This window comes from Toxotes jaculatrix, chromosome 16 (genome assembly GCF_017976425.1).
Source record: "Toxotes jaculatrix isolate fToxJac2 chromosome 16, fToxJac2.pri, whole genome shotgun sequence".
NCBI lineage: Eukaryota > Metazoa > Chordata > Actinopteri > Toxotidae > Toxotes > Toxotes jaculatrix.
The window spans coordinates 24296814-24582157 of record NC_054409.1 but is presented as its reverse complement, the minus strand read 5'-3'; the positions used below and the strand labels follow the sequence as shown (position 1 = coordinate 24582157).

Genomic DNA, 285344 nt, shown 5'->3' with positions numbered 1-285344 from the left:
CATGTCTCACCAGCAGCACCTACCACACCATCAGGCTCAGTCGTCCCCGCTGTCTCCCAGCCTGTCACTGATGTGGTCTCCATCAACGAGGACATGGAAGGTTCTGTAGACGATGGAAGTGATGGTGCTACGCCGGAGGGCTCAGCAGACGACGCTTTGGCCACCACAGCTGCAGACAGCCAGCTGGGTGTGAGGACTGATGAGGCGGAAATCGGGGGAACCGAGCTTCCCACTTTTATCCCAGGCACACAGTCACAAGAAACCACCACACAGACCCGGACCGAAGACTTTGACGGGTCTGCCTCGGGAGAGGATGAACTCTCGGGGCAAGAACCACCGGAGGCGCCCAGGCTTACCAGCACGCTACCACCAATTTACTCTACCCTTCACTCCCAGCAGCCTCAATCTGCAGCAGGTACCGAAGTCACAGAAGTCCCTGTAGTTTTATCGACTGTTGACACCGTTACAGAAACAGGCTCAGGTGCAGAGCAGCTGTCCGGAGAGGGGGAGGTTTCTGGAGAGCAGGGTGATGTGGTTGACCTTCCTGGAGAGGCTCCTGCTACTGTTTTACCAGCTGTGGCAGGTGTTGGAGAGCAAACCACACTCCCCACACACATGAAGGACTTAACCTCAGAACCTAGTACATCAGAACCTTCCACACTTCCATCCCTCGCTGCCACAGACGATAAGAAAAGTCCTGCTGTTACCACCGAGCCGGCACACGCAGCCTCTGATGACCACACCACACACCCTGCCGAGCTTCACGGAGACGAGGCCGAGCCGTCCACCACAAGTTCCACAACCTCTGATGTCCACACCACACACCCCGCCGAGCCTCACGGAGACGAGAACGAGCCGTCCACCACAAGTTCCACAACCTCTGATGTCCACACCACACACCCCGCCGAGCCTCACGGAGACGAGAACGAGCCGTCCACCACAAGTTCCACAACCTCTGATGTCCACACCACACACCCCGCCGAGCCTCACGGAGACGAGGCCGAGCCGTCCACCACAAGTTCCACAACCTCTGATGTCCACACCACACACCCCGCCGAGCCTCACGGAGACGAGAACGAGCCGTCCACCACAAGTTCCACAACCTCTGATGTCAACACCACACACCCCGCTGAGCCTCACGGAGACGAGGCCGAGCCGTCCACCACAAGTTCCACAACCTCTGATGTCCACACCACACACCCCGCCGAGCCTCACGGAGACGAGAACGAGCCGTCCACCACAACTTCCACTAAGTATGTAAGCCAGCCAATGCTTTCCACAACATCGCCCTTATACACTTTCGACCAAAGTACCCACTCCGTCCCCGAGTGGGCTCTGTTCCCCGACCCGGCTGCCACCCCTCTCCCAGACGACGATTTTGTGGACTATGACAAAGAGATCGTCCCCTCTGTGGTGGAGTCGCGCCCTATTAAACAGGAAGAGACCACGGCCACAGAGCAACCAGAGACCGGCATTGACCCAACTTCTTATCTGGAGGCCAGCACTGTGAATGTCAGAGGTACATTAACTCCACTGTCTGTGATTTGTGTCTGAAATGAGAACTTGTTTGGAAGCAGCACAGAGGTTCCATCTTTGAGGGTGTGTGTGACCCTTTCCTTACATTTTAATTTGTGCTATTGGTTTGGGGAAGGCTAAAGAAAGCAGAGTATCTGTTACTACAGCTTCATCACGTGGGGGAATCCAAAGCTCGACAGGCCTGCTGAGCCACAGCACGTTAGGAAGATTTTAACGGGTTTTCATTTGTCATTTGTGCAGATCTTCTGCCGTGTTCAACCAGTGTGTGTCAGAATGGAGGCTCCTGCTACAAGAAGGGAGCACAAAATATCTGTGTGTGTGCACCTGGATACACTGGGCAGTACTGTGACACAGGTACACACGCAGACAAACACACGTTGAAACCATACTGACCCCATGCTGACAGATGGATGATGTGGAATAACGCAGCCTTGTGTTGTGTGTCTGCAGATGTTGATGAGTGCCAGTCTAACCCGTGTCTGAACGGAGCCACCTGCCTGGACGGAGCCAACTCCTTCAGCTGTCTCTGCCTGCCCAGCTACACAGGAGAGCTCTGTGAACAAGGTCAGCTGCTCCTTTCTTTTTTTCATAAATTCGGTAAACCCGGAGTTTTTTTTTTTAATCAGTGTGATGGTGTAACTGCTGTAACTGCACATTTCTTTGTGGTGATGTTATTGTCGTATCACTGATGTGAATTATGGCCAAAACTGCAAACATAAAACCCAACTTGTCTGGAATCATCATTTAAATAAAGAGATCTAAACACTGTGTACCTGTGTACAGAGGTATAAACCTGAGACACACATGTACACAGGTGGACACAGGATGTAGTCTTTAGTCATGGTAGTCTCTGGCCCTCAGCTGTCCTCTGGCACTAGGCGTTGGCTCCTCAGCAGATTAGTTCCAGCCGCTCGTCCAATATTTCTGTCATTACTCAGCAGCTAATCGAGGTTCAGGCAAACAAGAGGACTCTGGGGATTAATACTTTCCATGAAAATTTACCAGCTTTCAGTGCTGAGAGTTTAATAAGTCTGTCCCATTATTCTTAGTAAGTAAGTCAGAAGTTAATGTGTTTAAATACTGAAAGATGAATAAACTTTGAAAACGGAGCATGTACAACATAATGTAGCCACGTAAATATTGACCAGAGCACAGTGTAGTTCACACATCCACATGCATACATGTAGTGGATCGGGAAGGACCGACACAGCTGTCCTCTCGTAGCTTCCTGCCACTGGAAAGAAGGAGAAAAAGCAGATAATTGCTCTCTTATTTAGCCAGAAAGCTTTTGCAGCTGTGTGGCATTGAATCAGTCCTGCTAAATGCTGCCCCGGACTTTGTCAGGCTCTCCTTTATCTTCTGGATGAAGCAGTGTTTAGGCTGGCCCTCTGTACCCACTGATTCCCTCCATATCTCAGAATAGGGCTTTTCAAACTGCCAGGAGAGTCGTGGGTTACAGCTCTTCGTTTATTAGTGGGTGCGGAGACCTCACCTGACCCTACAGGTGGCTGCGCAGTGAAGGTGGGCTGACCATAGCTAATAACCCAAAGCCCCGACTGCAACTTTCCACTGCAGCTTTATTGGCACGAACTTATTCTGAAGCCACTGATACAAAACATCCATTGTTTACTGAGCAGAGAGCTGATTATATGACTTCAAGTCATTGTATATCAAACTAAATGTGTGTGTTGCACATTAACCGCGTGTGTTGATGTGTGTGTGTGTGTGTGCGTGTGCGTGTGCACGCGCACGTTTCTGACCTGCAGACAACTGGAGAGTTGTGAGGGTTAATGAAGTCCAACTGTGTGTTACTGAGCTCATTCAGTGATGGGGCCATTACTCCCCAGCTGGACCTCAGCTCCCAGACTCTCCCTCTCTCTGAACAACAGAGTCTGAGGAGATGTAAGCAAATCAGAGTTGTTGTTGTGTAGCTGCAATAGGCTCATTCTTACAACGGCTCGGGTCCAAATCAGCCGACTGTGGACAACATCATGTAGACGATCAGGTTAAAAATATTCAGTATAAAGGTCCAGTTGTTCCAAACTGGAGAAGTCTTTGAGGAAAACTGCCTCGACACCCAGTTCCACATTCCACACAAGTTTCAAAAGGCTGCCTCACAGTGACACTCGGAAAAGTTACTGTTTATTTGCTAATCTTACTGAACAGAAGGCTGATGCACCTGTGTGAGGGAGCTCAGGTGGGTGTTGTGCAGGAAGTCAGCAGAGAGTAATGAAAAGTAGAGTGAGCCGTCTTTGGCTGGATGAAGACCAGATGTGCTGCTGCATTCTGGACCGTTTGCAGAGGTTTTACTGAGCCTGAGAACAGTCGTCAGGGTCAGAGATGAACGGTGGCTGTTCGAGGAGCTGAGCTTCATTCTCTGTCCAAATGGACCTGATCGTTCTGATGTTAGAGGGGACATGAGGGGACGTGATCGAGGGACAGACGCTACGTGCTCAGAGAAAGTTAGTTTGTCATCAGAGGACATGAATCAACACATCAGTAAAGTTCAGTATTACCTGTCCTCAGTGAACACAGACTTCCTGTCGGTCCATGTGACTTCAGGTGTACTGATGGTGTGATGTTACCCAGGTGTTTCCAGGTGGTTGCTATGTGGTTGCCATGACTTCCCAGTCAGATCCTAGGGCTTTGGTAGGTGTTGAACAGTTGCTAGGGCAAACAGCTCGTCCTGTTCTACAGACTGTAAACTATAAACTATAAACCACAGACTGTTGTTCTATAAACAGCATCATAGTTTAGTTTACTGTGCAGTAAATAATAAGCTAATAAATAATAAACTATTGATCGCGATCAGTAAATGTTAGTGCAGGTGGACGTTTGTATCTGATATAAAATGGCTGAATGGTTGAATATGGAAGTAATACTGTATATTTTCATTCTATTTGTTGTTCATTCATTCACGAAAAGCAACAGACACTGAGAGTCCTCCAGGTGTTTGTTATTATTAATAACATTCATGGTATTTTTACAGCCTTATTTCAAACTGTCCAGTGACTTTCTGTCTCCGTCTCTGTCCTCCTCGCTGCAGACACTGAGGTGTGTGGATTTGGTTGGCAGAAGTTTCAGTCTCACTGTTACAAGTACTTCACGCACCGTCGGACGTGGGACGCTGCTGAGAGGGAGTGTCGGCTGCACGGCGCCCACCTGGCCAGCATCCTGACGCAGGAGGAGCAGCTGTTTGTCAATCGTAAGTCTGTGATGTGGCATCAACGTGCTGCTGCAGGGCTGCAGCTCCCGACCTGAGGAGTCAACCTGATGTGTTACTTCATTTCAGTTAAAGAAATAAGAAAGACAACAGATTTTGTCTTTAAAATATTAAAGCCTCTTTTTCTGCCTCCCATTGATAAACTGAACTCCACCAAAGCAAGTGTGCCTGTGTTGCTGTGTTTCTAGACCTTCGCTGCTCTGTAGGTCAGTGCACTTTGAGAAAAGAGCTCACTCGGAAAGAGGCCAGTTGTCTGTGGTGTAATCCACCGATGAGTGTTCAGAAGATAAAAGAAGTAATAAAACTTAGTTTAAACAGAGGGGATACTGAGAGTCGACTGTGTTTAAGCAACATGTAGACGGTCTCTCAGATCGCTGGGGAATCTGCTGACTGAGGACAAATGGACGGGTTCCTGGACATTTCCTCTGCTCTCTCATTTGTTCACCCTCCTGATGATTCTCCACTCGCTATGTTCAAACCACAAACCGTAAAACCATCGACATGTTATCTCCTCCATTCTGTCTCTCCTCCTTCTCTGTAAAATCATTTTTATCCTAATAATCCTGATCGTGTACGTCTCTGCGTCCGTTAACCAGCTGCTGTTTCTCTGAGGGTGGAGTCTGCTCTGCATCCACTCGTCTCCCGACTCAAAGTGAGATTCTGCTGTGTTTTCCTCTGTAGGTCTGGGCAGTGATTACCAGTGGATCGGCCTGAACGACAAGATGTTTGAGAGGGACTTCAGATGGACTGATGGCAGGCCGATGGTAAGACAGGCACACAGTTTAGTAGAGCTCTCTGTGGATGCACCATGAGAGTCTAATGAAAACATCTTATCTATAGAATCAGGAGTAAGTCTCATATTTTGCTTGTTGGCCGTTCATTTTTACAATTTACAACAAGAGTTTGCTGCATTTCTCTCATTTTACACCTTAGACAATGAAATAATGCTGAAGAGCAATGCATTAAAATCATTCTGATATCTACATTTTATGGAGCAGCACTAACCAGCAGCCACTGTTAAACTCTGGTGCTTGTTGTGTTTGATATATTTTTAATTAAAGGAGGGAGTTCATATCATTTCATCACATTAGAAACAGAAACTCTCACATTGTGCATCTGCTGGGAACGCTCAGCTGTTCAGGCATGTGAGCTGAATTACGCTGTGAAAGTGGGATGAGGACAGAGAGCCTGAAATCTGATACTGGGGGGGGGCTTTGTTGTAATGTGTTATCATTCAGAATAGAGGCACACCCTTACTGGGTCAGAATTTGTCCAGAGAAGTTTGTACATATGATAGCGTGCATGTTTCGTCCAGTGCTTTTACTCCATGTGTTTCTTTTCTCGTTTTCTTACACTCTTTTTTTTCTACAAACTAAAGGAACTTATTTGTGAGTTTCCTCGTTCGTGTAAACCTCAGAGCCTTCGGTGCGTTTGGGCCTGTGCTGATGGGCGACTCAGTAGCATCACTCTCTGGTCTCTCTGTGAACTGCATCCAGCCATATGTGTTCAATAATCACCACCTCCTCATGGGGATAGGCACTGATTTCATGGCCCTTACGCACTCATATATGTTTGAGCACTGTTGGCAGTCGCAGGGTGAATTTCTCCATATGATGAAGCAGTGACACGGTTTTGATATGGAGTAGGAAACGTCCTTGCAGGGATTAGGTCATAACTTAATGTTTATTGCAGTGTTTATTGGGTGTTTCACAATGAAGTGAAGCAGTGAAAAACTTTGCTCTGACAGCAATATGAGCACTGGAGGCCGAACCAGCCGGACAGCTTCTTCCAGTCAGGAGAGGACTGTGTGGTGATGATTTGGCATGAGGGAGGACAGTGGAACGACGTGCCCTGTAACTATCACCTGACTTTCACCTGTAAAAAGGGAACAGGTACGCACACACAGAAACGCACGTACAGAAACTATACTGGTCATGTGTATGTGGCAGGCCTGCAGGACTAATGAGATTCCCATCAGCCCCGGCTGTGCTTTGTGTTTAGTGCTGATTAGCAAACGTAACGGATGCTGATTGTGCTGTTGTGTGTCCTTGTTTTTCTTTGTCAGATTCTAGGTTTGATTTTGAAATATTTTTGAAATATTTTTTTATATATTCTTCAGCATCACACGTTAAAGTGTTGTGTTTCCTACCATCCAGTGTCCTGTGGGCAGCCCCCTGTGGTGAAGGATGCTCGAGTGTTTGGGGCCATGAAGCCTCGATACGAGATCAACTCCTTGCTCCGCTACCACTGTAAACAGGGTTTCATCCAGAGGTATGCGCCCACTATACGCTGCCGGGCCAGCGGCCAGTGGGACACACCCAAAGTCACCTGCACCAGCCGTGAGTATTAACATCAGGGTAACTAAATCAGCAGTTTGGCTCATGATCACACGGCTGTACAATGTTTTAAATTGTTTTCACTTCTAACTCTCTTTTCCATCTTTTCTCTCAGCCGCAACTTACCACAAGTCATTTACTCTCCGGCGCCGCAACAACCAGAACAATGAGCAGCAAAACAGGCTCTATAACCATCACATTCATCGCAGCACGAGTCATCAGAAACACAACCAAAACCAAGAGCAACAGCAGAGTTACAACATCCTGCAGAATCTCTGGAACCCTTTCCAGAGTCGAGTCCAGCAGCTGCTGAGGGAGAAGAGGGAACTGCAGGTCCAACCACACAACGAGGATCAGATGAGACACTGATTCGGTTTGTGGTTTTTATAAATCAGCTTTGCAGCGCCAGCCAGTCACAGCAAGCTGGCCGTGTCAGTGCAGAGGCATTGATAGACAGACAGAGATATGCACTGAACTGTCTATCAATGGCTCTGAAAGGACAAGGGAGATGTTTCACCAGCACATTGTCCACAGACACTCCAGGATCAGAACCGTGACACTAGTGAGAGTTTAGTTCGTTTGTAAAGTTCACTCAGATTATATCAAATCTCCCCACAACAGCACAGTTCTCCTCTAAACAGGAAGGCTGGTGCCTTAATGGCCTCACTGTGTTAAAGTTAATAGTCTGACAACACGCGTGTGGGTGGTCTGAGTCATCAGATAATGGTTCTGTGTTCACTTTCTCTGGACCTGACAGAGAATCTGAACACAGTCTGAGAACCCACTGTCCTCTGTGAAATCTAACTTTAAAGGTTCCCTGTGGAGCGTTTATTCACTGAGTCTGTTTCCATTGCACTTTCTTGCATTTTGCTTTTATCAACTTACCACTTCCAGCTGCTGGTCAGTCGAACGATGTGAAACCATCGGCAGGAATGTGGACCACATCATCCACAGAGACGAGACGCTAACAAAACACAAAACCACTCTTACAACTGTCGCCCTACAGCACTACCAGAATTCAAAACCTCCACATGGTACCTTTAAGTTTGGGAAGATACGGCACATAGAGAACGAGCAGCGTAGTGTTACTACCAAAACACAATATTCACTGAGATATTCGTGGTTTATTTTTATATGAGCTAGTCCACTGGTTTTGAGAATTTAGATCATGTTATTGATAGACTATAAAGAGCATGAATTCATCACTTTAAATTATTATCACAGAACATTTTCAGTTTGTCCAGTCTCCGTTTGTGCTGCTTTTACCCATTTTTTTTTTACTGCTTGATTTCCCCTGTAGATTTTTGTACAAACTGTTTTAGTACAGAAAAGGTTTTTAGAGGAGAGAGCGGAGATTTAAAGAGCAGCACACAGAGCGGAAGAGTGCACCGTAGGTCATTATGAATGTGTGGTGTGTGTGCTGTGGCTATTAATCATAGGATATATAATATAGATACTGTATGAAGCCATATGAATTTAACTTATTGTATACTTAAAACTATGAATGGACTGTGATATTAAAGGTCATTGGAACTGAAGTGATTCTGTTAATGATGACTTCGTTGCTGTTTACAGATTCTGTCACGTTGTTTCTTGCAGAGAAAATGTCTTATCATTTACAGTGGGGCGTGCTGCCGCCATGGATGTTCGCTGCATTTATTTAGCAGCGTTAGCTAATCGAGCAAGTGATGATGATTTTATTGTGCTGTGATTCAAAATCAACCCAACAAATTCACCAAAATCAACCCAAAATGCTCCTGATTATTTTCTGAACATTTTCCACACTATTAAGTTGGGTTTTGAAAGTGTTCTCAGCTAAATGTAGTATGTTGTTTTGTGCTGCAGCTCTGGAAACTGTGTTTTTCACCCAACAAATAAGGGAATGTGAAAAAGACTCGTAGAGACAACATCTACATCCTCCACAAGATTTTTTTTATGTGATCCTTGTGCATTTTACCTTCTTTTTCCATGTTCTTCATACATTTTTTCTTTTTATATATTGTTTGTCAATGTATATGCATTTTAAAATCTTTTTCTACTCCATATGGTTATTGGGGTTTACTGTGTCCGTGGCACAAGAGCTTATTTTTGTGTAATCAGTGTCTTTCTCCATTCAAGTTACTGTAAAAATGTCCATCATTCGGGTTTCAATGTCATTGTCAGCTTTGTGTGCAATAATATGAACTCTTATAACACAACCTGTCCTGCCTCTGCTGTTTTATTTCCTATCCCAGGACTTTTCTTGAACTGGGCAGTATAGACTGGGAGAGAGGTGGAAGGGACTGATGGAAATGAGTGATGAAACATAAATGCAGCTGCTTCCCACTATGAACTAACATAGCATCATGGTCTGCGGCATGTATAGAAGTACTGGCCAGCCCCAGCTGATTCTCAGTGTATGAATCTGGAAACAGGTAAAGTCTCTCTGAAAGGTGGTTCATTGGTGGGGCACAGATGGAGGAGCTCCAGTCACAGTTCAGCTGTTTGAACCACAGACTGTATAAAAAATGGACCTGGACTGTGTGCGCCTTAGAGTGCGGTACCTCTGACAGCCGCTAGGGGCGGTCTCCAAAGACTCCACTTCAAAAATCGTCAACTTGTCTCATGAAATATCAAGTCAATAATGTTTTTACACAGCTCATAAGCTAAATTTAACCCGCGTTCTGATGGTCCTACTGAAAATAATTTTCTAATTAATTACATATTCAGTCCCAGCGAGCGGTATCTTTGGGGCCGTGGCTGGTTTGACTGTGAGGCCGTTTGGACGAAGCCGTGCAGGTCGCATGCCGGTGAAGTCGCGTCGCGTACAGCGTTTTGATTGATTTGTATTGTATTTACTGTTACTTCTCTTTATTTGTCGGTGGAGTAGGAAGTTCCCATATACTGTTGTATTGTTCGTTAGCTTGTTTTCATCAGTTTTTTTCTGTTCGCTGTAATTACGGCGTGTTCTTCGGTTAGTTGGACAGACCTTCCCTCGGGTATCCCGTTTTTTCGCGGTAAGTAAATGTTTATTTTCTTAACGGTTTTCTATTTTAATGAACTTTATGTAGAATTGAGTAAAGAGTTAAGTGTAATGTGTACAACTTTCCTTTGTGTTCTGACCACTGAAGTGGAGACAGTTAGCATCACAATTCACAGCACAGTTAGCGTGAAATACGGAAGCGCCTTGCTAACCAAGCTAGCGAGCTAGTGCTAGCGTTAGCATTTGCTATGCTAACGGTACCTGGCCCCGCCTGACCGTTAACTTTTAACCGCTGTTAACTGACCGTTAACCGCTGTTAACTGACCGCTAACCGCTGTTAACTGACCGTTAACCGCTGTTAACTCGTGTCAGTGTAACAACGTTTGTTTTGTGTTTCACGCGTGGCCAAGTTTCAGTGTGTTGTTACTGTGTAATGTGCTGCATGGATGTATGTGAAGTTATTAATGCCTGCGGTATCTCTTTAGTTTTCACACGTTCAGTTTTATGCCTCGGACTTCGCCCCTGCTGTGGTTAGAGGCAATGGAAGTAAACAGGATTTAAAAAATATGAAACTGGAATCAGCGTGTCGAATCAGCTCGAGCGTAATCACCGCCTTCACAGGTGACAGTACAATTTGATATCTGAACTGTCCAAGCAGACGTGTGTTACAGGAGCTAAACGTGACTCCTGTATTAGATGTATACTGCTGTTACCACTGTAGAAGTATTAGACAGACAGACTCTGTACTGAAGATTTGACAGAGTTTGGTGCAGTAGTTGATATTTCATGTCCTGGCATGTTTTTCATTTGATGGAGACTCAGTGTAGTACAGCTCATGTATATTAGTTTTATTCCCAACTACAGTTATTGTAATTGAAATGTTTAATGTGCCTTATTAATTTGTGATCACAGTTTTCTGTTATAAGTTTTAAATAAACCTGCTGTAAGTTAATGGCATCGAACACATTTTCTGTTAACTCCAGAACACTCGCCTGTTTTTTCCAAATGTACCCATAGCTTACGCCTGCAATTACATTATATAACGTGTAACCTGTGTTATCCTACTTCAAGCAGCTCCATAGAAGCCAGCGCGACAGTAAAACCCAACACGTCACCTACATGTCGTCACTCGGTTCCTGAAACGGTGCCATGCTTTGGCAACATACTGTACTTCAGTTACAAGATCAACTGAAAGCAGCACCATGAATGGCCTTGGTGTTTCAGTCAGGAAAACATCTGTGTATAGCAGCACCCCTCCCTTTGGAAACACGGTGAGCACATTACGGCACTACCCAGGAACTGCACCTGGCACTCACCATCTGAAAGCCAGTCACAGCTCGGCTGACTTTTATTTGCTTTTGCAACAGCAGTGTGGTTTCTCATAAGATGTCATGATGTATTTTGGATAATAGGTGAACTCAGTGAGCCCTGTGTAAAGAAACAGAGACAGAGTCAAAGTTTATGTACTGTTTTATTGTCCTTTTGCCGTTGTGTCTTTAAGGTTTCCTTGCATACTTATTATTAACAAGGCTCCTAATGAGCAAAGTTAGACAATACACAAAATAAAAGGCAACAGATCTGGTGTTTCTTTATTCATTCATTATTCATTCATTTTGGGAAACTGCTTATTTTCTTTGTTTTTTGCTGAGCATTATATGACACAACTCTCATGTCTGTTCTCTCAATGTGAAGCTTAAGCCAGCAGATGGTAAGCTTAGCTTAGCATAAACTCTCAAAACATGGGGAGGCAGCAAACCTGGCTACATGCAGAGCTGGAAAAAAAAACACCAACCAGCATCTGTAATTCTCACTAATTAACATCTTATGTCTCACTTGTTTTACTCAAACAAAAATCCAGTTAATAGTTAAGCTTTAGCGGCAGCGGTAGGCTCATTCTGTTACCGTTTGACAGAGCTACTCGAGCTGTTTCCCCCTCTTTCTTGTCTTTATGCTGTGCTAAGCTAACCAGCTGCAGAGCGTAGCCTTAGATTTGACAAATGTGAGATTGGTATCAATCTGCGCCTTTAAATTTTACATCTATTACATCTGTTACATCTTGTTTTTTAATCCATATGCAAACTGAAATGTTAAAACAAGTTATTGTTTCATGGGTTGTAACTCAGCTGGGTAAGTCACTGCACCCCTCCCTCAAAACATCCCTTTAACAAACCGACACATAACATTGTAAGTTAAAAGGAACAGCTCTTTTCTGTTTGCAGCAGTGGACTCTTCAGGTCTGTGTTTGTTGTTCTGTACAACCACAGTGTCATTTCCCACGTTGTCTGTGGCTAATTGTTATTTTAATGAGTCTGTCCAGCAGTTCTTCAGTGATAACTGCAGCAGGACGCTGATTGTGCAGTGGCTTGTCAATGGTGGAGCCAAGTAAAACTAACCCTACACCAGACCCAAGTGGATGACCGAAACCAGGGCCTGGGCCAGCTGGGACTGAGTGCAGTGAGCTTATACTTGATCAATGCCCACTGTTAAGTCTCTGATACCCTTACATGGAAGAAGCCCTCAGTGCCTCCATGCAGGAATTATTGGTATTTTGAATGTATTGTATTTCTGTCTCATTCAGCAGGCTGGTGCAGGTTGGCTGCAGGCCTGCTGTGTCTGATCGGTGAGCCCAGAGTCAGGTCGGCCAGTTCAGAGCTGTCTTGCAGAGCTGAGATAGCAATCAGGGAGCCAGTCGCTGCCAGGAAAACCATGCTCACTCAGGGCCTGGCTTAGTCCCATCGGTGACTTCAGCAGTCCGTACATTACTCTGCGATTCGGTCACAAAATGTTCGCTACGTAAAACTCAACACGTTATTCTGTACCTGTTGTCCAGGAGTGGGTTCAGTCATCAACAGTGTCTACTGTCTGACCAGAATCACCTGATTTTGTTGTGCAGTTCTGATTTTGATTTAGTTTTAGTCACCTTTCAGTTTTTAGCTTCAAAGCTTACTTTTTTATTTAGCTTGTCTTGTTTCCTGTGACGGGAAGAAAAAAATTGTTATGGTTTTTGTTGGTGAAATCAACAGAGATCAAATCTTTACCCTGAGCAAAACCAACGTTTAAATCCAAACCTTCCGCAGACTGCACTAACTAGAGTGCGCTAGCTCTCGCAGCCTGCTGTAGCACCGCTAGCAAAGAGGAAGAGAGGAGGAAAGGCAAGATTTAAATCTTGGTTTAGGACATTTTATCATTCAGACAGCCATAGACAAAAAATACCTTTAAAGACACAACCCACCACTGGATAACCAGTAAAACGATTGTTGATTTCCCATCTAAGGTTTGCAATGGCAGCACTATGTGACTGGTTAGTGGAGCTTTGTTCGGAGGGGTGAGGTCAGAAATGGGCCAAGCCTCGGCTCTGATCATTCACTATAAGAAACTACAGTATTTGTATCAAAAATAGCAGTTTATCAAGGCGCTGGATAGATGGTGTGCAGATGTACACTGAGAGCTGCTTTGCTGTGTGCGTGTCGAAGCTAAGTCATGCTCTGAAGTTGAAGCCAAACAGATATACAGCCACAGAGATCTACTTCACTGTAAAACTGAGCTTGTAGAGTAACAATACTCTGCAATGCAGGTCTCTTTTAACTAACGCCAGGCATTTTCTGTTGCTGGACAGGGTGAACTATTGTTTGCTTTGTCTTCTTTTCTAGGCATCTTCTATATGTTCAGTGCAAAATTAATGTCTTTCTGTATCTTGTAGGTATGTGGAGTTTTGTATTTTTACCACTGTTGTTTTAAGTTTTATGTAAACCAAAGAGACTTGGATAGTTTGGCCAGAGAGAAAAAATAAAGTAAATATTTCTACAGTATATCAAAAAATAGTCATTAACAGAAATACATTTCTAGATAATCACATTCTACATATTTAGAAAACATAAACAATGCTAACAGTTGGATGTTCCTTTCATTTTAGTGATGAGACTGATGTTTGGTCCAACACATTTGTATAAAAACCTAAAACACTGGACGATATGATGAAGTACAAAGTACCAGTCGTAGCACCTTGTTCAGAATGGACACATCAGTTTGGTTGTGCTAGGCTTTCATTCCTATCTGACAGGTATCAGAGGATCTAAGCGAGATTTCTTTTCGTCTGTTTTCAGCTGCGTTTCATGGCGTTGTAGTTGTTCCTGTGGTCTTGAACAAAACAAGATAAGTGCCCAAAGTATCTGTCCAACCACGAGACAATTTGCTGTTAAACTGTTCTCAGTTCAGACGCGTCGTTCCGTGTTACATGACATGACTAGTCCATTCCTGAATGACAGTATGGCTGTAGCTGTGATATCCTCCAACCCTCACCGCCCCTAAAACAACCCACCCGCCCCCCTCAAAGGCATTGATTAAATAATATGAACCTTAAATATGTGTAAATTATTCCTCCTAGAGTATCAGGTCCCAGATTACAAAGCAACAACATGACTCTGTCTGACAATAATGTCTTAAGGTTTCCATGAAGTAAAGCATCACAGTTTGAATGTGTTTGTTCATACCTCCAAAATCTGTCTCTTTTTCACTCCACTAGTGGGTTCACTAGTGTATGTGAGTTTGTGTGCATGCTAATGTGTCTATGTGTGTGTTTGCAGGTTGTTTGTATGTGTGTTTGTGTTTCAGTTGTGGCCTTTGAAGCAGTACACTCCGTACAGCTTGTGCTTTTTGTCGGGGAAGCCGGCAAACCTCACAGCAGCTTCCGTGGGACTACAACGTCGGCGGGGACGGGAGATGGGATAACGGACACTGCCATCAGCCAGCCAGCCGGCGTCACAGCGGTCGTAGCCCAGCAGCTTCCAGGCAGCATACATCTGGCCGACCTTGGCGATCTGGGCACCGTCTTTTTGGCAAGCCCTGACTGCCTCATCATAGGTCAGCTTAGAGGGGTGGATCAAGTAGTAGAACCGACCTGGGAAGATAGAAACGCAGGTAAAAACATAAATATAAAATCCAATAATACAAATAATGCACGATCATATGAACATAAAAGACAGAATTCTGATATTGTTTTGTAACTGTTCCAGTAGTGTGGTAAAATAAAAATCTGGCTGGTGATAGAGAAGAGTTCACATCACTGATTTCCTGTCTCTGCATGATGATGTAGAAATCCTCATCTATGCAGACGACACTGTCCTGTACTCTCAGGACAGTGTTGGCTGCTGAGCTGTTAATATATTTGACTAATAAAGATGCACTGCAGACTGCAAACACTCAACTGTCATTTTGAAATTTCAAAAAAAAAATCCTGAAGCTTTGCCTTTCAAAACAAGTGGTAAATTGTAAATTAAAAAAAAAAACTTGTGTTGCATTTCCCATCAAGGCTCACCGCACAGCAAACATACACGTCAAACACAAAGATTCTCATGGCAGATTCGCTGAGTGACTTTTCTTTGTTCAGCTAACAGTGAAAGTGATCTGACCCATCAGCCCCCTGGTTTTTATTGGATTGTCATCTTTAGGAACCTGGGTAAATAAAGGTAAACACACAGGTAGAATTTTGTCTGTCACCTTTGTAATGGGAGGTGAAGCAGAAGACATCGTAGTGGTTCTTGTCCTTGTCCCTCAGGCCATAGTTGCGAACGCCCGGCACTGTGTTTTTGCCCCCACAGGGTTCTCTGGGGGTGATGATGGGATACTGCACTGAGCCGTCATTTAGCCAGCCAGCATTGCACCAGTCCATCCCTCCTCGCCACGCATCATACAGCTGGTCGAAGGACGCCACGATAGCATCCTGGCTACGACATGCCCGCTCAGCATCGTAGAAATTGAGGTTGTAGCGACCCAAACGGGGGAAGTACGGGTAGACAACACCTACATGCAGAGGTGGGAAAAAGAAAAAGAGAGCAGGGAAGGAGACATGATGGATGACCTGCAGTTAGCAGACAAAACTGGGATCCGTCCTCTGGGCTTTGTATTCGATCCTGTTATTTAACCTAATGACTGAAAGGAAAAGAACGTCTCACGCTGTAAGCACAGCTGTTTCAGCCTGGTGCCAGCGTTTCTGGCTGCGGGCAGTAATGGCTGATGTCTCTGGCTGCTCTCAAGCATAATGAAGCTGCTCTGACATTGATGTACACAATGCTTACAGAACACACTCGCTCCTGACATTGCCCCAAGCAGTCGGTGCTCGTGGAGCTAAATTTAGTCTGACTGCAGCCTGTTACAGCACAATGACATTTAATAGATAATAGTTTATGAAATGCCACTTCCTCATTCTGTCCCATTTTAAAGATTTATTCCAACCAAATATCTTACCTTCAAGGTCGAGAGACACCACCGCCGTTCCATCTTCCAGCCCATCAATAACTTCACATTTATATCTCCCATAATCCTCCAGGGTGATCTCCGTGATGACCAGAGAGGCATCCATGGGAGAGGAGCCTTGTAGGTGGACACGTCCATGGAAACTGCCATAACTCCTTTTGTGATAATCCATGGCAACAAAAACATCCAACTAGAGCAAGATGAAGAGCGGTGAGTTCATGATGCCAAGCTGCAATGAAACTATGTTCACACTACCCACATCTGATCATAGAAACAATCCAGAACATAATCTCTGTAGAACGGCAAAACGCCAAAATGTCCAACTTTCGCTTTATGTTTAACGCACTTTAATTCACCTGTAAAGGGTTTTTAAACTGTCTTTAAACTACAGAGTGAGTTTCCTCTGGAGCTTCCCACTACTCAGAAACATAGCTCCTTTAAGTTAACCATATACTGATGTTCAGGAATGCCACACACGCCTAATGAAGAAAACATTTAGCAACACAAATAACAATCCTCAGTTAAGATCAATAGAGGAACCTCTTTCAGGTAGTCTGAGGTCAGCTTGGTCCATTTGATCCTCATCTTACGATTGGGTGCCAGTGATTGGTCCCTTTGGATCTTGCATGGCAGAGTAGCGTTTCCTCCTCGCCTCGACAGCACCTTTGATTGTTCTGCCACCACCGAGAGTCGAGGGCCGTTTTCTGAAACACAGCAACACAATTAGAAACAAAATTACACAACAATAGATAAACAAGCAAAACAACATCAAACATATCAGCTGCCACTGTCTGGATCTACGTTCTCACAAACAGAAACTCGAACAGAACAGAGTTCAAACACCTCCCAGTGTTTTTGCTGCTGTGGTTCCAGAGCATGAACGTTTAAAGGAGCAGTTCAAAAGTTTGGTAAAAACTAATTTACTTTTCTTTCTTTGTGAGATGAGGGGATTGATTCCACTCCACAGAGATGGAGTCAGCACATCATTAGCTTAGCTTAGCACAGCTGAGTGTTTTTAAGGCTAAATGAAAGTATGCCCACTGAAACCGTGCACACCATAGATTTATATTAGCATGTGATTCGTCTGCTGCTGAGACCTCTGGCCTCCGTCACCGATGACGTTTTCCACACACGCTGTCCGACCAGCGCAGCTTGTCCCTTTGCTGCATAAGCATGTGTGTGTTTGTCAGCTCAGCTGAGCGAACAGCTAATGGCACATTGATCCTGCGTTGTGGACCGTGGGACGTTAGAGCTTTCATTTCCTCTGAGCTGCGTCTTCAGCTCCTGAATCATCCGACAGTCTGAACTGCACCCAGCTCGCTCTCATTACTGTCCTACTAATAGTTTGTCTGCTAAGTTTTTCAGTCGCCTGATTATCAGTTGGTTATTACTTTTTACTATTTGTTTGTTCGCTTTTAAGTAGTTAGTTATTCGTTAGATAGCTGTTAGCTGTTAGTCCATTTATTTTTAATCAGTTTTCAGTTACATTTCGTTATTTCTACTTTCCAAAAACTTTGAGTTGAATTTCAGTTTTTTATCAGACAGAATAAATATTGGTTTCAGGAAAAACAATGAAACTCATTTTGATGGTAAATCCAACATTTTCTCTTTTCTTCTCAGCATTAACTGTTAAAATACCAGATCTCAGCTGGACACGTGTACAACATGATTCTCTGTACATTCCTATTTTATTATCCTACATGTTTTGGTTTTGTGCATAAGTCATAACATATGGAAAGTGTTTAAATTTCTGTTTTGTTTGAAATCTTGACGTGTACAAATAAAGTTTTCATCAGTACGTACTGATAGGCTAATGAGACAGATAACTCTATCTCACTGAGCTAATAATCCCCCACATAGCAGCCTTATCTCCGAGCCACAGCAGCACAACACACTGATAAACTGAAGAAACAAATGACACTGCAGAGCGAGTGTCACGAACGAAACACAGACAAGGAGAAGGTCTCTGCTGATCCTGTGTGACACGGTCCGGTTTTATTTCTATTTCTGTCCAAATCATAAGAGACATCATCGAATAGCACTTTACAGCGTTAGGCTGAGGACTGATAATATTATGGAGAGAAACCCACCACCAAAAAGCACCTGGGGACAGTGGAGAGGAAAAACCGGATCCAGAACCGGACCCAGCGACCAGCCACTCACCTGTGACATAGATGGTCCTGGAGTGCTCCAGCTCAGGGTAGAGGGTGTCTAAGTCGTTGTCTGCCACAGTCAGTGAGATCAAAACACAGAGCAGCACAGGAATCATCTTCACTCACCAAACCGGGGGTCTGCTCACTGCAGAGACACACAGAGGGGGGTGGGGGTGTTACAGCACAGTATGTACAGTAACATCATGCTGAGCAGAGAGTCCTGGGTCACACACTGTCCCTGTACGTGCACACAGAGAAAGGAAAAGTTCTCCATACTGAACGTCTCACACAGAAGCGTGTTCTGATGCAGCTCGGCTCAGAACAGTGTGACACACTGTTTCTATCTGCAGTGCTGAGAGCTCTGTGATTTCTATGGGAGTGCGGAACAGCCTGCATCCTCTACGCTGAGCACATCTACAGGCGACGGCACGAACCACAAATCTCACATTCTCATCACAAAGTTGTTGAACAGTCTCGAATAAAGAAAAGAAAAAAAGGACTGAAAATCGTCCTTGATGCACAAACCGGACGTCCTGAGAGAAGCTACACACCACAGAGGACTACACACGAGCACAACACACTCTGAATACAACATGAACACACACACATGACGTGAGTATACACGGTACATACTGTGCAGTAAATATTCTCTGTCATCCAACCGTGTGAGGAAGCAGCATGTCCCGGTGAGACTGACAGTCCACAACTTCAGACGGAGACTGTGCCACAATGCAGCGTCACCCCCACAGCTCACGCTTCATTCACACACACACACTGCAGCCCATCCTCTACACACTCATCCCAAACAGAACGGGGTTCACCATCTTACTTCCACTTCGGGGACGTGTTTTATGGAAGCTCAGGGCTGCCAATAATGAAATGAAGCTGTATAATCAAACTGAATCTGGAAAAGGTCTTTGTGTCAATGTGACCAGTCCCAGAGTGGATCTGAATGGACCTGAGAGTGAAAGGTCTCAGCTCTGATCACTGAAGATGTTTACTGAAAACTCTCTGTCTTTTCTCCTGTTTCAGATCCAGTCACTCCCACATGTCCTGCAGTAACCCCTGACCTCCTCCGCCCACATCATGCTGGTTTTTGACTCAGAGTGCACCTGGAGTCCTTCACCACCACCCATCATAGACCCTCCGATCTCAGGTCCAAAGTCCAAAGCCGCACTCTTTACTTGCTGCACCTCAACCGCTTCCCATGTCAAGATCTCTTCAAGTTAAGTGTCAGCAGGTTTCTAATCAGCCTTTTTACATTAATGGGAGTGTGAATGACAGAGATGTCAGACAGATGAATCCTCATGTTCACAATGATTCAGGTAAAACTGAAGCTAACGCAGAGACACTCAGCAAAGCCTGAGACGTGGTTTCAAATGTTTGACTCTGTAAAATTCAGAAAGTTTGTATTTTCATTATTAACTGGATCTTATCAAGTAAGAAAATACAAACAGAATTAATTTCTAAATTCATGTTGGACATGATTCACACACCAGTCAGTTTCATTTTAAAGTTTTAAAAGCAGCTCTGGACTTCCATAGTGTGTGTGTGTGCATCTGTGTGTGTGTCTGTGTGTGCGTGTGTCTGTGTGTAAAGGGGGAGTCATTTGGATTGATCCCTCCATCCGTCCCCCCTCCCACCCTTATCTTCATTCACTCCATCCCAAATTGCTGATGCGCTGGCCCCCTCTGCCAGGTGGAGCTCCTGCAGTCAGCAGAATAACTCTGCAGCACACACACACACACACACTGTGCCAGTTACACACACACATCGCTTATTACCCCTCCCTGCCTGAAAATAGTCATTATGCACACCAGGATGGGGCGAGGGGGGGTGCAGCCATAAGTAGGTGGAATGTGGGGACAGATGTGATATGTCCTTTTTAAAAAGGAGAAAACTTTGAGTCAGACTGTTCTCTGCAGGACACGAGGGGAGCAGGTGATGTGTGAAATGAGAATAGATGAGAGGAGACGCAGGAAGGTGAAGACACTGAGATACAGCAGGAAAATAGGCTGGAGCAGGGAGGGAGGGAGGTGGAGCAGGCTGAGAGGACTCTGCAGCAGCAGAACGGATGCAGGGAATGAAGCTTCAAGCTCCATCAGCTCTGTTAGCAGCTGTTAACTACAGACACACTCAGCTGTTTATCTACACATGGATAAGACATCATCTGTGGAAAAGGCCTCGCACCTGAATGCCGACAGAATTCCTCAGCCTCCATCTGTGTGGAGGGTAAACAAGCCCACGTCTTTAAAGGCCAGGTGTGTGCGAGTGTGTACGTCACCTGTTTGTCCTCAAACAGTGTGTGGATAGTTCAGGTATGAGGACATATGTCAGACGCTGTATGTCACTAACAGTTAGCATGTTTGTGTTTTTTCTCCACAGCCTGTGTTTAGATCAGAGAATCCTTCATGACCCCAGAGATTAAATCCTACGCACTGGTCCTTTAACACACATTACAACACTGACACAAACATTTACTGCGTTATCTCATATTTATTTAAAAAATGGAAATAAGAAAAAAACGATCAGTCCACAGGATGAGCTCAGGCTCTGCGAAGATGGAGATTCTTTACAGTTGGAACTGGAGTAATCTATTGTCCCACAGAGAACAGAGGGGCCCCTCCCAGTCCCTGCTCGTTAGGAGTCAGATGCCAAGTCATTGGCTCTGTGAACAGGCCAAAGCAAACGCATGCTCTCATACACACATCAATACTGTGGTGAGAAAGATTTATTTTGAAAGGACAGCAGTTTTTGTGTGTGTGCGTGTGTGTGTGAGTTTGGCCTCCGACGCTGTAAACAGAGATGGGAGAGAAGAAAAGCTGTGGCTCTGTTCTTAGAATCATACGACAAACTTGATTCTGACTTTTCCACAATCATTTTATAAGAAATGAAATCAGCCACTAAAATGTGAAGCGGTCGAATCAGAGGTTTGTTTCACCTGCTTCGTAAGATCAAAAGGACAAACTCAGATTCATCATGTCATTTCTGACAGAAAATGACATCACATCAGCCAAGAGGGTCAAACCCCATGAAGCCAAGAGGCAGCACTTGGCTTCATGGAGTTTCTAACTTTCACGCTGCTTACAGCTGTTTAGTCAGTCATACATTCAGGGTCCACACTTATGTTAACGTGTACGAGCTGGAGTCTGGTGTCAGTGTGTGCACAGTGTAAATGCATGAGGCATTTTAAACGCCGGATCTCAGGACTTCAGCAAACTTTAAACACTCAACATTCAGAGTTACGAGGAGAGAACAAACCTCTCGAGTTAAACTATCAGAAAAAGCACAGCTGGCACACACACCTAAAGTTTCCAGCCCTTGTTTGGTTGTGCTCTTTTATTTAGTCTAGAGTTTCTGTTAACGCCAGAAAAGCAATTTTGCACAATAATGTGGTCCATTAGAAGCATGTGTACACGACCTGAGACCTCTGCTCCAAACCATAAACACTTTGAGCGAGTTCAGACATCTGATGGCTCAGTTAGCTTTTGTGAAATAACAGAAACACATTACGTGTAATCACGAGTGTTTGCAGTGTTTCTATCTGAGTCAAAGACCCATTAAAGGTCAAACGTCAGTTTACTTGAAGTGTTTTTAGAGCTGGACTCTGTCTCTTCTCCCTCTTTAAATGCACCACAGTATGTGGCAGACGCCTCTTTTCCCTCCATCAAAGCCTGATTTCTTCACACAGGTCCTGCTGATCTTTTTTCCAGTTTATCTGTTGTTGTTCTGTCGTGTTGAAGTCTGTCACGCTCACATCAGCATGTTGTATTTGTGATGTGACTCATTATCCTGCCGCTGGTTTTTCTCTGAAAGTGTGTCAGCTGTGCATGAAGAGACACACCTGTTCACGAGTGAACACCTTTCTGTGGCTCTGACCACAGCCAGGACACAGCTCAGAGGTGCGATCGACTGTGGTCAGAAATGTCTGTCGCACCTGTGACCACACCCACAGTGATGTCACAGTGTACCGACATGCCCTGGGGTACAGTTTGACATCACTGCGGTGAGAGGTTAAACCACCAGAGGTCAGCAAACGTTCTGCAGGATTTCAGGGGAGTTATTTATTCCTGTTTAAAGAAACTTACTGAGCAGAATCTGCGGTTTGGCAGATTTGTCCAGTTTTTACACTCTTCTCTGCTGATATGGTTTAAAAAACATTCCATTTGTCATGAGTGTTTACACGCTTGTGGTTGGAATGAGTCTTGTCATCGGTCTCTGACAGCTTAGTTTCACCTCAGACCTGCTGCTGACTGTGCACTTTCTCCGTTAGCTCCAGTGCAAAGTGCAAAAGTCACAACCTGTGTCTGGAATACCAAAATCACCACAGCACGCGACCGACCGCGTTCACAGCTGTTCACATAACGCTCAGCGAAACAGTCCCTGACACGTGATCCTCTCTCTGCAGGACACGGCCACTCAGTGCAGCTTCTTGTTGAGTTAAAAGAACAAAGCCGGGATTCGCGTGCAGGCTGGAGAGAGCGTCAGAGATTTCACAAGCATTTCCCAAAGCACCCTGAGGTTATAGCTGGGACATTTCTCTGGTTAATTCTCACATTCTTATTGTGCAAATACAACATCTGCTCGGTTCAGGACCATTTCATCACAAACACAAGCTCTTCTCATTTGAGCTCTCAGGAAAAAAAAGCCATCGGCTTCTTCTCTGCATCACCTTTGGTCTTGAATCTACCTGAGACAGATCGTCATGTGAAACAGGATGTTCTGATTTGTTACTTCTGATAAAATCAAACACTGAGATGACTGCTCACGCTGCACGTCCATCACTGGGTGAAGGGCACATAATGACTTTCAGGTTCACGTTCAGGAACTTGTCCCAGCTCTGATAAACTGGGTGTTAGTTTGCATCTGTGTAAACAACAGTTTGATGCTTTAGAAGCTTCAGACTCATCTGCCCCTCGAGACCCGAGGCTCCTGTAACATGGGAGACATTCCTGCTTTGAGGTTGTTGTTGACAGATGCTTATGATGAAGCTGTGGAGCGGGTGAGCGGCTACCTGACCCCCACAAAACCTTCAGAGGAAGAAATAAATGAGGTGTGAAACACCAAAAGCCTTAAAGTTTGATAGAGACCCGAGGGGGCGATGATGCAGAGGGCAGAAAGATGTGTGTGTGTGTGTGTGTGTGTGTGTGTGTGTGTGTGTGTGTGTGTGTGTGTGTGTGTGTGTGTGTGTGTGTGTGTGGGGTGAGCTCCATAAATGTGGTGATGAGTCCTTTGACTGCTTGAAACTTTATCTGTGACTATAAGAAGCCAGGTGGAGAAAACATCTACAGTCTTTATGACACAGAGGTAAAAACTGTTTTCCTATGACCGTGCACACGCACACACACACACACACACACACACACACTGCTGTTGTGCTATTAAACATGTCCTTTTGGTGCTTCTTGTTTTCAGGAGCGTCTGATCCGCTGCATTAAAGTCCTGGATGGTTCCCACTGCAGCAGTAATGGAAGCTGTGCTCTGCATCTTTACTGAAGGTGGGAAAGTTAACCAGTCAAACCAACCCGTCAGTGCTCATCACCTCAGTCTGTTACAGCATCTCAGAAAACCAATACACAGTATTCAGAAACTCCTCTGACAAAGCTGAACTCTCACCTCTCTGTGGCCTGTCTGTTTTCCAGTGTGAACTGGAGTCACTGTTGCCCTGTTTGGATGATGGGGAGAAGAATCCACTATGGCTGCCGTCCTCACCGTCTGCAGTCGCCCTGTCTCCACCCTCGGGGCAGCAACGGTCCCATTACGGTGTAGTGCATCAAAATGAGGGAATGAAGACGCGACGCTCCAAAACAGGTGAGTTTTCAAACAGTACTGTCTGAAGACCAAAAGCCCAGGAGGGCCCCAGGAGTGTATTTCTAAGATATGAGGGGCCACAGCAGCTCCTGGGGCAGAGCAGGTGCTGAGATCATTTAAACACGTTCTACTGATGTTAAAAAAAAAACCAGAACATGATGTCAACATGTGTGTTATGTTTCTGTCTCAGTGATGTCAGAGAGGGGAGGTCTTTGTTAAGAAAAGCAATGACTAACAGACATGGAGGGACAGTGGACCCCCACCCCTCATACATGACCACAGGACTCACAGACTGAATGAGACACAGGCATTTTGCATCTATTTTCACTAGTTTTCTGTCTCTTTAAAGTCGTTTCACTGACTTTCCCACAAGAAGTGTTGGTACTCTGGTCCAGGGGCTCCCTGAGTCTTGGGGCCCCTGGCCTGTCCCTGGTTGGCCCAGTCAGTAATCCATCCATTCTACAAGGTGAATGAAACCTGTAACCGTACCACAGAGGCACAAAATGATCACAGACGACAGCTGCTGTTTTCTGTCTCTTTGTGACTTTTACAGGTCTGTGCCCCGGGTCCTGTTGTTTTTTGATCCGTCAGCACTTAGTTTATAGATGGATGTGAATTCTGTGTTTGACATCACGTAATTACAGATAAACACAACGATCCAGATCAGCCTGGTTCCATGTACACAGTGGTGGATTCTTTAATCTGCTCTTATCTTGGTGATTTCTGTCTGATATGGCTGTTAAGAGCTCTGGAGAACATTTCAGGTCACCCAGCTGACACTGGGACTCCTGACAAACTGATAAGGTTCACCCCCAGAGTCTCAGCAGAGATTCAGATAATCGACACCTGTGTTCCTGTAAAACAGGACACAAAGGTCTCATTAAAAACCAGCAGTTAAAAACAGCAAAAGCAAAGGAAACGTTCGGCGTCATTTTTTAAATAAAACCTTTTAAAAAAACATGGAAACTTCCTCCTTCCAACCAAACACAGGACTCACTTTCTGGGGCTATGCCCCCGTCACAAAGCTTTTCCATGGAGAGCTGCTCTCAGGCTGATGGGAAATGATGCAGTGAAGATGCTATATTCAGCATCACTGCACCGGACCAGGAACACCCCGCTGTAACAGGTTTCAGCAGCTGTGAGACAACCTGCCGGGGAAAAGCAGACGGACCTCGCCGAGCGCCTCGACTCCGACATTTGTTAAGAGCTTATTTGTATGTGGGTGTGGTACAAAGTAGGGTATCAACTGGACACACAGCCCGGGCCATTCACAAACGGCTCAGTGAGTTTCCTCATTGAACAGGACACATATTTTCCTCTGTGGTTGAAGTGGTAGGTTCAAACCAGTCCACTGCTGACCAGCACATGAATGTTTTTACGTCTCCGTCACACCACCTTGGCTGCTACAAAGAGTCCTCAGTACGGAGCACAGTAGGCCTGTGATGGCGGGTTTGGTCCAATCAGGACGCTCCATATGAATTTCCAACAAACACATCACATGTAGTTTTTAACAGCAAACTTCCAGCATCGCCACGAGAAGACGAAAGCCGTCACGGAACGTCTCCTGCTAATGCCTGTTTGTGTTTGAAAGCCTCGTTTATCTGAAACCTCTGAGCCACAGCTGTGATCCACGCTGTTAGACTGGGTCACATGTTCCTGCACATGTGAAAGAAGGTGGCTGAAACACCAGAGGGTCACCAGAATCAGTGGGATTCATCCTCTGGGAACCATGAATGTCTGTGTGGCAGATTCATCTCGTCTGAGCAGCTGATTTATTCTGCCCTGATGATAAAAAGCTTTGAATTCCTCAGCCATGCCACTGAAGCACTCAGGCACCAGATATCTTTTCCAGGATATATGACACTTCAGGACCTGGCAGTCTCAACCCTTCACCCTCCTCCCATCCCTCACCTCTCTGCCCACCCCACCCTTCCCACTGCGAGGAGGAAATTTACGATGCTTTCTTTCACTGAGTCGTTCTCCTGTCTCTTTTAACTGCCTGCCTCAACCCTGAGAAGAGCCACACAGTCAAAAGTTAATCTGGCTCTTCATCCCAGCATAGCTCTGTGTTTTAAAGGAGACGGCTGTGTATGCAGGGCTGTATCCTCTGTTTACCTCCCCTCACAAGGTGTCAGAGGTGAAAGCCAAAGGTTAAAGTTCAGTACTGGTCACAGCTGAATGTTACGTATGATATGAAACAGGTTAATATCTCAGGCTTTAGGGTCACATCTCATTTCCTCTCCTTCATGTTTTTTTGCTTTATAAACAGTGTAAAATTTCATTTCAGTGAAACAGTGGTAATCAGCCTAATGTGAGTTCACTCACTTCACCTTCACTAACCAATATTTTTACCAATAAAGGAAGTCAGAGTATAATATTCTAAAAGGAGCAGTTCAAGACTTTGGAAATACACGTGTCTGTTGTGTTTCCAAAAGTTAAACAAGAAGATCAACAACCGTCTTATATAAGAGATGGAGCCAAGAGGCAATTAGCTTAGCTTAGCATAAAGACTGGAAACCGATGGAAACAGCTAGCCTGGCTCTGTCCAAAGTACAATAAGGCTACAGCTACAACTACAGAGCTAAGATGTGCTTAGCATGCTAACAGCTCACAATGACAATGCTAACATACTGATATTTAGTCTAATGTTTATCATCTCAGTTTAGCAGGTTAGCATGATTACATTTAGCTAATTAGCACAAAACACAAACTACAGCAGATACAGGCTGAAATATCAACAGCTGTTGGATGGATTGCCAGAACGTGTTGTACAGGTATGCAGGTGTCATATCCAAAGACTCATACTATGGTTTTTATCAAACTTTACTCAAACACAAGGAAATAATTTGTTGAGGACTATTTTCAGCAGCGGATTAATCTACATTGCTGACAGCAGGACAGTGTGTGTGTGGAGCCAAAATCAACCACAGTGCGTGTTGATGGTGATGACGGAACATGTGACTCAGACTAACAGGTGCATGGTGAATATGGCTAACTTATACCACTCTCTACACTAACATTTCACAACTGACACAATTCCACTTTGATGGACTGTTGATTTCACCTCGCGTCTTATTTATACTTATTAATAGCTGTGATGTAAAAATCAGTCTGATAGAGCGAGAGAGTCGGGAGACTGTGTGACACATGACGTCATGTTCAGAAACCTGACAGCAGCGTTTTGTGTTTGGCTCGTCTGAGTTTCATTTGTTTAACCGGAGAAAATAGTCTGCAAACACTTCACCTTGAATAAATGTTTTTCCGTCATTTATATTTCAGCTAAACAGGGGAAAGTTCAGAAAACGTGTCCTCAGGAAGGTGTTTGTTACACAAATAGTGGTAAACACACACACACACACACACACACAGAGTCTATTTAGAGAACATTGCTTTTAAAGCTCCAGCCAGTAGATGGCAAACACATCACTCAACACGACAGAAACTTCTATTCATGAGGCAAATACAGAGACTTCTTCTAAATTAATATCTAAACACATGTAGTCCTGCACACAACACACACACACACGCTGATGTGACCACACAGCCACAAATTCATTTAACCTGTTGTTTCCTGATCACCACTAATTTACACAAATTGAAGTTGACTTTGCTTGTGTGTGTGTGTCACTGCAGAAAATCAACCCCCCTTTTCATTTTGGGGAGGTGGACATGGGCCACTGCAGGCCACAGTCTGTGTGTTTGTGTGTGTGTGTGTGTGTGTACTGGGTGGGTGGGTGCAGGGGTAATGGGTGGGGGTCAGGGTGGAGCCGCCAAGTCTAAGCCAGCACACAGAGAGGGGTTGTTGGGCTGAGAGTCGCTCGCAGCCCTCGTGTTTTCAGCTTTAAATCACTTGGGCTCCGCTGCTCAACATGGTCGACCACAACTATGACAACTCTCACAAATATGATCGTCTGCACTGACAGACGACGAGTGGATGAGTGAGTCTGAGGAAAGAAGACGAAACCTCAGTTTATAGAAGACTGTGAAGGCGATTTCACTCAACAGGCCAATAAGTCGATCAATCGAATCAAAAAATGTCAAACGATTCCAGAGATTCACAGAGTCCAAATCTGAATGGTTTTAATCTGAGACCTTAAGGAAGCAGAACATCCAGCCAGGGACAGACTTTACCATCAGGTAACAGCCTGGGCCCCAGACTAACAAACTACAGACACATTGCACCATATTGTTTAGTTATAAAATAGGATTTACACATATATGAATGTATTACGTTTAAAATGATGTTCCTCTCCTAACTTTTCTTTCTTGCACTGCAGATCGATGGAGACAGTGAGTAGAACTACGATGGAAAAATCCTCCACTGAAATCAGAGTTTCACCAAATTTCATGAAAAGTTTCCAAAGCTGATGTTTATTCATCTTAAATTGTACGTTGTTTACATCCATGTTTCCGATGTGGCCATCTTACTGCGCTCGTACATTTCACAAAAACCTTTATCTAAACTGCTGTCAGCAGCTAGTACTGACAACAAAATACAAACAGCTACGACTAACAACTGTTTTCGTTTCCATTTGATCTACAGATTATTTTCTCCATGAACTGATCGATCGTTTGGTTCATTAAAAGTCTTGTTCTGTCCAACACCCAAAGAAATTCTGTTTGCTGTGATGTAAAACAAGTAATAACAATAAATGCTCTTATTTCAGAAGCTGGATCCAACAACCTGACAGGAGCCATCAATCCGTTATCAGAAGAGCTGCTGTTTTTGTGAGTGGCCACTTCCAGAGCTCTGTACAGTACAAACATGATTCTGCTTCAACATCTAAACAGCACTTTCATGTCTGATTCATGTTTTATTGACTGATCACATTTTGTATGTAAAACCACTGACGACAGCTGTCAGAGAACTGTAGTGAAACGTTCAGTATGACAGCGCTGAGGCACAGGTACAGGTGAGGTACGGGTACAGGTACCAACAGCTTCCATTCAAACAGAAGAAAATAAGGCTGAGGGGAGGCCCCTGTGTCTGGGCCCCCAAATCACTAAGCCTGCTCCTGCCTACAGTCTAACATGGGGCAGGAACTGTTCAGTGTTTGGATGTTTGGCTCGTTGTGGATCAGGATCAAATCCACCAAAAACAAATATGGCAGGTCAACGTTTTTCCAACAATCTGCAGAAAAATGCCAAACTTTCCAGCAGGACAAAGACAGGAAACATACACCAAAGCTACACCAGGCCAGCCTGGATCCTGGACTTTCCCTGGGATCGAAAGTAGACTGGTTACATCCCATAATATTCCATCACATCTTTAGGCTGAACTTAAAAAAAAAAGAGAATTCATTTCCAGCAGGTGACGAAGACAAATGAGACAAACTGCTCTGCTCACACAAAGCACAGAAAATCTAACAGGACTTTTTCTTTAGTGATAAAATGTGTGAAAAAAAACAAGTTGAATTAGTTTTAGTTCTATTTGTTTTTAAAGTGTGTGTGTAAACGTTTTATTTCTAATTACACTTCTGCTTAAACTGTTCTAATTATTAAGATTCAGATGGTGGAAGTGGTTATAATAAAGGTAATAATATATGATATAATAAAAATGTTTGCTGTTACTAATTATTTTCATGTGTTATTTTAGTTTTTGAAATATATTTGAATCACTTAACTACTGTTTAACTCGTCTTCTCTTTTCTGTTTTGCAGAGCAGCTTCAGCTCGAGGTTTATTATCTTGTCTCGTGTCCCAGGTTTGAGTCCGAGCACTTCTCTGTCTTACATGACACACAACATTCAGCGCTCAGTACCTATGTCCATCACCGAGCAGCAGTATGTCCAGTAAGAGCCGGGAATAGTCTGCAGTCCCTTACCTTGCTCAGGTCGCTGTGTCGCGGTCACAGTTTGAACTCTTCGGCGGTCCAGACGCGAACTGAAGCGCAGAACGATCGCGCTCGTCAAGGTAAGACGAAACAGGCGGTGTGGACGTTTCCCGCTGCTCTGGCACATCCAACCAGCGGCTCCTCTCAGAGTAAGAGTGACCAGGCGCGCTCCTCCCTGTGTCTCTGTTTTTACAGGCGTGAGGAGTCTGCGCTCTGCCCCGCGCCAAGACGCACGCAGGTGAAATCTACCCCGGTGAGGTCAGCAGGTTTACCTCCGCGCGCAAAGAGGAGACTCGGGTGATCCTTCACCCAACAGTAAGATCAGGTCTGTGTCTCAGGTTTGGCAGTTTGCCTCACATCACTGCGGAGGAAAGCCACCGATGTGCGCTCTCTGGGTTGTTGTTGTGTGACACATCTTTGCAGATGTTTCACACCCATTTCAGGCACAGTCTCAAACAGAGGAGCTGCCCAGCCCCTCTTGCTCAATATATAATGACAAACTTGATTTAAAGAGTCGTCCCCACTCGCTCCCCCTGTCTCTGCTTCCTCAGGCTCTCAGCTCAACAAAACATCATGTGAATAAAGTGATTGGACAGTGAGTCTGTTCCAGTTAAAGGCTTATGTTCATTAAAGGTTCTGTCAGCAGCTAGTCCAGATTTTATGATTAATTATGTCAGACATGTGAAAAGAAAAATAACTATTGTTTCCAACACACTTGGAACTTGACAGTTTCTCTGGCCTGTTTCAACAGGCAGGTTTACTCGTCCTAATCTGGTTAACTTAAACCTGAAACTGTCCCAGATCTGATGGGAGCAGGGCCACGGCCAAGATTTTACAAATGCTGAGGTCATGAAGTCCAGTTTCCCCCAAACGAGCCTTTTTATTGTTTGGATTTTTCATATTTTAGTGATTCAGTGAAATATTACAGTTACAGTCAGTGTTATTGTGTTAATAAGGGGAAAGCATAAAACAACGTCAGAGCACACCACCCCTCAACAAATACATTACAGGAAAACAAACATCTCTCTTACAAACAAAGATCAGTAAACCCCTGCAGTTATCTGATGGTGTCCCCTTCCTCCTGTCTGTCCTCCACCAGTCTCACTTGAATCTTCATGAGGTTTTAAATCAAATCTCACTTCATTCTGAGAACAAACCCGAAGCATCAGTGAAGCAGTAAATATCGAAACGTGCCAGAGGATCTTAAGGTGGTTCTGAGTCTGAGTTCTGGGTCAGATTCTGGGGCTTGTTGACTTTTTCTTTGATTAGATCATTGGTAATATTTCAGAAGAAGACGAAAACAAGACGACGTAAGAAAAAGAGCATCAGTCAAACCCTGAACTGTAAAAAAAATCAAAACCCAAGAAGAAAACATGAAGGAAATCTGATATTTCTGTTTGTTCCGTGCACACATCTGTGTGCGTCAGTGTTTATTCATCAGTTTGTGAGTTTGATTTATCAAGATATCAAACTGAAAATGTGCATAAAAACCAACAGACTGAAAAACAGCAGCTGCCGACCCTGTTCACAGCATCCAGCTCAGAATCAGCACCAAACTACAACAGCTGACCTCACCTGTCACTGTGTGTCACCTCTCACACACTGGAAACCCTGGGCTCTGAGAAACTGTGAGCCGAATGGGACGTGGCCCAGAGGAAGCTCTTCCTATGTTCACGTCTAATGAGGAACAGTTCCCGGGCGATGGGTTGGTCCCGCACAGACAAACCACACGCTGTGGAGAATGTTTCACAACAGTGAAACATTCTCCACTCATTTTCATATTCCCCCTCCATCCATCCGTCCATCCGTCCCTCTCTCATCTGATTTATAACATCACATTCTCACTACACCTTCCTTTTTTCTCTTCACTGTCTCTTAAAGCAGCTCATCTGTTGTTTGAGAGCCAGAACAGTTCTGTGCTAACCCTCACAGCAAACACTCAGCTAACAGCCTCTCAGGGTCACCGAGGTTTCACTCAAACAGTCCCTGATAACAGAGTCATCTCCAGCTCTCCAGCTCCGTCAGATGCTCAGTCAGATGCACATTTCTGTGAAGCGTCCCCCTCTCAGAGCAGGACTCAGGTCTCTGGGCTGTAAAACCATCACTCCCGCTCACGCTGCTAAAACTGCTCCATTAACTGCACCATTGTTGCGGTCAGTGAGCTTTCCCAGCAGAAGGTTAAAGTAATAAAGAGTTGAAAAGGTCAGCAGTCAGGCCGTCAGCGGTAACGACTGAGGACGAGCTCCGTCACAGAGAGTAAATCTTGTTGTGAACTTAATGAGTTTTTGTCAGAATTAACTGTCGTCATGTGACGGAGGCAGAGCAGCTGAGACCAGCAGGAAAACAGGCCTGTGTATACTCACAGTCTGTACTCATCACATCACCTGAATTCTTTAATACCACATGGCCAAAAGTATAAGAACAGCCGAACATTACGACTCTATAAGCTAGTCGAGCTGAGTCCAAAGCCATGGGCATTGATGTGCAGCTCTGACAGCCTCCACTCAGAACAGTAAGGCCCTGTGGCCTTTGGTGGATCAGCTGGTTCTTCCAGTGGTGGAAGCCAGTTCGGCTCAGGTTTGTCCCAGTGGTGTTACAGCAGGCTGAATCAGGGCTCTGTGGAGACCAGTCAAGCTCTTCAAGCCCAAACTGGGAAAACCTTTGTGACACTGTCACATTGAAACAGGAAATGAGCGTACAGCTGAATCAACTGGGCCAGAGTGTCCACATACTTTTGGCCACATCGTGTTTTGCATCATCTCTTACAGGTAGTAAAATCTGCCAGAGTTACCACAGAGTGCTGCAACTCTGGGTGTGTACGCCCACGTGTGCAGGGAGTGTGGACAGGGGGTCTTTGTGCTCACTCAGGGTGGGGTTCAGGGGAATTTGGCTTAATGACATGAACACACACACACGCCAAACACGGAGACTTTTACACGCTGCAGCCCCGCCCCAGGACCCGGTACTGTTGTAAGAACCATTCACATGGTGTAAGACGACAGCAGCGATGAGACATTTAGGGTTTTTTTTTACTGTTTGCATTTTGTATTTGATCCTTTTTGTTTTATATGTTAATAAATCCTGAGTAAAATAACTCAGGTGTCTGTGAAGCTGAGAGGAGCAGCAGACTCAGCTGATGATTCTCTGTAGCATGGTCCCACTGTTTTCACTGTCATTTCAAACTTTATTGATCTGAAACTCTCCATCATGTGTCAGGTAATATTACAAGTACCCTGCTGAATCAGTCGAGTTCTCTTTTAAGCCCTGATCGAAGAACAGGACCCAGATCTGAGGGGAGTCCAGCTCCTGGAAAGACTGAATCAAACTCTGTCAGGGTAAAAACAGAAGCTGCTTTCTGAGGTCAGGTCTGCACCGTACTCCACCCTGCCCCCCCCTCCCAGCTCCATCGGCCCACCCCAAAGAGGACCGGACACACACACACACACACCACTCCTACTCTGAGCAGCATGCTCACATGTGGCTTCCTCAGAAAGCCGTGTCTGTGCAGCCTGATGACTCTGGATCAGGTAAAAACAGGCTCCGGTCATTAAGCCCCCTCCTCGTGTTCACCTCGGCAACAAGACCTGAGTTCAAGACCACTGTGGAGAGGAGGAGGCGGTGTGACAGACGGAGAGCGAGCTGGGTTCAAACACAGGACAGCAGCAGTGAGTCTCAGCTGCTGATTTCACTGACCTCACATCTTCTTACAATCCAACAGCTCGAGTTCAAGCAGCCGAACAAAATGCTGGTCAGGGTTGGAACTGTCCGTCCACCACTTTGATCCTGACTGAAATATCCCAACAGCTACTGGATCCAACTACTTTGCTGATCCTCTGACTTTTGCTTTAGTGCCACCATGAGGTGGACATTTTGTTTTTTTGTGGAACATTTCAACAACTATAGGCCGATGACCATGAAACGTGGGTCAGATGTGACCTCTGTGTCTCCTCAGCCCGACCTGTGGTCTGCATCAGCCACTGCTGTGTTCAGGTCAAAGACTCATCGTCTAACTGCATCATCATTGAGCTGCAGAGCATCAGTCAGTGAACACATCACTGTTCAGTACGTTCAGCCCAGTTTACTTACAAAACCTTACCTTTCCTCCAGGTTAAGTCTGAAGCTTCTAACTGTTTCAGTCAGATCAGGAGATTTATGCAAGCAACAAATCTCACAGACAAATATCTCAGAAGCTGCACAGACAAACGAACCTTCAGAGACCGTCTGAAGTGAGAGAGAAAATATGGGGTTTTTTTGGGTAAATTGTGTGAAGGAGTCTTGAAGTGTGACAAACGTTCGCTGGCCATTTTATCTCATCGTGCGTCTTTACAGAAACAACATATTTTTACAGTCACACCCACATTTTTTCAGTAACATGTTTTATTGCACTTGAGGGAACTCGTCTCTTACAGCTGCCTGTGGCTCAGTGTTGATCTGTGTTTTTAATAGAAGTGGAAGAGTTAAGTTTGTCTCTGCTGTCATTTTACCAGAAGTGGAAAGTAACTAAGTACAATTACTCAAGTACAATTTGATTCCACCCCCGGGGTATCAGGTCAGCCCCATGAGAAAATAATTAAATCCACTGATCTCACAACTTCTCTAAACACACAGAGGAAGTGTGGAGGGGGGAAACGAGGATGGCAGAGCGACGTTTTCCCTGGGATGAGATATAAGTTTGCTCCCAGCCTCTATCTCAGCACACACATGTGAGACGGGAGACACACTGTGAGATAAGCAGAGACCCAGCGGCACCTAGTTTTACCCAGGACCGTCCCTGCTGCTGAGGACTCCCTGTGGGAAAGACATGATAGTGGTGAAGAGGATGTTATGGGTCAACAGAGGAGAAAGCCTTTGAAGAAAGTGGATGTATGTGGATAAGGTGGATTAACAGCCAGGAAAATGTTTCTCAGGGACGTCTGTCTCCCAAACATTTATTCAGAACCGAGTCAAAATTCATAAAAGTGATCTGAGGTAACATCTCTGATGGTGATTTCAAAGAGGGAAAAACTCTCTGACTGTACATGGAAATGTATGATGGTTAGAAATTCCTGGAAAGTGGCAGATCACACAATTCACTGTCACAGAAAAAAAGACGAACTGTGAATTTTATTGCTTAAAAGACATGAATTCATCTACTTCTTGTTTCAACTCTGTGTATTTTGCTAAAAAAGGCTGACACCACTGGAAAAGTAAAAACAGAAGCTTTGTGGACATGGTTTTGTGGATACAGTCCCCTGAAGAGGCTCGACAGCATCAGTCGTTTCAGTAAGTGCCCCCAAAACATCTGTTTACAAGTGACCAAGGAAACAGAGTGTTGTTGTCCGCAGAGCGAGGAGCTTGTGGTGGATGGATCATGGACACAGGAGACTGTTGTTTGTTCAGTAAGTTTATTGTGATCCTAACCAAACCTTCTGTGAGTCATTGTACAGAGTACGGACAAACAACAGCTGTTTAATTTGGAGGTTTTGAAAGACTAAAGGATCTGAGCTCTTCTTCTACCACAGGTTATTTCATACATTTCTTCCTTGGGTTTTTTTGAGTTCATATATTTACCCCCACCCCCCAAGTAGCACAAGAGGCCTCAGTGTGTGGTTCCACAGGAGACTGCTGGTGGTGAACTCAGTGCAGGTAGGAATGTGTGTCTCTGTTCAGCTCTGTCAATCTGAGCTTAGTTATTTCTCCTCTTTTACTCTCAGGTGTTGCTCCTGTGCTCTGTGTTGGCAGATCAGACCACTCACAGCCTTGAATCACCCACTCCTCATAAAGGTGGGACTACAGAGGGATACCATGGTATTGCAGTCCGACCGGGCACCGCCCCGCCTGGGTGAGGAGCCGGGTCAGGAGGTCGACTCGCCCTCACAGCAGCTGTGAGGCTCCACAGCAGCCAGCAGATGTCAGTGATGCCTCAGTCTGGATTTAGGGGAAAGGTTATGAGGCTGTCGGAGGTGTGGTGCAGCAGATGCAGTTTTAATGTGTGTGGATGTTTAAATTATACAAGTGACGCTACCCAGACAAAAGCCAGGCCATGAAGTCCAAGGAGCTCTCCTTAGACCGCTGTGATAAAACTGGCAAGGCAGGAGTTTCTTCAAAGTACTGGATTAAAGGTCTGAATACTTTTGTAAACGAGAGATTCTTCGTAAATTCACCGTCATCATGGGTTATTGATTTTAGATTAAGGGGCAAATGTGGCAGTTTTATCCATTTTAATTAAATCTACAACATAACGTACTGATTACTCTGAGTGTCTGTGTCAACTGTAGTTGATTACAAATAAAGCTCTGGGGGGAAAAAAACGTGTATCTACGTCAGCCAATCAGAGAACACGTTACTGTCGCTTGGTAATCAGCGACCAATAGGAGGCTTCTGTGTGCGCGCGGACAAACGGATTTGTTGTGGAAACAGTCGTCTCTGTGTTTAGAGACAACAACGTTTGAGTTTAAGCGGTGAAGGACCTTCAAACCCAGCGGAGATGAGTCTGTCTCTGAGGTAAACCAGTCCGTGTCCTCTGCTCTTCGTGTCTCCACAGATTTCATCTTAATGCGCCAGCAGCGTGAAGGCTAGCTCTGTCGCGTTAGCTAGCGTTAGCATGTTTGGCTGTGTGAAACACCCGCTAACTCGTTAACTAAGTTACAGCTTGTAGTTAGCTGCTGCTTCGTACTGAGCCGCAGCCGATAGGTTTAACTCTGTGGTTCGCACTGAGTGAAGGGTAAACGGGTGTTACAGCGGATTCTGCGACCGGAGCAGGATGTTCTGCTTCTGTAAAATGTCGCTACAGACGATCTGAACCGACCTTCGGGGTTTTTCAGACTTCACCGGACGCGTATCTTAAAGAAGCCGGTAGTTATGAAAGAAGTGTTGACCGAAGAGCGACAGGTGGAGTTAGTGCTGTAAAAATGTTGGCAGTGGTGATGAAGCTGAACTTCCTGACTGGCTCACAGAGTTTGTTGTAACACTGACATCTGTGTTTCCAGAGCTGAGCTCACAGCTGACAAAACCAAGCGTAAGAAGAGGAGAGAGCTCACCGAGGATCAGAAACATGAGATCAAAGAAGCGTTCGAGCTGTTTGACACCGACAAAGATAAAGAGATCGATTACCACGAACTGAAGGTGAGCAAACCCAGACAAACACCAAGGACAGCGGCCAGCAGCTGGCTCAGGTCTGAACTGGAATCTGTACTACACCCTGTTCACACGGTGTGTGTGCATTCAGCTTGTACCAGACTTTTAAACCATGGGTTAATGCAGAGGGGATTAGCTGATCGATTCTGATCATTAAGAGTGGCCGTTTGAATGTGTATCACCATGGAAACCTTCCTGCAGGTGGCGATGCGAGCGCTCGGCTTTGAGGTGAAGAAAGCGGATGTTCAGAAGATTCTTAAAGACTATGGCCGAGAGGGAAATGGCAAAATAACATTTGAGGATTTCAACGAAGTAGGTGAGTTCACCTGCTCATGATGCACAGTATGAATAAATCTTCACTCTGACTAAGGTGCTTCAGTTCATCCTGTTCATGTCTTCCCGCAGTGACTGATCGCATCCTGGAGCGAGACCCGAAGGAGGAGATCATGAAGGCCTTCAAGTTGTTTGATGATGACGAATCGGGGAAGATCAGTCTGAGGAACCTGCGACGAGTAGCTCGAGAACTCGGGGAGAACATCAGCGACGAGGAGCTGCGCAGCATGATCGATGAGTTCGACACTGATGGAGATGGTGAAAGTAAGTGGTCAGCGCTGTGTTCTTACCTCAGGTGTGAGTGAGGCTCTCTGCCCAGCTGTAGGCTGGAATCATATTAGCAGTCGAGTCTTTCCATCGAACATCAGCCAAAATGATAAAGACTGAATTCTTTATCAAATGAGAAGATGTTAAAAGTATATTTATTATATGATACACATATAATATACATATACATATAATAGATTATTATTTTGTTATTCTTTTATGTTCAAAATGAGCATCAAGCTTTTTTCTGACTGAACGTCTTCTCTCTGTCTTCCAGTAAACCAGGAGGAGTTTCTCACCATCATGACTGGAGACTCCTGATGAGGACACTTCACCTCTGAAGCAGTCTAACGGAAGCTGAGGACATTTGCTTTGGATCGGTCATCCATACTGAGAGGAACTGAGTGACTGAACATCTGTGTGTGCATGAAGGTGAGCAAGCGTCAACACAGACACACAGGCTCCCCCTCGAGGGTCTGAAGTGGACTGACGTTGGACCTGTGGTTGACTGGTTGATGGCATGAAAGGACTGAGCGTCTGACAAGTTCAGCATCGACCACATCGCTCGAGCCGGTGAAGGTATGAACTGTTGTTAATATCCTGCTGATCTTTTATTCACCTTTTACATGTTTCTGTGTGATACGATGTGGTGTAACGTGGATCGAAGACTAAACCAGCTTTGATGAGTTAGACGTAGTTAGTTGTAGATGATGATGTTCACCAGGTCTGTGATTCTGTCTGTGACTCTTTTAGGACTAAACACACATTTTATACTGTAGCTGACCGTTTTTGACCAAAGTGCAGTTTATATAACGTGAATGTTTGAATGTGATATTTATTTTCTACAAAATAAATCAGTTTGCCAGCCAGTTTTTTGTGAATGCTTTATTTACAGCATGCCCAACAACAGTAACCATCCTCAGTCCCTAAGGTGTCAGGTGCAGCAAACAGACAACAACCAAACAACACAAACTCCACATCACGTCACAGTTTGTCTAAAACGATTTGAAACGAGAAGAAACATTTTTAAAAACACGACATTCCACATGTGAAAATACCTTTTAATGACTAAAATATGACATATGATCATATATGATCTAAGATCAGTACTCCTGCTCTCACAGTCTACTTTGAATGTGTTGTGGCTCCCTCCTCCCTGTTGTTTCATTACTGTCCACCAGAGGGAGTCAGTCATTCATGACTCCCCTTAAAGCCGAACTGTAGGTGACACTCAGTTTACTCTTTAAGGCACCGTCATTACTTTAGATTCACAGAAATCAGAGCAGGTTAGATAGAAACCACCAGCTTCGTGTTATGGCCGGGTTCATGGAGGTAATTACTGCTGAGGTGAAGAACAGCTGAGCGTCTAATTAATAAGTTGTGTTACATTAAAATCAACAGATGATGTAACAGCATCAGACGATAAAAGAGGTAGTTTACACTTGAATAGCTGATGTTTAAACCACAGCAGAGTCAGATCTCAGCATTAAGCACTCCACTCAGAGCAGAGGAGCAGAGTCCGGACCACAGGCCCCTTTAGGCGGCTCCTCCCGGGCTCCCTGTCATTTGGCAACCCACAGACCTTCACTCTGATTTAGATGAAGGCTTCTGGTCATGACTCGGTTAAACTGGAAAACGTCTCCAGCCTTACTTTTCATCTGTCTCGGCCTCCGTCTGCTGCTCAGATGATGAGGGGACCTGTGGTTTGAAAACCCAGTTTGCTTTGGTAATAACCTGAGCCAATCATTTAATGACAGAGCAGAGGACTCGCTGGTTTGAAGTTTCTGAGGGAGACAAATGAAAGTGATGCCTTAATAAAAGGCTGAGAAACACCGTCTTGCATGTATGCAATCACACACACACACACACGGCAGGGATTGTGTTACTGAGTGTGTGTGCTCAGACTGAAGGTCAGCGCCGATGTTGATAATCAGAACCTGCATCTGGTCGTCACTGCAGGGACAGACTCATCATGACTTGCCCTTGCACTGGCACATGCTCAGCTGTTGGTCCCTGGACCAGAGCAACACATGCTCCAGAAATAAACCAACTCAGTTCCTCCCCAGTTACAACCTCAAAGTCGCCCCCCCGTGGTTTGCGCTGTAAGACTCTGCGTACACACTCACACACACTCTTTCGTTTTGCTGGTAATCATCTGTGTTGATGAGACTTCTAAAAATAGAGCAGTCTGGCGAACCTCGCCAGGGTCTGATTGCTCTCTGGTCTGAGGTAATAGCAGAGGTTAGCTTAGGCTCCAGATTTAGATGAACTAATGAGATGAGAGAAGACTCACTGATGTTTTCTACGCTGGTGTCGTTTTGACTTTGAGGTTTCTCTGTTTCTCATAACTACACCTGGGACGATCAGCGCAGACCGAGAAACGACATCCTGTTCACGCTGCCAGAGGAGAAACAAAATGATGCTGTTCACATGTGAATGCATCAGTAAAAAGAAAGGCAGCAAAATATTCTAAACAGATGATGATTCAATGAATAAATAAAAGTCAGGAAATCCCTGGTGGTGTACAAGTCACAACTTTATACTTTAAGATCAATACAGTTCTTGTATTTATTTATTTTTCAGGAAGCCCATAAATGGTTCCTACATCTTTCCCCGGTCTTTGGACTTTTCCTTTAGATGTTAATGTTAATTTTTCAATGATAAATTACTGATAAAACTTTGACTGAAGTAAAGTTTCGGGGTTTGATGTATGAACAGAATCACAGGTTTACGTCGCCTCATGTTTGCACAGTGGGCGCCTCTGAAGTGTCTGATTGGTAACCAGAGTCAGAGTTCAGCGCTTGTGTCCACCTGTCAGTCATTACGCGAGCTATGCTGACCATGTGACAACACTTGCCCTTTGACCCTGACACAGACAAGGCAACATGGGTGTGTGTGTGTGTGTGTGTGTGTGTGTGTGTGTGTGTGTGTGTGTGTGTGTGTGTGTGTGTGTGTGTGTGTGTGTGTGTGTGTGTCGGGGGGGGGGGCTGTGGTAGTTAGATCTGAGATGGTGATGCTGCTTCATATGTGGAAACTGTACATGAGTCGTGTGTGTGAACGGAGAATAAACGACAGTCACAGCAGAGAAACACGTTCAGGATGATCCTCAGTGTTTATGACGCGTGTCAGCTGGACGTGTGACACCGGTGTCCAGGTGGGGGCCGTGACCTTTGACCCCTCCTGTGAGAATGACCTCAACCTGCAAGGCCACCGTGATTGGAACTTCATTGTAAAATGATTGGCATCTTTAGCGGCTCGTCAGTGTTTCCGACGAGCCGCTTTATCCGATTTATTATGAAACAATTTTCATAATCGTAATTTTTTTCTTTATTCATTCTCGAATTTCTCTCTTACACTTACAGTTTCAACTTAATTCCTTCCTTCATGTCGACGGCCCCCGAAGCTCAGTGGTTCCAGCTTCTCTTAAACTTTTATGACCCAACAACAAACATCTTAGTGTTTCTGACTGTTGGTTTAAGAAAACAAGTAAATTGTTTTGGATCATTTCTTTATGACATGTCGTTAATACATAAATTGTTTTACATACAGTAACAAACGGTAAACTCCTGACTTCCTTCATGGAGGACGTCTGTGGGGGGAGTAGACACAGACGTGAGGAGGGAATGCCTCGGGACATGCTGTGGATTGTGGACTATGCCTGGCAGTTGGGTGAGGATGGATTAGTTTACACACGCTCATGGCTTTCACAGTAACTTTATCTCTCGGATATCCCAACTTCATCCAGCCCACGCCGCACTGTGGCAGGCCTTCTCCGACTCTCTGCAAACTCCACTAAACAACAAAACATCACCGTCACACTGAGAGCGACTTCTCTGATGGAGGTAGAAGTTTTCACGTGAAGAAGAGAGAAAAGAAAAGAGTTTGCAGAGAAGTTTGAAAGGATGTTTGAAGACTTTGTGCTTCCAGTAAAAATATTTTCAGGATCACATCTGGTTCTCTTCACTCAGCCTCTGGCCTCTGACGTTGCTTATTTATTTTTCTCCAACACCTCATCCGACTCCTCCCACACTTTACACACATTACACACAGACCCACACACACCTGTAAATACTGCACATACAAGCATCATTTAACTGAGCTGACAGGACGACTGTGGTTCTGAAGCTGTAGGACACGAGTCTTGTCCACTGTTCCAGATAAATGTCCATCCACAGGGTGACACACACTGAGAAACAGTATTTGGATATAAAACCAAAACACAGACAAAGGAAACAGAAACAACATGTTGTGTATTTCGAACTGAAACTTGAGGCTTTCAGGTTTTGGGGCGAGTAACTGATTCCTCTCAGTTAATGGATCATTACAGCTGCTCTGTTTTCAGGTTGAAGCAGCACAGTGTCACCGAACACCAGATCCTGGTCCACTCAAAAACTTTGTTGTGAACTCTTGAGAAATACTTTATAAAACTCAGTTTAAACTCCTTTTTATTTGTTTGACATTATCTCACTGTAAAGTGAACTTGCAGGTGGAGGCCAGAGGTACAAACTCCATCGCCATCTCTGAACATCATCATTTCAACACCCAATTTAAGTTCTGCAGCGCTGAGATCATGGATGTTTCTACCTGGCACAGATTTGCATCGGTAAAAAAGAGGAGCATAAACTTCATTAGCTCCCCGTTCTTCATCTGACTGAGGCTTCAGTCAGATGAAGGCTGAAGCTTGTTTCGGTGCAGAACTGGAATGATTCTCCCGACAGCTTAAAGCTTTGTCGGCTTCCCGAGGACAGGGTGAAACAAACAAACAGTTCCACCTCTTTTCATTTCCTCCCTGTTTCCTCAGGTCTAAATGGTGCGGACAGCAGTCTAAACAGCTCGTTGGAGGGAAGAAGGGGCAAATGAACAGCATGGTTTTTCCAGGAGAAGGTAAAGGATGGATGCAAACCAACGGCGGGGAAATTAAAGCAGGTAGGTACAACACACCAGAACACTGTGCACATTCCTCCGAGTCTGAACGTTAATAATCCGCCCTCGTCTCTGTCTCTGTGTGTTGTGAGAAGGAAATCATGCACAAAATTTATTTTCAGGTGGAATTATCCTTTACACTTCAGCTGTTTTCTCTCCATCACCAGGTTCACAGTGACTAAACTTTCTGACCTGCGGTGTGGAGCATGGAGGAACCTGATCAGCTGCTGCTGCACATGAAGGTGCGTTACTTCACAAATATTCTCATATTCTATCATATTCTCTTATGTTTTTAAAATGTCAAACTTTTGGCTGGAGTATGGGCCAGACAACACAAAGCTGTCAATGTGACATGACAGTTACGGTTTTGTGTGACTTATCACAGGAAGGTGTGTATCAGCTCTCTGCTGTTCACTCCTCTTTGTTTTGGAATCCAGTGGGTGTGTGTTGCTTCTGGGCTTTTCAGTGATTCAGCCGTGTTTCTGCGCTGATGTCCGACAGATTCATAGATCTCTGAAGTCTCCTTCCCTCCCTCTGCTCAGAGCTGACAGGAGTGGACAGCTGAGGGTAATCCTCCGCCGAGCAGATGCTCGGCGTGCTGATATCTGGGACATGCTCACAGGTTTGATCTCTCTCTCTCTCGCTCTGTGTAATGTGTAGAGCCGCCGGTCTTTGGATCGGTAATCCTGGGCTCTTACACCGAGGCCCACAGAGGCCCTGAGTGTCAGCAACACATTTTTCTCTCCCACACACACACATATCGAAACACACACACACAGGCAGCATCACTGACACCTCAGAGCTAAATATACCAGGAGTGACAACGACAGGTGATCGGACTCCTCCACAGACGTGCACTCAGCCAGCTTGGACACCAGAGGTCACAGGGTATGAGTGTACGACTGTGAGCGTGTGTGTGTGTGTGTGTGTGTGTGTGTGTGTGTGTGTGTGTGTGTGTGTGTGTGTGTGTGTGTGTGTGTGTGTGTGTGTGTGTGTGTGTGTGTGTGTGTGGGAGGGGGCGGTGTTTGAGCGTCAGGGTCTGATCACTGTAGACTACCTTCGCTCAGTCCGGAGAGAGCTCAGATCCAAACGCAGCCCAGCTCTGGGTCCCCCTCTTTCCTAAGCCAGCTGGTCTGGCTTAATATCATTTCTTTCTTTCACTTCCTTTTTTTTTTTTTTTTTTTAAAAAATCCTTTTCTTGTTTGATACAAGGGACTGACTGAGCAAACCCACAGCTGGAGCTGCTGGGGAACCTTCCAGGTGAAGACAGAACAGAAAGCACTGGTGAGTGGCTGGTGATGGATGAGGCACGGGTGTGAAATCTTCAGGAAACTGGAAAAAGCACTGGAATATTGTTAAACAGTACGGGACAGAAGGGAAAGGTGATTACTGAGCTGCAAGAAAGGGTTGAAGTTGGAGATGGAGGTAGAAACTGAACTCTGGGTCACTGCAAACAGTCGTTCACACATCCAGCAGATGTGGAGCAACATTAGCATTAACGTCTCTGGACATTAAACATCTTCCTCTTTTTTAGCTCTGTTTTTGGTCTCTACCAACTCCTGAGGGAAATATCTGTCTGCCTGCCTGTCTGCCTGTCTGTCCGTCTGCCTGCCTGCCTGCCTGTCTGTCTGTCTGTCTGTTTGCTGCTGAGCAGGTCCTGGACTGTGGATTTATCAGTAGAACTAACGCTGGATTTCTATGAGTTTTGATGAGATGATCAAGCATTTGAAATGTAGTTAAGTACAGTGTGAGTGTTTTCTGTTGTACTACACACGACACCACACTTATCTGTCGACATGCAGACAGATACAGACATATCTGCAGTGAGCTAATACCAGTAATGATGGAGGAAAGTGGTTCACTGTCTCACAGCATATGATACAGACAAAATGGTGACATCTGTTGGCCTCATTTGGGATGGTCACATGACTTCAGCTTATATCAGCCCAGATGATATATCTGAAAACAGCTGCGTGCTGCGGCTGATGAGAGGAACGCTGCCGGTTATAAAATCAAAACAATGAGCTGAAAGATGCTAAAAAGCTCAGTAAAGCTGAGCGTTGGCTTCTGTGCTTGGTATCTCAAGCATGTGTGATAATTGATGTCTTTAAGCTCTTTGAGTTTGGATCATATGAGGCTGAGTGTGATTGGCATTCGTGGAAAAGTATTTTGAAATACCACAAATATCATATGTGACCCACATCATGCGTTACACACTTAACTTTTACTAAAGCTGCTTCTGAATTTACATGATCTTTGCTTGGTTTTCTACATTAAATGATACAAATAGATCAATAGATAAATTTAATTATGATTGTATATAAATATTGGGCTAATGCACTGCTTGATGCTGTGGATGTGTAGGCTCTGTAAGTATATAAGTACAGCTCCACAGTTCCCATCAGCCCTGTGGAGCTTTTTAGAATCTTTCAGCTCATTGTTTTGGTTGTTAGTTACAGTCTGCAGCTTCGCAGCTTCACTGTTCCAGTTCACACTCACTGCTCTCACTCAGCAGCCAAAGAGCCAGAGTTTTCCCTCAGGAGCTGGTAGAGACCAAAACAGAGCTAAAAGAGAGGGAAGACTGGACTTAGACATGGTGGACTCAGACACCAGATGAAGGATCATGTTGCTCTATAGCTGCTTCATAGGTAAACACATGATTATTTGTACATCAACTTTACAAATGTTGTCACTGCCCCTATAAGATAAATTCACAATGCACTTGATGCAGATTCCTCTGGATCTGAATTCTTAGTATCTGAAAGGTTTCTGGTGATGACCTTTGTCACATCATATTTTCCACTGACCCACCCACAGTTTTAGACGTCACACTTTTCAGGGATTCATGGGGAAACACGCAAGAATTGCTCAACTTGTGGTTTGTCTCTGTCTCTGCCTTCTACTTCCTCATCCTCCTTCATCTCCCTCTACCAAACACTAAACAACCTCCCTTTGACTTGAATTGAATCCCAGTCAAATGGAAAAACAACCAGCTTTTCTTCACTGTCCGGCAGCCACATTTCAGATGAGAGAAAAAAGGTGATAAAACATCAATGTTAGGTTGCTTACAGTTGTCCCTGCACTCGCAGCAGTTAAGCTTTATAAGTACCAGCAAGTGCTTTGTGGATTTTTTTCCCCACCTTTCACACCTCAGGCTACAGAACAGTCAGTGCCTCAGTCTCTGAATGGTAGATGTCTGTATGTGCAGCCTGCAGGTAAGACTCAGGGCTGCAAAATCCCTCAAACTTCAAAAAATCACATTAAAACATAATATTGTTGTTTATAGTCAATATTCTTCCAAAAAGAACCTCTGCTCTTCTGTATTATCACATTATGTCTCTGTATTATTGCCAGGCCTTGACCTTACGCTGTGAAGTGCCTTGAGATAACGTGTGTTGTGTTTGGCTTTATATGAATAAAGCTGAACTGTAATTAATTAAATTATGAAAGGATCAGATGAACGCGGTGAGGTGATAGGTAAAGGTGCATGTTGAACGCTTTCCGCTGGGGGGCAGCAGTGACCCTGAGCAGAGGAGACAGAGCTACAGGAAACATAAGTTTTCTCACAGTTCATGAACCAAACGTGTAAAAAAAAAAAAAAGAATTCAGCTTCAAACAGATGTCAAACACGGATCAAACTCCAGGTTCTCGGGCCTGAGCTCAGCTTTTTAAACACGAAACATTTCTCACGCTTTCGTTCCTCTCTTTCTGTGTGCGCGTGCGTCTGCATGTGTGCGCGTGTGCCTGTGATGTTGCCGCCTCCTGACGCCCAGGTGCTCGCTAACAGCCCGAGAGGCGCGTGCTTCAGGAGGAGACTCACTGATGGACTGAACCGCTGGACGGAGAGGACACGCGGAGAAAGTCACGGAAGACATGCGGGACTGAGCGGAGAGGTGAGCTGCAGTTAGTCCCAGGCTGTGTGTGTTTCAGGACAGTGTGTGTGTGTGTGTGTGTGTGTGTGAGAGAGAGAGAGAGAGAGAGAGAGGGAGAGGGGAGATGCGGGGCGCGAGAGCTTGACACGACATTTGACTGATAAACACCAGGAAACAAACAGCGGGGTGATCCTCCGGTCCCTCCGCTCCTCCGGTCCCTCCGCTCCCCCCGCGCCCCGGGTGATCCTCTGACCCTCCCACAGTCCGCGTCTCTCCGCCTGGAGAACTCGCGTCCACACTCTGGGTTTCAGTGTCAGCTGTAGTCGGTTTGTAGTTCGGTTTGGAGCCGGAGTCGCAGCTCGGTTCTCGGGTCTTGTGCGGAGCCTTTTCCCCCCGGCAGAGGCTGGTGGAAACAGCGGGGAACTTCAGCACCATGGAGCCGCAGGAGGAGTGAAGGCGCGGGAGTGTTTGTTCTCCACAGCGGCACCTGGTAAGAGACCTGAGGGGCCTGGGTGGAGGGAGGTGATCCACAGATCAGCAGCTCCAGGTTCATTATAACCTCAGGCAGCCAGAAACAAACCAGCGGAAACGGCAGCGAGTTTGATCACCGATTAATCGTTTAACTCGATTTTTTAAAAGAGAAACATTAACTGAATATTTGGTACTTTACTTTAGTAAACTTTAAAAAAAATCATTGATCAGAGAAAATGAAGCAGTTTGAATTTGTGAACTTTGGATTCAGGCAGCATTCAGTGAGCAGGCTGATTATTTAGGAACATAACTGTCAGGTGTATGAATGAAACTACACGTTGGTTTGAGCCTTTCATTTATCCTGTGATGGAATAACAGGAGGAAAATTAAAACAATCTGACAAAACACAACTTTACAACCAAAGAGCTCAACATGAAGTACAAACAACAAAGGCCGTAAAACTAGACTCAACTTTGAGACTCAGCTTCACGGTCTTATTGGTTCCTGAAGCAACACCCCCCCCCCCCCCCCCGCCAAAAATAAGCTCAGAGTAAATGGGTTATTAAATGAACTTCTGGTCTCCAGTTAATCAGATGTTTGCATAAAGACAGAGACTGTGTCCTACAGAGACGCTGGACGCTGCAGAGCTCAGTGTGATATCAGTCTCCTGTGCTGAGCATGTGGTGTCTGTGCAAAGTGACTCAGTAGATGGTTATAGAGGGACGTCCCTGACCAGACCACATGTATTAGATCAGGTTACGTGTGTCTGGGACCTTAAAAGGGCCTTTGCTCAGTAATCCAGCCTGTGTTTGTTTGGTAAAGTTGATGCGACACTGTGAAATGTGTTGTCACGTTTCTCTGCCTCATACATCCAAACGTTTGTAACTTAGTGCATCTGTGTGTGAACACAGGCCACAAACACTCGGCTCTGAGGTTTAGATGCAATGAATTCGTTTATTTGTTGCCTTTAACTTTCATTAATACTTTCTGTGTTTGTTGAGCTTTCACCGAATCTGAGGGAAAGTCTTTCTTGTCTGGAAGTTGATTTTCATGGTGCGCTGAAGTGAATGGAACAGCTGTCTTCATAGGGGAACTCCATCGATTCTCCACATCTGCATGTGTTTCCAGGTGTTTGGGGGTATGACCTAATGTGTGAAGCCTTTAGTGTCTCCACGGGGAGCTGGGTGAGCTCTGATAAAGATCCTCAGGTGATGTCACCTGAGTAACTGGGGATTGTGGGTAACACAGGCATCAGTTTCTGTACAGTAATAGAGCACTCTGAGGTGTTGCTGTGAAAGCACGGGGGAAAGCCAGTGTAATCCAGAACACTGTACAGGTGCAGGGCTTTGGATCAGAGCTGAGTTGTCTCTGACTCTGACTCTGACTCTGAGCTGTGTGTTGGTCAGATGGTCTTGTTTGATGGAGCTGCAGTTTGGTGCTCCACTCGTTTCTCTGGGTGACGCGGAACAAAGAATCCAATACTTGAGTTTGTTCTGCAAAGGAAATGATTAAGTTATTAAATCCCAACGAGCCCAAACTCTTGCTCTCTGCGTTTCACTTCTGCTGGTTTCGTTCCATCAGTGTAATTTACAAACTGATTTTTGTCATTTGTGATTCAGAGTCACAGACGTTAAGAATCATAATCCTTATGTGAATCGTTTTTTCCCGCCCCTACCAACAGTGATAAATCAGTGGTGTGCTGTTTTAAAGTTTATGCTGCCTGTCAGTCACTGGAAGCAGCTGACAGAGCTAAATGCTCGTCTGTGTTCAGATCTCTGACTGTGTTTATCTGCTGTTTGGCCCGAGACAGTGAAGTGACGTAAAATCAGATCAGTGATTGATAATTCTCTGCGGGTTCATCTCTGAGAGTGACGCCTCTCACATTACGCGAAGCCACGTGATCCATCGTTAATGTCTTCGTACCTTTTCCAGCTTTAAAAGATTCGTTAGCTGCGTTCAGTTTGAAACAGTCTGGTTTTGCCAGCTCAGCTTTTCTTCTTTTTAAAATCGATGTCGAGTTCAGTTCCAGGTAGATCTAAAAAAGATTAAACGTCAGGCTTCCTGAAAGTCCCCAGTACAGAAGGAGGCAGTGATGGAGCGAATCACATGGGCACCATTCACAGCTGTCCATCCACCTCCGCTCTGTCAGGCCAGTGCAGGAGAGCCTGACCCCCCACCCCCCCGCTCGTCAGCCCTCAAACCCCTCAGCCTCGTCATAAATCAGCGACCTCAGTCATTTAGTTGTAGATTATTGGTGAAACGCTGCACGTGAAGGTGTCGCTCTGAGCTGTGGGTCGTTCTGATGGTGTTTTTCACTGTTCCTCACTGAAAACAACAGTTAAAGGCTAATTACATATTAATGCAAAGAAATAATAATGGAGTGATGTAGGTATACCACTCCCATGTACCACTTCTCTCTCTCTCTCTCTCTGAGGTTCAGCATGATGGAAAATAATTGGCAAGTCAGAGAGAGAGAGAGAGAGAGAGAGAGAGAGAGAGAGAGGGCAGCTGAGATCTGCGTGAGATGGCTGATTTCCATCTTTTCTTCTGCTCGACAGTCGTTCTCTCTGTCTGTGAACCAGAAACCGGTCGTATTGTTGTTTGGGGTAAAAAGTTCATTCTTTTATTTTTGGAGTCCTTCTGTTTTACACTGGGTCTATAAATAGCAAGGGAGGTTCGTGTGTGTGTGTGTGCGTGTGTGTGTGTGGTGTGTGTGTGGTGTGTGTGTGTGTGTGTGGTGTGTGTGTGTGTGTGTGTGCGTGTGTGTGTGTGTGTATGTGTGTGTGTGTGTTTTGCTGGAGATTGGCTGTCATCCTGGAAAAGATCAAACTCTGCATTAAATCACTGCAGTTACAGCACACATACACTCACACGCTGGTTTTTAATGCGATCGTCCCTCAACACCTCACGTCTCCGTTTGGCCTAAAATTCCCCTTTACTACAACCTGCTGAGTGCGCTTGTCTGCGAGCTCTCTAAATTTAAACCGTGTTGATCCGTGTGCTGTTTTCCTGAAGCGAGGTAGGCAGCGTGACTCAGGCTGTAGATGTTCGTGTAACGCTCTCCGGCTGGCGTGTTGCTGCTCGCTGCAGGAGGTTTTGATAGTATCACTGCACTCTGCTTAATCAAAGCGGTTTGTTGTGGCAAAACACAGCAGTTATCTCTTAATGTCAGAAGCTGTCAGTTCACATTCATACGTTCCCACTGTCAAAGGCGAGGACTGGAAAATAATAGAGGAAATTACACAGTGCAGATTATTAGGGATGCTGCTGATGACTGTTGTCATGACTGATTGATCTGTTGCTTATTTTCTGGATGAATTTATTCGTTTTTTTACTTTGTAAAATGTCAGAAAATACTCAGGTGTCCCCATCACAAGTTTCCAGAGCGAATAATTTGTTTTGTCCGACCGACTGTGTCAAACTCGTCTGATTTACTATCATATAAAACTGAGCAACGCAGCAAACAGAACAACCGAGGCAGGAAGTTTGTCCGCTACGTGTTTTTGAGTTTGCCTGTTCCACCTTCATCCTCCGGCGTTTTACATCACAGTAAACTGTTGAACTCCTGGACTCTGTGATCAACTTTTATCAGACAGGAAAGAAAAGAATGGGAAGATCAGTTTGTTGCCACCTTCCTCTGTTGTAATGTTGTAATACTTTTAATGATGATGATGATGATGATGGTAATTAAGAGAGGAGGGAGATAAAGCAAAACATCAACCTTTGAATGAGTTTAGTGACAGAACAGTCTTGTGTTCAGAGCGCACACCTTTGTCGTCCTCTCACATCTTCACGAATCTCAGTTTCATTCTCCATTTGGTCGCGTGTGCCTGAGGCCTGGCACCTCCTGAAAGCAGACACGCCTTTTTCCCTCCTCGCCCCGCTGCGATGACGGCGGAGAGCTGCCAAGAAAACCTGTCGTGTGTGCGTTTGTGTTTGTGTGCGTCTGTCTCAGCCTGTGTGAACATCCAGTTAACTCAGCGACCCAAGCTCTTAAGCTCCACTTCAGGAGTGAGACACGGGTCACATGGCACACACACACACACACGCACACACACGCACCCACACTGCAGTGACTGCATGCACAGGTCGGTCTTCACAGTATAACACATATTTTCCCTCTTCCTGCCGAGCGTAGGAGAAGTTCCTCTTTTAGGCTTCGTATCGTCGGCCATCTTGTCACCGTCCCAACCACCATCAGTGCACTGATAAATCCAAGTTCTTCTTCTTTGGTGTTTGTTTCGGGAATTTAATGGTTCCTCATGTTTCCTGACTGCTTCCTCATGGATGAAAAAAATCTGTGGAAATATAAAAGACACATGTCTGACACCTGTGTGTTCAGGTGCAGCCCAGAGAGGCCGTAGGTGGCGGCCGTCCTGTGGCTCTGATCTCACTGTCACGTCACGTAATGATGAAATTAATTCCGATTACTTCTGGGAGCGTTGCAGTCCGTTTGCAATAATCCGCCCAAACCGGTTTCAGGTGAGATTAGTCCAGACTTGCTTTAATGTTTTCTAATGCTTCTGGAGGATCATGTCAGAAATTACTTCAGAAAAATACGTTTGTACTGAGCTAAAGAACGAAGATTAATATGCATCTGTCTGAAGCACATTGTGTTGCATCTTGTATGAAATGTACCGTGTCAATAAAGTTTTATTATCGTTGTTATTGACAGGAGTCTCGCCCCTCACATTCCTGAGGCTCATCCCACCTCAGCTCCACCCAGAGAGGAAGTTCTCTGGTGAGCGGTAAAGACAGAGATCCTGTCCTCAAATGTGGTTTCTCAAAGCCTCCAGATGTTTTTAGGTAGCGTATGATGCAGCTAACAGCCAAACTCATCACTGTGTTATTTGCATTGTGACATGAGGGGTTGTTTCACTTCCTCCGGCGCGTACAGTAACCCCCTGAGGAAGCTGGGTTCATGGGTGTGTCAGGGGGATACAACAGCAGTGAATGGACGGGTGTGCAAACAGACGATATGTTGCCTGTCTGTGCGTGCATGGCAGTTACACTCTGCAGCACAGCACGCCATGACACCCACACGCAGTCCGTGTTTGGTAATTAGCTGCAGTGTTCCTACATGTTTCTGTCGGAGTTTTTGTTTTTCGGTCCTTCGTCGTTATTTTAGTGCCCTGGAAACTGTCAGGTGTTTACATGCCTCCTCTTCAGGTGTGACAGAATCTGTAAACTGGTTTATCCTTGTGTGGGCATGATGATGATGATGTTGTGTTGCTGTTTTGTTTTTTCACAGGAGCCAGCCAGCAGTTTGGGATTGACAAGTGAAAAACCGAGGACCCGGAAGTCAAACGAAGGAGCCAGAGAAGACGTTTGTGAAAAACAGGAAAAGCAACAAGAAAAAAAACGAAGATGGGGAGAAAAAAGATTCAGATAGCACGGATCATGGATGAACGAAACAGACATGTAAGTGACATGTGAGCATGCAGAAGACTTCAACACCTTTCGGATCAGACCTGTCACACATTCAGAACACTTCCAACACAGCATCTTAATTTTAATGTGTCAGGCTGAACCAGTGATCCCAGTCAGGATCCATTTTAAGTTCTGAGGGTAAAAAATTCCACGTTGATCCCTGATCAGAAAACGCCATGTGACCTAATGAGGATGTGTGGAAGTGCACATTCTGTAGGAAGGAGGATTCAATATCTGATCAATAATGAAAGAGAAGAGAACATGTATCTGGGTTCAGTGAGAGGAGCGGGGTGAGCATCCATGGTCACTCACTCACTCACTCACTCACTCACTCACTCAGCCTGTGGGAGAACAGAAAACACTCGGCTTCCTTCACATCACTGAACTTTTCAACCCGTCGCTGTTTTCCAGCAGCGATGCGTTTCCTCTCACGCACCAGGTGCTGAATATTGCATCATGATCACCTGCGTCGTTCTGTGACTGTGCTGTCGTGTCAGAGTGAAGCGAACACGCGTCACTTTAACAGAGAGATGAAACCAGCAGTGTTACGTCTTCCAGGACTGAAAAGGGCGTGAAACACACACATTCATTCACCGTCTCTTCCTCCTTCACACTCAAACACAATACCAGCCACATACAGACACACTGTAGTTCCTCAAACTGGTGATATCATGTCATATGATCCTCACAAGCTGTCTGACTGGGGGGTTAATGTGAGTCTGTATTCAGCATGTACCAGGATCTGCCGGCTCAATGCAAGAAATATGACACCTGAGGAAAAAGAGCATATTGTCAATGGGACTTTTGCATGTGTGTGTGTGTTGCCGCACACAAGTGCACACACACACACACACAGAATAAGTCCTGTCTAGGGGAGCGGTTCCTCTCTTCCTGTTATGACAGGAAATGCAGGCCCATGTGCTTCCTGACCCCCGTGGCAGAGCAGCACTGACCCGTCACAGTCCCTCTCTGACCGTACGATGGTAAACCAGTGCTTCTGTGTGTGTTTGTGTGTAAACTACACACACACACGCAAGTGTGGTGATGTCTTAAACATACAGCGCCGGTGTGTTTAAGCTGCTTTGGCTCGATCGTTTATTCTACAGTTTATTACATGTTTATGTTTTTTTTAATATATATAACAAAGTGCATGGTATTGACAGTGAGCTGGATCATGACCAAGAAGCTGCGTGGTTAAGAGAAGAGTTATAATGAAAGAGTGTTGATAGAATTATGAAATCATTATGCTCTGTTGGTATAATTATCACATAGTAATTACCTATACACACCTATATATAAAATATAAATCAAACTAAACCTCTGTAGACTAAAACAGAACCAGTCCAGAGTAAAAAGACGGAGCGCTGCAGCGTGTTCATTTCTTTTTTTTTATTTTCCCCAGGTTATTATAATTACTCTGCACCTGCAGATGTGTGAGGCTGCACCTGAGCTGTTAACGTGCTCATCATGATGATGCTAACATGCTCCTGTTTAGCAGTTTCTGTGTGCACCATCTTAGCTTAGGTGTTAGCATGCTAACATTTGATAATTAGCCCTAAACACAAAGTCCAGCTGAGGCTGATGGGAAACTCATTAGTTTTGCAGGTGGACAAATGAAAGTGTTGGTGATGTACCTTCTCATTTTTCTCCAGGTGACATTCACCAAGCGTAAGTTCGGCCTGATGAAGAAGGCGTACGAGCTGAGCGTGCTGTGCGACTGTGAGATCGCTCTCATCATCTTCAACAGCACCAACAAGCTGTTTCAGTACGCCAGCACCGACATGGACAAGGTTCTGCTCAAATACACCGAGTACAACGAGCCCCACGAGAGCAGGACCAACTCCGACATCGTGGATGTGAGTCTCACACACTGAATATCTTTAGGGAACCGCCCCCTTTTTTTTGTACATCATCATCATCACAGCACCATGATAAAAATGTGCAGCGTTCACGATGAGCAGTTCCTGTTCGCAGTGCATTTGTAGACCACGTTTGTGTGTGCAGGTGTGTGAGTGTGTGTCTGAAAGCATTGAACAACATTGCACCAGTACAGAGGAACACACTTTGTACTAGACTGAACCTTGTTCTGCATTGACTTATGTAATAGTGTTAGCAGCACAATAACAAGTGTGTGCCTCTGCACACTCTGAGGACACACAGTAACTCTGTGAACACACACACACACTGTATTCGTTTGCTAAGCACACCATGTCACCAAGGTCAAACTTAAGCTGTCAAAAGTCACGGAGCAGGCAGGCGTGTGCTGCTGCAACAGGAAGGTAAGCAGGAGGTTTTACTCCTCCTCTGTCCTGGGTTTCAAACTCAGGCTGAGTCATGAGGCCTCCATCAAAAGTAACGTGGAACATAAAGATAAAAAGGTGCAAAGCTCTGTTGTCGATTACAGTGATTTGATTTTTATACAGTCTGAAGATATTTTTCCTAATTTGATCAGAACAGTGAGAGTGGGCTGAACTTTTCTCCCAGAATGAACCATTAGTCAGTGTTGATGCACTGGAGGGGTGTTGCTGCCGTGAGCCCATGTGTGTTTGTGTGCTAATTGTGTTCACATGTACATCCTGTATGTGTGTGTACCTGAGTTTTTCCCTCCACGCGGCCAACCACATGGCCTCCTGGCCAGCCCCGTCAGAACCAGGCTTACATGCCCCGTAATCCTCTGTAATCTACCACAATCCTGTTTAGCTCGTTACTGTAATCTGTCCAGGCAGCCTCTTCATCTCTGCAGTGTGTCCACACAGTCTGAACCGGCCAGGTTATTTACTGCTGCTCGCTGCTGTCGCTGGGTCTGCATCCACTTTACCCTCTGTACAGCATCTCCTGCTTCCTTTTCCTGTGTTCGGATCCTCCTCGTGCTTTTGTTCTCACCGGCATCCAGTGACAAACCGAGGGGAGAAGTGTGGTGTTTTGGTTAATGATAGAAATTCCACAGTGTTTCTGTCCGATGCTTTCCCCTTGTCCCCACACAGATTTTTCTGTCCATCCACCAAACTGAAGTCCGTCCATGTGGCATCTTCTGATGTTTTTAGTCCAACCAGTTCATCGATCAGGCCTATGACAGTTCTTACCGGCATGTGCTGCTGTCATGTGGTACTCTGTACTGGACGTTCTGTTATGACAGCGGTGGCATAATGTTTGTCAGTCAGAATCGTCGCTCTCTGAGAGGAGGAGCACTGACGTGTTGTTTTGATGAGCCTGGTAAAGAGCGGGTGGTGTGAAGATTTGAGTTTAGAAAAATGAGGTTGAAATAAAAGCTGAATTTTGTACTGAATAATTTTCAGTATGGACTGGTTGAGATCAGGTGTTGTACATAATAATATTTTGAAAAGATGGTCGTGAAGTTTAAAGCTCATTTTGACCTTTGACCATTAAAAAAATCTTAACTCAAGGTCCATTCTTGCAGTCTTCATCCTCATCTTCCTCATCTTAGGTCAGGGTTGTGATCTTCCCTTACATGATGACCTGTTATCATGTGACCAGAGTTTTATTCTTAGCAGACATGATGAGAACTGAGAAAAGTTTTGGTGGACTGATTCTCACACTGGTCTGCAGGAGTTAAAGGAGTGAGGCCTCGATGGTTCACACAGGGTGAGTCCTGTGTTCGCTGATAACGTTTGAGTCTTGGCTTAATCTCGCTGCTCTCTGACTGGACGATGAGAGGGACAGAAGTCTTTCAGAGGCATGTGAACCTCTCATGGTGAGACAACAATACATGGCACAACGTGGTGCCGAGGCGGCCGTGCCAAGGTCACACTCGCTGAGCCAGAGTGGCGCTGGAACGAGCTCAGCGTGCTGGAGCTCCTCCGAGCTTATAGTGGTTTGGATTTTAAAGGAACAGTTCAACATTTAGGGAACTACAGCTTTAAAAAAAAGAGAATCTCAGTGTCACGTCTGTGTGTTAGGTACGAAGCTGGAGCCAGAACAGGGTTAACACCTGTAACACTCACTAAATAACATTTCAAAGGTTGAGACAGTTTGCTGTTGGTCAGAGGTATAAATTCACACGTCAGGGTTCATGCTCGTGTTCATTTCCTTCAGCCCTGCCATGAAATTTTACTGTTTTAAATGCTTTTTTTGACATGTATGAAGTGTTAACCACTGAGCTTTAGAGATGTTGAGAGGTATTTGTGAACCAGAGGGCCAGCTGTTTCCCTGCTGTTAAAACAATCTCTGATTAATCTTCTGTTTATTGACTTATCAATTGACTGATTAGGTTTTATTCTCTTGTGGAGGCGAGCAACAGAAAACCAAGGGAGAACAGACTGAGCCGGGGGCTGGAGTGTGAGGTCTGAGGTCTGATAGTAGGAGCTGTGAAAAGGCTCCGTACCAACGAACTATCTGCCAGACAGGAATTCAGTAGAAGAGAGGCTCCTTTGTTTTGGTCATCTTTTTTTTTTTTCTTTTTTTTTCCTCATGCGGCGGGTTGGCATGTGTGTGTGTGTGTGTGTGTGTGTGTGTGTGTGTGTGTGTGTGTGTGTGTGTGTGTGTGTGTGTGTGCAGGCCAGATAACTATCAGCTTATTGTATTGTTCATTTAGCCTGGGAACCTTGTTGCTATTTATGAATCTGAGGAGTTCTGCATTCCTCACTTTTACTCTGTCAACCCTGTTTTGCTTTGGCCTGCTCTGCTGTGTGTGTGTGTGTGTGTGTGTGTGTGTGTGTGTGTGTGTGTGTGTGTGTGTGTGTGTGTGTGTGTGTGTGTGTGTGTTTAACTGGGGCTCCATGCTGTTTCAGATTAGAAACAGATGAAGTTTTCAATAAAGTGGAGCACACACACACACACACACACACACACACACACACACACTGAAACACAGACTGACGCTCACATATGCCTGCAGAGTAAGTCCAGTTCCTTTGTGTTGGCTGTGATCCCTCCCTGCTAAATGGCTGGAAACTGGTAGTGGTCTAAAAATAGCCCAGAACACAGCTAAGAATAGCCATGACGGGCTGTGAGTGTGTGTGACTGTGGTTTGCCTGTGAATGACTGAGTGTGTGCGTAGAACTGTGTGAGCCACAGGAGGAAAATAAAGAATAGGAAGAGAAGCAACTTAAGGCTGAGTAACCAAGTCTTCGCTCCCCTCCTTCCTTTTTCCCCTCTGACCGGTCCACTTTGTATTCGTGTCCACGTTGTATCCGTGTCCACGTTGTATCCGTGTCCACTTTGTATCCGTGTCCACGTTGTATCCCTGGACGAGTCCATGTATTTTGAGGAGCTGTTTGTGTTGTGGTGTTACGGTCTAAAGTATTTGTGTTAATCCCCACAGACATGTTTTAATGATGTGTCTGAACACAGAAATGCCAGAAAACACGTTTCTTGAAGTCGTCAGATCCTTTACTTCAGTAAAAGTCCTGCATTTAAAATCCTGCCAAAAGTAAAAATGCAGAAATATTATCAGTTAAATGTAGTTAAAGTGTCACAGTATCAGTGCTTCATTGTGCCGTAGCCTGACTGATCTGTGATCAGATCATTGACCCTGAGTCATCGATGCTTCAGTTCTGATACAGAAATTCAGATTCACTCTCTGAAACCTGTAGAAGTGTTTTCTCACAGAAGTTGTTTAAATGAAGAAGGAAAAATCCGTGTTGTGCTGAGCTGCTCGCAGCCGCAGGCGCTCGCACGGTGACGAGGGCGGGGGCACATTGCAGGGCCGTTATTCAGCAGCTGACTCTCCAATGTACAGCTGTCCTTTAAACGCCAACAGACAGCGTTAGTAAAACCTTTGATTTCTGAATGGAACCAAAATGTGTCAGAAGCTCCCACACTGTCGTAATAATGTCCCACAAAGGAAACTGCATGTAGGTGTGAGTTCATGGGAAGATTCCTGGAAATAACAGTGTAGTTTGGGGATAATTAAAGAGAAAACAGGGAGTTTTACTTGGTACTGTGCAGTTCTGATGTTCTGATGTCACATTCATCTCTGGTAAATCATTTAAATGAATATTTACTGATTGCATCATTATAATGTAAGGCAGCTTAAAGTCATGAAGACTTTTTTTTTGAAAAATTAAGAATTTTTTTGTTTCTTTAGGAAACAAGATGATTTTTTTGTCTTAGAAACTCAGTTATAAGAAGCAGGTATTTAATAACTGTAGCAGCAAACATTTCCTCCCTAATAATTGGTACCAAATTATTTAGACTCTTGGAAATATCCTTGTAATTTACTGCTAAATACCAGCTTTTTTTTTTTTTTAGGAAATTATGAAGGTTTCTAGGAAATTAGCTGGAAAATGTCGGACCTGTGAAATAAGGCATTACCGAAAATGGCTCTCGTTGCTTCTTGTGTCTTTGTGTCTCACGTAGGTCTGGTGCTGTAAATACGTGCTGCTCTAATTTTGGACAAAAGTTCCATCTGCTGCCTGAGCGGTAGTAGTGGGATGGTGTAAAAGCTGCATGTCATGTTCCCTGGCACACGCTACAAACACACACACACACACACTGGTGCACACATGCATCATCTGATGTGGAAGTGGTGGAGGAGGAGGAGTAGACCACCCACGAAAAAGAGCAGTGGAAGCAACCGAAACTGAAAAAAGAAAAAAACTAAATCGATGGAAAAGAAAAGCAGTGAGGGTGGAGGTGTAGATGGATGTGGGAGGAGGACAAGAAGTGGGGGTGTGATATTATGCTCCCCCCCACCCCCCACATCCTCAGCTGTCTCCCTCTCTGTCTCCAGTACCTCCAGGAAGCTGCTCAAACCACCTGCCACCACACACACACACCCCGACACACACATTCCTGTTCAGCAGTAACTGAGAACGTTTGCTCGAGTATCGGTCTCATACTTCTGTCCTCTGCCATGTTTCTGAGAGAAAACGGATTCATGATGCTGGTTGGCTCCTTTCAAAGTGTTGTGTTATATATTAAACTGAGTGATTATTATGAAAAGGGACTTGAAACTTTACAGTTTTGATTCAAGTGTAGCAGTCGAGTAAATGTTCTTAGTTATGTTTAGTGGTTTTGTAAAGTAAAGCAAATGGTCTGAATATTTCTTCAAACATTAAACTGATATTCAAGGTTCACAAACCGAAAACACATCAGTGAATCAGGACTTTGTTTTTCTTCTTCCCCATCAAACGTCTGACGACCCCTCACATTATCTGGGGACCCTCTGGAGGGGCCCGACCCCCAGGTTGGGAACCAGTGGGACTAAACTATCTGCCTTGTATATGAAGTAGTTCAAACCATGGTTGGCTCAGGATCAATGATCTGATCAGAGATCAGTGACAGGAGACACGACGTCCTGTCACTGTGATGCTGTAGCTGCAGTTTGTTGGTTTTATTTCTGGACTTTAAGTTAAAACTGAACTGCAGGATTATTTTTACGCAGCTTCCACCAGTGTTCCTGAAGGAACCCAGTCACACGCTGTCTTTATTGAAAAGGAAGGAGTGGGTGTTCAGTAGTAACAGCGTGTACAGTGTGTGTGTGTGTCTGTGTGTGTGTGTTTAAAGAGGGGAAAGTAGGCTAGTGGAGTCGGTTTTAAGTTTTAATAGACGAGCCAGATTGACAGATTGTGAGGGAGGGATGGGAGTGACGAGAAACGCTGCGGAGCACAGGAGTAAAAAATAGCCTTCTACGGCCATCGCTCCACCAGACACACTAGCATTGGCGGTAGCTGCCTCACCCTTCTCCTCCCCCCTCCTCTCACCCTGCCCCCCCCCTCTCTAAAGCAAAACAGGTGGACATGGCTGGGATGAGTGGGATAGCTGCACTGGGCCAACCACTGAGCCGTGTGTGTGTGTGGGTGTGTGTGTGTGTGTGTGTGTGTGTGTGTGTGTGTGTGTGTGTGTGTGTGTGTGCTGCAGTCATCCAGTGACAGACTGGACTAATGGGCTGTGAAGTGCTGAAGCAGGACAGTGAGAGCCAAACCACCAAACCACATACTGTACTACACACACACACACACACACACACACACCATCGTCTTCATCGTCATCATCATCTGATACCTGCATGAGAGGAGAGATTTCACAGTGCTGGCGTGAAGCTCACAGATGTTTGAGTCACACTCAACATGTCTGACACATTTAAAGTGACGTAAGATTTTCACACGTGGAAGCGACGGAGGAAAATGTTCCTCTGATCAAACTGTGTCCGGTCTGACTGTGCCTGTTCTGTCCAATATTCACAGCTGTCACACTCCAGAAGTCAGTGGATGATGATGATGATGATGATGATGATGATGCTGTTCAGTCTGTGCACTGTTGGAATATCTGCTCGTATGGCGCCCTCTTGTGGCAGAAATATGTGCTGCACCCTTTGCAGTGTAAAGAACATTTTGAAGTTTATCACACGATGAATGGATCATCAGTCCTTTTAACGTTGGTCCCTTCATCTTAATGTGAAACTCCCTCTGAGTGTTTCCTCTGTCAGTGTGTCAGTCGCTCCATGTTTCCAGCCTCATCGTGCTTCAGAGGTTAAAAACCACGTGTGGTACCTGTTAATGTGAAGGCTGTTTGTAACAGAGGGGTTAGATTTGACTTTGTGTTTATGTGTTTACATGTTTGTGTGGTTTTTTTTGTCTTCCTCTGACCAGACGCTGCGTAAGAAAGGTTTAAACGGCTGTGACAGCCCCGACATCGAGGCGGACGACTCTGCAGGCCAGAGCCCAGAGTCTGACGACAAATACCGCAAAATCAACGAGGACATCGACCTGATGATCAACAGGCAGAGAATCTGTGTAAGCTCCCGTCTGCTGTGTGTCGATGCTTTCAGGTTTCTCCGTCTCAGGTCTCCGTCATGTTAACTGGTAATGTTCATTGTCCAGCAAGGTCTGCCTCCCTCCAACTACGATATGGGAGTGTCCATCCCAGGCAGTAACACCGGCGGCCTGCTGTACTCCCACCCTGGAATAGGGGGCGGTCTTGGTAACCACAACCTGCTGCCCATCTCACACACACACCCCTCCCTGCAGAGAAACAGCATGTCCCCTCAGCGGCCCCCCAGCACTGGAAATGCAGGTATGTATGTGTTTGTGATTATATAAATAACTCTATATAAACTCTGTGATTCCACCATCTGACTTCTGGGTATCGGACCACGTGTGTTTCTGTCTGCAGGACTGATGGGTTCAGAGCTGCCGAGCACTGTGGTCTCCAGTGTGGGTAAGACTGGAACTCATCACATCCACACAGGCACCAGCTTATTCAGCAGCTTATGTTGACATGATGGAGGGAAGACAGAGTTCAAAAAAATAAATAAGTAAAAGCCAAACTACAACTTTATTATTATCATGAGGGAAATTTAATGTGCAGCCAGTCACACATAAGGTCATAAAATAAATCGATCATCTATTTTTATAAATACAAATGTTTCAAATAAACATAGAAAACAGCAGCAGACTGAGCCGAAGTGCAGCTGAAGCTATTCTGATGATCAATCAATCATTTTTCATTTTCAAGAAAAATGTTAAACAAGTTTTCTTGAAATTGTGATGAATATTTTTATACATCAACAATTAATCAAACAAGTGACAATGGAAAGAATCATTAGTTGTACAGTACACACCTTTATTTAACCATGAAAATCCCTCATACAGGAGTGTTCAGGTGAAGATGGCAGCACCACAATGATCAGAAACCAGAGAGTTGACAAAACTGATTTGATCAGAAGTGAATTGATAACTAATCGTTGTTTCTCACCAGGAAATGGCAGCTACAGTAACCACTGCACCTCCCCCGGGCTGCTGTCTCCAGGAGGAGTCTCCAAAAGCATGCAGGACAAGAGCCCCCCTCCCATGAGCATGAGCCGTAAGCCCGACCTGCGAACACTGATGCCCCCCTCCAACAAGTGCAACAACATGCCAACTATTGTGAGTGTTTTCATCTCTGCTCCACTGTCGCTGCCTTCATTTCATTTTTATTCTGTTAGATTTTCTAAAGCATGGAATAATTTTAGTTTGTGCTTTACTGCTGCCCAGTGTGAGGACTTTGACCTAATGTTGGTAAGTAAGAACATGTAGTGTAAAAGACCAAAGCCTTAGCCTGACCCCGAGTCCGACCCGCAGAACTTTACAACAAACGTCACGGCTTCAGTGAGGAGCTGGATTAGATCATAATAGTAACAGAAACACTGAGAGCATATTTACATGTTAGTGTTCATACGTTTGCTTTCTACTTAAACATGTTTGACTCAGTTTGGGACAAGATGATTTTTCCAACCTTAAACCTACTTAAGCGGAAAACTACACAGGAAGGGGCTCATGGCATCAGTCTGCTTTAGGCTCAGCTTTTTATTTGATTTTTTATTATTATTTTTTTTTTAATGTCGCCATGAGCGACATGGAGAGTGCAGAGATCACAGTGAGTTCTGTTTATCTGTTCCTGAAACGCTGTCTGTGCAGCTGAGGATACCACGGCTGTGTATAGTGCTGCAGGAGAAGCCAGGCTGCAGCGCTTCACTGAGTTTATACTGAAAACACTGCAGCTGATCTCTCCTCTGTGTTTTCACTGACTCAGGATCAGTACGTCTTATTTGTCCCTTTTCTTTGTTTTTGCAGAATCAGAGAATAAATCACTCTCAGACGGCTCAGACGCTGTCGACTCCTGCAGTCTCCATCGCTCCGACTCTACCTGGACAGGGGATGGGCGGGTATCCGTCGACACTCACCTCTTCTTATGGCACAGGTGATCAATACAGAACGATGCTGCCACGGGCAGGAGGCCGTCTCCCACAGGATCTTGTTAACGAGGAGGATTTTCTGTGTGTGTTTTCCTCAGAGTTCTCCCTCGGAACCGACCTGTCCTCTCTGTCTGGCTTCGGAGGTTCTGGTCTTGGATCAGTCTCGAGCTGGCAGCATCAGCAGATACAGAATCTGCAGCACTCAGCACTCGGACACATGGGGTAAGAATCTGTCCGTTAAAATCAAATGTATGTTGATCTGTAAACAATAATACAAACACTTTAGAGTCAAAGGGACAAGAGATAAAAAAAACTGTTCAACACAGCATGAAGATTTTCTACAGGCTGGAGGATCATCATCATCATCTTCTTCTTCATACTTACTCTCTCTTCCTAGTAGAACAGCTCAAGGTGAAGCTGCCGTCCTCTCCCTGAGGACGCAGTCGACTTGTCTGAATATAATTCACTGGTCAGTTTTACTGACAGGAAACTTAAAAAAAATACTTAAGTACAGTAACGAAGGACAAATACTTTTACAATACTGTTACATTCCACCACTGGTGAGTTGTGCAGGTTGTGTTTGTGTCATGCGGTGCAGTGTGAGTTAACACAATGTACAAGATCAGAAAAAACCCAGTGGTCCTCTCGTGTCTTACAGGAACATGTGTCAGAACTCAAACCTGAACCTCACCTCCGGTCATCAGAACCTGCACATCAAGTCTGAGCCAGCTTCTCCTCCCAGAGACCGGAGCATCGGGATGCTGGGCACAGGACTCGGAGGGGCCGTGACCACAGCCGGATACTCCACCTCTGGCCGGGGTCCCAACGAAGCGGGCCGCTCCCCCGGCGACAGCGCGTCCAGCTGCGGGAGCTCATACGAAGGCAGCGAGGAGCGCGAGGATCATCACGGCAACGACGGCTTCCTGCTCCGGCCTCTGTCCAGTCAGGAGGAGCGCCACAGCCCGTCGGTGAAACGGATGAGGTTATCGGAGGGCTGGGCGACATGATAGGAGCCGGTCTGCAACCAGAGGGGAAGGGATGTTAGGAAAGTTACCTTATAGTGTTATTATTATCATCATATTCTTCTTGTACTGAGTGGGTGTGCTATATGTGTAATGGTAACATGTACGTGGGGGGGGGGGGGGGTGGCAGAGTCAGACAGTGTCAGTCTTATATGAAACAGTGATGCTCTGCTGTATTTACAACATGTACTGTAGTTAGACTTGTACACTAGAGCAGTGACTCCTGGGAGATCTGGATTAAGAAATGGTCAAAAAAAATCTCAGTGAAACGGAGAATTCAGTTCATCAAGTCACATGTGACACACAGCAGTGATAAACAAAAACACTAAGAGAAACACAATATGACTGAGACACAGCCGTCTCCAAACACCCTGAAGGATAACGAGAAAAATCCACGGCTTGCCCAGAGCTTATAACCAACATGCACATCTGTGTCTGCTCAGGACGAAGCTAGAGTCCGCTTAGCTTAGCTTAGCTTAGCTTAGTTTAGCTTAGCTCAGCTCAGTGTAGCTAGCCTGGCTCTGTCCAAAGGAAACAAACTCCAGCTACCAGCAGCTGAATACATCACAGGCCTCAGACAAATACAGCAAGTGGAAATTACGATGGATTACAATCAAACATTACTGCGTGTTTATCGTTATCTGAAGAATTACAGGTAGACGCTTAATAAACTTAAAAACAAGCTGAAAGTCACAAAAGTTTCAATCCGACTTTTCACTGAGGTTTTTGACAGTTGTCAGGACCGTTTCTGCAGTTCAACCCAGAGCTGAGTTCATTCAGCAGGAACGTGATGAGGCGGCTGCAGAGGTTGTTGGTGTACATGTTTGTTTGTTTTGTGTGTGTTCTGGGGGGCGGGGATTTAAGTAAATAACAAATGTTAAATGCACATTGACGTATGTGCACGTGTATGCAAACTAACAAAGGTAAAAGTGAAGAAGTCTGGTACTGAACGGTGAAGCTACCGGGGAGTTTAATAACGTGGAGGCGTGAGAGCAGGCGCGCTGACGTCACCGCTCAGCGTCGCTGCCGCACGTCGCGTTGCAGGTTCAACATATTTACGCACATAGAAACATAAAGCACATTTAAATAGCGTGGAAGGTAAAGTTTTGCAAAAGGAAAGAGGGAGAAAGAGAAAGAATGAGTAAGTACAGGAAAAGAAAGATGGACAAAGAAATGTGGAGGTGAGAAATGAGAGAAATGGTGACGGAGGAAGTTTTCATGTGAGTGATTAGAAACTTAGCAGCTGCAGGTTTCACAGCAAAGAAGCTTTGGACTGATTTCACCTCTCAGAGCCGTGTTAGAAAAAAATCCAGATACACGAAGCTATGGAAGCAAAGATCATTGAACTGTCACAATTTAACTGTGAAAATTAACCACTACTGAATACTGAGATATATTTAATGTATCTGCACATTACAGATACAGCTGTTACACTCAGTCACATACTGAGACGCACTCACTCTCACATATTCATGAACTAACGATAAACAAAAGCGTGTGAAGGAACAAAATAAACAGGAACATGAATGATTCATAACAAAGGACGGAAACAACAAAAAGAAAAAGCAGGAGTGAAAAAAGAAAAGTTACCAGTGAACGAATGTTTAAGACAGAAAACGATGGCAAATATATAAAGGTAAATAATTACTGCTGAGTCTGTAGCACTGAAACCATCCACATGAATCCATGTGGCTTTTAAACTGACAAATGGTTTCAGCTCCAGTTTCAATTAATGTCAGATAAAATTGAAATTCAGGATGAAATATTCATGTTCTATAACAGGATCAAAAACACAAGAAGAACTTTCTGAGTCTATAAACCTGGAGTTTCTACAAAACAGGAAAAATCAGACCACACAAGTTCACACAGATTTTAAAAGAGAAGAATAATGCTGTTTAAATTTCAACATTAAGCATTCTATAGTGGTTATATTTCACAATTTGGTGTCCATTTGCTTAAAAAAAAAAGTATTTATGGCCTTTCTTTGCTTCCATACAACATGACCTGCATCATTTTCCTGTGAAACAAACAGCTTCTGTCTGTTCGCCGATCAAACAGAGAAGTCGAGTCCAAACTGGGAAAACTCGAGAGGGAAATTATGCACAGAGAGAGTTAGCATGTGCTATGTGTTCTGCAGGATTTAGCCAGAGTGAGGGTTGCACTTCTAAAAGCCATATCCAACAGGACAGTGATGCTTTGCTGCACAAACTTTATAGTGTTATGTTTAAAAAAAAAGTTTCCTTCCTTATTATATCAGATTGATATTTTTGGACATCTACAGCTCTATTTAATAAGACAACAGAGATAAAAGACGCAGAGGCAGGAAGCACAGGTGCAAACTATTTTCTAACAAACATTCAGGGAGATTTTAAGTCAGTTGTTAATTGATTGTACATCAATTAAAAATCCCTCCTAGAGTCTGCTGCTCAGCTGGTGTCAGACCCAACTTCATCTCACAGAGCACAAAGGACAATCCGCTGTTTGCCACAACCAGCACAACAAGCATGACACAGTTTACAGCAGTTACCGCGAGGTGATGGAAGAAGCACTCAGATCATTTATTCATCACCAACACAACGAGCAGAAGTCCCGCGTTAAAAACTCTACTTCCTGTAGTTGAAGCACAGTAACAGCGCTTCACTGTGATATTTTATGTATCAGAGGTTTTTCAGAGTAAAATCTTAATCTGAAAAACAAGTAAGTAAAAATGTTGTGCACTAAAAAGTGAACTGTGGTAGTTTAGAAGTATAAAGCAGAAGCGGCTTAAAACTGAGTTTAAGTGCAGTGAACAGACTGAGTGACTTTCCATCACTATATTTGTGCTGTAACTCTGCGAGGTCAGTGTGGACATTGAATCATTTGTGCCTTGTATCTCAACTGGGTCTGATACCAGCTACAGCCAGAGGCTGAGCACTGTAGTTAGTTCAGAGCCTGCTGAGTGTTAACCTTTTTTTAAATTTTATTTTATTTTAAAGAGACAGAGGTGGCTGAGGGTTGTTCACATTTGAATATTTTGGTTTAAGAACTGTATATTTGGAGCTCAAACCCTCGGCTGCAGGTCTGCACTGTACTCGCCCTGTTTACCGTAAATCCAGCAGCCAAATTCACAAATTCAAAACGGTGTAGCTTGTTCGAGAGGCACCTCTGCTTAGTTGCAAATGACTAACTGATGTGTGTTCAAAAGGGCAGAGCCCAGATGTGTTTTCTCCTGCACTCCTTTTCTTTTACGATGACCGTAGTCTCCAGGTTGGTCGGCTTCCGGCTCAGATTTACTACACACTGGCCGGTGCACTGCAGAGACAGGAGAGTAAACAAACCCTGTATATTTGGTTTTGGTTTGATTCTTTACTCAGTAACTGCCTGGTCCTTAAATAGCCCTGATGAGATGATTTCATGTTTTTTATTTGGCGACGTCAGTGAACGTCCTCTGTACGGTAACGTACGGTACAGGTGTTCTCCCCGCTTTACACGCACGAGTGCTTCAAGAGCTACGTGTTAAATATTGTAAGAGATTGTTAGCGGCATAAGCTGGCCTTTGTCGCCACTTGGAGACAATGATACTCAGAAAAAAAAAAGGGCGCCTCTGTTGTCGCAGATCTTGTACAGCAGTTCCCTCACTCAGAAACATGGTAGTATTTGTATTTTGCAGAAAAAAAACTTAAATAAACAGGCTCTGTTACAAACGTCTGTGTGTGTTTGTCATCACTGCCTCTTCACAGACTGTGCGCGACGCGACAGCTTCGACAGCGTTTTTGATGCTACTTACTATACTATGACCATTTTTATGACATTTTGAGGCTAAAAAAATGGACTTTTTTGTCCGATTTTGACGCCTTACTATACTATGACGTTTTTTATGACATTTTGAGGTCAAAAAAATTTTTGACTTTTTTTGCCCGAAAAAACGCCATACTATACTATGACGTTTTTTATGACATTTTGAGGTCAAAAAAAATTTTGACTTTTTTTGCCCGAAAAAAACGCCATACTATACTATGACGTTTTTTATGACATTTTGAGGTCAAAAGATTTTTTGACATTTTTTGCCCGAAAAAAACACCATACTGTACTATGACGTTTTTTATGACATTTTGAGGTCAAAAAAAATTTTGACTTTTTTTGCCCGAAAAAAACGCCATACTATACTATGACGTTTTTTATGACATTTTGAGGTCAAAAAAAATTTTGACTTCTTTTGTCCAATTTTGACGCCTTACTATACTATGACGTTTTTTATGACATTTTGAGGTCGAAAAAAATTTTGACTTTTTTTGGCCGAAAAAAACGCCATACTATACTATGACGTTTTTTATGACATTTTGAGGTCAAAAAAAAATTTGACTTTTTTTGCCCGAAAAAAACGCCATACTATACTATGACGTTTTTTATGACATTTTGAGGTCAAAAAAAATTTTGACTTTTTTTGTCCGATTTTGACGCCTTACTATACTATGACGTTTTTTATGACATTTTGAGGTCAAAAAAATTTTTGACTTTTTTTGTCCGATTTTACTATGACGTTTTTTATGACATTTTGAGGTCAAAAAAAATTTTGACTTTTTTTGCCCGAAAAAAACGGCATACTATACTATGATGTTTTTTATGACATTTTGAGGTCAAAAAAAATTTTGACTTTTTTTGCCCGAAAAAAACGCCTTACTATACTATGATGTTTTTATGACATTTTGAGGTCGAAAAAAATTTTGACTTTTTTTGCCCGAAAAAAACGCCTTACTATACTATGATGTTTTTATGACATTTTGAGGTCGAAAAATTTTTTGACTTTTTTTGCCTGAAAAAAACGCCATACTATACTATGACATTTTTTATGACATTTTGAGGTCGAAAAAATTTTTGACTTTTTTTGGCCGATTTTGACGCCTTACTATACTATGACGTTTTTTATGACATTTTGAGGTCGAAAAAAATTTTGACCTTTTTTGGCCGAAAAAAACGCCATACTATACTATGACGTTTTTTATGACATTTTGAGGTCAAATAAATTTTTGACTTTTTTTGGCCGAAAAAAACGCCATACTATACTATGACGTTTTTTATGACATTTTGAGGTCAAAAATTTTTTTGACTTTTTTGGCCGAAAAAAACGCCTTACTATACTATGATGTTTTTTATGACATTTTGAGGTCGAAAAAAATTTTGACTTTTTTTGGCCGATTTTGACGCCTTACTATACTATGACGTTTTTTATGAAATTTTGAGGTCGAAAAAAATTTTGACTTTTTTTGGCCGAAAAAAACGCCATACTATACTATGACGTTTTTTATGAAATTTTGAGGTCGAAAAAAATTTTGACTTTTTTTGGCCGAAAAAAACGCCATACTATACTATGACGTTTTTTATGAAATTTTGAGGTCGAAAAAAATTTTGACTTTTTTTGGCCGGAAAAAAACGCCATACTATACTATGACGTTTTTTATGAAATTTTGAGGTCGAAAAAAATTTTGACTTTTTTTGGCCGATTTTGACGCCTTACTATACTATGACGTTTTTTATGAAATTTTGAGGTCGAAAAAATTTTTGACTTTTTTTGTCCGATTTTGACGCCTAACTATACTATGACGTTTTTTATGAAATTTTGAGGTCGAAAAAAATTTTGACTTTTTTTGGCCGAAAAAAACGCCATACTATACTATGACATTTTTTATGAAATTTTGAGGTCGAAAAAAATTTTGACTTTTTTTGGCCGATTTTGACGCCTTACTATACTATGACGTTTTTTATGAAATTTTGAGGTCGAAAAAAATTTTGACTTTTTTTGGCCGATTTTGACGCCTTACTATACTATGACGTTTTTTATGACATTTTGAGGTCAAAAATTTTTTTGACTTTTTTGGCCGAAAAAAACGCCTTACAATACTATGATGTTTTTTATGACATTTTGAGGTCGAAAAAAATTTTGACTTTTTTTGGCCGATTTTGACGCCTTACTATACTATGACGTTTTTTATGAAATTTTGAGGTCGAAAAAAATTTTGACTTTTTTTGGCCGAAAAAAACGCCATACTATACTATGACGTTTTTTATGAAATTTTGAGGTCGAAAAAAATTTTGACTTTTTTTGGCCGAAAAAAACGCCATACTATACTATGACGTTTTTTATGAAATTTTGAGGTCGAAAAAATTTTTGACTTTTTTTGTCCGATTTTGACGCCTTACTATACTATGACGTTTTTTATGACATTTTGAGGTCGAAAAAATTTTTGACTTTTTTTGCCCGAAAAAAACGCCATACTATACTATGACGTTTTTTATGACATTTTGAGGTCGAAAAATTTTTTGACTTTTTTTGCCCGAAAAAAACGCCATACTATACTATGACGTTTTTTTATGACATTTTGAGGTCGAAAAAATTTTTGACTTTTTTTGCCCGAAAAAAACGCCATACTATACTATGACGTTTTTTTATGACATTTTGAGGTCAAAAAAAATTTTGACTTTTTTTGCCCGAAAAAAAACGCCTTACTATACTATGATGTTTTTTATGAAATTTTGAGGTCGAAAAAAATTTTGACTTTTTTTGGCCCATTTTGACGCCTTACTATACTATGACGTTTTTTATGAAATTTTGAGGTCGAAAAAAATTTTGACTTTTTTTGGCCGATTTTGACGCCTTACTATACTATGATGTTTTTTATGACATTTTGAGGTCGAAAAAATTTTTGACTTTTTTTGCCCGAAAAAAACGCCATACTATACTATGACGTTTTTTATGAAATTTTGAGGTCAAAAAGAATTTTGACTTTTTTTGGTCGAAAAAAACGCCATACTATACTATGACGTTTTTTATGAAATTTTGAGGTCGAAAAAAATTTTGACTTTTTTTGGCCGAAAAAAACGCCATACTATACTATGACGTTTTTTATGAAATTTTGAGGTCGAAAAAAATTTTGACTTTTTTTGGCCGAAAAAAACGCCATACTATACTATGACGTTTTTTATGAAATTTTGAGGTCGAAAAAAATTTTGACTTTTTTTGGCCGATTTTGACGCCTTACTATACTATGACGTTTTTTATGAAATTTTGAGGTCGAAAAAAATTTTGACTTTTTTTGGCCGAAAAAAACGCCATACTATACTATGACGTTTTTTATGAAATTTTGAGGTCGAAAAAAATTTTGACTTTTTTTGGCCGGAAAAAACGGCATACTATACTATGACGTTTTTTATGAAATTTTGAGGTCGAAAAAAATTTTGACTTTTTTTGGCCGAAAAAAACGCCATACTATACTATGACGTTTTTTATGAAATTTTGAGGTCGAAAAAAATTTTGACTTTTTTTGGCCGATTTTGACGCCTAACTATACTATGACGTTTTTTATGAAATTTTGAGGTCGAAAAAAAATTTTGACTTTTTTTGGCCGAAAAAAACGCCATACTATACTATGACGTTTTTTATGAAATTTTGAGGTCGAAAAAAATTTTGACTTTTTTTGGCCGATTTTGACGCCTTACTATACTATGACGTTTTTTATGAAATTTTGAGGTCGAAAAAATGTTTGACTTTTTTTGTCCGATTTTGACGCCTTACTATACTATGACGTTTTTTATGAAATTTTGAGGTCGAAAAAAATTTTGACTTTTTTTGGCCGAAAAAAACGCCATACTATACTATGACGTTTTTTATGAAATTTTGAGGTCGAAAAAAATTTTGACTTTTTTTGGCCGAAAAAAACGCCATACTATACTATGACGTTTTTTATGAAATTTTGAGGTCGAAAAAAATTTTGACTTTTTTTGGCCGAAAAAAACGCCATACTATACTATGACGTTTTTTATGAAATTTTGAGGTCGAAAAAAATTTTGACTTTTTTTGGCCGAAAAAAACGCCATACTATACTATGACGTTTTTTATGAAATTTTGAGGTCGAAAAAAATTTTGACTTTTTTTGGCCGAAAAAAACGCCATACTATACTATGACGTTTTTTATGAAATTTTGAGGTCGAAAAAATTTTTGACTTTTTTTGGCCGAAAAAAACGCCATACTATACTATGACGTTTTTTATGAAATTTTGAGGTCGAAAAAATTTTTGACTTTTTTTGGCCGAAAAAAACGCCATACTATACTATGACGTTTTTTATGAAATTTTGAGGTCGAAAAAATTTTTGACTTTTTTTGGCCGAAAAAAACGCCATACTATACTATGACGTTTTTTATGAAATTTTGAGGTCGAAAAAATTTTTGACTTTTTTTGTCCGATTTTGACGCCTTACTATACTATGACGTTTTTTATGAAATTTTGAGGTCGAAAAAAATTTTGACTTTTTTTGGCCGAAAAAAACGCCATACTATACTATGATGTTTTTTATGAAATTTTGAGGTCGAAAAAAATTTTGACTTTTTTTGGCCGATTTTGACGCCTTACTATACTATGACGTTTTTTATGAAATTTTGAGGTCGAAAAAAATTTTGACTTTTTTTGGCCGAAAAAAAACGCCATACTATACTATGACGTTTTTTATGAAATTTTGAGGTCGAAAAAATTTTTGACTTTTTTTGTCCGATTTTGACGCCTTACTATACTATGACGTTTTTTATGAAATTTTGAGGTCGAAAAAAATTTTGACTTTTTTTGGCCGAAAAAAACGCCATACTATACTATGACGTTTTTTATGAAATTTTGAGGTCGAAAAAAATTTTGACTTTTTTTGGCCGATTTTGACGCCTTACTATACTATGACGTTTTTTATGAAATTTTGAGGTCGAAAAAAATTTTGACTTTTTTTGGCCGAAAAAAACGCCATACTATACTATGACGTTTTTTATGAAATTTTGAGGTCGAAAAAAATTTTGACTTTTTTTGGCCGGAAAAAACGCCATACTATACTATGACGTTTTTTATGAAATTTTGAGGTCGAAAAAAATTTTGACTTTTTTTGGCCGATTTTGACGCCTTACTATACTATGACGTTTTTTATGAAATTTTGAGGTCGAAAAAAATTTTGACTTTTTTTGGCCGATTTTGACGCCTTACTATACTATGACGTTTTTTATGAAATTTTGAGGTCGAAAAAAATTTTGACTTTTTTTGGCCGGAAAAAACGCCATACTATACTATGACGTTTTTTATGAAATTTTGAGGTCGAAAAAAATGTTGACTTTTTTTGGCCGGAAAAAACGCCATACTATACTATGACGTTTTTTATGAAATTTTGAGGTCGAAAAAAATTTTGACTTTTTTTGGCCGATTTTGACGCCTTACTATACTATGACGTTTTTTAGGACATTTTGAGGTCGAAAAAAATTTTGACTTTTTTTGGCCGAAAAAAACGCCATACTATACTATGACGTTTTTTATGAAATTTTGAGGTCGAAAAAATTTTTGACTTTTTTTGGCCGGAAAAAACGGCATACTATACTATGACGTTTTTTATGAAATTTTGAGGTCGAAAAAAATTTTGACTTTTTTTGTCCGATTTTGACGCCTTACTATACTATGACGTTTTTTAGGACATTTTGAGGTCGAAAAAAATTTTGACTTTTTTTGGCCGAAAAAAACGCCATACTATACTATGACGTTTTTTATGAAATTTTGAGGTCGAAAAAATTTTTGACTTTTTTTGGCCGATTTTGACGCCTTACTATACTATGACGTTTTTTATGAAATTTTGAGGTCGAAAAAAATTTTGACTTTTTTTGGCCAAAAAAAACGCCATACTATACTATGACGTTTTTTATGACATTTTGAGGTCGAAAAAATTTTTGACTTTTTTTGCCCGAAAAAAACGCCATACTATACTATGACGTTTTTTATGACATTTTGAGGTCGAAAAATTTTTTGACTTTTTTTGCCCGAAAAAAACGCCATACTATACTATGACGTTTTTTTATGACATTTTGAGGTCGAAAAAATTTTTGACTTTTTTTGCCCGAAAAAAACGCCATACTATACTATGACGTTTTTTTATGACATTTTGAGGTCAAAAAAAATTTTGACTTTTTTTGCCCGAAAAAAAACGCCTTACTATACTATGATGTTTTTTATGAAATTTTGAGGTCGAAAAAAATTTTGACTTTTTTTGGCCCATTTTGACGCCTTACTATACTATGACGTTTTTTATGAAATTTTGAGGTCGAAAAAAATTTTGACTTTTTTTGGCCGATTTTGACGCCTTACTATACTATGATGTTTTTTATGACATTTTGAGGTCGAAAAAATTTTTGACTTTTTTTGCCCGAAAAAAACGCCATACTATACTATGACGTTTTTTATGAAATTTTGAGGTCAAAAAGAATTTTGACTTTTTTTGGTCGAAAAAAACGCCATACTATACTATGACGTTTTTTATGAAATTTTGAGGTCGAAAAAAATTTTGACTTTTTTTGGCCGAAAAAAACGCCATACTATACTATGACGTTTTTTATGAAATTTTGAGGTCGAAAAAAATTTTGACTTTTTTTGGCCGAAAAAAACGCCATACTATACTATGACGTTTTTTATGAAATTTTGAGGTCGAAAAAAATTTTGACTTTTTTTGGCCGATTTTGACGCCTTACTATACTATGACGTTTTTTATGAAATTTTGAGGTCGAAAAAAATTTTGACTTTTTTTGGCCGAAAAAAACGCCATACTATACTATGACGTTTTTTATGAAATTTTGAGGTCGAAAAAAATTTTGACTTTTTTTGGCCGGAAAAAACGGCATACTATACTATGACGTTTTTTATGAAATTTTGAGGTCGAAAAAAATTTTGACTTTTTTTGGCCGAAAAAAACGCCATACTATACTATGACGTTTTTTATGAAATTTTGAGGTCGAAAAAAATTTTGACTTTTTTTGGCCGATTTTGACGCCTAACTATACTATGACGTTTTTTATGAAATTTTGAGGTCGAAAAAAAATTTTGACTTTTTTTGGCCGAAAAAAACGCCATACTATACTATGACGTTTTTTATGAAATTTTGAGGTCGAAAAAATTTTTGACTTTTTTTGGCCGATTTTGACGCCTTACTATACTATGACGTTTTTTATGAAATTTTGAGGTCGAAAAAATGTTTGACTTTTTTTGTCCGATTTTGACGCCTTACTATACTATGACGTTTTTTATGAAATTTTGAGGTCGAAAAAAATTTTGACTTTTTTTGGCCGAAAAAAACGCCATACTATACTATGACGTTTTTTATGAAATTTTGAGGTCGAAAAAAATTTTGACTTTTTTTGGCCGAAAAAAACGCCATACTATACTATGACGTTTTTTATGAAATTTTGAGGTCGAAAAAAATTTTGACTTTTTTTGGCCGAAAAAAACGCCATACTATACTATGACGTTTTTTATGAAATTTTGAGGTCGAAAAAAATTTTGACTTTTTTTGGCCGAAAAAAACGCCATACTATACTATGACGTTTTTTATGAAATTTTGAGGTCGAAAAAATTTTTGACTTTTTTTGGCCGAAAAAAACGCCATACTATACTATGACGTTTTTTATGAAATTTTGAGGTCGAAAAAATTTTTGACTTTTTTTGGCCGAAAAAAACGCCATACTATACTATGACGTTTTTTATGAAATTTTGAGGTCGAAAAAATTTTTGACTTTTTTTGGCCGAAAAAAACGCCATACTATACTATGACGTTTTTTATGAAATTTTGAGGTCGAAAAAATTTTTGACTTTTTTTGTCCGATTTTGACGCCTTACTATACTATGACGTTTTTTATGAAATTTTGAGGTCGAAAAAAATTTTGACTTTTTTTGGCCGAAAAAAACGCCATACTATACTATGACGTTTTTTATGAAATTTTGAGGTCGAAAAAAATTTTGACTTTTTTTGGCCGAAAAAAACGCCATACTATACTATGACGTTTTTTATGAAATTTTGAGGTCGAAAAAAATTTTGACTTTTTTTGGCCGAAAAAAACGCCATACTATACTATGACGTTTTTTATGAAATTTTGAGGTCGAAAAAAATTTTGACTTTTTTTGGCCGAAAAAAACGCCATACTATACTATGACGTTTTTTATGAAATTTTGAGGTCGAAAAAATTTTTGACTTTTTTTGTCCGATTTTGACGCCTTACTATACTATGACGTTTTTTATGAAATTTTGAGGTCGAAAAAAATTTTGACTTTTTTTGGCCGAAAAAAACGCCATACTATACTATGACGTTTTTTATGAAATTTTGAGGTCGAAAAAATTTTTGACTTTTTTTGGCCGAAAAAAACGGCATACTATACTATGACGTTTTTTATGAAATTTTGAGGTCGAAAAAAATTTTGACTTTTTTTGGCCGAAAAAAACGCCATACTATACTATGACGTTTTTTATGAAATTTTGAGGTCGAAAAAAATTTTGACTTTTTTTGGCCGATTTTGACGCCTTACTATACTATGACGTTTTTTATGAAATTTTGAGGTCGAAAAAAATTTTGACTTTTTTTGGCCGAAAAAAACGCCATACTATACTATGACGTTTTTTATGAAATTTTGAGGTCGAAAAAAATTTTGACTTTTTTTGGCCGAAAAAAACGCCATACTATACTATGACGTATTTTATGAAATTTTGAGGTCGAAAAAATTTTTGACTTTTTTTGTCCGAAAAAAACGGCATACTATACTATGACGTTTTTTATGAAATTTTGAGGTCGAAAAAATTTTTGACTTTTTTTGTCCGATTTTGACGCCTTACTATACTATGACGTTTTTTATGAAATTTTGAGGTCGAAAAAAATTTTGACTTTTTTTGGCCGAAAAAAACGCCATACTATACTATGACGTTTTTTATGACATTTTGAGGTCGAAAAAAATTTTGACTTTTTTTGGCCGAAAAAAACGCCATACTATACTATGACGTTTTTTATGAAATTTTGAGGTCGAAAAAAATTTTGACTTTTTTTGGCCGATTTTGACGCCTTACTATACTATGACGTTTTTTATGAAATTTTGAGGTCGAAAAAAATTTTGACTTTTTTTGGCCGAAAAAAACGCCATACTATACTATGACGTTTTTTATGAAATTTTGAGGTCGAAAAAAATTTTGACTTTTTTTGGCCGGAAAAAACGCCATACTATACTATGACGTTTTTTATGAAATTTTGAGGTCGAAAAAAATTTTGACTTTTTTTGGCCGATTTTGACGCCTTACTATACTATGACGTTTTTTATGAAATTTTGAGGTCGAAAAAAATTTTGACTTTTTTTGGCCGATTTTGACGCCTTACTATACTATGACGTTTTTTATGAAATTTTGAGGTCGAAAAAAATTTTGACTTTTTTTGGCCGGAAAAAACGCCATACTATACTATGACGTTTTTTATGAAATTTTGAGGTCGAAAAAAATTTTGACTTTTTTTGGCCGATTTTGACGCCTTACTATACTATGACGTTTTTTAGGACATTTTGAGGTCGAAAAAAATTTTGACTTTTTTTGGCCGAAAAAAACGCCATACTATACTATGACGTTTTTTATGAAATTTTGAGGTCGAAAAAATTTTTGACTTTTTTTGGCCGGAAAAAACGCCATACTATACTATGACGTTTTTTATGAAATTTTGAGGTCGAAAAAAATTTTGACTTTTTTTGGCCGATTTTGACGCCTTACTATACTATGACGTTTTTTAGGACATTTTGAGGTCGAAAAAAATTTTGACTTTTTTTGGCCGAAAAAAACGCCATACTATACTATGACGTTTTTTATGAAATTTTGAGGTCGAAAAAATTTTTGACTTTTTTTGGCCGATTTTGACGCCTTACTATACTATGACGTTTTTTATGAAATTTTGAGGTCGAAAAAAATTTTGACTTTTTTTGGCCGGAAAAAACGCCATACTATACTATGACGTTTTTTATGAAATTTTGAGGTCGAAAAAAATTTTGACTTTTTTTGGCCGATTTTGACGCCTTACTATACTATGACGTTTTTTAGGACATTTTGAGGTCGAAAAAAATTTTGACTTTTTTTGGCCGAAAAAAACGCCATACTATACTATGACGTTTTTTATGAAATTTTGAGGTCGAAAAAATTTTTGACTTTTTTTGGCCGGAAAAAACGCCATACTATACTATGACGTTTTTTATGAAATTTTGAGGTCGAAAAAAATTTTGACTTTTTTTGGCCGATTTTGACGCCTTACTATACTATGACGTTTTTTAGGACATTTTGAGGTCGAAAAAAATTTTGACTTTTTTTGGCCGAAAAAAACGCCATACTATACTATGACGTTTTTTATGAAATTTTGAGGTCGAAAAAATTTTTGACTTTTTTTGGCCGATTTTGACGCCTTACTATACTATGACGTTTTTTATGAAATTTTGAGGTCGAAAAAAATTTTGACTTTTTTTGGCCAAAAAAAACGCCATACTATACTATGACGTTTTTTATGACATTTTGAGGTCGAAAAAATTTTTGACTTTTTTTGCCCGAAAAAAACGCCATACTATACTATGACGTTTTTTTATGACATTTTGAGGTCGAAAAAATTTTTGACTTTTTTTGCCCGAAAAAAACGCCATACTATACTATGATGTTTTTTATGAAATTTTGAGGTCGAAAAAAATTTTGACTTTTTTTGGCCCATTTTGACGCCTTACTATACTATGATGTTTTTTATGACATTTTGAGGTCGAAAAAATTTTTGACTTTTTTTGCCCGAAAAAAACGCCATACTATACTATGACGTTTTTTATGAAATTTTGAGGTCAAAAAGAATTTTGACTTTTTTTGGTCGAAAAAAACGCCATACTATACTATGACGTTTTTTATGAAATTTTGAGGTCGAAAAAAATTTTGACTTTTTTTGGCCGAAAAAAACGCCATACTATACTATGACGTTTTTTATGAAATTTTGAGGTCGAAAAAAATTTTGACTTTTTTTGGCCGAAAAAAACGCCATACTATACTATGACGTTTTTTATGAAATTTTGAGGTCGAAAAAAATTTTGACTTTTTTTGGCCGATTTTGACGCCTTACTATACTATGACGTTTTTTATGAAATTTTGAGGTCGAAAAAAATTTTGACTTTTTTTGGCCGAAAAAAACGCCATACTATACTATGACGTTTTTTATGAAATTTTGAGGTCGAAAAAAATTTTGACTTTTTTTGGCCGGAAAAAACGGCATACTATACTATGACGTTTTTTATGAAATTTTGAGGTCGAAAAAAATTTTGACTTTTTTTGGCCGAAAAAAACGCCATACTATACTATGACGTTTTTTATGAAATTTTGAGGTCGAAAAAAATTTTGACTTTTTTTGGCCGATTTTGACGCCTTACTATACTATGACGTTTTTTATGAAATTTTGAGGTCGAAAAAAAATTTTGACTTTTTTTGGCCGAAAAAAACGCCATACTATACTATGACGTTTTTTATGAAATTTTGAGGTCGAAAAAAATTTTGACTTTTTTTGGCCGATTTTGACGCCTTACTATACTATGACGTTTTTTATGAAATTTTGAGGTCGAAAAAATTTTTGACTTTTTTTGTCCGATTTTGACGCCTTACTATACTATGACGTTTTTTATGAAATTTTGAGGTCGAAAAAAATTTTGACTTTTTTTGGCCGAAAAAAACGCCATACTATACTATGACGTTTTTTATGAAATTTTGAGGTCGAAAAAAATTTTGACTTTTTTTGGCCGATTTTGACGCCTAACTATACTATGACGTTTTTTATGAAATTTTGAGGTCGAAAAAAAATTTTGACTTTTTTTGGCCGAAAAAAACGCCATACTATACTATGACGTTTTTTATGAAATTTTGAGGTCGAAAAAAATTTTGACTTTTTTTGGCCGATTTTGACGCCTTACTATACTATGACGTTTTTTATGAAATTTTGAGGTCGAAAAAATTTTTGACTTTTTTTGTCCGATTTTGACGCCTTACTATACTATGACGTTTTTTATGAAATTTTGAGGTCGAAAAAAATTTTGACTTTTTTTGGCCGAAAAAAACGCCATACTATACTATGACGTTTTTTATGAAATTTTGAGGTCGAAAAAAATTTTGACTTTTTTTGGCCGAAAAAAACGCCATACTATACTATGACGTTTTTTATGAAATTTTGAGGTCGAAAAAATTTTTGACTTTTTTTGGCCGAAAAAAACGCCATACTATACTATGACGTTTTTTATGAAATTTTGAGGTCAAAAAGAATTTTGACTTTTTTTGGTAGAAAAAAACGCCATACTATACTATGACGTTTTTTATGAAATTTTGAGGTCGAAAAAAATTTTGACTTTTTTTGGCCGAAAAAAACGCCATACTATACTATGACGTTTTTTATGAAATTTTGAGGTCGAAAAAATTTTTGACTTTTTTTGGCCGATTTTGACGCCTTACTATACTATGACGTTTTTTATGAAATTTTGAGGTCGAAAAAAATTTTGACTTTTTTTGGCCAAAAAAAACGCCATACTATACTATGACGTTTTTTATGAAATTTTGAGGTCGAAAAAGATTTTGACTTTTTTTGGCCGATTTTGACGCCTTACTATACTATGACGTTTTTTATGAAATTTTGAGGTCGAAAAAAATTTTGACTTTTTTTGGCCGAAAAAAACGCCTTACTATACTATGATGTTTTTTATGACATTTTGAGGTCAAAAAAATTTTTGAGTTTTTTTGCCCGAAAAAAACGCCATACTATACTATGACGTTTTTTATGACATTTTGAGGTCGAAAAAATTTTTGACTTTTTTTGGCTGAAAAAAACGCCATACTATACTATGACATTTTTTAGGACATTTTGAGGTCGAAAAAAATTTTGACTTTTTTTGGCCGATTTTGACGCCTTACTATACTATGATGTTTTTTATGACATTTTGAGGTCAAAAAAATTTTTAACTTTTTTTGTCCAATTTTGACGCCTTACTATACTATGACGTTTTTTATGACATTTTGAGGTCAAAAAAAATTTTGACTTTTTTTGCCCGAAAAAGACGCCATACTATACTATGACGTTTTTTATGACATTTTGAGGTCGAAAAAATTTTTGACTTTTTTTGCCTGAAAAAAACGCCATACTATACTATGATGTTTTTTATGACATTTTGAGGTCGAAAAAATTTTTGACTTTTTTTGCCCGAAAAAAACGCCATACTATACTATGACGTTTTTTTATGACATTTTGAGGTCGAAAAAATTTTTGACTTTTTTTGCCCGAAAAAAACGCCATACTATACTATGACGTTTTTTTATGACATTTTGAGGTCAAAAAAAATTTTGACTTTTTTTGCCCGAAAAAAAACGCCTTACTATACTATGATGTTTTTTATGAAATTTTGAGGTCGAAAAAAATTTTGACTTTTTTTGGCCCATTTTGACGCCTTACTATACTATGACGTTTTTTATGAAATTTTGAGGTCGAAAAAAATTTTGACTTTTTTTGGCCGATTTTGACGCCTTACTATACTATGATGTTTTTTATGACATTTTGAGGTCGAAAAAATTTTTGACTTTTTTTGCCCGAAAAAAACGCCATACTATACTATGACGTTTTTTATGAAATTTTGAGGTCAAAAAGAATTTTGACTTTTTTTGCCCGAAAAAAACACCTTACTATACTATGATGTTTTTTATGACATTTTGAGGTCAAAAAAATTTTTGACTTTTTTTGTCCAATTTTGACGCCTTACTATACTATGACGTTTTTTATGACATTTTGAGGTAAAAAAAAAATTTAACTTTTTTTGTCCAATTTTGACGCATTACTATACTATGACGTTTTTTATGACATTTTGAGGTCAAAAAAAATTTTGACTTTTTTTGCCCGAAAAAAACGCCATACTATACTATGACGTTTTTTATGAAATTTTGAGGTCGACAAAAATTTTGACTTTTTTTGGCCGATTTTGACGCCTTACTATACTATGACGTTTTTTATGACATTTTGAGGTCGAAAAAAACGTGACTTTTTTGCCCGAAAAAAACGCCATACTATACTATGACGTTTTTTATGACATTTTGAGGTCGAAAAAATTTTTGACTTTTTTTGGCCGATTTTGACGCCTTACTATACTATGACGTTTTTTATGACATTTTGAGGTCGAAAAAAAATGTGACTTTTTTGCCCGAAAAAAACGCCATACTATACTATGACGTTTTTTATGACATTTTGAGGCTAAAAAAATGTTTTGATTTTGATTTCTTTGTACACCAGCCTCATCTGTGCCGTGTGAACGGGTTTTTTCCAAGGCTGGGGAAATAGTTTGTAAAAGATGAAACCGATTGAGTCTTAATAAAAACTCATAAACAGTTACACAAGCGCGCCGTCTCTACCCATGTACACATAAACCTCTTTACCAACGAAGCCTTAAACATTCCATGATATAATCTGTATTTGCACCAGTACCATAAGACAATTACATCAGTCTGTATTTGTAGAGCACATCTCATGAATGTACCAGCACCATTTCAGTGTTTCACAACACAAAATATAAGTGAGGATTACGTAGGGTCACAATCAGCCATGCCAAATAACAAACATGTTTTTCTATTATTATTATTATTATTATTATTGTTGTTGTTGTTGTTGTTGTTGTTGTTATCAATGCACTTGGAACTATGTATCTATGTATGTATTGTGTTATTTAGCTCATGAATCAGACATTTGGAATGAGATCACATTTACCATCTGGGGACTGAACAGCCAGTATTCAACATCTTTTAAGCTGTGAACTATTTAGACTTGTTTTAGAATCGCTTACGATTCATAACACAAAATATCAGGCCAAGTATATCGCTGCTTCCTACAACAATCACACGTCAAATAATATAGCCTATGTATTTAATATATATATATATTTAATATTTGTATTGTGCCAGCTTGAAACCATACAAACATGTAGTGTAGTCGAACAAGAATGTGCATGGCGAATCAAATCCCAAACAATCCATGAACCAACAAATGACACATCTTTATTGCACTTCGTTTTATTGACCACTAGAGGTCCTACTCAAGCACTGTGTCATTGAAGCCTCGGGTAATGAACCATTTTTTGTAAAATCAGGTGTCGAAGCTTCAACAAAGTCTCGATCAGCCATCACTAGCTGCAGCTCTGTGGAAAGGCTACAGATTCAACACCTAAAAACTACAGCCATGACTTCACACAACCACATGATGAGGACTGATGCAGAGGCACCAGCACTAACAGCCAGGGGGCAGCACAGACTCAACTCCCCATCCTCACTGTGCTCTCATTCACACACCACTGCTGCTGCTGCTGCTGTGAAACATAAACCTGAAACGTTTCACGGCTGCAACAGATCAACTGATGATCATAGTCACTATCCATTAGTTTACCAATTATTTTCTCGATGTATTTAGCAATAATTTGGTAGATAAAATGTCAGAACATTGTAAAACATTCATAAAAGTTTTCTTCAAATTACAACCAACAGTTCAAAACCTTAAAAAAAATCAATTTACTGTCACGTCAAAGAAAAAACAGGAACACTTGGATGTTCGCATGGAAAGTGACTTTAAAATTATTTTCTGTTGATTGATTGTTTCAGCTTTAAAATATCCTAAAATATCAGTGATTCTTTCTAAACCCAGTAAATTCCTTTCTTTAACCCTGTGAGCCCGTACGTATCATATATGATACCCACATTTCTGGGACTCATTGCATCACCATCAAGCATAAACTTTGCATTTAACCCTTTTAGATGAACTCTTATGCTCGTATACTGACTCCTGGTAGACACTCCTCACTTTTCTAAATGTTTTGACATGTGTGATACAAACAAAAAATATACTTAGAATTTTTTTTTTTAATTTTTTTTTTTTACATTTTGTCAAAGGGACAAATAAAGAGTTCATATTTGAAAAATTAGAATTTTCTGACCATTCTTTCATAGTTCAGGTCTCACAGGGTTAAGTTTAAATCTAAATTAAAAATCGAATTTGAACATTTAGAAAATTTAGAAAAGTGATCCACAGCTGTTGTGCTGACCTCTGACCTGCAGCTGACAGTTTTTCCTCGAAGCACGTTTTCTAAATAAATAAGTAAATAAAAGATAAGAACAATAAAATATCCTCCAAAGTCAACGGAATAAACTCAAACTCCCAAACTTCGTCAGTGTTCACGGTGACACGTTGATACGAAACACATCAACGTAAAAACAGAACAAACCAACGTCTCAGGAAAACAAATCATCAGTATCTACAGATGGAGAACGAAATGTAAATTCTGTCACACCTCAGCTGCATCCTGACAGGAAACAAGTCGTCTCTGTGTCCACGTCTCCCTCAGACCAACACGTTAAACTAAGACTCTCAGACTTGTTAAAACAGATGTTGAGTGCAATGACTGCAGATGTTTGACATCATCGCTCCATCATAACAGAACATTTCGTGTTGGACTCGTCTTATTCCGGCCGCTGTCGTAGCTCTGGGTTCTCACAGAGGTTCTAAAGAACAAACGGCTCATAAGATAAGATAAGATAAACCTTTAATAGTCCCACAATTCTCAACATTCAATTCTCTCATATATTCTATCTCAGCTTCGAAGTGGATGCCGATGGCGTGTGTTTGGTTTGGTCAGCGTGGGTGATGCCCACAGATCACAGGCTGACTGAGTGCAGATGAACAGGACGCCAGAATAAAGGCCGAAGGTTTCAGGCACGTTTCACATTTGAAGCGATGTGAATTCAGAGCGAATGAATCTGAGCTCCGTGCACAGTAACTTCACACGACATGTGCGTGGCTCCATTTTCTCCACGGATGTTTTTCACTTTATTAAAATCATTTTGTTTTCTTGGTCCAGCTGATCCACACGCAGCCACCAAACCTGAGCCGTGTTTAGGACTCGTCAAGGACACTGTGAACTGGCCGTCAGCCCAGATGCCTGCGAAGCACCATGCATGTGTGTGTGTGTTGTGGTATGTGCACGACTGTGTGGATGAACAGCGTGTGCGGGTCTGATGCAGGTGCAATTTGAACAAACAAGGAAACGCTTGAAGAATTCACGGGCAGAATGGCTTCAGTAAACATGACCCATATACTGTATATATGTTGCTCTGTGGATTCCTTCTATTCCAACACCTTCCTGAGGATCGAATGTCTCCTGAACCAGCAGCTCAGAAAACCGAGACCAAACCCCCGACACCTTTCACAGTCAGCGGTAAAAACAAAACAAAGCTTTATCTTTCACGGCACCGTGACCGGGTCCTTTAAAAAACCGTGATCCTGATCTGTCTCTTTGTCTGTGCACATACTCTCCACTGTCTGCGCCTCAGTCTCTTCATCCAGTTCAAACCAGTTTCTGTTTATCAGCCGGGCAGAAGCAGCCTGTATAGTAGAAGCCAAAACATTATTCATGTGACCTCTCATCGTTGTGTGTGTGTGTGTAATTGTGAGTCAAGGTAAAACTGATGTGATAGAGGTGCACAGCCCTTAGAAACATGATACATGTTCATGGTAGAAGAAGAAGAATTAGCGCAGAGCAGCTCTGGTTCATCAGCCTGTTCTGAACGAGCACTGACTCAAAGCTGAAGCTGCCTCTCACACTTTACAACTGTGCAGCCATAACAATGGATTTCAACCTGCTCACTTCCAGCGAAGGACTCAGGCCACTGACTTCAGTAAAAACAGCAACACAACAAAAACGCTTTGTTACAGGTCAAAGTCCTGCATTTAAAATCCTGCTGAAGTGAAAGTACAGAAGGATTCATCAGAAATTTCAATTACAATCCTCACTCTGCTTCTTTGCTGTCATTATTAGTTTAGTCCACTTTGTAAACATTGCTCCTGACTGGTATTTTATAAACGGACGATCTGTTTGTGGCATTAATCTGAGAAGTGACTGTAAGTGTCAGTTAATGAAGTCAGAGTGAAGCCAGGCTGAATCCGGGATTCTGCTGAGAACCAGAGAACCGAGTGTTCAGAGAAACAGAGTCACGATAGAACAGGAAACCCAACAAACCACCTGAGGACATGTTCCCAGAACCACAGAGCCCACACACACTTTCAGTGATCAGAGTGGACCTCAGCAACAAGGTAAGAACCTACAACAACACAACACTTCAACTGAGCTGCTGCAGGAAGCTCAGAGCAGCTGGACTGACACACACACACACACACAGTGCAAACACCTGAAACACCAATGAGCCCTGCCCATCACTACAAACAACAACAACAACAATAACAATAACAATAACAACCCAGCTGCAGCAAACACTGACCAGCAAACACTCAGAGGTCTGACGGCCTGAGGGTCTGGAGCTGACACACCTGTATGAGCCAAACCATGAACGTCATGAGCGACAAATGAAAGCAGGTACTCACAGCAGGAAGTTCGGACACCAAGGCACCGACAGCGCGGTCACAGTCCGGTACAACACATAGGAAAGGCGGGGTTCTGTCCTGCAGCATCGCGACCAAAGACTGGCCGACCAGGACTCTCAGAGGACGGACAGACCGCAGCAGAGGACCCGCTGAGCCCCACCATTTACTCCTCAGTCACAGTGTCCGCGCTTCGCACCTGCGTGGATGTGATTGGACGTCACGTACGTTGCATCTCAGCCGCTGTGAACGAGCCAGTCATTGTGAAGCGTGTTGCCGACAGGTGATGTCAATCAGTATTCTTCACCAGTGACAGAGAAACGTCCTGTCAGCCCTGCACTGCCACAGCCTCCATCTTTACTTTTACTCATACTGTTTTTTTTTTTGTCAATTGATTGTTCAGTTTGTTCGTTTTGATAAACGCGGTCATAATTATCCACAGGCCAAAGAAAAATCTGCTCCAGAAATAAACCTCATCGGTTAACACATATTATCTCATCTGTTTACTCCATACATACAAACAAACAAAGGCCATGATCCTCACAGGGAGGATAGGGTTAGGATAGGCTCTGTGTCTTCTGATTGAACTGAATGACCACTGAACACTGTGAGTTGTGAAACCGAGTGAAAACATCACGACTCAAAAAGCTCAGTTCGGTGTTTTCAGTGTTTTCCCTCCGTCATGTGTGAGCGTGCAGAGGGGAATTAGGTCAGCGGTTCACGTGAGCTCCGTCCTACATCTGGTTCTCTGGATCAGCAGCAGCCGTGTTCTCATAGTCTGACACAGTGGCTTTTTTCACTGGTAAGGGTTTAAATAAAGTTTAGTGGTTTGTAATTACTGATCCATCAGTGTGACGCAGCAACGTATATTAAGATATTAAGAAATATTAAGGATAAAAACACTGTGAGTGTCTCATTATTTTATAAAATAAAGTTTTATTTTATCAAAAGTTGATCATGACTGCAAAGATCATAACAATAATATATAATGCACAGAAATGGAATAAACAGCAACAGAGCATTATGAAAAACTAGTGTAAAAAAATCACAAATACAAAAATATATTGCACTTGGTACTTTGAAGTTTTAGGTGGAAGAAGAAGTTACGTTTGAACAACATTCTCAGTTTGATAGATTCATCTGTAAACATTTCTCTCTCACGCTCTGTCGTTCTTTTCTCTTTGTGAGCACGAAGCTTCTTAACGTTCAGAAAAATCTACAGCAGAGAAGCTTTATTCAGAGCGGAAACCAACAGGAGAGTCGTGCTTCTCTTTCTCGCTTGGTCATTGTGCTTTTCTCTAGACCCCGTCTGGGTTTTTAACCTGGTCATTTAAACACACACACACACACGCACGCACGCACACACATACACACACACACATACACACACTCACACAGTCTCATTCACACATTTACACACAATTTGAGCTTAACTTTAAGTGCTCGAGGTGGTCGTTAATGGGACACTTAATCATTCATCATCAGATGAATCATCAGAATCATCGTCTGTCATGTTTTATCTGTCAGTCGGTTTCTGCTGACAGTTCTTGGTGACAGTGACACCTTCAGGCCACAGACACAAGCTCAAACTCATTCATTTGACTGAACATAGCCTTTGTCCTGTTTTAAATGTGCCATTTAGATTAAAGAGCAGAATATTGTTTAGATCTGTGGACAGATTCTACTGTAGCGTTCAGGTCTGCGGGAATCTGCAATTTATAGAACCACAGACAGAAAAACAGTAATTACGGTAATGTGCAAACTTCACTGTGAGGCAGGAGGAGGCTTCCTCTGACAGACTCAGACAGTGGGAGTCAGACAGAATTTTTTTTTTTTGCCTCGTCTTGAGCACAGGATACAGAGGATCCGGCATGGCTCAAAATCCCTGGTCCATACGTCAGTGGTCACCTAACACTCTCTCAGCTGACATTCCCGGGTCGGGGAGGGTCTGGCCTTTTTTGTCGTGATACATAATCTGGTGAGAAGCTGGCTGTGTGCGCCTGGTAGCTGACGGTGACGCGGTCTTGTTTTGGCAGAAGCCTTCAGAGCTCCTGAGCTCTCCTCAGCGGGACGGACACGTGTCCGGCCTCCTCACATCCGTGGCCCCACACACCTCCACGGGGTCGGGGTAAGGGTCGACCTGAAGGGGGGAGGGGGTCACAGAGCATGTTTACAGGCTGCTGATGGAGTGGTAAATAAACAACACAAAGTATGAAAAACCAGTTCAATTAAAAGTCTGTTGAAAATAATATTTAATTCAAATCCAGTTTTGAATTTCTCATCTGATCTCATGAAGTTTTTCTGCAAATAACTAAAAACTAAAGCTGCAACACTCAAAGATTTCAGACTCCAAATCGCTCTTGACTTTCTGTCTGACTTTAAAATCAAGGAAAGTGAAAATAAAAAATGAAGTTGGTCGCTTTGCTGTGAGACTGTGAAGGCGTGTGTGTGTGTGTGTGTGTGTGTGTGTGTGTGTGTGTATGAACTGTACCTCAGAGTAGAGTGGTGGGGGGAGATATCTGAACTCTGTGATGTATGTGAGCAGAGATCCCTGGTCCTCTCCCTCCCCCTCAGACCTATCACAGCCCTGCAGACAATCCCGCCTGTGAGACTCTGATATTGCCAGATCGCTGTAGCTCGGTGGTGCTGCAATAGACAAACAAGCGTAAGAGATCTTTGCGTACAACACGCACATGAATAAAGGACAACACACTTCCACGTGCCCGTGTTTACTGTCCGTACCCTCGGGTCTCTCCGACAGGCCCAGCCAGCTCAGAGTGCTGCAGTTGCTGCTGATGCTGGAGGTGCGGGTGGTGCTGGCATGGAGGGGTATGGTCCCGATCACCAACGGCAAAGAGAGAGACAAGTTCAACCCACCAGGAATGTCCACATACACCTGCAGGCAGAGAAGAAGAAGAAACACATTTGTCTTAGCTGGAGAAAGTTTTTCATGCACACAAATAAAAACACTGCAACTTCCTGCCTCCACCTCCAATTCATCTGTCTGTCACACTCTAAACAACCCCTCCGACTCACCACCAGGGCGTACTCCACTCTGATGATGGGACAGTCCAGGATGGAGGGGGACACCGGGGGTATTTTGAGCAGTTTTCCCTCCCAGCTCTGGCTCTTCCCCTGCGGCAGAGGGTCTCCTCGCAGATTGGACACCAGCTGCTGGATCTGCTTGCCCTTACCCTTGGCAAAGAAGGTCTGGGTCTGGTACAGCGCAGCCTTGGGCACCACGACCCGGGAAGAACAGTTCTCCACCTCTGCGAAGATTTGGATGGATTCACCTTGGAAGGAAGAGAAGAGATCAGTCCGTCAGACTGAGAGAGAAGGGGCATAAGTGGAATCTCAAAAGCAAAGAAGCAGAAGGAGCGTTGGAGGAGTTTGGAGGAGGTGTTCACTCACCTGGTGTGTAGCCCTTTCGCTCAATCTTGGCACTGAGGGAGATCGGGCCTGAGGCACAGAACCAGCAGCACAGGGTCTTCTCTTTGGTTCCAGCCTGAGGAGCCTGTTCACATACAACCATCTGTTTTAACTGACGGGAGACGCTGAAAACATGAAATCCATCCCGTCCTTTCTTTCTGAAGACCGACACCACTCTCATGTCTGCACAGTAAATGTGTACGAGGCGGGAGGATCACTGTCCTCTGACTGTCCAGCCTCCACCGTCCAATGAGTGAAGATCACAGTGGATAAAAATGATGATGAACTCATCTGTTCTCAGAGGAACGAGCTAAACGAGCAGCATCAGAGTCTTCGAAGGAAAACAAAAAGAATTATTTATTATGGAAGATGTTTATTTGCTCGATTGAGTTAATTGTTGTTGTTGTTTGCTGAAACGTGAGCTTCAGACTTGCTGACACACATGAATCTGATCAGATGATTTCACTGGTCATTTGGCCACGTACATACACGCCCCCGTTTATTTCTGCAGGGTGCTACCCTGATTAAGATCTGCCAGAATGTCACTAATAAAATTAAAGGGAGCTGTAAATCCAGTGTATGGGTCCTCCTTGTGTTACAGGTGGATTTTATTACCTTTGGACCGAGCAGCTGCTGGTTGTAGCTTCACATTTAGCATAAGGACATGAGAGTGGGATCAGTCTTCTCATCTAACAGAAGGTGAACATTTCCCCAAATGTCAAACTGTTCCTTTAAAGTAAAGGCAGCGTGGCAGAGCTCCTACCAGCAGCAGAGGTGTGTTGATGTCGATGTGCTCGAACACAATGAACTCTTTCTTCACTTTGACAGGGAGCAGCCATGAACGGTGCAGTTCAGCTTTCACCCAGTACCTCACACTGCCGTGCTTCCCTTCAAAGGACGTGGCCAGGGCCCTGATAGGAGGGGGAGGAAGGGCGGCGGGAAAACAGAGCGTTAGGAAGTGAGGCTGGTCGGTGGTCGTGTACTGTGTGCAGAGGTACTGAGAGAAAACACAGCACGGCCTGCTCCAAGTTAAAGCCCTGCATTCAAACTCCAGCTTTAGTACAAGAGGAGAAGTTTTTTCACAGTTATGTAGTATCACAGGTAAGAATCACAGTAAAAGTACTTCCTGTAGTTACAGTATTGCAGTAAAAGTACTTCCTGTAGTAGGTTGTCAGATGATTCATGGGGAAGAAGAAAAAGTTCTGATTTGTAGATCTTGTGTTCAGTTTTTGGATTTTCTCTGTTTTATTTTGTTTTTTAAAACACTGGATCATTTCAAAGTACTTCATAACTGCAGTTCCGTACAGAACCCGAGTAAATGCACTTGGTCTCTACTCACATCTGAGGAAGGTTGAAGCTGAAAGCAAACTCATGCAAGCCGGCGTGCAGAACAGTCAGACCCTCCTCTGAACTGTCCTCATCTGAAAGACAAAGAACAGGTTTCCAAATACACCTGTGCTCTGCAGGGAGTCCACACCCCGCCCTGTTAACACAACATGTCACATAACCTTATTACACAATGAACTCTGCTTATCACTTCACCTCCGGGGATTTATTTCCAACTGTTAGAGGCATGTAAGAAGAGAACGAGAAGTATAGTGAGCACAAAAACACTGGTTTCATCAGGACAGTGAAGAAATGAGGCACAGACATCAATGATCCACATTTCATCTGTGTTGTTGGACAAATCGCAAATACTGAAATGTTTCTGTAGCTCTGACTATTTATAACATTTCTGTCAAAAGTTGAAACCGAATTCTTGTTTAAATTTTAAGATTAAGATGTTTTCATATGTATTATATTCAGCTATATGTATAAATAAGAAATGGGAAAAGCTTCATATTGAAGTTTGAGATGATTATTGGTAAAAAGTGGAAAATACGGCAAACATTCGGAGATGTTGAGACAACTGTCCTGGAGAAACCACATTCATTTCTCTATGAGCTGTTTGAAACGTCTTGGGAAGTGACAGACACTGGTTAAAACAAGAAATCAGCTGTGATGAGGAACTGGGGGAAGGTGGAGCCACGGGTTGTTGAGAAAATCTTTTCAATGGAAAAAGTGATAAATATCCTTCAGACTTCAGGAAGCAGCAGAAGAAAAAAGGGAAAAAATGATTTTGTGAGACAGAAAATGGCGAAATCAGAACAGATCTGCAAAATAAATCCATCCACAGGACTGATGGGAAAAATGTGAATGAACTGTCCAAACACATTCGTTTCATGTTGCAGGTAAAACCAATAACTTTGATCTGATCGTGTCCTAAGGTGTACGTGCATGAAAAAAAAAAACACAACACTGAACCACACAACAAAACAAATACTGCAAACATGTTTCACATCAGACAACGCACACAACTGATTCAACACACAGACTTTAATCTGCTCAGTCCTGCTGTTGGACCCTTTTCCTTTTAGAAGAGTTTTAGAACGTGACCCTGATGTTTGACCCACAGTCTTCGAGCAGATCTGTGGTCTGGTGCTGGACTCTGATGAGTTCAGCTTTAAGCTGAATAACTGAGTCATGTTGCTTCATAAGCATCAAGGATTTAAGAGAAGAAAAGAAAAGTCTTTTTAACCAACCGACATTCGTTTAATGTCTGTGAAAACAGAATATTTGACTGGTGAACAGATGCAGTAAACAGCTGCTGGAGAACGAACACAACCTCGGTTCACTTCCTCATTTCTTCTCTTATTGTTTGTATTTTAAACTCTGTGTAAATGTCTGAACCCTGCTGAACTTCAGCTTCCTGCCACCTCAGCACTCGCTCCATTTCACCCTGCATCTCTGCTGTTTGTGTCTGTCTGACTCTGTGTGTGTGTGTGCGTGTGCAAGTGTGTGTTTGTATGTTTGGTGTGAGAGCTGTCATAAACAGCTTGCATGCATGTGTGTGTGTGTGTTCGTGCATGTATGAGCGTGCGCCCAGTCAAGTCACCGGCAACACAGAGCAAGCAGGAGTAGACCGGTATGAACCAGACTGAGCAGCTTCCTTCAGCTGGAAACTCCAACGCATGCATTACAACTCGGCCTCCCATTGGAGGAGAGCGTGACATGAATTACAGGCCGGGCTCTGATTGGTGCAGCCATGACAAGCCCCTGCCCACATTAGTACAGCCATGTGGTGTGTGGCATGAGAGGGGGAAGAGGGGGGGGGGTGGATGGGGAGGCAGAGAGAGGAAGGGTGTTGTACACTATCAGTGAACTCCAGGTACAGATCTCACACACAGAGACGTGGAAGAAACTAAATGAAGACAGAAGAAAGAACATGTGACACATTCAGGTCATTTAATTCATCAAACATCTTCAGCATCAAACAATAAAACCAGTTACAGTCAGAGACAACATCAGCATCACAGCGTCATCAGAGACGGTTCAGTTACTTTTAAATAGTTTTAAAAGTCTCCAGAGTTTAATGAAAACATGAAGAATCTCACCAAAATGTCCGTTTAGCAGCTTCTTCTCGAGCTTTTGGTCGAATCCCATGATCCTTCTCAGCACACGGAGTCTGCCCACTTTACTTTTCATGGAATTAAAAACCTGTTTTATTCATGTCGTCTTTAAAAAAAAATTAAAAAGTGACTCCAACAATAAACTTTCAGTCACAACTTTAAGTGGAGCTGAAACAATTTATCGTCTGTAACTATGATAAAATCCAATGAGTCTCATCGTTCACTGTCTCCAGCTCCTGAAGTTTCACTGTTCGTGAACAGAATGTTTTGGGTGTTGGCCTGATGATCAGACATGGCGCCTGCGGGTGTTTAATAATCATCATTTGCAGCAGAGTTGAAGTTTATAGCTTCATCCTTCAAACTGGATTTCTGAGGAAACAATAAGTTCAATCCAATAAAAACAAATTTAAAGCATAAACAAAAAAATCTTGATGCAGATCAAATAAATTTAAACATACATATCTGCATTCAGTTCACCTGAAGTCTGAACATCTACAGTTTCATGACAGCTGGGGAAACTCCACCTGCTGAGGAAGGTCATGCGATTTGATCAAAAGCTCCAGAAACAGCCACAAACATGGACATGGTTTCGCTGAGTCAGAAGATTCAACCAAAAATCTGCTGCTGAAAATGAAGCAGCTGTTATGAACAGTTGTGATGTTTGTCCTGAACTTTGACCCCAGGATGTATGCGGCGTGGCGGGAGTGCAGAAAACAAAGTCCTTCTCAGAAACAAGCAGCTGCGGACGAAGACAAGTCCTCCATGATGATGATGATGATGATGATTCGTGCTTGTGCTGCAGAGTCCAAACGTGTCTGTCACTCTCAGACAGTGTGTAGTTGAGTCCGGGGAGGATGAAAACAGTACTTCAGGTGATAGTCTGACCCACACTCTGATGGACTGTGGGTCAGGTGATAGTCTGACCCACACTCTGATGGACTGAGACACATCCAGGCCTGAGTTTCTTATTTCCGTCAAACTGTCCCTTCACTCATTTGCATCAAGTTTTACAAGTGTAACGGCACAACCGAGGGTTCAGGGAGTGTTAGGAGGCTTAACCAGCAGCTGAGATATTACTCCACACACATAACAATCTCACACACACACACACACACACAGATACACAGTAAGTCTGGTCCTCCCTCCCCTCCTCCCCTCCTCCCCTCCCTCCCTCTCTGGCAGTTTCTGAACAGGTTTGAACCGCTTCTAACAAAGGGAGTTGCCTGAGCTAGCCTACTTCAGGATGTCATCAGTAAAAATGTTCATTTCCCATCAGTTTGCGTGAATGTTGCAACAAACATTCAAACATTCACGCAAACATCGACTGGTTCCGGTTCTGGATCGATGTCTTTATTCACGCGAAGTGTTTCGCACATCGATAACAACTTTTTCTCCAGAAGCGAACGGAGAAATGTGAAACGTCGGGATGCAGCCTGTGCAGCGCTGCCCGGCTCTGAAACCCTCATCCCCGCTGTTCCGAAGCGTATTTAGTGCTTATGAAACGGCGTGGATGAATAATTCATGTGTTCATTTGAAGTGAGGGCAGAAGCCCGGGTCGCATCAGCTGTTGCATCAGCACCACTGTCACTGATGGACGGGATGTTTGGGGCTCTGCGCTCTGTCCCGACACACGTCTGCACCTTCAGCTCTCACAAAGTTTCCGATCACATTAATCAGCCTCTGTGAAAAGTTTGCGTGATCAGCTGACCCGCATCACACTGCGACACACAGCAGCAGCTGTCACACAGACAGTGAGTGGAAGCAGCTCCTTACCTCTCTCCTCTCCTATCAAGGTGTCGTAATGGTGTAAGTATTCCACCTCCTCCGTGTAGTTCTGAGTGTAAGCCGTGTTGGCCCCGGCGTTCCTCGACTCTGTCCACCGGACCTTGGCGACTCCTCTCGCGGTTATGTCCAGACGCTTTACCCGCACATCCCCGGTAACCTCCACCACCACCCTCCCTGACACCAGTTCTCCCCCGGAGAACACCGGCAGGTTGTTCTCATTCAGACTGTCAAAGTAGATCGCCAAGGCCCTCACTTTGCCCAGCACCATGGTGGCAACGAAATAATGAGAAAACGCGATGAAAAACAAGAGTCTATGGGGGAGAAGTTGTGAGCAGAGCCGTGTGGCACAAATTCATGCGCCTAGCTCGGGGTGCCCAGCACAGAGCCGGGTCTGCGGCTGAGTCGGTGATGGTTCATCTGGTTGAGACGCACAGCTGATGGTCCGCCTCGGCTCTCGGGTCTCCTCCTGCTGTGCCTGCGCGCCTCTCCGCTCTCTCTCTGCTGCCGTCTGCCTCCAGCCGCTGCGCTCTTAAAGCCTCTGTGCGCAAAAATAACCTCACTGAGCATGTGCGCACAGACCGGCCGGCCTGCTCTCTCTCTCTCTCACACACACACACACACACACACACACACACACAGACACACACACACACACAGACACACACACACACACACACAGACACACACACAGACACACACACACACACACACACACACACACACACACACACACAGGATATGTCTCCACTCGTCCAGGACGAGTGGAGACATTTAGGACGAGTCGTCCTAACAGCTCTGGACAGAAACGATCACAGTAGTTGAGCTTTACCTGAATCAGCCATGTGATCGTGAGCTCACCTGACACAGGTAACACTTCACTCTGTCAGACCCAAAGTCTGCTTTTAGGATCTTTGATGTTGTTTATAAAGTTTTTGTTTTGAGTAGATTAAGTTTTAAGCTGATGTCACAGTCTTTCCCTGATCTGAACCAGGTGCTGTGAGTCTGAACAGAACCAGAACCAGAACCAAGCCAAACAAACCAAACAAGCCACAGTAAAACGTCCCAGAGAAATGAGACACATCACTAAACCTTTGACCCGAGGAAAAGACAAATGATAACACACCACAAACATCCACGTGTGAGCTTTGACTGAAATGGTTCTATCAGTGTCTGAAAATAAAGAAAAGGGAAGAAAAGGGAAGAGTGATTCTCTGTTAGAGGAAAAGAAAAGTCAGATCAGTTTAACCCACCGAGGCTCTGAGTCATGAAGGACAGAGTCTGAGGAGCAGAGGTGTCCCACCTGAGGACAGAAAAGAAAACACATACATTCAGTATATTCAGACCAGGATTTTAAAAACTGGTGTGTGAGGTGATAAATACACTGATAATCCGTTCACACTGCAGCGAATTCATCTTTGCATTAATGGTTAAAAACCAGGCTTCACATCTGGAACAGGTCTGGCTGCTGTTCACCCTGTGAACCCCTGCAGCTCTGGATCCAAACACGCAGAGTGAGTCCCTCTGCTGGTCACAAGAGTGAACACACAACATGTGAGCTGAGAGCAGGGGACGCCTCACACTGAGGTCTGCACCCGGGGCCCGGGGCCCGGAGCCCGGGGCCCGGGACCTTTATGTTCATTCTCTTAATGAAATCAATAAAAAGATAATTACAAACACACACACACCAACATTTGTCTCTAAAGCGTAGTGCAGTAGAAGTTGCCTATAAAGCACTGCAGAACAGCACATGATCAGTGACCGAGTGACTGATCACCGTGAAGGATGCGATGTGCTGCGTTCACGGAGGAACCGTGAGCTCGGTGAGGACAGGTTAAAGAACAGAAACATCCTCCACAGAGATCAAACAGCTCTGAGCTCAGACACACAAACTCAACACACACGTTTTTAGATTTGGTCTGACTTACACGTGTTGTGTGTGTCCTCGGCTCCGGGTCCATCACCTGCCGGAGTCACCTGGTGACTGTGACTGTTCTCCGCTCAAACAGCAGCTGATTCTTCAGACCTTTAACGATGTTCATTCACCACAGGGAAAACAAACAGGCTAAAAAAGCCCACAGCTAACTCACTGACCCCACTGTAACACTGTGCTTCCCTCCCAAAGCATTATGGGAACCGTAGTTTAAAAACCATAGAGGATGCTTCTCCCTCAAATAAAGGTGAGACCAAGAAATGAACACATTTCCTCCAGTAATGATCATTTCTAACAGTCGAGTTTTACTCCACGTTTATGTGATAAAGACAAACAGGGAGCCGCTGGCTCTGTGTACAGATGTTTTCTCAGATAAATGCTCCTTCGTTACAGTCACAGCAAACATCCCAGGTAAACAGGTGATGTGCAGGATGACAGAGTGAGGTCTAACAAAGCCTCTTGTCTCTTTACCTGGAGCTCAGGTGGATGTGGACGTCACACACAAGCCACGGACGCATCAGATGAACTTCACGTTGAGAATCAGTGAATGCACTTGCATATTCATTTCTGTTGGATCATGCAACACACTTTTAAAACACGCACTATGACAGCGCACACAGACGTGCAGGAGATCTCATTCCAGAACCTTCCACATGTGAAACAAACCGATGACAGAACAACAGCTAACCCGGACTGTTCCGGACACGTCAACGAACATTTGGCCCAAAAAAAAAAGCAGGAAGTGAGAATAAAGCGTCAGAGCTGATCTGACTGTTCATCTTTACGGAAGATTTAAAATATCAAAAAAAATAAAATAATAATAAATCAAACAAACAAAGAAATAAAGTTAAATACAACATACATGGTTATATGTCCTTAATCTTTATGGTCCCTTTGTTTGTGCATCAGAGGAGGAAAACGTTCTCAGATCAGAGTAAAACACCTGCATTTAAAATCTGACTGAAGTAAAAGTGTCATCAAAAGTATCATCAGGAAAAAACACTGTGAACATCAAAAGTAAAACTACTCATTACAGGAAGGACGGCATCATCCTAACCTACAATAACATGATCGTTTATCTGCTGATTGTATTTTGTGTAATGAATCTGAATCTGAATCTGAATCTGAAACGAGACAGAAGCAGAAAAAGTCAAGTGAAGAACAAACAGCTGAGAATCGATGTTTCAGCGTTCGGGTTAAATCTCTGATGTGGTTCTTCTGAAATCCAGCTGATACCGTTTGTTTGGAACAGTTCAGAGGTGGAACATGCAAAAGCCAAATCAGACGTGTGTGTCGTGTGAGGTGTTTACGTGTAAATACCTTCATACGTGGAATAACATGCAGCTCTATCTTCAACCTAACATCAGACACTGACGACACATCCAGCTACAAACACAGAAATAAAAAAGATGCAACGATTCCATGCAACAGTGCCACACCTTCATACATGCATACTCTGTGTAACATACACGTGTACATTCGTGACACATCATTACCACATGTAAGTTCAGGTTTATACGTCGTGTTGTTACAGGAAATAAAAGAGATTAAAAAACATAAAGAGCTTTGTTTCCTTTTCTTTACAGGATTTAGAAAATAAATCTTCCCACAGTAACAAACCAAAAGCAATTCAACACGTTTCATAATAAACAAAATATACAAGAAATGTATAAATAACATAGTTTACATAGTTTACAGTTCGACCGTTTACTGTTCCAGCAGAGAGGAGATGGAGGACGTGACAGAGCAGCTAACTCATGCTGTCCTCTTACGTTTGCTGGGGCTCTGTCCGGGGTCGACCTTCAGCTCACGATACTGCATCTGTCCATCAGAGACAGAGAGACAGACAGACACACACACACACACACACACACAGACAGACAGACACACACACACACACACACACACACACACACACACACACACACACACACACACACAGAGTTATGGTGTCAGATTCAGACTGTGACAAACTCTAATGTCTGACTCAGAGAAACAGTTTCGTCTTTTTAAACTGGTGCGACCAGGTTTCCCTGTCAGCACCAAGTAGGAGCCACGAGTTACCCACCACCTGGACATCAGAGGGAACTCTGGACAGAAAGTCCAGAAGCTCGTTGTTGTCAATCATGTACGGATCTCGAAGCTTCTTGGTGAATTTATTCACACCTGCAGAAAACAGAAAATTGTTTCTGAGTCCACGTGCGTCGTCCCTGTGCTGGTGTAAAGCTGTCGGTGAGAAACCAGGACTCACCCCACGCGAGAACCAGGTATCTTAGAGGTATGAGGTAGAGAAGAAGTGTGGCCAAGCATAAGGCAGTGATCGCCAGCCAGCTCAGAAAAGGCACTGTCCAGTTAAAGGTGCTGCAGTGGACAAAGAACAAAGCTCACATGAAAACTGTTCCACGCTGCTGTGACCCAGGCGTCTGCTTCACAGCAGCGTGGAACGACAGGCTGCTGACGTGCTGTGACGTGCTAACGTCGCTGTGAGCCGTTACCGGCCCTGAGACGCCATCACAGCCTTTTACTGCTGCATCACATGTTTTCAGTCTTACACGTGGTACCCACTTCTTTATCCTCTCTCCGTACGACGCCACCTCATCCAGAGCGCTCTGCACGCTGATGAACACGTCCTGGATGGCATACAGTTTATCCATGAAGCCTTTGGGCTCTGAGTCCTGACAGGAACGAGGGAAACATCAGTGTTTTCACACCTTTTGGCCAATGTCACACAGGAACGTACAGCTGTTTTAAAACGACACTACCTTGTCGTCCTTATCCTCCTCTTCATCCTCCCATTCAAACATGGCCTCCATCGACTGCAGCAGAAACAGAAGCATAAAACGTGTGACTGCTGCAACATTCGAAACACAAATTTCATTTTCTTCATTTTCTTATAAATGTAAATTAAACTGTGATGAAAATGCAGTTCAGCAATTACAGCAGAAAAAAAAAAGAAACACTCAGATCCTAGATGTTTTCTCACCATGTCTGCCGTGTCCCTGCTCGAGGAGAAGAAGTAGTTCCAGACCAGCAGCAGCAGCAACGCCAGCGGCAGCATGTAGAGCTCGAAGTTCCACACCACCACCACAAACAGCTGAGAGGAGGGAAACAGACAGCAGGTCAGCGGCTGCTTCTCCCGTCCTCTGATCCAGCTCCTCACGGCACAGCTGGATCAGCTGAGAACCAGCTTTAACTCTGTGAACCTTCTGTTGTTATTGATGTGCTCACAGGGAGGAACACTGCGTCCAGTAACGACCGGAGACCTTATCTCGTAATGACCCTGAGTCCTACTGCTAAACGTACAGAGTGCGAGTGTGTCGGTGTGTTTTCATACCAAGAAGGAGACGATGCTCCTCTGAGCTGACTCCCACTCGAAGCAGCTGTTGATGTAAGTCCCGTAGCTGATCAGGACCATGATGCATCGCTTCACACGGTTAAAGTTCTGCTGGAGCAACTGAAAGACACAAAGAATGATTTTATCATTTTCAACATTTCAGACAGAAGTCTGGAGATCTCGTCTTTTTTATGAAACACTCGGGGCAGATCTTCACAACAAGCTGTAAATCCTCATGTAAAGTTTTCACTGGAGGAAATTTTTTATTTTATTTTATTGCTTTTATCTCCGTCTTATTATCTCCAGTGGTTTTTACTGTCTTATTAAAGAGGGAGGGCAGATTCTTTATTGCTGCTGTTACTTCAAATCACTTCTCACTGGTTTCTTCTCATCGTCGTCATGATAAACATCACAGTAAATACATACATGTTTACACGTGCTTATTAACATACATGTTTGGAGACTTTCGGTTCTTCCTCCATAAACTTCTGCTCTGCAGGGACCACGGTCCTCAGAGCCGCTTTGACCTGAGGACAGAGACAGGTGCAGTTAGCTGGTTTAGCCCGGTGGCGTCCGACCCCGGGTTCACCCCGTCCGGTCGGGTCACCACATCAGTCTGAGGCGTCCTGAGATGATTGGCACTCACAGTGTTGTAGATGACATCGATCTCCAGGTAGACGACACCTTTGGTCGGAGCCGTCAGCTCCTTGTTTTTCAGCACGTAACTCTTCTGCTCACCGTTACGGATCTGACAGAAATAAAACACGGTCACGTTGGGACGTTTCTAACGTCCAAAGCTCAGACAGACCGTGTTCGCTGAGGCAGGTGTTTCAGTGCTGCTCAGATATCACGTGATTCCCATGACACTTACATGTAGTAAGGGGATGGCAACTTTTCCCAGGAAGTCGGCGCTCCGGTCTCTGTCCTCATCGAACACCGTCACCTCCAGCACCGAGTGAATGTCTTTCACGTTACTGAGAGACGACACAGTGACTTACACAGGGGAAACTACTTCTGTACAAAACCAACCACAGAAAACAGATGGGCGGAGCCTGAAGGTCACTCACAAGGTGAAGACTTTGTTCCACTCTGGACTGAGGTTCTTGTAAACAGTGTGTGTCTGCAGCCTGTCGTTATTCAGCTCCAGCACACAGAAAGGATCACTCTTACCTGCGGAAACAAGGACTTCGCTTTGGATTCACAGATGTTATTGGATGAATGTGAATCATGTCACATAGTGCAGTAGTATATAAGGACAGTAATGAATGTACGACGAGGCAGAAAGAAATGAGATGTTTTAAATCACCGGTTACGTCTGCAGCCATGAGACCTTCTGCTCTCAGCACCTTCACCTGCACGATGCCCACATCTCTGAAGTTAGAGAACGACTTCAACGCACTCTGCACACAGGACGACAGCACAACACTTCCTGCTCAGGTGCTTTTTTTTAACTGAGTGGATATTTCACCTGAGCTGACCTGTGTTTTTTCACCCAGACACTCCAGAGTCGTTCAAGTGCTGCTTACGTATCGTTTGAGTATCTCCCTGCGTTCCTGCGGGTCGTCCAGAGGCGTGATGGACAGGTCAGCGATGGAGACGTGGGACGAGGCCGTCAGCGTGACCAGCAGCACCACGTAGCCCCGGGACTCCTCCAGAGGCAGCTCCAGGTGATGGGTGTGCTCTTTGGCCAGAGTGGAGAGGTCCAGCTGACACCTGAGCAACACACACACACACCGCACACAGACACACACAGAACACGCAGAACACACAAAACAAACATCATTCCCCACAGAACGTCAGTGCAGCTGAGCACTGAACAGACGACACGTGGACATTCAAACACAGAAGAGACAGACTGACTGTCCAATGAAGTCGTCTCTCCTCCCGGTGTCTCTGTCCCACACTGTGATCTCCAGCTCTCCCCCCGTCTCCTCATACAGGTGCAGGTCAAACTGCTCCCTCCACTGTGGACTCAGGGTCTTTGGCACAGTCTGAACACACACGCACACACACACACGCACACACACACACGCACACACACACACGCACACACACACACACACACACACACACACACACACACACACACACACACACACACACACACACACAGAAGCAACAAGGTTAACTGTCATTTGAAGAAAGACTGGTGACTGTGTGTGTCCTCAGATATAAAGTCCACCACAGGACTGACGCACCTTGCTCCTGTACTTCTGGTGTCCCAGTCTGAACTTGACGTACGGGTCACTCAGGCCGTTCGGGTCCATGGGCATCAGGTTTCGACCTTCGATCAGTGCGATGCTGACGATCCCTCGCCAGAGCTGCGCTTTCCGATGCAGCTCTGAGAGACGCATGGACTGCTGCTGCTGGTCCACACACACGCACACACACACGCACACACAGACACACGCACACACAAACACATCTGAAACTGTTGTCAGATTTTCAAATGACTCCATTTTTAAAACCATGTTGAGAAATTATGTAAATATGATTTTAAATTTGGGATTTTAAAAATCTGTTGATGTTACTGTGAGAATTAATTCAGCACAATAAAGTTGTATTTTTATTCATGTAAAACTAAAGTTTCTAGACAGTTACTGTTATGACATTATGATGAGGTTTTGTCATTTCCACTCTGAAATGAATTAAAGCTGAATGAAACTGATGATGATTAAATTAAACCTAAAGTTCTGAGCGTCTGGTTCAGGGTTTGAAGAACAGCGGCCTGGTTACAGACAGCAACAACAATCAGCAGTTTCCCAACACACAACACGTTTGATGTCTGTCACCAAAAAAAAAGATAAAAATAAATGAATAAAATGGTCAGATGAGGCTCTGAGGTGATGTCAGGTGATGAACATGAACGTGTCAGGACAGGTAACGGAAAACTTCGACTGCACACACAGACGATCAGACGATGAAGAGGGTGGTTTACCTTCGTGGACCGTTTCCAGGACCTCCTGAGCAGCATTGTCTGAACATACATTAACATACATTATTTCAGCTGACTCCTACAGGGTGGCAACAGACTAATGGTTCAGTCAGAGGACTGCAAAACACGTGGTTTTAACACAGACACAAGAAAACAGTCACAGTCTTTTATCTCAAAAAAGGAATCGTTTTTCAGCCACTAGGGGGAGCTACAGGACAGTCCCACTTCTAACCGGAGCTCAAACAAGTGATGCAGAGGAGGAGCCGTGAGAGGAGGAGGAGGAAGAGAAGCTCCACGAATAAAGCATCTGAAAATAGATTCGAACAGTGAAAAACGTTCTGCTGAATATTCATCATTACGACCTCAGTTGTTCTTCACTCCTCCTCCCTGTCTCCCTCCATCCCTCTGCCTCATTGTTGACTACCTCTCTCTTCCTCTCTGACTGGAGCTGCAGCACAGACTGAGGCCTGTGATTAATTTATATACTGAATAAAACATAAGGAGACAGGCTGTGTTTAATATCTTAGAGCTGAGGATACATTTGGAAACCAGCTTCTCGTGTGAGAACACTGACGCTGATCAAAGACAAACCGTGTGTAACTGAGCATAAACTGTGATGATGACGAAGCCGACTGAAATGTAATCACTGCTGCTGCTAATCGCTCTCATCATGTCGTTTTTCAGAGGAACAGCTGTAAAAAGCTTCTGTCCACCACCTGCTGAGAGGACACAGCAGACAGACATGTTCCCCTCAGGAGCTGGTGGAGACCAAACACGGAGATAAGAGAGAGGGAACACTGGACTGAGAGTCCTCCACTCTCCAGATGAAGGACTGTGCTACTCTGTAACTGCCGGACGTGGAGAAAGGAAGTTAAGCAAAATATGCTGCTGAGTTGCATTATGGGAAATGTAGGATTACTAATAGTCTGAATATCTCAGCCTCTGCTGGTTTGGTTATGTCTCTTCAAAGTCCCCAAACTTTATGAAAACGAAATCTTTAACTACTCAGTAATGATTAAATTTCACTATCAGATATGTGTTTTTACAGCCTGTCTTTTCTTCTGTATTTAGGTCAGTCGCAGTAACATCCACTGCTGTAACAATAAAAATCATGAATTTCTGTTGGTTTTTGCCTTTTGAGGAGCGCGACACTGAGATCAGAGGTGAGGGGAAAATGTTTGTCTTTATTTTATTCATGAGCGCTGCAGAGGCAGAAGAACTACAACTAAAAAACTAAAGCTGTGAAGCAGGAAAAGCTCAGACAGAACGAAGCTGCAGGACGCCACTCAGATCCTAATCACCTCTACACTCACTTTGTTCACATAAGGCTTCCACCGATACGTCCTAACCTCCCACTGCTGCAGGAAACACAACCGCAAGATCGCAAAGATCACACGTGACAGGTTGTTGTGTGTGTACTCAGTGGTCAAATGTAAATAAGTACATTTATAGTACAGTGTACATACCGTGGAGTCTCGTCGTTCTTCTATGGGACTGTCTTTAGGCGTCAGGGTGACAGCCAGCTCCAGGGAGCCCAGGTCCTGATCAGGGTGCTGTGGATCCCTCAGCACCAGAGTTACAGGTATCGTCCTGTAACACACGGGTACGAACACGTGAGAAGGTTGACGGTGCCGCCATCGCCTGATGAAAGCTGCAGCTACAAGCACTGTGAAGGCTCGCTGATAAACACAGCTCCACACATGTATGTGCTGAGTCTGGTTTTTAACATACCCTGGCTCCAAAAGTGGTAATAAGAGACAGCAGGGGGCCCCACATAAAGGACCCATGACCACCCTGAGTTGCCACGAACCCACCATGAAAACAGCCCCATGAATGTGGTGGGAGGGCAACACAGTGGAACTGAAAAGGCAGTTTTGTTTCCAGAGGGGAAACCCGACACAAAGTGAAACCAAACGGTGGCACGAGCGTCGTTAGGGAAACACACCTCTGCTGCTCCAGAGACTCCAGGTACAGGTAAGCAGAACCCATGAAATCATCCTGAAGACCAAAGTCATAGTCAAAGACCTGCAGACACAGGAGACACAGGAAAATCTCCACTGACTCTAATGTTCATCAAGAACACATGTGGGAAAGCTTTGTGTGTGTGTGTGTGTGTGTGTGTGTGTGCGTGCGTGCGTGCGTGCGTGCGTGTGTGTGTGTGTGTGTCCAAGCCTGTACCTTCACATACAAAGGTTCACTCAGACTGTCCATTATTAAAGTCGTCTTCTCGTCCCACACTGGGTTCAGGTTCTTGTGGATGGTTTTGCTTCTGAACACCTCTTTACCGGCGAGTTTGAACTTGACATATGGATCACTGCTGCCTGCAAAGACACACAAGTCTGTCACAGACCCACAAAATCAATAACACAGAACAAAACAACAGAGAGATGAGGTATAACTGTACCTCCTCTGTCTCGCACAGCCAGGTTGTGGCCTCTCTTGAGTTCAATCTCCAGCTTATACATCCCTGAGCTGGGGGCGGCTCGCTCAGGAGCGACCCCCGAGGAGCATGGAGCAGCAATGCCCTGTTAGAAAAAAACGAATGCATCAATTACAAACAGCACAAGCTGAAATCAGTCAGTCCAACAGCGAGGAAGCCGCAGTCTCAAAGAGAACTCACCGGCATGTTCCAGATAAATGAACGGCACTAAGAGCCGACCGAAGCGTCGGACTCCTCACCTCCTCAGTTGGTTCGACGCTTGCACACACTGACTGAAGTGAGTCTAATTCAGCTCGGTAACTCGTCCCGTGGGTGACCACTAACAGGAAATTACACGAGAGCAGCTTCCTCCCATCTGTTTCGATTGTTGAGCTGATACTTTCACTGCAGCAACACTTGTGCTGTGGCAATGCACAAACTGAACGTACGAAACAGGCACACTGTGATACAACAAGGCCGAACACTGATTCATCACCTGCTGCAGATGCAAGAGGACGAATGTGTCTGTGAAGAAACTCGGAACATTTACAACTGACTCAACAACACCAGCAGCACACCAGCAGCACACGCATTCAACAAACCACAGTCATGTGAAAAACTACAGAAAGAGACGCAACACTACCACAAAGACACACAAAAAGACCAGGAAGGGATTCAGAACACCAACAAACAGACACACAAAATGACCCCAGGAGGATCAGGCCTTCACATTTTATCTAATCTGATGCTGTGCTTCAAGAATGAGACAAAAGCTACATCTGATGGATGAAATGGGCAATGATGATGATGATGATGATGATGATGATGATGATGATGATGATGATGATGATGGTTTACAGTCTCTGTCAGTGTCTTTCCAATACAAAAAAAGTTTCGGTTTGAATGTAAACAACAGAGTTAATCAAACGTGAATCTCATCATCCGTCACTTTTAAAGCTTCAACACACACACACACACTTACACAGATGCTCTGATCAATACCTCTATAATGTGATAATACATGAGGCTGCACTCTGTGGCTGTGGGATTTGAATAGCGATGTTTAAAACTAACGCTCTGCACAGATCAGCCTCTGGATCAGACGTCTCACCTGCGTCCAAGCATCGTCTCAGCTCGTCTCACAGCTGCTTCACTCAACCAGAAACCAGTTACACACATTATGAAACAGACTTGTTTCCTGAGTCTTTTGAAGTCCTGCTGGTGTTTTGCAAGCTGGGGAAATTCCACTGAACAGTCAGTGAAAGCTGACACACACACACACAGACACACAGACACACACACACACACACACACACACACAGACACACACACACACACAGCGTGGAGGAGGGCTGCTCAAACGTCGTCTCCGTCCTCAGGTGGAGGACATGGCAAATAGGGTAAGTCCAGTTCAGACGTGATGATGTTAAATAAGCTGATAACAGGCTGCGGGCGGAGGTGTACCAGGTCAACGCCACACCGCTGAAAACGCTGACGTGTCGTCACCTTATAAAGCTGCTTTGACTAACGTGTTCGTGAACAGGCGCCGGTTTAATCATCCACAGAGCAGCAACGTCCAACATTCACTCTGTTTTAGCTCTGCTTTCATCTCCACCACCCACATTCAGCAGCTGCTCTCTGACTGTGTCCTGCTGCTGCTGCTGCTGCTGCTGCTGATGATGGTGCAGGGTTTTCTTTTTTTATTATTCTTCCTCAGCTGTTTTGCACTCAGTCTTTTTGTCGGCAGTCAGCTGTGACATGAGGTTCTGATGAAAGTGTCACAGCTGATATGTGCTTCTGTTCAGCAGCTCTCACGGCTCTGATGAGACGACCTGTGGCCACAGAGTTTTAACAATACTCTGCAGCAGATCCGGTCTGGTAAAGGTTGGTGTGGATTTTACGGCGTCACTGTGGCACCGCACCGACGTGTCTGAACTCACGCTACATCTCGCCACCGTGGCTGCATGAATGGGGGGAAACAGAAAAGTGCAGCAGCCATAAACTGGCACCAACCTGGTCCAAAGCTGAGTCAGGGAGTTTATTTTATAGGAGTAACCAGGCTGCCACATTTAACAAGCTGCTTACAGGAGATTAACTGTCTTGTGGCAGTAAATCAGGAAGCAAAGCACCAAGCTGAGAATAGCATCAGATCACGTACAATCCCATCAGCAACACTGGTGCACACTTATTTTAGGGCAGTGTGTGTATTTGTGTTTACACACTCTCTACTAACCGTTATGTCCACTCTGTGACACCAGTCTACAACCAGCTGCTCCAACAAGCTACAGCTGCAGCTGATCTGTTAATGTGCCAGACACATGTTCAGGGACCCTAACGTGCTCTAAACGACAAACTAACCCTCTGTGTGTGAAGATTACAGGCCCTGGAGAGGGAGGGAGAACACATGGAGGAGCGTCCATCTCCCTCACGTCAACAGCAGCGTCCTCCGTAACATGATGAGCAAACCTCAAGGGCCCATTAGCATCAATGCAGCTGCCGATACAGACGGCAGTGATCAATACAGCAGAGAAGAGCCAGAGGAAGCTCAGGCTCTCAGGAACAGACTCACTATGATCGAACAGCTCTGCATCTCAAACCAACTGTGCTGAAGAAACGTGCGACAGTGTGAGTCGTACAGTTTCTACTGAGCCTCACACACAGTCAACCTGAGGACAAACACATGGGATGAACAAACCCAGCTGATGAACGAGTGCAGTTTGTGTCTGTGGATGTAAGGACATGGCAGCACATGTGTGTCTGTGCAGGACTCACACGGTGTGAAGCCAGTGGCTTCGAACAGACTGAGGTGAACGTGCTGCAGCTGATCGCACAGTTTCCTGCTGTCGTCATTAAAACCAGCACGTTGTGAACGCTTGTTTCAAGCAGCCGCTGTGAACATTTCTGTTTCTGTCCCAGCTGTCTCCGTCTCCTCCCTCTGTGGTGACAGCACAGAGCCACAGGTGACTCAACAGGTGCTGAAGTAACATGAAGTGGAAATCAGTGCTAATGTTAGCACGAAGCTAAGCTGAAAGCTGTTGAGCTTTGCTTGCTTTCATTTTTGTTTTAAATTGATTTTTCTTTCATCACAAACAGAAAAGGAAGGAATTCTAAAAATTAAACATAAAAAATAAACTATATTCATAAATACACGTGGGCCCTTTTTCACATTATGATCCTCAGGATATAAATTCATGGTAACTGAAAGTCCAATAATGATTGTTCATCACTGACAATGAAAATGTCTCAGTAAGATGCTGCTTATCCTGAAACCAGCCTACGTGTACATGAAGTTATATTAATGCAAACTACCAAACTAGTTTGTTTCTGTTAATCCTGTTTAGTTTAGCTTTGTTTAGTTTCAGTTTAACTCTGAACTATAAAAATTATAATAATAACCCGAGGTTTACTTGTACAGCACAACAATTAGTTATTTTCTAAAACTACAAAACACACAAGACACGGAAATGAATCACAGCGTGATGATGGTGATGATGAGCTCACCGACAGCAGCCGTACACATTTGGAGGCGAGGGAACAGGAATCATCACAAGAGCCACAGCGGAGTAACCCTCGAATCGCAAGACGGGACTCTGCCACCGGGTCCTCACTCAGAAGGAGATCCAGGGTCGAGCAGGATGCAGGGGGAAACACAGGCGAGGTGGAAGGTGGAACGAGGGGAGCAGGGATTATTGTTGAATAGAGAAACTATGTGGGACACATAGCAGAGGGAGAGACACTGAGGACACTACCGAGGCAGCTGAGGATCGGCTGAAAAATCGACTCCTGTAACCTCAGAAAGAATCTCCAGAGAAATCAGGTGCAGCACAGAAGGAGCAGGTGCGATAGTGTGGGTGTTAAAGCTGAATGAAAGGAGGAGGAACAGATGAGAAGGAGGGAGGGAGAGGAGGAACACGGCTGGTTGGCTTGACTTTAATCCTCCGGGGGAGTGAGCCTGACTGACAGGCTGCACAGGGTCACGGGCTGATCTGAGGTCAGTCTCGTGTCTAAAATACAGAACTGAATTTAAACAGCACGTGAAATAAACAGCTCAGCACATAAACCCTGTGAAACCACAACGTGATGCAGAATGTGTGAATGAGCGAGCTTTAAAAAGCAGCATGTCTGTTATCTGTTAACTGCAGAGCCTCAAACTGTTCATCCCACAGACACGGACAGGAGACATTTCTGTCCACTGTCTCAACGAAGCTGAAACAACATGAAGCTAAAGGACGGTTGTATGATCCAGGACAGTCCATCAGTGTTTGTACCGACTCTGAAAAAAATCAATAAAAGCTCATTTCTTCTTTTTCAAAATAACATTTTGACCAAATAAGTGAACGAACTAAAACAAACATCAGACTCGTCAGAAAGGCACGTTACAAAATTACAACAACAACTACACAAAACCTAACGTGCAACAACTGATGAAACACCCAAACAGACACACACACAAACACACGCACAGACACACGCACACACACAGACAAACACAAACACACACAGACACAGACAAACACACACACACAAACACACACAGACACAAACACACACACACACACACACAAACACACACACACAAACACACACACACACACACACACACACACATACACAGACACAGACAAACACACACACACACACAAACAAAGACAAAGACAAAGACAAAGACAAATCGTTCCTGACAATACAACCCAGACTCAGATATTTGTCTGTGTGCAAAAATTTCCTATCAACCTTAAAGCAAATGAGCAGTTTGTGATCCCTCTGTGAGTCTCCACACTCCGTCTCCACACTCCGTCTCCACGACTGTGAGACATGCAGGTCGGTACAAGTGGAGACACACAACGTCTGATGTCCCAGAGGGCAACAAACGTTCTTCAGGCAAAGAATGTTAAACTCTCTCTTGTCTCCTCCCACCAGCACAGTGTTTGGACAGTGCATGAAGCGTGACACACCTGTCTCTGCGGACAGAGACAGGTCCTGCTACACTCACAGCTGACACAACCGGCACAAACACATTTTCACACCACAACAATCGACAACTCGTCACCGTCACTTTCTCTGGTTTAATTCTAATAGTCTCTTGGACGTGCCGGCCGGTCCTCTGTCTCCAGGAGAGACTTCTCCAAATCACTGCTCAGAGACATGACTGCACCACCTCCGCTGCTCATTACACCCTGGAACTGAGCAGCTGTGCAGAGTTTGGAATACAAAGTAAAAGCCCTTTTCAGGCTGATTAAAAAAAACAGGGGGTGTCAGGTGAGTTCCCAGGTGTCACAGGGGGAGACGTTCTCACCACTGGTTAGCTAACCAGTGCTGTGTCGCCTCCCAGTAAAGCTCATCACTGGCAGTGAAAAGCTGCAGCTCTGACCCAGTTGTGTTGGCTGCCCACACCCTCCAACACTTCCCCCGTAAAATAACAATAAAACACTGTAATTACACATTTAGCAGGCGTTTCCATATCCAGGCTTCCTGTTTAACATCAGACTGAACCTTTCTTCTCCAGAATCCACATCCAGCTGTTTGTTTATGTACTCATGACGTTTTCTCACATTTTAGACACGATGAATTCATTTTGCCAAATTATCACAACAAATAAATTTAAAGTAAACTTAAATTGTTCTTTCTTAGTGCACGAGGCCACGACACTGTGCTGCTGGAGTCACACCATGATCCACAGTTGGTTGTAACTGTTGACAGCTGTAAACAGCTGCAGCCTGAGACAGGGCTGTCAGCGAGAGACGTCCTCTGTATTTTCCTGTGTGAATCACCATTTACAGACACATCCCAGCCGCAGTTAGCACAGTGTTGTTATCACCTGTGATTTCTGTGTTGGCTTCCAAACACACACACTTTCATGCTCCCTTAATAATTATAATAATAATTTCAAAATAAAATAATTTCAAAATAAAAGCCGTTTCCTACTGCACATCCTTTCTGTAAAATAAAGCCCCTGAAGGAGGCTGGTTCTCTCATCCCGTCACCTCCCAGTGTCCATGTGTGCAGCTCAGGCCTAGTTCAGCATCAGCTGCTTCACTTGTTTTCAGTTTGGTGAGAGTTTAAAGTTTTGTGACACAGGAAAATGGCTGACTGTGCAGTTGTGTGTGAGGCTGTGCTGCTTTGCTGTGTGTGTTTGTGTCTTTCTGATCGTTGGTCAGACACAACTTTGAATGCATCACTTTGGGCTTTAGGAGCCTGTCAAAGCAGCATGTCTGAGTGGTCGGAGCTCACCGGCTGTTCGTCCTGCTTCTCCTGCGTTTCTGCCGCCGCACCAGCTGTTGCCGCTTCGCCCTCGCCGCTGCCGCCGGCCGGTGGCTCGGCCAGCTTCTCCAGACACGCAGAGCCCAGAGAGGAGCTCTTGTGGTGGGACTGCACCAGCTGAGCCACCGTGGGCTTATTCGGGCTGGCGGACTTGTGCTTGGAGGACGACTGCAGCTTCTCCCGTCCGAGCCCGGAGCCGCCCCCCGCCGCTTTGCCGCAGAGCTGAGCCTCCTTCGCTTCCACGTCCACCTGAGAGGAGAAGAGCAGGTCGGGCTGCGAGGAGGAGATCACCCGGTCCAGGACGACGTTTTCCTTCCGCTTCATCTTCTTGAACATCCACATGCTCCGCTCCTTCTTGTCCTCGGGGTCTCTGGCGCCCAGCTTGGGGCTGAGCAGCGGTTTGGCTTTGGCCTGAAACTGTTTCCACATCGTGCTTTGTTGGGGCGAGCAGCTCTCATTCTGCTCCCCGTCGCTCCGATCCATTCCCGGCTCTGCTCGGAGATCAAAAACGCCGTCACACCGATGGACCGGCTACGGACCCGCCGACAAACTTGCGCAACCTGTGTTTACGCTGCCGAGCGGCATCAGACGGAGGAGGGCGGAGGGAAACACCAGCGCTCTACATGGATTTGGGCTGCACCGCTGGCGGTCGGGGTCCGGCCCCCTTCTCGGAAATATTTAGCCCACAACAGCAGGCGGCGACGGGAGGAGGACGCCAGGGCCGGACCTGAGAGTTTAGGGAGCCTCGACCAAACCCCCCCACCCGCCCCCACCTCCCCCACCTCCCCCACCCCGAATGGCAGAATAAATGCTTTTTACTGATGCTGAGTTAAAACTTAAACTGCTCCCATGGCACATGTCAGTAAAAGTGTCTTCATCTGCGGAGGAGTGGCACGTGGCAGTATAATACCAGCATTACACTGTGAATGACACTAAGAGGAGTTACTGTTTTTACTGTTTGTTTTTTTCATTTCCATCTGTTAAATTCTCCTTGAATGTTAATCATCAGGATTTTATTTCGCACGTGTTGGTTTCACATCTTCCCTGAAGCAAAAGTGCTCTACAGATTAGATTCAACTTTATTGACATGGCACAGAGTACAGGTACAGGGCCAGTGAAATGCAGTAAAACTGTTGTTGTTATTACTGAGAGTGGTTCAACATCTGTCTACATTTTTTTGCACCTGCATTAAAAACAGGAAACCAGTTTTACAAAAGACTGAGAGGATCACAGATGACTGCAGCGCTTTGAATCAGCTCTTCTTCTTCTGCTGTGGTTTAATGGCAGCGACTGAGAATCAGCTCCACCAGCTGTTTGTCTCCAGTCAGCTCACGTTCACAGCAGGAGAGGAGGGAAACGAGCTGTCGGTATTTCTCTGGAGGCTTTTCTGGAAAGCTGGTTAAAATTTGCAGTAAGTTTTGATGGAAACTTATTAATGTAAGAGTCATGATGTGAGGACGTGAAGTCGTCTCTGTCCGTAGAACATGAGTGACGCCCGTTAGCCGTAGCGCCATAAACCAGGAGCACGGCGGGAGAATAAGAAAAGCCAACAGCAACATACCATCAGCCACACACACACACACACACACACACACCAGTGCACTAACGGCTAAATGAACATACAAAACATAGTTGTTAATCTACTGTGATCTAAAGGTAATGAAGTGCGTTCTACTCTCTGTTGCCTAACTACAATCACTTGGCAAAGAACTGCAGTAAAAAAGTTTCTGAAAGGTTCTAGAAAACCAAAACACGTAAATGAAGTTCAGATTCACCTGTCGCTCACCTACTGCTTCTCTGTGACCAGTGTTTGGACAAATCGGGTGAAATATTGACCGTCTCACGTTTTCTTCATCCCGTCCCCTGAAGAGATGACAACAGGGACGGCTCAGGTCTGTGTTTGATCTGCTTTCGCTTTGTGTCCTAAATAAAAAGGTCTAAAGGTCACAGATGTAAGACGAGAGGTCAGGGGTCACAGGTCCTGCTCATGCATCTGCTGCTGCATCTTCTGAAGCATCTGCTGCATCCTCCTCAGCTGCAGAGAGGGGGGGGGGGGGGGTGAGAGACAGCCTTACATAATAACACATATATAGGTCATCAAATCACATCAGCATCTTGGTTATGTAACACCTGCTGCCATGCATTATTCAGTGTTTCAGGTTTATTAAGGAGGCGTTTTTCTTCACTCACCTCTTCGTCTTTCATTTTGATGAGTTTCTCTGTGTCCACGTCTGGTGTGGTCAGCGGCAGGATGGGGATCGGGCTCTCCACCCGCTTATCTGCATTCATCTTACTGCAACATCACAGACAAACATGAAGGATGAGAACAGCAAGACGCTGGTTTTACATTAGTTCCACTGCATCGTGAGCAAACCTTCATCTCTCTCAGCTGTGTTAGACTCATGAAACCGTGAGCAGAGAGCGTTCCAGAGCAGAAACAATCAGGATGCAATATGGAACGTAAGTTTAACTTTTAAAGCCCCTGCACACCTGTGCTCCACCCACACAGGTACTTTCACCTGTCCTCAGGAAAATGGAGGAGGAAACAGGATTTCTACATCAGCCTCTTTCTCTCTCTGCTCCATCCTGTGGCCTGAGCCGTCAGACACGAAGGACCAAAACATATCTGTGTTATTTCATTACGCTGACATCAGCCGGAGAAGTTAAGCTGCAGGTGAACAGGAGCAGAGAGTCAGGGACACACACACCTGGTCATGGTCTGGATGCACTGAGCTCTGTAGTTTTCGTAGTGGCAGTCACTGGTGATGTCCTTCAGGTCGTGCATGTGGGTCCTTATCAGCATGGTCCTCAGTTTCACAAAGTCGCAGTGGGACGGGTTCTCCACTGCGAGCAGGAAAAGATTAACATCGCATTACCGAAAATTGGCGTCGTCACGGCAACTGCTGCACAGAGCAGAGAAGGGCAGATACAAAGTCTTACCCTCCACGATGCCCCAGGGGTAGAGCCTCCCTCTCACTCTCTGACCTCGGGCTTCGACCACAGTGTTGCTGCCGATCACTGCAAACGGCGTGCTCTCCTGCATCCGAACACCAGAGGCACCGAGTGACCACATCGTTTAGTTAAAGCAGAAACAGCTTGTTGCAAAAGTCCGATAACTGACCCGAAAATACAACCTGCCTGATGGAATCTGGTTTTATCCTGAGTGAGAAGAACCGTGTGAAACAGATCATCATGTAGTTACTCACCATCACTGCAAAACACCAGGATGTACACACACACACACACACACACTCTCAGATCAGAGTGGAGCTCACCTTCAGCTCTTTATCCTGCTGCTTAAACTCCTCATCTTCATCAGAGTCGCAGTCAGGGAACTGGTAGATCTTTATCCCGTATTTATCTATCTCTTCCCTCAGCTGGAAGGACAAAACACACACACACACACTCATAAGAGATGTGATGGACAGCAGGAGAAACACACACACACACACACACACACACACACACACACACACACACACACACACACACACACACACACACACACACACACACACACACACACACACCCTCCCACTGAGTGCTAGAATTTAGCAGGAAGTCACTGCCCCATGTGAAAGCTTTAAAACTCAGCCCAGAGGAGAAATGTCTGAGTCATTCACCACTGAAATGGACCCAAATCTAATGCTCAAGTTCACTTCTTATTTCCAAACTCCTTAACTCAATTGCTTCCCCATCTCATCCGCCATGCATTTTACCAATACCCGGTCAGAGGATAGATATATTTACTGGTCCAGCTCAGCTCATGTGCTGAGCTGATCTCATTTTCATATATTCTTCATTTTCTGTTCTCGCGTGGTTCAAGAACAGAAAATGAGGAATTCATTTCATTTATATTCAATTCTGACATGTAACTGGAATCTCTGTTCTTTGTACAGATCAAACAAACGACCTTTGCAGGTGATGGTTGCTGGTTGGTTGGTGGAGTTTTGAACTTTGGATGGAGTTTCCCCTTCCTTCCTGGCTTTAAGCTAAGCTAGGCTAACCCCCTCCCGACTCCAGCTCTGTATTTAACACACAGACATCATTTGTGGTTTTACCCGCTCCTTGAGTTTCTTGATCTCAGTGGGAATGAGGCAGTCCGCCTTAGCGATGAGAGGAACCACATTGACCTTGTCCTGCAGGGCCTTCATGAACTCTATGTCAACCGGACGAAGCCTGCAGGAGGACGTGAACGTCACTGAGTGTTTTCATTCGTGCACAGACAGTAAAAACCGCGAGTGCGTGAGACAGCATGTGTTTTACCCGTGTCCAAACGGCGGTATGAAGTAGAGGCAGCAGTGCACTCTGTTGTCCTGGATGTTTTTCCTGTTGAGTCCACTCTCGTCTCTGAAGTACTGTTCAAACTGCTGGTGGATGTAGTCTGTGACAGGCCTCCAGCTGGAAACACAAACACGTGTGAAACAACACGTAACTGAATGAACACGTCTGACAGCGACTGTACAGGTAAAATAACATCTGACTGATTCTTTGAGAAGAGTAACTGATACTGTTGCCTGTTGTCAGAGAAGCCCGTCTGCTGTGCAGTACGACCATGAAAGGCCAGTGCTGAGCAGCAAAGCAGCAATTTCTGTCATTTCCAAGAAGAACTGCAGAGCTTTTATTTATACGTGGGTGAAAATACAGAGAGACTGAGCTGAAAGGGCAGCGTCAGATAAATGCTACGTACAGGAACAAGCCTGAGAAACTGCTGCTTTTATTGGCTGGACCTCAGTACAAAGTCAACACTTACCACTCGGTGTTGTTGACAGCATCTCCAAAACCTGGCGTGTCCACAATTGTCAGTTTCAGCTTCACCCCCTTCTCCTCAATGTCCACCGTGTGCTTGGTGATCTCCACCGTCTGACTGATTCGCTCTGAAACCACCAACACGCAGAGATGAGTTTTCAGTCTGATCTGTGAAGGCAGGCACGGAGACGTCTGACTGAGCAGAGACTCACCCTCAGCGTTCAGCAGCTTTCTGTCTTTATGCAGATCAGTGAGGAACAGGCTGTTCACCAGGGTGGATTTACCCAGACCAGACTCGCCTGTAATACACGGACACACAGCAGTGAACTCAACCAGAGACAGAAACGGGGATTTGATTAAAAGCATATATTTCCACATACAGTGTTTGTGTTAAGGAGGAAAATAAGGATTAAAACTCGGTGTCTGAAGCTGATTAAAGTAAATAAAAATGAATAAATAGTAGAAATAGCTAAAAGTCATAAAGAAACCTCCGGTGGCAGCAGAGCAAATGCAAACTTATCAAATCCACCTTAAAGTCTGACCTGTGCACGAAGCTCCACGACAGAAACCCAGACACACGCAGGATGGTTTGAAATCTAATCCGAGCCAGACTCAGACACATTTTCAGAAACTGAGTTAGACTCAACTGTCTCACTGATGCTCTTTGCTGTGCAGACTTGATAAAAACATGATATACCACAAACTGATCAGCTGACATTATCTGGTGCTTTCATGGACTTGGTACTCTTTGAAAACACTGGTGCAGATGAGACGGTGTTGTCGTCGGTGTTGTCGTCGGTGTTGTCGTCGTCAGTGAGCTTCAGCAGAGCTGATGCTCTGAGCCTTTTGTCTCTTACGTTCACACTGAATATTTCATGGAGAGATTAAAGTGTAATTAAGTGTTTTTGGGAGCTTTTACAACTTGTGCTGTTCCTGAAGACTCACATTCAGATTTGAACAGAGAGCCGTTTTCACAGGACACATGAAACTTGTGTAAGCTGAGATGGTGCGGGGGTGTGATGGTAAAGCCGTGATGTGGCTGTGAGTGTTTCTGAGTGAGGACAGTTTAGGATCTGATCCACACACCATGGACTGTGTCTTTTATAGCCTTTAACAAACCAAAATCAAGAGCACCGTGACACCGTTTCTCACCTGCCACCATGAGGGTGAAGTCAAATCCTTTTTTCACTGACTTCCTGTGCACCTGGTTCGGCAGCGTCGCAAAACCAACATAGTCTTTTTCCTAGAAACAATCACACAGAGGAGGAAATGTGAAAGCAGTTGTGGTGGCAGGGCTCAGCGGCCGTGTGCGAATCTACAGATCGTAATGGCCGACCCACGGCCTGCTCGGTCAGATCTGCTCCTTTGTGGAACAGTAGCTGTGTTAGTAGGACATTCCCATGATTCCTTTCATGATTTATTGAAGTGGCAAAGAGAGGATGGAGGAGAGAGCGAGCGCATGGCCCGAGGTTCACCAAGTATTCATAATACAGTGTGGCAGGCAGCCAGTGGCACCAGAGGAGGGGGCGGGGAGCAGAGGACATCACAATGCAGAGACATAAATGTGCATCTGACTACATGGAAGGAGGAGGAAGGAAAGTCTGAGCAGGGAACTGCAGGTCTTCAGAATATCTGAAGGAAGATATTCAAAAGACTTCATTTATTAAGGCTGTGAATTTTTCTGCTTGAACATCATCAACTCGTTATAAACAAGACTGGACGTTTTGCGTCTCCTACCTGAGCTCTGCCTCATACAGAAGCTCTGGACCAGGGTCCCCCGACACCTCGGGTCCTTTAAGCCTGTTTGGTAACCCATACGTGGATTCCAGTCACTTTAACTGATCAATTATTACAAGAAATGATTGTATATTTATCTGGTAACGAACGAGAAACGTTCCCTACGTGATATGAAGAAAGTCTTGTACTGAATTTGATGAACAAACTGAGAAACCCTGTGAAAAACAGTGGAACTGGACCAAACCGCCTGGAAGGAGACAGATGGTGTGTGATGTCAAATAAAAGTACAGCTCCGCCATCGCGCCTTCCATCTTTCCAAACATTTCCACTCGAGGATGCAGAAAGCTTTTAAAACCAAATCCACAGCAGAGTGCATTATCTCAGGCCGTGACTGAGGAGCTGTGCGTGTGCAGGCGTGGGGGTGTTCTCTGTACGTGTCTCCATCTCTTTGCTTTCAGTATTGCTTCCATATTGACATTTTGTCTGTGGATGCGTTTGCATGTCACACCCACACACATATCACAAAAATACCCAGATCCAGAGAGCTGGATCGCACCACGCTGCGTCTGTGTCCACTGCTCTGACTCAGACTCAGCGCTGCCGTCCAACATGACATGAAAACACGGAACTGTGAAGCAGGACGGTGGGAAAAAAGAAAAAATTCTGAAACTGCTCGAGGGATTTGGGGGATTTACAGAACATCTCTACAGAAAGATGGAGGCTGTGAGGAGATGTGGTCTGAGGGACACATGAAGACAGAACGACCCTTCAGCTGTCCCTGATTTTTCACCTTCAAATGTCCATACATGAAAACAAACACTTTTACAAAACCCATTGCCTGCTGGCTTTTGGACAGCAGCGTCCACAGGGACATATCTTAAGCTTTTCTTAATTCATTATGTGTGTTAACGTTTCTACACGTGGTAAAAAAAAAACCACCAGATCAAACCCTTAACATCAGATATAAGTCACTGTAAACTGTCACCGTGTGCTGTTGGTTAGTGAGTTTTGATTAAGCCAAGGATTAAATTCACGTATTGTTTGGCAGTTTAGTTATTGAATGGTCAAATTAACATTGTGCATTAAACTCATAAAATTTTAAAATTAAAATGATTTTTTCATGCAGAAAAGTCAAAGATTCCCTGACTCCAGCTACTCAAATGATTCACTGATAAACTAAATGCAAATTCATTTTCTGTTAACGGGCTAATGGGTTATTTCACTGTAGTCATGTTTACAGATGTGCACAGATGTTACACACTAATGGAAATGAGTCAGTGAACATGAGAACGTGTGTGTGTGTGTGTGTCCTGAGCAGGGTCACGATCAGCAGTGGTCGCAGCTGCAACAGCCACTAAAAAAACAAAGGGAGCAATTTGATCCTTTCGGGTGCGACACAGCGAGGGGCTTTTATTTTGTAACAATCACCACCGCCACCACCATCATCATCATCATCATCACACACACACACACACACACACCTTTGTCTGCGGCGCATCTCTTACCTCTCCGTCATCTGAAGCCAGATTCCAGGAGACATCGGTCCGTGTGAGGAGCAGCCGGTTGCAGGAGGAGAACATCCGGAGGGAGAAATAAAAGCAGTGAGGATTTCTGGAGAATCATTAATCGATGCTTCATTAATTAACCTACCAGCTGTGACACGCGGCAGGTTACTAATTACCTGCAGGCGCTTACCTGACCGGGGCGCGCGGCTCCTGTACCTGCTGTTCGCCGTCATCTTGGACACACTTGGTGCAAAATGCGTCCACGCTGAATGGAAGGGGCGGATCTGGAGCCGCGACTGGTCCCTTTAATAAAACCTGCACAGTGTTTCACACACACAGCAGGAGGATGGGTCCGACGGGAGATCTGATATGATGTGCACGAGTTAATGCAAAGCTCACACACACTCACACACACACAGACACACACACATACACACACCTTATCGCCGTGTTTTACGTCCCAGACGCAGGATGGTCTGAGAACTGAGCGCCGCTCATTGCAGTTCGTGAGAAGCGCCGGCAGGGGGCAGTACAGCTCTGCTCTGACCTGAGCTGCAAGCTTTACATTCATTCTGTGTTTCATCTGAAATGATAATACTGTAAGTAAACGGACATTAAGACATTAACCTGCTTCATCATAACCTTAACATAAGGATTATGAAACAGGATTTAAAGGAGCAATGCAGGACAAAATCCACCGTCCTCATTTTATCAAAGATGCATTCAAACACTGACCTGATAATACAAGGTTTCAGCAAACTGGGTGAGACTCACATCGAGTGGACGTCTCCCACAGTTCCAGGGTTTTTAGTCAACACAGATTTAAAGTCTACACAGCTCAGGATGTGACTGACTGAATCCTCACTGTGTCTGAGCTGATGTGTCTTTTATTTTGGAGCAACAGTTTCTGACTGTCACCATCTCTGTGACTCTGTGTCTGATACTGTTCCACTGCTTTTTATTATTTAATATTAACCCGAATTTAACTCTTCGACATTCAGGACCTTCACTAACCCTGAAAGTTTTTGTAACATTTCTTTAACTTCCACAGACAGTTGGAGAAGTTCGGCTGTAATCCAACAGATTCATTTCAGGCCTTCCATTAACATGAGACTGGTCTGATCAGAGAGGAAAGGCTCTGCATTCATTTAAGAAAAAGTGTTTTAGTTTTCCCTGCTGGGGCAAAGATGAAAGCTTTATTTATTTATTTTAACATCACACACCATCCTCTCGCGTCTGAATCCTCAGAACATCCTGGTAGGAACTCAGTGTTTTAAAAAAATATCCAACAACAATGTGTTATTGTCTGACTCTTTGTGGGATGGCACCCAGAATAGCAGTGGGTACATATCAGAGTGAAAAACACATGTAGCTGCATATAACTGAATTTTATCAAGCTGGTATTTACACCCATAATGACTATGCTTTCATATTTGAATTAATTTTTTTGTTAAAACTTTTTAATACAGTAAAAACTCTGTGGTTCCTAATGGTACTTAAATGTAGGTACAGTGGAGGAGAACCAGACTGTGGAGCAATAACGTGGGCTGTTAACACCGTTTTCACTGTCCTCTCCTGCTGCTCTACCTGTGTAGGTGTATTTTGGAGCCTGATTCACACGACGAACTTATGCTATAAATCTTGGGCTGTATTATAAAGTGTTAGAAATTTTTCTGAAATAAAAATCTCAGTGGACTTTTTAAGAGTAAACGCGTCTTTGCCACGAACCCACAGCTACTGCAGTCTGACCTGTCAATCATTTCCCTGCTTCCTGTTTGTCAGTGGAGCACTAATCAATCACAGGCAGGTGTCAGGGGAAGATACGCCCCAGTGGTCAGTGACAGTGAGTGATTCAAACACAACAGCAGGACAAAATGAGTCAAAAAAGACATGAGGTTTGGTGCGAGGTGTCCTGCAGCTACCTGAGGGAGGAGGGGACAGCAGGGAGACAATGATGAGAGCGTGGGACCGCAGGCAGGAGCAGGGTGCCATAACTGACCGTTTCCTGTGCTGGCTACATGGGTGGCGGGGGTCAGACAATGAGTGACCTTCCCTCCCACCATCACCCAGAACAGGGGCCCAGGATCACAGCGACCTCTGCACACCAGCAGAATAACACTGTAACCGCACACGCTTCGACGGGACCACGTCCGGCACTGACGGCTCAGCTCTCGCTTCACGCAGTGTGAGCCAGAGACAGCTCCAACGTGATAAACTGGGATTAACATGAGCCGTTTGGCCTTTAGGTCAGAGATGTAATGTAATAACCCAGAGTCTGGTTTAATCCCTGCAAGCTGAGAGTCAACGCCAAGAGCTGTCATCAGAATATCATCATCAGAGTCCAGGCACACGCACACGTCTGATGTCTGACACAGGAACAACATTAACTGGACTCATTAAAGCCAAATGGAGTTAAAACTCATTCTGCAAAGGGAAATTACTCGTATTCAGATGTTGTAATGTGTGAAGGACAGTTTAAGGTAAAATCTTTGAGAACGTGAAGGTTCCACACTGCCTGAAGGTTCCACACTGCCTGAAGGTTCCACACTGTCTGAAGGTTCCACACTGCCTGAAGGTTCCACACTGCCTGAAGGTTCCACACTGTCTGAAGGTTCCACACTGCCTGAAGGTTCCACACTGCCTGAAGGCTCCACACTGCCTGAAGGTTCCACACTGTCTGAAGGTTCCACACTGTCTGAAGGTTCCACACTGCCTGAAGGTTCCACACTGCCTGAAGGCTCCACACTGCCTGAAGGCTCCACACTGCCTGAAGGTTCCACACTGCCTGAAGGTTCCACACTGCCTGAAGGTTCCACACTGCCTGAGCTTCCTGTCCACTGCTGTTTTCTGTAACACAGTTCACATGAGACAGAAGCTGAATCACAGCACACGAACAGAATTCAGCTCGAACATCAGCATCATTTCTGAGCGACAGCGTTTGGGATCGTGTGTGTGTGAGAAACACACACTGCGCCCGTGTGAGGACATCAGTGTATAACATGAGTGTTTCCTGCTCGCACACAGAGATGCAGCTCAGGGCCACACAATGACTTCAGCGAGGAAACGGGCTAACGCAGGAAGGCCCGGAGCTCAGCGCCGTACAATGGCACATCACATGTGCTCGACGCTGATTCCTCGGCCACCGTCGAGCACGACACCACACAGGAGGAAGCGCTTATTGTTCTGAGCCTGCCTTCCCTCTTTCTCACTGGTAGAGGAACAATGGAAGCCGAGCAGGGAAGGGGAGAGAAGGAAGCAGGAGGAAAATATTGTTTTTATTTGTTCTTTGTAAAAGACACAGGAATACCAAGAAAAAAAAAATCGATCAAAGATTTATGGGTATTGTTGGTCCACTATGATTATTTGTGGGAATTTGCATCAGTTTGTGTTGTTCCCTCAAACTGAAGGAAATAAACGGGTCAAAATACTAAGAATAAACTCTGACCAACATTTGATTCAAAGACTTTGGATATGAATGAAAGTCAGAAACAGCAGAGGAAGACAGAGACGTGCAGAGTCCAGGAATAGAAAGACAAACGAGTAGAAAAAGGAGATTTTTGTGTGGCGGTTGTGTTATCTCTCTGATTGTGCTCCACAGAGACAGGAAATGGTGCCGTTACACAGGAAATGAGCTGATGGCAGCGATAAGGCGGGAAAATGGCTCCGGAAATCAAAACAAATCCGAGGTGATGCAGCTGAGGGACAGCGGAGAGGACTGCTGAGGACGCAGGACAGGAAGAAGAGGAAGACTCCAGCGAGGATCCTCCATGTGAAGGTGCTTCTGAGGAGTCCTGCTTCCAGTCTGAACAGCGAACAGAGCACCCAGGCCTCCGTCACGTCTGAGTCATACACGTGTTTCACGTCCGTGAGCTCAGATCTGACTCAGACGAACATTTCTGATTCCTCACACAGTATCTTCACATCTTCACCGCCAACGCTCCGACGCCGGTGATGCTCCGGTCTGAATGGGACATGAGACAGACAGCTGACAGACACATGATCACATGATCACATGAACAGGCCTCAGAGGAAACATCGAACGCCTGAACTCTCGCCTGGAGGCGTCATGTTGAAAAGTCCATTGACCTCCATGTTCAGTGACATGTAATGTCTGAGTGACAGCTCATGTAATGGAAGCACAGAGGAAAGTTCCGTTCACATTAACCCAGAGTTTAACGTGTGGGTTTATTCATGCTGCAGACGCAGCCGAAGCACCTCCGACTGGACAAAGGCTCCAGTGATGATGGAAGAAGAACTCAGATCCTTTACTGAGGTGAAAGTAACGATACAACAGTGCGAAAGTTCATTTAGAAAGTAAAGGTATGTAAGTATGATGAATAACAGGAAACAGGAAAATGTCCCCTGTGACTGTTTTGTCCAGTCAGTACTCCAAACCTCAAAACTGTTAAAATATATATATATATATTTAAAATCTTAAATGGAAAACCAGCAAATCTTCACATTTAAGAAGCTGGAACCGTTAAATATCTGGATATTTTAATCTATAACTAAACAACGTGTTTCTTAAAAAGCAGCAGCGGCCTCATAATCAAAGTGTGGAGCTGCACTCACACAGGATGACTGTGCAGTGATGGCACGGCGAGCTGAGGCCTGAACGGGTGTGTCACGTCCTCTGTTTGTCGCAGCAGGTGGAACCAGTCACCAGAGGAAGACGAGGCTCGGCGGACATGAAAGCCCAGTAACACGGGACATTCATCTGTTATCAGGGAGGCTCCGCGGCTTTCGAGTGCCGGGATTTCCTCCGCTCTGAGTCAGCAGCTCATTAAAGCAATAATTCTGTGTGACTACAGCTAATTATGATGCACGCTGCTGTCATTTACATCCACCTTCATATGAGCAGCTTCCTGTAAACACTAACAGCTGATTCTCCTGTCGCTGCCGTTTAACCACCGAAGAAGAAGAAGTCACATGATTTATGTTCTTCACTCAGTCTGATTCGCTTTGGTTTAAACCTGCAGCACGTTGCTGCTGAGACGCAGGTGTCTGCTCACAGGTTAACGATGCCGGGGGCCAACCCGGGGGCCAACCCAGGGGCCAACCCGGGGGCCAACCCGGGGGCCGGACTCACCAGAGTTTGTGTTATCGCTGATCCCTGACACACAATCAGCACAGAATGAGGCTGTTTTCAGTGAGTCACAGCAGCGTGACACACTGCAGCAGGAATGTCACCGCCTGTGGTAAAAGACCTACACACAGTGTGTGTCACTTTCAGCACATCAGTGAATGTTGACACACAAACCACCGTGTGTTGTGTTGAAGGCCGTAAAGCAGAGTGTGTGGTCTCAGACGGGAACAGGACAGTTTCCCTCATGTAAGTCCAGTGTTACTGTGTAACCCTAATGTTACTGCTGACAACAGACAATACACATCAGAGAGGTTATACACACACACACACACACACACACACACACACACACACACACACACACGTTAGATTACCAGCTAACATGGAAGACATCTCCCGGCCCACGTGCCAGATATCGGTACCGGACAAACGCACGACACAACAAAAAGCCAAGGCCTCGGGCCTCTCAAACTGCCAAACACCCACGGCAGGTGATATTTCACTGTGGATAATAAAAAGAGTTGATGTGGAAAAGAAGGAGGAGAATAGTCCCGGCGGGTTCAGAGAACAATGGAGTGGAAGGGAAGTGATAAGAGACAGGACGTCCTAACACTCCTGCGTCTCAGCCCTCCCACACGCTGCCAGCACGTCACCTGGCAGCTCCACAGCTGTCAGTCAGCTTCACACAACCCGACACCAGGACAACACAACAACACAACCGACAGGCAGGGTGGTTAAATGTTAGAGTCCCTGTTGACACTGATCGATCATACTTGGTTCACACATTTAATCGTCCTCTGTGAGTGAAACCATTCGTCTGCTCTGACTGCAGGACACAAGCCTTCCTGTACGTCCGGTGCACAGGTGAACTCCACCGTGTGCTGGTGACCGGAGCTTCTCAGTGGGACTCCCTCACAGGTGTGCTGAACGTTTTTCACTCGACAAAACCAGCAAACAAGCAAACTCTGACAGAGACGTGAGTCTTTGTGTGACTGTAAACACTCAGCCACAGAAACAGAGGAGGAAGCATCTGGTTCTCTGAGGACACGTATGGACACACACACACGCACACACGCGCACGCACACGCACACACACACACACACACACACACACACACACACACACACACACACACACACAGTTTTCGTCCTGCTGGCAGCAGCCACGGTCTTGGCTGTAATTAAGATGGTTGCAGTCGTGTTATTGAGCCAACAGGAGTTGGCTCAATAACTGAAGTTTTCATGACCCACTCACCTACTACGTGACATCATGAATTATTTTCCTCCACGTGCGTGTGTGCGCGCGCTCATGACCTGATGAGCTTTCCAGGCTCGGAGCTGATTGTGTTTTGCTGCAGGAATGTTGTTTGTCAGCATGTTGACGTACATGCTGCGCCGACACCTGCCGCCTCTGTCCTCCATCTGAAAACGCCGTCACACATTTTGGTGTTTTAGCATTAATACAACAGCAAACTACACACACACACACACACACAGACACACAGACAGACACACACATACACAGACACACACACACCAGAGTTATTTCAGTCCACATAATTTTACAAACATTTATAATTTAGCTCCAGTTTGCTCCTGTTGTGGTTATTAAAGACTTTATCTTGGCAGCCAGCTCTTCCTCCACCCTGTTTGTGTTTATTTGCTATGGCATCCACACGGGTCAGTCAACCCCCACCCCCGCCCCCGCCGCCTGATGCAGAAGAAGCTGGAGCAACATCATGACTAAAACTGAAAGACTGAGATTGTGAGTCTTCCGAAATTAGCAGAGTGATTACAGGAGGTGTGGTCCAGCTGTTATCTACACACACCACTTAGTCTGCAGTAAACACTGAAACTGGTCACACACACACACACACACACACACACACACACACACACACACACACACACGTTCACTGCACTAACGTCTGCACAGGATGCTATTTTCAAACTGACCACAAAGATGAAGAGGAGGAATCAGGTTGCTGGGTGTGATCTCATTTAAAGTTAAGCTTAAAAAAAAAAATTGTCAGTTTTTCAGAGTAAACGAATCTTTACAGAAGAATTTATCAACCTGCTCCGACTTACAGCAAAGTCTAATTCTGCTTTTACAAAGTCTGTAAGTCTCAGGTTTTATGACACTGTCACAAAGAGAGAAATTCTCCTTTATGCTTATTTCTGAGGTTGCGTGGTGTCGGCTGCCATCGTACAGACACATGTTGGTCAGAGCAGCACAACTGAAATGCGCTGGCTTTAGTTACAGATGTTTAAGGAAACTTGAGGAAAAGTTCTGGAAACTTTGCTGATGCTCGGACTTTTCATTTAACACCAATCTCAAGTTTGGGTGTGATCACATTTAACGTGTGAACAGGAAGTGGTCAGATATTTAACAGAAAACAGAAGCCCCTCTAACGGCCCAGCATGCTTTGCTCCTGGTGCTTCAGCTTCTCTCATCGCTCTGCCGACTGCACGGTCCGTAGGATGTGTCCGCTCTGTGGACACGGGCCGTCCGTCTCTGTGCTGAGTCCACTTAAAGCAACAAACACAAACAGAGAGTTGAGGGAGCTTTTCATCGACAGTCCGAGCACAATGGAGCGCGTCAGCACGGCCGCCCTGTCCTCTGACCGCAGCGCATCCTGTGCGCCTCCGTCTGTGTTTTTAAAGCCAGAAACTGGGTCAGAACATCAGTCAGAGCCGCAGAGCACGAGGCCGGTTTGGTAACAGCTCAAAGCGCACGAGGCTCCAGATGAACAAATGAAAAGATGAGTGGATGACTGAATGAGGTTACACTGATCTCTGACAGTTTCATCCAGTTGGATTATGGGAGATGTTTCACCTCCAGATAATAAACACACGAGCTTCCGCCTCGTCCCGGACTCTGAATTACAGGAAGTCCACACATCTGGTGCGCTCCAGCTCCAACTGGTAAATGTTCTCCCGCACTGGTGCGTGCACGTGCGCGCGCGCGCATGTGTGCGAGATGCTGCTGCTCCCGCGGACCGCTCATTGGCTGAGACAAAGATGCCTTTACTGCTGATTGGCCCAAAGTTTGTGGGTTTTGTTTTGATGGGGGCGCAGTCTGTTGGTTCCATAAATGAAAAGACTCCGGGCGCAAAGACTCAGTAACCAGAGGCGCCGAGACGCGACAGCTGAGGAGGAACCGAGAAAAGCCTTCAAGTCCACGTCTCACATCAGGAGTATCAGGCCGCTCACTCAGAGCCATGCTCGCTGCCTGTTTGGAGTTCCTCGGCTTGGCGCTGTGCCTCACGGGCTCCCTGCTGGTGATGGTCGCCTGCGGGCTGCCGACCTGGAAGGTGACCGCTTTCATCGACTCCAACATCGTGGTGGCTCAGACCATCTGGGACGGTCTGTGGATGTCCTGCGTGGTGCAGAGCACCGGGCAGATGCAGTGCAAAGTCCACGACTCGGTCCTGGCCCTGTCGCGGGACCTGCAGACGGCACGAGCCCTGACCATCATCTCCGCCGTGCTGGGGATCGTCGCCCTGACGGTGACGGTCGCCGGGGCGCAGTGCACCAACTGCATCAAGGATGAGACGGTGAAGGCGAGAGTGGTGAACGCCGGAGGCGTCATCTACATCATCAGCGGTCTGTTCGTGCTGGTCCCGCTCTGCTGGATGGCCAACAACATCATCGTGGACTTCCACGACCCGCAGGTGCCTCCGTCCAAGAAGCGGGAGATCGGGGCGGCGATCTACATCGGCTGGGCGGCCACCGCGCTGCTGCTGCTCGGCGGGACCCTGCTGTGTTGCTCCTTCTCTCAGGTGGTGAGAGGCGCGTATCCCATCAAATACGCGCCCACCAAGACGATCACAGCCAACGGGGACTTTGACAAGAAGCATTATGTATAAACGGAGATCCAGTTTTCCATTGGGGGACATCTGTTTTGGAGCAGAGCTGAGACATGTCCAACATTTCTGCTGTTAAAGTCTGACCTGATGTTCAGAGGAAGCTGTGCCTGCTCACAGACTTTGGTCCAGTGCAGCGGTGCTCATCAGGCGTTAGACGCACATTGTGGCTCTGACTGTTCTTCTAAGCATGAACTGATTTTTTTCTTTTTCTTTTTTTCAGGTAGCAGAAGTTTTTCTCTCCTAATGGGCTCTGACCTGTTTTTAATGCATTACAAGTCCAAAGCACATAAAGTCTGAGGAGCCTGGTTATTAACAAATTCACTGGTTCACACAGAAAAGCAGTTAAAAGATGAGAGGCTGAAATTTGTTGTCACAGCTGTTGTAATCATGTCATTGTGTGGGTTGGGTCGGGTGCTGAGCCTCAGCTGAATAGCTGCAGAGCTGCTTTGTAAATTAGTTGTTGTTTTTTCTCCCGGTGGACTGATTGTGCTTCTGTGATCGGTTCCCACAGTGAACATGCAGCAGGCAGTGAAGCCTGTCAGGCCAATGTGCACTCATGTCCTGATCAAAGGAGGGAATTTGCATTTGAATACATGTACAGTGTTTGCAAATCAGTGTCACGATTTCTAGTCTTTTGATAGAAACTTTTTTTTTTAAATAATAATAAAAAAAAGACTTTAACTGTCTGTCTTTGTTATTTATAACCTGATGTGTGGATTCTTTTAAAGGTGGAACTTAAACACACGTGCATGTAGTTGACCTGCAATCACCACTTTCAGTGTTCACTACAGGCCTGCTGGCATGTAAGCACAGGGCAGTAGGGAGGGGAACACAGGAACCAGGGCACCCAGGGGCCCCACATGGGGAGGGCCCTCAGAAAACCTGGGATTAAAGGTTTGTTTTTCTGCAAATTTGAAATTGAACATGTGAGCATTCTGAGCATGACATGGTAAAAAGGGTTACTGCCGGCTGAATAAATACGCTGACTTGTATCTAAAACAATATTAGAATCAAAAATCCGTCAGTTTGAGGAAGGAAACAGATTCTAATCCTCAGTTTTCAGGTTAAATACTGGAGCGACCTGTTTCCTATAGTGTGGGCCGTGATTTTAGATTTCTAAAGTTTTATTATGTCACTTCTGCAACAGACTGCGCTCACACTTTAATTCAGCAAATTAAACATGACTCTTATTAGGTTGTCTTCAATTATGAAACACAGAGATCCTTTCTCAGTCAGATGGATTCCCACGTTTAATTCACGCCTCTGTAACGAGGGCAAAGTTCATCAGTACTGGGTTCTCATGGCGCTGGGGACATAATGCAATGATCATACATGTTCACTGGTTTGCATGTGAAATGAAGGAAACAAACTCTCGCTCACACACCCTGACGGAGCAGTAAACGAGCTGCGCAGGAGCAGTGGAGGCCGGTCTGAACAATGCACTCAGCAGACTATCATCAGGATCAGCTCCATCAGCAGGGTGCAACTCCAGCGTCAGGAAGCTTGGCCTAGATCTGGGCCAGCGGAGCAATCAGTGCCCTCACGTGGACAAACAAAAAGAAGAGCGTGCACAGACGCACACAAACACAATCAGGAACAAACACAGCGGCGCGCACACACACACTAAGTGGGTGGTGAGTCACTGGGATTTCAGGGACACAGACGTAATTTCACAGTGAGGGAGATTCCCAGTAAGAGGACAACTACACCACCTGATCCACATCCCAGCACCAACTCTGGGACCAGGACCCTGACAACAGCCATCTCCCAACAAGGAAACTGTCACTCAGGACACACAGACCTGACCTGTCCACCTGGGAGAGCGTCCTTCTGCAGCCTGATCCAGAATTCACTGCGTCCAAGATGGAAGTCTGATCATGAACTGTCCACCTCTGTGAGGAGGAGAGCTCCTCTGAGGTGGAAGGAGAAGTGACTCCATACTGGGATGGATGGTGAACCAGTCTGTGACTGGGAGAGACCCTCCACCACACTGGGTTTGTTAGTAATGTTGAAATAATAATCCATCACTGCTCCGTGGCTTCTACACAGTACTGCGATTGTGTTTTTATTTTCATCTGCACACAATAAATTACAATAATATATGTACATGAGGCACAAGGTCTGTGAGATCAGCTACAACAAAGCAGATAAAACTCATTTCACAGCCTCTTACAGTGGAATTGAACTCTACGCTGCTGTGACCGTCCTGAATGTTCAACAGGAATAAAACGCTTCATTATTTAAGTGTCAGCTCTGCTTTCATCCTGAGACAGGAGAGTGTCCCTGTGATGTTTTTATACTGATCCACCAATCTGAACCAGAAATGGGTCACGCAACACCAAGGCACAGCGGCGCCCTCTGCTGGTTCTTCATGTTCAGGGACAGTGTCAGGACTAAATGAACCTGCTGTGGTTATTAAAGGGTCAGTTCATGTTGCTGCTGAGGTCAGCAGAGGTCCTCGCAGGTCCTTCTGAGGACCTGAGACCTGACCGGGGACTGAGGCATGATCCAAATTATCCTCAGACACTTTAACTGTGGGCTGCAACTTGAACCTTGTTGTTTTTGTTTTTATTTTAATCCTATATTTGTTTATATTTCTGACACCATTAAACCTCCGCTGCATCAGCTGTTAGCAGCTCCTGTCTGCAGTGGGCCCATGGACATACAGAAAACTGTCACTGAATCTCTGTCATACTGAAGGAAAGCAGATGATTCTCAGGCACGTTCTGCAGATATAGCAGCATATACGTGTCTTCATTCTGTGATTTCTAATTTTACGGATGTTTATCACAACTCACTTCACAAATAACGATCCTCGAGATGTACAACAAGTCACAGCAAATCTAAAGATACATGCATCAGGGCTGTGTGTTCACATTTGACTGAGTTATGACGCAGAGAGGAAGTACCTCCGTCACTTCCTGCCTCTGTGAGCAGCCTCTGCTGCTGGGACCTCAGAGCCAGTTCCATTTTGGTAAACAGCCCAGATTCCTCATGTCCCACAACCAACGAGTCCCTTGTTCAATAACTCACATTGTGTTCAGTTAGTCTCTAACTTGTTCTCCTTTGTTTAAATATTTATCTACTTCCTCATGTTAAAGGAAGAACTTGTGTTATTTTGATAAGTGGAGGGACGAGTGCTCAGCCTCAGGTTTGATCTTTAATTACCACGGTTTCTATTGATGAGTCATGAGTCAGATTTGTCTGCTGACAGGTTGATTAATCACAACTAAAATCACCAACTGTACAAATAACATGATAAGAAGAAGCCAGATTCTTAAATTTCAGGCAGTGGAGGTAATGACACATAAAATCACCTGAATCTCCTATGAAGTTCTGTAGTGTCGTCTCTGGTCTAACCCTGATAGAAAAGGCCTGTTGTCAAAAAGTAAAAAAGTTGCACCTTAGCTTATTTCCTCAGTTTGACCACACTGGCTTTTTATCTCTATGGATGAGGTGATGTCTCTGGGTGGACTTATCTGATTCCAGATCTGGGATTACATGTCCATTCTGCACCAAAGGCACTGAGGAGTGAGAAGAGTCTATGACTGGTATTCCTTCAGTAACTGGCCGGCGATAACCAGTCTCTGGATCTCACTGGTGCCCTCGTAGATCTCAGTAATGCGAGCGTCGCGGTAGTGCCTCTCAGCCGGCATGTCCGCCACGTAACCCATCCCCCCCAGAACCTGGATCGCCTGATTTGAAGTGCAAATAAACAGAATGAGAAAGCTGTCTGTCTGCAGGGTTTGTTCAGTGTCTTTAGCTTCTTCCTCTTGTTGTTGGTTTCTTACCTGATGTGAGCAGAAGGTGGCAGCTTCAGATGCTGCTAGTTTGGCCATGGCTGCTTCCTGCAGGAAAAGAGGAGCGGAGGGTATTTTACTCTACGTTCTACTGTACGAACATAAAACCTATGAAATCAGAGGCGACTCTGTACCTTGGTGAAGGGTTTCTTTGAATCTCGAAGGAGCGCCGCCTTCCAGGTGAGGAGACGAGCGCTCTCTACTGCCATAGCCATGTCAGCCAGTTTGAACTAGACAATGTGAAAACCCCTCAGTTAGCGCTGAAGCCATGAGTCAGCGGTTTGTCAGACAGAAAATGAATCATAGATGTTGATAAATGCTGTAAACGTCCAAACAGATGCTGGTTCTCAATGTGAAGACTCACTGGTTCTGTCTCTTTCATATCATTGTGAACTGAATACCTTTGGGTTCTGTAGTTTGGATAACTGATTAGTGGCCGTGTTACCTGTGTGGCTGTGTTACCTGTATGGCCTGCAGCTTGCTGATGGGGGACCCGAACGCAGTGCGTTTCTGTGCGTAGTCTGCAGCACAGTCCAGAGAAGCCTGAGCGATACCAAGAGCCTGAGCTGCAATACCGATCCGTCCACTGTCCAGGGTTTGCTGGGACACGGACAAAGAAGTTAACTTACTGTTCCAATGGATCCTGCAGGGATGTTTCAGTCAAGCTTAGAAAAACAGTGTTTTTCTGAGGAGAGTCACATTTTCAAACTCTGCAACAGAACACGGATGTTCTATCCAAATAAAAGACAAGTGGAATCAGCACTAAATTCAGTATAAACATACATTTTCACAACTAATTCTATCAATACAACAACAGACTATTTCTAAACACAAATACTGTTTTTAACTCAACTTCCACTGAAAAATATGCACAAATATACGATGAACAGTTTTAAACAGATAAAATCAGAAATAAAGGTCTGAATAAACCAGTATCAAACACAGGCCTCATCCTCTGCTCTACCTACAGCAAACCTTTCACAAACATGGACCAGAATCTAGAGTTTGACACACTGCTGTGCTCTCTGTTGAAGAACCTGTTTTATTACTTCTGCAGGTGTTAAACAAGGAAGAAGAGCCATCTGCTAAACTACTCAGAGACACCTTTACGAGTACGCAGAGAAAGGCTGAAGTGTGAACCAACAGTTTCTGTACGAGTGAATTAAACGCTTTAAAATACCATGGCGATCTTGAATCCTGCACCACGAGGACCCAGCATGTTGCCCAGAGGTATCCTGCAGTCCTCCAGGATGATGTTGGCAGTGGATGAGGCTCTGATGCCCAACTTATCTTCCTTCTTCCCCAGAGAAAGCCCCGGGTGTGGCATGGGGATCAGGAATGCACTGATACCCTGCAGATACCAAAGACAAAAAAAAAAACAGTTTGAGGAAATAAAAAGCACAAAGGTGAGGAAGGATTACTAGTGTTACAGCTGTGCTGTATTGAGCAGCACAGCTGTTACTAGTGTTACAGCTGTGCTGCTCAACAGAACAATGGGCTCTTTATGTCTGGTCTGAACGTTAAAGTGTGCCGCGTCATGCCTTGTGTTTGAGCGTCTTGTCTGTGGTGGCGAACACAACGGTGGCAGAGGCGTCCCAGCTGTTGGTGATCCAGGCTTTGGTTCCATTCAGCACCCACTCGTCTCCCTCCTGACGCGCTACCGTGGAGGCTGCACCTGCATCACTGCCATTACCTGCAATTTAAATCAAATCAACCAGTCAGGTGTGGATTTAAACCAGGTTCTGTTAGGTGGTTTTGGAAAAACAAGGAGTCAAACCTGGAAGAAGGAATTAAAGGCACCAGTACAGTATGTGTGAGGTGTCACAGTTACCTGGCTCACTGAGGGCGAAACAGCCCACCTTCTCTCCGGTGGTGAACGGTGTGATCCACTGCTTTTTCTGTTCTTCTGTACCAAACTTCAATATTGGTCCAATGTAGAGAGACTGAGAACAGAACCAGAGAGCAGACCACGAGAATTAACACACCTGCACCAACACACTGCTACACAAGGTGAGGAACCGCACGTTGTTCTACGCTGACACACTGCGCTCACATTGTTAACAGACACCACGACTCCGGTGCTGGCACAGCCTCGGCTGATTTCCTCCATAGCCAGACTGTACGCCAGATAGTCCATCCCAGCACCACCCAGCTCCTCTGGTACCTCCATGGCCATCACCCCCATCGCCCCCAACTCCTGAATCTAGAGCAAGAGCGAGAGAATTGGCATTAATGTGTTTGATACCTTAGTCTCCAGCAGTTCCAGAGGGAAATATCAGGCTCTTCAGCTGTTAAATGCTCCTCTGTGTTCACCAGAGGTGAGACTCCCCGTACAGCTCTGTGAAGCCGAGAGTCGCTGCAGGGTCAGCAGATAATTCTCTGTGGGTTCATCACTACCACAGACTCCTTTCACACTGCATACACTGTCATTATAAAAACATCATGTGTAGCTGCTTTAAAGTGGACTTGTTTTCTAAACTGTTTTCCTCATAAACCCTGTACATGGTTCTTGTCTTGGCCTGTGAAACACAGAACGGCAGCAATAAAAATGGGATCAAATTTAAATCCAACTCATGAGGCACTATTAATGCATGACGCTGTGCAGCTGTGTGTGTGTGTGTGTGTGTGTGTGTGTACCTGTTTGGCAGGGTACGAATGCTCTTTGTCCAGTCTGGCAGCGATGGGGGTCAGTTCCCTGTCAGCGTAGTCTCTGCAGGTCTGTCTCAGTATCTGATGAGTCTCGGGTAACTCTGCTAGCTGAGACAGACCTCGACAGCCACTGAGACACAGGCCCAGAGCTGAGGGAGAGGACAACGAAGAGGGTTCAGTTCCAAAGAGTCATCGATATTTAGACATGCCAGTGTCGGTTAAAGAGTTCACCACTTAGGTCCAGACTGAAATATCTCAAAAATGATCGGAGGACCTGCCATAAAACCTGGTATAAACATTCATATTCACCTACAGGATGAATCCTAATGACTTTCTTGATCCTCTGACCTTTGCTCCTGCACCATCACAGTGAAAACCTGCCACCTCAGACTGTGGGAAACTGGGAGGACATTTCTGATGTTTGAACAATGTTCTGAACGATTAACAGAAAAAAAACTGGTAGATTAATGGTAAACTGTTTCAGCTCTGACAGAGACAGATCGCACTTGAACAGGCCAATTTTGTGCCATAGTTCCAATAAAATCTATGTTTAACATGTGTTGTCCCAGAATCTCTTCAACGAAAACACGCAAGACCTAAAGAAAACTGAGGTTTCGCTCCTAAAACCTAAGAATGAAGATCTTTTGTTGTGGAGGGTAAAACAGGAGCCTAAAATCTTCTCCTCGCTCTCTGGTGTCTGAGGAGACACGGCCAGTATTTTCTAAGGACACACATCACTTCAAGTGGGCTGCACAAAAATGACAAGTGCTTATCTTCACTCAGCTGTCAACATACAGTAAATTCTTCCTACAATTTAGTGGGTGAACAAACCACTCACTTAACTGTCAGGCTTTGTTTAACATCGATCAGCTTGTGTGAGCCTGACACTTCTCATAAAATACCCACAACTGGTTTCTGAATCACACTGAGGAGAGAAACAGGCCACGCAGTCCCTGTTTCAGGCTTCATTTCAGGGCTGCAACTGATGATTTACTTCTTTAACGCTTGATTTTTCTGTCCACAGACTTACACACTACCTACAGCAGGTTAATACAAGGGAGAAAATGTTCTGTTTATTAATTTTAAATTATCCTAATCCAGCTGACGGAATTTGCTCTTAAGAAGATTGTGTTATTCATTAATTCCTTTTCATGCTTTTTAAAATTATTTTCTGACACGGTTTATGCTGCATGTATAAACTATGATTAAATCCAGTTCTTTTTCTCAGCTGATATGATCCTTTGATTAATTGGTATGATGATGAGACCAAACACTGAGACGCAGCTGCAGCTCCAGAGACGCCCACGGCGAGCCAGAGGTGACACATGATGTTATTCCGGGATAATGATTCACAAAGTTCACAGTTCGGTTTGATTTGTTATGATGGAGTCAGATTTGATTCGCTGTCAGGACGATGAAAAGAAGGAGCGCCCGGGAAAGTGCTAAAACTGGATGCATTTACTGACACACTGAAATTACCAATACTGTGAAACCACTCATAAACTGAGATGCTGGTTATTGTCATAGTGATATATGTACCTCTGGACTGGGCCCCACGTGGTCTGGATAGGAAAAGAGTGTGAAAAGTCTAACACACTTTCTAACACACTTTCACAACAGTAACTGGATCAAAAAACAGTCACATAATATAACAGCCATTCTGTTTCTACTTGTGATGCTTTGAGCAGGTTTTTCTGATGAATATTAACCTTTTTCTGTTAACTTTCACTGTCCTTCCTAACTGACTGCAGGACGTTTGCATCCAGTGGACTGCATTCGTCTCTCTGTGCAGGGCTTCCTGTGTCACACAACCCCACAGCAGAATATTTACACTCCCTGGCAGAGCAGTTGGCTAAAGGGGGGGGGGGGGTGTTACTAAGCACTGACTTCGTGCCACATGTCAAGAATACTGTTTAATTTCACAATTCACAACATACAAACGTTACAGAGCTTTAACATAATGAAGGATGCAGCACTTTTCTTGCCATCCTGTTCTCTTTGCTCTGCCGCTGCAGTTTCGCACAAACTAGCTTGAGTTCGTGAAGGCAGCACCGGCTCAGCGGTTAGCTGAGTGCTATGTAGGTAAAAGGTCACCCTCACCATCAGTCACCTTCGTCTGTCTGCGAGTTTACAAAACCCCTCCAAGAAACAAGCACACCTGGTAAAGTATCTGACAATCAGCCGACCCGACTGTCCTCACCGACACTGAACCTGTAACTGTTTAAGTTCGCAGCTAGCCGGCTAACTTCATTTAGCCGCGAAGCTAACAGTCAGATACATGTTCGCCGTTTTAGCTTTCGCCGCGGTTCTCATGTCACTTCTTACATCACGTTTTTTATGTTTACTGTCTGGTTATCAGTAATAGAGTTCAATAAGATAACGAGAGAGGTTAGTTTCCCCATGGCATGTACTAGCTAGCTAGCACGCTAAGCTAATTACGGCTCTATGGTATTTTCAATGCACATATCTAGCTAATATGAAGCTAGCATTGTCCTCCACAGTCACGTAATGACTCTTATTATAATCTTGAATTGTTCTGCCTTTTGTCCTCTGGGTGTACCCACCTTTCCTTGCTTTGAAAAGTGCGGCCATGGTTCCTTCCTCCCGGTTCGATGCACAACTCTCCACTGACTACTTTTAACTGAGGTAAAGGCTTCATACTGCTGCCTTTACGTGCGCTCGGAAATAGCAGTACAAATCAACTGTGCTTCAGTGTATCGTGAGATATTCAATGTTAACAGGTTCAAATGATTAAAATCAGACACAAGCCTCAGGTTTAAAGTGTATTTGCTTACGCTCTGTTGTAATTGAATACATTTTGTCGTCCTATCCAAATACACAAAAACAGCCATGAGATGATTACAAAACTTCCGAACATGGATGTAGGAGATTTCAAGAACCCGTGAAGGCAGCATGTGGCCCAGATTAACACGACGTCACGTAAACTCTGCAGGTGTAAAACAGGTGTGTGCTCTTCGATTCAGTCTTTAAATGAGCGCAATTCAATTTTTGATGATGGGCATTCGTTTACTTACAACACGGTGATTTATAACCTCCCTGTCTTTAGAGCATTTACTATTGTTTGTACAACTATTCATTTCTTAAATATTTTTCTATGACACTCAGGTACTTCACCTGAATATAGAACATTCAGTTAATTTCAGGTTACTGTGTGGTTGTTTAGGTAAAAAATATGCCACAAGTATGAATTTGTCATGTGAAGAGATATTTAAAAATAGCAGATAGTGAATGTACAACGACCACACATTAGACCGGTGAATTATAGTGATAGAGCTGCCAGAGGATCTAATGATCTAAGAAGATCTGAAAAAAAAAAAAAAACGTCAGGTACTTTAAGTTCATAACAAACCATCTAAGAAGAGTGGTTTTTCTGTAGAATGAATAAAGGTGATCCAGTCAGGGAGGTTTCAGGTTTTTCACAACATGTTTATTTTTTAGCACCATAAAAAGTCAGTTAAGGTTGTCCAGTGTATTTGCTCTCATTCTGTCTTTCCTCTGGGATGGAGCGACGATGGTGGAGATTCAGGAAAGGACTGGAGAAAGGGGGCGATTGGAGAAATAAAAAGCTGAGAGGGCTGCATGGCTACAGCAGCACCCGACGGCCACCAGGTGTCATTCACTTGCTGGCGGAGGTGAAGGTGAAGCATCCTCTCTGGTGGAACTGCATGTCCCTGATACGACGCATGGACTGGATCTGGGGCTGGAAGGCGCAGAAGTCGTTGTAGTGTCTGTAGTCACCGCACTCAAACAGGTACTGGTAGCCTCTGTATCCAGGGTACTGGTAACCCACCCACCTGACAGAGACATGGAGAGGGGGAGGAGAGTTAACGCTGAGAATCACTTTAATATTCCCCACAGGTATTTGAACTCATGGTTTATACTGTGTCTTCTGTCCCCTGCTGTATTACTTCAGGATAGTTCTAGGGGGTCCTTTAAGAGTTCTGGTGGTCGTGGAGAAGGCTCGAGGTGGAACAGTCAAAGTGAATAGATGTGTATTTCACTGTGAGACCTCAGTCATAATAATATGAAGAAAAAAATCCTGTCTAAAAATACACATTTGTCAAGAAACACCATGCAGTCAGCTTTCAGCCTTGTGATGACATGTCATACTGCTTTTTATGAACAACTACATTGTAGTGTAACTCTAGAGGCCTGCGGCGTCCTCTGAAGTGATGTCTAAAACAATATTTGCGGTACAGAGCCTACACTTTAGTTATATATGGAAAAGGAGCAGACAGGTTTGCTCCCCGGCTGAATGACAAGTCGTTTCTCACAGTCATATAGCTTAAAAACGCATCGCTGCGAGTCTTGATCCTTTATTGAACCCATTCATTTTGAAGCTATTAAAGTGTGTATTTGTGTCTACTCACGCTCCTCCTGGCACCCTCACGCTGCCCACTCTGTCGCAGAAGCCATGCGCCCAGAGGGTGGGCACATCATCCTCCTGGATCTCCATCTTGTTGCCCTTGAAGTCGGAGAGCTCATACAGACAGATCTTGTGCTCCATGCTGTCCTGCAGGGAGGAAATGAGGCATGGGAAATTAAGAGTTAGTCTTCATGTCACATTAAATGCATGTTCGTTGGTTATATTTCTGTTTTTGTGTTATTTTTGTAATTGTGCTGTGGCTCTAAAGGATGGTGGAGGTGTTGGTCTATCTGTTTTCTCAACAACTACTGGATGAACTACAGTGGAGTTTGGTAAAGACTCAGGATGATGAATCCTAATGACTTTGGTGGTTCCTTGATTTCTTTATCTGGGGTCACCTTCAGGTCAAACTTTCTTCTTGTCCATCTCACAGAGGACAAACCCTTTAGACTGAGGTAAGAAATAGGACCTTACACCTCTGGAGGTAAGAACCAAAGAGCAGCAAAGTTGTCTCCAGAGGTGAAACAGTGAGTTGATTACTTGATTAGTCCTTGGACAGAAGTGTAGTGCAGTGAAGTACACACACTGTGTAACGTACCATGCGGATGGGCCTGAGGGACATGAGGCAGTCGCTGCGGTAGGAGTTGCTCCAGGTATCCCAGCGAGGATACTCTCCCTTCTCCAGGATGAACATCTCCCCACGGAAGTTAGTCTGCTCAAAGGCAACAAAGCTGGAGAAGGGGGGGGCCGCCGGGCACAGGGGGGGCACAAGGAGGGAGGGGGGAAGGGATTAGAGGAGAGTTAACAGTGAAATATAAGTGAATAGAGAGAATATACATGAAGAGTTTGTCTGACTGTTGTTCGGGTTTGTGTAAACGTGTGTGCACTTACGGGCCGCACTCCACAATGATACTACGCACTCTGTCCATGCCACGGTCACACACGTTCATACACTCATTCTGGACCTCCATCATCCTGCCCTGGAAGTTCTCCTGGTCGAACAGCATGATCTGCACAGAGGAGACATCACAAGTTACAGCAGCAGGCACAACAACAATCATCAGATCCGTCACGTGTCCCCAGCTGTGTCCTCTTCATCTCCCACAGTAAAAATATGAATCTTTAAAACCAGGGATATAACTGTGTTTATGTCTGAGCAGCAGCTCCTGCTACAGAGGCTGAGACTGTCCAAAGATTCAGTTAATATGTCCAGTTCTTTCTGTCCATGTAAACATCAGCATCAGTTCAGCCACAAGAACAAGTGTCACCACAAAAGTTAAATGCATTTACCTAAATACCTTCATTTTCCTGCTGCTGTGTTCAGTTGGTTCAACACATTTCAGAGGAAAATATTGTACTTTTTACTCCTCTGCGTTTATTTGCTGGCTGTAGTTAGTGGTTACTTTACAGATTAAGATTTTACTCACAAAAAATATGATAAAATATTCTGGTAGTGTTATAATAAAGACATTAAACTAACCAACAGTATATAAAGCTGTGTACTCTTAACTCCACATCTTTCACCACTGTTAAACCCACTTCATTAAGTCATTTGAATGAAACTAATAAATTGCATGGAAAAAAAACCCACACACGCATTTAAAGGGTCTGTTCTCTCAAATCACAAAGACTAACCACTTTGGCTTCTGCCTCAAACCCATTACTGTGGGATTTAATATCATTTGTTATGCTAACATCATCCACATTTAAAAAAGTCATCAGCAGTAGGATAATCCATAGTGGACAGCTTTTATTTCAGTCACTCCACTGAGCTCTGTAGAAATGGGATGGCAGCAGAAACCACACTGAATGTCTCAAAACCTGAGCAAATAAAATCAAAACCGTCTGCATGGCTAGAATAAGATAAGTTTTCATTGTAATTTTGGTGAACTGACCCTTTAAATAAAACCAAGCATACATATTGTGCAGAAAAGCAGATGTCTAACGCTGCAGTGACTCACTCTGTAGGATCCCATGCCAGGCTCGCCGGTCTTGGTGGCCTTGCTGGTGGCAGCTGGAGCGGGGGCTCCCTTGTCCTTGGCATCGGTGCCCTGGCTGGAGGCGGACTTAGCAGTCTGAGACATGGTGAGGGGCTTCAGGAGAGTCTGGGTGAGAGATGGCGAAAGACAAGGGGATGAACAGAAATATAGGTGTAAATGGAAGTGACAGGATCACACAGGAGAAAGTGAAAGGAAAGGAGAAGTGAAGTACAAATGGAGGTTCGATGTGGCCTTAGTCGAGATGTGAACTTTGTCGGAGGGGTGGTAGGTACGTGTATTTTGGGGATTTGGACTAAAGCACAAGTCTGCTGTTTATGTGGGAGGCTCATTTGGGCCCTGGACTTCTGTTTGGGTCTTTCCCCAGGCTGAGGGTGGTTTGCCTGGGTGTGGTGGGCAGGGAGTGGGCCCTGGCTCTGGATGATGTGTGGTTGTCCCCCTGTACTATGATGGGTGTTGGGTGTGTATGTCTGTGTCTGTGTGTCCTTACCTGCGTTAGTATAGCTTGCTGTGCCGTGTGAGGGAGGCTGGCTCGTGCTGGTCCCTTCAGCACTCGACCCAAGCTTTTATACTCTGGCAAAGGCCAAACGTAGAGGCTCACAGCACAATAGAAAGCCTCTCGTCATCACAGTTGGCCTGTGCCAAAGCCACCGGGTCACTGCATAGCCTAGAAACGCCGCCGGCCCCTCTGGCCTGCCTGTAAGCGTTTTACTGTCAAAGGAAACCACTGACCAACGCATTTTTCCCATGTGTTGGGCTGGTGGGGCTGTAAGCTATAGTTGCATGTAGAGAGGAGGAATGCAAAGGTCCAGAGGGCACAAAGAGGTAATCCCTCCTCTCTGTCACCTACACAGGGCCACACAAATACAACATATTCTCCAGCTATGGACCTGAAAACAAAGACGCAATATTTTTAATCATTCTTTCATCTGAACAATGCCACTCGTTGGTTTTAAGGAACCACAACAAGAAAATAACAGAAAATAGGCAATAAACACACCTGTTTACTAAATCTACAACAGCAGACTGAAGTGTGGTGGATCCCTCCTCTTTGGTCTTCAGACGTGAACTGCAGGTCGTTGCTGATGATGGTGATAATTCTGGGATCACAGTCGGATTATGTCTGGATTATATCACCTCAGCTGTGGTTATTTCCACGATGGAAGCAGGATTAAATTGTGTTTGATATGTGCAGATTAGGTGTGAACTAATCCTGCTGTGTAATCTGTGTGTTTCCTGTTGGGCTGGGTATCAAACCTCAGCGCTGTTTTCGGTGGTGACTGAAAAGTGTCTGCAGCTCAGAGAATCTCTGAGTGAGAGCCCAGTTACATTAGTGATCTTTTAATCTTAATCTGATTGATGATGTTGGTTCCTAATTTAAATGAGATTTTTTTTGGTGTTCTTGTCATCAATGTGTTTGTTCATCACTCGGCACCTTTGACCTTCCTACTGTGTGTGTGTGGTTCACAGCTTCAGACCCACTGGTTCCTGCAGAGGACACAAATCGCAAATATATGCAAATTTGTTTGGGGGACTATTTTCAGCAGTGGATCAATCCGAATTTGGTGCCCTTGTATTTTGTGTATGTGTGGTGATGAAGGCTCACTGATGTGTTTTTAACGACGCAGAGTCTGTGGCTCAGAGCAGGAACATGGATCAGGCTCTGAGACACACACAGCTTATTACTGGGATACATTCCTTATTAGCTTTGGTCTTTTCATGAGATTTACTGAGAATAGGAAAAATGTAGAACATCATCAGATTTGTACTTTAAATGGAACAAAGGTTTGCATTTCTCAGAGTGAAGTGTTATATTGGTATAGTAACAGAGCTCAGGTATCAGCAGTAGCAGAGTATTTAACATCAAATTTGCTTTGCACACTCAGGAGGACGACACCTATTGATTTGGAAACCTACTGACCTTGCGACCTTTTGTCCACTTACACTGACATTAAATCTACAGTGCACATTTCTGCTCTCACATGGAAGAAGCCTATTGATGTTTTGGCACACTGTGACTTTGCCCATTAATCAAATCAAGCCTTTCAGTTTTCAGATGACTCTGTCTCAGGGCCCTTTAAGGCCTCTGCACACGAACTGTCTCCTCATCTGTTAATTCCTCACAGTTCTTCTTTTAGATTTCTCTCCTTCGGAACCATGTTTGCGACTGAATCTGATTCAGTCGCATTCAGTGTTTTCTCCCCAAATTTTTTGCTACTACATATTGATTTTGCTGAGCCCATGACCTTTCCCTGCTTCTTCTATCATTTCACCACCTCTGTTCTGTCATTCACCCGGCACCGTGTTGACCGTGACAGCTAACTAAGCCAGTTATTGCACCTTGGAGCTGTTTGCCATTTTTGTTTGGTTGATTTCACCTTTGTGTGACATTACAGGATCAAACTGGCCACATTAAAATACTGAGCATTTGGCTCATCTGAATTTTTGTCATCTCATGATGAATTTCAGAAGAACTTGCCCTCTGCACAGAGATAAGCTCAGGTCTATTATTGTTTATCAGAATTAGAGCAGTGCATTTTATCTAAAAGTGACTGAAATACAGATTCTGTGCTTAAATTCCTTTGGGCTCACAGGAAATAGACTTTGTTTAAAAAGTCCTGCTGCCCATAGAGTGCCTCTGCTCTCTTGTTTACAAGTGGTTGATTATGTAAGCAGCCACACACACACACACACACACACACGAGTGCTGGCTAGCAGGAGAAGATATTGTCTTATATTCTACAGCCTCCTGGTTAAACATGTCTTTTATCACAGTTTATTGTGTGACAGTTATGTGCGACTTTTATTTTGAAGCCTAGATGTAATAAACAGAGACTTTTGTCATAAAACCTTTAAGCTGCTGACTTTATTGTGAAATCTACCAGACACCAGATACATTTTCTCATAAGCTGAAGTTCAAATTTGGTAAAAGAACAGAAACAGAGAATGTCTCTTTGGATTTACAGTTTAAGTTATAAAGTATCTGAGCATATGAGCCAATCACACAGTATTAATGTGCTATACAAAGCGTCAGGGGAAGTAGGTCTAAACCAAATGTCTGGATGAATAACTTCCTCTCTGCTGTTTATATTTCTGCTTGTAGACATGCAGTCTTGTTTCATAAGTGTTCACTATCTGCACAGAAAATCACGTCTCCTTAACTGAACACTACAGCCAATCTGCACTAATGTTGTCAAATATGTAGATACCTGAGCAGGTAAGACAAGAAGTGACATAGAGTCATCAGACATTAGTTGAAGACAAAGATTTAAGTACAAAGATGATTGATAGATAAAGATAAAACAGATACAGATAAAACAAGCACATTTAATAAAAAAAAAAATCATTGATGAATTAATCTGTAATGAAAATAATCATTGCTGCATCTTTTCTCTCCAACCTCTGTCCCCTCATGTCCTTGGCCCTCAGTATTTTCTCAGTGTCTCACACTGTATCTTGTCTCTCTTATATTCCTGTGTCTCCCTGTCCACTGCCCTGGGTGATACTGTGGTGTCTGCACTTCTGCCCCTCCACAGATTAACCACGCTTTTGTCGGGGGGTACAAAGAAAAGCCCCTCCCTGCTGCTGAGCCGGGGCTTTCAGCATGGCCCCTTGCCAGGGGAGGCTTTAAAAGGGTGGGGGCGCGTGGCTCCTCTCACTCTCACGGCAGGACAACCCAAGGGCATCAAAGCAAGGTGAGTCCCTGTCCCTCACCCAGCCAGCACAGCCAGCCAGCACAGGGCAGCACAGCCAGGGTATACCAGCCCCCTATATCCACATACACAAAAAACCCCAAACACAGGAGCCAACCTGGCTCCAGGGCCCGACGGCCATCACTGCACCCAGTGGGTGAGATAAACAGTGGTGATGGTGGAAAATCTCAGGAGCAGTGGCAGGAAGGAAATGGGCAGAAAAAGAGATAAAGAGATAGAATGGGTGGGAGAAAGAGCCAGAGGAGTCTAGATGAGGCCTCTGGCTTCTTTAACCCTCTACATTTTTGTGTAGGAACTATAAATAGATGCTTTCAGTTCAGGAATGATGCATTCAGGCTGATTCTAGTATCCAGCCAAATATGTTGCTGTTGCTTTTCAGCCACTGGTGCTGCTGCAAATGGCCTTTTAACTTGCTATGTACCAGTCCACGCTTGTTATTTGCATAGAACGACACTTCAGTTGGTTTGTAGTGAAAACTTTATGGCAGTGGGTCTCCTGCTGTGCTGTTTTTGGATTTCAAGCTCTATTTTAATGGTGTTTTATTTTGAAATGTGATTTAATCCAACCTGTCAGACTGCAGAGGGGGCACGCAGTCTTCGGACCCGTCCCTCTTGTCACTGTGATCTCTGTACATCCTGTAGCTCCCTTTCAACCATTTTATGTTTTTTCCTGCCAGACAAGATGACTCACCATTGCACCAAGTTCTCCGGCCACTGGAAGGTGAGTCTGCGTCTGGAAGAACAGATTCATACATCACCTCACTGGAGGTCCTTTCAACCTACACGGTTTCCGTGAGATGCAGCGGCTGCTTTGAGTCAAATGTCTCAGATGAAAAGGCTCACAAATCATCACCAGCTCTTTGAGGAGAGCTGCCATTTCTTTCCAAGGAGAGAAAGGAATAAATGTAGACTGTAGTGGGACACTAGAAATACTACATTTAATACCATATGATTGTTCCTTCAGCCTTCTTTAATTCTAATGATAAAAACTGTGTTTTTACACGTCTGCATTTCCCCATCAGATCATTGTCTTTGATGAGGAGTGCTTCCAGGGCCGCCGCCATGAGTTCACCTCTGAGTGCTGCAACGTGATGGAGTTTGGCTTCGAGACTGTGCGCTCCCTCAGAGTGGAGAGTGGAGCGTGAGTAAACAGATATCCACACTCTGAAAAGCAGTTTTACATCTGAGCCGAGAAGCAGAAAATAAAACAGTGTCGCTGTCATAAAACTCTGAAAAACACCTTGTGGAAATAGAAAAATGCTGAAATCATTTTTTGAAAAAAGCAGTTGAACTCAGGCTGACACTCAGGTGGATATTTACAGGCTTCATGTTGGTGTGGTTAAGAACCTTTGAGAGATGGAGAAAGGTAATAACTGTGAACTTTTTTCCCAGCTGGGTGGGTTATGAGCATGCCTCCTACCAGGGACAGCAGTTTGTCCTGGAGCGTGGAGAGTACCCCCAGTGTGATGCTTTCGGTGGCAGCAATGCCTATCACATTGAGAGGATGACCTCCTTCAGACCTATTGCCTGTGCTGTGAGTTAAACATGCATCATTCTCTCACCGTTCCTCTCATCTTTTGTTGGTCCTTTTGCTTAAGAAAAGTCAACATCTCTCTCTCGTCTGTAAAACTTTGTTTGTCAGATGATTGCTGTAGACTTGACTGACTGGAAAAACAACGTGTATGCATTGTAAATGTGTGTTTGTTCTTTCCTTTTGCCCTCCAGAACCACAGAGAGTGTCGTATGACTATCTATGAGCGTGAGAACTTCCTGGGCCGTAAGGGTGAGCTTAGTGACGATTATCCCTCCCTCCAGGCCATGGGCTGGTGCAACAATGAAGTTGGCTCTCTCAGGATCCAGTCTGGAGCGTGAGTGTCCTCCAGCAGCTATACAACTCCTCCTTTCCCTCCAAATTTTTAATTCCTACTCAACAATTTTTTCAGCCTGCCTTCAGCGGTGCAAAAATAATCCTGGTTAGACTTTCACAACAGGAACTTTTTTGCAACATTTCATGTGTACTTCCTTCTCTCTCTATGATTTCTCAACAGATTTGTGTGCTACCAGTACCCTGGTTATCGTGGATACCAGTATATCATGGAGTGTGATCGTCACTGTGGGGAGTACAAACACTTCAGGGAGTTTGGCTCCCACTGCCAGACCCCTCAGATCCAGTCCATCCGCCGTATTCAGCAGTAACAACTTACTCCAAACCCCTTTTCCCATGTGACCCTTCACCTTTGACCCCTCCTGCTTCCCAGTGCTGAATAAACTGTCTTTCCTAAACCTTACTGACTTCCACCAATGTATCTGCTTATCATCTGACAGATAGATAGCCCAGATTTCAATCTGTCAATTAGTCAATTAATTGATCAGTCAACTGGCTGAAAATTCATCTGTAACACTTTTGATAGTCCAATCAATAATAATAATAATCAATAATTTACATTAATAATCAACATTATCTGGCTCTAGTGTCTCAAATGTTTATTTGCTTTTATTTGTTTTATGAAATTGTAAATTGAAAACATTTGGTTTGGGATTCTTGGTCAAAACAAGTAAAAAACCGAACAAACGAAGAGAAAAAAATCAGAAAATAACCCCATAAAGAAGATCATCATTGGTTGCAGACCTGGTTAAACTACATAAGGTTTTATAAATTTATAATAATTTCAAGATCTCTTTTTAATTAAAATCAATGAATCTGATTCTTGTCAGAAAAAAAGCTATAGTCTCTATTTACTTTAATGTAACTTATCTATCTATAGGCAACAGACATGTTAGTCTATCATCAGCCAGGAGTTGTGCTAAGTTAGAAAACTAAAACATCTTTGTGTGATAGGACTTTGTGTTTGGGAATTCGGTCAAAAGGGGCCGTAACAGGTTAATCCAGCCATGTGAAATGACTTTGTGTGGCATGTTTTTCTGCATACAAACAACATATGACCAGTTTTGAGAAATTATGTAAAAGTTTTGATGCAAACAACAGAAGTGAAAACTTGCAGCTGTCCTCGGGTGGCACATAAATTTTGTTGGAGGACCAGATGTGGCCCACGGGCTTCTATTTGCCTTCCGCCGCCTCATGCTCGCTCAGTGTGCCGGCCTGCTGTGACCTATGGGCCCATCCATTGCAGCGTATGAGGAGCATTACCACTGCTGGCCAGGAAACGGCACTGCGTTTCCACCAAAACAACACACCCAGCTCACTGGGGCAGCGTAAAGAAAAGCACGCACTGAGCTGTTACACTAATTGTCAGAAGGCTGCTGCTTCGTGACCATTCAGATGCAATGTGAAAAGCCACTGGTTTAACACCGACAGGCTGAGCGGGATCTCTGGAGCCTGTCTCTGCGCTGAATGTGGTGCAGAGACGCTGCAGGTTTCACTCATCCACTTCAAATACGCCTGAATGTGTCGTCTTTATTTATCAAGTACCCCTCTGAGAAATTTCCTGTAAACAGACTGGTCGATGCTATTCCCAGTAAAATCCCCAGTCATAAATCAGCACTAACAAAAATAGTCCAAATTTGAAAAATGAAAAATCCTAAATATGAAACTGAGGCAATATCGTTAGCTGTGCAATGCGTCCGGTTCTGGGTCAACTGGCATTACCGTTTGAGCAAAATGACAAAAAATAGTTATAATTAAATGTTTTTTTTTTTCTCTGTCGACACCCAGTGCGGTCCAGGCCAGGCCAGCGACGACCCGCTCCGTGTTTTACAAGCCTCTCCCCGCCGCAGTGGGAGGAAGTTGAACCACAAAGCAAGCAGAGCCACTGTGCTAGCAAAAATACAGAAAAATACAGTCCAGAAGGGGCTTAACTGAAACATGTGCCATACCGGAGCTGGAAAACGAACAGTTTAGTCGAAAGGAGCGGACAGAAACGCTTGGCACACGGCCAGCCGGGAAAGCAACGGACGGACAGTTACTTAGCCGAATGTGGGCTCCCTCGGCACGGATAGCCTGGTAGTCAGGAGTCGCTCGGGGCAGGCAGTCGGAGCACGACGACGCGCTCGGCTCCCTTCGTTTTATTTGCGATATCCACCTCTGTGCGCTCGATTTACGAGGGAAGACCGGCAGCACGGTGTCGTGTTGGGTGTTCAACATTACCGACGGTGGCCAGAATTATCGCCCGATCACTAAACCACGAGTTTACGGCGGAGGGGAAAAGTTATCGGTTAACAAGCAGTAAACTACCGCTGGGCAGCCGATCTCCATCTCCCAGCAGCGCTCCCTCCCCCTCCTCCACCATCAGCGTCACCATCAGCCCACCGTCAGTAGCTCTGTGCTGGGTCTCCAGGCGAGGAGGGTCCCCCCCAACGCTCGGGGTAACTCACCAAGCAGCTATGGATTATTTTCTGCGGTTTTGTCCTTACTTTTGACTCCACCGGACTCTCGAAGACCGTTTCCCCCCCCCCCCCGGAGACGCTGCAAGACTTCCCCAATACGAGCAGCCAGTCCACTCGCAGCCGTTAGCTTATTAAGTACATCGCCTCGTCTGAAATCGAGCCAGTGTTACTGTTGGTGCCAGCTGGTGACTTTGCTTGCTACTGGCAGCGAGGACATTTTAACGTGTCTGCTGAGCTGAAGTCATTCCAACTAGATGCATCGTCTGATTAATCTCTATACATTTTTCGTTAGTTAGCCTACTGGCTAGCAGGTTTCATTTTGCTAGCTAGCGTGGTAGCTATCCAGCGGACGAACCCAAATATCGATATTGCCAACAGGCTAAAACGAGTTAGCTTTCGGGCGTGTGGGTTTGGCTTGTGATTAGTTGATTTATACCCTCTTTCTTGGTCTGGAGTTGGTGCTAAACCCCTTTAAAGTGTTTAACCACATCTTTTTTTTGGGCGACGCTTTTCGTGATTGATGAGCCGATAAGGAGGAACATTGCAGCCTACACAGGAAGCCAGCCAGCAGAAACGACGGCAACATAAACAACAGCGGTGTGTGGATTTTAGGGAATGCGGGTCATGAGTCCGGGCTCTTCTTTAACCTGTGCTTGTGTGGTTTTATTTGTGCCAAAGCGCGCCTGAGAGATTTGCAGTTTCGGTGCACCAGCCGAGATATATTAAGGACGACGAGCTAGCACCCTGATGTTACACATTTCAACCTGTCGCCCAGTGTCCTTCCTCCTGAATTTCCTCTTTTTTGGTCTCAGCGATTGTTGTTTGAGACGAAGAGAACCAGCTACACGTGTTTTATTACTGTAACGCTGGTTTTCTGCTGGTGTCGAGTCCCATTTTTCCTGTGCAGCCACTGAAACAGGGACATTTTTTTTTCTCGACCGCACAGTGTTTACATTTTGAGGAGAATCCCTGAAGCACATGCCGCACTGGAGACAAACCAGTCGTTTGGACACATTTCCATCAAGAGGACCGGAGAAGTCCCCAGAGACCTGTGGGATTTGACAGCTGTCTCCAGACCCAGCATCTGGTGCATCTACCTATCTCTGTGAGACATATCACATTACTATAAAGCGAGGACGCGCTGGCCTCGGAACCACATCTCATCGGTCTCTTCCTTGCGTTATTTTCCACCCGTTTTCTCTCAGAACGCCTCGAGAAGCCTGTATTTGTGCACTGAATGGGATTACAGGGACGGTGATCTGACGGGCCTTGTGGCTGTTATTTCTCGAGCAGCCTGTCACCCAATGTCTTCCCTCTCGAATTTCCTTTTTTCTTTTACAATGATGGTAGTTTGAGGCGAAGTGAGCAGACTACAGCCGGAGACAACGACGCCGTTCCAGTCGATGGTCAGCCCCGCCGCCCGCTCAGCTGGCCCTGTCGCGCACCTCGGCGCTTGATGTTGGTCCTATCTGGTGGAGGACATTATTTTTTAATTCCCTAAAACAAAACCCATCCCCAGCCCGGTTATTTTATTGATTTGGTCGTCCCAGGGTCGAAAGATGGCGGACCTCGAAGCAGTACTCGCCGATGTCAGTTATTTGATGGCGATGGAGAAGAGCAAATCTACTCCAGCGGCCCGGGCGAGTAAGAAAATCATCCTGCCTGAGCCCAGGTAAGCACATCTACAAAGGGCTTTAATGTTGTGCTGTGGCTGAAGCTTGTGTTTATTTGCCTGTCAAATGGATGAGTCTTTTGTGCATGTATGCAGCCATATAGGGAGATGGAGGCGTGCTTCCTCTCAAACCTGTGACTTACCGTAGACGCTAAGTGAAATGCGACTGTAGAGCTGGAGAGCTCTGCTAACATGCTGCAGCTTAATGTCTTCATGGTATCACCAAAACGACCATGCAGTGGCTTAATCTGCATACATCACCTCCACCCATACCTCACCAGAACTTACCCTCCTGTTAACCTCTGAGAAAATCTCATATGTCTCACTGAGAGCTTCAGTAGCACGGTAGTATTAGCATTTTTTAACATTACCAGGTGTTGATTGTGCTCTTTCCTTATACCTTATATCTGTCAGACCTCCTTCCTTTGCTGCCAGGCCCCTCTGACAGTCCGATTAAGAAGCCAGTGCCTCACAGTTTAGGCTGCTGAGTTGAGTCTTGTCTGTGGGGCTGTATATGCTGTGAGCTCTTTGATGCAGTTGCACTATCAGTGTATGCGGCCTTGCATCTGAAACCCCTGCTCATCCATGCGGTTTGCAGGCACCCAGCATGAGTAGGCCATCAGACCAGGCTACAGCTAAAATCTGATTTAAATAACACACCCCCAGCCCCCAACATCTACACACAATCGCACATTCTTTTGTCCCTGCTGTGCTGCTGGTCGGGGGCTTGATGGTGTCTCTTCAGACCAGGTTTTAGGCATGTGGCATGCAACTTGATTGAAGAGGATGTGGTTAGAATTTGGTTATTGAGATAGTTGTTTTTCATGTGAGGTTTGTAAATTCAACAGTGCTATTTGGGTTTAGTCAAATTACACTCATTGTGTGAACAGTAGTTCTGCGTGGAACAGATCTTAGCTGGTGGTTGTCGGCTGCTGTCGGATTTTGTGTTTGTGTTGATCATGTTTACATTTACCTCCTTGCATTTCACAATTATTCATCGAAAACTAAAAACTACTGTTGACACACCCGCACGTGTGTGAACTTAGTGGCTGTACATGGTGATTTCAAAATGTTGACATGAGTCAATCAGCCGTAATACATGAGTGATTGTAGAGGTCATCTGTTTCACTTACTCACTGACTGTGTCTTGGTGGGTCAGCTGAAAGCAACGATCCAGACCGGACCTCACACACAGCAGTGAATCTGTGGCCTGTTGATTTTTAACAACTGACATGAGTTCATTAAAGAACATTCTGTGAGGACTAATTGCATGTGCCAGTCCCGATCGATTGTTAGTTTAGAAGGATGTAAAACCATTCATTAGCCTCTATACCTCATTTATTTATCCGTCTATCATAAAAAGCGGAAATGCCCTGCCCTCTTGGCCGGGCTGAAAAAGCAATTCCACTTCCAGTGCACGGGCAAAAAGGCTCTCAGGCTTTGTAATGAATTCTCCCCTGTGGCACTGAGGTGCAGAGAACAGCAGATTATATTTCTTAACTGATAGCTGTCAATATTAACTGACACAGGTTAACATCAAGCCGATCACTATGCGACACGATTATTTTTTAACCGACACGCCTGTGAGATATTTAAACAACCTCAGCAGGTTCTCTCATAGCTTAAGTAAATTAACTCTAACTTTTACTGCTAACCTTCTGTGAATGGTTAGTAAGTTGATAAATGTGGGTTTCCTTCCTGCAGGCTGGTATTGGTTTCGCTTCAGGTCTGTATGGTTTTAAAATGAACGTGCAGAAACTTGACGCTTGCTCGAGACCGCCAAACGATTGCAGTGAACATTGTCACATTTAAAACGTGTCCAAGGAAAATCGTGTTAATCGTGCGTAATAACGCAGTCGTGGCATGGCATTACAGGCCTCCACGTTCCTAAACGCTGTAGAAAATATGACCAATGCTCAGCTTTCAGTGAAGAGTCAGAGAATTAAGAGGAACCATGAACAGTTTGGAAAAAGAAGCCAACTAAGGGCTTTGACCAAGTTCTAGCAGGATATTCTTCGGCCCATTAGTGACAGACTGAGTTTGAAATCATGGCTGTGGTGGTCGGTCTGTTGGTTTTAACACGTTTGCTCTAAAGGAGGACTAGCATGCTCACTAATGGACCTTTTAGATTCTTAAAGGAATACTCCACGTTTTAAAAAGCTCTTTGCTGTGTTGAAAGTTTGCTCTTAAAACATTTGTTGTATTCTGTCATAGAGACGCAGCTGTAGAGCAGTTTCCTTCATCAATAGTCGGTTGTGTTAATGATCTATAATTGATCAATAAACGAATAGCTTCTAAAATAGTCAATGCACTTTGGCTTGATGAAAGCTTGTAGCAGCTTCAGTGACCTGTTTGGCTGATAAGGAGCAGGTGCCTCATTTATTCTGGGTGAAAATATATCAGAGTTATCAACACAACTTTAACTGGGCTCTGTGTGTCGTGTCATGTGGAAAACTGCTTGCATAGTCCCCCAAGGTATGAAAGGTGTTTAATTGATCACCAGTTCATTGTATCTTGTTCCATTTTCCATTTTTATCCAGTGAAGTCAGCCTTCACTGGTTACATGTTTGTCATGCAGCCACAGGTCGTATGAATCAACATGATTAGGGTGAAATTAAAAAGCAGCAGAGGTAACGAGTGAGCATTTACCAGCAAAGCTCGTCTTATCAACTTTGCTAATGTTGAACAGATAGCTGAAGATAGCTGATGAAAACGTGTCCTTCTAAACTTACACGTCACCTCGTGAAAGGATTAACCAAAACCAAAACTAACAGGGTGTTAGTTCGTCTCTGAGTGCAACGCTCTCTGACTTCCCTCCTGTGTCTGTGGCTCTCAGCTCAGAGCTCTTTGGTTCCTCCTGAACAATAAGACACACCAGGCTTTGGATACACTCAGAGTTACAGTCATTGCTGATTCTGGTCTTTTATATTTGGTGACATTAAGACAAATACTGAATGTCACCAGCTTTATTCTGTATGGAACAGTTAAAAGGTATTTTAACTGTTCATCAACTTTGTTTTTTTTTTTCTAACTGGGCTTCCGTAATGCTGCACCCAAACATTCAAATTGAAAACCCTTGTTTGATTGGATTACCAGAAACCACAATATGAGCTACTTTTATTAAATCTCTAAATCTGTATTAAATCCTGCTGCAGAGGTTTGTCTGAAGCCCGGGTGATGGCACACACCGGCGTATTGATCTGTGTAGTGCAGCTGTATGGTTACACAGAATGCTCTCCTTTATATACAGCGTGGAGTTGTTAGGGCTAAGTTTAGTTGTGTGTTTGCGGCCTTGGAGAAGCTAATCAGGATCAGCTTGTTTGACAGTGTAACTGAATGCCATACTAATTGAGTTCATGGCTCCTCATTAGACGTTCAGTCAAGAATCCACGTTGCGAAACATTAACGCTGGAAGTTAATCCCAGGATTGGCAGCCATGTTCCACTGAGGCTCTGACAATGTACGGTTTCATTTCCGGCTAAAGACCACACCGGGCCGTTTGGCTGATTAACACATTATCAACTAGGGAGGAAGAGGTAATCAGCGAGATCACCTGCATAGTTAATGCAGTTGTCAGCTGCATAAACAGGCAGAGGTGTTTCGTGTCCTGCTTTTGTGAACGTAGTTTATTGAGCGATTTCACTCGGGCTGACCTGAATCCCCCGAAGCTTCCAAACTTCTATCGCTGCCATGGTAATTGAAACCCAAATCCAGTTTTTAAAAATTATTATTATTATATATGCATTATCAGAAAAATCCCACACAGCCCACGAAATGAGAAATAAAAATCCAACATTATTCACTGTGCATCAGCATTATTAATTATCCGTTATTCTCAGACGAGGACGTCTCATTGTATTGGTAGTTTTGTGCATGACAGTTCTCATCTAATGTTATCAGCACTGGCAGAGTGACATCTGACCACATGTCAGACTTACAAGTCACAGCTGTGCTAGCAAGATGTCGAAAAAGTCAAGTGTGTGGAACAACGTGGGGACGGTGTCCTCTAAAAGTTCAAGCTCCAGACAGGTAGCTAACAAATCAGAAATCTACACGAAAACTGAAAGTAACAGCCGTCTTTCAGAATATTCTTTTTTCTGATGGAAGTGCGACCTGCATGCTAACAAAGTGTAACCCGGTCAGAAATTTGATGTAAAGATGAGCTTTGTTATTTACTGCAGGAGCTGCAGAGATAAACGCCTCCGCTAATGGTCTTGTAAAAGCATTATTACACTGCTGTGGAGTAAATCAGTCAGCAAAGCTAGACTTGGAGTAATACGAACATTTACTTAAAGCGCGGCAATTAGATCATTATTATTACAATAATGCATCAACGTAACATCATTTCTGCACAGCCTCTTCCCACATATCGTTATGGCGCTTGAGTGCTTCAGAGGAATCACTTTAATTTGGACAGGACGGTAAAGATCTGAGAATAATGTAGCTAACACAAGATGGGAGTGACAGAGAAAAGGGTGTGTATGGATGGTATCTGTGAAACTAGTTCCTGAAAATAGCAGAACTTGATAAAAGGCTGTAGAGATTGTGTGCAAACCAACAAACTTTTATGTATGCACGGGTTTAGCAGTGGCAGTGCATGTGTGAAGCTTTCAGTTGCATGCTTGTGGGGGGGGGGACAGTTAAATGTGGCACTTTGGAGATAGTGTGGTGCTGCCACATTCTCAGCAGGCCAAGGCTATGTCCTCTGGCAGAGAGGTGAGATTTTGACAGCAACACTGGAGGCAGTTGAGATGGGAGGCGTGGGGGAGGGTGATTGGACAGCCCGCTGTTATAGAGAAATCCATACAAGAGACAAGACATGGAAAAGTTGTCCAGGAGGTGGAGATACATGAAAAACAGACTGGCAGCTGTTTGAAATAGAGGCTTTTTAACCGGAGTGCACCACTGTGTTCTTGACCCTCTTATAGCATCAGATGTTTTGTTCCTACACCTCCCTGCGCCGCGCCGTTCGAAATCAAGAACAGGATAGAAGCTTTCATCAGCCTTCTCATTTTTAGATTTTACCAGCTGGAGTTATTAACGGAAATTTCAGGTTAGCTGAAATACAAAATGAAACTGTTGACTGATACCGGGTGTCTGTATGCTTGGTAGCACTGTCACTGTTTTTTTTTTTTTTGTTTGTTTGAAATTCAAATATTCATTTGAACGTGTCAAAGAAAATAAATATCTGAGCTGTAATGACAGTAAATGAAAGTGTCAGACCAGCTGATGTAGCCGTGGGGTGTGAGGTGGTCGGTGGGGGTCAGCACAGTGTGTAGATATCAGACCAACACAGTGCTGAGTTAGTTGGTTGAGAAATGAGCAGTAGAGCTGGAGTACTGGCCTACAGGTGACGGTAAATAACTCTGAGTAGCTGTATCCCAGCTCCTCAAATACTCAAAACGTGAGTGATGCTTGGTGTTATGAACATAAACTGTTTCATATAGTAAATGTAGATATAGAAGGTCAATACCCACATTAAAACCCTTTATAAGCCACTGTTAGCCTAACTTAGCATGCAGGTTCTTTGAAGCTGACATCCAAGTGAAACAGGAATGAAATATTTGTGGGTGGTGCAGCTAAGCCGAGGTAAAACAACTTGTTCGATCTCCCTGTTTTTCATCTGTATGAACTACAGAACAAAATTAGTCTAATATTGATTTTCGTACCATTTTCACGTTGGTTTGTTGCACTCAGCGGGTGTGTAGTTGACACCGTGACTCACTATTAAGAGCCTAATGGGCCCATTTGCCCCCCCCCTCCCTGGGCAATTCTTCCTCAACCACAGGAAGCAGCGTTACACACACACTCAATACACTCAATACACTCAACATATATAATTTTCTAGCATGCCATTGCCACACTTGAGTCATCATGGTTTCCTGTGACCTCTCACAGATAGATCCCTGTTGTCTTCTCTTTCAGCGGGGTTGTCAGTACTTTAGCCGATTGTTTTTGTAGATTTTTCCATTTTTGCAGAACTTTCAGAAACTGTGATTAGAAAATAGATTTCAGTGTTGGAGTTTTCATTTTATCTTGTGATCAAGTGCACATGTTTTGTGGGAAATGGGACATCAGCTCAGCATGATGGTGGCAGCTTTTGAGTTCCCTTTTAATTATATTTCACCCAAAGAGGAAAAGCATATCTGCAGCAAAGGCCGCCTGTGCAGAGCAGACACTCTGGGCGGTTGTTCCACGCTGGAGGTCTTCATAGATAAGCTTTTCATTTTAAAGCTTCTGTCGTGGCAGTGTATTAGGACAGCCGGTGATTATTTTGGTCATTGCGTGATCTGGCAGTTCAGCTGAAGAATAAATGTGGACGGTGCCGTCGTGTTACAGTCACACCAGGTGCTAAATGCTGAAGTATCATCGTCACTACTACTGCTGCTCCTCAGCCAACACCGAGGAAACGTTGTTTACCTGAACAGCTTTTCCTGTGGTTGTAGAGCGCAAAGCACTGGTGTATGTAGGGTAGATAAACTGAAATTAAAGTCAGAATCATTTTAGTCCCTCAGTGAATTAATAGGAAATGACTGCTTGTCTGAAAATTGCTCAATTTGTCTTGTGGGCGGCTCCGTTTACACCCCCTAAACCCTACACCTGTTGCAGTCAGATGCCAAGGAGCAGCCAGAAAAACAGGTTTCAAAGTCTAACTAGTTCTCCTGGTGAAGACAGTAATTACATGTCTAGAGGCTTAAATAAGCTGAAATAAGTGTTGTTCCCACTGGGTCATGTTTGCATCATCAGGTATGAACTGAGCTTTTCTTCAGTGAGCACTGACGTGTGCGACGCTGCTTACTGTTCTATCACACGGTGACAAATACACTGAGGCTGAAAATCCATAAATTAACAATTAAAGACCAAGTTTGGTGTAAAATAATATTTAACAGGTCAGAACCTTGGCACTTAGCACTGTGTTGTATGTCAACACGGTTCAATTACATGCCCACAGACCCAGCTACAGAAATGTCAGTGACATCCTGTTCATATGTTAAATATTTACACATCTGCATACTTGCTGCAGTGTGAAAGGATCACCAACACAATGCTGTTACAGTCTTAGTGTGGGGATCAGCAGCTAACAAAAGCTTGGCCTTTGTTCACTCACACTCACCAGAGCTGCTGCGTTGGAAATGTAATCTTCTTCCTAAAGAAAGATAAAAATAAAAAAACAGTCAACAGAAAATAAGAGAGAACTTATCAGTTAACCTGGTTTGGATCCTTTACACAGCATGTACCCTGACCTTTCACTGCTGCACTGAAAGTTACTCAGCTGAGACTTCTGCACTGTGGTGCACACACACACACACACACACACACACACACATATATATATATATATATATGTAGGTTTTGAAACCTACTTCACCCACCGCTCAGCGCTGTTGAGACCTTTTCATTACAATACTAGTATCACTTTAGTTCAGTACAGGCCGAGATTCCTTTTTCAAAAGTCTGTAAGCTGTGGGAGAGAAGCCGAGCAGCTGTGTACCGTATAAAATACACCAGATTTTTAGGTATTCAGACCTGCAGCTGATTTTCATTATTGATTAATCAGCCAGTTACTTTCTTAATCATTAATTCTCACAATCGAGAACCTGAAACCATCAAATCTTTGGCATTTTTGCTTGAAAAGTGACTGAAATCATTATTTGATTGTCCATTAAAGTTGCCGATCAATTGTCTCTTGATCAACTAATTTATTAATTGACTAATTATTAGAGCTCTAATGCACTGACAGGCAGTTAAGGGAGTTTAGGGAGACATAATTAGGTCAGATAACATTGGAAGGGTCCCCCGCCATCAGATCTGCTTTGTCATCACAGCAGTAGCTTTAGGGGTTTAAATAAGGTCACCTAGGAGGGAGCAGCAGGGTAGGAGAGGCTTTTAGTAGCTTTTGGCTTATTATAATAGCGGTAATTTTGTTGGCAAGGTAAACACGTGCTCATCTAACTGTGCTAACAGCTGGTTCATGCTGGAACAGATGTAATGAAGGCAAAATTATGTAACTGCAGCCAAAAGGAAGGTGCAGTGTGTGTTCTAATGGACCCTGTGTGTATTCAAAGAAAGCCTATATCAGGTACTAGCACAGGACACAGCACTGTCCCAGCAATGTCACTGCATCTCACTGGTAGGAGGAAAATGTCTCGCACAAGGACAAGTATGTTTTTCCTTTTTTCCACCCCGTCCTCACCAGAGGGACCAGGACGCAGTCTGTAGCACCTGGATTTCCACCGTCAGTGGTTGCCCAGATCAGAGTGAATGTGTTGTTGCTTTGCACTCTGTGGCTGTGGAGTGCAGGGCTGCAGCTCACACTTGTTTTTGCTTCGTCACAGATTTCTTTTTACCAAACTGGAGGACAGAGGAACATAAATCATTTTGCCGGTTGTAGGGGCTTAGTGTATAGTAACTCGCGTGACTGTTTTTATATTTGATGATCGCACACGTGACTCTTCGCTCTGTTGATTATTGTTTCATCTCATTTGTCTTGTGACGGCCCGCCACTCATACGTTCTCAGCGTCACAGCAATCCCCTGTGGATAATATTGCCTTATTTATCACTGTGTGCCAGCAGTCACTCTGTCACTCACAGCAGGAGCCTCTCTGTTTTCTGTTCTGCTCCGGTCATCTGCTCCCGTAAGCTAATGCTGATGTGCAAAGCCGCTGTTGTCGCTAACTGAGGTTTGCTTTGGTAAAAAGTAGTGAAAACTGCACACAGTGTTTGGAGGGTGATGGGATATCTAAACAGCTCAGCAGTTCAAACGCAGACTCCCAGCGTGGTTAGATACCACCAGTGTTGAAAATGTTATGTGGTACATAGTTTAATGTTTTTTTATGCACCTGTTTTTTTCAGTATCGGCATCATCACCCACAGACGTTCACTGGCTGCTAATATCATCCCTTACCTAACCTCAACAGCCATACATACTGTTGGAAACCTTGGCACCCCCGTACATGCTTTTTATGCCTAATAAAGCGCGACTTTTACAGTAAATATTGCCAGTGGTCTTAGTGTGTCGTCTAAAGTGGTGAGGTTTCAAACAAATACTCCAGAGTCAGCTGCTAATGATTCAGTGAGGCACACAAACAGGCCTCCACTAAAAGAGGAAGTGTTTACTTCCTAGGTTCTTGTTCCTGTAGCTGTGACTGTAGAAATGTTCCATCCACTGCTCATTCCCACTCTCCCACAGAAGTCAGCCTGCACTGGCCCAGGTTACATTCACAGAACTCACCACGGGAGCAGCACTGGTCTGCAGGGATGATCTCCAATGTGTGAATTGATGGTTTGATTGGACAAAGAAAATATAAACTCTACAATCTATAAAAATTCTCAGCATCGTGCAGCGATGTTTAAGTGTCTTTTTATGATGTGCAGTGTATGAGTCATTAATTGTTGGATATTAAAGCCTAATGCAGAAGTTTTAAAAATTCTCTTTCACTTCCATTGCATCTATAACTCACCCAATACGTCTCAAAGCCAGTGAGGATTCAGATGATTGTAAAGTCATTTAAAAATCACTCCAATCTGTATCAGTGCTCAGTGCACTCAAGCACTTTCCTGTGTACATTCTCATTGGACTTGACTGTGGAAGCAGAAGGTTTGTAATGATAGTGTTGTTTGTCTCCTGGCAGAGCAGAAAACCACAGTACCTGGCTGTGTGAGCAAACACTATCAAAATGTAAATACTGGAAAAAATATGACCTAGCCATAAGGAGCCGGGGGTTCTCCTCGCTCGCACATGCTCAGTGTGTGTGTGTGTGTGTGTGTGTGTGTGTGTGTGTGTGTGTGTGTGTGTGTACAGAGGTGTTTGGAGGTGAAGCCTGGGCACTTTCCTCTCGTGTATGTAGGGTGCTGGTGCAGTGTTAATGGGCCCGTGGAGGGGGCGCTAATTGATTCATTCTCCCCACTCTCATTCTCATTAACACCCGTTCCCAGGGTAGCATGTATCTCTCCAGGTTCCCCTGCAGCCTCCCATGTGTCCCTCTTCCCTCCCTGCTGTTTGACTCTGTCAGGGGACAGGTGGCAGGGAGAGTCCCAAACTGAGGCCAGGATCACAGATGGAAGGTGGAGGTGGAGGAGGACAGGACCGACCTGGCTGAGATTCAGTTACTGTTGCATCTGGCTGAGTGAGCTGGTAATGATGGTGTATATTAATCCGCTTCTTCCTCTCCCCACCCCCGCCACCTTGTGTTCACAGTATTCGCAGTGTGATGCAGAAGTACCTGGAGGAGAGAGATGAACTGACATTTGACAAAATTTTCAACCAGAAAATTGGTAAGTCTCAATGTTTTCATCTCGTTAAAGGACCACTGAGAAGAATCAGATGAAAGATGTACACTCTGTAATAGAATTACCGTTGTTCAGGAACATTCCTCTTTTCCTTCAAAGACAATTAAATGAAACAATAGTTGAAATCTGATTTATTTGAATATGATTGCATTCGCACAACCTCCGTACTGAGGACATGCTCTCAGCTTATACAGAATTTAATCTTAAGTCACGGTTCACTTGCTGGCATCTTCTCAGAGCTTCCAACCATATTCCTTCCTAATCAGATGATGGAATTTTTGCTCTGGGAATTATTCTGGAAAACCTCACCCACTGATGAAGGCCATGACATGTGGCTGAAAGTAATGCCAGAGCAGTATCTGTGCTCAACAGTTACTGGTATAATGGTGGATGTTCATGTTTTTATTGATAAAGTTAGTTTTTGAAGAATAGTGACAGGCGCAGATTGTAAACTTTATCCACTGAGTGGAACATTTAACAGCTGAAACATAAACTTGCCAGTGATGGGTGAAATATGTCACAGATGAGATAATGATATAATCTGTCATAAGCCAGTGTGAGCTGTGATGTTAGCCCGTCGGTCTTTATCAGTCTAATTCCAGTTAAAAGCTGTACAAAAAGCTAATGAATGAATGTTTACGCTCAGTTATACAGAATCTGGTGAAGTGTGTCAAAGTGCTTTTTTCCACCGTGTTTACACTCTGTCTAATTCTCTGGGATTTATGGTGATGTTAGCTAACGTTAGCAAACCTTACTGCTGTATTTTAGCGTCTAACATCACGCTGTAAGTGTCACCCACAGCTTCCATTACAGAGGCAGACTGTACATTTAACGGACATTTCCACTTTGGCTCCACGTTGATAAAACACTTGAATCTGTTCAACTCTAACAAACCTGCTGCTGGCCAGCTGGTGTTTGCTCCCGGTGAGAGAAGCACCGCTCAGTGACATTTCTCCACAGTCACCAGTCAGCTGTATGTTTTTGAAAGACCTTCAGTATCTGCAGCAGGTGGTCTGTTAGATAAGTTAGCAGTCTGCATGTGTCAGGTACATGTAATCATCACTTCTGTTGTCGTTTGTCTGACCTGCAGGTTGTTGCCGATGCTCAGAGTTGTAGTGTTTCTGGCTTCACAGTCAACAAAACCTACACATCTCACCTTCATTGTTAGATTTGTTATTATTACTTTTGTCCGTCTCACGTTATTTCAGTGGCCGTCGTGGGTTTGTCTTTCTTTAACAGAAGGACACCAGCAGCTTTGTCTGTGTGCACATCTACTAGATGTTCCAGCTGCCACATCGATTGCTTGTTGTCAGAGCTGAGGTGTTAACTCTGTTGTTGTTATTGGTCTCTCTGGGGTTCTTTCATTACTGCTGCTGGTCCTGACATCCACACCCACAAAGCTCGACCATTCACGTTAGACACCGTGTTTTTCTTTATTTTTTCCTTTTTGCTTGGTCACAGTGGACATGTTGTCCTGAGGCCCTGAATGTCCTAAATCAGGGCTTTCTGAATGTTGTTTGTTCAGTAATCTTTTATACAGATACCTACCGTCACTTCTTGGTGCAGTGTTACTGGCTGTGGTCGTGAGGCAGCTCTGTTTGTGTTTAGTGTTAGCGCTGTCGATGCAGTGGCTCAGTGCAGAGCGTCATGTTTCCTGCTTCCTCCTGCCCTCCAGTCGCTAGCAGCGCCTCTGTGCTGGCTCCTCAGAGTGTTTCCATTCTGAGCAGACAGGCTTTGTGCCAGAAGTTGTGGCGTACCAGGGGACCACAGCCGCCCTGCAGGCTTCTGCTTGGTTTACTTACTGTTCTAGGTCTCAGCCCCCCTGTGAGAATAGACTGCGTTAATTCTCCCTGCCGCCTCTTCTTTGTCTTCAGCTCTCCCTCCGTCAGACTTGTTGCTCTCCTTATTTCTCTCTGTCTCTTACATTCAGTATCATCACCTCGTACTTCCTCTCCTCTCCTGTGCATGTGTGTGTGTGGGTGTGCACATGCTCATGCTAGACGCCAGTGAGAAACCCATGACACCTACCTATCCAATAATGTTTCAGCACTTCCTAGGTGATACCTGCTCATAGTCTGCAATAAGCTCAACACTGCTCAAACTATTATTATTATTATTTTTACTATTTTTTACTTTTTGTTAATTGTTTCAGTCAAAAATGGCAAACATGTTCTGCTTCCACCTCCTGGACCAAACAGGATGTTTGATAATGTCAGTTTGGGAAACTGTGAATTTTTTTTTCACTAGTCTCAAACAGTTGATCTGTTAATTGATGAAATAAACTAATGAACTAACCAACATGGACTTTAAAGACAGAAAAATATCACTGCAGTGGTGAAACACAAGAACATAATGTTTTACACCAAACATTACAAACGTTTGTCTTCTTTCCCAGACTTCATTTAAACACGACTGATGTCTGACTGCAGACATTTTCGGTCACTCTCTCGTGGAAAGCATTCAGGGCTGCGCTGAGCTGTTCACACGAGAGCCGCCACAAATACGTGATGAAAAAAGAGAGAGGCTCCTCTCACCTCCGCACCGCTGACCTGAAGCGAAGTGGGTGTGAATGTTGGACCGTCGGTTTCAGAAAGTTAGAGAAATGGTAGGACGCAGACCCCCCCACCAATCTGGACAGTAAGGACCCAGTAACCTCCATCATCCACGTCCTGATGGAGGTTACTGCAGGTTACTTACCTGTGCACGCTGAGAACTGAACCACGAGTCTCTGCACCACAGACATTTTCTATGAAACACAATATTCTAATTTTAGGTTTGTACCAAAAATCATCAGAGCAGACTGTCCGTGCAAAAAGACTCGATCAGATCCTTCTTGTAAAATGTTTGTTTGAAAGAAGAATCACCACGAACTCCCCAAACCATCAAATAGTCCTGTAATTAATTTATTTGTAAGCGATTAATTAGTTTGTAAAACAGTGAAAATCAGGAAATCCTCTTGTTTGAGAAACTGAAACCAGGAACCTCCTGAACAGTTAATCCATCATCTAAACCGTCAGTTAATTTTCTGTCAGTCGACTAATTAATTAAACAACTAGCAGTTTAAACACTAGACTGCTTCTTTCCTATTGGATGGTGTTTTCTGCCTGCCCCCTGGTTGCTGCTGGTCATTAGTCCAGGTCTCAGGTCTCATTAGCTTGTCTCCCAGAAACCACTTGTTACCAGGCCAATCAATGTGCCGGTGCCTCTGGGACATTTACATTCCAGGTAATCAACAAGCGGTGGTCCCCTTCTTATTTCCTGTGATGTAATAGTTGGGCCTCTGTCTCAGGGACCTGGGCGCTCATTTTTCTCTGTTGCACTCTTGTTTTTTTGCACCGACAAATCAGTAGTGACTGATGCATCTGTCCCATCGCCGCGGTTCTTCATGCTTTTCGTGCTCTGAGAGCTCTGAGAGAACCTCAGAGCCCAGACAGTTTTGCATGAGGCAGCGCAGCTTTAGGAAATAGTGGTGACGCCGAGAACACGACGGAAAGCCAGTGCGCCTTACACATTTGAATGGTAAATGTGTGGCTTTGCATGCATCAGTAAGAGATAGCTGTCTAACATGGTAAAACTCCGCTCCATGCAGCCACAGAGCTTAGTTTTAGCAATGCAAACAGTAGCCACAACCCCAAACCTGCTACTTAACGATCTAATAACTACATAAAACGATAGTGACTGTGTGACTGCAACTACCCAGGAACCGTTTTAGAGACAGACCTTGGTTTTAAAATACGTTTTGGTTATTTGAGCGTTTTTATTTGCAGAACATTTCCAGAAAAAGACGCAGAGAGCCTTATTCATGCTTCTGTTACTGCTCTGCCCTCTAACTCTTTTAAAATGTTGCAGCCATCGTTTTGATTGAGACAAAATTGACAAACTAAAACACACCTCACAGTCCAGCATGTCCTTTAATTTCATCCTGTGAATACACACTCTTGGATCTTTAATTTATTTTGCCTTCAGAGGGAGTTTGACTCCAGTCACAGAACACGTGTGTCAGATCATTTCAAACTGCTGGATTTGTGCAGGGATACATGGGTTCAGACAGGTCCAGGTGGTGGGTTTACCCGTGTTGGATCTCCTTTGCACTGGATCCATTTCTGGTCCCGTCATGCACGAAATATGTCGGTTTGTTTCAGCTGACTTACGGGATTTTTGCTGCAGAATCTGATGTCGATTTCAATCAACAGTTGTAGAAGCTCGGCTGTGAGTTTGCTTTTGATTTTAGTGCTTATAACATGCTTTGTCCTTGAGCTCAAAAGCCTTGTTGACTGTCATGACAACCAAGGTCAGGAAGAAGACACTGCAGTGCTGCTGGAATGTTTATCCTCAAAGGTAGGAATACAGTGTTAACCAGTCAGTTTTTTAGTTTGGAGGCCGTTTTTTGCGGCAAGAAAATGTCATGTGACATTGACGAGTCCATCAGTTGGAATAGATTCAGTAAGATAAGTTTGCTCAGGAAATATATTAATGTTTTAAGGCCAGTTATTGTTCCACTTTAGGAGATCCATCTAGAGAGGGCCCTTCACTGTCCGTGGCAGTCCATAAACTCTGCTGTCCAGAGTCCTGAGGGGTTCGAGTCAGTGGCCTTTTTTTAGACCTCGTCACGGAGCTGAAGAAAACAGTGCTGAGGAGATCCACCTGTCTTTACGTCTGCTGCATAGCCAGTCCGTTCCTGGTTATGAGTGGGTTCGTCTTTGTGAAGTCCACTGGCCAGACAAAATCAGTGTCAGGCAGGATGACCATTATGTAATGGACATTCTGTACACTCTAAATATAGCCCACAAACTGGCCACGACTTCACCTTGAAAACTTCATATTTTATATATATATATGTGTGTGTGTGTGTGTGTGTGTGTGTGTGTGTGTGTGTGTGTTTCTGTAGTTACCATTGCCATGCAGCTTGCAGCTTGAGAGATGATAGACAGTCCTCCTTGATGAGACTGATTGATATGTGCATTCTATCACTCACAGTTGTGATGCAGAGCCTCTGCTCCGTGTGACAGGGTCAGTGATGAACCCATAGATCATTCGACGCCCTCGGCTGCAGACTTCAGCAGCTTTCAGTGTTTTAGTTTTTGTTTTGGACTCATTTTGAAAGTGTCTCTGCTCAGTCACCATGTTGGTGGAACGGAGTGCACAGAAAATGACTGATTCTAATGTTACTCTGTGTGTGCTGCATGTCTTTGCTAACCTGTTGGTCATATTGTTGGTTTAAAGGTGAGTGTTAAACATGTCAGTGTTAAACATGTCAGTGTTATGATTGGAGCTTGTTCTGTTTGTCCCGAAATGGCCCAAAAAAATCAATAATTGCTGCTTTAAAGAGAAACTTTCTGCTTTCATGGCACGGTGGCTCGGGCTGTAATTGGGCTCCATGTCATGCATCATATTTTAATAATGACGCGATTATCACGCAGTGCAATGCAGTGAAGTTGCCTCACTGGCTAATTTTGGCTAATTTTCTTGTGCTCGAATCCTTTTATCGTTGGATTAATAGGAAATTTAAATTCTACCTTGGTTTTATTTTGTTATTATTTACACAGGTGCTAAGATAAGTGACATCTATGGAGATGAAATGATTTTTAATCACTTTCGATCATTCATAAAAACGGACCCTAACAGAATTTGTTAATAAACGAGTGACCATAGTAAAAACATAAAAATATGAAACAGTGGACTAATGGAGGGTTGGAGGCGGAGAAGGAATCCATATAAAGAGAGAGGATCACTGACGATGTTACTGGAGCCTCTTTTCTCTTCTTTTGATTGCATCATCCCCGCCTCTCTGCCGCGCAGCTCTTCCTCTGTTTTCATTCTTTAGCCGTTTCTTCTTCTTCTCCTTCTTCTCATTCTTTCCTAATGTCCCCCCTCCCTCACCCTCTCTCGTCTTTCTCTCACTCTTTGCCTTGGCATTCTCCCTCTCCATCTGTCAGACTTCTGGAATGGATGATGGAGAGTTGTGTGTTGCCTAGCAACTGTGGTTGCCATGGGAACCTGACCAGAACTGCTGCATTTGCTTGTCGACGGGGAGAAATGAAATTGATTAAAGGAGGAATAAAATAGGTGATGAGAATTGGAGAGAGGAAATGGAGAGGACGACTTTCAAACGGAGCAAGAAACGAAAAGACCTAAAGACTCCTCGTCTCCTTTTTTCCCAGAATGCCGCGTTTCTCCGAGAGGCCAGGATGTGTATGTCAACAGACTGCCCACGCCTCCAGTCCTTCTCATGTCTGTCCTTTTATTCATCCATCATGATTCACACTATCCTTACATCAAAGGCATCTGATCGCAGCCAGTTACTGGACATCACAGTAGAACAGCGCGGTTTAATTCTGCGTTTCTTTTTACACACAGAACTGCCGTCACGTAGCCGTCGTTTCTATCGCTTCCTTTTAATAATGACAATAAGATTCATAAACTTTATTATATATGATTTTTTACAGAATGCAGCTCAAAATGTTTCAGAAAATAAAGAATAAGATCAGTTTAAAGTTTAAAGTTTTAAAACATATTTCCTCATTTTTGTAATGAGAACTCAATTCAAATACAAATGTTAGTACTTAATGAATAATAAACCAGTACACACGCACAGTGTACACTTACCCAACCCAGTAATGTCAATACCTGTAAGAAATACTACACTGTGAGGTGTTATCTAAACATGTTTTGCTGCAATGTGTCTCCACCTCCAGCTTCACTTGTTTATGTCACTGATCAACATGTTGACGACATAACACAGATCAGTTACCCTAACCTAACCCTAACCTAACCCTAACCCGTGAAAGTTCTGATGCGGTTTATTCAAACAAAACGGCCGAGTCCTCGAAGCTGAGCAGGGCTGAGGACGTCAGCATCATTTACAGTGAACAGAGAGCATGATGGGAAGCAGAATAAGACAGAGCTGCAGGTGGCTGGAAGACGCACACGCTTTTGTTTGTCTGTTCTCCGGCGATGTTCGGTTTTTTATCACAAGTCTCAAAGCAGCAGTTTATACAACAACATGTAAAATCCTACTCCAGTAATATTAAAGAAGCTCACTACAGTTTCTAAAGGATCCTGTGACCGAGGCCATGAGGGAAGGTGGACTGTGGACCTTGTGCTGAGAGCGTTGTCAAGAACGGCCTGTTAATCTCAGGCTTCTTCATTATTCACAGATAGAGATAGATGTTAGTTACAGGCTGCTGTAAGTCTGTGTTGTACTGAGCTGTTGCATACTGCTGCCTGGCTGCTCGGCAGCCAGGCAGCAGTATGTTGCATTGTGGGTAACTTAGATGCCAGGTGGACAATGACAAACAATGAGTGGAATAAAAAAGACAACGACTCTGGTTCTACTGGATCTTCTGATGGGTTTTTCTTTAATGGTCCATTGTGGGTTTGTCCTTGTTGAATCAGCAGAGTTTTCTCATAATGCTGAGTCGCAGTGAAGTCCGGCCTTACTGCTTCTCCTCTCCACACACTTCAGAGACAGATGTCAGTTTTTGTTTTGCTGCCCACTTTCCCTTCTTCCTCGGACCCACGCTGTTCTCCCCATCTCTCCAGACTTTGGCAAGAAGTCTGTGTGTGTGTGTGTGTGTGTGTGTGTGTGTTTGTGTGTGTGTTTGTGTGCATGCCATGGTTTAGTTTTTGAATTCACCATGTGTCTTTCAGGAAGCGAGTCCTTGTGTGTCGTAATTTGGGTGTTTGAACTGCTTCATATTGACGTTTTGTCTTCATCTTTCACGAACACGAAAGTCACTGACGCACACCGTCTGTCGGTGACCACATCACTAACATCCAGTGAGTAGTGACTGATAGTAATGTGCCTTTCTGTGCAGCTGGCTTGTTGATGCGAATGGATGTGCAGGTGGGTGTGATAGAGATTTTTAACATGCTAAGCCAGAGCCAGCCAGCAGGCCTGCAGACACGCCCCATGTATTAGGCCTAAACCCACATCTATAAATCCCACTCTGTGTACAGCACCTGGCTGAGCGCGTGGGAGCATGCTCTGCCGTTCTACCTGTCCTCTTCTCACCGTCTCTCCAACACTTCAGCAACGAGTCCGTGTGTGTGCGTGTGTAATTTGATGTAAACTGCTTGTACAGCGAGTTTAGCGTGTTCAGATGGTCTCGTTTAGCATAGTCGATTCAGCCGTCTCTGCAAACAGACAGAGTTGTTCCAGGACAAGACGTCCTCCCTGTAATGTAAGTTTTGCAAACAGTCCCCGTGGTGATGGAGCTGAAGGCTCATACCTGCTCACACCGACACTCCCGTCATACATTATACAGATATACAACCATGTGTGAGAAAAAGCTGAAATAATTCCATACTGCATAGTGGATTTATTTATGCCTCTGTGCCAGAGTCGTATCCAAACTGGCCTTAATGGTGTCGGTCTTTAGCCTTTCCTCGTTCTGAGTGATCACTGTCAGAACACAGAGCCAGAGAGCAGAGAGACCGGAGGAATGCTTAACTATGTTTGCTAATCCTGATGTTGCAGATGAATGAATATCTGTCGCATTGTGCAGTACAAGCACACACACTCAAACACAGTGTGGTCGGCTCAGTGCTGGCTCTCTCCCACCAGAAAAGGTCAGCGTATGTATAATGCAACACGGTCAAGTCATCTCCTGTCATCTCCTGTGACCCTTCAATGAGAAGAAACCTTCTTCTTCTTTTCCATAAATTTACTTGTAAGAAAATAGAACAAATGGAATTGAATTGATTTAAATTCACAGCTAAACGGGTTAAAGTGTTAACCACAGGTTCAGAGGTCCTGGTGCTGAACACCTGATGACCCAGAATATTTATATGTGAGGATGAAGTGGGAGTAAATGAAACACCTGAGGTTAGGTGTGTGTGTCCTTCCTGAAGACTGATGCTGATGAGAACAGGTGGAAAGTGACAAGAGCAAAATCCAACACTTCAGTTTGAGTTTAGCACCTTTTTAAAATTCAGTCAGCAGTTTGAGCTGCTTTACATCAGCATGTTCAAACAACAGTTCAAAATCCAGAAATATTCAGTTTACTATGAGGTTAAATGCAACTGCAGCAGTGAGTCGATTATCAGAAAATGAATTTGTTTTGTTGGTGAAGAGTTCTGAGTTGGAGTTTCCTCTGTTTTCTTTAGTTTGCAAACTGAATAACTTTGGGTTGTGGGAAATTGTGATCGGTGCCCGACAAATTTTTCTTTTTTGCTGTTTTATAGAATAAATAAATAACCGATTAGATTTCGATAATGAAAATAATCGTATTATAAATAATTCTTACTTTTGAAAAGGACAAACCATCAGTGTTTGGAATTTTTATTTGAAAAAGGTCTTAAACAGTGAATCAATCATCAACAGCTGCTGATTTATTTTATGCCAATCGACTAATTGATTAGTCATCTGATCGTTGCAGCCCTGTGTTTTATAGACCGAAGGATTAGTCCGTTTATCCAGAACATGATTTACAGGTTAATTGATAATGAAAATATCACCCCTGGCTGTATCACTGGTGATACACATGTTGACCTGTGACCAGTGGTGATGCAGACCGAAGTGCAGGGATCCAAACTCAGCTTTCAGAAATCAAGTCACACACTCGATGAACCCCCGGCTGTGGTCTGAGTCCAGACTCGGCTCTTGGTTCTCAGTCCGACCTGCTCCGCGCAGCGAGGCCGACTGTCGCCCGTGATGATGGAAGATGGAGGCAGTTGTCAGAATAAGCCAGCTCGGTATTTTTAGACAGTTCAGGTGATTTCACTAATGAGACAAAGCTCAGAGGAACTCGGAGCGTCTGATTTGAGCTAGGTGTGTGTGTGTGTGTGTGTGTGTGTGTTTGTGTGTGTGTGTGTGTGTGTGTGTGTGTGTGTGTGTGTGTGTGTGTGTGTGTGCGTGCGTGTCTGTCGTCTGTAGAAGAGGCCATTTGTTGAATTAGCTGGGCAGTGTTGAAGTGTTCGGCGATTAAGGTTAATCCTTGAGTCTTGGTGATGTAAGAACTGTCGTTTCTCCCTCTGTCCCTCTCTCTTAATACCTCTCCTGCACGTTTAGTCCTCGCTGTTGAAAACCTGTTTGTGTGTGTGTTGCGGGGGGAGGTGGGGGGGGTTGTCAGTAGCACCCATTCTGCAAACAAGGATGCCCTGTGCGCTCGGCTGTGTACACCCACCATGTGTGGATGCATGTGAGCGTGTTTATTTGTGCGAGCCTTGGTGTCAGCGTTGGAGCAGAGGGGAAATGATGCATCATGTCTGGAGGAGAGATAAAGCAGAGGGGAAGACGTGAGAGTGGATGATAGAAGGCGTGAAGCCCAAAACAAATGGCTTCTGCTCCGAGCGCGCCTTAAACCGAATCAGTGAGGCCACTGAACTGAAGCAACGGCCAATTTTTAAAAGCTAAGAAGCAAATTTTCTGTTTGTCTGTCGATTAACTCGTTGATTAGTTTCCAAATTGTTTAAGCTCTGTGCGCTGCCGTTCCTTTCTTCAGTGTTAAGTTATTGTCAGTGAAACCAACACTTCCTGCACAGAGGTATCAAATTAAAAGTCTCCAGTAACTCACAGGGCTTTTCTCAGCATCTCTCTGTTGGACTGGAGCATTGTCCACCCTGCTGCACTGTCCTACGGGGCCGTGAGGAAGGTTAGAGTGACCGACCCACGATCTGTGTCAAGAATGAGATCTTGTTAGTCGTCTATTTTTGCTAATACCTGATGCTAATCAGGTAAAGTCACAGAGAGCGTCTCAGCCACTCACTGTCTCAGCAACATACAGCCTGTGCATTGCTCCTGCGCTGTTTGTCTCTGTCCTCTTCATCTTTGTTTTGACCTGTGAAACCATCAAGCCCAGTGAAGGCGTTGCAGACGTTAAACAGGAGTCAGGGGATCGCCTCCTGGCTGGCAGCACAGTCTACTGTACATCTCATCTTGTGTCTCCACACCACTGTACATATATAGCCGGTAGCCACGGAGGCAATTTCCATGGCAACGGCGCGTCTCATCTCTGCAAGCGCTGTGGATGCGTTTTTATTTTCCCCCTGCCCCTCCTCTTCCTCAGATAATGTTTCAGTGAGTGGGGATGTGACTACACGTCGTGAGATTTTTATCCATTGTCGTTTGAGTGTGCGACACAGAGCGTGTCATTTTCAGCCAATAATGCCTGGTGCCATTTTCTGTAATTATGAACTGTGTGTGTGTGTGTGTGTGTGTGTGTGTGTGTGTGTGTGTGTGTGTGTAGGCTCAGAATCAGCTCCTGTAGCAGCTCTAATAAGAACAAGACAACCTGAATCCATTATTAAGTAAATGGAGCTGCCCTTCTGTCTGTTCATGTTTATGTGGGGTTACAGTTGCTTGCTTCACTGTGTGTGTGTCTGTTGGACACATCGGATCATCCACCGGTGTTACATCACCTTCTGTGGCTGCTTTCGTTTCATTATCCTCACACAGACTGTTACATGCTTCCAAATGAATGCAGTTAATATCTGATTTGTATTTATAGCAGCTTGTTTAAGAGCCAGGTGTGTTACACTGAGTTCCAGTAGAATAAGAGCCTGAGAATCGTTCACGTGTTTCTGTTAGTTCAGTCGAGAATCAGGTCTGAAATGGAGAATTGATTCAGAGTCTGAATCATAGGATTCCCAAAGATTTCCACCCTTCACATCTTTCCCTCCATTTCACTGTGAAATCTATGTTCTCTTGATCAACTTATGTATTGTATGAGTGACATCATGTCTCTCAGGGTTGGACCAGAGTGAGCGTGTGTCAGTAGGATTTATCCTCAGGGACCTCGAATCTACCAGAATTTCTTGGGGGATCCGTCTGATAGTGGATCGGCAGATTGAGCATCACTACCAGCCACAGAGCCGTGCTGCTGGTGTGGCAACAAGAACATACAGAACAGTCAGTGTTATGAGTCGTCACTGTTTGTCCTCCTTGTGTCCTCCAGGCTTCCTACTGTTCAAGGACTTCTGTATGAACGAGATCGACGAGGCCGTGCCGCAGCTCAAGTTCTACGAAGAAGTAAGTAAAGTGTCCCGTGTGTACGAGATTAGACGGCATCATGGGATGGGTGAGAGATTAGGCCTGTAATCCCGCTCATTCAGATTTAGCCCTCACAGGAAGCGCTCCGTGTTGTTTTGGTGCGGCGCTAAAGCTGACCCCGTGTGTCTGTTTCAGATCAAGGACTACGAGAAGCTGGACTCTGAGGACGAGAGGTTGAGCCGCAGCCGGCAGATTTACGATGGCTACATCATGAAGGAGCTCCTGTCCTGTTCACATGTGAGCACAGATTCAGCGTCCGAAAAGGAGCTTGAATGAAACTACAGAAGTAAAGTACAGGGAGCTCTAAACGGCTCTCAAGTAAAGTCAACTTTCCATCACTGATAAACTCTGTAGATGGAGACTGGAATCAATCACGTACATACAACTTACTAACTCAGAAAACGGATTTTGTGTTAAGTTACTCTTAGACTTTGCCTGAGTTGGAACACAGAGCGATGATGGGAAATCCTTGCAGTGTTTTTGGACCACTCCAGTCCCCCTCGTCCCCCCCCCCATCAGTCTCCACTTGGCCTCTCCCAGAAACGGCTGGAACGAGTCCATCCAAATTCACCACAAACAACACACCACAGTGCAGCTTTTGTCCTGCAAGGCAACAGTTTTGGATATACAGCAAAGTTAGTGCTCGCTGCTGTCTGAAGGGAGGAAGTTATTGAACACACCGCCCACACACACACAGATATTAGTCCTCTTCTTGGTAGAGGCCCCACTGCAGTGTAAAGTCCTGTTCATGTTAAACTAGGGGGACGTACAGAAAAAAACAGAAGTGAAATTACTGGTAAAGCTGCATTTTATTTTTTTTTATGACCTTTTCTTTCCCCTCTCTTTGTTTCAGCCTTTCTCTAAGAAAGCAGTGGACCATGTGCAGAGTCACTTGGCAAAGAAACAGGTTCCCCCAACTCTCTTCCAGGTAAAAGACCTTTCAACACAAACTGTATATATAGGAATGTTTCTGTCTCAGATCTAACAGCAGAATATACAGGAAATATGATTCTGTTCAGAATAACTAACTTTATTTAAATTCAATTTACAAAGAAATCAGATTTTTGCACATTAGACATTTTGACAGCCGAGTTCAGCCGTCGTTCATGTTATTATTTACACCTGAGCTTTTATTACTGCGACATGTCAAAATGACAGAGCAGTCGGGAATAATATGATGAAAACAGCACAGACTATAATCTCATCGCAGCAGATGATTGGTGGTTGGTCTGTAGTCAGTAACATAACAGTGTTTTCCCTTGTTTTTCTACCTTAGCTCATTTGAGGGTGTAAATTATGCGCACACACACACACACACACTAATTTTCATATCAGTAAATATTAGCATACACAATAAAAAAAACCTGAAGTCAGTCTTTCCCCTTTAGATATTAAATAGTCCCTTAAGCTTAACAGTCCTCATTAGCAGGCTCAGGACATGAAAAAGACAAAGCACTGTCAGAGCAACAGAACAGAAAATCTATTTAAATAAATAAATCCCACACAGATGAGCAGAAACCTTGTAGTAGGTCAGTACAAATCCCTGTAAATCCTGCGCTGTGAAATTAACTGCCACTAACTCGCATCAATACTTTGATCAGTTTTAATCCGTCATGTTCGATCGCGTCCGTCAGTCTCTGTCGTCAGAGGAGCTGCAGCAGACTTTTTATATGTTGGTGTGGAGAATGCAAGCAGATAGTAATGGTGCTGTTTTATTGCTGGGGTGTGTCTTGAGCCCAGGGGGTGGGTCTAATTCCCGGTGTTGGTGACTGTAAGTGGTTGTATTTGGCAGTGCAAGGTTATTTGTGTAGTGTCTTTCAATAAAAAGACAAGAAAAAGTACTTTACACAAAACATGTAGAGATGTCGAGGCAAGATTTTAAGAAAAATACGACAAAATAGAGTCTTTTTAAAAAGAGTGGAGAAAAACGAGCTAAAATTAAAACAGGAGAAAAAAAAAGTGAGATATGAGTGGACAATGTCTCATGTCTTTCAGTAGCCTGGTCCTTTTATGGACTGTCCCGTCCACTGTGTCTAAAAGGAGCTTTAAGAAGACAAAGTATTTCCACACCACCGACATCTCGTCACCTCGTTTATCCACAGCAGCTCTTCATATTGTTGTGAATGTCGAGTGGCTGATGGTTCTCTGTTTCTGTGATGTGATTGGCTGCAGACAAACTGTCAAGTGACGTATTCTGTCCACAGTTTATCGGATTTTCTCATGTCGTTATGAGGAAATGTTTCTAAAAATGATTTCCATGGCCCAGCCCTAATTTGTAGTGTGTATTTGTGTTTTCCTGCTCCATCAGCACTATTTTTAAACCCCGCATCCTCGGATTCATACTGCCGGTAATTAGGCATTTAGTGCATCAATTGCCAAAAGGCCACCCAGGAAAATAAAATACAGAGAAAGAAAACAAGAGATGTCTTCAGCCCAGTTAATCTAATCAACAATTTCCTCTTTTAGACGACAACATGTCTTTTATTCTGGATTTAAAATTATCCCCAGTGACTGAGTTTTCCCTCAGAGATATTACATCAACCTGTCCCTATTTCCTGCATGTTTTCTTTGTCCTCAGTGTTTCTCTAGTTTTATATTCAGCGGGAACATGGAGGTGTCTTTAGAGCTCACTTTTCAAAACGCAAAGACATGAATGTTCACTGGGAATTTCTGTGAATGAGTTTAACAGACAGACAGAAGAAAGGCGACAGAAGGCTGAACTCCAGGAAACTTAGCAGAGGCTGACCACAGGAGTCCAGCTCAGCCATCATAACAATGCACAGAAGATATATTCACATACACAAAGAATTTTAATCACGTAGTTGCTGAGACGCCAGAGCAGATGCTGAAACTCTGCAGAGAAACACTGGGCCTGAGCTGCTGTTTATGTGTCTGTCCCCCTGCAGCCATACATAGTGGAGATCTGTGACAGCTTGAGAGGGAAGATCTTCCAGAAGTTCATTGAGAGGTGAGACAGTGAAGATGGAGCTGGAGAAGTGTTTCACCGTTTGTTCAACACATACAGTGCATTCACGTTCTCGCCTGCTTTCTTTTCCCTCAGTGATAAATTTACTCGTTTCTGCCAGTGGAAGAACGTGGAGCTCAACATCCATGTGAGTATGAGCTTCTACAGCCACTTCCACATGTGTGGTTTGACTCATTTGGTCCAGACCAGGGGTTTCCAAAGTCTGTGGGGGCCTCCCCTCAGACAGAATCAAGACTACCCCCCCCCCCCCCCCCCACCCCCGTTCCAGGAATAAAAGAGATTTAAACAGTACAGTATCTTTGTCTTACACCCCCCCCACCCCACCCCCCAGCACCCCCCGACTCTCTAACCTCACGGTGTGAAAACAAAAATACAAAAAAAAGAGTATTTCTTAGAGTAAGTCACCCAGACTTACTCTAAACAACCAGAGAGGTGTAAACATTACATCATGTAGCCTTCAGGTAACTCATTCACTGGACAGCTTTCATGACTCGTCCTGCATCATCAGGATCAAAATCAAAACAGTGTTTATTCCAGAAAGTTGTGCATGTCATGCTCGTGTCACTGGACCTTCTGTGTTGAGTTATTTTCCTTGGCGTCTCCTTAGCTCGCAGAGAAATGTGCTGTTTCTGGGCGGCGTTAGTCCAGGCTGCAGCTGGTCCTTACACGTCATAAATCAGGGTGCACCGGTAGGAACAGGAGCCAAGCAAAGAAAATGAAGCATCTCAAACTGTACATAACAGAAAGCCAGGAGCATGCTGAGGGAATTAATAAAACAAAAACCCTGACAGTAGGGTTGCACAGTGAGAGGAGGCTTTTCAGACGCCCCTGGATCCACAAGCAAAAAGTCCCTGTTGTTCTTCCCATAGACAACGTTTCGTGACTCATAGTTGAAGCACTTCGTTCTCTTGGATCAGTCTGAAACTCTCCTGGTTGAATCATCAGCACAAAAGATGAACAACTGCATTAAAAAAAAAAAAATGGTTATTTGAGGTGGAACTTAACTACATCTCCCAGCGTGCATTTCAGGGAGAAGCATCCAGTCAGAAGGCAAAGATGATGGTGATCAGATCGGTCGAACTGACAAATTCAGCAGCTGGACTTCCATTAAAGCCCCTCTGCTCCTCTCTCCTCCAGCTCACCATGAATGACTTCAGCGTGCATCGGATCATCGGCCGGGGCGGCTTCGGAGAGGTGTACGGCTGCAGGAAGGCCGACACGGGGAAGATGTAAGAACAGCCGCACACACACATACAGCCAGAGTGAATTCAAGCTTCGGCAGCAGTCATGCTGTGAGTGGTGTTGTTGTTGTTGTTTTGATGTCAGGTATGCCATGAAGTGTTTGGACAAGAAGAGGATCAAGATGAAGCAGGGGGAGACTCTGGCTCTCAATGAGAGAATCATGCTGTCGTTAGTCAGCACAGGGGTGAGTGAAGCTCCTTCACACGTTCACTCCATCAGATTTCAGTTTTACCTGCACTGCATTCATTTCACAGACGTAGCAGCTAGTTACTCGACAGACTGACAGACTGTTTTTTTGCAGTGTCAGTGGTGCTAAGTAAGTGAAGGACCTGAGTGCTTGTGGTGCAGCCCTGTTCAGTAAATCATTAGCATGAAACCACTTGGTTTTGAAGAACTGACTGAAACACAAACTCAGAGATGGATTTATAAATAACCGGTACAACCCGGTCTAGCTGCCTTATTTTCTCAGTGTAACGCTCACGGCCCGGCAGTTTCACATTTCAGCTGTTGATGTGGTTCAAACTCTTTGTGTGTTCATGTCTGTGTAGGACTGCCCATTCATCGTGTGCATGACGTACGCCTTCCACACCCCCGACAAGCTCTGCTTCATCCTGGACCTCATGAACGGTAAGGTGACCCCCGCCCTACCTGCCCAGATTAAAGTCCAGCCCCAGTCAGTCTGTTCTGAGACGGAAAGATTGGATTACTCAGCTTGTCGCCCGCCAGTCAGGTCGTTCCTCCCCCAGAGAATCAGGAGCTGATTGGATTTTGACCTCAGCGATGACGCTTCACGCCGCAGCGACCTGCCCGTGTTAGCCTAACATCTAATATCAGCCTTCGTTTAACTCTCACCTCGTTGTTAGTGCTTCCTGTTAATGAGCGGCCGTTTTCCAAGCTTCATCAGAATCTGCGCTCGGCGTTTCCCGACAGTCTCGCAGTCAAAGCCTGAGTCAACATTCAACACAGTCATCACCGTACAGTGCACAGTATGAGGCTGTGCTATAAATACAGCTGGTCAATACGTGTGAAGACCAAGAGAGTTGGGACGGAGGAAGGAGTCGTAGAAGGCCTCCCATCGATTCTCATTCTGTCCCCTGAGAAGATTACCACGCATGAGGTGTTATGAGGTCATACTGACACACTCTGTGTTGTCTGTGTGTGTGTGTGTGTGTTTTCAGGGGGTGACCTGCACTACCACCTGTCTCAGCACGGCGTCTTCAGCGAGAAAGAGATGCGTTTCTATGCGGCAGAAATCATCCTGGGTCTGGAGCACATGCACAACCGCTTTGTTGTCTACAGAGACCTCAAGGTAGACCTCTGTTCTTTGACAGTCCTGAAAACAGGAGACGTCCGGTGGTATTGTGTTTTTCACTGTGTCAACAACGAGTGTGTCTGCTCACGTGTCTGTGTGTAACCAGTCCCTGAGACACCTAACGTCTCTGAGCTCCATCGCTTCCAACAACTATTAAAACACATCAGTGAGACGCGCTGTTTCACTGGGTGACATGTTCCTTCATCACCATGAACACACACACACACTGTTGTTTACTCTGACTCAGTCACACACACACACACACACACACACACACACGCACACCGTCCTGCTGCCACAAATACTCACTACAGCACCAAATATGGATTCATCCGCTGCTGAAAATAGTCCCAACAAACACTGTTTCCTCCATTTCGAGAAGTGATTGTAGACCTGCAGCTAGCACTTCATTTTATGATCAGTTCATCTGTGATGTTTTTTTTTTTTCCAGTAAATCGTTTAGTCAATGAAACATGTAAGAATTTGTTGAGCTGGAGGTGACGTCTTCAGATGTCTCGGAAATCTACAAATCATTTTCCTGAAATGACTCAAATCATTAACTGATTGATAATAATCACCGCTGTTATCCAATCGATCGACTCACTGATAAGTCGATTTTTTTCATGGAATTTGATGAGAATAAGAAAAATAAATTTAATCTGTTGGCAGCTGATCAGAAGACAAATGAAAATGATCATTAATTGGAGGCCTGCTCAGGAGATGTGCTGTTCCACGTCACGTTTAACAGAGAAAGGTAAAACGAAGGGAGCGCGAGGAACGACAAGTGATAAGGACTAAAGCCCTGAACATCACAGTCCTCATCCCACTGATCCAGCACAACACCTCCACAGATGCTGTTTCACAGTCACAGATTCATATCAGCCGACCTCCTCTGTTTTTCCTCCAATTCCCCTGTTTGGACTGGTTGCCATAATAATAGATATATTTTGCTGGAAGTCAGGGAACAGTTTTAGGGCTTTAATAAACAGTGCAGTAAAATGCAGATAATACTTTGAGGCTGAGTGTTGGAGGGGGAAAGAGTGAGTGAGTCACGGTTTTGCCAAACAGCGGAGGATAACCAGGACAGGAGGCTTTCTTTTATTGCCTGTATCCACGCAGAATTTTCTCCTGCTGAACGGAAATTGTAACTTAAGTTGTGAATTAGTGAGGATTGCAGCGTTGTTTGGTGTTCTCCATCAGTATCACCCTCTCTATCCCCCTCTGCCTATGTGTGTGTCCTCCCTCAGCCAGCTAATATCCTGTTGGATGAACACGGTCACGTTCGTATCTCTGACCTCGGCCTGGCCTGCGACTTCTCCAAGAAGAAACCTCACGCCAGTGTGTAAGTGTTAAAGCCCATTCTCACAGGGTTTCCTTCTGTAGGGGGAGATACAGATGTTACCCACTGTCAGTGATTTTATTCACTTCTGAACTGCACGTCTGTGATTATACTCTAATAATTACATATAATAGAGCCTTGTATCTTCAGCTCATTAACCATCAGTCAGGTCACACAACAAAGGAAACGGAAACCAGCCTAATTCACATTAGAAAGGTGAAGTAGTTTGCAGATCAGAATGAGCGTCAGCAGAGCTCGCAGTGTTCAGGGACGGGATGATACCATTTCCTGGATCTGCAGTGAAATGGAATGGGCTCTTCTCTGGTCCACGTCTCATCCCTCCGTCAGCTTTGGTGCAAACTGTTTCTGCACCTTCTGTGTAATCCTGCTGACAAACAAGCAAACAAACAAACAAACCAACAAACAGACACGGGGAAAACGTTAGCTCCTTGGTGGAGGTGAAAACGCTCATCAGTGATGAAGGTCACGTGGTTTCCTGCAGCCGTTCATGTGAATCACAGACGCAGCTTCTGTAATTTTCCAGCAGCTAAAACATCCACAAAAACTTTTATGACAAGCGACGAGGGAAATATTTGATTACCCGCCTCCGCCTTTAATACGAATCCTGTCCAAACGGGGCTGCAGTGTGCGATTCTGCTCTCGCAGTTGTAAAAAGTAATGAGTGTGTATTTGACATGGAGCTGTGGTGTGTTTGCTGCAGCGGTACTCATGGTTACATGGCTCCAGAGGTTCTTCAGAAGGGGACGGCGTACGACAGCAGCGCCGACTGGTTCTCCTTAGGCTGCATGCTCTTCAAACTCCTCCGAGGGTAAATACTCGAGCTGCTCTCGCTCCTCTCGTCTCGTCTTTCTTCTTCTCTGTGCTCTTTACTCCCACCACGTCCTGACTTCCTGTCTGCTTTCAAACCTCTTCTGCCACTCTGAGTAAACCTCTTTGAATCTGCTCTCCCCGCTCGCTGCATCTCTCGCTCTCTCGCCGTCTGTTTGGTGTGTGTTTGATCTTGTTTGTGTGCCAGCCTGTGTGTGTGTGTGTTTGTTTGATCTGGAGTGTGTAAATGCCAGAGGTCTCGGCCCAGTAGGTCAGAAATCAGGTAAAGGGGGGGCGTGTGTGTGTAATGGTTGCCAGGTCTGAGTGCACAGAAAAAGAGAGAAGAGTGTGTGTGACGTGTCTTTCCATTGATGTTTGGATCAGTGTGTTTGAACATTTTGAAGAGGAAGAGTGTGTTGGTCTCTGGTGAAAGGTTGGCTGTGTCGTGAGTCTCCTCTGTTCGAGAGTAAAACTGATTTTAGTGACGTGAATTCAGTCATAAACGCTGTTACTTATTTTTTTCTTTATCAGAATGAGGCGTTCGCTCGCTCTCTGTGAGAATCAGGATTTCCTGACGTGAAGCTACACAGTAAACCAACAAACGTTCAGTAGCTTTACACTGTGGAAGATGCAGTGACTTCTGGGATTTGGTTCATGTAATGTTAAGGTTTATTTTAAAGGAGGAGAAAGGGAGAATCTTTAGGGTCGCCGTTCTGCTGGAAAACAAATCTTTATCCACTAAACTCAACACCAAAGTCAGAAATGTGAGGCTTCTCTGAAGCTCTGTTGAACAGTTTAACCACCGTGTTTACGTTCAGGCGTTTTGCTTTACTGCGTTTAGACGTATCCTGGAAGACGTTCTCTGATTGCAGCCACAATGTTCAGTCCTTGGTTTGCTCATTAACGTCCTTCCAGCCTTCAGCAGTGGGTTTTGAAGCCATTTGGCTCTGGCTGAAGAATTAGACTCATTGAAGACGTTGTTTGGAAGCTGCTATTCTCTCATTAATGCTGCCAGCTGCTATTTGATCACTTACAGTAAGTGGAGGATGGAGCTCTTTGTATCTTGGATGGCGATGCTGTTCTGTCTCATAAATATGTTTGCTTGATAGATGTGCCTCTGATGGAGTGCTCACTCGAGGACGGCTGTCTGCTCTCGTACTGGATCAAAATCTCTCCAGTGTAAATTCTTCATCTCCCTCAGTAATTTCCAGTTTCGCTGCTCGGATCGTTTCTCAGATTTCAGACCAGCAGTTTGATCCCAGACCGTTTCACGAAGCTCTCCTCCTCTGACTGAAGAACTGATAAACACTGACATTAAAGTGGCAGGAACATCATTCGCTGTGCAGAAGCATAGCTGTTCATATTTATATGCAACATATGTTTTATTTGTGCTGAATTAGTCGTAATCATGTTTGTGTATAAAATGAACACATTTCTAAATTCACTTTTTATGACTTGGTTGTATATTTAAGTTATTTTTCATGGTTAAAAAAATAGTGATACTACAGTTAAAGGGCCCACAAATTAAAATCTTCAACTAAACCTGGCAAAGAACCCGAAGTTCCATCTGCTGCCACGTCTCTGAGCACTAACACCGGGCATTCACCTGTTTTCATTCCAAAGTGAGAGTCCCTCGGATTTGATCGTTAACATGGCAGCTCTACGTTTCTGCTGAGCTTCAGGTCGTCTGTCAGAAATCACAGAGTGTTCACCTGTTCACAGTCTGCAGGAAGAGCCCGACGTCACACACGCACACACACACACACACACACGCACACACACACTCACACACGCACACGCACGCACACACGCACACACACACACACACACACACTCACACACGCACACGCACGCACACACGCACACACACACACGCACGCACACACACACACACACACACACACACACACACACGCACACGCACGCACACACGCACACACACACACGCACGCACACACACACACGCACACACACACACACACACACGCACACGCACACACGCACACGCACACACTCACACACACACACACACACACACACACACACACACACACACACACACGCACACACACACACTCACACACACACACACACACACACACACACACACACACACACACACACTCTTCCTGCAGGTGGCTCATTAGAGTGAGTGAGATTTGAGATCTAGGTCATTTCAAATTACCATTTGTTCATTTATAGTGTTGTAATATTTATGAGCTCGCGGCTTCAGTGTGGGGAGTGTGGAAAGGTGTGATTGGCAGCGTGTGTGTGAGATTTAGGCTGGACATGTCTCGTTCTCGTCTCCTTCACGTCCACTGCTCGGCCCTCCTCCATGTGCCCTCCTTCACCTCACCTTACCCCACCCTCTCTCCCTCCCTCCCTCCTTTTTCCAATAATCTGTATTTGGTGTCAGTGTCAGTCTCTCTGTCTTCTCTCTCCTGTTTAGGCACAGTCCCTTCAGACAGCACAAGACCAAAGACAAACACGAGATTGACCGCATGACGCTCACCATGGTAAGACACATCTACAGATACACATCTACAGAGTCGCTGCATGTTTCTTAGAAGTCCGTGGTTCACACTGACAGAGGATGGTGGATACGTCTCTGTGTAAACACACAGTAAAGCACATATGAGTCTTTACTTAACCCTGAACACGCGGGTTTAGCCCGTGTTTACTTTACAGTAATACCAAATGCACACAGATGTTTATATCCCTATGCATACTGTCCTGTGTGTGAACAAACACTGTAAGGATACCTGACGCACACAGGTTAGAAAACACACATGTACCTGCACCAGCCTCGCTCTGGTGCCAGCCTCACTCTGTCTTTCCTGCACATCCTTGACAGAGATGAATGTGTTGTGCAGGTTTGTGGGTCATTTTTCAGCGGCTCTGCCTGCTACCATTCAACACTCAGCTGTCTGTTTACTTTTGCTGTGTCATGGGAAGACACAGGAGATGAAGCGTGTGACAGAATCCCAGCTTAGATAAACTGAACCAGCAGCCAAGCTGGAAAGTAAAAGTGCTCCCCCTGGGTCACACGGATTCGTGGCCACATCCAGCACAGGTTTACTGAGGGAGTCGGGAATAAAGAAAGAATAAAGAAGCTTGCAGGCGGCCTGAAGCGCTGGTACTCTGTGAGTTTAAAGGTTCCATCCACTCAAATATGTGTTCTGTTCCTTGGCTCCTTCATCTTTCAGCCTCACTGTGCAGAATGATGCAGTTTCTCTGACTCACCTGAAGTCTCAGTTTCACACCTGGATGTGTGAGCCAGTCGTCGTCCAGATGTGGAAACTTGACGCCCGCAGGTCACAAACACAGAGAACTGACTTTTCAGTGAAGTAGCTTCCATCTTGTGTCCAGCAGGCGCAGTGCGGTCCTCAGCGCCAAGCACGTAGCCCATTCAGCGTGTTATTGTCTGTCAAAGTGAAACATACTGTTGAGCCTTTTGATGTCATTGGTCGTCTTCAGCAAACCCTCGGGATGAATGGCGTCCATTGAGCCCACCCAGTGACATATCTGCTCCCACCCACTCCTTTTTCCTCTTCACGTCCGAGCCAGAGTTCTGCAAAGGCGACGTGTGTTTGAGCGCCGACGCGTTTACAGTGACGAGCTGCAGAGTGAATTTTCGCCACAGCCACAGCTTCGCTCCTCTTCACGCTGCTTGCCAGCAGCAGCAGCAGCAGTTGTCCATCACAGTGGAAGTTGAGAACAGTAGCTGTTCCCTCCCACACACACAAACATGCACACACAGGCGCTGTTTGGTCGAGCAGGACCTCTAAACAGAGAAAGTATGATTTTTCATATCACAATAAATCCAGATTAGGATTTTAATCCAGCTACTTAATCTGGTTTATCCTCTTAATCCTCGTCTGCGTGTGTGTGTGTGTGTGTGTGAGAGAGAGAAAGACAGAGAGGGGAAAGGCTGCGATTCAGCCCCGGCCGGGCTAAAAATACTGCTCTATATGTCTTTGTGTTTATTAAACATGATGAATGGTCCCATTACATAAACACGATAGAAGCAGACAGCAGTGAAAAGGCTGAGAACTGAGCCGCCAAGACAGGAAGAGATGGATAGAAGGAGGGATGGAACAGATCCCGATGGATGGCACTTCTGAACTCTGAAACATCTCCACGAAGCCGCTGAGTAAAGCCTGTCAGCAGAAAAATAAAACGGGTGGAGGCTGACTTAGTATGAGGCTTTCATACTGTGAGCTGCCTCCCCAGGGGGTCACCAGGGTGTTGGGGGAGGGGGGGCAGGGGGGCAGGAGGGAGAGATGTCAAATGAAGAGACTGTATGAGGTGGAAGAGACAGGTGCACGCCACAGTCCTAAAAACAAGCTGGTTATTGTGGTTTGACCACAGAAAACTCTCAACACCTGATTAACACACTTTACATCAAAACTTTACACACACACACACACACACACACACACACACACACACACACACACACACACACACACACGACAGACATATTTGTAGATTCAATGTGACTTTCACTTCCTGGTGTTATAATTACCTCCAGTGTCCACTGCAGGTACATGTCCATATATCCAGAACCTGCCTGAGAATCAACACGTTTTTCAGTTTCCTCCAGTGTCACAGTGATGCAGTGACAGTGTTCAGCACTGTCACTGCATCACTGTGTGTTCACTGCAAACAGGAGCAGCTAATGGCTAGTTCACAGTGTCAGACTTCTTGAAAATCTCTGTACTATAGTAAAAGGTGCAAATGATGTTGATCTATTTTCAAACACCAGATTCTCACGCCCCCCCCTCACCCCTCCCCCCGTTTCCTCCCTCCCTCCTCCCTCCTCCCTCCCTCCCCCCTCCCTCTCTTGCAGAATGTGGAGCTGCCAGACTCTTTCACTGCAGAGCTCAAAGATCTGCTGGAGGGGCTGCTGCAGAGAGATGTGTCCAAGAGGCTCGGCTGCCAGGGCCGAGGGTACGACACACAACACACACACACACACACACACACAAACAAATCAAAAGTTCACATCAGCCTCCGCCCCATGTCAGTGTTTATGTCCAGAGGCGTGGAAATGAATTCATCAATCAGACGGATTTTGCTAGATGTGCTGATTAAGGCTGAAAACACTGGGTGGTGTGGTTCGCGGCCCAGTGAAGACGAACAGAGACAGACACCGAGTGATCGGATAGAAGCTGAGCTCACAACTAATTTCATCAGCGGCGTCATTTCACATGAGCTTAGGACTAAACCAGAGTGATGGATCACTGTCTGCACAGGGTATTTGGCTAAATAGCAGGATTATGAGTGTGTTTGTCAGAGGGGAGTAATGTGGCAAACACTGCCACCTAGTGTACAAATGAAAATTACTTTTTTTTTTTTTTTTTAACCCCCACCTCCTTCTCTCTCTCCGTCACACACATACAGAGCCCCAGAGGTGAAGGAGCATCAGTTTTTCAAAGGCATTGACTGGCAGCAGGTGTACCTCCAGAAGGTGAGCTTCATTTCGTTTGTCAGCTGTTGCTTCGGTCAGTCCACGGTTTGCTGTTTGGAACTCTGCTGTTCCTCAGCTTCTTTTTGTTGCTGAACAAGAACAGCAGCGAAAGATCAGAGTGACATTACGTTTTATGAAGGCCCCCCGCTGAGAGCACAGGGCGCAGCCTGTTACACACATCATAACGCTTCATTTTCCCATGTTACACACAGCAGATCACATTTAAATAAAAAATCGACCCTGATGTTTAGTTTAACGGACATTCTGTCCAGTTTTAGATCTGTGAATGTGTTTGGAAACTGGAGTCAGTCACTAAGAATCAAATCTGCATTCATTTTTAATCATCGCTTGTTACAGCAACGCAGACTTTTCAGACCCACCTGCTCTGAAGGTGGATTTATATCTGATTTATGTTAGTATCTGCGACTCAGGCCACAGATACTAATGTCTGACATGTGTCAGACGTGTTCACGCAGCATCGTGCTGTAATTCTGTTCCTAAACGTTCACTCATGGTTTATGAATTTGGTTTTTATACAGAACAGACATGAACAGAAACCAGAGGCTGCGTGTCACAACTGGAACACACACCCACACAGACACACAACAACATGTAACATGTACAGACATGTAAAACCACTGTTGTCAGGCCTCTTAAAGGAAAACCGCACAAAACAACAAGAACACTATCACATCAGGATCTGGACTGAACTCAGATCATAAACCTGAGTCTTCAGTATGTTTAAATTGTTCCAAATGAAAAGTGTCCTGGTTTATTTGTGAAGCAGATCAGGTCAAGTCAGGATGGAGCTGCGCTCGTCATTAGTCCAGTACACTCACAGTTGCTATGGTTACCCCATCACTAGGGGGGAAGCGCTGCTGTGGGACTGTTCCTGGTGTGTGGCTGTTTCGCTCACACTCTCCTGCTTCTCGTTGTCATTTCTTCTTTCACTTCTCTCTCTGAAAACCGTCTCTGTTCTCTCCCCCCACCCCCAGTACTCCCCCCCTTTAATCCCCCCCAGGGGTGAGGTGAACGCTGCAGATGCTTTTGACATAGGCTCTTTCGATGAGGAGGACACCAAGGGCATCAAGGTAAAACAGACGTTCATCACTCACTTCCTTAGACACAGATGAACGGTGAGGATCACTGTACTACTGTACAGAGCACAGAAACACAGGCTACACCAAGTTAGCATTTAACCGATTGATAATCCAAACGATCGTGATTGTTTTTGGTCATTTCATCTTCGGTGCAGCTTCAGAATAGGAAGCACAGGTGGTTTGAAATTCAGAGCAACGTGTCGTCGTTTTCTTCCTGTGATTTTCTTTGTTCTGCTGGAACAACAGCTTCCTCCCCCATTAACATTAATGTGGCTGCAGTAACAGTTATTCATCCAGTGCAGAGAAATAAAAGGCAACAGTGTTTGTTTACATTTCCCCAGACAGTGCTTGTCATTAACAGAGGGGTAATAATCGAAATAACTGCAGTGTAGTAATGTGAGAGCATTACGATGGAGGAAGGAGAGCGTGCAGCTCCAGCCCCCTGATGTTAATCCAGTCACAACACAATGACTGTTTCTGTGTGAAAGTGAACAAATGCAGCAGCGAGTTACAAAGACAGTGACGATCTGTGCGGCGTCTCCGAGCTGGAACCGTGCCGTTAAACCACGACAGGAGGATCTAGGCTTCAGGTGTTGATGCACAAATAAAACTTATTATTATATGTCCCCTCAGTTGCTGGACAGTGACCAGGAGCTGTACAAGAACTTTCCTCTGGTCATATCAGAGCGCTGGCAGCAGGAAGTGGCAGAGACGGTCTACGAGGCCGTCAACTCGGACACGGACAAGAGCGAGGCTCGCAAGAGGGCTAAGAACAAGCAGCTGGGCCACGAGGAGGGTAATGATGTGACGACAGACTGTAAACACAAAAATCCCGTCACAACACACACACACACACACACACACACACAGACACACAGACGCCCTGACCGTGTTTCTCTGTGCAGACTACGCCCTGGGTAAGGACTGTATAATGCACGGCTACATGCTGAAGCTGGGGAACCCGTTCCTGACCCAGTGGCAGCGCCGATACTTCTATCTCTTCCCCAACCGTGTGGAGTGGAGGGGGGAGGGCGAGTCACGGGTGAGTTCACCTCACAGCTCACACTTTAAATCAGCCTCCATATCCATGTCCAGGTGTCTCGGTCTGTCTGTCTGTCCTGTTCACCTGTTTGATGGTGTATGAACGTTGTCTGTCTGTCCATCTGTCCTGACTCACACTGAAGGAGAAGTGGCTAAAACATTTTAAAAAGCAGAGAGACGGGGTGAGTGTCAACATCAGGTCCAGGTCCCTGCTGTGTCCTCAGAGTCCCTGCTGTTACCCAGAAGCTGTTTAGAGCGTAGCCCCCCCCTCCCTGCTTCAGACCCAGTAATCTGTTTAACCACCCCCCAAACGCTGCCAGTAGGTGAATTAAAGGCAGAGCAGGTGTTCGAGTGCTGGACCTCTGGTTTTAAGTCAGGAAGTCAGCCGTAGTCTTTCAGCTTCATCCTCCTGTGTGTTCTGCTTCACCTCGGCTCCTTTTTGATTGGTCCATTTTGTTCCCAGCAAAACCTGCTGACGATGGAGCAGATTGTGACGGTGGAGGAGACGCAGATTAAAGACAAGAAGTGTATCCTGCTGCGCATCAAAGGCGGGAAGCAGTTCGTGCTGCAGTGTGAGGTGGGGACTGCTTCTCCACGCTTTTATTCCTGAGCCGTGTGGATGAGATAAAGACAAAGAGCTGATCCCTTCGTTTCTTGTTGTGTGTGCAGAGCGATCCGGAGTTCGTGCAGTGGAAGAAAGAGCTGACCGAGGCGTTCACAGAAGCCCAGAAGCTGCTGCGCCGCGCCCCCAAAGTCATCGGCAAAGGGCGGGCCGGAGTGGTGGAGCTGTCCAAACCTCCCCTCACACACCGCAACAGCAATGGCCTGTGAATACACACCCACATATATAAACACACACACACACACACACACACACACACACACTGCATCCCCCCTCCCCCCTCCTCCTCATCAGCAGCAGGACATTTGCCCTGACACCTTCCCACCGCCCGCCCACGACGCCTCGCAGTGTGAGCTGACCGTGCCCACCAGCCTCTTACTGAACACACACACACTCTCACACACACACACACACACACACACACACACACACACACACACACACACACACACATCATGATGACCAATCATAAGCGCGATATAGTTTTTTTTTCTCTGCCATGGGACCCTGCCAGTCAGAGAGAGGGAGTAAGGACACGACGCGAGGAGAGACACATTCAGGAGGACTCAGCATGTGAAGACCCTCTGCATGAATGTGACGAGGACAAACGCTGGTCCTCTCTTGTCCTTGTCTTTCTCTTCTTCACCGCCGTCCCCGTCTCCCCGTCTCCTCCTGCCCCCCCCCCCACCACCCCGCCCTGTTTGAATCAGGTGAACCTGGAACCAGGACCCACAGTATCCTGACGGACTCCTCCGAAACCCCACAGAGCTGAAGAAGTGATTCCTGTTGTACCGGCTAAGACGCGGCCCTGTCCTCTCTGTCTCTGAGGCGATGCAGAGGAGACCAGGCTTTGGTGGGGAATGTATTTCTGTGAGAGAAACAACAACAACAACAAAAAGGCTGCTCAGCTGGTTCTTCTCAGCCCTCCCTCTAACCGTTCCTGAAGTGCGTGAAGTGCCAACATCAATATCTACTTGAGTCACCTGAGCACCCAGGAGGCCGCTTCGGTGGCAGATATTGCCCCTGATACACAGAGGCGGGGGTGTTTGCGGGGGCGGGGGTGGTTGATCATTCCAGCGCAGAAAACCGGAAGTTTTAGGACCACAGACTCTTTCAGATTGGCTCGTGTACAGCCAGTTACCATAGAGACTGAGATTTCATTGGCTGACAAACAGCAGCCGGTTGCTATGGGAACCATGAAGACTGGTATACCTGGGGATTGGTTACCATGGACAACGGTGTAACTATTGTGTATGAAGGCTATACTTGCAGAAAAAGAGATGACAGCAGAGGGAGGGGAGGGAGGGAGGGGGGAGGAAGTGACTCTGAGTGTATATAAACAACCCTTTCTCTGTGCATCTCCAGTGTTTCAGTCTGACGTGTTTGCATTATCGGGGACTTCTCTGTCTGCCTGTTTGTGAATCTGTCCTGGCTTTCGGGGAAGGGAAGAGGAAGAAGAGGAGGAAGAGGAGGAGGAGGCTCGTTTTCCTGCTGGGAGGGGGAGGTCGGGGAGGGTGGGGGAGGGAGGGCGTGGACAGGCAGGAGTGCGCTGGCTTTCAATCACTCGCAGCGCTGCATTACCTCAGCTGGACTGTGTCCATTCAAAGACGTGGAGGCGAGAGCCGAGCGCCGCGCTCCGTGTTCGTCCCTGTTGGACACTGTCTCAGTCAGATGGTGTGGACAGAGTGAGCGCGGGGAGGAAAACGAGGAAGACGAGCTGAAACTAATTAAAGGAAAATTCACCCTCAAATACACCACACACAGATTTCATGGTCTCCGACGTTCGAGACATTTCAGGAGTCTGTCTCTCTGGTTGTGTTGTACTTTGTGTGTGTGTGTGTGTGGGTGTGGGTGTGGGTGTGTGGGTGTGGGTGTGGGTGTGGGTGTGTGGGTGTGTGTGTGTGTGGGTGTGGGGGGGCATTCAGCTGCACGTTGTACACTTAGGTCATCAGAGCAGGAGAAAAAAAACGGAGCTGTCGATTAATCGGCAGATTATTTTCTCTGTGAATAATTTGATCTTGGGGGGCTGAGTTTGGGCTGAGGAGATGAAGAGCTCCCAGGTTTTATTCGACCAGACTCCAAAACCTGAAAACACTTTGTTTACAAACCACATGAGAAAAAAAAGCTTCACGTCTGAAGATGCAAACAGGAAAATGCCTAAAAAGACGAATTAAAGGTTAGAAAACTGTTCCCTGTCGATCTGTTGTGGACTAACTGCTGCGGCTCTGATGCTGAGCGTTGCATTCTGGGCTTTCGATCCACACTGAGTCCGATTGTCTCTCTGAACATCAGGACTGATGAGATCTTTCTCCTGCTGCTCCTCCACAGTGAATCAGGTTTTACCTGGAAATCAACACTCACACGTTTTTATGTTCCAGACACTGTGGACCCGACCCGAAGCACTGATGTCTGAGGTTTACTGTCCGTGTTTTTAGAAAGCATCTGCTTCATCAGTGTTTCCTGCCCAGAGGCTCCTGCCCCCCCCCCCCCCCCCCCCCCCCCCTCTCTGCCCCCCCCTCAGTGGTGTTTCAGGGTGGAGTTTCCCTCAGTCTTTTTCTGATCTTACATCTTTTGGTTCCTGAATGCGACACAGTTCAGATGAGGTGAAACTTTTTTCTTTCTTTCTTTCTTTCTTTTTTTTGGGGGGAGGGGGGAGGTTTACAGTTTCGCCAGCGCCGCGGACCTCATCGAAGTTTGTAGTCAAAGGGCAGAAACGCGCACAATCGTAGTGTTAAGGAACCCGCGGCAGAGGAGCGAGAACAGGAACCTGTCTGTCGTTGGATACATTCAGAAATTTCAGGGTTTTTATTTTTCATGCAGTACAGTGTCCTCGTCTGTGACGTCCATGCATTTCCACAGCTGTGATGTGTGACCTGCAGTAGGAAAAGGGTTGATAAGGGGTGCGTTGTGATTGTGTTGGGTTTTTTTTTTTTTGTAGCCTTTACCAGTCAGGGGGAGATATTATCATCTTATAGAGAAATGTTGTCACCTCTCAAGGTGTCTTTTATTTTTGTAAACCAAAATGGTTTTTATTGTTTTCATTGAAATTTATGTTGTTGCACCTTTTTAGCCCAATGTGTTACTTAATAGTTGTTAAATGTGCCAAATAACTGTTGCTGATTGAGTGGAACCAATGGGAAGCCTCCTTTTCTGACCTTCTCGCCACGAATACACACACACACACACACACACACACACTCGAGTTCACACACACCAACTTCGCGGTGGAAGTTTTGATGGGTACAAAACTGTGACCAAACTCTCTGTGGAGAGGAGGTGTGTGTGTGGGTGTGTGTGTGTGTGTGCGGCTCCGTCCACACACACACAGACACACACACCACCCAGCTCTGCTCTCCACGTGTTCCTAAACGTTTCCTCTCACACTGTATGTTTGTCATGTGAGTGTGTGTGAACATACGAGCGCTTCATTATTGCGTTGTATGTTCATCCAGTGGACTTTTTTTTTTTTTGTCATTCACAGATTCTCAGCTCAAACATGCTCAACACAAGACAATTTAAAAAGGATGGCAAATAGGAAAAAAATCAAAGTATATATAAATATATGTGTATATGAAATGACAAAATGCTCTAGGTTTATTTAAAAGATTTAATGTAGAAAACAAAATGAAATTGTTCGGGGGAGGTCGGGGTTTGATGTGAGTATAATTGTTTGTGGTGAAGACTTCAGCTCGAATCTTGCACATAAAGACTTTAGATATTGTACCTGCGAGTTCCAGATGATTATTTTTGTTTAAATACCGGACTCTTTGCTCTTTCATATTTATTGCGTGTGTGGGGAGCTCTCTCGCTCCATCTCTCCTCCACGTGTTGGAGCTCTCAGCCGAGAGCTCGCTGTAGAAAATCCTCCGATTTCCACCCATCAGAAACTCTATTTGTTTTTCATATGCCACAGACAAACACACATACTACTGGCTTTGGGTTGTTATTATTACCATTAAGGTTATGATAATACTGATATATAATTGATAATATTATTCAATGATTATTAGTAAATTTATTTTATTTCAATGATTTTTTTTTTGTTTTTATTTTGTTTTTGAGACAGGTAGGAAGTTGCGTGTTGGACTGCTTGTAAAAACAGTTCAGAAATAAAACTCCTTTTTCCGTGTTGCCTCCTGTCACGCCTGCTTTTCTTCAGACGAATATTTTCATCATGTAATCACCAGATTTTCTTTTATACCCAGTGTTTGATTAACAAACTGTGACTGTGACTCAAACATAACCGTGAGACTAAAACACCTGAAGCTGTGAAACTCTGGCCGAAGCGTCCCAGATGTTGGACAGTCCCTGTGGTCTCTGTCCCTGAACCTAACCAATCCTCAACCAGTGTCTCATCATAAAATTGGTTCATCTTCCCTTGCACCTCCCTCACACCCCCCTCCCCCATCCTTTTTCCCATCCCCCAGTAACCCCCCCCCCCCCCAAAGCTTGTCCAACTGACAGTTACCTTCCTACTTCCTTCACCTTCCTGTTGCCTCGGACACTGTTTGTCTTTAGTTTTATCACTTTACAGAAGTTATTGACAAATTTTTGTTGTTGTTGTTTTGCAGTGAATCGTGTTGAACTGAGTCACAGCTGTGAGTTGGTGATTCTGCTGAGTCAACTTTGTCCTTTAATTCAGGGGATTTATTGAAGCATTGGACAGATTCAGATTTTCGACCTGCTGGTGGCGCTGAGGGGAAAGTCAGAGGATCATCAGCAGAGTCAGTGGAGTCACCTCTGGGAGTCACCCCCCCCCTCCACACACACACACACACACAGAAACCAGGAGGCTCCTCCCCCTTCTGCTCACCCCTCTCCTCCAGTTGGACCTGTCAATCAACGTGGACAGCTGATGCAGTGCAGAACTGCACATGCGTCCTCTGTGGGGAGCAGTTGTTATCACAACCCCCCCCACACACACACTCACACACACACCAACACACCAACACACACACAGGCCTGAAAAAAACAAGTTTCAGATCCTTTTAGAAAAAACAGCTTCACCTGAAACCTGGTTGTTCAGTGTCTCTGACGTCTCTCGTGTCTCCTCTGTCTCTCTGCCTCAACCAGGTCTCCAAACAGGGTCGTCTCCCCCTCCTCCCCCTCCTGCCCCCGGTGGCTGCAGATATTTATAGAGGAATCGTCTGTCAACCCTGTCCTGTTGCTTATCTGTGTGTGTGTGTGTGTGTGTGTGCGTGTGTGTGTGTGTGTGTGTGTGTGTGTGTGTGTGTGTGTGTGTGGCTGCACAGCTCTGTGTGTCGCTCTATTTCTGACTCCATTGCTGCGTGCCCCTCTCAGTCTGTCTTGCCCACAGTGAGTGTGAGTGTGAGTCTGTGGTGGTGTTTGTGTGACTCTCATCGGATTTACCATTAACCATCTGGATCTTTTCACCGTTTCCAGGCCTGTTTTGAAGGTATGTGTGTGTGTGTGTGTGTGTGTGTGTGTGTGTGTGTGTGTTACATACAATTAGAGATCATAACATTCTCCAGGTTTTATTTATAGATGGTTTGGTGGAGAGAGGGGCCTGACGGGGCCTGACGGGGCCTGACGGGGCCTGTGTGGGACAAAAACCAGGGTGTGATTCGACACTGGCCTCACACAGAGTTTAACACCAGCTCAGACACTGGTTTTTATCGTTTCACTCTTTCACCCGCTCCCTGTGGGTCATAAATTTGTCCATTCATGTCTTTTAAACCGGTTCTGTTGGTCATTCAGCATAAATCTTCAGCTTTAGGGCCTAAACTCACGGCCGGTGGATTCAGACGGACGCTCCTGGTGTTTCTCAGTGTGAGGAGAAGCGTTGTCGTGCTTGGCAAAGAGCCTCGTTCTGTTGAAACTAGTTGTCGAGTTGTTTACAGGGACTGACGCGACCCGTCGCCTAATGTGGCGCTTACAGCACAAAGTATGTGTCTGCTACAGGACTGGATGATACGAACACGAGAGCAGATCACAGCAGAAGGAAAGGAGAAATATATTTTTTAGATAGATCACAAAATCAAAACGTTAAAGAAATAAAATGATGTCGCACCAGAAGAAATAACAGAGTAAAGTCAGGTGTGAAGGCCACAGGTAACCACGGAGACCAAAACAGGAGATGGCTGATTCTTATTTTACAGAAACGATTAGAAAACTTTAGTCAGAAGGAAAAAGAGAAAGTTTCACCTGTTTTTAACACGACGGTGAAAAAACACGTGAAGTGAAAACAACACAGGGCCGAGATCAGACCCCTGAGGGACGTCCCAGGTGACGTCTGTGCTGACAGACACACAAACGTTGTGACGTTTAGACGAGACTCAAACTCTCTGCAGCTCTTTGAGTCACCTCGTCTTCTTCTGCGGTGGTTTAACGGCAGCGGCTGAGAATCAGCTCCAGCAGCGCGTGTTCACACAGCAGGAGGGAAACCACATTTGGTTTTTGATCTGAAATCAGCTGTTTGCGTTTAACACTTCGTCCATCAGACCCAGGTCAGTCAGGATGTGGACGGACCATCGGTTCCACTCTGATGTTGTGAGACACAAAGTTTAAGTGATGACAGCAAAATGAAAAACAGAAGGTGTGAATGTGTGACCTGGTCATGTGACAACAGAACTACAGTTTCTGAAAAGACGCCTCAGTAGACACAAAACGCCAGTGAGACGTCTCATCACCGTGCCGTGTGTGTGTGTGTGTGTGATATGTCCACTTCTCCCTGACTGGTCTGATCTGATCAAATGGTTTTGACCGTCTCTGAGCTGGAAGACGTCCGGAGACTCATCCAGGCTTCACGTTTCTCTGCACAAGCTTCTGTCTCTGTCTTCACTTTCAGCTCTCTCTCCATCATCAGGTTGTGTGACTCTCTCTGCGCTCACGCACACACCACCACCGCCACTCTGAGACCACATCTGGCTGACACCTCCCCCCAGCCCCCACCCCACACATCCCTGAACCACCCTCCACCCCAGCCCCTGTGCAACCATGGCACTGTCTTCACGCTTGAAACTATGGGAGCAGAAGGGAGGTGCAGAGTTACTGCATGCTGCGCTAATAACACATGTAAACCTGACTGCATGTGTGAGTGTGTGTGTGTTGTGCAGTAGGACGTAGCATTGATTACATGGTGAGTGGACCCTGTGTTCTAACCCTGCGTTCTAACCCTGCGTTCTAACCCTGCGTTCTAACCCTGGATCATCGTGGCGTGTCTCTGAGCTCTGCCTGCTGTGATCAGAGTGTTACTCATCCTGTGTTTCGTGGTACGAGCTTTTTAAAGCCTCAGACCGTCGCTCACATTAGAGGCTGATGTTTGTGTCGATATTCAATACTTTTTTTTATAATCCATAAATTCTCCCTTCAGAATTAGTTTCTTTACGACTGTGGTAGAAATCAGCAAATCCTGCACTGAGTAAAAGTCCTACATTTAAAATTCTACTTAAGTCAAAGTTTAAAGAGCAAAATGTCCTGATAAAAAGTAAAAGTTTCCTGTGGCTGAGCCTCATGTTCCTGGTTTTATACACGGGTACATGGTTGAGTCCAGTGGTTCCAAACCGAGGTGTCGGGCCCTGAAATGTGACACAACTACACAGTTTTTTAAAGTTTTTTAAATAAACCTTCATCTAAGATCAGTTCTGTGGCTTCACGTCACATTTCCTCTGGTTCCTCGTCCATGTTCAGTCACGCTGTGTGGATCCTGGTCTGAGCCCGGTGAATTCTCATTGGCCGAGCTCAGTTTGCATCCTGCTCGTTCAGACAGCATCACCCTCACACGACGGTCAGGATGACTCAGCTGCTTCCTGTCAGAGTTTTCTCGTGGTTACAGACTGTAGCCTGTCAAAGAATGTGAAACAGCAGCTGTCCTACTGACCTTTATCATATTCCCTATTGTGTCAGCAGGTGATAGCTATTAGTTAAATGTCAGGCCTCTGGCCACCTCTCTGCTGACTCATGTTTCCTCACGAAGCTGGGAACTTTTAAAATTCTGCTCAGATACAGATGAATCCATGAATCTCTGACGTGTGACTGGATTTGTTTTCATCGGCTTCGCTGCTTCTGTTCACTCAGGCTACAGACTGACAGGTTTTCTGTCTGGTCTCTGGTGGAGTTTAACCATGCAGATAGTTTCATGTCCAGGTTCTGAGGCATCGGTCTCTGCAACGCGGCTCCGAGAGATCACAGATACATTACAGGTTAATGTCATTGGTGGAAAGGAGGGCTCCGTTTGTTTTTTAGGGATGTGGTGTCAGATGGATGATGGAGGTGGTGGAGTCCTGTCTGTGGCTTAGACAAAAAAAAAACTTTAACTTTAACTTTAATTACTCTTCTTTGAGCCTTCAAACATGCTCACCTGGTTTTCAGTGTTGTTTATTTGTGTTCCTGATGTTGTGTTGTTCTGTCTGAAGCGCGTGGTGTTGCCGTCCTGCCCACGTGAACCTCAGCAGGATTTATCTGGTTAAATAAAGGTTGAACAAACGAAATGTCAGCCGGTGTTTTGGCTGTAGAGTTTAGTTTAATGTAATTTTGAGCAAACTAAATTCCTCTGACCTTCACTGAGACGGAGCCAGAAAACTCAGAACCTGGACAAATGAAACCCAAACCACCTGAACGGACTCAGTGATCTCATGGTGACAGGCGGATGGTTTGTGATTCTGGTGAACCTTTAATGTGACTGTGCGTGAACAGTTTTCACACTCAGATGCTGTGAACTGAGATCCTGTCTAATCTCGCCTGCATCCATCGATCAAACCACAGATCCAAGAGGAGAACAAGCCGGTGGCCGCGGCCGTCCCTCCTCCGCCTCTGTCAGCGCTGCCGGGCGGCTTCCTCAAACAGCTGGTCAGAGACTCGGAGAAGGAAACCAAACAGAAAGAGCCGGAGGTCAAAGAGGAGAAGCCTGTGAGTGGCTGCTCTTCTCTGTACGCTCAGAAGATTAATACCACCGATGGCTGGAGACTGTTAGCTTAGCTTAGCATAAAGACTTAAAGCATCAAAGCTCATTATGTCTTGTTTCTTTATTTAACCTGATTTGAGATGTGAAGCTAAATGTTCTTTCTTATTCGTTAGCTTCGGTAAATTAGCTTAAAAAAAAGAAGGTAAGTCTGTAGGAAACATTTCTATTAATCATATCAAACCATATGAAACAGATAATTATAGAATTAAACTGGAAACAAACATATATGTTAAATATAGAAATTAAAATTGTTCATGTTCATGAGTGAGTGTAGTTGCTGGCAGGTGGGTTTTGTTGCAAACTGTTTCCCTCTGTTTCCAGTCTTTATGCTAAGCTAAGCTAACCAGCTGTTGCTTGTGACAGACCTCAGAGGGGGGGTCAGTCTCCTCGTCTAACTGTTCAGAGGTTGATTCTGATTCTTGATTTTTTTTTTTTTTTTTTTCACGTAGCCAAGCAAACTGAGCGACAACCTGGTGCAACAGTTTCTCATCCCAGATCAGACTCCTCCGATCCTCGAGGCCGAGATGTCCCTCCGGGCCGAACAGCTGATCAGCAACAGCAGACAAGGACCAAACTCGGCCCAGTCGGACGGCAGGTCCTCGTCTCAGAGGCATACAGTCTCCCCTGACCCCGACAGCAAACAGCAAACCAGAAATGATGCGACACCAGAGCCACCAAGGCAGAAACACGACAGGAGGACGGAGAAGAAGAGCAAAGAGATGCCGCAGGCCGAGCAGAAGACTGAGAGGAAGGAGGAGGTGAAGCAGGTGGAGACGAAAGAGGAGGGGATGGAGGAGAGGCAGGAGCCCGAGGGAAGGCAAGCAGACACAGCTGTAACAGAGCAGGACAGGAGAGAGGTACGGTCCTACCATTCATCACACCGAGATACGCTGACGTCACTGAAGATGCTTCCACTGTTTAATCCTGTTCAACACACACGTTCACACTTAGAAAAACAGGAAGAGTTAACTCGATCACCACTTGGGGGCGCCAAAGGGTAAAATGTTCTAATTTTACAAACAGTACTGTCTCTTTAAAAACAACAACAATAAAAATGTAAAAATAAAAAACAAATCTCGAAGCAACACAACACCACCAACCAGCACGACATCGTACAGTAAATATCTGAAGGACAGAACAGGACAGACTGAGCTGCAGTCAAACGCTGGACGTGTGGCTCAGTCCACGCTCTGGTATAATGACTCACATGGATCTGCCTTTACATGCAGACACAGATGTTCAGTCTGTGTCGTCTCTGTTGTGTCCTCGTCTCTCTCCCAGGTGAGGGACGTGTGGTACGAAGCTGGAACTGTGTGGTACGTCCAGAAGGATGGTTTCACCCTCGGTGAGATGTGAACACAGCACAACCCCTACACACACACACACACACACAGCTCACAGAGGGAGTTTGATCATTGTTCTCTCGTTTCAGCCACTCAGCTGAAGCCAGACGAAGGCACGCCTGAACTCCCAGAAGGCCGAGTGAGGGTCCGGCTGACAGACGGGTCGCTGCACGACGTCACAGAGTATGAAATTGAGAAGGTGGCTCAGTTCTTTTCCTTCTGAATATGTTTCTATCTTCACCTGTGAAACACTCAGTCAGCTGCAGGATCTGTTACAAAGACATTAGATGACTGTTAAAGGCTGAGTACGCAGGTTCAGCAGTGTCCAAGATCACAGGTGGAACAGCCCTTTAACACCTCCACGGACTCACCGTGTCCCGGTCTCCCTCCACAGTGTAACCCGTCAGAGCTGGATCTGTGTGAGGACCTGAGCGACCTGCAGAGCGTGAACGAGTGTGGAGTCCTGCACACGCTGACCAATCGAGCTAAAGCCAACACGCCGCTGACGCACGCCGGACCCAACCTGGTCAGCCTGTGGCCTCCGATACAGGCCCACAGCAAGGTGAGATCAGCCTGCGACGGCGTCACAGTCGATTATTCATCTGACCGTTAGTCTGAAGGATTAATCGATTATTTGTTTGATTAAAATTCCACCAATCAACTAATCAGTTCATCACCTAACCCTTTCAGCTCGATACAGACCGGTCACCACTGAACCAGTAATTCTCAAACATTCATCCTTTCTTCCTCCCAGACCCCAAAGTCTCGGCGAGGAGAGACGGTGTGGGACGCTCCTCCCTCTCTGGCCGCCTTGGTCAAACGGGTTTATGTGTCCATGGTTGGCACCAGGAGAGACCACTGTGTGTGCGCGGTGGGACGCAGCGGGACGGGAAAGACCACTGCGTGCCAGGCCTTCACACACACTCTCCTCAAACAAGCTGGTACAGCCGGAGGGAACATGAGCGGTGAGGACAGCAGCCGGAGGGACCACGATTCACGTCCACTTCTTTTCAGACGGTTTATTCATGTTTTGTCCTTCACCAGTGGAGCGCGTGCAGGCGATGTTCACCGTCCTGAGGTCTTTTGGCTGTGTGAGCTCCCAGCACAGTGACGCCTCGTCTCGATTCGCCATGGTCTTCTCACTGGACTTTAACCACGCTGGACAGGCCGCTGCTGGACACCTGCAGGCACGCAGCGCACACACACACACACACACATTTAACAGAGTCAAACATGTTTGTAGTTACTCATGTCTGCTCCTGCTCCTCTCCACCCTCTCACCCTTCTGTCCTGCTTCTCCTTCAGACCATGATGTTGGACAAATGGAAGGTGTGTCAGAAAACCTCAGGAGAGAGTAACTTCCTGGTCTTCTCTCAGATGCTGGCGGGACTCAGCACCGAGATGAGGTGATCTCCAGTGGTGGGACGTAGATTTACTCATGTACTGTGTTAAAGGCTCTCCCATTTATCTGGTGACCCTTTGGAGGGGCCCGACCCCCAGGTTGGGAACCACTGAGCTGAGCTATCTTTTATATTCAAACCAGCTTCAACAGGAAAATGCTGCTGAAGCATTTCTGCTGATTCTGAGATCAGCCACAGGAGACAGGACGTCCTGTTACTGTGATTCGTATATTTTGCAGATCAAACGTCTGTAAATTTCGTGTTGTTGTGTTGTTGTTTTGGTCGTTTTGTTTGCTCCTGCACCAAACATCTCTGTCATTTATGTAACTTTATGTTGATTTGCATTTTCCTGTTAATTCTTCATTAGGACAGAACTGCAGCTGCACCAGTTTCCTGAGCACAACTCGTTTGGCATCGTTAATCCCACAAAGGTACGGTGTGTGTGTGTGTGTGTGTGTGTGTGTGTGTGTTGGGGGGGGCTTAGACAGCACAGCTGGCAGGTAAACCCGCCCTGAGACCCTCTGACCTGTGAACACATGAGCTGGTCATAGTTTAAACATTTAGCTGAAACTGAGTCACAGCAGTGTTAAAAAAAAACATTTTCTAAATCACTGTGAATTACAGGCAAACATGTTGAGGACATGGTGTGTTTACGATGTTCCTGAGAGCACAGTGCTCATGTCAGGCTGAAGCACCGACGGAGTAAAAATAGAAAGACGAGCCAAAAGGGGTTTTGAAGAGGCAAAATCATGCAGTGAAGAGAGCCAGTCAGGCTGTGACTCAGCTGTCCTTCCACCGTATTAAGAGGCTGATTTTCACAGACAGAGTAGACAGACCGTCCCTCCTCCCTCCCCGTCTGTCTGTTCTCAGGTTGAGGAGAAGCAGCGTGCGTCCGTCGCCTTCACCAAGCTGCTGACTGCCATGGAAACGCTGGGCTTCTCCGCCAGCGAGCAGAAGGCGATATGGCATGTTCTGGCTGGTATTTACCATCTGGGAGCTGCAGGGGCCTGTAAAGGTAACACTGATTCATCATCATCATCGTCATCATCATCATCACTCACACCGTGTTAGTAAGTCCTCTGGACCCACACACAAGTGTCTTGTGAGGACATTCATTGATATACTGCACCTAACCATTGCCATCATGACTAAATGGTTAACCCTAACCCTAACCTAACTATAACCTAACTATAACCTAACTCTGACCTAACTATAACCTAACTCTGACCTAACTATAACCTAACTATAACCTAACTCTGACCTAACTATAACCTAACTATAACCTAACTATAACCTAACTCTGACCTAACTATAACCTAACTATAACCTAACTCTGACCTAACTATAACCTAACTCTGACCTAACTATAACCTAACTATAACCTAACTCTGACCTAACTATAACCTAACTATAACCTAACTCTGACCTAACTATAACCTAACTATAACCTAACCTTTTCTTTGTAACTTGAAACATCTAAAACTTAATAAGCAACCATCAGAGTTAAAGTTTATTTCCTCCTCTGAAGCTCCGAGGGTCAAAACACCATCACTGGTGTCCTCCCTCAGGAATCATGTCCTCTCTGTCTGTCCCCCCCTCCCCTCCTTTGTACAGTGGGCAGGAGGCAGTTTGTGAACTTTGACAGCGCTCAGGTGGCGAGCAGTGTGCTGGGATGTGAGGGAGACGAGCTGCACACCGCCGTGTTCAAACACCACCTCCGACAGCTGCTGCAGAGAGCCACCGGGGGCAGCAGAGAGAGGAACGCTGGTGCTGAGCCTGAGGAGGGTGAGACACACACGCACGCGCGCGCACACACACACGGGGAGCGGGGGCACCACCTGAGACCAGGTCTTCAGTCCTCCGTTTCCGGTCTCTGCAGGTCCCAGGTTGACGGCGGCTCAGTGTGTTGATGGGATGGCTGCAGGACTCTACGAAGAACTCTTCACTGCCATAGTCTCGCTCATCAACAGGTAAATGGACGAATGAGAGAGAATGAAGAGCAAATGTTCATGTTTTCATAAACATCTGAAAACTCAGTGACAAAGAAAAGTGAATCTCCCAAAATGTTGATTTCAGCTGCTCGTGAAATGTTGTGATCCAGCGATAACATCGAGATGAAAAATCTCTGATCAACCATGAAACGTATTTAACGGTCACAGGTGCCAGGTGGGAGGAGCCTCGTTTCCTGATGCGTCGCTTTGATTTCTGTTGGCTCATTTGTTTCCATGCAGCTTCACCTGCTTGTAGCAGCCACCTGTTGTTTTGTGTTGCCGCTCTGTGGTGGTGAGGGGGAGGTGTCACGTGAAAACGGTGACACACACGCGCACACACATGCACCGTGTGTATGAACCGGGATGTGTTTTGTCGGCAGGGCCCTGAGCAGTCAGCAGCTGACGCTCGCCTCCGTGATGGTCATGGACGCTCCGGGCCTGAGGAACCCGAGACACTCAGCAGAGGAGCGAGCGGCCGGCTGGTCCGAGCTCTGCCACAACTACCTGCAGGAGAGGCTGCTGGAGCACTACCACACACACACCTTCAGACACACGCTGGAGAGATACGCACAGGTAACAACACAGTCCGGCTGAGTCACACATGATGATGAAACTTTACCACGTCCTTCATTTAGTTTTCCATGTTCAGTCTGTGGGATGAAGACTGATCGCTCACACACATCTGACAGCTCCACACGCGTGTTGTCTGTTACAGGAGAAGATCCCGGTGGAGTTTGAGTGTCCGGAGAGCAGCCCGGCCGAGGTGGTGTCTGCCATCGACCAGCCGCCTCCACAGGTACACAGCTAACTGCGCACACATGCTACACACGTAAACACAGGACACAGAAACCTGAGAGTGAGAATCAGGATCTTTGATTCTGAGATTCGAGCACCAGCCTGTGAAAACAGAATCTTGTCTGATAAAATAACCTCGATGTCTTTGTCATGAGCTGGAGTTTTGTGGAGTTACTGTATGAGGCGTGTTTTTATTTTGTAAGCGCAGGATCCAGGATTTATGGAACTAAATTACTTGAAAACTCCTTTAATGATCCTGAAAGAAAAAGGCCAGGACCTGGAAGCCCAGCACTCGTTTGGCAGCACGCATCTCTTTTCTGGTTATCCTCTATCACGTATGTATATGTGTGTGTGTTTAAGGTGCGGGCGGCAGATGGAGACCCCCGAGGTCTGTTATGGGTTCTGGATGAGGAGATGGTGACACCAGCCTCCAGTGAGAACAACACCCTGAGGAGAGTCTGCCAGTATTACAGCAGCACTGGTAAAAAGACTGTGTGTGTGTGTGTGTCTGAGCTCTGGGAAACATACAGTGCTTATCCACTGTGGGATATTGTGTGTGTGTGTGTGTCCCTGCAGTGCGTCAGTGCGAGCAGCCCCTGCAGTGTGAGGTGAACCACCTGACGGGCTGTGACCCGATCCGCTACGACCTGACCGGATGGTTCGGTCTGATCCAGAACAACCCGTCGGCTCTGAACGCCGTCTGTCTGCTGCAGAACTCCACCGTGTGAGTGTGTGAAGGCTCAGGAGCCACACATTCTCAAATTATACTGTCACAGAAAAACCTTCATAGAACCGATAAATAGTCTGTGGACTGTGGGATATGTTTTACTGTCTGATGTGAAAGCCAGTCTCTTCCTTTCTTTGCCTCAGAGGGGCGGTTAAGGCCATGTTTACCCCCAGAATCTCTCTGCCCCCTCTGTGCCGAGGTCTGGGGGGTTTGGAGGGCAGCAGCCAGCGCTCTCTGCAGAGGAACGGCACCATTAGGAAAACGTTCAGCGGGGGGATGGCAGCCATACGCAGACACTCCCAGTGTATCGCGGTGAAGCTACAGGCAGTAAGTGTGGCAGCACATGCGTTATCCCCTGAGGATACTTCCAAACTGTGGCTGGATTCAGTCTCTCTCTCACTGCCCCCCCCCCCCCCCCCCCCCCCCCCCCCCCGCCCCCCCTCCCTGCAGGATGCTCTGGTGAACCTGATTCGTCGAGCCCGGCCCGTGTTCCTGCAGTGTGTGAGCACAAAGAGCGACAGCGGAAGCTTCGACATCCCGGCTCTGAGAGTCCAGCTGCACTCCACGCAGATCCTGTCGGCCCTGCAGCTGTACCGCACAGGTCGGCACATTCACGCCCTCACACGTCAGACAGCAGACACATCAGTGGTTTACAGGACGTTAGAATGGACAGACTCCCAGAAGAGACGCAGGAAAAAATGTCTGTGCTCTTGATTTAACTTCTCACCTTAATGGGAAACACTTGATAATATCTACTGACGTTATACTGTGTTATAAAACTTTTATTAACTGTTTAAACTGAGTGGAATTCAACAGATTCCTGAACAAACCAAAAACAATCATAAGATCTGTGCATGTGAACCAAAATGAAAATAAAACCCACTCACCTGAGAAGGAGAATTAAGCACCGGCCGCCCACTCTCTACCTCCGGGGGAGATTTTCCTCCATCTGAGCAGATTTAGCCGTTTACGTCCACGCTCCACTTTTCTTTCTAAATTCTATTTTTATCTGGAGTGGCGCGGAGCCACTGAGCAAACAGGAGCCGCGGCAACGAGCCTGAGTTTTATAGATTATAGGATTAAAGTTACAGTGGTGCTGATCTGGGACCAGTTCTGCATTTAACTCAACAAGAAACTTATTCCAAACTGCTCCTTATTAGAATCATGACAGGTGGAAATGAATAAATGATGTTTGTGTGGTGTGTATGATGAAGGTGTCCTGTTTGAGCCCAGGCTGGGTTCAGTCCAGCTAAGCTAAACCCGCTGTGTCCTCTTTGCTGTGTGTGTGGACAGTAAATCTGGGTCTAACCCTGGATGTCTTCCTCTGTCCCAGGTTATCCTGAGCACATGACTTTGAGTGACTTCAGGTGTCATTTCCAGGCGTTGTCTCCTCCGATTATGAAACGTTACGCTTCAATGTTCGTCAGCCACGATGAGAGAAAGGTCAGATGGGACGTCAGAGCAGCTCACGCTCTCACACATACGCCGTGTCTGTGATCTGAAGCCCAGAATGAACACGTTGTTTCCCCCTCTCTGTGTCTCAGGCCGTGGAGGAGCTGCTGGTGGAGCTGGATCTGGACAGGAGGAGCATCGTCGTGGGTCCCAGCAGGGTGAGACCATGTTTGAACTCTTCTAATCAAACAGCAGAACGTGAATCCGGCTGGTGGGACTCACGGATCTTCTTCCTGCTGTGTCTCAGGTGTTTATGAAGCGAGGTGTGCTGCGCTACCTGGAGCAGCAGCGGGACCAGCAGGTCACCGGCTGGTTGGTCTATCTACAGGCCGCCTGCATGGGACACCTGGCCCGTCAGAGGTACCGCAAACTCAAGGTGAGCTTAATGTAAAATATTTAAAAATACGAATGAAATGTCCATCATAGTTTCTCAGAGCTGAAGTTCTGAAGCCTCAGGTCAGATTTGGTGCCTCAGTGTGTGAGGGAGTTAAGTTGATGGAAAAAAAAAAATAATTCTGTATGCAGGTAATATTTCATTTTAAAGCAATGGCCCTTTAAATTGCACACATTGTAGTTTTTCTTTTTCACTGTCATTAATCCAGTTAAACTGGACAAAGGTCACTGCCATCACAGGAGAGAGGAGATCGACTACAGTGTACTGAAACACCTGTGTGTGTGTGTGTGTGTGTGTGTGTGTGTGTGTGTGTGTGTGTGTGTGTGTGTGTGTGTGTCTCCAGGTGCAGCAGATGGCGGTCAGCTGTCTGCAGAGGAACCTGCGGGCTCTGAGGGTCGTGGCCAAGTGGAGCTGGTGGAAACTTTTCTGTCGAGTTCGTCCTCTGCTCGACGTTAACATGGACAACGAGAAGCTCAGGGCCAAAGAGGTACACGCACACGCACACACACACACACACGCACATGCACACACACACGCACACACACACACACACACGCACACACACAGTTCGGAGGACAGAAGTTGTGAGATGCGATTTAAAAGATGTGTCAGTTGCTGTGAGATGTTCTTTTTGTCTTTGTCAGGACGAGGTTTCAGCTCTGAGACGACGCCTGGAGAAATCAGAGAAGGAGAGGAATGAGCTGAGGCAGACTGCAGACAGCCTGGAGACCAAGGTTGGTGCTGCAGCAGACACACACACACACCACACACACACCACACACACACACACACACTGTTCATTCTGTGATCCGTGTGTGTAGGTTACAGCTGTGACATCGGAGCTAAGCGATGAGCGTTTCCGTGGCGATGCGGTGGGACAGGCTCTGGACGTGGAGAGGGCAGAGAGACTTCGACTCAGCAGGGAGAACAAAGACCTGCAGGTAGACAGTCTGAAAAAGTAAAAGTAATCTATTACTCTGTCCTCAGTGCATAAGTCAGGTCCTGGGAGCAGCGACTTTTGTTGCACTGCTTGTTTAACACTTGTCCTTTACCTTTGTGAAACTATCGCATCCTCTTCATTTGTCAAACGTCTCTTTTCTTCAACCATCAGGCTCGTTTAGACCAGTGTAAAGTCGCCATGGAAACACTGGAGAAGCAGCTGGAGGAGGAGAAGCAGAAAGCTCAGATGGCGGAGAGTCAGAGAGGAGCAGGGACAGGTAAAGAACGAGGGACGCTGCTCACCTGTGCTTCAGAGGCAGAAGGTCATTAAGCGCTGAGAAGACAGAAACCTGAATCATTCATGTGTCCATTGTTCCACTGTGGTCCTGTGTGCTCACGTGGAGGACGACTGTGGACTGACTCAGCTGATTAAAAAAAAATATAAATGTCCTCAATCAGCCTCATGCAACATTCCTGTTCATGTTCTATGGGATGTGGACTCTGTGGAGTAAAAAGTGTGACCCTGACCGTCCCCTTACCCCCCTGACAAAGTCATGTCCGTCTCTGTCCACACAGAAAGCGAGCTGGCCATGCAGCTGGAGTGCTGCCAGACGGAGGTGGAATTTGTCCGCAGACGACTGAAGCAGACGGAGGAAAAACTGGAGACGGAGAGACAGACCCGACAACAGCTCGATACCAAGGTGAGACAGGACACTGTGACGTGCACGGCAACGCAGATGTCTGAAGATAATAACACTGTGTGTGTCTGTGTGTGTGTGTGTGTGTCTAGGTGGCGACGCTGCAGGCCCAGCTGGAACAGTCCAGGAGGAGTGTGACAGAACTGAAACGTCACTGTCGCCGCGTGACCTCTGACCTTCAGGACGCCCGAGTCCTCACCGACAGCCTGCAGAGCCGCATGCACGAGCTGGAGCGCAAACAGAGAAGGTCCGTGTCCACGTGTTCCCTGTGGACGGGAGGGGGGGACGGGGACGGGGGTCGTTAAAAAGCTGGATCTGATCTTCAGTATGTGACGTAGCTGACAGCAGCTACAACATTAAGATCCTGCTCACAGATTTCTTTATTTTTCCATAATCGCTTGTGTGACTGTCTTATATTCACTGCTGTATCCGACTTGTGCATCTTGAGAAACTCGTCTTCCCTCTGTTGATTAGTAATTATCTCATTTATCTAATCTCAGAGGGCCCATGTTTACTTTTGATCAGTTGAATAAAACCAATTCTACAGAGTTTTTCCTGTTTTACATGCCCGTTGTGTTTCTGTTTGTGTGTGTTTGTGTGTGTCCTCAGGTTTGACAGTGAGTTGACTCAGGCTCTGGAGGAAGCTGACAACGAGAGAGAGCAGAAGGACAAAGCCTTTCAGGAAAACACGGCTCTGGGGGCTGACGTATACACTCTGCGCCGCAGCCTACAGGTGCGTCTGCGTTCACCTGTGTGCTCTGAACACTGGAAACAGTTTGTACCGACTCATCATCCAGTGTCACAGACTGTAGGTTTGGTCTGATGAATAATGACAGTAAGATATGAAATACTTCACAGTGTCCAGTCCCGCAGTGCATCGGCGTTAATGACATATCAACGCCGTGAGTTATTAGCGTGTTTGAACGTTCGTCTGCTGCTGTTGGAGGAAACAGCTGACGTCAGCACGTTAGAAGCTAAAATGTCAGTGGCCGTCATTCATCACATTAACCCGACAAAGAGCACGCAGTCTACGGTGGAAATCATAACTGTCACATCTGATTGGTGAAGTGGAGTCTCAGCAGCTAAATGACACAAACGTTATGTGTGAGCAGTCAGCAGTACATACAGGTTAGTGTCATACAGAAAGGTCGATAGATACCAGAGCTAATCTGAATAGAATTATCTTTTGTTTTCTCCTTTTTCCACAAGAAACTCTGCAGTTTCTTTCCTTTGTTTCTGTGTCTGTGTCTGTGCTTCGCTTTCATCTCCCACGTGACCGAACCTGCCAAAATATGATTAGACTGTTTAACCTTCCCCGGCTCCAGAGATGCCGCAGCACAGAAAGAGAATTTCCAAGCTGGAGGATGAACAAAATGTTTTCACACCACAAACGCATAGTGTCTGTGTGTGGGCGTGTGCAGGAGAGCCAGTCAGAGGTGGGTCGTCTGCAGAAGCAGAAGGAGGAGCTGTGCGCTCAGATCCGCGACCTCAGCCTGCCGGTGGACCTGGCCTCGGATTCACTGCCTGACCTCAAGAAACAGCTTCGCCTCCTGGAGAGTCAGGCCAGCGAGAGGGCGGAGGAAATCACCAAGCTCACCGCCAACATTCAGCAGCAGCAGCAGGTGCTCGGGGTGCACACAGACACATTCAGACGTGGTCACCGAGCGCCGCCTTTCTCACCCCGTTCTCTTCTCTCTGTCAGATCCACATGAGGTTTGAGATGGAGATGGAGAGGATGAAGCAGATCCATCAGAAGGAGCTGGAGGATAAAGAAGAGGAGCTGGAGGATGTACACAAGTCCTCTCAGAGACGGGTGAGTCCAACATGGTCCTGTTAACTCAGGACCACAGGTGATCACATGGCACACTCATAACTGACCGTCATACAGAGGTGACTGGTTGTGTCCCAGGATAAAGTCTGCGTCTGACCCAGTGCTGTCCACAGGTCTGCAGGTCTTAGCTGATAGACTATATCCCAGCATGCACTTTGCATCAGCTGGCGGTGGAAACAAAGTACATTAACTCCACTGACGCACCATTATGGATCAAAATACCCAACAGTATAAAAAGCAGCTCCACCTGCAGCCGCTGAAAATGCTGCTCACACAGAAAAAAGAATCTGTTAATATATGTGGGAATAATAAGATTTAAGATAAAGTTTGGTCTCAGAGTCAGAGTCTAATATTTGTTGATAGAAGGTAAACAAACATAAGGTGCAGGTCTGTGGAAACAAGCTGAAGCAGAGCGCTGACAGTGTTTAACCTGCAGGTTGAAGTGTCCTCTTAATCTCCGGGATGAAGAATTTAGGATTCATCCCTCAGGCAGAGAGTTTAAAGCACCACACTGGGTTTGATTTATTCAGCAGACGATGGTTTGGAGGCCTCTGTTATTCTGTGCTGTTGATTTTTATTCTCTTCCACTGATGATGATGTTTTCAGGACCATCATTATGCATCCTGCTGCAGGGGAAATCTCCTGTCAGGGACCATAGAAGCTCACTCAGACTGTGTGTGTGTGTGTGTGTGTGTAGCTGAGGCAGTTGGAGATGCAGTTGGAGCAGGAGTATGAGGAGAAGCAGATGGTGATTCATGAGAAGCACGACTTGGAAGGACTCATTGCAACTCTGTGTGACCAGGTACGGAGCAACACACACACACACACACACACACACACACACACACACACACACACACAGTATACACACAGTAACAGAACATTTTGATGTTTTTTTACTTGATGTGAAGTTTAATCATTTTAATTTATTGTGGATTAATGTTCTCCAGCTGATTCCAACATTACAGGCACCACAAAACGAGCAAATGCAGCAAAGGAGTGAAAGCTGATTTAGCATCTCTCTCTGTCACTGTCAGGATGGAATTGCACTGCTGATTAGTCGACCTGGTCTGTGGCCAAGCTGGAAAATAACTCAAGTCCAGCTCTTTTAAAGCGTTCAGAGTGAAGAGTGCTAAACTCGTTTAGGGTGAACGGTTTTATGGAGGGATCAGTCTGAGCCGTCTCGTCTTTTGCAGGTGGGACACAGAGACTTTGATGTGGAGAAGAAGCTGAGGAGAGACCTGAAGAGGACTCACGCCCTGTTGGCAGACGCCCAGCTGCTTCTCTCCACCGTCGACAGCTCAGGACAGAACCTGCCCAACGGCAGCAAAGAGCAGATCGAGCGCCTGCACTGTCAGGTACACACAGCTGTACTGTCCAATCACCTGGCTCTGTCACCTTCTACTTCAGCAAACATTTATGGACTCGCTCTGTCTTTAGGTTGAGGAGAGCGAAGTGAGGCGTCTGGAGGCCGAGAGCATTCAGACGACTCTCTCCCAGGAGCTGGAGAACACGCAGATCGAACTGGAAAATATCTGCAAACAGAAGAGTGTGGTGAGTGTTTCTGTACACAAGTTTAGAGTCTGCTGTGGGCGCATGACCCGCGTCCCCATCTCCTGTCTCTGTGTGTCCAGGTGGACGAGCAGTTAGCCCTGCTGCAGCATGAGAAGGTGGACCTGCTGAAACGGCTCGAGGAGGACCAGGAAGACCTGAATGAACTTATGAAGAAGCACAAAGCGCTCATTGCACAGGTGATGCTCTGCGCTTGGTCCGCTCTTTGTCTTTCTACCTGCATCAATCACTCGTTCGTCCTGAAAGCGAATCTCTCTCACACTCTTCCTCTCGTTTAGTCCTCCAGTGACATCTCTCAGATCAGAGAGCTGCAGGCTGAACTGGAGGAAGTGAAGAAACAGAGACACTCTCTCCAGGAAGAGGTAATCTTTGGTGGACAGTCAGAGAATGAATGCAGCACTAAGAGCTTTCTGAACCAAAGGTGCTGCTGAAGCTGGCAGATGTGAGACTGTGATGGATTTCCGCTTCGTTTAGCTTCGTTGTTACGGATCTCGGTGTAGCTGCAGGCTTCAGGTGGAGCACTGTCACGCTCACTGGTCTGTGGCTGCGTAATTCGCCTATCCAAATGTTTTTGGCTTACTCCTCTCTCCACCCTCTCACACTGTAGCTCCAGCAGTCAGTGTCGAGGGTGCAGTTCCTGGAGTCGTCCACTGTGGGGCGCAGCATCGTCAGTAAACAGGAGGCACGTGTATGTGACCTGGAAAATAAACTGGAGTTTCAGAGAGGGCAGGTGAAGAGGTTTGAGGTAAGACGAGATAATTCTTTTCCCCTTTCAACACACGATTATCAGCACGTGTGATGTTTACGGCCTAATTCAAAGATGTGTCCGTAGGTGCTGGTGTTGCGTTTAAGGGACAGTGTGGTTCGTCTGGGAGAGGAGCTGGAGCAGAGCGCCCAGGCCGAAGCTCGGGAGAGAGAGAACGCCCGCTACTACCAGCAACGGCTGCAGGACATGAGGCTGGAGGTGGAGGAGCTGACCCAGAGAGAGGAGGAGAGCGGCCGCCGACGCATGGAGCTGGTAACACGCTCAAACCACTGCTGCATTCACAGACCTGCAGTTTTACTGGGCCTTCATAGACCAGCAGCGTCCTACCACACGTGCACAAACCATCTCCAAAGCATTTTATAGTAGTCGGAAAAAAAGGTCTGTCATCGCACAGACACAAACAGCGGCTCCTTGCACAGAGATGGAGATAATTGCAGGGACAGAATAGTTCCTCACCACCACTCATCTGTGGCGTCTCTGCCACCTGCAGACAGATCACCACCACTCTACCTGGGCTCCACCGGGGCTGCTAAATATAAAACCCAACAGACATTACTCATATGTAAGCTCAGAGACAATATTTTAGAGAGGCTGGTGCTTAAAAAGCCCAGGAAAAGAAACCACCTCCTCCAGGCTGTGATAGAAAACAGTCACATCTCTGCTGTTCTCATTAAGAAAAACAACAGCTGGTGTTTTATCTGGAACATTAGAAAACATCACTTTCATTACGGCACAGGTTTGATCATCGCAGCACTAACAGCAGGAGGAGGAGGCTTTCACTTCAACACACCTGTAACAGTTACACCTTTATGTGTCTCATACATTTCATTTAGTTTAATAATCATGTTTTAGGAAACGTGAGATTTTGCAGGATCAGATAATCGTCGGGGACGTTCCTCAGCCGACCGACCTCAGCACGTCGGCCAGAAAACTAGAAGACGAGCTGATGCATGAATGAAAAGGCTGAAATTAAAGATTTCTCTGATGAGATAAAAACAAAGACACTGGTGCCGAACAGAACAACTTTATTTCTGTATCAGAAACCTCCAACCTGTGTCACGTGTTTGTGGGCCCACAGGTCAACAGTGTTATGTATATATATATAAATATTGTGACGGCTTGGCTTAGATTCAGCATCACGTTCTTGGTCTCCATTTTTAAAGGATAATTTATTGACAACTTCAGCGACATTTTCCCGTAACTAGGCCTCATTTCCTTTGGTACTCATGTCATTTTACCCACTAAGTTTGCAGAGTTCAGGAAACAGCAGACGGAGGAAGAACAGCGAGCAGCCAGATGGTCAGACAGGTTTTAAACAACATACCAGAGAAAGCGAAGGCGAGCAGTAAAATTATTCTGAGGAAAGAAATGAAACGAGACTCTTTGACTTTCTCCAAGTGGCTGAATTAAATGTTTCACTGTGAGCAGCCGACTTTCAGCCTTTGAACATCGTCCATGTTCCAAAAGAATCAACTTCAGTTTTTGTCTCAGTGAACAAAGAAATGTGTGGATTCAGTGAAACGAGCAACAGAAAAGAAAATGAAACGACACTGAGATGTCACATTGGACGAATCAGCTTCGTCCCGTTTCAACATCGGTTACATCAAATCCAAAATATCTCCCCTGACATTTCTATACAGGAGAGAAACATTTTGACATTTTGGAAACGCTCACTTTCAGTCCTGCATCAGATTCTCGTGGTTTAGTTCACCTGGAAAAATTGTTGGTTTATGAAAATAAGTGAAATAAATAAATCTGTCGTCACCGTCACAAAGAAAAGCCGAAGTTAAACAAATATCTGAGCTAATCGTGGCCACAGGCAGGGTTTGGGGTACGTTGTAAGAACGTTATTATGACCTAAATGGTTCGATGAAGCTGTTTTCTGCCGACTGAAGATGGCAGTTGTACTCAGAGTCACAGACTCAATCATGTCCTTGTTCTGCTCACAGCAGATTTTCTTTGTGACCTCTGAGCTGAGGAGAAGAGACGGAGCTTCAATAATTATTCAGTTATTAGCACAAAGCAACACACGCAAGGATGCCCTTTAACAACCTACCAACCAACTATACACACACACACACAGCCCTCATGAATAGACATATTCAGACACACACAGACACACACACACACACACTCCTCGTCCTCCTCCACCCACCTCCCCTCCACGTTCTTAACGTCATCTCTCCCTCATCCTGCTTTCTCTCTCTGACTGTGATTAATCCTCATTGTCTCTTCAAGGTTATGAGCACACACACACACACACACACACATACATGCTTATGTGTCACTATGACAACCGCTACACCCACACCCGTCTCCTCAAAGCCAACAAAGCCAATAACTTTGAAAGCCTAGAAGCTTTTGTGTGTGTGTGTGTGTGTGTGTTACCTCTTTGGGACATTCTCCGGTATAAACACCGACCTTGTCAGGACCAGTGGAGCTCACGGGGACCAGAGCTTGGTCCTAATGAGATCCTGGTTAAGGTTAGTGTTGGGGTTGAGGTTAGTTTGTCCACAGTGAATGGAAGTCGATGCAGTGACCTAACAAGGTGTGTGTGTGCGTGCGTGCGTGTGTGCGTGCGTGTGTGTGTGTGTGGGCAGATATGAGAGGATTCTAGAGAGACAGAACAACAACAACAGGAAAACAGATGAGATGAATTAATAAATCACTCTATCCTCCAGTGTCACTGTGCGTATGTAACAATTTTCTTCTGAATAACCTGGAGCCGACTGGTACAAACATCAGCACCGGCGGCTCGGACGTGGGACTGTATGTGAGAGAGGACATGCCACTGGACATTCGGTGTTTGACTGATGAGGTAATATGGGCGGGAATGCAGGTAATTGCTGTGGCGGATTGGAGCCTCGGGGTCTTTACAGGCCGGTGGGGGGTGGAAACACGCGGCTGGCCCGTTGAAGGTGAGCGGCTTCTTCCACAAACGTCCTTTAACCTCACGATGTTTGTTCACAGGAAATGCAAGTGGAGGAGCTCGCCGCTGTCAGGCAGACGTTACAGGCCGACCTGGAGACGTCCATCCGCCGCATCGTGGACCTGCAGGCCGCCCTGGAGGAAGTGGAGTCGAGTGATGAGAGCGACACTGAAAGGTATTTGACTTGAGTGAGGAACCTTTCCTCTGCATAAACGATCCTGTATAAACTCATCAGTGGTGGAATGTAACTAAGTACATTTACTCAGATACTGCACTGAAGTACAAATTTGAGGTACTTGTACTTTAGAGTCATTGCCACAGTTCAGAGTGAACGATGGCCTCTGTGTTAACATGTTTACACACCAAACACATGATCAAGATTCTGATCTGATTCATTAGATTTAATTAACGGTTTGTTGACTTTGGTAAATAATCAGCAGATTAATCCATTATGAAAATAATCATTAGTCGCAACTCAACCAACTACAACAGTAAAATGCTGCTCACACATGAATACATCAGTAATAATAGATGATGTATATAAATAAATTATACATGAACGTGTCAGACTCAGCACACGCTGCACAGTGTTAGTACTTTTACTTAAGTAAAGGATCTGAGTGTCTCCACCACCACTGAAACTCCACCCCTCACCACTCTGCCCTTCACTCCAGTGTTCAGACTGCTGTGGAGTCCCTTACTCGAAAGAGAGACCTGTAAGAACTTCATGAATGTGTGTGTGTGTGTGTGTCTGTGCTTCCTCCTTGTGTCTGGCTGTACAGGTGTGTGGGTGTGATGTAAACACTGCACCGGACTTTGAAGTCTCGTCGTTAAACATCATCATTTGTTAATGTTAGTGGTCGATTCCGCTTTAACACAGTTTAGGTTTTATGATTCAAACGTAACGGAAGTGGCTGTGAATGAAAATGGCCGCCTGCATGGCTACTAACAGGCCGCGAGCCACAGCTGCACCACAGCTTTAAAAAAAAAAACAAATGACATCATGTTTAAATCTGAGGTAAATCCAATTTTACTGCATCATCATCCTCATCTGCATTTTTTCTACTTGGCCATCATCACTGAAACACACCAGTCAGAACCAGTAACCAGTAACTGGTCTGAACAGCATGAACCTCCCGTGCAGCTCTGATCAAACTGTGACAAATACACAAGAACTATGTGCTGTTCAGTGATGGATTACGTATGTTGTGCAAGGCTGAAGCATCTTTATGCTGATGTGATAATCAAACTGACTGACTGGAAGGAAGGAAAGTCACATTAACGAGAATGTTTGCCTGCTAACGAATGGAGGGGACATGTGTCCATTCTGGCTGTGACGGGGGGATAAGGACGTACTTTGTTCTGCAGTGACTCGGTGTCCAGCGTCGGCTCTATCGGGACAGAGGACGTTGGAGAGGGGATCCGTCGCTGGTTAGGAGTCCCAAGAGGAGGATCGCGTGGCGGCGGCTCTCCCTACAGCAGCCAAGGAGGACGCAACTCTGTCGCCGACACCATGAGCACCTACAGCTTCCGGTACAACCAACATCCAGTGTGCAGTGATTAGCCAGTTAATCGATTAGCTGATCAGAAGAGAATTAATCATCGTCTTTTGATGATTGATTCATTTTTTCTCAGACGTGGCAGTTTGCAGTATGACGGTAAACTGAATCCTAAGGTTGTGAACTGTAAATCGAAGACTTCACCGTTGGCTCTGCTTTTAAACATTTCATAGTGTAAATGATCAATTGATCAACTGATAAGCAGATAAAGTCAATGATGAAAATAACTGTTACATCCACAGATGTACAGGATGTTAGCTCCTACACGTGAACTGAAGTTGTAACTGTCTCTTTTATCCCTCTGAAGTTCTTGCGTGGATCCTGATGACGAAGGCTCTGAGGCTGGAGGAGCTGATACCAGAAGTCTCGGCCGAGCCCCGTCCTCCTCAGCCCTGTCTGAACTGCTGGACGGGCTTCGTAAGCGCAGAGCCGGCGGTAACGCAGGAGACGGAACGGGCAGTGCCGTCTCCCTCCCAATTTATCAAACAACTGGAGCCTCGACTCTAAGACGAAGACCTTCAGCCCTCTCTTTGGGCCCAGAAGACCTCCAGGAGCCCCGGCCTGGCCCCAGCATCCTCAAACCATCGTCCCCTCTCCTGCCACGTGCTGCCAGTACTCGCTCCATCACCGACTCTCAGGCATCTGCAGGTGCCTCTACAGCTGCAGTCAAACTCTCTCGCTTCAACTCAAGCGACTCCATATCTTCTCTTCCCTCGCTGCCTCGCCTCTCCTCATTGGCTTCATCCCTTGCTGCTCGCCATCACCCCCCCTCCCTGTCCATCCCTGAGGAGGACCCAGAGGAAGCCCTCCGCTCCGTGACGACTCCCATCCAGCGCTCCCCTAAGCCACTAAGGCGGTGCATGCTGGGAAGTCTTGTCACAGAAGATGGAGGTGAAGGCTCTCTGGGTTCAGAACCCATAGTCTTCCAAAATCGTCGTCTGACCGGGGACAGCGGCCGAGACGACGCAGCCTCTGACATCCTGCCTGCCATTCGGAGAGCTCAGTCCACCAGCAGCCTGGCCAGCTCAGTCAGAGGAGGCAGGAGGGCGCTGAGCGTCCACTTTGGAGAGCTGCCACCTTCCACCCGCAGCAGGAGAAGCTCTGAAACTGAGTCGTCCAGCTCAGGTGGATCCGGAGGAAGTTCCCAGGGCGGGGGGCCAAGACATAGGTTAAAAAGGCCACAGGGAGAGAGACTGGAGGCAGAGGGCAGCGAGGGGGGAGACGTGGCCTCAGTCATGAAAAGATACCTGAAGAAGGAGATTGACTGAACCAGGTGAGCTGCCATATTAGAACATTTACAAATTCTAGGCAAGACAAATAAAAAATGCATCTGACAGAAATTCTTAAGCTCAAGGTGTTTCCCAAATGCATCGTAACTTAAGATGCTGTCTGTATTTTTATTTGTCCAGACAGTGGAGCGGTTAAATGTCACATAAATCATGTTAAATACGCCACGTTACTGAAACCACAGAGAGTTCTGAAGCTTTTAACACTGCATGCACTTGCCGTTAAGTACTGACACTGGGAAACATGTAAAATGAGTGTGTCGGTGGAAATGCTCTGAACTCCTGAACATCAATCATCAGAAAATGAGAGCGAACCATGAAACCTCTGAGGGAAGCGTCATTAGTTTCACCTGATGGTTCTGAGTGTTGTAAACCTGTGACGTCAGTTTCTCCCAAATGAGAACGTGTGTTCCCTGAGAGTAGGTGTAGCATGATTCAGAAATATCTCAGGTATTTTTAATCCCAGTTCAGCTTCCAGTGGACTGAATCTGAGGTGTTTCATAAATACAGGCCCGGACCTGTGCATGTGGCTGTACATGCACAGAAATGCCCCCCACCCCCTCACCCCCGTCACTTCCTCTTTTCTATTCTGACCATCTCGTCTTTGTTTTTCTCTCCTGTCAGCCTCCCTGTGTGTCCACATCCAGCTGTGAGCTTCACAGAAAGGCTGAGGTCTGCAGTCAGAGCCGAATGTTACGCTTCAGAAGTCAACGATGCTTCTTTTGACTCCACATTGATATTAAAGCCACCTGAAAATACATTTGTTCATCTGTATTTTCAGATAAGCACTGTTTGTAAATGAATAAAACAAAATGAAAAGAAGTTTGTGTGAATTTATTCAGCACTCGTCCTTTTTCAGGGACCCTCTGTATTTTTCGTCAGGCTAGCTCCATCCATGGCTCAGTAAACGACCACTTTCATCCACTGACTGAATGATCTCATCAATTATTGGATACGCTGCCATTATATTTGTTAGAAATATGGAGATGGAAAACACTGGAACAGGAGGAAGAAGCAGAGTCTCACTCACAGAGGAATAAACACAGAGCGTGGGCGGGAAACTATTTCGTCAAAGATTCGTTCGTATGTTTCTGAAGCTTCTGTTTATCCAGTGAGTCTGTTTTACAGCAGCTCTGTGTTTTGTATTCAGTTATTCACACCTGGGAGCTGTTCAGTGTGATGCTGGACACAGCAGCTGGAGGAGTTAAGGGTAAAGTCAAGGACACGTAGCAGATGAAGAGAGAGTTTCTCCGACCTCATCTTCAAAACAGTTTGGGGATTCAGAGCATCAGGAGGTCAAGAGGCTGCTGTCCATCAGGTAACAGACACGGAAAAGCTTCCAAACATTAACCAGTCAACAGTTCAACTGTTCTGAAACACTGGATGCATAAACCGAGGCTCTGACCTTGTGTGCAGGGTCAGGCTGTGTATTTCAGATGAAATCGTGAACGTTCTTTACTGAGCTGAGAACACACTTCTGGGCGTGTGTGGAGGTTAGAGCAGAGCCGTCGGCACTTCACTGGACACGTTTCCTATGTTCTTCATCTCCATCTGTTGCTCTGCATGAGCCGAGCCAGAGTTCAGCTGGAGGTAACATTCACTGTAAGAAAGTCCAGTTAAACCATCTGCAGCAGGCAGAACACGTCTGAGTGCAGCAGATGCACGTCTGCCTGGTCCGAGGGAAAACTCCATCCTCTGCATCTCGGCCAAAACCAAATACCACTGAAATCTGGTCCAACTACCTCCTACCACACGCTATGATTTCTGCTACGTCTGAGATCTTTAGAGTTAAAAGCTGCTTCTGGTACTGTTTTCCATTTTCAGTGTTGCTATAATCCCTCAGATACTTTGTGCTGTGTTGTCTCTCAGATATCACTGAAGCATTTCTCCTGTCACGAGGACGTCTGAGGGTGTAAGACTGTCTATAATAACATTTTATCTTTGGACATTTGGACAAATAGAAACAAAGAAAGACCCTAAATTTATTATTATTAAGAGCATCTTTCTGATGATGTATTTTATTGAGCAGTGTATTGATGAGTCTTTTCACCCTGAATTTTCTTGGTTTTGTTTTTACATTTTACTTTTGCAGCACATAAATTAAACCTTAACCCGGTGAAATCTTAACATGATATCAGTGATAAGAGTCACAGTAACCAGGATTATCATTTAATAAAAACATCCCCTCCTCCTAATGACAGTCAATCTAAAGATTTGATGGAGATTTCACACACTCAGCCATGTTCAATGAATGTAATCTTTATTATAGCACAATAAAAGAAGCCCTGTGACCTGTGTGACTGATTCAGTCATTCAGAAATGCAGTTTTTAAAAGGACAGAGAGAAATACTGCGTAATTCTGCCCCTGTCAACACTTTCTCTTCTTGTTAATAGAAGAGAGGAAACAAGCTGCAGCACAGAGGAACAGACTGAGCACAACATCCTGTAACACCGGCTCAAAATCCTTATTTGTGAAGTCCCAAGAGTCTGCAGCTTTCCCTCCACTGCGGCATCACCTCCTCCTCTGTGGTTGAGGGTGATGGTCTACAGCTCTTTTCTTGTTGAAATAAAAAATCTGTTTCACTGGATCTTTTGACTCTGAACACAAATTCATCATAATTCATATATGAAAGATTAAACACATCATGGTGGAGGGAGGAAGATGAATTGACTTTACAGCCGATTGTAACATTTGTGCCGCTTCCAGCTCCAAGAAGTTCAGCTGAAGTTTTCAGACAGTGAGGGAGGCACAGAGGGGGAGACAAAGGTACTGTCGGGTGACAGGGACAGGTGCACGCAGGTGACCTCAGAACATCAGGAAGTTAGTTATTGAAATCTGGGTCCTGATCGGCGGGATCAACGGTTTCGGCAGCAGCGGCAGTGACGCAGCTCATGGAGGACACCGAGGTAGGCTACTGCTGATTCAGACATCAGACAGCAAAACAAGTCAACACACCTTAACTCAGTCAAGTGTGAATGCACAGATACGACACACACATTTGTACATTCATTGTGACTTTCGCTTTCTGGGGAAAACGTGATCTCCGACGTCCATCGCATAGAAACGGCCATAAACCCGCCTAGACATCAGAGGAAAAAGACGCTCCTCCGGAACTTGCCCGAGAATCATCGGGTTTTTAAGTTTCCTTCAGTATCACATTGATCCAGTGACAGCTGACAGTACGTCCATGGATACACTGCAAACAGGAAGTGCTAATAGTGAATTCGGCACAGTTAATTCGTCACAATGTAAATAACATAAGCAATAACAGGGCTACAAAAAGGGCTCATGTTGTAACCCACAGTGAAACTCACTGAATCCATGGCAACATTATACTTCCTGTTTCTGGTAGAAGTTTACATCTGTTCATATAAGTGAAGAGTTTTAATAGGTGGGTTTCACATGACGTCACGACAGCGGCGCGATGGCGCCAAATTCAGATGGAGGGCAGGAAGTGTTTTCAGACGTTAGCTGACTGGCACACTGAGAATCTGCCGTGTGGAAATATGCCCGTGTTTTGTGTAGTTTACCGGCGCTCAAGTCGTTCCAATAGAGAAAAAGTGAAAAGCTATTATAGGGTACCAAAAGTAGTCACCCACAAAGGAGAGGAATATAAACAACTTACAGAACAACGCCGTAAAAGGTGGATCTTAAACCTCCGTCTGCGGTCGGGAGGAGCAGTCTGCTAACGCCGTGTCTGCAGTGACCACTTCGTCAAAGGTATGTTAGCTAGCTAACTTGGTTTTTTGTGGCTGTGTTTATATCATTAGGTTGTCGCTTAATGCTCATTTACGTAGTAATAATTATTAAGTTACCGGTAGTCTAATATGGACTTCACTGCGTTTTAGGGGACTTGTATCCTTGTAAGATGTGTTTGTTTACATTATAGCCGCTATTGCTAGCTGCTAGCTGCTAGCTTATACATAACCAGTATAAGAATAAACACTCAATCTGGCGAAGACCAAAGACCGTTTGGTAACAGGGTTGTGGACCCACCCGCTCACAAAAACGTTATGTGCCTCCAGGCTTTTGTAGGCTTTTATGTGCTGTTTCGTATAATAAGAGGTCTGAAGTAGGAGATAACTGGTGATCTCAACAGCCGCGATTATCGGCAAATCTTTAACGTCCGTTGAAAACTCGCTCCTCTTCACGAGGTCCGGGTCACGTCCAACATATTGTTTGATTAATTGTGTGTATCTCCGTCTGGACACGGGATCTAAACAATACGGACTCTCTGCTAATATTTCCTCCATTGGCTTTGACATGTAACTGCCCTCCGTCGCAAAATCGCTGCGCCTAGAATTTGGTATAATTTCTTCTTCAGCTTGTGCACTGAACTCTGCTGTTTAAAAGCATCATAACAAACTTGTGACCCACTTCAACACCTAAGTGTGGTGAAGTATGTCATGCATCAGTGCTCACTGATTGGCCTGATGCTTTAGTCTTGACCTAATTATCGTAAGTGGCTCCTCTGGATTGCAGATCCCCTGAGAATCTCATTTGGAAGCCGTGTGACTTTTACCAGACGTCTGGAGTCTGGAGAGTTTCAGAGATTTATATTGATCCAAAGCTCAGATGCTGTTACACTTTGGTTTATCTTACTGTTTATGTCACGTTAACAGTCAGTATCACATTTTGCATAATGTGTTTTAAGAAGCTCTGATTCATGGTTTCAGACACTTGACTGTTACAGAACTTATTGTACTTGTACTGCACCTTTCGCTGCAGGAACAGTTATTTTTGGCCAGTTTCTCAGCTTCTCATCTTTCAGCTCGGGTGAAACAGAAGAAATAATCATACTCTGCAGCTTCTTTTCACCTTTTTACATTTTTTAATTTCGTTTCTTGCGGTATAACTGGTCACACTGCTCTCACTTAAAGGTTAGATGGATCAGTCGTACTCGACCTCTGCCCCTTTCCCTCAGCAACCAAAGCTTGTGACCACACCGTGACTCCACCTGCCTTACTGCTGACGGCTTCAGTCTTTATTTTACAGCTGACATACTGTACATGTGTGCGTCTCTTTGTATGCATGAGTGTGTGTGTGTGTGTGTAATCTGTATTCCTTGCAGGATCTTTCTGTAGATGTGAAACCTGTGAACACCGAGTGAAGCAGCCAGTTCTCATTAGGAGCTGGAGCACAGCTGTACATTAGATATGCCACATCAGTGGGAGACCTTCCTCTGTGATTACATCTCCCTGCTGCCACACGTTCTCCCTGCTACATCCACACTGAGCAGAAATTATGTATATTGAGCCTGATTGTCCTCACTTGTAATTGCCGTGTGATTTACAGTAATAGCCCTGCATCACAGAGCTGGTGTTTCACTCACTTTCTGATGCCTCTGAGATTGACTCCCGCGATTGAACCTACCGTCGGCGGTTAACGACTTCAAATAAATCCTGTTTATGTTCCCGGAGTCCTGTTAATGAAATTGATGAGGGAAGGCAAATAAAATTAAAACCAAGCACTTAATAATTGATGAGTCTTCTATATGCCGCCTAATACAGTCCATAGATCAGCGAGCTGTTGTTTGTGTGAGGCGAACAAATGTTGGATATAGCTCTCCTATTGAGTGTTATCTGACTGCTGCAGGCTCCTGTAGCCAAATGTGGCTTGTTAGGGAATCTTAACAATAGAGGAACTATAGAGATTCTCCACTTTAGCAAATCTTCTCAGCCTCAGGGCATCATACACTGAGAGCAGCCGACACACATACAAAGCCTGTGTGTGTGTGAGTGTGAAGGAGCTTGTGTATGTGAGGGATATAAATGCATTGTGTTTTTGTCCTGGAGCTACTATAGGAGGGTTTGTTGGTTAATTTTATGTGTCTGCCTCCAAAGTCCCAGACAGGCCGTGGATGGAAGCGGAGCTCAGTGTGTAAATTGTCCTGCTCAGTGACCTAAAATATTGTCCCCAGCATTGTGTGGAGCACAGTGCAGCCTGTGTAAGTGGTAAATGTGCACAATAGAAGGAGTGGGTGCATGATGTTGTTTATCTTTTGTTGTGTTGCTGTCGTCTGTTTTCATTCTTTTTTTTTCCCAGCTTGTCAGCAACAAGCCTGTGAGACTCAGTTCCTCTGAGTCTCACCACTGATGTGCTGCAGTGGTTGTTTTTGCTGCTGTTCACTGGCCGTGCTGTTTGCAGTGAGGGACGTGCCACTTTATTGACCAAGGTTCAAATCCCGAGTCGTTTTTAACAAACATTACTTTAACAGGAGCAAATAGAGCAACTGTTTGGGACTATTTTCTGTGGCGGATTAATCCACATTTGGTGCTGTAGTGAGTATTTAGGGCAGCAGGACGGTGTGTGTGTGTGGGACTGAGTCTAAATAAACTACAGTGTGTGTGTGTTCATGGTGAACATGTCACCAAGTGTAACAGTGTGACTCACGGATGTGTTTTTGTAGTGTTTGGAAACAGAGGAGCTCTGAGGCTCTGAGGAAGGCGATGCACTGGGCTCTGATACAAACTCACACGTTTGTTAGTTGGAGACTTTTCTTGTTGATTTCGATGTTTTGATGACCATAAGAAAATACAGATTATGACCTGACTTGGTTTTAGTTACATGCAAAAAAGCTCGAAGTTGCTGTCGACTTTTTCGGTATTTAACCAAACTCGACACCTTTCACTAAACACAACCATAAAAAGCTGAATCCTCATTTAGCTGCTGTGAGTTACTGTAGAAAACAGAGAAATATGTGCTAAGTGAACATTTAGCAGAAATGTTAAGCGTGGACATTTTGCGACTGAGCTGTGTTTCCTCTGATGACAGAGAAAATCCAACAACATCATTTGCTGTTGCAGATTAGCATAGAAACACAGTTAATAGGAGACGGAGTCGCTTCCAAACGTAATGGACATTTGTTCCTCTTTAACTGACGCTTGTTTTCCTTCTGCTCATCACTACCTGCAAATCTTCATTCATCCACCTTTTTATTCACAGCTGCACCAGGCAGTCAGTCGGTCGGTGGTATAATGACTGTAATTCTCTTAATGCTTTTTGCTTGTTTGTACATTCGGCTCTGTTTTTTCAGAATGCTTTTAAAAACAGTGTTTTTTGTTTTTTTGCGTGACGCTCGGTTCAGCGTGACCTCTGCACCTGTGCCGTGCTGCGTGAAGGAGAGCCGTAGAAACACGGGGCAGGCTGTGGCTGAGCCCGGCTCGCTGCCGAGACTGAGCTCCTCTCACATGTATCTGTGAAGAAAACACACAGCAGCAGCGTGAGAACCAGCAGCGATGGCAGGGAAGTGGAGAGATAAAAGAGATGAGATTGGGGGTAAGATGGAAGGGAGGGGAGGGATTAGACAGAGGGAGAATGAGATGGGATGAGGACGGATGATACAGCGAGCGAGCGAGCTAGTGGGTGGAGCGGGGTGGAGGGGGTGGGGCTGATCTCTCACAGAAATAATGATCTCCTCCTTCAGAGGCCGTCATCTAATCATTTTATTCTTTGGTTATCAGAGATGTGCTCTGCCGTGTTGGCAGACGTCCACTCGGCGAACACAGCGCTGCCTGTCTCAGCACAGACCAGCAGAAATCAGTTTATTCATGTGGACAATGATCCTGTTCAGTCTCAGGATAATAAATAATACATTTGGCAGGACACTGGCAGGCGATGTGCTGTTGGTACAGCGAGGATGTTCTGAACACGTTCTGTGGAGGGAAGCTGGCTCTTATTTTTACCGCTTCACAACCATTTCCTTCAGCTGTGGCAACTTTGAACTCACCACAGTGATGACTGAGATCTGGGAGCGTGGCCTCAGAGTTTGACTGAGCAAGAAACGAAAACAGTCTGAGGATCAGACGCAGATAAAACCAGCAGAACAACCAGACAGGAACGATGATACTGGACAACTGATTCTGCAAAACCCCGGATCACTGGCTTTTTTCACGTCCACTGCCAGTGTTTCTAAAATGTTCACCTTCGCCATGATGTGTGCGGGGCAGCGATGGTGTTAATGTTAGGGAAGGATCTTGGTTAGAGTAAATGAAGTGTAAAGAAGGAGTGGTTAGAGTGAAGAGTCTCACGATTCTGCAGAATCAGAGATTTCATTTTTTTTATTCCACATGTTCTTCTTTCCTGTCAGAACATGGCACCTACATTACCCACAATGCAACCCGACAGCTGACAGTTGGGTCTAAGATTGGTGTGTGTTTTGCTAGTAGGAGCTAATGTAGCCTGGAGCCTGCAGCAGAGATGGGGGGGGGGGATTAAATTCTTTCTAACTCTACTTTTCAAACTTTTGTCTTCAGACCCGACTGACTCGGACTCAGGTGATTTCACCTGAGGACATTTGTCAGGCTTCACATTTATATATTCAGCAGTGGTTACATTTCATAATCCGGTATTTAGTTGTTTATGACTCTAATGATTACAGCCGGTCTTTGCTTCCAGAGCAGTAACGCTCTGTTTGCTGCTGCAGAGTCGCGTCCCGCTCCTTAAGTTTCCGCCATGTCCCGTGTCTGCGCTCTGTGTTTCCCCCGTCAGCTCGGCTGGATGTGTCAGCAGCTGAAGCATCCTGCAGAAAGGGGAGAGACAGCTGTTGTAGCACAGAGTCTAATGAGGTGTGTGTGTTACTTCCTTCCCACTGGAAGCAAACCCTGAAACTCCAGAACGACAGACACACAGACACACAGACACACAGACGGACAGACACACAGACACACAGACACACAGACGGACAGACACACAGACGGACAGACTGGTTCTGGTTTCCTGTCTGTCTGGTCGTTTTTAAAGTGATGTCACTGAATCATTGATAACTTTTTGTCCTGTGTTAGACACAGGCTGACAGAGACACAGGGACTGAGAGCACGGTTTGTTACACAAATATGTTTTTTTCCTTTCTTTTTTCTTTTTTTTTTAACATGAAGCTGCTGCTAGTACAGATGAGAGGGAACAGTAAAGTCAGGCCCAGCTACATCAGACAGTTTCATATTTATTATTTTTATATTTACAAACCGTCAAATGACCACTGGAGGGATGAACCACACAGAGAATTATGACTAACTCTATGTTAAAAAAACTGTGATATTAATATGATAATCAAGCTGTTTAATATTCAGTCGGTGGAGCTGCATCAGATCAGAGTCCAGTGTGTGGAGGTCAGCACTGATCACTCAGCCTGCTGACAGTTTACTGTAAAGCCTCGGATCGCTGTAGATTTCTACAGTGAAATACAGCTACTTATACAGATTACCCGCCCAGCACCACCCCCTCCACCCCCACCCTCCAAACACACCATCCTTCTCCTCATCCACCCAGTAGCCTAAATCTGCACAGCATGGGACGGTGGTGCTCTCTCTCTCTCTCTCTCTCTCTCTCTCTCTCTCTCTCTCTCTCTCTCTCTCTCTCTCTCTCTCTCTCTCTCTCTCCATCTTATGTAAGTGTGTCCTGATCTTACTGCAGCCCACAACAGTCACCCTGACACACACACACACTCTCTCTCTCCAGCAAAACTTTCATTATCATTAAGGTCAGGTTGTGTGTGGAGGGGGTGGGCGGGTGAGGGGGCACGCACAGAGAGAGAGAGAGAGAGAGAGAGAGAGAGAGAGAGAGAGAGAGAGAGAGAGACTGTGTGTGACTGAGTGTGTGTGTGTGAGAGAGAGAGAGAGGAGAGAGAGGGAGGACAGAAGAGTCCGCGGAGGAGAAAAGGAGGACAGATCGGAGGCAGGAAGCAGGAGCCGCTCCTCGCAGTCAGAAGGATGCTGCTCTCACACGCGGACCGTCTCTGATCCTGACCACGACGTTAGCGGCTCTACCTGACCGACTGACCGCAGACCAGCCAGCTGACAGACCCGGGAGCCCGTCCTCTGCTCAGTTTCTCCGCGATACACGCCGCCTCGTCTGGACCGGCTTTTTGTCGCCATGCCGCCGGCCGCCAGCTCGGTCGGGTACCGACTCCGCACCTTTCCCGCGGTGCTGTGGATCGGGCTGCTGTGGAGCAGCGTCTCGGCAGGAGGTACAGTCTGATATCACCTTCATGCTCTTTACTCTCAGTCCCTGTCGTCCTCCGTCTTGGCTCCTGTTCACACAGAGCGGCAGCAGCTTCGGCTCTCTGCGTCTCTCTGGGCATCCCTGTCTTGTTTTTAGAGATCTCCTCCCGCGACTCGTAGGAGGAGGGAGAGAGAGAGAGAGAGAGAGAAAGAGAGAGAGAGAGAGAGAGAGAGAGAGAGAGAGAGAGAGAGTCTGAAGCAGCCTTTGAAGTCTTGAAATAAACGCCGTTGCGGGTTATTTACTGTGCGAGCTGCTCCAACCGGTTTGGCTCCACGGTCCAGGCTGCACACGCATCCTCAGAGCCCATGTGGACCGGAGCCCACTCGTGTGCGTGGGAGTCTCGATCAGGATCAGGCAGAGAGAGATCACCTGTCAACAGGCTCTGCAGTTAGAGTGTTTCACAGGCAGAGTGTGTGTGTGTGTGTGTGTGTGTGTGTGTGTGTGTGTGTGTGTGTGTGTGTGTGTGTGTGTGTGTTGTGTGTGTGTGTGTGTTTGCGTGTGTTTGCGTGTGTGTGTGTGTGTGTGTTGTGTGTGTGTGTGTGTGTGTGTGTGTGTGTGTGTGTTTGCGTGTGTGTTGTGTGTGTGTGTGTGTGTGTGTGTGTGTGTGTGTGTGTGTTGGGGGGGGATTCCTTCAGTTTGAGCATCAGCAGTGATGAATTACTGACAGAGAAAGTTGATGCAGTCAGAGTGTGTGTGGGAAGAGAAGCTGCAGATGCTGATGTGGAGGAGTCACACTGTCAGTTTATGAATTAAATCTTCTGTGGCTCCTCAGGACCCGGGCGAGCCTGCGTCAGGAGCCCGGCTGTGGACCGCTGATTGTTTTCATTATCGATTAATGTGCTGAAAAAAAAAACTGTGCATTACTGAATGAAAGATATAGTGAAAAGATGTAATCAGTGGTTTGTTTTCTCCGACCAACTGTTCGAAACCCAAAGGCAGTCAGTTCACTACCACACCTGAAAATTACTGAAACAATCAATCAGTTATAAAAACTGATTTAATATCAATAGTTTAATCAGGTAATTGTTTCAGCTCCAACACGTGGACATCACAGCTGAGTGACAGAAGAGGTGGTTGGTCTTTTTCCTTCACTAAACAACCAGTGTTATTGGTTGTTTGATGTTTTTTTGGTTTGTTTGTCTTTATTGGGCAGTGAGAGATGACAGGAAGTGAGGGAGAGACAGACGTGAAGAGGGTCCAGAGCTGGATTCAGACTGTGGACATGGTCCTGATCAGCATCTAAACCACAGTCAGACTGGTTTCTGATCTGCTTCCGTTAAAGTTCTGCTCCTGGTTTTCATGAATCAGGCTGTTTTTGATTTTACTCAGTGTGTCTTCACTCAGTGTCCTCAGTGTCCATTCTCCTGCTCTGGATCCAGTTTGTCTTCACAGGCACAAAGTCAGTAAATTGTTTTTAATTTTAGCTCAATGATCAAGTTTCCATCCAAATTCAGCCAAATTTCAACTGAATTTCCAGAAAGCCTGGAAATGAAAATGCAGATGGACGTTGGTTTGCCTCCTGTCCTGCTGTGTGAGCTGAGTGGAGACAAACAGCTGGTGGAGCTGATTCTCAGTCGCTGGCATTAAACCACAGCAGGAGAAGAAGAGCTGATCCAAAGAGCTGCAGTCGAAGCTCAGACGATGGAAACGCGATGGAGATCTGACATTTGTGTGAGTTTGATGTGTTAATGTGAGGAAGGCTCGGTCTCTTCATCGCTCCACACACACCTGATGTTTTCATCTCTTCACAGGAAGTGATGAGTGATGACTGACGTTTAAGTCACATGATTTATTCTCCAGATCTGCTTCCTTTGCTTTTTTCTATCAATACACCGACTTTCCTACCTCATACAAGCTTTTCCTGCTATGATGGGTTAAACCACTAAAATGCATTTTGCTGCTGTTTAGTTGTTTAACTGCTTTAAATACTGTTTGGTAACTTCATGTGTAAAAGATGACCCTGTCTCTGTGAGTGTGCTGGTCTCAGCGTAGGTGGCAGGAGATTTAAAAGATAAACGATGTTCTTGTTATCCTCACAGCCTCGTACGAAGCTTTGTGAATGACCCGGTGCCTCACTCGACGTCTCGTTCCAGCAGATTTCATCTCTTTCACTCTTCGGTTTTATTTTGAAAATCCAAAGTGACAGCTGGTCTCACAGAGCTGCTGAATGTCCCGTGACTGTTAATGAGGACTTCCCCACTGCGCTGTGTTTCATTAATTTACCCATCAGACACATAAACACACGTTCACATGAATTCATCAGTCAGTTCCCAGCAGGCTTCAGTCTTCTCGTTAATCCTTGTCACTCAAGCCTTTTCCTGTGTACGTGCACAAATGTTCGATCTGTAAATGCAGCCTTGAACACACACACACACACACACAGACCCACACACACACACACACACACACACACACACACACACACAGACCCACTGTAGACACACTCCGTATCGTGCGCTGCATCACTGGTTTCATCTCACCGTCGGTGTCTGTGGTTAATGAGATCACCCAGCAGAGACGTAATGTCACAGAGCAGGCTTGTGCTTGTGTGTGTTTACGTGTCGGCGTGCGTGTGTTTACGTGTTGGCGTGTGCGTGAGCTCGTGTTGTCGAATGCGTGGATTGTGCCTGCGTATGAAGATAGGCTGGATCACTGCATGGTCTAATTTCTCAGGGTGAGAGCGATAATCTGCTAGAAAGACAGCTTGACAGCTGAGTAGAGATTCAAGAGCTCCAGCTGGAAATAAAGCCAACTGCAGTTTGCATCCAGAGAGCGACATGGAGCCGTTTCATCGACCCACTCAGACACTGTTTGCTTGTACAAATATCAATGAGGCATGTCCGCTTAATTTAAAAAATATAGATTCTCTTCTCCTCTCTTCTCTAAAAAACTCATCCATCTTGTAATTCGCCTTTCTCCTCTCATCACATCACCTCTCCAGTTTCCTCTTCAGCTTCCTTCCTCTGCTCCTCGTTCAGTCCTCCTCTTTTTTTTCCCTCCTCCTATTACTTGTGAGTGAGAGGAGAGAAAAATGGAACTGAGAGGGAGACGGAGGAGATTGTTTCTTATGGTTGGATAACCCCGGCCTAATTATACAACTCGATCCTCAGGCTTCAAACTTTTGAGAATATTGTGTCAAGTAGGCATCAGAAAGAGAAACCGAATGGGAGAAAGTACGAGTGAGGAGGAGGAAGCATGAAGGGAAGTTAGAGAGAGAGAACAGCAGCAGAGGATGTGAAATAGGGGTGTAATCGGTATCTGTTTAGAGAACGTCCCAGAAATGCAGTCAGGTCTTTACTGGAAATCATCCACTCTGCTTCGTTTTCTGTGCTGAATTGTTTTCTCCTGCCGGTTCTGCTCCTCACGTGGGAAAGTTAAGCTGCTCACAGACTGAAAAGAATAAAATGCTGTGTGGGTCAGAATATACGACAGTTTCCTCAAGACGCTGTTATCAAGGAGAAAATCAGCCTCATCCTAAAAGCATTCCCTCTAAGTAAAACATAATAATAATAATTATAATAATACTGATTAAAGCAAAACATAGAAGGTGATGCACGAGGCTCCAGAATCTCCTGCAGGATAAACAGCACTGAAAACACTCGCTACCATAGCAACATTTAGGCTCAAATGAATTATCCTCAGAAAACAGTGTCTTATATTCATGGCAGTACAGTAATGTTCAAGCCATGTACCTGAACCAACTGAATCATAGGATGTGTCTCACCTCCACATTCAGAAAGTCTAAGCTGGACCTAAATGAAAGCTGCGTTACCGTGAATGTTGGACAGAGATCAGGAGCACTGCATCTGGCCACACTGCATGATTTTCCATTAAGAACTGGAATCGTTTTTTTATACTGGGAGGAGGCTCGGGTGAATGTAGAGTTGGTTTGAATTGTCTAGAATTTAAAAAAATGAGAAAGCTATCGAGTCTTAGGTAACCGGGTCATACTGCAAAATGTTAAATGTAACGGGAGGAAGTCCAAATGAAAATTAGTTCAGTTTGAAGATTTTATGAAAAAGCTGCGACAGAAATCTGGAAAGCTCTGGAAAGCTGGGCCTCAGTATCAGAGACGAGATTATATCCAACAAAATGTCATTTAGGTTTGTCAGTAACTTCATGCCAACAAAGTTTATTTGAATTTAAATAGAAATAAAACCAGTGTAACACGAGTCGAGCTTTATCCTGCAATCCAGGCTTTTCAAAGGCTGTGTCCGGTGTGTTCCTACACACGGGCTCATGCACCGTCTAAGTAAGTCACGAGACCACACCCAGGAAGCTGGTGAAGTCTTCTGACTCTTACTTCCCTTCTCCCGATTGGTCGTTGGAGTTGGTCTGTTTATGACTCACATGGTCCGTAGGTTGAGCTGATGATGGTCTTTTGACAGATTTACAGACGTAGATGTTGATTCCTCTGTAAAGTGTGAGTGCTGATGATTGCAGCTGTGTGAGACGATGTCTCTGTGTTTGAATTTGATTGAGACGTGACTGAATAGAACCGCTGCGACCTTTGCGACAGTTGTGTCAGTGCAGAGCTGGTGAATGTTACTGGATTCATTTGGATGTTATTCTGTTCAGGTGTTCGTGTTCATTTACATTCACTGACCCCATGAAACAGACGGCGCGATTTATCTGTGAATGATGTTTGATTATAACAAAAACTGGGAAGAATCAAAACACGTGGCAGGAGGACGGTTTGCAAAGACGCAGCAGGTAGAAGAAAAGGAAAGAGGTGCAGGAATCAGCAGAGACGGAGAGCAGCAGAAAGTTGGAGGTGACCTGGTTTTAATCAGCAGCACTCGTGGCCGAGCGGCGGCGGCGGCGGCAGCAGCAAAGCACAGGTGGGCTCAGAGGGTTTAACCTTTCATTTCTCAGAGAGCTCCTCGGAATATGAGCCCCTGATTAAAATGATTACACAGATCAGTGTGTTCTTAATGAAGAGCTAATGCTGTGTTTTCTGATGAAGTACATAACTGCAGCCCAGGTTTAAGAGACTGAAGCAGTAGTTTGGCATCTTTCAGCCTGTTAACTACGTATTGTCTGTATGTGTCATCAGTGCAGAGCACTTTCAGAAGGAAAATGGAAGTTAAATTCATTTCCTGCCTTCCAGGCAGCTGCTGGTTGCAGGTCACGCTGCTGCTGCGTGAAACTCAACCTGCAGAGGCAGAGGATCCATTACAGTGTGAACATGGAGTCTGCTCGTCTCTCACTTGGATTTGCTGTTGTGTTTGTTTCAAAATACATTTTATATATTTATCATTTACTTTGCAAGATACTTTTTGGCAGAAAGAGAATTGTTGCTCATATTAACCTTCACTCAGTCTGTACTGCACTGAACCATGGGAAAACTGTTGGGTCGGGGTCTTTGTCGTGATTCCTCTTTATATTTGGGAGTGTGTGTGTGTGTGTGTTTGTGTGTTTGCTGCAGCTGGAGGAGTGTAGACGAAGCCCAAGCTGCTATCTCAATTAGCCCCTGCATTCATTAGGACCAGGAGTGAGAGCTGCGGCTTCTCGGTCTCTCACTCTGACATATGGTCTGAGCTTCTGCAACAAACTTACCAGAGACGATAACATCCCAGGGAATTAATCAAAGTTCTGTGTGTGTGTGTGTGTGTGTGTGTGTGTGTGTGTGTGTGTGTGCGCGCCTCCCCTGATGCTAACCTTCCTCCTTGCACGGTGTTGACATCAAAAGAGGATGCCTGGATGCCTGAAGCAGCCTCACTGCCAGGGATGTCTCCACCTCAGCAGGTCTGCTTGGACCTTTGTGACACGGTGCGGCTGTTTAAATGGGTTTGAGTGTGTGTGTCCGTGTGTGTGTCCGTGTGTGAGTTTCCTCAGTATCCAGGATTATCCTCTCTAGGATGGCTGCAGGATTGCATGGATGCTGCTGACACTTCTCTACAATAGAAGCAATTAACCAAGGCTTAACTTTGTGTGTCTGTTTTAAGCCATGGATGCTTGTGTGTGTGTGTGTGTGTGTGTGTGTGTGTGTGTGTGTTTACAGTTGAAACTAAACCAGTCGGATTTTTCTCTCATCCTTCTCCATTCCTTGACCCTTTAAGTTTTAAATGTGTTTCTGAGGAGAACACGAATAAATAAGCTGAAGAAGATTCACCTGGAGGGAATGCAGAGACATGTACGCAAACTTCACCTGCACTTTTGTTAATGTTAAATGTTACAGTCATGGATTTTGAGGCCAAATTCAAAAAAATCCAATAACAACATATCAGCTGACCCAGGTAATAACAGCTTTACTGCTGAAAACTCACCCTGTCACTGCTCTGTGGTACTGGAACAGTCGAACTCTAACGTGTGTTTTTACCCAGCAGACAGTGACACAGCTCACCTTCTGTTTGTGCACACACAGGCTCATTTACACACACAATGCCAAACATATCATACAACTGTATGAAAACAGAAATAAGCGTATTCCTGAAATGTCAAACTGCTCCTTCTCTTTAAATGAGACCCTGGGTTTGATGTCAGGTTCTGACCAGTTCTGAGACTCTGTGTCGGGCCATGGAGGGAAAAGAACAAACCTAATCTCTGAATCAAATATCAGGTTCTGGTAGAGAAGTATTTCCTTTCATCAGCTCAGATCTATATTTAATGCCTGATTCCACAGGCGAGCTTAGAAAGGACACTGAAAATGCTGCTCATTTTCGCTCCACAGCGAATGATGAATTTTGATCCAAAGAGAGATTTGACATGGTTGCCTGGGATTAGAGTGACAATTTGGATTTTCAGTCCGACTGAGTTACACACACACAGAAACTCGCCCCGACACTTTGCCTTGTCAAACTCACTCAAAGCAGATTGGCACAATCAAGTGTGTCTGCAGCCAAGCCTTTTAAAAGGTTAATATTTCAGTTCCCATTTGCCTCAGAGCTTTCACTAAGCCACCGCTCTGCTCCCTCATCTATCTGCCTTTGATATGGGAATCCCACTGAAGTAGGTCTGTTGACGCATTCGACAAACCGCATCTGTGTGCGCGATAATCCGCGCCGCACGCCGCTTAGAGCGGCGCCGATAGCTGCGCCTGTCATGCCGTCGAGTCGGCGTGTTTGTCTCCTTCGTACCAAGACTCGAGTATGTCTGAGAGAGCCGCAGACGGGAGCCGAGCATTGTGGGATACAAAGGATGTCTGGGTGTTTTTTTTTCCCACTGTGATTGGCTCCAGTCTGAGCCGTGAGGTTCAGCGTGTCCGCGCTGCTCCGCTCCGCTCTGCTGCCTGGCCGAGGGATTGATTGATTGATTGATTGATTGATTGATTCCTGTCATGGGGTGTGGAGAGTTCTCGCACCAGCAAAACTCCTCTGAGCTGCTGAGAGATTTATGGTCCGGCAGGTTTGAAGGAGGGTGTAGGATGAATTTAAAGATGCAAACCCCTCATCCAGACCTCAGCTTCCTGCAGGGTGATGGCTGCCAGTCGTGCCCTGTAGTGGAGGTTTCAGCCTCTGTTACAGATCCACTGAAACTGAAATTGACTCCTTTTTCTTGTGTTTGCCAGTTTCACAAGTCTTAAAAAGAAATCATGAAAAAACTCAGTATGAGTGAGGCTGTGCTGCTGCTCAGGTTTTCATTCCAGACTGAGTTCACTGTGTCAGCTGCTGATTGAAAAGCAGAAGTTGTAAACGTCCGTACTGTTGGTTTGGCATGTTTTTATTTTGCAATATTTTTGTTTGACTGATTTCCCTCCTCCGGGCAATCACTGCTTTCCATTCAGTCCCGTACAGAATAAAAATCAACCTGTGGGGAGTTGACTGGTGATAGGTAATCCATCACGGTCGGTTTTTGTCGCCTTAGTTCGTTCTGTATGATGCAGGTACATTTAAAAGCTAACGGCTCTGTGAGGCTGCTTTATGCTTTAGTGCCATTCATTTGCTTTATTTCCATATGAATTTAAAGGATTTCCTTGTTGGGTTTGTGGCAGCGACTCACCATGTTTTAAGTGTTTAACTGAAGGTGAAGACCTCTGATCATAAAGAGAACGTAACTGTGATAAAGTAGAAAAAATACTGATGCATTTTAGTAGAGTCACTGAGTTTCACAGAGTCCGTGTTGGCTCAGATTATCTGACTGATTTCCCTCGTGTTTTTCATTTGCTCCTCTTGTTCTTTCTGTTTGTCTGTACTCGGATTTCCTTTTGTTTCTAATTCCAGTTAATCAGAGAACTGATGATCAATATTCTATTATCCATCATTTCAGGAGGCCTTAAATCTAGTAAGATAAAGAAAGTCTGTATCCATAGAAATGTTGATGATAAATTCTGTGTCCCTTTTAACAACAATGCAAAATGATTTAATCATCAGAATCTGTGGGCGACGTTTGCATAGATTCCTCCGTGTTTCTCAGACGTTCCATCAAGAAGATCGTTCTTGATGGAACGTCTGAGAAAAGCATTCACAGATATTACAAAAGACAGAATCAATCATGTTGCTGCTCGGCTCTAATCTGCAGTGAAATTCACACTTATAAAATCCATACGTGACAGATGTTTCTCCGGTGGACACTGTTATCATCATCTGTAGCCTGGTTCTGTGGATTTCCTGAAATGTGATCAATCTCTATGCAGCTGACACTGTCTTTTGATCGTTTACTCATAAAGGTCTGGATGGAAACAAAGCTGCTGGGCATTTCTGAAAAACAGAGCAGGTCACCGATCGATGATAAGGTCAGGTCTGATTGATCGGAGACATAAAGTAAAATATTTCTTTTATGACACCACCGGGAAAATAGCTTCTCGCCAGAACATCCTATATAAAGACGATAATGGACAGAAACGGAGAGAGTCGACTCGTGCGTGTGAATCCTCTGCTTTTAGGACACATATACTATTCTATACTACTGTGACGCACTCAGGTTGGTGTTTTTATATCTGAACCACACTGTAGAAAAATTTATCAAAGGATAAATAGGAAAGAAAAAATGTTCGGCTTTATTATTAATTACTGTGTAAAGCCACAGAAACAGACACGTATCTGGATTTTGAACACAGTAGTACAGTTTGTGTTTCTGTATCACAGTTCACTTGTATTTCTTTTCTGCCTCATAATTTATTACTGAATGTTCTCCTTGTTGACATTTGGGTCATGGCCACCCCGAGGTTCACGCTAAAAGCATTCCTCCTTTCTTCCTCGGCTCGTCTCGGCTCTGCTCTCTGCCTCCTCTCACAGCTGATGTGGCCGGTGAAGAGATACATCCACCTTTTCTTTTATTCATGCATTAAAAGCACCGAGCCCACATACCTGTGACAGGCCCTGAGACACCATGAACACACACACACACACTGAGACTGTGAGCTATGGGGGTTTGGGTCTCACTCTGTGATGAGGCACCATTTATTAAAGGTTTATCAGCTGAATTTCATGGGTTTATTACTAATGCTTTACAGCTCAGCTATAATGCATTAATAAGAAGAGCCTTTTGGGTTGCCAGGTTATGGAAAATCCTCTTTCAGCTCGACACTTTTCTTTTTACCAGCCTCTGCACTGCACTGTTTGACTGTTCCTGAAAGAAGCTGCAGGACGTCTGCACCAAAATCCATTTAGAAACTGAGCTCAGTGTAGTTTTTATCGTTACTCAAACTGGAGAAGATTGTTCGGGACTATATTGGTAATTTCACGTTTCAAGGTGTCTGAAACCTTTTATATCAGAGTCCTGCTCTCCCACCGGCTTTTACAACCTCATAACCTGAACTGAAACAGGAGTCTCTGTAAGCAGGTGTCCTGATTTCCCTTGTTTCCTGAGATGAAGGGAAACTAGAGGCAGAAATGTTTAAAGCAGTCACAGTAATCAAAGCGAGCTGCTAGCTGTGCCTGAATCAATGGGGCTCAAACATGCGAAAGCACTGATGTGGTCCTTTAACAGCACATTTTCGCTTACAAATCACAATCAACAAAACGGGAAGTCATCACTGTCGCGGACGTCTTATGTAGTGAAAACACAGCAAGGTTTTCGGTCTGTGGAGAGAGAGAGAGCTGTCTGTTTCCTCTGGCATCAACTGGCATCACTTTCTTCCATTCACCTCCCCCCCCCCCCCCCCACCCCTCGTCTTCTCAGCCCTCCCCGCTCCTAACTGGAGGCAGGCAGGAATGTGAGGAGAGTTTCAATGACTTGTGGCTGCGAGTGCACTCACACAGAGATGTTTCTGCTCAGCGGAGCGGCTAACAAACATGCACATGTCAGCACAAACACACACACACACACAGACACACACACACATACACACACATTGGTGTTACTGCTGCATTCTTGTTAGGAACTTCATTGACTATATTCATTCCCTAACCATTTCCCCTAATCCTAAACTTTACTGCTACTAACTCTGACATTTCCACGTAATCCCGTCCTAATCTTAGCCCTAAACCCACATCCAGCTCTGAAGCAGCCCTGAAGAGAAGTGAAAATGTTCTGACTCCGGAATATTTCCCTCTTCCTTTTTCTTTTTGAGGACATTTAATCCTCATGAGGATTAAGTGTTTTCTCATAAGAAGACACACAGAGTCCCAAAGCTCTGGCAGCAAAGAACGTACTACTTTAAATCATTTCTACTTTTCTGTGAATTCAGTCTTAGTGCAGCCGCAGCTGCTTCATCATTCACAAACAGTCACACAGCTCCTGCCTCATCGCCTCAAACACACACCAAGACACACTCTTACTCAGTGTCATGGCACACGTACTTCTCATCCTAAGGTCAACGCGTTGCTATGACAAACATATTTATAATGTGAGCTTCAGTCATCGCACAAGGTGTCGATAATCATCTTTCTGCCACTCATGTCCATCTGTGAGCTTTGGCACCACAAGCAGAACCATTAAGACCAAGTCAGACCAGTCCCTGGAGGATCTGTTGTTCTGATGTTATAAAGCTGCTATGGCTAATTCCCTACTTATAGATCCAGCAGACGCAGAGCAACACTAGCATTCATCTGAAGTTGCGTCTCTGGCTGTGTGACAAATCTAAATCCAATATTCACTGTTCTGTTTGCTCTGCTTTGGTCTCCACCAGCTCCCGAGGGAAACATCCGGCTCTTTACCTGTCGAGGTTTTTACTTCGTCGGCCATTTGCTGCGGCGGGAAATCAGGCTGATGAGAGCTGTGGGAATTAATTACATAAACATGAAATGTGTGGGTTAATGTTGCTACGCGTTGCCATTGCTGTGACCCCTGTGACCCCTGTGACCCCTGTGACCTTACTCCTGGTAACTTAATATCAGTACAATATGATAATATCTGTTTGCATTCAGTCAGACTTAGTTCAGGAAATTTTATGACTGTGGGAAAATGTTATGAAGATAATGATCACGAAGAAAAAGACATTTCAGATGTGTTGTGAGTGTTCGACACTCGAGCTGGATGAAACCAGAAAAAGTGCATTTTTTACTGTAGCTCTTACAGGAAACGATGCTCCGCTGGAATAAAGCTTTGGTGGTGTTGTGCGTCAATCCAATGGGGAATCAAGTTTATATGGTTGAGCAACAGGATTTATCGCTCATTAATCATACGTGTTCCCCAGGGGAGGAACACAGAGGCAGTTACATGCTGCGTCTTTACGGAGAAAACAAAAAAATGAGTCATAGAAGCTGCGGTCGTGGAAAACAAAGAAGGATGGGAAAATACAGAGGAAGGGTAAAAGTAAAGTTGACATGGAAGCGAGTGGAAGGAAGCGAGGGAAGCACAGCTGCACTAACAGGCTGGTCATGACTTGGGGGGTGGGGGTGGAGGGGCGGGGGGTAGATGAGGAAAACAAGATAGAGGATGGTGTGAAGGAGAAAGATCCCACAGATGATGCCATCTGCTCAGCTGAGCTGGTCATGGCTGACTGCAGAAGCACCTGCTTCTGACACCTCACACACACACACACACACACACACACACACACACACACACACACACACGTACGTACCTCTGTCTTTGTGAGGACGCTCATTGACATAAATCATTCCCCGATCCCTAACCCTAACCTAAACCTAAACCTGATTCTAACCCTAAAACCAGGTCTGAACCCTCCTTAGAAGGTGTGTCAGGCTAAAATATCCTCACTTTGTAAGTCACACACACACACACACACACACACACACACACACTCGTTAGAGCATCAGGTTTTGTGCGGATCTTTCACTCTTCGTGCAGATGTTCGGGGGCTGTGTGTCTCTCCCTCTCTTTGTGTCCAGATTCAGACTTGATGTTTTTACCTTTCTAATAATCAGACATGCAGAGAAATGGGAGTGTAGGAGATCAGCTCCTGTGTTTAGACCATGGTTCAGCAATTAGCTCCAGCCACGGGACAGTTTTCTTCAACACTGTTCCCTGGATGTTGTGCGTCGCCTAAAGCAGGTGTGTGACTGGTGGAACGTGGTGGGTTGGCCCAGCGGAGAGAGTTATCTGTGGTTGTGTATCGATGAATCTGAGTCTCTGACACTTGGACCAGTTTTCTGGCTCCTGTTACTGAATCTTTACTTTAAAAAGTCACGTTGAAAAATTCAGTTCCCTCTAATCTGTTGGAACTTTTGGTGTTTTCAAAAACCAATTTTGTTTTTTACTGGCGCTCGTTTCCTGTTAACCGCTTTTCCAATCATCCAGGTTTAATTAATGAACTTTAATTAACTGTCTCTGGAAATGCTGCCTCCACTCTTTTGCATCATTAGGTGAAGGATGTGGTTATTTAATCCTTAAATTCAGTCCTCATTAATCAAGCCATTCATTTGATAAACTTTAGGAATTATGACGTTTGCTCCTTGATGTAGGAAACGTGAAAAACATTCTCAGGATAATCAGTTTTAATGAGGCTGTTTGATTTAACGTCTGTGCACACGGACGAGTGATCTGTGCAGATGCTAATAAGCTTGTTTACATTGAATTGTGTGTCAGTATGTGTGCGTTTGGGTTGTGTATGAGTAGATGGGATATTATCTACATGCTCATCTGCTCCGAGGTCATCGTTGATTGGCTGGGTCGATAGTAGCTCTGCTTTCGGTTCAGGTCATTCCACTCGCTGACCCCGAGCGCAGTTCAAGCGCCAATTCGAAGATAACATCGATTGGTGTGTGTGTGTGTGTGTGTGTATGTGTGTGTATGTGTGTGTATGTGTGTGTGTGTGTGTGTGTGTGTGTGTGTGTGTGTGTGTGTGTGTGTGTGTGTGTGTGTGTGTGTGTGTGTGTGGCACTCATCACTTCTCACACAGGAAATCACTAAATCAGCGTAGTGTGCTCAGCCAGCGCCTGAATCTGAGATGCAGAAACGTCTGAGGTCACAGATGCTGCATTTTACCACAGTCTGGTTTCCAGCGGCTTCACCAGTGCTACTGTCTCATGTGACCGTTTGGCTTTAAGTCACTCGAGCCTGTGACCACACCCACCATCACAGCTGGGCGTGGTCAGGCGTGATCAGCTGGTGTGATCACACCAAGCATGTGGGGAAAAAAAACATGCGTCATCGTTGTTTGGCAGAACCTCAGTCACAGATACGACCGTCAACCTCTGTTGACTGTTATGGTAACTCATAGAAATAATCAGATAATAAACTGGAATTGTCCTTGTACTTACCGGACAGGAGACGCTGCTCTGCTCTTCCTGCAGCTGAAATGAAAACCTGACTTGTCACACAGAGTCGTGCTCTGTGTGAGTGTGTGTGTGTGAGTGTGTGTGTGTGTGTCACAGTGAGTCTCCATGGTGAACGGACATGGTAGACAGGGAATGTATTCCAGATACAGTTGCTGCCAGTCTCGGGTCTGATAAAGCACTTTAAACAGCCACCGGCTTCCAGAATGCAAATTAAACAGAGTAACAAAGAAAACAAAAAGACGAGTTTCCTCCCTGTATTTTCTCCCAAGCTCACAAATATACTCACACAAAACCACAAAGGAGCACGTTCTCGTTGTCAGACTCCCCCGTCGAAACCTTTCCTGACATCGCTTTACACCCTGAGACTTGATTGTGTTGGCGTCTGCAGTCACTGAGCACTATTGAATTCTGCCTCCATCTCACTCTTTCTCTCTTTTCACAACCGTCATTCTGCTGTGAGCTCAGCCTCTCCTCCTCACACACACACACACACACACACACACACACACACACACACACACACACACACACACACACACACACTCATCCTTGTTTTTCTTCTGCAGTTACTAGTTAATTTGTTAGAAACATGATCTACACACACACACGCCAGAGACTAAATGTTGCTAACAGGGTGATGTGGTGAACACTGGCTCAGAAACACGCGGCGTTTAAGGTTGCCAAGACACGTCAGCGAGGCATGTTTGTGTCTGCGGAGAGTGAGAAGCAGCATTGCACCTACAAATGGAGGCGAGACGCAGACGTGCTGGAAACGTAATGAACGGTTTAATGAAATTTCTGGCGTCTGATATTCATGGCCTCAATCATCCATCTGATAACAAAGCACATCAACAGTGATGAAATGCAGCACATCTCCCGTTCACTTCTGCCACAGTTCATTTCCTGCACAGTCAGGGAATTCAAACCAGCAGCATAATGGCCACAGACTCCCAAACTGGCACTTCATACCACAAGTGGACAGTTCTGTTTATAAAACAAATGAAAGAGGCGAGATCATGATCGCTCTCATCGCTGCTGGATGCGGTCAGGGATGCTCAGGTCCACATGAAGCTGGGCAGACACTAAATGGATCGAGCCCAGTTTCTAACCTCAGATTGGTCGCACCCAATTCATTTTAGAATCAGGCTCAGTTTCTGCGGGAGCGGCCGCTGTCGCTCGGTGTGACGGGGGTCACAACATCCAGTGAACGATGAACACTCAGGCTGCTGGACGGTTTCCTCCGTGGCAGACATTTGGGCTGATTGTGTTGTAATACGAGCAGTTCTCCGTCTCACATGCTCACAGAAATCATCATCAGTCGTCTCACAAAAGATGTTTTATTTGTGTATCAAGGTTGTGTCGATGTTGATGATTGATTTCATGTCCAGATGCAGCTGTGTCTTAGATTGATGCTGGATTTGATTTGTCAGAGTGTAAAACCTCTGTGTGGTGACTGGTCGAACAAACAGATTTAGTGCTGTACATTTTGTCTGTGCAGAAAAAGGTGATTAACTAATGAAGATGAATCAAACGGTAAACGCTGCATAAGGACGCTGAAGGGCTGCGTAGGAGTGTGTGTACTATACAGCAAACCTCCTGAAATCTATTACTCCACAGGCTGCTGTAACTCTGACTGTTTTCTCTGTCTGTCAGTTTCTCTCAGATAAAATCAGCCGTGAAAAAACCAGAGTCCAGTCGTGACGGCTTCTTTGAGCGGCTCTCTTTTCTGATACAGCAGCTTCTAACGCCGGTGCCAAACGTTCTCTGTAAAACTTAAACCTGCATTAACCGATTTTTTTTCTTTTTGGGCCATTCAACAAGTTATAAACCAAAAAACTGACATATTCTCAGCTTATAATGTTGATATGGTGAAGATGTTTGAATATTTATTAAAGGAGACGGAGCAACATCAGCACTGAGTTCTGTCTGAATCTTCACGTCAGCTGATATCATGAAGAACGACTCCTGTTGGAGGAAGAGTTCACTGGAGCTGTGTCCTGTGAGCCTCCTGTGTGTTCATCAGACTTTAACCTGAGCTGAGCACCTCTCTCTCCTCAGTAACACCAGTCTAGACAGGAAAGCAGTAAGTCTTGTTTTTGTTGTGGTTGTCACCACAGATTGGCCTGTTTGGAGACTCTGAATCAATAAAACTGTCTAGGTGCTTCACCCGTGTCCTGGAATAGGCACAATTATTGTGAGCTACAGTACATGGTTCTGTTCTCTACAAACCCTTGTCAAGGACCAGCGAGTGGTCCCTTTCATCCCGCCTCTGTGATGGAGAGATCATCCAGGTGCTGCTGCACCTCAGGGAGTCCCCACACGACTTCTGCTGTGGGCCTTTGAAAGCGTGCACATCAAGGCTTTCCCAAACCAAACGGTGTATCTTCAGAGCACCGACGGCCTCGTGACGGAGCAGTGACCTTTCTCGTGGGCACTTTCACCCAGACCTCCAAAAGGTTCCTCGCTGGCAGAGATCATCGTCAGACTGAGGGTCTCATTTCAGTGGCTGTAACGCTTACACTCATTCGCTGACAGTGGTGGAAGAAATACTCATTATGATTTTATAACGAGGTCCTCCTGGACCCCAGCGGACTTTCACTGATTGTTTCCTCCTCTCTGATTGAAGGCGCTGAACGCTGAAATCGGCTGCTCTGGTTTCTTGAAGTGGAAGAAAAATCTGCAAACTCATTGCCCAGCAGCTTAAATGAGATCTAAAGTTTTAAAGTAAGATTTCACATCTCAGACCTCACAGAGCCTGAAGGTCTCCACGGTGATGCATCTTTTTTTTTTTAAGCTTGTTTACTTCCTCCCTGTTTCAGCCTCTTCATTATTTATTTATTTTTGATTAAATCCCTCATTTCTCAGTCTGATCCGCGTACTGTGTGACACGTCTCTCAGCTGACAATCTTTTCAAAAAGCTGAATGCACCATCAAACCATCGCTGTCACAATAGTGATTGTCACAGCAAGTTTCCATCAAACAAACCTGAAAAACGCCACGAGTCTGTCGGCCCTCATCAACGTGTCCGCCGTCGTCTCACCACAACTAAACGAGCACGTTAATCTGTGCTTTCATGGACTTCACAACATCTGGGCTTTAATTATTCATCCGACTGAACCAAACGACTCAGGCAGCAGCACAAAAAGCCGATTGATTGCTCCTGTGAAACATCTCGGTGTACGTAGCGCCAAACCGGAGGACGCACTGAAACCAGAGCGGGTCGTGATCCTGCTCATCAGCAGCTCCACTCTAACCCATCTGCGTCCACGTGTCTCTCATTACATATCGTTGTTTTGATGGTTCAGAGTCAGATGATGACCCTCTTACTATAAATAAGGTAACTGCGATGAGTGATGAGTGCAACAACAAAACAAAGGCACACCAAATGCAAATTCTACACACACTGGAGACCAATTAAGGACAAAGGATTGTCAGACCGATGGCTCAGACGCTTTCTAGAAAATTATGTCGACGCTGTAAAGCTGACAAAACCACGAATGTGCTGTACTGATTTGGCAGAACTGGATCCAGGCACCAAACACTTTTTAAACTGAATTCACTGCAGACGGATCTCAGCTTCTTTCTGCTGAAGATTTTAATTGAAATTGTTTTTATAGATCACCTTCATCGGTGATTGTTCGCCGTCCGTCTCCACACGTCATCTCTCGTGTTCTGCTCGTGTGGTTCTGGTTTTTTTTTTTTGTTGTTGTTCTAAGGTCACATGATCTCAGTGAGAGTTATTATTTTGTTCTATTTTCACAAACCATTTCAGCATTCATCCCCCCCACCCCCAACCTCAGTCGAGGCCATAGGTGAACAGGAAATTTTCAGTGAAGCACGGAGCGTACTCTTTACTGAGTGTAGATGAATCATTTATAATAACCGACTTCCTCATCAGTCAGAGTGGCAGGTGAATAGACTTTTCATTTTTCAGCTCTTTATAGTAGGAAGTAAAGTTTTCACATCAGCTCATTTACCTCAGACCGTTTGGCAGCGAAGACAAATCCATGAGGTGGGCTCTGTGGCTGTGACGCTCTCTGCAGCCGCCATCGAAGCTGCGCAGCAGGAAGACGAGGCCTCGTTGTACCTGTGAGTGATGTTCTCTGATAAATGCTCGTGAACTGCTGCTTGAAGCTCGTCATTTTAGTCAGGACAAGCATCGTTTCTCAGTCAAGTGAGTGAAGCTTCTGATGCTAAACAGATTTATTGATCACAAACAGGAAGCCAAAGTCCCCGCCTTCTTTTAAAGCTGCAGGCATCGATATTTCTTAGTTAACGATGGATCAGATTTGATCAGTTCTCACATTCACTGAGGACCCCCACTTTGTCAAAGCATTTTTCCAGAAGAAAACATCATCTTACGTTCGTGTCTTTAAAGAATCTTCTCCAAAAAAGCTTGTTTATATTAATGTTTACGTCACAGTGATGAGTGGGATTTCTGTCCAGTGAAATTCAAGCAACTCCAAATATCAAAAGCAGAGTTTTCGAGCAGAAGCACATCTAGAATAAATGTTTGTCGGTGTCTTTAGAAGTGTGTGTGTGTGTGTGTGTGTGTGTGTGTGTGTGTGTGTGTGTCAACATCTGCGGCTGAGGAGCTGCCTACATAATTACAAGCTGTGAAAGCAGAAATGAGTTTCTTGAAGATGGCGGTTTGACACATTGAGCATAATGCAGGTATATCCAGAAATAAAAAAGGCTATTTATTTTCTGTCTGAAGATGAAAAACTGCAAAACAAGAAGAAAGAGCTCGTGTTGTTGACGACACACGGAGGATATTTTCCCCTGACTTATTTCTCTCTTGATCGAAGCGGCGGCAGCAGCACCGCTGCTCCAGCCTGAGCCGTTTTTGCTCAGATGTAGATTAATGTGAGACTGCACCACGAGCAGTTCCTCAGCTGGAGTGTATGTACTGTACGGCTGCTTGTTGTTGTGAGGGTGGACTGCAAAGTATGTGGGCAAGACAGGAGGTGTGTGTGAATGTGTGTGTGTGTGTAAATGCTGGTCTGTGCTGTTCTTGAACTAAGCTGCTCGAGATGGCATTTTAGCATGCACGGCAGAGCGGTTTGCCTGTCTCTGCATTTCTTCTTTTTTTTTCAGTTTCTCCCTCCTCCTCTCTGCACAGCTCCTGTCATGCTTAACTGCCCTGTCTCCCCACTACACTGTCTTATTGTGTGTTATGTGTGCATGCTCAGTATGCTGTGTGTGTGTGCGCGTGTGTGAAAAGTTGAGGTAAGCTTGACTGGGCTTTGGCTGTGCTGGCTAGATAACCCCGCTCCTGATAAGACCAGCAGGACAGTGACAGAACCACCCAGAGCTGCTCTCCCAGGGCATTTCCAAAGATGTTTTTCTCGCCTTTCTTGCCAGTTGAAGTGATTCATCCCTTGTTTTCCTCTCTTTTCAGATAAAGAAGTCCCCACAGCCACCCCCTCCACCCCATCTCCAATGGTGGCACCAGGGAGCACAAAGGAAAGCAGCCCCAAAGGCAAGAGCTCCGATGCCGTGGCTGGAGGTTTGCTTCAGTCAGTGCTGGCTCAAAAAGGACGACTTGTCTCCCAGAGAGGGGAGGTCCTTCCCTCTGCTCTGCCCCAGAACCTGCTCCCTCTTCTGGGCAGAGGCCTCAGCATCAGCTCCCTCCCTGGAAGTCATTCCCTGGAGCATCAAAGTGGGGGATTACTGAGGAGGGTAAAACCCCCAGCATCAGCTGCAGCGTCAGGCCGAGGCAGCGGTCCAACTGAGCCTCCTCCTGCAGACACACACTCCCAGCTGCCTCACACACAGACACACACTCCTGAGCAGGAGGCTGAGATCACCACTGTGGCCACGATGCTGGACATGGACACTGAGACAGGGACACCTTCTTTAGGTATGAGTGTGTTATAATATACAACAATTCAACACTGACATATTCTGTTTACTGATAATACTTTATTCATTCAGTGGTGGAAAAAGGACTCAGACTATTTACTTGAGAAAAAAAAAACTATACAACAACTTAAAACTAATTCATTACACATAAAAGTCCTGCCTTTAATTTTTTAAGTAACAGAAGTATTATCAGCTAAATATTTTCTTTAAAGATCTGAATAATTTCCCCACTACTCATCTTTAAAAAATGGAAAACAGAGAATGTGATTATTTATTTCAAGTCGCTGCTAATAGCCACGAGTCCTCGCTGTGCCTTGTGTCTGCTGTGTCGCTCTTCTGAGCCCTGTAATTTCCATCATTAATTATACACAGCAGGGATTTCCACTGAGTTTCCAGTCAGGCTCACATTAAAGAGATTACAAGGCAGGGAACAGAAAAAAAATAAGGCCAGAGCGAAATGAACTCCTCTGCTCTCTCCTCAGCTGTGCAGAGCTGCATGGTGAATTTCTCAGACCCTGAGGGATACATCGACTCCTCTGATGACCCCCCCCTGCCAGACAGCACCTTCCTACAGTGCACCTACACGGTGACGGTGTACACCGGCTACGGAGTGGAGCTGCAGGTACACGTCAGCGGCAGTTTAACTGGGCAGTTAAAGCGTCTTTTACTCAGAGTTAGCAGAGACAGTGGTTATCATGGTGGACATCGTTTTACAGTGAGATGCTGTGTTTATGTCTGATGTGACCATGAGGTGCCTCTGATCTGATCCCAGGTTCAACTCTGCCTCCTAGTGACAGCTGCTGGTACTGCTGTCTCTCTCTCTCTCTCTGTCTCTCTGTCTCTCTCTGTGTCTCCCTCTGTCTCTCGCTCGCCTCTTTTAAACAGAGGTCTCTCCATGTTGCCTCATAATTCCTGTTTTGCTTGTTGAACCAAACAGAGACAGCGGCAGAGGCAGCGTTGTAGAATCAGAGATGTGGTGTGTAACACTTCAGTGTCTGTGTCTGTCTGTCCTGCCGGCCCCCCCTTCAGCACAGATGTAGATCCGGCCCTGTGATTACCCCTCCCCCACCCCCCCTTCAGTGTTCGCCCCTTTTATACAGTGAGGCAGAATAATGGCGGCTCCTTCCTGCCCCGGACAGGCTGTATAAACGGGGCCGCTCTCTCTCTCTCTCTCTCTCTCTGGCTTTATTTGAATGGCCATGATCAGACACAGCAGGGGTCAACAATCAGGTTCATCCATGGGCCATTTCTTTTCAGAACTGTTCAGTGGGTGGTGGGGGGTGGGGGTGGGGGGGGGGGGGGTGGGGGGTGGGGGGTGGGCGGGGGGGCGGTTTTGCAGGTGCAGTGGAGAAACAGTTTTATCCTGATGTTTTTTTGTTCGTAGAGATTTTTGAGGATTTTATTTCTTTTAAAAATATAACAGATTTATAAAAGGGACTGTTTTAATAATTTGTCCAAGTGCAGATTAATTTTTCCTCTACACAGCTGCAGCAGCTTATATATAATATTATAAATATTATACCTGATCTGAACCAAAACCTAAACTTAATTATAACCTTAGCTTTAAACCTAAGTGTTCACCTTCCTGTGAAACAGTAAAAAGGAACCAAAAAGTCTAAAACTCAAGTTGGTCCTCACAGTGATAGATGTTAAAGTATTCACACACACACACACACACACACACACACACACACACACACACACACACACACAAACACACACACACACAATTGGATTTCAGTTCACTGCAACTGACAGTTTTATTGGTGCGGCTCAGAGATTTCAGATATTACCAGACTCACTGACAAAATGAATTCCGTTTCCCTCTAACGTGTAACAACACTCGGCTCATTTTGCAGCTGAACTTGAGAGAGAGTTGTTTTTCTGATCATCGTGATGCAAATTCAAATCTGCAGCCAATCAATGTATTGATCCTCTGCAACAAACAGTGACTCAGGTTCACAGCTTTTGAGCAGGAGGACCAAATAAGCTGCAGATGAGTGTGAGGTGTTTGTTCATCCACGCTGAACCTTCCTGATAATAATCTACATTTACTGATTAATATTTCCTTTAACATTTCCTCTGTGAGGTTTTGGTGATACACTGTTTTCATATCGTCACAGGAAGTGATTCTGTGTGAGGAGTTAATAACAAGCTTCCCTTTATATGATCTTTTCAGTGCAGCCTGAGCATCACTTTATCTTATTTACTGCTGCAATATGTGAAGAACAACAGCCCGACACAGCAAAGGGACCAACAACACGGAAACATTTTAAAAAGGGTGTGTTTTCTTCTGCTTTTTAATGGTGTTGCCCGGTGTGCTCAGGTGAAGAGTGTGAACCTGTCGGAGGGTGAGCAGCTGTCCATCAGGGGTGTGGATGAACGAGGGTCCCTGCTGGTCCTGGCCAATCAGACGCTGCTGGTTGAAGGTCAGGTGATCCGCAGTCCCACCAACACTCTGTCCGTCTACTACCGTTCTGGACCGGACGGAAACATGGGCATCTTCCAGCTGCACTATCAGAGTGAGTCCACGCACATCATGTGTACACATGTAGAGAGTGTACGCAAACTCAAGTATGTCATGACTCACGTATGAATATGCAAACATATAAACACGCCATACAGATCCGATAAACGTGAATTCATCATTAGGGCCTAAGGGGCTGTTTGTACTCTGTATACATGCTAATTACAGAATCAAAAATCTTCTCATCTAATCACTTAGCACAGTGATTGAATCTGTCATGTGAATTAGCTGATTAGAGCTCTGATTAATTGGCTCTCATCTCATTAGGAGGCTGAGAATATGGGAGTTTGTATAGTGTGTGTGTGTGTGTGTGTTGTTTCTGTGTGTGTGTGTGTGTGTTTTGTTTCTGTGTATGTGTGCTTGGCTGTGCGAGCCCATAATGGATATGACAAGGACTGGAAAGGAGGAGGCATCAGAGTGTTAAGACCCACCTGTGCCATTAATCACAGCCATCTAATCCTTTTACATCACCAGCAGGTAGGAGAGTGGAGTCGAGCTGACTGAGATTAAAACATCTTTACAGATGAAGATGTGGCCTAAAGATAAAGAGACAAAAAAAAACAGCAGTACAGTGAATAAATGCGACACAGGAATATTATCACTCACTGCTTAAAAAGCTTATTATTATTAAGATAATTCAATGAAAATATGCTTATGGGTATTTGAAGTGTCTGTCCAAATAGATTACAAACAAACACTGTGCTTATCAAACTTTAACTAACCGAGAATAATCAGCTCAGACCGTTTCAGGTCCCAGGGGAGAGAACAGTTTATTTAAAAGCTCTTCTGCTCGGTTCTGTCCTCAGACAGACGATCAGCAGAACCAGACCAGGAGCCATCAGAACACAAGCTGAGGGCCAAAGTTAGATTCTCATCTTTTCTGCAGTTGTGAAGTAAATTGTGAAAGAGTGGTGTCAGAATAAAAAGAAAAAGTGGGAGGGGTTTATCCTCTGGGGACCACGAATGTTCATGTCAGTTCACACACACACACACACACACACAGAGAGTGACACAGGGACATACTTACCTGAGCAGCTGTCCATTTCCCCTTCCTGTAGTCTTCAGGCTGAGCTGTTCCCTGCCGAAGAGGCCTCACTTTGGGGAGGTGTCCGTGCTGGACCTGCTGCCTGGAGGCACCGCCCGCTTTCACTGCCACATGGGTTACCACCTGCAGGGGGAGCCAGTGCTCACCTGCCTCAACGCCTCCCTGCCGGTGTGGAGCGGCAAGGAGCCCACCTGCAGGGGTGAGTGTGTGTAGAGCTGCAGAGGCTGATTTCAAAGTAGAGCGAGACACCGAGACACCGAAGACGTCTCATGTGGCTCCACGTTAAAGTGAAGTAAATGTGACTCCTCCTCTGCAGCCCTTTGTGGAGGGACAGTGAAGAACGCGACAGTGGGGAGGGTACTGTCCCCTTCTCCCCACCACGGACCTAACGCCACCCAGGACTGCTCCTGCTCCTGGTCCCTGGAGGCACCCAAGGACCAGAGGCTGCACCTGCATCTGGAGAGACTGGCCTTGGGACCCACGGACAGGTAGGGACCCCCGTCGTCACATGTGAGACGATGTTTCCATCAGACAGTTGTTTAGCATTAAATATCCCATAATGTCTGTCACAGTGGTATTTACATTGTCCTGGGTGGACTTCAGTTCAGGAGTCCAGGTCTCCACGTGGTGGTTGTCTGGTCTGTTTCTGATCTGGTGTGTTGTGAAGAGTCGGATTCTTCCAGCTGAACTCTCTGAAAGGTTTTTACTTTCATTCAGTCTCACAGTCTGTCCGTCCCCGCAGGCTGGTGCTGTGGAGCGGGCTGGACGCCGGCTCCGTGGTGCTGTTTGACTCGGGTCGGGGTGGACAGATACCCTTTGAGGGAGTGATCAGTGAAGGTCCAGCAGTGAGGATCCAGTTCATCACCGATCAGCCAAACCACAACACAGGATTCAACATCCGCTATGAAGGTACAGAAGCTGCTGTGGACCCGCGCACAGAAACAAACCAGAGGCTTTTTACTTTCTATAATTTCAGAATAATTATGTGAACAGTTCCTGAGAAGATTGCAGAGTTCTGTGTTTGTGCTGACATTGTTCACTGCTGAGTGGATTTTAACAGGAAGAGGGTTGTTGAACATAATCTGAGCTAAAGCTTTCAGAGTTTCTGACAATGTCGGATTGTGGAGGGATGGAACGATTCCCTCCGAGAAAATTCAAACTAACCAAAGAATCATCTTTGGAAGTGGAAACACAGATGCTATCAGTCGGCTTTTAATGGAAACACAAAGCTCTGTTCAAAAAGCCACTCGAGCGACTCATTTTGCCATTAATGGTCAGCTGGACTGAGCTCGGTCCTTTGTCTCATTTCGTCCTCCAGCTTTCGAGCGTGGCCACTGCTACGAGCCGTACCTCCAGAACGGAAACTTCACCACCTCTGACCCGCTGTACGGGGTTGGAGCTGTGGTTCAGTTTACCTGTGACCCGGGACACTCGCTGGAACAAGGCCCCCCTGTTATTGAGTGCATCAGTGCGAGGGATCCGTACTGGAACGACACAGAGCCGCTATGCAAAGGTAACACTGAGGACAGGAAGCAGAGACAACGGGCGTCAAACGAGACCCTTTTTGTACTTTAAGTTGAAACCTCTCTTACATTTTTCTCTGCCCATGATGACAGAGCTTAAATCACCTGTGTCCACCTGATGAATGTCACTGAGATTTGATCATTTCTGAAGCTACAGCCACAAGCCGGTTAGCTTAGCTTAGCTTAACGTAGCTTAGCTTAAAGACTGAAACAGGGGCAAACAGCCTGGCTCTGTGCAAACCTAACAAATTCTGCCTTCCAGCACCTCTGAAACTCTGACTGTTGCTTTAAATCTTTCATATTTCTTTTGCTTGCTGCTCGTCCTTCGATCTCTCGTCCTCCTGTGTCTCTGCAGCACAGTGTGGAGGAGACCTGACTGGTCCAGGGGGGGTGATTCTGTCTCCAAACTGGCCCGAGTGGTACGGAGAGGGGGAGGACTGCAGCTGGAGGATACATGTCGGGGAGGACAAACGAGTGCTGCTTGATGTACAACTGTGAGGAAAACACCGACACACACAGACTCACATCAAACCTTCGATCCGAAGTTTGGCCCGACCAAGAGCCGAGCGTTAGCATTAAAAATGGATGTGGGGAGTTGTGAGCGTGGAGGCTCAGAGAGGGGCCCAGCGCCCCGTCTGATGTGCCCATTGATATTTCTGTATTCCTGCTCACGCTGAACCATTAAATTCCAAACTTGACAACATTAGAGAGCATGTTAATGAGGCTGCCACTGCAGTTCTCACCAGACTGTCGATGTCTCTGTCCTCGTCTTGATTCTCCCTTTTTTACTGAGTCGCTGCAGAGCTGATCATTGTGGCTTCGCTCTGTGTTGCTGCAGCACTGAAGCTTTAATCTTTCATCTGTCCCCCTCCTTCATGTCTCAGGCAGTTCCAGTGGGAATTCAGTTTTTAGTAAATCTAATGGGTACAAGTTTCATTTTAATTAAGTAACTTTCACCGAGGCTATCCCGGCGAAGATCGGCGCGGTCTGAATGTTTCTTATCAATATTTAGTTAGAGTGCAGTTTATTTAGGGAGCACATCACACCACAGAACTGAGGTAACTAGTTATCAAAGTAGAAATCAATTCAATGTTTACTCAGCCAGTGAAACCAGGAGGGACCAGAGTTCAGAGAAAAAAAGTTTAGATTTAAGGCAAAATTTGAAAAACTCAGCAAAGCTGCCTCCTGAATGCTCAGGCTGAATTTATTCCAAAGGTGAGCTCACTGAGAAAAGGCTCTGTCCTGAAATCGCTCTGTAAAGGCCAAGAACAGATAAATAACCAGCACAGAGAGAGCGTGAAGATGTTTTGGATTTTGTTGTGTGAACCGCGTAAAAATGTGATGTTACATAAGTGAAAAAAGGCAGATCTCGAGATGTTGATATTTGATTCAGAACTAGGAAAGTGATCAGAAACTATTCTAAAATTCTTGACTGTGTGCAGGAATCAACATCAGTGGGCAGTGTGAAAACATCTGGATTAAACACACAGGATATACTGTGTTTAGCTGTGGACAGAGCGAGACAAACCGTCTTAAACTGAGCTAAATGATTCGACTCATTCTTCAGAGTTTTCATTTAACACGAAAGCAAATGTGCTTATTTTCCAGAATGTCAAACTACTTCTTTAAACTGTTCACATAAACATCAGCAGTGTTGTAAGTGATAATGCAACTGTCAAAAAATAATGAAGTTGAATTATTCCAGCTAAAAGTATTCAATTTGCTCAGAGTGCTGTGCAGCTTAATTACACAGCAGAGAAATAAGTGAAGTAAATGTAAGAAATTATGGTAAAACACGATTGAATGGGTCCAATAACGGGGGTGTCAGTCCCACGAGCCCTGCCACTGAAAATGAATTTTTCTTCATTTCACTTTTTCTCTGTGGTATGAAACGGCTCTGACAAGTTTAACTCGACTCCCTTCGAGCTCTAATCCAATGATATACTTCAGTCCTCTGGTAGAAACATGTCATATCACATTCACAGTTATTTCACTTTTCAAAGCCTCGCAGGCGCCATCTTCACGACGACCCCGTGGCGTGGTGACACACGTCTCTGGGGCAATAAAAACACGGCTGTGTTTGCAGACTGTTAAACACTTTGCCTGTGGATGAGCGCAGTGTTTGGCCTTTGAGGTCACCTCGTCTCCCACGCAATCGGCTGTCGACACGACTGCGCTGTCCTCCGTCAGCAGAACTCGTCCTGAGCTGATACCACACACTGTCCTTCTCTCTCCCTCTGTCTGTTCCTGTCCCCCTCTCTCTGTCCTCAGGCTGAACATCAGCGACAGCGACATGCTGACCATCACTGACGGCGATGAGGTCGCGACACGTATCCTGGGGCGGTACGTGGGAGGAAGCAGCCCCTTCAAGCTCTCCTCCACCACCCCCGACCTGACCGTCACCTTCCACTCCGACCCGGCCGGGCTCGTCTTCGGAAAAGGCGAGGGCTTCATCATCAACTACATGGGTGAGACTCAAAGGCCGAGGCCTGTTCTCCTCTCAGGACACGTCTGCTGATAGTTTGTTATTCTAGGAACTTTCTGAATCTTTTTACAAAATGAATCGATATATTTATGCCATGTTTTTAAAAAGAATGTCTTCGGTATGAACCACTGAGGCTGGAGCTGAGAGCCACAGACAGGTCAGTCACAGATGTCAGAGCATTCAGACACGGACCAAAACATTGTTTTTATTTTCTGACAGAGGAAAATAGAATCCCACCAGATTTATCCTTTAAGGATACGATTTGAAATGAATTCTCCTCTCAAAGCCGCAGCTGTGTGTTTGGAATCTGAACATTTCTGTTCTGGAAGCTGATGTTTGTTTGTTTTAAGATAAGGTTCAAACCTGAGATGTTAGTGCACAAAGAAACACACTCACCGTCAGACTCATGATGGGAGGATCGATGCAGCCGAACCCCAGACAATGGCTTTTTTCTCACTTGGCACCCACATTACCCACAATGCAACTCAACCAGAGTTTGGTGGGTTTGGTTAATGTAGCCTTGAGCCTCGCTCTTTTCATGGGATTTGTTGACAATAACAAGACTATAGAATAACACCAGAATCCTTTAAATAGATCAGTTTCCTCCGTTTATTTTAATTTTGCCTTTTCTCCTCAAGCTGCCGACTCCGTTTTTCATCTTCCCTCTTCCCTCTTCTCATCTTTATTTGTCTTTTCTTTCATTTCCCTCTGCCCTTATTCAATCACATCCCATTTGTTTCACCATGTCGCAGCAGCCCTCATCTACACACAAGCTCAGAGTTTCACACGCAGCCAAATAAGCTCACTCCCTCCTCTTACACTCCGCAATCTGCAGTGCTTCCCATATCCAACACCTGACACCAATTTAGAATCGCACTGAGACACACACTGTCCAATTTACTTGTCACCCTCCCGACGCCACAAGCTCACACACGTTTCCCAGAGGAGTAAATCAAGTAGACACAGCATGAATACGTAGGCTACTCCCTTTGATTATATGTGTGTGTGTGTGTGTACTCAGAATAAATTACCCACCGCACACACTCCCGTTGCACGGAGGAGGAGAACCGAGTCAATAGAGAATGAATAATTGATCCAGGAACTTCAACTTACAAATCCCTGTAGGCCTATTATATTGTACAGTGTAATGCAATACTGTACGCTGCCCGATCAATCATCAAATATACATATGCAGACACACACACACACACAGCGGCTGCTTATTTCTGTTTCTCTGGGCTGTAATGATTTTCCTGCATCTTTAAACACTGTAAATTTTATGAATGTTCTGTTTTCTTCTTGGCACGAGCAGCTTCTGGAGGTGGTTTGTTTTCTGCTTTTGTTTGAGACCATCATACACTGAACGCATTCGAATTCACCGAGCAACAAATGGGGCCTGTGAATGGATGAATGGGAAGGAAAAGCATGAACAGCCTGTGTGGGCACCTGGAACGTGCAGCTGGTTTAATGTTTCTCAGCCAAAGCACATGAACGATGATAGAGCTGGTCATTGTGCTTCACATTATAATGGTCATATAACAACAAGGAGAAATGTAAACAGATGCATTAGGTCCATCAGTCTTCCGCACTGAGCTGGATCCGTCCTCACAGACCATGTCCCTCTGTCGTGTCACAATCAGACGCAGTGCGTTTGTCCTCTTTTTAATTTTCTGTTCTCAGAGGTGTCCCGAAACGACTCCTGTCCAGACCTGCCCGAGATCCAGAACGGCTGGAAGACCACATCCCATGTTGCGCTGGTGCGAGGGGCTCGTATCACCTACCAGTGTGATCCTGGTTATGACCTGGTGGGACGGGAGACCCTCACCTGTCAGTTAGACCTGTCCTGGAGCTCACAGCCCCCGTTCTGTGAAAAGAGTCAGTCACGCTCTTATTTATTTATGTCTGCGTGTGTCCGTGAATGTTCCTGTTATTGTTTGTTTATTGTTTATTAAGATCATTTGTACTAATTCTGGTCGCCTCGTTAGCTTCTGTTTGTCTGAGCTGCCTCAGAAACCGAACATGTTGGTGGAGGAATTATTCAGACGACCGTCCGATGGTAAATGAACAGTCAGTGCAAAGACCAAGGTCACATCACGTCTGTGCTCCGGTTCCTCACCGGAGTGAATTCAGATCCAGCAGTGTCTTTCAGCAGGACATTCTGGAGACTGAGAAGAGACGGCAGCAGGACGCAGCTCACCGCCGCAGCTTCCCTCTGCCGTCCGCCCACTCTCATCCCATCACACAGACACACAGAGCAGGTTGCAGCTTAAAACAGAGGAAACTGTGAGAGATGTGACATGATTAATACAACACGTTTAGCTAAGTAAGGTCATAAACACTGTTTATCGTCTCAGACAGGATAACCAAACTGATATTGCTCCTAAACTAATTTGGTCGGCTGATGTCTTTATTCTCCGCTGCTGAAGGCGGCAGGAACTCACACACCAGGAGAATTAGCCCTGGAACAGTTTTCCTAGTTGTGTGGTTTCTGTGGTTGCCATGGTCACATGGTGAGCAGAAGCTTAATGGACTCCGGCGGGCACGGCCGCCGTGCGGCGTCCTGACACTGGAGGCGCAGCGGTGGCAGCCGCGGTGACTGTTCACTGCCTGAGACCACTTTAATGAGTTTCCATGAAATTTACTGAGGGTCCTCAGAGGATGAAGCTTTTCATGAGAGATTTATATCGATTTACCAAAACCCCGAGGACAAACGATTTCATTTATCACCAACATAAAGGAAAAAATAATAAATAATAAGCCATGGTTTTAAACATTTAGGATCAGGGGGAGTGTTGATGCCCTGTCTTACTGAAAAGCTGCTATAAAGTCATATTTTTGTATTAAAAACATTAAATAAATGAATCTTATATCATCCGTTCCTCGTTTTCTCTCTTGTCTTTTCCTCAGTCATGTACTGTTCAGACCCAGGCCACGTGGAGCACTCCACCAGGTCTCTGTCGGATCCTAAACTCCTGGTGGGAACGACCATTCAGTACAGCTGCAACCCCGGCTTCGTCCTGCAGGGCGGCGCCACCATCACCTGCTACGGCCGCGAGCCAGGCACCCCCGTGTGGACGTCGCGACTCCCTCACTGTGTTTGTGAGTGTCATTAAAACAGTTTCCGCTGCAGGAGGGAAACACATCACGAGAGGCTGGTTGATTCCACGTGCGTGGAAAAGCTGCTCGTCACTTACCGGTGATTTACCGGTAATTTACCAGTGATGAACCAGCCCTGTGATTTCAGAAAGCTGTCCTCAGGACAGACTGTTGCACGTGGCTGTGCCCTGCTGCTGTGCGATCTGACACGAGTGGGTTCGTGTGATTTGGTGCAGAGACGGCCCGGCTCTCTGGTTCCTCTGCTGACACAGATCACAGCGTCTCTGCCAGAGATGATGCTTTACCTCCTGCATTTTCATCTCAGGACTGTGTGTGTGCGTGCGTGCGTGTGTGTGTGTGTGTGTTTGTTTGTGTTTGTGCACGCGTGTGCTTTCAGTGTTATTAATATTTGTGGGAAGTGTTTGATATGTAAATTCAGTGCTAATGCACCGTACCAATCAGCCCTCAGCCACCTGGAGGAGGGGGTGGAGATTATCCATGAGTCATGTCACCTCAGCCGGAGCCTGTCAGATCTGTCAGTCGAGCTCTGACGCAGAAACTGTGTTCTCTGATTCGTGATGAGAAACTTGACGGGATCCATCCAGCGTTTTCCTTTTTTTTCTTTCTGTCTTCTATCTTAGCTGAGGATTCAGTTTCCTGTGAAAACCCTGGTCTCCCTGACAACGGCTACCAGATCCTGTCCAAGAGGCTTTACCTGCCCGGCGAGTCACTCACCTTTGTCTGTTACCAAGGTTACGAGCTCATCGGAGAGGTTGCAATTAAATGCATCCTGGGAAACCCGTCGTTTTGGAGCGGCCCTCTTCCTCTCTGCAGGGGTGAGACGTTGCAGAATCTGGTGTTTTTTTATTTCTTCTTCTCTGCAGCTTTGGATTTACGCACGTACACGAGAGTCTTTTTACCCCTTTGCCTGTTGATTCAGATCGATCGTGCTCCGGTGCATGTAGCTGACAGCCACTGCTCAGCATGCCGTGCTGAGTCACAGCATTTAGTTTGGAGGGCTGTGTCTTTTTTTTTTTTTTCAGCCTTTCCAAAAACACAAGAGCACAAGTGTGAGGAGCAGTGGTGGAGGAAGTATTCACATCGTTTACTGAAGCACAAGTTATCTTAGGTTACTACACTGTAAAAATATTATAATTCATGTAAAAGTCATGAACTGACTGAAGTAAAAGTACATAAGTTTTAGTAAAATGAGCTGAGTATTAAGTTACAGGCATTTTATCGGCTGATTCCAGTGGTTTTTTACTCTTTATTTTTAAACTTTTACTTTGAAAGGGTCTGAATACTTCACTGATGTGAGCTGTGAGCAGGAAGTTTGACGGGTGTAGTAACAGTAAGGTGTGTGTGTGTGTGTGTGTGTGTGTGTGTGTGTGTGTGTGTGTGTGTGTGTGTGTGTGTGTGGTGTAGTAAGTGAATTCAAAGCAGCTTCGTTACAGATAGAAACTCCACAGAAAGTGTGATGTATATTTGTATATGCATTGACTGACAGAATGATGTCTTGCAGCCAACCATGACTGCTTTGGCAACCATGCTTTGGAAGGTGAGTCTGTGTATGTTGCTGTGCTCTGACGCTGTGGGCTGAACAGAACACACACACAGTTTGTTTTCTAGACTGACAAAAACCTCAAACAAACCATCACACAGGCGCTTCACCTCCGTGTGTCTGCTCTGCCTGCATCACCAAACACCTGCCTGCCAAGTTCATTCCCCCCGTGTGTTTGTCCATCCACCTGCGTTTATTGGTTTACCTGTAGAATCCGCCCCCGACCATAGAGCTCTGTTTGTTCTCTCTCGATGGAATTCTGCCTTTCATCAACCTCACGTTGTTTTATGTGTGCCTCAGTTGCCGAGGCGACCGCGGGCTCCACGCTGGACGGAGGGAACATCGCTCTGGCCGTCTTCATCCTGGTTCTCCTGCTGTCTGTGCTGCTGGGAGGAGCTTATGTTTATGTCACACGGTAAAATCTCCGACTGCTCGACTTTAACAGTTTGACATGAACACGCACAAACACGCTCTCACCATCAGACAGACCGAATGCCTGTTTGGGTTTTTGACTGTAGTATCTGAAGAAGTATCTGAAGATGTCATGTTTTAGGAAAGTGGTTTTCTGACAGTTCATCAGTGAATCAGCAGTTTCTGTCCTAAAGACTCAGAGAACACAGGGGGAAGCAGCTGATCTGGCTCTGTGCCACCTGTGAAGCTCGCTGACTAACACCTTAGTTTGGCTGCTGTCAGTCTTCTCATTAAAAACTCTGAGCCGGAGTAAATAAGCAAACAGTGTCTTTAAATGAAGGATCTGAATATGAAGGCTGATGGAAAACCTGTCAGTCTGCAGGTCACTGATAATAAACCTGAAAACTAAACTGTCTCCATGTTTTTTTTTCTGTTTCCTCTCATTGTGTCCGTCAGGTGCAGATATCACTCCAACCTAAGGCTGCCTCTGATCTACCCCCACCCTTACCGGCAGATCACTGTGGAGACAGAGTTTGACAACCCGCTCTATGAGACAGGAGGGGTGAGAGTCCAGTTCATGTAACGCCTGACTGTCCATATACTCTTAACACAGTCTCACTTATCCCACAGTTCACTCTGTCTCTTCCATCTTCTCTTTCACTGTCAGCAGGACACTCGTGAATATGAAGTATCGATATGAGGAGCCTCACAAAAGACATTTCTGAACCAAGACCGACCGCCTCGTCCTCACTTTTCATCCTCTCCTCCCTCCTTCTCCACCCAGGAGGAGGCGATGTAAATACAAATAGATGATGTCCAGCCCCTTCTGCCATGAGACACAGCGATTGATCCTGTTCTCTCCTCCTTTGACATGACAGCTTCTGAAGACGTGATGGGAAGTAGGAGAGGAAACGTGGAGCGGAAGAGGAGATAGACGGGTTATTGACCAACCTGTGTGGCTCAGTGCCGCAGAGAGATGATGTGGGACGGAGAAAAGACTCACAGATCATCTAAGAACATAGAACGTGGTGGGAAGGGAGGAGATGTTTGGTGTGAAATGGGACAGAAAGGAGTTAAGGAGGGGAGAAGGGGAAGGAGTCGGGGACAGGACACAGAGTGAGGAATGCTGAATGAGGGGAGCGAAGCACTTTTTAGTTTTATGTCAAACATTTCTCACCTGTAAGAAATTCAGTGAAAGATTCCTTGAAGACATCTCAGAAACAGTTAAAGTTATAATCCTTAAGAGTGTCATGAAGTCAGACCCCGTGTTTGAGGTTTCCACGCAAAGGTAAACACAGGGAGGCGTAGCTGAGATAGCGAGCACGAGGATGTAGGTGAAGGCCCGGGTGGAGTCTTTGAGTCTCAAGACGCTAGCCCCAGTTCCACAATGAGTATGTTGTTGTAGCTTTGACATCTGTTTGTCTGGCTCCACTGTAAACTCATGGACCAGCTTCTCCTCTGCAGTAAGAGTTTCTGCTGCCCCCGGAGTTCTGGGACATGGATTATTAAGTTGTGTTCAGACAGACAGTGAAGCTGCTTTTTGCCTCTAAAATTCACTTTGCATTCTGTCTGAACCTCTGATCTGATATAGGAACTGGATACTGTTTGACGCCGACTGTCTGGAATGAAAATCGCTCACCAGGTGCATAAGGTAAAACAGTTTCCCAGTGTTTGGGTTTGGTTCTGCTCGGCCATTAGACTTTACTTTGGGATGATGTCAGGCCATTTTCCAGACTCTGGGAAAGTTTTACAAATATGAAACCTCCATGGATTCAAAATCCATAATACAAAGAGTAATATCTGACATTGTTTAGAGTTGGAGGCGTCCTGTCAACAGCTGGTGGTCTCAGAGGAAAAGGTTTTTGGGCTGCAGTGGATTTTTCTGTTTTAGTATCATAAATGATGACAGGGGTAAATTACCAGCAGGGCTGAGAGGCGGCCCCCGTATCCAGCTCTCCTCCTGCATCCATGGTCTGAACACACAGTAAAAGCCACACTTGCTGTTACCACGGTAACTACACGGATCGCCAGATCAGCCAGGACTGAAATCTTAAGGATTGCAACTTTAAGAGTCTTGGGGATAAATTGGCAGCTCGAACAGACGAGGTGGATTTATAGTTTTTGTTAACATCCACGAATCACCCTCAGAAAATGATGATAAGAGGGAGGAAATAATGGCCGGTGGCTGCCTTTATTCCCGTCCTCATCAGCCCAACGCAGGATGTCTGTCTCCTGTCCCTGAACTGCCTCCTGCCTGCAGTCACCTTCAAGGCTTTTTACTCCAGCCGCTCCACTTCTGGCTTTAGCTGTAGTTAATTGGTATTTAAATCTGTGACTTCGGGGCCAGTGCAGTACCGCTGTATTATTTCTCTCACATGTAGTTAGATGGATGACTGTTGTAGACTGGCCTCAGAGTCCCCAGGTTTGGACCGGCTGCTGATTAAAAAGGAAAATGAGAAACATGCATTGTTGCAGAGGTGGAGGTTGCCATGTGAATAGCATAGCTGTAGTTAATGGACCGATCTCTGAGTGCAAGCTCAATCAACCCACCAGATGATGTATTTATTTTGATGTACTGTACATGTGATGTTTTATGCAGATTGATAAATGTACATTTTCATTATGAGAAGACAAATGTTGACAGTTTCCCTAAATAAATGGTAAAACTTGAATAAAAAGTACAAAAGATTCTTTCTAAATATTGAGGCGTTCTGTTCGGTTCCTTTGCATCAGATTTTTGTTTCAGGGGCCGAATGTGGAACCAAACATCTTTCTTTGAAATCTGTGGTCTGGTCAAAGCTCTTTGCTGAGTCTCTGCAGAAAATCAGCATGAACTCTTTTATACTAAAAATGGATGTTAATCATTTCAGTCCCAGACAGAAACCGTTCACTGTGTTATCCCAACATGTGGTTGTAACAAACAATTTATTTCATTTTTCTTTTATTCCAGATTTAAGATGGATGATAAACTGCAAATGCTGCACTGGAGGCTGCGACATCAGTGACTGCAACAACAACAGACAACCTGTGAAAGTCAAGTGAAAGTCAGTTCATAAAGTTCTGTTTTTAGCCCAGACATTGCTTCAGGTTCAGGTTATAAAAAGTGGCTCCTCCTGTCCAGTGTTTGCTGATTCTGTATTCAGCCACTATTGATTTATGTTTGTCTCAATTCTTCCTGCATAATTTTAGCAGGTAGAGGATGCAGCTCTGTGTTTTCTGAGAGCACTTAGTCTGGAACGATTTGCTGTTTGTTGGGAAAAAGCTCTGCCTTTAATGGCTCTTTTAGATGACGATGATGAAGAAGATAAACCTATTACAAAGGCAAATTTATATAGATTTAAATGTCTAGAGCCAGAAATTCATAAAGCCTGAATAAATCTCTGGATATTCACAAACTGTGAAATAATGCTTGATGGTGTATAAACATAATTTGTCAATTTCAAGACAAAAAGCTGATTTACAGTGCCTGATGAGAGAGAGAGAATTATGGAGAACATTTCGCCTCGTAGGCCTTAGACTTGTGACTCGTTGTGAGGGCTCAGACCTTAGGTTGGGAACCACTGCTTTAGATTTACAAACATGAAAAGATTATAATCTAATTAATAGTCATGAAGAGTTCCTTTGAAGAATGAAGTATGAAACAGTTCTGGCTTCCATTCAGTTTGACAAGCAACTTTTTTCCGGACCGAGTGCTGTTGTCTTCCAAATATACCCTGATGGGTGGGAGGCGAATCCTGCCCCACAGCATTTCCCCACCTCCAAACCATTTTAATGTCCTAATGATTCCTTCTGTTGCCATTGTGAATGCTAATAAGAAGATAATGCTTCCTGCCACGATTGCAATTTCCAGAGGCTTTCCTGCTGCGGTTAATTCAACTGTTGAGAAGCTTTTAACCAGATGCTTGATGATACGAGGCACTCTGAGGAAACTGAGTGCTACCCACACACGTTTAATGGACCAACGGCATCCACAGAGCCAGAAATACATTACATTTATGTCTGCATTTAAGGCGTTTAGTCAGTGCTATTATCCAGAGAGACTCATAATGAGTGCAGCAACACAAGGAGATCATTAATATTACAAGCAGCTAACAGCATGGGTCAGACCCACCCCACCGAGGCAATGGATGCAGGAAATATCTGGCAAGGATATTTATGTATAATAGAGAGATGCAGGTGAAATATGAATTTAATTTGGCTTTTTTTCTCCACAGTGGTTTAAAGTTCAGGATAATTTCAAAAACCTCATAATCTGATTACAGTTTGAGCAAAAAGTCATTTTCCTTCACTGAGTCATAACTGGACATGAGTCAGTCAAACCTGGACATGATGATATGATCTGTGTATTGTTAGATTCACTGTCCATCACACTTTCACAGCGTCATAACCTCTGATGTCCAGTGCAAATAAACGTCCACAAATCTGCTCAGAAATAACTGAAAAACAGACGCTTCTTTTAACTGCAGAACTTGCCTGAGAATCAGTCTGTTTTTAAGTTTTCTTCAGTATCACACTAATCCAGTGAAAGTTGTCACAAAACCCCTGGATTCACTGCAAACAGGAACTGATAATTGCTAATTTAATGGTGCTAATTTGCCAAAATGTGAGCAAATAAAGCTGAAAAGGGGTCTTAAGTTGGAGCCCACAGCTAACTAACTGAATTCAAGACAACATTATAGTTTTTGCAGAAAAAAAAAATACCTTAATGGAATCAAAATGTTAATCCAGCAGGCTGACCAGCACTATCACATCAACAACAAATGGCTCATTTTATCCTGGTGTACTAATCATTCAGAGTTTTATTTTACAGCTTTACCTCAACTTCATTAACGTATTTCATGTTTTCAATAATAATATATATTATTATATATTGTATGATGCAGGTGTAAAATGTGGCGCCAAGTCAAAGCTGTCTTTACCTCTGGGGATGAATATTAAACTGCTCATTTTAAAAACACTGGGCCTCAGGCAGGAGAAATATTGTGTTTGTAGTGATTATTTGAAATCAAAGCACGATTAGAAAGCACTCAGCTGAGAGCAGGCCTCTAGTTAGTCATTTACAGACAGTGTTGTATTGGTTAATGACAGAATAGTAATGAAGGGTGGCACTGAGGTGCAGATCGTGGGAAAACGAAAATCAATAAGTTTACTCCTGCTGGGAAAATGTGTCACACATGGTGTCAGTTCATGGATAATGACTGAGGAGGTTCTGTTTGTTTGACAGTTTAAAGGCAGGAAGATGGGAGTTTGGAAACTTTAGTAAAAAAAAAAAAAAAAAAAAAAGAATAATGATATTTCCAAAGCGATTTCAGCCCTTACATAAATGATAATGAAATCAAGATTGCAGAAATTAAACCCATCCCTCCCTCCAGTTTGCTTGAGTTTTGCGTTAATGAAGGATTTTTACTGTCACTGTTTTCTTGTTTTGATCAGAACAAAATCTACATCCGCTAAGGCTCTGAACCCGCTATTTATTTATTTTTTTTTAAACATCATTCTTTCTCTAAAACGCTCCTATGTCGACCCCATAAAAACGTGTGCTACATCTGTGTAATGTACTGAAGATGTTTTTGTTTTTCTGCTTCCAGGATTATTTTGTGGCGTGTTTTTAGATTCTTTATAGTTCCACCGGGTGGGGCAGCGGAAGGATATCGGGCTTGTTGTCTATAAATACCGCTCCGACGCTTTTGTTTGCTAAAACGCTGACAGCATCCGGAGCAGGGAGTTGTAAACATCATCGGGAACAATTTGCTTGTAAGTAATGTGTGTGTTTTAATGTGTGTTCACTGTATTTACTTCTCCTTTTTAATGTGTATTGTTATGTGTTGTTATATTCGTTGAATTAACGTTCATTTAGCGGTTGACGAATGAATCAGTAGGTACGTCAGCTGTTGGTGGCTAACTGGGCTAGCCGGGGCCTAAGCTAACACCAAAGTTCTTCAAGCCACAGTCCTTATCGGGATTTGGCTTTTTGTTCGGTTTGTTAAAATGGTAGAGAATGAAATGTGAAACACAAGCCTTTAATACTCGAACAGGACATCTCGGTGGGCAAACTTACGCCACGATAAACGACAAACGCCGACCATTACTGGCGGCTTCCGGTTATCTTAGCAACGTTAGCTTGTTAGCCTCAACAGCTGTTCCATCAGCTGTCCGACACAAATGGGAAACGTCTGGTTAACGTCGCTGAACAACCGAACACAGCTGCTTTGTGCTGAATTAAATGCTTTGACATTTTTCCAGTGAGTTGTTCAGTACCAGAACTTTCGTATTTCCACAAAGCTTCAAGTAGAGCGTAGTTAATGAAACTGCAACGTCACCTGTCAGCCTAGCAACTGATGATGATAGTCTTATGGCTACAGCGATAGGTCGATGGGGGAAAACTATTTTAATTATCGACTAATTAAATACCAAACATTTGCTGGTTCCAGCTTTTCAAATGAAATAACTGACGACGTTTCCTTGTGTTATGAGAGTAAACTGAATATTTTGGGGGTTTCTGCTTTGTTCACCACATCAAATATAACATCAGAGACGTCACATTGGGCCGTGGACATTGATGAGCATTTTATGCTCTTTATTGCCATTTCGTAGATAAATGGATTGATCCAAATAAATAGTTTAATTGATAATAAAAAATAATGCAGCCCTGAAATAACAGTAATCGGACTGAGTGTAAGTTTTTCAGTTTTCTACCATTTAAATATTTTCTTTTCATCAGTGTCAAGATGCAGATCTTTGTGAAGACCCTGACTGGTAAGACCATCACTTTGGAGGTCGAGCCCAGTGACACCATTGAAAATGTCAAGGCCAAAATCCAGGATAAGGAAGGCATCCCTCCAGACCAGCAGAGGCTGATCTTTGCTGGTAAGCAGCTGGAAGATGGCCGCACCCTCTCCGATTACAACATCCAGAAAGAATCCACCCTCCATCTTGTGCTCCGTCTGAGAGGAGGTATGCAGATCTTTGTGAAGACCCTGACTGGCAAGACCATCACCCTGGAGGTTGAGCCCAGTGACACCATTGAAAATGTCAAGGCCAAAATCCAGGATAAGGAAGGCATCCCTCCAGACCAGCAGCGTCTCATCTTTGCCGGCAAGCAGCTGGAGGATGGCCGCACCCTCTCTGACTACAACATCCAGAAGGAGTCCACCCTCCATCTGGTCTTGCGTCTGAGGGGAGGCATGCAGATCTTCGTGAAGACCCTGACTGGCAAGACCATCACCCTGGAGGTTGAGCCCAGCGATACCATTGAGAACGTCAAAGCCAAGATCCAGGACAAAGAGGGCATCCCCCCAGACCAGCAGCGTCTCATCTTTGCCGGGAAGCAGCTGGAGGATGGCCGCACCCTCTCTGACTACAACATCCAGAAGGAGTCCACCCTCCATCTTGTGCTCCGTCTGAGAGGAGGAAACTAATCAGCTTCTGGTCAGAGATCAATAAGTGTTAATCACTCCGCCTGCTCCTGTTGTCAGTCATTCCTTTTTTTTTAAGTTTCAATAAAAGTTGAGCATTCCTGAATTCTTTCATTGGCTTGTAATGGTCTCACTTTGCATTTCACCTGCAGCTTTTTGAGTTTGGTAAACACACAAACACTGTGTGAAGAGAAGTGATGTTTGTGATCAGATCTCCAGTGTTGATTAGAGTTCACATGTTGGTAGATCTGAGACCTGAAATGTTCTGTTTTTATGACCTTTAAAGTGGAGCATCTGTGTTAATCCTGCTGTTAAGTGTTGATCAGAACTAATAAAATGGCTTCTCACTGTCAACTGGTCAGATTGTTTTCTATTTTTGCTTCATAAATGATTAATCAGTTAGTGAAATTAACCTGTAGACTTACTGATTAATTGACTGCTTACTTCATATCTAGATGTGACAGTTCATCCTGGTTTATCCTGTTTGTTAAAGTCCTTTTTTTTTTTTTTCCCTGCCAACATTTTGAAGAAACATCACAGCTGTTACAAAAACAGGAATCAACGTTAACTGAATCTGATCATTTGTTTCAACAAAATGAATGAATGCTGTTGAAGCTATAGACATTTAAATAAGTATATTCTTACAAATAAAACTCTGCAAGTAACAACATCGAATTATGCCATAAAAGCCTGAGTTTTGAGAGTAGCTTTGTTCAGTTGTGGTACAAAATTGTGCAACTGTTTTTGTGTCGTTCAATTTAATTGACTCAACAGACAGTCTTTAATAATATGGTGTTAGGCACAGTTTTAATCCTCGTGTGTGTTGTGAAGAGAGACATTGTCTGTGAGCAGCAGCCAGGTGGAACTTTTGGCAGGGGAACTGTTGAGCCCAGGTTTGTCTGAGGGCAGAACTTCCGTCCACACCGGAGAAGCAATCTGGACGATGCACAGGTAAATCCGTCTCTTTCTTGCTGCTCTTTCTTCTGTGCACTACAGGTCAGTACTTGGTAAAATGTAGGGGTGGTTGATCGGACCAATTTCCTGATTCGATTCGATTACCACTCGATTATTGAGTTTCCATGTGACAACAGAAACCCAAAATACACCATAAATGTATTGCACCATGAAAAAAAAGTCAGCTGCTTAATTACTCAACTTTTTTTTTATTGTGAAACATCTCAAAGCACCGTCAGTATTGTGTAGTATTGCTGTAATTTCCAAATTATATTTTTTTAACTAAACTCCCTAGATGTAGCAGCCTCCTCTGGATGGAAGCACGACGTGAGCCCTCATCCATCCATCCATCCGTTTTCTATACCGCTTGATCTGTCAGGGTCGCCGGGAGGGAGCTGGCGCTTAACCCCGCTGACTACGGCCGAGAGGCGGGGTTAACCCTGGACTGGTCGCCAGTCAATCGCAGGGCCGACACGCAAAGACAGGTAACCACACATGCACACACTCACCTAGGGACAGTGTAAAGTAGCCAGTTAACTTAATTAGCAAGTTTTGGGGATTGTCCGAAACACTAACCTGCTTCGAAAGTCACTCAAGCGCTTCAAACGTCAGTACTCACGTGACAAAACCAGACCTTGGCACAGTGGTTCGAACTGCTTCATGACTCCCGCGCATGTGTCGGAACCTCGGGTGTCAGAGGACCATCACTATTAACGAATGTGTGACGTTTTATGACAAAAAATTTTGACTTTTTTTCCCCGATTTTGACGCCTTACTATACTATGACGTTTTTTATGACATTTTGAGATGAAAAAATTTTTAGATTTTTTTTGGCCGATTTTGACGCCTTACTATACTATGACGTTTTTTATGACATTTTGAGGTCTAAAAAATTTTGACTTTTTTTGGCCGACTTTGACGCCTTACTATGACGTTTTTTATGACATTTTGAGGTGAAAAAAAATTTGACTTTTTTTGCCCGAAAAAAACGCATTACTATACTATGATGTTTTTTATGCCATTTTGAGGTCAAAAAAATTTTTGACTTTTTTTTGCCCGAAAAAAAAAAACGGCATACTATACTATGACGTTTTTTATGACATTTTGAGGTCAAAAAATTTTTTGACTTTTTTTCCCCAATTTTGACGCCTTACTATACTATGACGTTTTTGTATGACATTTTGAGGTGAAAAAATTTTTTGACTTTTTTTTGGCCGATTTTGACGCCTTACTATATTATGTTTTTTATGACATTTTGAGGTTGAAAATAATTTTGACTTTTTTTTGTCCGATTTTGACGCCTTACTATACTATGACGTTCTTTTGACATTTTGAGGTCAAAAAAATTTTTGACTTTTTTTGCCCGAAAAAAACGCCATACTATACTATGACGTTTTTTATGACATTTTGAGGTCAAAAAAATTTTTGACTTTTTTTGTCCGATTTTGACGCCTTACTATACTATGACGTTTTTTATGACATTTTGAGGTCAAAAAATTTTTTGACTTTTTTTGGCCGAAAAAGACGCCATACTATACTATGACGTTTTTTGACATTTTGAGGTCGAAAAAAAATTTGACTTTTTTTGGCCGAAAAAAACGCCATACTATACTATGACGTTTTTTATGACATTTTGAGGTCAAAATTTTTTTTGACTTTTTTTGGCCGAAAAAAAACGCCATACTATACTATGACGTTTTTTATGACATTTTGAGGTCAAAAAATTTTTTGACTTTTTTTGGCCGAAAAAAACGCCATACTATACTATGACGTTTTTTATGACATTTTGAGGTCAAAAAATTTTTTGACTTTTTTTGTCCGATTTTGACGCCTTACTATACTATGACGTTTTTTATGACATTTTGAGGTCAAATAAGATTTTGACTTTTTTTGCCCGAAAAAAACGCCATACTATACTATGACGTTTTTTATGACATTTTGAGGTCAAAAAAAATTTTGACTTTTTTTGGCCGAAAAAACGCCATACTATACTATGACGTTTTTTATGATATTTTGAGGTCAAAAAAAATTGTGACTTTTTTTGGCCGAAAAAAACGCCATACTATACTATGACGTTTTTTATGACATTTTGAGGTCAAAAAAAATTTTGACTTTTTTTGGCCGAAAAAACGCCATACTATACTATGACGTTTTTTATGATGTTTTGAGGTCAAAAAAAATTTTGACTTTTTTTGGCCGAAAAAAACGCCTTACTATACTATGACGTTTTTTATGACATTTTGAGGTCAAAAAACATTTTGACTTTTTTTGTTTGATTTTGACGCCTTACTATACTATGACGTTTTTTATGACATTTTGAGGTCAAAAAAAAAAGTGACTTTTTTTGGCCGAAAAAAACGGCATACTATACTATGACGTTTTTTATGACATTTTGAGGTCAAAGAAAATTTTGACTTTTTTTGGCCGAAAAAAACGCCATACTATACTATGACGTTTTTATGACATTTTGAGGTCAAAAAAAATTTTGACTTTTTTTGGCCGAAAAAAACGCCATACTATACTATGACGTTTTTTATGGCATTTTGAGGTCAAAAAAAATTTTGACTTTTTTTGCCCGAAAAAAACGCCATACTATACTATGACGTTTTTTATGACATTTTGAGGTCAAAAATTTTTTGACTTTTTTTGTCCGATTTTGACGCCTTACTATACTATGACGTTTTTTATGACATTTTGAGGTCAAAAAAAATTTTGACTTTTTTTGGCCGAAAAAACGCCATACTATACTATGACGTTTTTTATGATATTTTGAGGTCAAAAAAAATGTTGACTTTTTTTGGCCGAAAAAAACGCCATACTATACTATGACATTTTTTATGACATTTCGAGGTCAAAAGAAATTGTTACTTTTTTTGGCCGAAAAAAACGCCATACTATACTATGACGTTTTTTATGACATTATGAGGTCAAAAAATTTTTTGACTTTTTTTGTTCGATTTTGACGCCTTACTATACTATGACGTTTTTTATGACATTTTGAGGTCAAAAAACATTTTGACTTTTTTTGTTTGATTTTGACGCCTTACTATACTATGACGTTTTTTATGACATTTTGAGGTAAAAAAAAAATGTGACTTTTTTTGGCCGAAAAAAACGGCATACTATACTATGACGTTTTTTATGACATTTTGAGGTCAAAGAAAATTTTGACTTTTTTTGGCCGAAAAAAACGCCATACTATACTATGACGTTTTTTATGACATTTTGAGGTCAAAAAAAATTTTGACTTTTTTTGGCCGAAAAAAACGCCATACTATACTATGACGTTTTTTATGACATTTTGAGGTCAAAAATTTTTTTGACTTTTTTTGTCCGATTTTGATGCCTTACTATACTATGACGTTTTTTATGACATTTTGAGGTCAAAAAAAATTTTGACTTTTTTTGGCCGAAAAAAACGCCATACTATACTATGACGTTTTTTATGACATTTTGAGGTCAAAAAATTTTTTGACTTTTTTTGTTTGATTTTGACGCCTTACTATACTATGACGTTTTTTATGACATTTTGAGGTCAAAAAATTTTTTTGACTTTTTTTAGCCGAAAAAAACGCCATACTATACTATGACGTTTTTTATGACATTTTGAGGTCAAAAATTTTTTTGACTTTTTTTGTCCGATTTTGACGCCTTACTATACTATGACGTTTTTTATGACATTTTGAGGTCAAATAAGATGTTGACTTTTTTTGGCCGAAAAAAACGCCATACTATACTATGACGTTTTTTATGACATTTTGAGGTCAAAAAAAATGTTGACTTTTTTTGGCCGAAAAAAACGCCATACTATACTATGACGTTTTTTTATGACATTTTGAGGTAAAAAAAAAAATTGACTTTTTTTGCCCGAAAAAAACGCCATACTATACTATGACGTTTTTTATGACATTTTGAGGTCAAAAAAAATTTTGACTTTTTTTGTTCGATTTTGACGCCTTACTATACTATGACGTTATTTATGGCATTTTGAGGTGAAAACAAATTTTGACTTTTTTTGCCCGAAAAAAACGCCATACTATACTATGACGTTTTTTTATGACATTTTGAGGTCAAAAAAAAATTTGACTTTTTTTGGCCGAAAAAAAACGCCATACTATACTATGACGTTTTTTATGACATTTTGAGGTCAAAAAAATTGTGACTTTTTTTGGCCGAAAAAAACGGCATACTATACTATGACGTTTTTTATGACATTTTGAGGTCAAAAAAAAATTTGACTTTTTTTGGCCGAAAAAAACGCCATACTATACTATGACGTTTTTTATGACATTTTGAGGTCAAAAAAAATTTTGACTTTTTTTGCCCGAAAAAAACGCCATACTATACTATGACGTTTTTTATGACATTTTGAGGTCAAAAAATTTTTTGACTTTTTTTGTCCGATTTTGACGCCTTACTATACTATGACGTTTTTTTATGACATTTTGAGGTGAAAAAAAAATTTGACTTTTTTTGCCCGAAAAAAACGCATTACTATACTATGATGTTTTTTATGCCATTTTGAGGTCAAAAAAATTTTTGACTTTTTTTTGCCCGAAAAAAAAAAACGGCATACTATACTATGACGTTTTTTATGACATTTTGAAGTCAAAAAATTTTTTGACTTTTTTTCCCCAATTTTGACGCCTTACTATACTATGACGTTTTTTATGACATTTTGAGGTGAAAAAATTTTTTGACTTTTTTTGGCCGATTTTGACGCCTTACTATATTATGTTTTTTATGACATTTTGAGGTTGAAAATAATTTTGACTTTTTTTTGTCCAATTTTGACGCCTTACTATACTATGACGTTCTTTTGACATTTTGAGGTCAAAAAAATTTTTGACTTTTTTTGCCCGAAAAAAACGCCATACTATACTATGACGTTTTTTATGACATTTTGAGGTCAAAAAAATTTTTGACTTTTTTTGTCCGATTTTGACGCCTTACTATACTATGACGTTTTTTATGACATTTTGAGGTCAAAAAATTTTTTGACTTTTTTTGGCCGAAAAAGACGCCATACTATACTATGACGTTTTTTGACATTTTGAGGTCGAAAAAAAATTTGACTTTTTTTGGCCGAAAAAAACGCCATACTATACTATGACGTTTTTTATGACATTTTGAGGTCAAAAATTTTTTTGACTTTTTTTGGCCGAAAAAAACACCATACTATACTATGACGTTTTTTATGACATTTTGAGGTCAAAAAAATTTTTGACTTTTTTTGTCCGATTTTGACGCCTTACTATACTATGACGTTTTTTATGACATTTTGAGGTCAAATAAGATTTTGACTTTTTTTGCCCGAAAAAAAACGCCATACTATACTATGACGTTTTTTATGATGTTTTGAGGTCAAAAAAAATTTTTTGACTTTTTTTGGCCGAAAAAAACGCCATACTATACTATGACGTTTTTTATGACATTTTGAGGTCAAAAAACATTTTGACTTTTTTTGTTTGATTTTGACGCCTTACTATACTATGACGTTTTTTATGACATTTTGAGGTCAAAAAAAAATGTGACTTTTTTTGGCCGAAAAAAACGGCATACTTTACTATGACGTTTTTTATGACATTTTGAGGTCAAAAAAAATGTTGACTTTTTTTGCCCGAAAAAAACGCCATACTATACTATGACGTTTTTTATGACATTTTGAGGTCAAAAATTTTTTTGACTTTTTTTGTCCGATTTTGACGCCTTACTATACTATGACGTTTTTTATGACATTTTGAGGTCAAAAAAAATTTTGACTTTTTTTGGCCGAAAAAACGCCATACTATACTATGACGTTTTTTATGATATTTTGAGGTAAAAAAAAATGTTGACTTTTTTTGGCCGAAAAAAACGCCATACTATACTATGACGTTTTTTATGACATTTCGAGGTCAAAAAAAATTGTGACTTTTTTTGTTCGATTTTGACGCCTTACTATACTATGACGTTTTTTATGACATTATGAGGTCAAAAAAAATTTTGACTTTTTTTGTTCGATTTTGACGCCTTACTATACTATGACGTTTTTTATGACATTTTGAGGTCAAAAAACATTTTGACTTTTTTTGTTTGATTTTGACGCCTTACTATACTATGACGTTTTTTATGACATTTTGAGGTCAAAAAAAAATGTGACTTTTTTTGGCCGAAAAAAACGGCATACTATACTATGACGTTTTTTATGACATTTTGAGGTCAAACAAAATTTTGACTTTTTTTGGCCGAAAAAAACGCCATACTTTACTATGACGTTTTTTATGACATTTTGAGGTCAAAAAAAAAATTGACTTTTTTTGGCCGAAAAAAACGCCATACTATACTATGACGTTTTTTATGACATTTTGAGGTCAAAAAAAATTTTGACTTTTTTTGGCCGAAAAAAACGCCATACTATACTATGATGTTTTTTATGACATTTTGAGGTCAAAAAAAATTTTGACTTTTTTTGCCCGAAAAAAACGCCATACTATACTATGACGTTTTTTATGACATTTTGAGGTCAAAAAAATTTTTGACTTTTTTTTGCCCGAAAAAAAAAACGCCATACTATACTATGACGTTTTTTATGACATTTTGAAGTCAAAAAATTTTTTGACTTTTTTTCCCCAATTTTGACGCCTTACTATACTATGACGTTTTTTATGACATTTTGAGGTGAAAAAATTTTTTGACTTTTTTTGGCCGATTTTGACGCCTTACTATATTATGTTTTTTATGACATTTTGAGGTTGAAAATAATTTTGACTTTTTTTTGTCCAATTTTGACGCCTTACTATACTATGACGTTCTTTTGACATTTTGAGGTCAAAAAAATTTTTGACTTTTTTTGCCCGAAAAAAACGCCATACTATACTATGACGTTTTTTATGACATTTTGAGGTCAAAAAAATTTTTGACTTTTTTTGTCCGATTTTGACGCCTTACTATACTATGACGTTTTTTATGACATTTTGAGGTCAAAAAATTTTTTGACTTTTTTTGGCCGTAAAAAGACGCCATACTATACTATGACGTTTTTTGACATTTTGAGGTCGAAAAAAAATTTGACTTTTTTTGGCCGAAAAAAACGCCATACTATACTATGACGTTTTTTATGACATTTTGAGGTCAAAAATTTTTTTGACTTTTTTTGGCCGAAAAAAACACCATACTATACTATGACGTTTTTTATGACATTTTGAGGTCAAAAAAATTTTTGACTTTTTTTGTCCGATTTTGACGCCTTACTATACTATGACGTTTTTTATGACATTTTGAGGTCAAATAAGATTTTGACTTTTTTTGCCCGAAAAAAACGCCATACTATACTATGACGTTTTTTATGATGTTTTGAGGTCAAAAAAAATTGTGACTTTTTTTGGCCGAAAAAAACGCCATACTATACTATGACGTTTTTTATGACATTTTGAGGTCAAAAAACATTTTGACTTTTTTTGTTTGATTTTGACGCCTTACTATACTATGACGTTTTTTATGACATTTTGAGGTCAAAAAAAAATGTGACTTTTTTTGGCCGAAAAAAACGGCATACTATACTATGACGTTTTTTATGACATTTTGAGGTCAAAGAAAATTTTGACTTTTTTTGGCCGAAAAAAACGCCATACTTTACTATGACGTTTTTTATGACATTTTGAGGTCAAAAAAATTTTTGACTTTTTTTGGCCGAAAAAAACGCCATACTATACTATGACGTTTTTTATGACATTTTGAGGTCAAAAATTTTTTTGACTTTTTTTGTCCGATTTTGACGCCTTACTATACTATGACGTTTTTTATGACATTTTGAGGTCAAAAAAAATTGTGACTTTTTTTTGCCGAAAAAAACGCCATACTATACTATGACGTTTTTTATGACATTTTGAGGTCAAAAATTTTTTTGACTTTTTTTGTCCGATTTTGACGCCTTACTATACTATGACGTTTTTTATGACATTTTGAGGTCAAAAAAAATTTTGACTTTTTTTGGCCGAAAAAAACGCCATACTATACTATGACGTTTTTTATGACATTTTGAGGTCAAAAAAAAAATTGACTTTTTTTGCCCGAAAAAAACGCCATACTATACTATGACGTTTTTTATGACATTTTGAGGTCAAAAAAATTTTTGACTTTTTTTGGCCGAAAAAAACGCCATACTATACTATGACGTTTTTTATGACATTTTGAGGTCAAAAAAAATTTTGACTTTTTTTGGCCGAAAAAAACGCCATACTATACTATGACGTTTTTTATGACATTTTGAGGTCAAAAAAAAAATTGACTTTTTTTGCCCGAAAAAAACGCCATACTATACTATGACGTTTTTTATGACATTTTGAGGTCAAAAAATTTTTTGACTTTTTTTGGCCGAAAAAAACGCCATACTATACTATGACGTTTTTTATGACATTTTGAGGTCAAAAAATTTTTTGACTTTTTTTGGCCGAAAAAAACGCCATACTATACTATGACGTTTTTTATGACATTTTGAGGTCAAAAAAATGTTTGACTTTTTTTGGCCGAAAAAAACGCCATACTATACTATGACGTTTTTTATGACATTTTGAGGTCAAAAAAAAAATTGACTTTTTTTGCCCGAAAAAAACGCCATACTATACTATGACGTTTTTTTATGACATTTTGAGGTCAAAAAAAAATGTGACTTTTTTTGGCCGAAAAAAACGCCATACTATACTATGACGTTTTTTATGACATTTTGAGGTCAAAAAAATTTTTGACTTTTTTTGGCCGAAAAAAACGCCATACTATACTATGACGTTTTTTATGACATTTTGAGGTCAAAAAAAAAATTGACTTTTTTTGCCCGAAAAAAACGCCATACTATACTATGACGTTTTTTTATGACATTTTGAGGTCAAAAAAAAATGTGACTTTTTTTGGCCGAAAAAAACGCCATACTATACTATGACGTTTTTTATGACATTTTGAGGTCAAAAAAATTTTTGACTTTTTTTGGCCGAAAAAAACGCCATACTATACTATGACGTTTTTTATGACATTTTGAGGTCAAAAAAAATTTTGACTTTTTTTGGCCGAAAAAAACGCCATATTATACTATGACGTTTTTTATGACATTTTGAGGTCAAAAAATTTTTTGACTTTTTTTGGCCGAAAAAAACGCCATACTATACTATGACGTTTTTTATGACATTTTGAGGTAAAAAAAAATTGTGACTTTTTTTGGCCGAAAAAAACGCCATACTATACTATGACGTTTTTTATGACATTTTGAGGTCAAAAATTTTTTTGACATTTTTTGGCCGAAAAAAACACCATACTATACTATGACGTTTTTTATGACATTTTGAGGTCAAAAAAATTTTTGACTTTTTTTGTCCGATTTTGACGCCTTACTATACTATGACGTTTTTTATGACATTTTGAGGTCAAATAAGATTTTGACTTTTTTTGCCCGAAAAAAACGCCATACTATACTATGACGTTTTTTATGATGTTTTGAGGTCAAAAAAAATGTTGACTTTTTTTGGCCGAAAAAAACGCCATACTATACTATGACGTTTTTTATGACATTTTGAGGTCAAAAAATTTTTTGACTTTTTTTGGCCGAAAAAAACGCCATACTATACTATGACGTTTTTTATGACATTTTGAGGTCAAAAAAAATTTTGACTTTTTTTGCCCGAAAAAAACGCCATACTATACTATGACGTTTTTTATGACATTTTGAGGTCAAAAAAATTTTTGACTCTTTTTGCCCGAAAAAAACGCCATACTATACTATGACGTTTTTTATGACATTTTGAGGTCAAAAAAAATTTTGACTTTTTTTGGCCGAAAAAAACGCCATACTATACTATGACGTTTTTTATGACATTTTGAGGTCAAAAAAAAATTTGACTTTTTTTGCCCAAAAAAAACGCCATACTATACTATGACGTTTTTTATGACATTTTGAGGTCAAAAAAAAAATTGACTTTTTTTGCCCGAAAAAAACGCCATACTATACTATGACGTTTTTTATGACATTTTGAGGTCAAAAAAAAATGTGACTTTTTTTGGCCGAAAAAAACGCCATACTATACTATGACGTTTTTTATGACATTTTGAGGTCAAAAAATTTTTTGACTTTTTTTGGCCGAAAAAAACGCCATACTATACTATGACGTTTTTTATGACATTTTGAGGTCAAAAAAAATTTTGACTTTTTTTGCCCGAAAAAAACGCCATACTATACTATGACGTTTTTTATGACATTTTGAGGTCAAAAAATTTTTTGACTTTTTTTGTCCGATTTTGACGCCTTACTATACTATGACGTTTTTTTATGACATTTTGAGGTCAAAAAAATTTTTGACTCTTTTTGCCCGAAAAAAACGCCATACTATACTATGACGTTTTTTATGACATTTTGAGGTCAAAAAAAATTTTGACTTTTTTTGGCCGAAAAAAACGCCATACTATACTATGACGTTTTTTATGACATTTTGAGGTCAAAAAAAAAATTGACTTTTTTTGCCCGAAAAAAACGCCATACTATACTATGACGTTTTTTATGACATTTTGAGGTCAAAAAAAATTTTGACTTTTTTTGTCCGATTTTGACGCCTTACTATACTATGACGTTTTTTTATGACATTTTGAGGTCAAAAAAATTTTTGACTCTTTTTGCCCGAAAAAAACGCCATACTATACTATGACGTTTTTTATGACATTTTGAGGTCAAAAAAAATTTTGACTTTTTTTGGCCGAAAAAAACGCCATACTATACTATGACGTTTTTTATGACATTTTGAGGTCAAAAAAAAATTTGACTTTTTTTGCCCAAAAAAAACGCCATACTATACTATGACGTTTTTTATGACATTTTGAGGTCAAAAAAAATTTGGACTTTTTTTGTCCGAAAAAAACGCCATACTATACTATGACGTTTTTTATGACATTTTGAGGTCAAAAAAATTTTTGACTTTTTTTTGCCCGAAATAAACGCCATACTATACTATGACGTTTTTTATGACATTTTGAGGTCAAAAAAAATTGTGACTTTTTTTGGCCGAAAAAAACGCCATACTATACTATGACGTTTTTTATGACATTTTGAGGTCAAAATTTTTTTTGACTTTTTTTGTCCGATTTTGACGCCTTACTATACTATGACGTTTTTTATGACATTTTGAGGTCAAAAAAAATTGTGACTTTTTTTGGCCGAAAAAAACGCCATACTATACTATGACATTTTGAGGTCAAAAAAAATTTTGACTTTTTTTGGCCGAAAAAAACGGCATACTATACTATGACGTTTTTTATGACATTTTGAGGTCAAAAAAAAAATTGACTTTTTTTGCCCGAAAAAAACGCCATACTATACTATGACGTTTTTTATGACATTTTGAGGTCAAAAAAAATTTTGACTTTTTTTGTTCGATTTTGACGCCTTACTATACTATGACGTTATTTATGGCATTTTGAGGTCAAAAAAAAAATTGACTTTTTTTGCCCGAAAAAAACGCCATACTATACTATGACGTTTTTTATGACATTTTGAGGTCAAAAAAAAAATGTGACTTTTTTTGGCCGAAAAAAACGCCATACTATACTATGACGTTTTTTATGACATTTTGAGGTAAAAAAAAAATGTGACTTTTTTTGGCCGAAAAAAACGCCATACTATACTATGACGTTTTTTATGACATTTTGAGGTCAAAAAAATTTTTGACTTTTTTTGGCCGAAAAAAACGCCATACTATACTATGACGTTTTTTATGACATTTTGAGGTCAAAAAAAATTTTGACTTTTTTTGTCCGAAAAAAACGCCATACTATACTATGACGTTTTTTATGACATTTTGAGGTCAATAAAATTTTTGACTTTTTTTGGCCGAAAAAAACGCCATACTATACTATGACGTTTTTTATGACATTTTGAGGTCAAAAAAATTTTTGACTTTTTTTTGCCCGAAAAAAACGCCATACTATACTATGACGTTTTTTATGACATTTTGAGGTCAAAAAAAATTGTGACTTTTTTTGGCCGAAAAAAACGCCATACTATACTATGACGTTTTTTATGACATTTTGAGGTCAAAATTTTTTTTGACTTTTTTTGTCCGATTTTGACGCCTTAGTATACTATGACGTTTTTTATGACATTTTGAGGTCAAAAAAAATTGTGACTTTTTTTGGCCGAAAAAAACGCCATACTATACTATGACATTTTGAGGTCAAAAAAAATTTTGACTTTTTTTGGCCGAAAAAAACGGCATACTATACTATGACGTTTTTTATGACATTTTGAGGTCAAAAAAAAAATTGACTTTTTTTGCCCGAAAAAAACGCCATACTATACTATGACGTTTTTTATGACATTTTGAGGTCAAAAAAAATTTTGACTTTTTTTGTTCGATTTTGACGCCTTACTATACTATGACGTTATTTATGGCATTTTGAGGTCAAAAAAAAAATTGACTTTTTTTGCCCGAAAAAAACGCCATACTATACTATGACGTTTTTTATGACATTTTGAGGTCAAAAAAAAAATTGACTTTTTTTGCCCGAAAAAAACGCCATACTATACTATGACGTTTTTTATGACATTTTGAGGTAAAAAAAAAATGTGACTTTTTTTGGCCGAAAAAAACGCCATACTATACTATGACGTTTTTTATGACATTTTGAGGTCAAAAAAATTTTTGACTTTTTTTGGCCGAAAAAAACGCCATACTATACTATGACGTTTTTTATGACATTTTGAGGTCAAAAAAAATTTTGACTTTTTTTGCCCGAAAAAAACGCCATACTATACTATGACGTTTTTTATGACATTTTGAGGTCAAAAAAATTTTTGACTTTTTTTGCCCGAAAAAAACGCCATACTATACTATGACGTTTTTTATGACATTTTGAGGTCAAAAAATTTTTTGACTTTTTTTGTCCGATTTTGACGCCTTACTATACTATGACGTTTTTTTATGACATTTTGAGGTCAAAAAAATTTTTGACTCTTTTTGCCGGAAAAAAACGCCATACTATACTATGACGTTTTTTATGACATTTTGAGGTCAAAAAAAATTTTGACTTTTTTTGGCCGAAAAAAACGCCATACTATACTATGACGTTTTTTATGACATTTTGAGGTCAAAAAAAAATTTGACTTTTTTTGCCCAAAAAAAACGCCATACTATACTATGACGTTTTTTATGACATTTTGAGGTCAAAAAAAATTTTGACTTTTTTTGTCCGAAAAAAACGCCATACTATACTATGACGTTTTTTATGACATTTTGAGGTCACTAAAATTTTTGACTTTTTTTGGCCGAAAAAAACGCCATACTATACTATGACGTTTTTTATGACATTTTGAGGTCAAAAAAATTTTTGACTTTTTTTTGCCCGAAAAAAACACCATACTATACTATGACGTTTTTTATGACATTTTGAGGTCAAAAAAAATTGTGACTTTTTTTGGCCGAAAAAAACGCCATACTATACTATGACGTTTTTTATGACATTTTGAGGTCAAAAATTTTTTTGACTTTTTTTGTCCGATTTTGACGCCTTACTATACTATGACGTTTTTTATGACATTTTGAGGTCAAAAAAAATTTTGACTTTTTTTGGCCGAAAAAAACGCCATACTATACTATGACGTTTTTTATGACATTTTGAGGTCAAAAAAAATTTTGACTTTTTTTCGCCGAAAAACACGCCATACTATACTATGACGTTTTTTATGACATTTTGAGGTCAAAAAAAAAATTTACTTTTTTTGCCCGAAAAAAACGCCATACTATACTATGATGTTTTTTATGACATTTTGAGGTCAAAAATTTTTTTGACTTTTTTTGTCCGATTTTGACGCCATACTATACTATGACGTTTTTTATGACATTTTGAGGTCAAAAAAATTTTTGACTTTTTTTTGCCCGAAAAAAACGCCATACTATACTATGATGTTTTTTATGACATTTTGAGGTCAAAAAAAATTGTGACTTTTTTTGGCCGAAAAAAACGCCATACTATACTATGACGTTTTTTATGACATTTTGAGGTCAAAAATTTTTTTGACTTTTTTTGTCCGATTTTGACGCCTTACTATACTATGACATTTTTTATGACATTTTGAGGTCAAAAAAATTTTTGACTTTTTTTGTTCGATTTTGACGCCATACTATACTATGACGTTTTTTATGACATTTTGAGGTCAAAAAATTTTTTAACTTTTTTTGTCCAATTTTGACGCCTTTCTATACTATGACGTTTTTTATGACATTTTGAGGTCAAAAAAAATTTTGACTTTTTTTGGCCGAAAAAAACGCCATACTATACTATGACGTTTTTTATGACATTTTGAGGTCAAAAAATTTTTTGACTTTTTTTGCCCGAAAAAAACGCCATACTATACTATGACGTTGTTTATGACATTTTGAGGTAAAAAAATTTTTTGACTTTTTTTGGCCGAAAAAAACGCCATACTATACTATGACGTTTTTTATGACATTTTGAGGTAAAAAAAATTTTTTAATTTTTTTGGCCGAAAAAAACGCCATACTATACTATGACGTTTTTTATGACATTTTGAGGTCAAAAAAAATTTTGACTTTTTTTGTCCGAAAAAAACGCCATACTATACTATGACGTTTTTTATGACATTTTGAGGTCAAAAAAAATTTTGACTTTTTTTGGCCGAAAAAAACGCCATACTATACTATGACGTTTTTTATGACATTTTGAGGTCAAAAAAATTTTTGACTTTTTTTGTTCGATTTTGACGCCATACTATACTATGACGTTTTTTATGACATTTTGAGGTCAAAAAAAAAATTGACTTTTTTTGTTCGATTTTGACGCCTTACTATACTATGACGTTTTTTATGACATTTTGAGGTCAAAAAAAATTTTGACTTTTTTTGCCCGAAAAAAACGCCATACTATACTATGATGTTTTTTATGACATTTTGAGGTAAAAAAAAATTTTGACTTTTTTTGCCCGAAAAAAACGCCATACTATACTATTACGTTTTTTATGACATTTTGAGGTCAAAAAAAATTTTGACTTTTTTTGGCTGAAAAAAACGCCATACTATACTATGACGTTTTTTATGACATTTTGAGGTTAAAAAAAAATTTGACTTTTTTTGGCCGAAAAAAACGCCATACTATACTATGACGTTTTTTATGACATTTTGAGGTCAAAAAAAAATTTGACTTTTTTTGTTCGATTTTGACGCCTTACTATATTACGACGTTTTTTATGACATTTTGAGGTCAAAAAAAATTTTGACTTTTTTTGTTCGATTTTGACGCCTTACTATATTATGACGTTTTTTATGACATTTTGAGGTCAAAAAAAATTTTGACTTTTTTTGGCTGAAAAAAAACGCCATACTATACTATGACATTTTGAGGTCAAAAAAAATTTTGACTTTTTTTGCCCGAAAAAAACGCCATACTATACTATTACGTTTTTATGACATTTTGAGGTCAAAAAAAATTTTGACTTTTTTTGGCTGAAAAAAACGCCATACTATACTATGACGTTTTTTATGACATTTTGAGGTCAAAAAAAAATTTGACTTTCTTTGCCCGAAAAAAACACCATACTATACTATGACGTTTTTTATGACATTTTGAGGTCAAAAAAAATTTTGACTTTTTTTGCCCGAAAAAAACGCCATACTATACTATGACGTTTTTTATGACATTTTGAGGTCAAAAAATTTTTTGACTTTTTTTGTTAGATTTTGACGCCTTACTATACTATGACGTTTTTTATGACATTTTGAGGTCAAAAAAATTTTTGACTTTTTTTGGCCGAAAAAAACGCCATACTATACTATGACGTTTTTTATGACATTTTGAGGTCAAAAAAATTTTTGAATTTTTTTGTCCGATTTTGACGCCTTACTATACTATGACGTTTTTTATGACATTTTGAGGTCAAAAAAAATTTTGACTTTTTTTGCCCGAAAAAAACGCCATACTATACTATGACGTTTTTTATGACATTTTGAGGTCAAAAAAAATTTTGACTTTTTTTGCCCGAAAAAAACGCCATACTATACTATGACGTTTTTTATGAAATTTTGAGGTCAAAAAAAATTTTGACTTTTTTTGGCCGAAAAAAACGCCATACTATACTATGACGTTTTTTATTACATTTTGAGGTAAAAAAAAATGTTGACTTTTTTTGGCCGAATAAAACGCCATACTATACTATGACGTTTTTTATGACATTTTGAGGTCAAAAAAATTTTTGACTTTTTTTGTCCGATTTTGACGCCTTACTATACTATGACGTTTTTTATGACATTTTGAGGTCAAAAAAAATTTTGACTTTTTTTGTCCGAAAAAAACGCCATACTATACTATGACGTTTTTTATGACATTTTGAGGTCAAAACATTTTTTGACTTTTTTTGGACGAAAAAAACGCCATACTATACTATGACGTTTTTTATGACATTTTGAGGTCAAAAATTTTTTTGACTTTTTTTGGACGAAAAAAACGCCATACTATACTATGACGTTTTTTATGACATTTTGAGGTCAAAAATTTTTTTGACTTTTTTTGTCCGATTTTGACGCCTTACTATACTATGACGTTTTTTATGACATTTTGAGGTCAAAAATTTTTTT

The 285344-nt window shown here is 43.9% G+C and overlaps 15 protein-coding genes across 23 annotated transcripts in view; 9 read left to right on the top strand and 6 right to left on the bottom strand.

The window, feature by feature from the left end:
- The window catches only part of LOC121195617 (versican core protein-like), a 22094-nt gene extending 12807 nt beyond the window's left edge, over positions 1-9287 (top strand). For both annotated transcript variants that reach the window (XM_041059195.1, XM_041059194.1), the window contains exons 9-16: positions 1-1519; positions 1777-1890; positions 1987-2100; positions 4583-4741; positions 5441-5523; positions 6507-6651; positions 6916-7098; positions 7211-9287. The exon at positions 1-1519 is cut by the window's left edge and continues 324 nt beyond it. In XM_041059195.1, coding sequence (XP_040915129.1) covers positions 1-1519; positions 1777-1890; positions 1987-2100; positions 4583-4741; positions 5441-5523; positions 6507-6651; positions 6916-7098; positions 7211-7464 — 2571 coding nt within the window. In that variant the 3' untranslated portion in view covers positions 7465-9287. The remainder of the gene's footprint in view (positions 1520-1776; positions 1891-1986; positions 2101-4582; positions 4742-5440; positions 5524-6506; positions 6652-6915; positions 7099-7210) is intronic.
- A 2242-nt stretch (positions 9288-11529) lies between these two features.
- LOC121195769 (hyaluronan and proteoglycan link protein 1-like) lies at positions 11530-30487 on the bottom strand. Its single transcript, XM_041059428.1, has 6 exons — positions 30097-30487; positions 18473-18607; positions 16850-17013; positions 16301-16499; positions 15554-15856; positions 11530-14954 (listed from the first exon to the last, which is right to left on the bottom strand). The coding sequence occupies exons 2-6, from the start codon at positions 18576-18578 to the stop codon at positions 14665-14667; spliced, it is 1062 nt and encodes a 353-aa protein (XP_040915362.1). The 5' UTR covers positions 18579-18607; positions 30097-30487; the 3' UTR covers positions 11530-14664.
- A 5982-nt stretch (positions 30488-36469) lies between these two features.
- Positions 36470-38683, top strand: cetn3 (centrin 3). Its single transcript, XM_041059014.1, has 5 exons — positions 36470-36588; positions 37074-37209; positions 37423-37537; positions 37627-37818; positions 38099-38683. The coding sequence occupies exons 1-5, from the start codon at positions 36572-36574 to the stop codon at positions 38140-38142; spliced, it is 504 nt and encodes a 167-aa protein (XP_040914948.1). The 5' UTR covers positions 36470-36571; the 3' UTR covers positions 38143-38683.
- A 5133-nt stretch (positions 38684-43816) lies between these two features.
- Positions 43817-67858, top strand: LOC121195156 (myocyte-specific enhancer factor 2C-like). Its single transcript, XM_041058420.1, has 11 exons — positions 43817-44028; positions 46518-46637; positions 52339-52508; positions 54170-54373; positions 61070-61213; positions 61301-61493; positions 61593-61637; positions 62178-62344; positions 63032-63158; positions 63252-63375; positions 63812-67858. Exons 3-11 carry the CDS (start codon positions 52455-52457, stop codon positions 64158-64160), a joined length of 1407 nt encoding a protein of 468 aa, XP_040914354.1. The 5' UTR covers positions 43817-44028; positions 46518-46637; positions 52339-52454; the 3' UTR covers positions 64161-67858.
- A 20321-nt stretch (positions 67859-88179) lies between these two features.
- arrdc3b (arrestin domain containing 3b) lies at positions 88180-95599 on the bottom strand. The gene is made up of 8 exons (XM_041058846.1): positions 95068-95599; positions 91185-91266; positions 90609-90756; positions 89828-89930; positions 89453-89709; positions 89159-89312; positions 88908-89062; positions 88180-88556 (listed from the first exon to the last, which is right to left on the bottom strand). The coding sequence occupies exons 1-8, from the start codon at positions 95345-95347 to the stop codon at positions 88479-88481; spliced, it is 1257 nt and encodes a 418-aa protein (XP_040914780.1). The 5' UTR covers positions 95348-95599; the 3' UTR covers positions 88180-88478.
- Positions 95600-97294: 1695 nt separating this feature from the next.
- On the bottom strand, positions 97295-112547 carry mctp1b (multiple C2 domains, transmembrane 1b). 5 transcript variants are annotated; one of them, XM_041058870.1, is made up of 21 exons: positions 111929-112547; positions 105683-105803; positions 105457-105599; positions 105224-105303; positions 104745-104868; positions 103282-103320; positions 102542-102709; positions 102204-102334; positions 101870-102056; positions 101601-101743; positions 101411-101533; positions 101215-101317; positions 100990-101091; positions 100796-100870; positions 100344-100463; positions 99993-100103; positions 99772-99825; positions 99575-99684; positions 99261-99370; positions 99078-99175; positions 97295-98830 (listed from the first exon to the last, which is right to left on the bottom strand). In XM_041058870.1, the coding sequence occupies exons 1-21, from the start codon at positions 112439-112441 to the stop codon at positions 98765-98767; spliced, it is 2721 nt and encodes a 906-aa protein (XP_040914804.1). In that variant the 5' UTR covers positions 112442-112547; the 3' UTR covers positions 97295-98764. The 5 variants fall into 5 exon arrangements, with proteins under 5 accessions (XP_040914804.1, XP_040914799.1, XP_040914800.1 ...); XM_041058865.1 differs by having other exon boundaries at positions 101411-101513; positions 101650-101743; XM_041058866.1 differs by having other exon boundaries at positions 101411-101513; positions 101650-101743; positions 102542-102706.
- Positions 112548-113137: 590 nt separating this feature from the next.
- Positions 113138-128006, bottom strand: sept5b (septin 5b). 3 transcript variants are annotated; one of them, XM_041059303.1, is made up of 12 exons: positions 126291-128006; positions 120140-120532; positions 119950-119960; positions 117860-117950; positions 116712-117006; positions 116225-116359; positions 116020-116137; positions 115234-115335; positions 114899-114995; positions 114667-114802; positions 114149-114251; positions 113138-113993 (listed from the first exon to the last, which is right to left on the bottom strand). In XM_041059303.1, exons 2-12 carry the CDS (start codon positions 120180-120182, stop codon positions 113931-113933), a joined length of 1194 nt encoding a protein of 397 aa, XP_040915237.1. In that variant the 5' UTR covers positions 120183-120532; positions 126291-128006; the 3' UTR covers positions 113138-113930. The 3 variants fall into 3 exon arrangements, with proteins under 3 accessions (XP_040915237.1, XP_040915238.1, XP_040915236.1); XM_041059304.1 differs by lacking the exon at positions 126291-128006 and having other exon boundaries at positions 116712-116835; positions 116920-117006; positions 120140-122288; XM_041059302.1 differs by lacking the exon at positions 126291-128006 and having other exon boundaries at positions 120140-120264; positions 120389-122288.
- Positions 128007-128130: 124 nt separating this feature from the next.
- Positions 128131-129585, top strand: cldn5b (claudin 5b). The gene has a single exon (XM_041059305.1). The coding sequence runs from the start codon at positions 128257-128259 to the stop codon at positions 128902-128904; it is 648 nt and encodes a 215-aa protein (XP_040915239.1). The 5' UTR covers positions 128131-128256; the 3' UTR covers positions 128905-129585.
- A 1354-nt stretch (positions 129586-130939) lies between these two features.
- On the bottom strand, positions 130940-138021 carry acads (acyl-CoA dehydrogenase short chain). Its single transcript, XM_041059300.1, has 10 exons — positions 137918-138021; positions 135342-135502; positions 134758-134907; positions 134536-134647; positions 134246-134397; positions 133885-134055; positions 133167-133304; positions 132839-132934; positions 132696-132752; positions 130940-132599 (listed from the first exon to the last, which is right to left on the bottom strand). Exons 1-10 carry the CDS (start codon positions 137943-137945, stop codon positions 132447-132449), a joined length of 1218 nt encoding a protein of 405 aa, XP_040915234.1. The 5' UTR covers positions 137946-138021; the 3' UTR covers positions 130940-132446.
- Positions 138022-138990: 969 nt separating this feature from the next.
- On the bottom strand, positions 138991-141824 carry crybb1 (crystallin, beta B1). Its single transcript, XM_041058939.1, has 5 exons — positions 141702-141824; positions 140632-140750; positions 140339-140471; positions 139745-139887; positions 138991-139168 (listed from the first exon to the last, which is right to left on the bottom strand). Exons 1-5 carry the CDS (start codon positions 141822-141824, stop codon positions 138991-138993), a joined length of 696 nt encoding a protein of 231 aa, XP_040914873.1.
- Positions 141825-146131: 4307 nt separating this feature from the next.
- cryba4 (crystallin, beta A4) lies at positions 146132-147647 on the top strand. Its single transcript, XM_041058398.1, has 5 exons — positions 146132-146170; positions 146472-146590; positions 146842-146983; positions 147175-147317; positions 147498-147647. Exons 1-5 carry the CDS (start codon positions 146132-146134, stop codon positions 147643-147645), a joined length of 591 nt encoding a protein of 196 aa, XP_040914332.1. The 3' UTR covers positions 147646-147647.
- A 1548-nt stretch (positions 147648-149195) lies between these two features.
- Positions 149196-193822, top strand: grk3 (G protein-coupled receptor kinase 3). The gene is made up of 21 exons (XM_041059484.1): positions 149196-151465; positions 161665-161741; positions 173654-173727; positions 173884-173985; positions 174602-174676; positions 176655-176716; positions 176810-176861; positions 177872-177963; positions 178061-178160; positions 178525-178603; positions 179155-179285; positions 180536-180630; positions 181349-181456; positions 183905-183971; positions 186308-186408; positions 186862-186928; positions 187924-188019; positions 188662-188824; positions 188934-189070; positions 189533-189646; positions 189739-193822. Exons 1-21 carry the CDS (start codon positions 151353-151355, stop codon positions 189898-189900), a joined length of 2067 nt encoding a protein of 688 aa, XP_040915418.1. The 5' UTR covers positions 149196-151352; the 3' UTR covers positions 189901-193822.
- A 1110-nt stretch (positions 193823-194932) lies between these two features.
- LOC121195817 (unconventional myosin-XVIIIb-like) lies at positions 194933-219118 on the top strand. 2 transcript variants are annotated; one of them, XM_041059482.1, is made up of 44 exons: positions 194933-195107; positions 196518-196687; positions 198416-198559; positions 199064-199471; positions 199896-199959; positions 200047-200156; positions 200352-200519; positions 200712-200922; positions 201002-201144; positions 201263-201363; positions 201725-201788; positions 202228-202372; positions 202972-203142; positions 203237-203327; positions 203729-203921; positions 204064-204144; positions 204504-204624; positions 204720-204867; positions 205014-205197; positions 205321-205471; positions 206204-206313; positions 206415-206480; positions 206570-206698; positions 207060-207203; positions 207361-207450; positions 207538-207657; positions 207828-207978; positions 208232-208356; positions 208446-208600; positions 208963-209086; positions 209775-209975; positions 210056-210166; positions 210882-210986; positions 211381-211542; positions 211625-211738; positions 211819-211935; positions 212035-212118; positions 212364-212501; positions 212589-212774; positions 215493-215626; positions 216126-216167; positions 216820-216984; positions 217318-218283; positions 218921-219118. In XM_041059482.1, the coding sequence occupies exons 2-43, from the start codon at positions 196649-196651 to the stop codon at positions 218276-218278; spliced, it is 6471 nt and encodes a 2156-aa protein (XP_040915416.1). In that variant the 5' UTR covers positions 194933-195107; positions 196518-196648; the 3' UTR covers positions 218279-218283; positions 218921-219118. The 2 variants fall into 2 exon arrangements, with proteins under 2 accessions (XP_040915416.1, XP_040915417.1); XM_041059483.1 differs by having other exon boundaries at positions 194934-195107; positions 207828-207933.
- Positions 219119-228167: 9049 nt separating this feature from the next.
- LOC121195746 (seizure 6-like protein) lies at positions 228168-262998 on the top strand. The gene is made up of 17 exons (XM_041059404.1): positions 228168-228261; positions 247263-247724; positions 248209-248348; positions 250053-250248; positions 251312-251497; positions 251615-251786; positions 252041-252207; positions 252617-252811; positions 253177-253315; positions 255093-255289; positions 256987-257181; positions 258214-258405; positions 259044-259238; positions 259925-259960; positions 260264-260378; positions 260831-260936; positions 261042-262998. The coding sequence occupies exons 1-17, from the start codon at positions 228168-228170 to the stop codon at positions 261072-261074; spliced, it is 2820 nt and encodes a 939-aa protein (XP_040915338.1). The 3' UTR covers positions 261075-262998.
- A 2994-nt stretch (positions 262999-265992) lies between these two features.
- LOC121195747 (polyubiquitin-B) lies at positions 265993-268143 on the top strand. The gene is made up of 2 exons (XM_041059406.1): positions 265993-266128; positions 267096-268143. Exon 2 carries the CDS (start codon positions 267103-267105, stop codon positions 267790-267792), a length of 690 nt encoding a protein of 229 aa, XP_040915340.1. The 5' UTR covers positions 265993-266128; positions 267096-267102; the 3' UTR covers positions 267793-268143.
- The last annotated feature ends 17201 nt before the right edge of the window (positions 268144-285344 follow it).

What these genes read in the sequence shown, in the direction of transcription:
- LOC121195769 (XM_041059428.1), bottom strand. Translation starts at nt 18,578, where the DNA reads ATGATTCCTGTGCTGCTCTGTGTTTTGATCTCACTGACTGTGGCAGAC. An exon ending in CAGGACCATCTATGTCACAG is followed by an intron (nt 17,014 to 18,472) that starts GTGAGTGGCTGG and finishes GCTGTGTTTCAG; the next exon opens with AAAACGGCCCTCGACTCTCG. An exon ending in CCTCAGACTACCTGAAAGAG is followed by an intron (nt 16,500 to 16,849) that starts GTTCCTCTATTG and finishes ATCTTGCTCTAG; the next exon opens with TTGGATGTTTTTGTTGCCAT.
- acads (XM_041059300.1), bottom strand. Translation starts at nt 137,945, where the DNA reads ATGGCCGCACTTTTCAAAGCAAGGAAAG. An exon ending in ATTCGTACCCTGCCAAACAG is followed by an intron (nt 134,908 to 135,341) that starts GTACACACACAC and finishes CTCTTGCTCTAG; the next exon opens with ATTCAGGAGTTGGGGGCGAT. An exon ending in GCAAGCTGCAGGCCATACAG is followed by an intron (nt 132,935 to 133,166) that starts GTAACACAGCCA and finishes CACATTGTCTAG; the next exon opens with TTCAAACTGGCTGACATGGC.
- mctp1b (XM_041058870.1), bottom strand. Translation starts at nt 112,441, where the DNA reads ATGGATCGGAGCGACGGGGAGCAGAATGAGAGCTGCTCGCCCCAACAA. An exon ending in GGCTGTGCGAGACAGAGGAG is followed by an intron (nt 105,600 to 105,682) that starts GTACAGTTATAC and finishes GTGTCTTTGCAG; the next exon opens with GCAGCAGTGATCCATATGTC. An exon ending in GCAGGGACACGGCAGACATG is followed by an intron (nt 99,826 to 99,992) that starts GTGAGAAAACAT and finishes TTTCTGCTGCAG; the next exon opens with TCGATGGAGGCCATGTTTGA.
- cetn3 (XM_041059014.1), top strand. An exon ending in TGAGGATTTCAACGAAGTAG is followed by an intron (nt 37,538 to 37,626) that starts GTGAGTTCACCT and finishes GTCTTCCCGCAG; the next exon opens with TGACTGATCGCATCCTGGAG. An exon ending in CACTGATGGAGATGGTGAAA is followed by an intron (nt 37,819 to 38,098) that starts GTAAGTGGTCAG and finishes TCTGTCTTCCAG; the next exon opens with TAAACCAGGAGGAGTTTCTC.
- cryba4 (XM_041058398.1), top strand. Translation starts at nt 146,132, where the DNA reads ATGACTCACCATTGCACCAAGTTCTCCGGCCACTGGAAG. An exon ending in AGTTCTCCGGCCACTGGAAG is followed by an intron (nt 146,171 to 146,471) that starts GTGAGTCTGCGT and finishes TTTCCCCATCAG; the next exon opens with ATCATTGTCTTTGATGAGGA. An exon ending in CTCAGAGTGGAGAGTGGAGC is followed by an intron (nt 146,591 to 146,841) that starts GTGAGTAAACAG and finishes CTTTTTTCCCAG; the next exon opens with CTGGGTGGGTTATGAGCATG.
- sept5b (XM_041059303.1), bottom strand. Translation starts at nt 120,182, where the DNA reads ATGACGGCGAACAGCAGGTACAGGAGCCGCGCGCCCCGGTCAG. An exon ending in CTTCACCCTCATGGTGGCAG is followed by an intron (nt 117,007 to 117,859) that starts GTGAGAAACGGT and finishes CGTGTATTACAG; the next exon opens with GCGAGTCTGGTCTGGGTAAA. An exon ending in CCCCTGGGGCATCGTGGAGG is followed by an intron (nt 114,803 to 114,898) that starts GTAAGACTTTGT and finishes TCCTGCTCGCAG; the next exon opens with TGGAGAACCCGTCCCACTGC.
- LOC121195817 (XM_041059482.1), top strand. Translation starts at nt 196,649, where the DNA reads ATGGCACTGTCTTCACGCTTGAAACTATGGGAGCAGAAG. An exon ending in TCGTCGTGGGTCCCAGCAGG is followed by an intron (nt 206,481 to 206,569) that starts GTGAGACCATGT and finishes GCTGTGTCTCAG; the next exon opens with GTGTTTATGAAGCGAGGTGT. An exon ending in CTGGAGCGCAAACAGAGAAG is followed by an intron (nt 208,601 to 208,962) that starts GTCCGTGTCCAC and finishes GTGTGTCCTCAG; the next exon opens with GTTTGACAGTGAGTTGACTC.
- LOC121195747 (XM_041059406.1), top strand. Translation starts at nt 267,103, where the DNA reads ATGCAGATCTTTGTGAAGACCCTGACTGGTAAGACCATCACTTTGGAG.
- LOC121195156 (XM_041058420.1), top strand. Translation starts at nt 52,455, where the DNA reads ATGGGGAGAAAAAAGATTCAGATAGCACGGATCATGGATGAACGAAAC. An exon ending in TCAACAGGCAGAGAATCTGT is followed by an intron (nt 61,214 to 61,300) that starts GTAAGCTCCCGT and finishes TTCATTGTCCAG; the next exon opens with CAAGGTCTGCCTCCCTCCAA. An exon ending in CACTGTGGTCTCCAGTGTGG is followed by an intron (nt 61,638 to 62,177) that starts GTAAGACTGGAA and finishes GTTTCTCACCAG; the next exon opens with GAAATGGCAGCTACAGTAAC.
- arrdc3b (XM_041058846.1), bottom strand. Translation starts at nt 95,347, where the DNA reads ATGGTGCTGGGCAAAGTGAGGGCCTTGGCGATCTACTTTGACAGTCTG. An exon ending in CCTGTCGGAGAGACCCGAGG is followed by an intron (nt 89,063 to 89,158) that starts GTACGGACAGTA and finishes TGTCTATTGCAG; the next exon opens with CACCACCGAGCTACAGCGAT. An exon ending in CCCCACCACTCTACTCTGAG is followed by an intron (nt 88,557 to 88,907) that starts GTACAGTTCATA and finishes TCCCCCCTTCAG; the next exon opens with GTCGACCCTTACCCCGACCC.
- cldn5b (XM_041059305.1), top strand. Translation starts at nt 128,257, where the DNA reads ATGCTCGCTGCCTGTTTGGAGTTCCTCGGCTTGGCGCTGTGCCTCACG.
- grk3 (XM_041059484.1), top strand. Translation starts at nt 151,353, where the DNA reads ATGGCGGACCTCGAAGCAGTACTCGCCGATGTCAGTTATTTGATGGCG. An exon ending in TTGTCTACAGAGACCTCAAG is followed by an intron (nt 179,286 to 180,535) that starts GTAGACCTCTGT and finishes GTCCTCCCTCAG; the next exon opens with CCAGCTAATATCCTGTTGGA. An exon ending in AAGAAACCTCACGCCAGTGT is followed by an intron (nt 180,631 to 181,348) that starts GTAAGTGTTAAA and finishes TGTTTGCTGCAG; the next exon opens with CGGTACTCATGGTTACATGG.
- crybb1 (XM_041058939.1), bottom strand. Translation starts at nt 141,824, where the DNA reads ATGTCTCAGACTGCTAAGTCCGCCTCCAGCCAGGGCACCGATGCCAAG. An exon ending in ATCATTGTGGAGTGCGGCCC is followed by an intron (nt 140,472 to 140,631) that starts GTAAGTGCACAC and finishes CCCCTTCTCCAG; the next exon opens with CTTTGTTGCCTTTGAGCAGA. An exon ending in CCCTCAGGCCCATCCGCATG is followed by an intron (nt 139,888 to 140,338) that starts GTACGTTACACA and finishes TCCTCCCTGCAG; the next exon opens with GACAGCATGGAGCACAAGAT.
- LOC121195746 (XM_041059404.1), top strand. Translation starts at nt 228,168, where the DNA reads ATGCCGCCGGCCGCCAGCTCGGTCGGGTACCGACTCCGCACCTTTCCC. An exon ending in GCCTTGGGACCCACGGACAG is followed by an intron (nt 251,787 to 252,040) that starts GTAGGGACCCCC and finishes CCGTCCCCGCAG; the next exon opens with GCTGGTGCTGTGGAGCGGGC. An exon ending in CCCTCTTCCTCTCTGCAGGG is followed by an intron (nt 259,239 to 259,924) that starts GTGAGACGTTGC and finishes GATGTCTTGCAG; the next exon opens with CCAACCATGACTGCTTTGGC.